This window comes from Lissotriton vulgaris, chromosome 7, assembly GCF_964263255.1.
Source record: "Lissotriton vulgaris chromosome 7, aLisVul1.2, whole genome shotgun sequence".
Lineage (NCBI taxonomy): Eukaryota > Metazoa > Chordata > Amphibia > Caudata > Salamandridae > Lissotriton > Lissotriton vulgaris.
The window spans coordinates 1,489,163,580-1,489,451,937 of NC_141695.1; the positions used below are offsets into that span (position 1 = coordinate 1,489,163,580).

A 288,358-nucleotide genomic window follows, 5' to 3' on the forward strand; every position below is an offset into this window, starting at 1 on the left:
TCTCTCTGCCACTTCCTTTGCGACCAATTAGTGCAATGACAGAGCAGAAGTCACTATCTGATATTCCTAGATTAACACTCCGAGTTCTTCAACAAGATAAAAACTCAGCAAACTGGGAAATCCCCCTTGCTATGTTTTGATTAGTAATAGAACTCTAATGAGCAACTGATAGCTATCACTTCCTAGTGATATCTTTAATTGACGTCTTATGTCCAGCAAACTTGCGTCAAACCCGGCACCTGTCAGGTATAAATACTACCAACGTTGCCTTAAGCAATGAGAGCTGTTGTGCACCCTGTTGTGCATACCGTTGCTGTTGCCGAGCACTGTAGCACTCTGTCGCTGCAGCCTGCTATCCCTGTGGTGGTGAAGCTACTGATACCATTATCGCTGCTAAAGCGCGAACGATGGTGCAGTACGCTTAGGAGCCGAACAGACGTCCCTCTGCGAAGAGCCTAGCAGATCCAGCTGCCCGCGGACGCTGTCCCCCGCCTCCTCCTCTCGACGCGCTGAAGAAGAGCCGCTGCCTTTCTCGTGCAGAGAAATCCAGCTCCGGCGTTTCCGGTTTACCCTCGCGTGTGACAGGGATATCGAGCTTCCCCTGAAGGAGATACCAAACCTCCATCATTCTATTCAGAGGTATGGTGCTGACTAAACCCTTAAATGAGAATTCTTGAAACAAACCTTGGCAAAACCAACTTAACTTAAAGCTACTTACTTACTCCCCTTTCACGTGTTAGGCTTAGGTCAGGCACACTGGGGTAGGCTTAGTTAGAAGCACCAGTTGAGTATTTTAGCCTATTGTATATATGACTGTATATATGTTTTATTACTTTTAACCATTGTATGGCTAAGAAACCATATCAATGATTTTACAGTATTATTTCGCAATCCTTATCTTACTGTACGTACTTTTTATCATAACAACTTTTGCAATTGTGGCAATACATTTCTCTTGTACGAGAAGAAAGACTGTTCAATAAATGTTAACCCTTTATTGACAAACGCCCGTCTCTCTATTCTCTACATCTCGTGAAAGTAAACTGCACTAGACTGACTGAGTGAAATACATGTCTATTGTTTCACACGACCCTAGAGATCGACTCTTGATCTAAGGAGCAAAGTTGTCATGTTGCACGGTTGTTGGAAAACTGAATCCCTTCTTGTCCGTGCCAATGAAGCTGATCACTCCCTATACAGAGAAGAAAGTTTCCAGTGACCTCTGAGCTAGTTGGTAACACACCCAATTAAGTGTAGCATTGTCAGTGGAGGCCTGGAATATCCGCAGTTCCACGTTGATACTACTGTTTATGTTATTCCAATGCGCAGGGCCTAGTGGGAAACTAGGAACTACACTACAAGATCACCACCCACCAACAGTCGAGTACCAGTCGGAATTGTTGGAATAAAGAGAAAAAGATCCTCAATGGTACTGGACTCGCTTGCTGGACTTACGGGCCGAGAATATACATTGATCAATGCAAGTTTTGATGTGTCTGGCCAAATAAGGACCACAGATTGTATGTCTTTCGAGTTGGTGTTCAAAACCTTGGTTGTACATCCTAGGTGTGTTTGATTGGCTCAAACGCTCCGTCTATCACCCCCTTTTGTATGGCTTGATCCTAGGTGTGTACCAACCCATATAGTGAGGCCCCCAGACGGGTGACCTTTCCCGCCCCAAACAGCCGGAACCGAGAATGTAGCAAAGCCTGTTCGGTGTAACTCAGTGCGTGCCAATGTCTCTTGGAAGAGACAGACATCGCTTTCATCCACAAAAGAGCCCCAATCGGGGCAATTCAATTTGCTGGGAAGCCCGGCCAGATTCCATGATAACATTTTGAGTGAGTTCGGCCTAGGGCCCACAGCATCTTCCCTGTGTGAATTCCTACTTTCCATATCAATCCCCACCCCTAGGTACTCTTGAGATGTGGTTATGTTAGTAGCCTCAACTGCTGGAACACGGGGCTTATTGTGTCTACCAGTGGGGCTACTATTAGTGGGCAATAGTGTTAGTGTAGTCATCCCATGTCCGCCCACCATCCTTTGTAAGCTAGAACTGTCTATTTTCCTTTTGCCTGGGGAACCAACCAAAGTTGTGTCGGCCAATGCAATGTCATGCACTGTCCCCTCTGTGAACCCCTGATTGGGCCACTGTAAATCCATCTGTTCAAGGCTGCTAAACCTGTTTTGTAGGCTTAGGACCAGCGGGCTTGAAAGATCTCTGTGCCACCCCATACCACTTCTGCCCTTCAACCTAACCCAGGGTTGCTCAATACTCTTACTATTGCCAGATTTACTCTGGGGATAAAAATATGACAGTCTGTATGGCTGTATTTGTACTGGACTGGCCCCAATGGCAGATGTGAGACACCGTCCGTGTGTCTCTAAAATTAATTAGCACACAATCCCCATTTAGATCCTTAGCCCTATTGCCCAACCACGAAACCCTTCGGACAAGTAATATTTCACGGGTTTCGGTTGGTCGCAAGGGCCTGTGTTTATTGAGCCAATCTGTAACCTTGTTCTTGAAGGAGGTATACAACTCATCTTTCTCGTAGGTCAGTCCAGGAACCCCTGATAAAACCACCACATAGGGATTGGAATCTGGTGGAAGGTTGATCTGGGGGGGATTTGGGGTTGCGTGGGCGTTGTAACTGTAGAGGAACGTTAAGGGCCTTACTTGATGCAGGGTTTGGCCGTGGGTTTGGGTCCTGGCTGTCATTGGTAGCAGCAACTACACACACCCTTGACCCTACCCCCCACTGACCTGTCCTTTGGCCTGGCGGAGCGGCACTGGAGTCTCGTGAAACCAGCCCATCCAGGCCAACTCCAGACAAGACAGTAGGAATTGTTGGAGGGCAGTTGTCACCATCCCTCTGTTGTGTTCCTGCCATCCCCTTCAATTGGTTAGAAGCATTAGATAACGAAAATAAATTAGCTTCAATTGGTGCTAATCTCATAATAAGAGGGGACAAGAGGTCCGAAAACACCACCCCCACTTTAGTCCAAAAGTCATTGTTCGTTGTGAGGACTTGTGCATTTTCTGGGTCACCGGTAGTGAGATCCACATCAATATATGCTTCTTCTCCAACTACACATGGACCCGAAGTTTAGGGTCATGTTCCTCCAACCTTCTTCTTCATTTAGGAGGCTTTTTTGTACAATTACCCGTGTCCCGAGTCTTTTTGGCTGCTCTTTTGTGTTTAGGTGAAAGTTCCTTTCCCCTTGACGGGTGTGCAGTCATTGCCCTCGTTTTCGGGTGTAAAGTTTCAACTGGTGACCTTGAGAGGTTTCCGGAGAGTTTGCCACCCGGAAAGGAGAAGAAGTGGTACAAGCCGGGCTCTGAGCTGATGAATTAGCGAGGGGGGACCCAGGGAGAGCCAGGCGCGAGCTGGTCTTTCCCTGGGTGCGTTCGCGCGAGAATCAGGGAAGCAGGTGGGGTTGATTAGGGGGCTAGATAAGGGGAAGTCAGGCTGGCGGTTGGGAACTGCGTAGCGGGAGGCAAGGGAAGGGAGGTTTTGTTTTGCGTCGCGCTGTTTACCTTGTGAGTGTTGGACCATGGAGGAGGCGGCGGAGGTGCGGAGGGCCGTGCAGACTCTCTGCGAGGCCGGGCGAGAGGACCTGCTTCGGCCCGGAGTGCAGGCGGAAGCGTGGGTCGGGCTGGCCCGCCCCCCTCGCAAGGCTGCGGAGGGTGTGTCCAGGGCGGTGTCTGCGTGCATGTCCCCAGGCTCGGCGGAGGAGGAAGACGGCGATGCGGCCATGCCGGCGGCTGTGCCCCGGCCGGTCCCGATTCCCGCAGCAGTGGAGCCCCCGCCGAGTGTCCCGGGCGCCCTCCAGCAGGTATGCTTTTTACCGTTTCAGAGCGCTGTTGTGCGTGGGGCGCCCGGGGGGGGGGGGGCGGGGGCGCTCAGTGGGCCGGCAGGCTCAGCGTGTGGGCGGTCTTGCTGCAGGGAAGTCTAGGAAGCCCCCTGCGGGTCCTAGAGCGAAGCGGGGGCGGAGCCTGGATATTAAGGGGCACGCCCGGGCTACTTTCCCTGCCGCTGTTTCTGTGGACACCTCTCCTTCAGTGCCTGCTTTGACGATGGGGTTCCCCCTTATTTATGGGTCAATGGGCAGTGCTACCTCCTCTCCCCTGCCACACAGGTGCCTGGCTCAGCCCCCCCCCTTCTCCAAGGTGATTTGGTGCAGGGAGGTGCTGACTTTGGGCCCCCCACCACTGCGCTGCCTGTGTTTTCCCCCACTGGGGCTCCCACCCCGGCCACTGGCTTGGACACCGCTGGTGCTGTGACCCACACTCGGCCCCCCTGGCCACCAGGTCCATGGCCCCCAGTACGGTTGGCCCCCACTCTGCTCCCCTGCAACCCCCGGCTCCTGGTGGGATGGGTCTGGACCAATGAGGGGCGCCTTCTGTTCCTAGCCAGACACTTTTCCCGGTTCCGCGGGGGCAGCCCGGTGTCCGTCGGGGTGGGTCTGCGACCGGGTCGGGTGGTGGCTCTGGTTTGGCGTCGGTCGTTCGGTCCTCGAAGGGTGCTTCCATTGCTGCTGTGGGGGAGGATGGTTTTGCTGATTCTTCATTGTCTGGCTTGAGCGGCCGCAGTTTTCAGGCTGTGCTTCCGGCTGGACGGCTGTTGGCTGGTTCTACGGGCCCCGGAACTGTCCATACGGCTGTTTCCAGTGGTGGGCTCACGGGGGAGTTATCTGGAGCGGATCTCTCTTCTGCAGTTTTGCGCGAGCGCAGCTTTCAGGACATTGACTGGCAGTTTTATGATGGGGGAATTGGTGATGGGGCTCTGCCAAGTGGCAGTACACAAGGGTCATTTTCTGAAGAAGCTTTCTATGCGAATTTAAATGATGATGAGTTGGAAGAAGGGGAATTGAGAGATAAAGATGTTGGGCTTTTGGCAGCACGGGCCCAGAGGGGTGGGCTGGGGCAACCCCCTGTTTCTCGTATTTTGCAGGAGTCACGTGCGGACCATGCAGCGGTACGAGAGGCAGTGAGGACTAGACCTTCTCAAGGGGATCGTGTTGATTTTCAACAGCAGTCGGCGCAGTTGCGAAGAGGTAAGGATGGGTGGTGGGCCGTGTGGAAACCAAGGGAGAGTCTCCCTGTTAAGAGTACAAGATCAATTGGTACGGGTGATGGGGTTGTTGGTGAGCGAGTCGCTCTGGCACCGAGGCTTGAGCGGCCGGTGATTTCGAACGTTTCTAGTGTACAATCTTCAAGGGAAGTTTCTACAGTGGGGGATGGGGTGGCTGCTACCACACCTGTTACGGAGGATAGTATCCTGCCTAAAAAATTGCCTTATTCTGGGGTGGGGATGCCTTTGGGGTCCCATTTGTCTGAGAAAACAAAAAATCACATCTGGTCTGGTGAATTTGTGGATGTTTTTCGGCTTCTCCATAGAGATGTCCAAGCTAAGGAGGGGTCGAAGGAGGAGGAATTAGAATTGGCTCGGAGGCCTCGAGTCCCGAAGTCAATTGAGAACTAGACTTCGGCCTTTCTAATTTATGCCAGTGTTTATTGCCAACGTCATCCGGGTAAGGCAGTAGACATGTTTAAATATGCTGATGTCATACGCAAAGCCCACAGTTATTTTGGAGGCTTTGCCTGGTTGTCGTACGACGAGGAGTTCCGGGCCCGTATGAGTGTTTTTCCTTAGCGTTCATGGGGTGAGGTTGATGGGGAATTGTGGCTACAGTGGATGGCATCGGCTCACCCGCCCGCTACGACCCACACGGCTAGCGGGCAACCGGTGCACTATCGGCCCTTTCCATTTCGCCCCGCTCTTGCTGGGGCGGGGGTGTGGGGCAGAGGACAGTCATCCTCCTCTGGCACGTGCTGGCATTTTAACAGGGGTTCCTGTAACTGACCAGCTTGCAGATATAAGCATGAGTGTACGCAGTGTGGGGGGCGACATGCGCTCACCCAGTGTTTTCCCGGACAGCGCTTTGGAGATCAAGGGAGGCGTTCAGGGGGCAGGGGACAACCTCAGCACTTTGTACATAAGGGCTCCTACTCCTATTAAGCAGGATGTTCTGGATTTATGGTTGGTGGATTATCCCGATTTTGAGGCTGCTAAGATTTTGTCTTGGGGTTTCAGAGTTGGGTTCAGGATTGGGTATCAGGGTCCCAGGGTGGGTCGGTGGTCTGACAATCTGAAGTCTGCGAAGGAGAGCCCTCAGGTTGTGCGGAAGAAGCTGGATGCCGAACTTGCGGCGGGTCGGATTGCTGGTCCTTTTCTGAGTTGCCCTCTCCCTGACTTGATCATCTCTCCACTGGGTGTGGTACCAAAAAAGGCGGTGGGGGAGTTTCGCCTTATCCATCATCTGTCTTGGCCCGAGGGTGCATCCATTAACGATTTTATTGACCCAGCTGACTCAACTGTCACTTATGCTTCCGTGGATGATGCCTTGCGGCTCGTTCGCACGGCAGGTGTTGGGGCTTTGCTGGCAAAGAGTGACATTCAGTCTGCTTTCCGGCTCCTGCCCAACCATCCTTGGGATTTTGGTCTCTTGGGCATGCATTTTGATGGTTGTTTCTACGTTGATAAGGTATTGCCCATGGGCTGCTCAGTGTCATGTTCCCTCTTTGAGACCTTCAGTACATTTCTGCAGTGGCGCTTCACTTTTGTCAGCGGCCACGTCCTGGTCTGCCATTACCTTGATGACTTTCTTTTCATTGGTGAGGGTCACTCTGGGCAGTGTCAGTCGGCTTTGGCAATCTTTCAGGCTCTGACCGAGGAATTGGGCGTTCCTTTGGCGCCGGATAAGACCGAAGGTCCCTGTACATCACTGACTTTCTTAGGGATCGAAATAGATACCATGACTATGATGGCGAGATTGCCTGCGGCTAAAGTGCACGAAATGTCTTATTTTATCCGACTGGTGTTGGGGGAGCGGAAAGTAGTTTTGCGGACCGTCCAGAAGCTTTTGGGGTACCTCAACTTTGCTTGCTGGGTTGTTCGGGCGGGTAGGACGTTTTGTAGACGTCTGGGCCTTTCGATGTCCGGCGCCAGCCTTCCTCATCATCGGGTGCGCATTACAACTGCTGTACGTGCCGATTTGACTGTCTGGCTCCGTTTCCTGCAAGATTTCAATGGCGTTTCCTTGTTTTTTGCGGACGAGGACATGGTGTGGCAAGTGCAGTTGTTCACGGATGCGGCAGGAGCTCACGGATTCGGTATATTTTGGGAAGGTCGTTGGTGCGCGGCTGGCTGGCCTGTGCACTGGAAGGAACAGGGTCGCAGCATTGCGTTTTTGGAGCTCTTCCCGCTGCTGGTTGCTTTGTGTATCTGGGGGGAGGAATTTCAGAATCGCTCAGTCTTGTTCCATGTGGACAATATGGCAGTAGTTCACCTTGTTAACAACCAAAAGGCTCGTGACTTGCGTGTTTTGAGGCTCCTGCGCACATTCATGTTGCGGTGTTTACAACTGAATATTGTCTTTAAAGCTCGGCATGCTCCTGGAACCTCTAATTGTATCGCTGATTCTTTGTCTCGCTTTCAGTGGTCCGAATTCCGCAAATTGGCTCCTGGGGCGGACCTGGAACCAACGGCGATCCCACAGTACGTATGGGACTTGGGGGAATGAGGGTCCATCAATTGGTCGAAAATTCAGTGGCTGACTCCACACGGCGGGGTTTTGCGAAGGCCTGGCATGAGTTTCTGCAGTTTGGTGAGGAGATGGCGGGGCCGGTCAGGGCCGGGTTATCTGAGGAACAATTCTTATTACAGTTTGTTTTACATTTAGCGGACAAAGGCCTCTCTCACACAACCATTTCTGGCAAGTTGGCTGGGGTTTCTTTTTATGGGCAGCTTTGGTGGGGGAGGGATCCTGTTGGGGGGGTGTTGGTTCATAAAGTACTGAAAGGTTTGGGTAGGCTTCGGGCTGGTGGTCAGCAGCTTCGGCAGCCTGTGACTTTTGATTTGCTTCAGTTGCTTTTACCACAATTGGAGGTGTGCTGCCATGATGCTTTTGAGTGTCACAAATTTCGTTTGTGCTTTGTCTGGTTATTCTTTGGGGCATTTCGGGCCTCTGAACTGCTGGGTTTGCGGGGTAGAGTGGGTATGACCAGCAGTGAGGTGGTGTTGGAACATGACAGGGTGCGGCTGTGGCTGCGGATGTCCAAAACTGATCAGATGGGGAGGGGTAAGTGGGTGTTTCTGGGTAGGAGTGGTGTCTCTGCATGCTGCCCGGTGGGGGAATGGGAGGTTTTTGTGTCCTCTCCCCATTTTACCCCGGGGACAATTTTTTGTCATGCTGATGGTAGCCCTATAGTTGCACCTCAATTGTTGGCTGTATTACGCAAGGTTTTGTTGGGCCTGGGGAGGGATCCTTCTCAATTTGGTACCCATTCATTCAGGATTGGGGCGGCGACGGAGGCCGCTAGGTTGGGGTGGGATTGGTCCCAAATTCGACGTATTGGACGTTGGCGCTCTAAATGTTGTGAAAAGTATGTGAGAAAATAGTCCGCCTTTTGCTTTGTCTAACATTTCTTTTTCTCCTAGGTCCTTGGCCCTCAGTCGCTGGATCCAAAAGGAGGGTGTGGATACTGGGGCACTCTTTTGTTAAACGGGCTGCTGTAGCCGCTGCAAGTCAGCTTTGTGGGAGATCACTTGGTTTAAACAGCCTGACGCATGAAGTCTCCTGGCATGGCATGGGGGGCATGCGCTGGGGTGGTCTTTTCCCCGCCTTGGCTTCTTTGGTTTCGCAGTGTTTGGGGGGCCCTCCGGATCTACTGGTGCTGCATCTTGGGGAAAATGACTTAGTTTCTCTCTCTGGTTTGACTTTGTTAAAATTAATGCAACAAGACCTGGAAGTCATCAAGACCACATGGGTGAGCACCATGCTGATATGGCCTGAGTTTGTGCCTCGTTTGCAATGGCGAGGGGCGAGGAGCCATTCCGCCCTGGAAAAGGCACGACGCAAAGTGAATAGAACAATGCGACTTTTTTGTCACCATTTATGTATATACAGTTTGGCTCATTATCATTTAACAGTTTCAGAACCGCATTTATTCTGTGAGGACGGTGTCCATCTGTCTTCGTTGGGCATTTCCTTTTACCTTCTGGAGCTCAGGGATTTGATTAGCAAAGTTCTTCAGGTGCAGTTGTGGTGTGCTCCTTCCCTTCCGCTTTTAGGTGGGGTAGGAAAACGCTAAAGGTTTTCCTGGGTGGCGGTTTTTGGTAGTGGGGTGGGCAGCCTGGAGCGGGTTGGCCATCCTGAAGGGTAGCTCGTTGGGTAATCCTAGGGGTAGTAGTCAAGAGTTAGTTTCGGGTTTCTGGTAGTTAGGATGTTTAGGCTTACTGTAGAGTTGAATTTATGAAATAAATAAATAATGAATGTGGTCAAGAAATTTATGATGCACCTGTCTTAAAATAAAGTGGCCTTTCTTGCTCCTTAAAGAAGTGTGGACAGTGATTTCTTGCGCGAGGGGGGACCCAGGGAGAGCCAGGCGCGAGCTGGTCTTTCCCTGGGTGCGTTCGCGCGAGAATCAGGAAAGCAGGTGGGGTTGATTAGGGGGCTAGATAAGGGGAAGTCAGGCTGGCGGTTGGGAACTGCGTAGCGGGAGGCAAGGGAAGGGAGGTTTTGTTTTGCCCCACCCACCCTCCCTTTATTCCTTTAGTTTGGGTTTTTTATTTTGCGGTGCTCTAGGCGCTGCTCGGGTATTAGGGCTTTGCCACTGTTAGGACAGGTGTCTTTGTTCTTTTAGGAGGCGGTTTTTGCTAGTGGGGTGGGCAGCCTGGAGCGGGTTGGCCATCCTGAAGGGTAGCTCGTTGGGAAATCCTAGGGGTAGTAGTCAAGAGTTAGTTTCGGGTTTCTGGTAGTTAGGATGTTTAGGCTTACTGTAGAGTTGAATTTATGAAATAAATAAATAATGAATGTGGTCAAGAAATTTATGATGCACCTGTCTTAAAATAAAGTGGCCTTTCTTGCTCCTTAAAGAAGTGTGGACAGTGATTTCTTGCGCGATTAGAAGAGCAGCCCCCCGGCCCAGGAGAGTGGACAAGCGTACCCATCGATAGCCGCCGCTCTGCGACTGCAATTTCCTGCTCAATGACATTTGATGCTTTGGTGAAGAAATAATCCAATGTTCCCAGCATGCCCCCACTTTTCGAATTCAACTTATCCTTAGTTGTACCCATGGCCCGTCTCTAAAAGTTGGAACACAATTCAAGCCCCTGATGGTAAGAACTAATATGGATTTACCAGGCAACTTCTTGCTTCCGATTTCCGACCAGATGTTAGAGGGTAGAGGGTAGGCCCAGCCCGTTCTCGGACGGGCCCGCCCTTGGCCTTTGGCGTTGCAGGAGGTACTTCACAGCTTTGTAGCGCCTCCAAGCACTGCCTGGAACGTCACCGGTGCGCTGGTAGTCTCTGGGGGATGTAATTTTCCAGCCTTTCCACTCACGGCGATTGCGAGGACAATAGTGGGCCCCACAGCCGTTCCCCTCACGGCGAGAGCCTCAGGGCGAGAGCCTTCGTGCCGATATGTCAGCGTTTCACCCTTAATTAAACAGCTGAAAACTTTTTTTTCCCTTTACTAAACTAAGGGCAGCTTCGAGTTCAAGTTCAAGTTCAAGCAGCAGGTAGGGCAGTATTTTTACACTCGCTGTAAGGCAGCCCTCTTAGTTTCCCCTAAGCGTCAGTTCGTGTTTGCGACCCCTGCTCCTGCTGCAAACTGCAACCTGGGGGGGGCTCATTCACAGCTTGGCTCGACTGACTGGCTGGTGCTCTGGCTATCTCAGTATGTCATGGTGTATCAAACCGCATCACTGGCCCTCCGCAGCTCACTCACGTCTCACCTCTCTCCAGCTGGGTTCGCAAACGAAGGCTTGAAGCTGAAGCTAAGCGCCTTGCACGTTCTCGCGCCACAGCAGAGGCACCCAGCAAGGCTCGGCGCAGCTCAAGACACCGACCGCAACTTCCCCCTGGCCCAGTCTTGGACCCTGGGCCGCGCCCTCCTCTCGTTACACCAGACCTGGCATGACAGTGGCAGTCAGCGTTCTGGTCCACGCTCTGGTCTCCCGACGAGGTGAAAACGTGGGCAATCTTGCCGCAGAAGCTTTTTGGAATGTTCCGGTGTGGTTAAGCTTCTCCAAGTGGTGTCAGTCCTCCATCTTGCTCCTCCCCAGGGTGCCAATTATATCAGTCTACTCGACCTCAACTGCATCCTATTAAAGACTACCAATCCGTTTATCCTTGTGTTCAAATCCCTACTTCTCCTTCCCATCCTACATGTCCCATAACCCCTTGCAACTTCAACGGAGTGCTGAACAAAATGTAATCATGTAGCTTATCTAAAAAAATGGTGTCCTATAAACAATAATCACCTATTCATCATTATATGTCAACACCAATCATGTATTGAAAACTAATAACGACTAATGCATTTTCATTTAAACAGGAAACCTGCAAAATATCTATGTATTTAGTGGATCGCATTTCAATTTGTGAACTTTGTGCATGAAAGAAAGTACACGAGTACCTTTTATGTTTCCATGAATTGGGACAGCTTTGATCGTGAATATGTCACAATGATAGTTCAGTTCCTCGTGTTTGGCATTTTCCATGTCGGGTGCAACACTGCTTGTGAGGAAAGAATTTCATTGAACAATGTACTTAGAGAAAGCGGTTGCACACCTTGCTTATACATTTTCTCAGGTTTTTGATTTAATCCTTTTTGTGTGCTGGCTGGGACCGTGTCTCGCCTTAGAACACGTCCAATAATTGAAGCAACAATTGCAGCTACACATGATACAAACCCAGTCGCACAGTTTTATAGTGTACAAACAACTCAAGCTGCATGAAACATGAAAAATCATGGCATAAAATGAACTTGAACCAGAAACGTTTGCAACGTATTTTGTAGTAGCTGTGCGATTGGATTTGTAGCACAGTGCATCTGCAATTGTTGTTTCATTATTGCTGAAAGCACGTCTTGTAGTACACCATTGAATATTGGTTATGACATACCACCAGATATAGCCACAGTGTATTGAAAGGAAACTGTGGCCAGATAATGCAATACTGATATAAGTTTCACAGTTGTTGTAATGCATGTGGGATTAGTGTTTTGAGGAAGGAGATCAGGCACCAATTGATGACATAAATCCTTTATTGTTTTCTTATTAAAACAAAACTTCTTTATGACATCCCTTTCTTCTATGCTCTGAAGGTCTGGAAACAGGCGGTGTACTGTAGGCTGTCATCTCCTTCCGCTCCCAGGGTACCTATGCAGGCATAAAAACAATTTGAATATAGGTCACAGTGTCCAGAGTGACATATATGAAGAGGAAGCCAAAAGTCATATGACACAACATAGCTAGTTTATACAGTATTACACTTTGTTCACATAATAATTGTCTACTGTTAAACATCCGCCTATAATTCCCATTGTGGTCTTCACATGTGTCAGTAACATAAATGTGCACATTATACATCAAAAAATGTATCATGAGCGCCTTAATATTATATATATTTTTTAATTTCCATCAAAATACAGTCAATGGTGGAGTATAGTGCACCGCAGTAATACAGCGTTTATGCACAGTAACGAACTGCACAGATGTTTGCGGGAAGGAAATTACAGGGCAATGGGGTGGAACATATGTAAACATGTTACAACATACTTGCAGTGGTAGTCACCAATGCTGTACTTCCAACAGCTAAAATGACGGATGCCTCACCTCGCACATTGGGCATTAAGAGCCTGCCACCTACAGCAGATGGAAATGTGATGTTGAAGTGGGATCAATACACTCAGGCGGAAGACAGCAAGGACTGACAATGAGTTTTGCCCAGTCTTCCATATTATAAGAACAGTAGTCCTAGGACCACTGTACATGCGGTGGTGCTCCGACCACCACCACGCAGGTGGTTCCTCTGCCTTATTACAATGGAGGTGGTGGGACCATCACAAGACCACCACCACTCCTAGGATCCAGGATCTTGCAGCAATGGCGGTGGTGAGAGGGAAGGTAAATGGTGGTAGTGCCAATGTCGGCACCTGCCGAGTGGATTTGGACCTGCTTCTCTACCCCCCTTGTCATGGCAAAGATCCCACCATGAAAAGGGTGTTAGAAAGGCAGGAAAGGGGTCCCAAATTGGGACCCTGGTTAAACTGCCCGTGGTGGTGCATGTGAGGAGGCACATGTTGTGCCCTCCCCTGGAATTGCACCATTGTGCGTGCACTGTATGGCATGCATGACATGGTGCATGCCACATAGTGCACCTGACGTGGCAGCGGTCCCGCTATGGTGACCTGACTGCTGGCAGTAATCCTTAGCCAAAGCATGCCGTCACAGTGGGACCACCACCATTGCCCTGCCAGCACAGAGAAGAACTTGCCAGTCTTCCTCAGACAACCACATGGGTGGTCCAGCAGAAAGACCGCCAAACACGGAATCAGGCCCTAAGAGTTCAGGAATTTGCATATCCTAGGACCTTCAAGTGGCAGGATGGGTATAACTCATGCTTTTTTTAGTTTGCGACATTAAGTCTGAAAATAGTGTCATTATATGAATTATTAAGGGGCAAATTTAGATCTTGGCATGATATTGTTCTTCATTCTGTCCATCAATTGTTGTTTTTGCATTTGTCACCCCGAGTGGGACGGTATGCCCAGATGTGGGTTCCGTGCTCTCCATGCCAATGGAGTCAAGCTATCCTGGCTGATGAGGGCTGAAAGCCCGAAACCAGTCCTAGAATGATTGTTTCCAGGCCAGGGAGAACCTGGCCTGTCAGTTCGGGCTGGACTGTTCCCATTGGGCATAGGGTAAAGACTGATTTGCATATGGCTGGGTCCAAACTGGAATGGCATGGTGAGCCAAAAACGATGGATTTAGGCCCAGATCTCTGTACTGGGGTGAATGTATGACATTGTTCTGCATTCTGTCCATCAATTGTTCTTTTTGCATTTGTCACCCAGAGTGGGACGGGTATGCCCGGACGTGGGTCCTGTGCTCTCCATGCCACTGGAGTCAAGCTATCCTGGCTGATGAGGGCTGAACGCCCAAAACCAGTCCTAGGATGCTTGTTTCCAGTCCAGGTAGGACCTAGCCTGGCAATTCGGGCTGGACTGTTCCCATCGGGCGCAGGGTCAAGAATGATTTGCATATGGCCGGGTCCAAACTGGAATAGCATAGTGAGCAAAAAACAATGGATTTAGGCCCAGATCTCAGTACTGGGTTGAATGCATGACATTTTTCTGCATTTTGACCATCAATTGTTGTTTTTGCATTCAGGTTACTTCATCATAATAGTAACAAATATCCTGCCAGTCGAAATATAAATACCATTATATCGTATCAGATCTATACTTCAGTGAAGAGGATATCCGTCACATTTGTGATAGAGTAACTCATCCACCAAGATCTAAATCAGTACAGAAAACAATTGGTCTTGGACGTTTCTTTTTACAAACCAAGCAATTTCTGGGGAAATGTATAGTTTAGAAATAACTTCATGCATGCACACAGTCAGCAAAAGGTTATTAAATCTGAATGAAAAAAATTCTTTGATGTGCACCAGGCCTAAAAACATACTTGCCATCTGCTAGTTTTTATAAATCATATATTTATTGTTCGCAAATTCCTTTCAACCCATGGTAGACACTCTACCATGCTCATTGTTAAGGGAGAGAGGTTGCTACAAAGGAGGAGTGCAGGGAAAATGTGCTCAAGTGTGAAGAGAGTAAAAGTAAATGAAAGGTAATTCAAAGTCATAAAAGGTTAAAACAAACAACACAGAAAGAGATATCATCTGTAGCTCGGACTAGGTAATGGGGAGGCTTGGTACAGGCCTACTAGGGTGTAGGCGTCAACGTTTTGTCCTGACTTGGAAGCATAGAGGGTAATTGGTTCCTCAGGTCAGGACATTGTGACAGACACTAGCACCATTTGTAACTGGATTATTTAAGTCATTTGCTGATGGAGGTTCTCCTACCCTATCAATTCCAGAAGCCTCCTTAGCGGTCGTACCCAAACTGGACACAAATAAAAACACATTGCGGCTTGCTTGGGACTAGTTCCTGTATTAAAAAAGATGCAAAGCTTTTCTTGGGCATCCTTGCAGCCAGAGTTAGTTCTTACATACCAGTCCTGGTTGACCAGGATAAGGTAGCAGGACAGAAGATGTGCAAATAACTCAAAAATAATTCTACACATCATAGAAAAGTGCATAGAACATCAAAAAAAAGCCTTACTTTTTGCTATCACGCTGAGAATTTTTTCAGTAGATTAACTTGGTCCCATTCAATAAAGACACATAAACACTTTGGCTTTGAGAGTAGGTTCCTGCAGTGGTGCCAATGTAGCTAATCTTCCACCACAGCCAGAATTAGGGTGAACAGGGTCCTCCTGTGCCTGTTTCTGGTACAAGAGAGATGCAACAGGGTTGTCATCTGTCTCCACTTCATTTGGCTCAGTACGAGGAGCAAAAGAGTGTCGTGAAAGACAAATGTATGAGCACAGAAAGCAGAGAAGGAAAATCAACCTGAATGAGTCACATTGGAAATCAGTAGGGATTTTTCAAGAAGCCCTCACTCACCACCCTGGGTGGTGACATGCTTCATCATCGAGCCCACCAGGAGAAGCTGAATGCCTCCCTGGTGTGCTACAACACCAGATTACTGCGGAGCTGGTTATTCGTGGCAATAGTGTCAAAAGAAATGTGATTTAAAAATGTCAAAGGCTGTACCATACAAAAAATGTATTCAATGGTCAGTCTGACATAGATAAAAATATATATGTGGGAAATCTACCAAATAATGGTTTGGTTATTTCCACTTAAAGTGGGGTCGACATGTTTCTGCCCATCTATGTGTAATTTACTGGGCTTTCATCAGGACCGTAAGTAATGTACCTCAGCGGTATGGGCGCGCTAAGGCCCACCCTTACCAGAGGACGTGAAAGTTAAAATCAGGTGTAAAAATAAGAGTGTGCAAAAAGCAAACCATCAAGTTGTGGGTTTTCCCTCAATTGAGAGGAGCCTGTATAGTCTGAAAACAAAAGGACATACATACAAAGAAGACAAACAACACATAATTAGTGCAATCCATCTTTTAGGTTTTCTGCAAGAATGATCTCTGCGTGGACGTGCTAAGAACTAGTCAATATTAGTGACCATAGTGCCATAACTGGTATGTTAGTGCAAGAAAACGCTGTCTGAGAATCAGAAACGTGTGTGAACATGCACTATGAGAAGTAGAAATGGCCGTATGACAGATCGGCTAATTATACATCACTCGTGGTTAGCGATCAAAGTGCCTGAATGTAGGGCCAATAGTGATATAAAAAACATCAAGGTAGTATAGATAACTGACGAAAACTGGGAAGATTTCTCACTTGTAAATTAAAAGATCCACACCCCATAGGTCTCGGGAGGGGGTGGAGGGGACAATGGCACACCCTGTAGAGGGATATTAAAATGACGAAATGAGGTTTAGACACATGTTATAAAGCGGACTCGCAGATTACTTATCTCTTTGGTGTAGAGTAGGAAGGAAGATCTTACACCCGCAAAGCCAGAAACCCGCTCGGCACCTAGCGTCTCCTACTACCGGACCTCGTGGATGTGGTACCAGGGTCGGAGAACGCTAAAGATTGGAGCCGACGGGGGCGGGGTTGGCTTGCGGTGGTGGATGGGCCAATCCGGACACGGGCATGAAAAAGAGGCTTGGGATACAAGCCACTGGCTTGTCACAGACTATTAGTAGGCAGGATCGGAACGAGGCTTGGCACACAAGCCGAAACAAATTGTGTTTTTTTACTGCATCTTTATCGGTTACCAGCAACATACACAATGCGTTCGTGAGGTACAAAGTTGCATAAAGACTGCTACATGAGTGCTAATTAGGGATGTTTAAAGACGCTCACTGCGGAAAAACAATGGAGACAGTGCTCAGGCTATAAATTGGTATAGTAACTAACGAGCATATGCGAGAGGGGCAATCAGGACATACAGGTTGCTAATGAGCATGTTGTGTCTGAAGGCACATTTTTTATGATATACACTAATGTGATCAAGGAAATTGGTATCTACATGACCTAGTCACAGAATGTGGCTAAAAAGACTTAGCAGCAAATGCAATAGAATGACTAGGGGATGTTCAAAAAAGGGGGGAGGTTGACTGGTGGCACATATTAAAGGTATTAAAGGTACACACTGGGGAGTCAAGGGACACAAGTTTCTGGGTGATACTCATAGGTCTGGTGAACCAAGCGGGATCTCTAGTCATTAGAGGATACTAACGCTTAAGTACTGAAGACCAGGGGATCTGGTCGTTGAGGCCATTCAGATGGGTCCCCAGTCTGTATACCCAGCGTTGTTCCTTTTCAAATAGGATGTTGGCAGTGTTTCTTTCAGTGATGATTTGCTCTATAATGGTCCAGTGAAGGTCATTGGGGGTGTGATTATGTTGGAGGAAATGTTTACTCATCTTGGTTGTTACTTTGTGACATCTGATGTTACTGTGGTGTTCGCAGATGTGCTGTTTTACTTTGCGGGTAGTCATCCCAACATATCTTTTTTGATAGGGACACGTCATCAGATAGACCACATTGGTGGAGTTACAGTTAGTGTGTGTCCTCTGTGTCCATGTTCTGCCTGGTTCCAAAGAAAGTTCTTTCGTATGTGTCGTCAAATGACACACACTGCAATTAGAACATGGATAATGTCCGGTAATAGGTGGTAAGCCCCATGCACTTGTGATGGACCTCTCAGTGAGAGAGTTAGACGTCGCTGCTTTTGGTCGCGTGTGTACCAGGGAGTCTTCAAGGCTCCTGCCTTTTTTGAACGAGAAGAGAGGTTTATCCCAGGTCCTTTTGTTACTTGTGACAATCTTCCAGTGTCTATTGATTGATTTTTTTCATGGCGTCTGATAGGCAACTGTAGGTAGTTACACATGTGAGAGGCATTTCTGTGGTTTCCTTAACAGTATCCTCCAGAAGTGCTTCACAAGGTTGGTTCCTAGAGCGTTTGTTTCCTTTCTCCAGAATCTTGGCAGGATAACCTCTAGATTTCAATCTCTCGGTGAGGTCACCAGCTTGGGTTTTGTAGTCCCTAATGTCACTACAATTCCTGCGTATCCTGAGATACTGGCCATAGGGTAGGTTCTCCCTAAGAGGTCTTGGATGGAAGCTTGAGAATTCAAGCAGATTGTTCTTTGCTGTTGGTTTTTAGTGAGTTCTAGTTGTTAGAACCGTGCCCTGTACAGTAATGACCACATCCAAGAATACCACTGACTGCTTACTGGAACAATGTGTGAATTTTAGGTATGGATCTAGGGTGTTTATCCAAATCAAGAATTTTTCTAGATCAGTCTCTCCACACTTCCAGATCAGGAAGATATCATCAATATACCTCCTCCATAGTCCTATGGAGGAGGTAAAAGGGTTGTTGGTAGGTAGGATATGCTTGGTCTCGAAGTCATAGACATATAGACCCGCTACGCTCGGAGAAAAAGTGCTGCCCATGGAAGTTCCGGTACACTGCAGGTATAACTTCCCTTGGTACTCGAAATAGTTTTCTTTTAGGGCCACGGTCGTACATTGTAATATAAATTCTTTAGGTGTTTTGTACTCCCACAAGAAAGAGTCTAAAGCTGATCCCAGGACTCTGAGAGTGTCGTCCTGAGGGATGCTGGTGTAGAGACTCTCAATGTCAAGTGTGACTAGGATGATAGAGTCTCCTTCAAACGTGACTTGTTCTAGTAGTTGTAAAAAGATTTTTAGTATCTCTTAGATACGTAGATGTCTTTTGTATGAGGGGTTTTAGGTAATGGTCACAGAAAGTTGAAAGAGGTTCGAGGAGAGAAACGATTCCTGACACAATAGTTTGGCCGGGAGGTGGAATTTTGTTCTTATGCGTTTTAGGCAGAGTGTAGAAATACAGAGTGGTGCTGCCACCTGCCGTGAGGAATGCAGCCTCCTGTCTGGAGACCTGTTCATTGTCTTCTGCGTCTTTTACCAGGTTGTGGATGCGTTCCTTCAATTCTGGGGTAGGGTCTATTGTAAGGGGAGTGTAATTGGTCCTACTGTTCAAGAGGTTCCGACACACCCTATCATAGTCCTGTGTATTTTGGATCACTATGCCACCACCCTTGTCTGCTGGCTTAATGGTGATTTCTTTGTCGTTTTTGAGATCCTCAAGAGCTTGATATTCTGAGGCAGAGAAATTCTTAAAGGGCGTTGGTGTTGGCAAGGATTCCATGTCATTAAAAACCACCTGCTCAAATGCTGTTATTTCGGCAGGGACGGTGTATGGTGGTGGGACAAACATTGATTTTAATCTCAAGTTCATGTCAGAGCTTGGGGCGGTATCCGCTGTTGAATCTGCTGTAGTCTCAAAGAAAGCTTTGAGTTTCAATTTCCTGAAGAACTCGGATAACTCACAATGGAGTTTAAATTTATCTGGTCTGGCAGTGGGTACAAATCCAAGACCTTTCTCTAAAACATTGATTTCTGTTGGGTTTAGCATTTTGTTAGAAAGGTTAGTTATTAGACTCCCTGAGCACTTGTGTCCGGTGTTGGTGTTTTGTTGCGGGTATGGTTTCCCACTGGGTACTCCACTTCCCAGGTCACTTGGCTGTTTCCTCTTCTCCTTCCTCTTCCCCTCCCGCCTCTCTCTAAAAAAGGCATTTGGTGTTGGTTTTGGGGAAAGTGGGACTGCATATATGGATTCCAACCCATCATTGGGAATGGCGGCTGTTGTTGGAAGAAAAGGGGTGGTGGGCAATTGCCTGGTGTACCATATTGTGGCCACCTCGGTTGTTGGTTAGGATAGTTGGATCTACCTCTGCCCCCTCGTCGCCCTTTCTATTTTTGGCCATGATTGCTAGATGTACTGCTATTCGATGAATTACTATCGGATTCATCCGATTTGTCAGAATCTCTGCGCGGAGGAATGTAGTCCGGATCTGAGTAAGGGTACACTTTTTTGTACTCAAATTTCTTAAGGTCTTTCTGAAATTTTGTTACCTTTGAATTCATAAGTGAGTCTTTATTTTCAACAAGTTCTTTGTTGATTTTGTCAAGTTTCTTTCTATAACCAGTAATGGTTGCTTTGAAGTGTGACTCTGTTTGTTGGATTTCTACCATAAGCGCCTCAGATAGACGCAATGCTGTTTTTCTGATTAAGACCAACCAATCTCGAGTACAGTGCCATGCTATCATAGCCCATTCTCTACGGAATGTGGCATCGTTGAGAAATATTCGTGGGGCATTGGTCACAAGAAGACCTTTTGGTGGGGTGTTAGTTGTTAGGTACTGTTTTAGTATTGTTCCATGTAGAATTGTCCTTATCCGATCACACTTTTGCTCTGTTAGTTTTTCCCATTCAGAGGTGTGGGAAATAGCTTGTGATATTGCTGGGTCCGCAAAGAGATTGGGATCATCGAGTAATGCATCTTCACTTTGATAACTTTATTTTGGTCAATGACCATAACAGTGCAATAAAATATGTACAGGCACAGAAATAAAAACATAAATACATTGAGATTAAAAGGTTATTAAACTTTGGTTATCAAAGGTGAGAAAAAAGTGGGAAGCAATAGTCCGTTATTTCTTATTAATAAAAACAGTTCTTCTCCGCCACAAGCCAAGTAAAAATCGAGAGACAGCAAAAACAATGGTAGGGGCGTTATCGTAAGTTAAATCTCTACAGGCTTGTACACAATGTCTGAAACCCAGGTTTTTGCATAATGGGATAATCCAGCATTTCCGAATTTCAGTATATACCGGACAGAAAAAGAAAATATGTACAATGTCTTCCCTACAGTATTTACAACAGGGCAGTTGGCCTCCATCGTTTTTGCCCATCTGGATGTCAATGCCCCAATAGGTATAGAGCCGTGCCTCAGTTGGGTGTATAGTTTTCTTGCAAGTGGAGGCTGCACTAGGTCCAGAAACACCTCCGTCCTGGATTCGGCTTTCATCAGTCGGAACTCAGTAGACAGCCTGCCCAGGGAAGTTGAACAATGTAGCATTTTGAGGTTATGCGATCTTACAGCCGCCACTAATACAGTCCTCTGCATCCTCATGCAGCTGTCCTCCGGTGTGTCCCAAAGTTGGGGTAGGCCAATTTGGTAGAGGAGAGCCTTTACATGTGCCAACCAGGGTATGTTCTTATTATTTAGCTGCCCCCATATTGTAATGAACTCTGCTCTAAAGGATACAAGCTCCGGCACAGACCAGAGCCTTCTCCAGTAGAGCAGAGGTGCAGCTACCAAATCGTTAATGGGTTCCAAGCCCAAATCCAAGCGTAGTGGTACAAGGGGCGTGCTTTGGGGAAGAGCAACCAGATGTCGTATGAAGGCCTGTTCGACCTTCAGTAAGTTGCATACATTTGTGTGTCCCCAAAGTTCTGCAGCGTACAAGGCTGCGGACCTGACCTGTGTTTTATATATCTCAAGGGCAGGGGTAACTGGTTTAAAAGTTGAGGCTCTGTGGAGTCTGCCTATGCCTCCCATAATCTGTGCAAGTCTCAGGGAAGATTTAGAAACCTGGTGGTCCCATGTAAAGTGCTCAGTCAAAGTCACCCCAGGTATATAAAAGTCTTGACTCGCTCTAGTGGAGTTCCATTCAGTGTGGGATTTGGGCGGGTGTGCTTCGGGGGATTGAAGATCATGAACTTGGTTTTCTCCAAGTTGACCTCCAATCCCCACAGAAGGAGACAAACCCGTCCAGGACCCGCTGGATGCCCGATGATGTCCACGACAACAACAAAGTGTCGTCCGCGAACATCAGAGCGGGCACCCTACCAGTAGCCAGGCGTGGAGCATCGTTGTCCCTGACACAATTAAGTTTATCTATCAGGCCATTAACATACAAACTGAAAAGAGTGGGGGCCAGTATGCAACCCTGGCGTACGCCCCGGGTGACAGGGAAGCGGGCTGATAATTCCCCATTCTTCCCACACCTCACCTGAGCGTAATTCCCAGTGTGAAGTCTGATTAGGGCATTTCATAAGTAGGGAGGGAGACCAAGTTCCTCCAGCACCGTCCAGAGCCTCTCCCTAGGAACCAGATCGAATGCGGCCCGCAGGTCCACAAAGACAAGGTAGAGGCTGCCACCCTCTACTCTTGCAGTTTTCCAATATAGGACCTGGAGCCGAAAGATCTGATCCAAGGTCGAGACCCCTGATCTAAATCCAGCTTGGAGGGTGGTCAAAGTTTTATTCTCCTCCATCCAGCCCAATAATCTATCAAGTAGGATTCGGCCCATCAGTTTCTGGGTGGTGTCAAGTAAACTAATTGGTCTGTAGTTGGATGGGACGAGCGGGCTGCCCTTTTTAAAGATCGGAACAATCTCAGCTCCCAGCCAGGTCTCAGGTAATGAAGAATCCTGTAAAACCGCATTAAACAAGACCATCAGGTATGGAGCCCAGATTTTTGGCTGGGAACAAAAAAGATCTCCAGGGTGCTTGTCAAGACCCGGGGCTTTATTCGGAAGCAGTCTTTCAAATGCCAATTCAACTTCCCTGAGTGAGATGGGGTCTAAGCTATTAGTGGCGGTCCTATTATGGGCATCCTGTTGCTCCATCAGGAATCCAGGGCCCAAGGCCTCCGGCAGTCTATACTCGTGCAGGGGGTCTGGGGCCGTGGAAATCTCGGGAACTTGCATGGTGTCCTGATTTTGACAGGAGGAGGGCCCAAGGCCCCTGGCAGTCGATGGAGAAGTGTGGCTCACTGGTTAGAGCAGGCAGGCAGACCCTGAAGCAGAGGTCAGACCCGGGACCAGGGTTCAATTCCCGACGCGGCAGGGTCTTGAGCTCAAATGTCCATGGACTCGATAATTCTCGCTTCGGTGCCTGACCTAATCATGGGTTCACACTCTGCAACTCTGGGCATTAAGCTTGCTTAATCTCCACAATGGCCCCCCGCGGCGGGATGCCTGGCTTTCACCTTGGGGATGCCCTGTAGGGGCTATCTCACAGGGAAATGCCAGGACGGGTTCCCAATGCACGCGCTTAGAGACCCCTGGGTGATAAGCGCTATATAAATCCAATATACAATACAATACAATACAATACAATACTCGTGCGGGAGGTCCTGGGCCGTGCAGGTACGGGGAACCAGAACCCCGGGCCCCGGGACCCCCGGCAGTCGATTCTCGTGCCGGAGATCCTGAGCCATACAGGTCCGAGGGACCAAAGCCACTTTTGACAACTTGTCCCGACCTTGACACATAGTTCCCTCCATCTCGGGACCTGTGTAAAGTGACTTAAAGTGTGCCTCCCACACTATAGGAGCGATATTCGAGACCCTAGCGTCTCTCTCACCTCCCGCTGAGGAGGTAGCAATGGCCCAAAAGGTCTTGGAATCTTTTAAGAGGAGTGCCTGTCTCAACTCATCTAATCTGGATTCCTCCCACTCACTCTTAGCCCTGATGAGCACCTTCTTGTACAATAGTCTTGATGCTCGAATTTTTAGGATGGCCCTAGATTTAATTGCTGTAAGAAGATCTTTCTTTGATTTTTTACAGGCGTGGTCATGCCAGGGATGTGTTCTGTTCCTACGCAACTTAGTCCCACTAACCGGATAAAATACATCCCCTAGACTCTCAACTAACTTTCTGTGGGTCTCTATAGTCTGCCCATGAGAGGTGGTATTACCCATATCACTTATTAGTGGGATAGCAATCAGGTAGATTTCTGCAAGACGGGTAGGGGAGTCCAGACAGGAAGGCCATTTAAGCCTTCTCCTGTTATTGGATATAATATAGGGTGGCACTATCAAGTTAGAGCTAGAATCAGGGTTAGTTAATCCAAATGCACCAGGCTTAAGCGTCAGGACCAACGCATTGTGGTCGCTGTCGTGCCTTGGAACAACCCTAAAGTCTTTGAGCCTGTCCCAATGTTTGGCTTCCAGCATGAGATAGTCAATGGTGGAAGTATGATTTGTCCTATTATATGTGGGTAGCCCGGAACTTTCGGTGTTGGCCCTTCCGTTGCATGCCCGCAGAGACATTGCAAGGGTCAAGGATTTGATTTGTAGTACTAGCGAGGTCCAGGCCTTTACCGGGGCAATCCTTGGGGCAAAGATATGCCAAAGCAAGTCGACCTCATCCTCCTCACCCAACTCGGATCCACCCAGGGGCTCGAACTGACAATTGAAATCGCCGCCAAGAATTATCGGAGTTGTGGGATCAAGTGCCTGAAGGAAAAGGTTGAGTGCTTTAATAGTGCTCGATTCCTTTCCATTCCCGGTGGGCCTAGAGTAGATATTTATGATAGCCACTCTAGGTTTATTAACGGGCTTTAGTAAAACACATTGGATATTTGGGGATTTTGAATCCACATGGGTAGCCTGCACACCTAAGTGTAAGCCTACCCATATGGAAAGACCACCCGAGGGGCGGCCTTTCCCCCCAGAGACTGCAGGAATGTCGTAGGTTGCGAAGCCAGGACTGGCACTCTCCTCTAGGGACCAAGTTTCTTGCATCAAACAAATATCGTCTGTGGCCATAAAAGAAGACCACTCCGGTACAAGTAGCTTACTCTTTAGCCCGGCTACATTCCATGAGAGGATTTTTATACTTCCTTCCACGACCTTTACTATATCTTGCATATCCCCTTGTTCTTTAGGGAGTACCTGGTCCAGGCTCTGCTCCGCCCTAGTCCCCTCCCTCGTAGTTACATTAGGACAGGAATCCTCTCCGTTGACAGAGGGTAGTGTCTTTTCCTTTGTTACAAAACCCTCCGCTAGGTTACCCTTGTTAAGTTCCTGTAGAGGCGTACCTGTCTGAGTGAGTCAATCAACCTCCTCGAGGACACTAAACCTGTTCCAATGGGCCTGCAACGGGTAGGTGGGAGTAGGTGGAAAAAACCCTCCCCAAATGGCTGCCAGTGGTGAATCCTATTAGGAGGGGTGAAGCGATTTCTAATATACTGAGGCCTCCTATTGAAGGTCGGTTTGCGAATTGGGGTAGGATAGAAATAGGATAAGTGCAGAGGAAATATTTGGGACTCTCTATGAGAAGGGGTTCTACAGATGTAGTCAACAGCAGAGGAGTCCCTAAAATTAATTGTAACAACATCCCCTGCCACTGTTTTAGGGCCCCTTCCAATCCAGTCTACTCTTCTCACTGCCAGTATGTGACCAGAGATATTGGGAGGTAAGGGTCTATTTAGGCTCAGCCACTGGATACACTTATTATGTAAATCTACCTCATGTTCTCTTTTCCCCTCACTAAGGGCCGGGGCACCCACTAAGGCAACCACATATGGTTGTGCTTCTGGGGGCAGATTTATTGACGGCAGTTGGCTAGAATCTGCCGTGAACGAGGGAGATCTCGATGATGGTGCAGCATTATTTGTTGCCGAATTTTTACCCTCCTTAGGATGTTGACTAGGCTTAGCAGTATGGTCCACTACTGGGAGAATGGTATGACCTAGTGTATTGACCGTTGATATAGGGGGGGTATGGGGTTTATGGGCTTGGCAGTAGTTGTTGCTGGCCCTAGGTTTTTGTTCAATACTGCTGGGACAGTGGACTTAGCTACTTCAGGACAGGGTGCCTTTGTAGAAGCACCAACCGATGTAGGGGGTGCCAAATTACCTTGAGGATTTTGTGGCTTCGTTGTCCCTACAATCCTATTATTTAATATGGAGGTTAGTCTGTCCAGTTTTGAAACCAGAGGTTTAATATGGGAGGCGATGGTTTGCGCCAAACTGGTCTGAAGTTCAGCCACCATATTGGTGACCCAGCATGGTATCCCTGTAGATGAATGCAGGGAGTAATCAGATGGGGTCACCAAATTATGGTTGGCCTGCTTCTTTCTACCCAAATTTTCAGGGAGACTATCCTTTTTCGTCTTAGAGCCCACCCTACCAGGTTTTGAATTTGCCACGGGGGGGGTCAGGACACAGGGTTGTTCATCAATGTTTATAGGGGACTCTACTGAGACCTGTGGTAATTCAGCATCTACTGAGGTCTCAGCCGGGATCTGTGCACAGGGCAGCTCAGCGTATGTGGATGTTAAATAAGAGTCCAAAATCGTGGGGTTGATGGCAATGACTGAACAATCTTCGCCACGGTCTTTAGAACATACTGTGGGTGGGAAGGATAGTCTTCTTTCTGTATTTTCAATTGCATTGGCAACCAACCCTATGGTTTGTTGTAGCATTTTGTCAATAGCCGTCAATGTTGCAAGGACTGCGGCAATGTTGCCTGAAGTCTAGTATTTGGGCGAGATGCAGGTAGTTTAGATTTCTTGCCCTGAATGCTCATTTTTGCTAGGGGGTGGTAGCTTGATTGACAACAGGGTATTGAAGACAGAATTAGATGCAATGAAAAGTCCAGCACGAAACAAATATAACACTCTCATTCCTATGGGAACCCGCTGGATCAACGAACAATGGTTAAAAGGCAAGGAAAAGCAGATTGCAGTACCTTAGTAGTAAGCTCCGAGTTCTTTTGAGTTGAAATGTCACTGGTAAGGGGGGTGGCCCGTCCCGTCCCCTGTAGTCCCCGGACGGCCACAGATGGCCCGGGCTCTGCCTGGCGTCGCCCGCGACGCGGGAGGAGCGTGGTGTCTTTATGCGCCTCCGGGCGCGGTTGAGTGACGGTGCAAGCAGCGTCGCCGAGTCCCAGCAAAGGACCCTGGGAGATGTAGGCAGGCTCGGCTTCTCTGGATGCTCCCCCCACTCAGCGGCCGCGGTAGGAGAAGCGGCGGCGGTGGAGAGCAAGGCGAAAGGCAAAGGTGCGTGGAGTCCAGGCAGGTATGGAAGTGCCCCCCAAACGTATGTCAGGCCCCCGCTCCTCCGCAGGAGCGTGGTGTCTTTATGCGCCTCCGGGCGCAGTTGAGTGATGGTGCAAGCGGCGTCGCCGAGTCCCGGCAAAGGACCCTGGGAGATGTAGGCAGGCTCGGCTTCTCTGGTGCTCCCCCCACTCGGCCGCCGCGGTAGCAGAAGCGGCGGTGGGGGAGAGCAAGGCGAAAGGCAAAGGTGCGTGGAGTCCAGGCAGGTATGGAAGTGCTCCCCAAACGTATGTCAGGATACTGTTAAGGAACCCACAGAGATGCCTCTCACATGTGTACCTACCTACAGTTGCCTATCAGACGCCATGAAAAAATCAATCAATAGACACAGGAAGATTGTCACAAGTAACAAAAGGACCTGGGATAAACCTCTTTTCTCAATCAAAAAAGGCAGGAGCCTTAAAGACTCCCTGGTACACACGCGACCTAAAGAAGCGACGTCTAACTCTCTCACTGAGAGGTCCATCACAAGTGCATGGGGCTTACCACCTATTACCGGACATTATCCATGTTCTAATTGCAGTGTGTGTCATTTGACGACACATACGAAAGAACTTTCTTTGGAGCCAGCCAGAACATGGACACAGAGGACACACACTAACTGTAACTCCACCAATGTGGTCTATCTGATCATGCGTCCCTGTCAAAAAAGATATGTTGGAATGACTACCCGCAAAGTAAAACAGCGCATCTGCGAACACCGCAGTAACATCAGATGTCACAAAGTAACAACCAAGATGAGTGAACATTTCCTTCAACATAATCACACCCCCAATGACCTTCACTGGACCATTATAGAGCAAATCATCACTGAAAGAAACACTGCCAACATCCTATTTGAAAAAGAACAACGCTGGGTATACAGACTGGGGACCCATCTGAATGGCCTCAGTGACCAGATCCCCTGGTCTTCAGTACTTGAGCGTTAGGATCCTCTAATGACTAGAGATCCCCCTTGTTTCACCAGACCTATGAGTATCACCCAGAAACTTGTGTCCCTTGACTCCCCAGTATGTACCTTTAATACCTTTAACACGTGCCACCAGTTAACCCCCCCTTTTTTGAACATCCCCTAGTCATTCTATTGCATTTGCTGCTAAGTCTTTTTAGCAACATTCTGTGACTAGGTCATGTAGATACCAATGTCCTTGATCACATTAGTGTATATCATAAAAAAATGTGCCTTCAGACACAACATGCTCATTACCAACCTGTATGTCCTGTTTGCCCCTCTCGCATATGCTCGTTAGTTACTATACCAATTTATAGCCTGAGCACTGTCTCCATTGTTTTTCCGCAGTGAGCGTCTTTAAACATCCCTAATTAGCGCTCATGTAGCGGTCTTTATGCAACTTTGTACCTCACGAACGCATTGTGTATGTTGCTGGTAACCGATAAAGTTGCAGTGAAAAAACACGATTTGTTTTCGGCTTGTGTGCCAAGCCTCGTTCCGATCCTGCCTACTAATAGGCTGTGGCAAGCCAGTGGCTTGTATCCCAAGCCTCTTTTTCATGCCCATGTCCGGATTGGCTTACATCCCAAGCCTCTTTTTTATGCCCGTGTCCGGATTGGCCCATCCACCACCGCAAGCCAACCCCGCCCCCGTCGGCTCCAATCTTTAGCGTTCCCCGATCCACGAGGTCCGGTAGTAGGAGACGCTAGGTGCCGAGCAGGTGTCAGGCGTTGCGGGCGTAAGATCTTCCTTCCTACTCTCCACCAAAGAGATAAGTAATCTGCGAGTCCACTTTATAACATGTGTCTAAACCTAATTTCGTCATTTTAATATCCCTCTACAGGGTGTGCCATTGTCGCCTCCAGCCCCTCCCGAGACCTATGCGGTGTGGATCTTTTAATTTACAAGTGAGAAATCTTCCCAGTATTCATCAGTTATCTATACTACCTTGACGTTTTTTATATCACTATTGGCCCTACATTCGGGCACTTTGATCGCTAACAACGAGTGATGAATAATTAGCCGATCTGTCATACGGCCATTTCTACTTGTCATAGTGCATGTTCACACACGTGTCTGATTCTCAGACAGCGTTTTCTTGCACTAACATACCCGTTATGGCACCATGGTCACTAATATTGACTAGTTCTTAGCATGTCCACGCAGAGATCATTCTTGCAGAAAACCTAAAAGACTGATTACACTAATTATGTGTTGTTTGTCTTCTTTGTATGTATGTCCTTTTGTTTTCAGACTATACAGGTTCCTCTCAATTGAGGGAAAACCCACAACTTGATGGTTTGTTTTTTGCACACTCTCATTTTTACACCTGATTTTAACTTTCACGTCCTCTGGTAAGGGTGGGCCTTAGCGCGCCCATACCGCTGAGGTACATTACTTACGGTCCTGAAGAAAGCCCAGTAAATTACACATAGATAGGCAGAAACATGTCGACCCCACTTTAAGTGGAAATGACCAATCCATTATTTGGTAGATTTCCCACACATATATTTTTATCTATGTCAGACTGACCATTGAATACATTTTTTGTATGGTACAGCCTTTGACATTTTTAAATCACATTTCTTTTGACACTATTGCCACAAATAACCAGCTCCACAGTAATCTGGCGTTGTAGCACACCAAGGAGGCATTCGGCTTCTCCTGGTAGGCCCGATGATGAAGCATGTCACCACCCAGGGTGGTGAGTGAGGGCTTCTTGAGAAATCCCTACTGATTTCCAATGTGACTCATTCAGGTTGATTTTTCCTTCTCTGCTTTCTGTGCTCATACATTTGTCTTTCACAACACTCTTTTGTTGTTTTAAAAGATTGACCAGGGGGACCAAGAGTGTCCTTTACAACTCCCTCTCTCTCAATTTGTTGTTTCTGTACAAGGAGCACCTGGCCCAAAGTGTGAGAGACAAAGTCAAAATCCATAAAAATGGCTCCCTCTTGTGTGGCTGGGCCTTTCGCTTGTGACACAAAATACCCCAAGACATCATATTTCACCCAGCAGAATCCATGTTTTTTTACTGTGGATTTTTGGCCCCAGCTCAGTCGGCACATAGGGAAACCTATGAAACCAGCACATCATTGAAAAATAGACACCTGCAGGAGCCCATGGTGAAATGACTTTCTTGGCACTCAACTGTTTTTTTAACCAGAACCCCTTGCAAATCTCAAACGTTGCCTAAAAGAACACATTTTCCTTGCATTTATGTGAGGAAAACTCTAGGAATCTGCAGGGATCCAAACATTTCCTGCTACGCAGCATTTCCACAATATGCTTGAGAAAATTGGGACCTGATTTGCGTGGTTAGGCTCACAGCTTAGCCAACACCTTGGGAAAACCAGCACAAATTGAATAATAGACACTTGGGGGAGTTAAGGGTGGGGTGACTTGCATGTCTCACCATGATTTTTAACGCAGAATCCTGTGCAAAGCTCAAATTGTGCCTATAAAACACATTTTCCTTACATTTGTGTGTAGATAACTCCTGGAATCTGCAGGGAGCCACAAATTACCTAGCACCCAGCATTTCTCAGAATAAATATGCCTCACTTATGTGGGTAGGACAAATGCCCGCAGCAGGAAAGGGTACCAAATGTAACTTAGACATATCACATATTTCCACTGAAAAACAATGTCTTTTTTCCAGTGTGGGTAGCTGTTGATTTTGGGCCACAGCTCATCCGGCATGTAAGGAATCCTACCAAACCAGCTCATTTGTTTTTTAAACTAGATACCTAGGGAAGTCAAGGGGTGGGTGACTGACATGACTCATACCAGGTTTTGTACCCAGAATCAGATGCAAAGCTCAAACTTTGCCTGAAAAAAACTAATTTCCCTTGCAATTATCTGAGGAAATGTCCTGAAATCTGCAAAGAACTACAAATGTGTTACCAACCAGCATTTCCCCAGTCTCCCAAGAAAGCAGAACCTCAATTGTGTGGATAGGCGGAGTACCCACAACAGGAAAGGGTGCAAAACTCAACATAGACATATTATGTTTTTTCACTGTAATAGATACTTTTTTGCAATGTGGGTAGCTGTTAGCTGTGAATTTTGTACCAGAGCTCAGCGGGCACATAGGGAAACATTTAAAACCAGCAAATGTTTTGAAAACTAGACACCAAGGGGAGTCCAGGGTGGGGAGACTTGCTCTCACCAAGTTTTTTCACCCAGAATCACATGTAAATCATAACTTTGCCCAAAAATACAAGTTCCTTGAATTTCTGTGTAGAAAACATCTGGATTCTGCATGGAGTCACATATTTACTCTCACCCCACATTCCTCCATGTCTCCCGAGAAAAATGGAGCCTCACTTGTGTGGGTAGGCCAAGTGCCCACAGCAAGAAAGGGTCCAAATGTAATGTCAACTTATCATATTTTTCCATTGAAAAGTAAAGTATTTTTTGCAATGTGGGTAGCTGTGGATTTAGGGACACAGCTCATCCAGCACCTAGAGAAACCTACAAAATCAGCACATTTTTAAAAACTAGACACCCAGGGAAGTTCCGAGTGAGGTGACTTTTGTGCCTCTCACCACCCAGACTCCTGTGCAAAGCTCAAACTTTGTCTAGAAAAACACATTTTCTTTGCCTTTCTGTGTAGAAATCTCCTGGAATCTGCATGGAAACCCAAATTTCCTAGCACCCTGAATTCCTCAAAGTTTCATGAGTAAAATGGTGCTGCACTTCTGTTGGAAAGTCAAAGTGCCTGCAACATGAACTGTCTCAAACATTTTGTGGGGACATCAAAATTATCTATTACACAACAACATGGTTTTGCAAGGGAGTCACCTGTGTTTTTGGTCCCAGGCAAGGCAGCCATCTAGAGATACCTGCCAAACCTAGGCCTTTCTGAAAATTAGACAACCAGGGTATCCAGGAAGGTGTGGCTTACATGGATTCCCCAACATTTTCATACCCAGAATCCTCTGCTAAGCTCAAATTTAGCTAAAAAGTAACATTTTCCTCACATTTCTGCATGGAAATTGTAGGATCACTGGGCCAGCACAAATTTCATACCACCCAGCATTTCTCCAGGTCTCCTGTTAAAAATGCTTCCTCACTTGTGTGGTTGGGCAAGTGTCCATGGCAGGGAAGGGCCCAAAGCATAGTGTGGCTTTAATGCTAACCTTTGCAGGTGTACTAATTAGTCCTGGGGTCGGCAACCATATAGGGACACCAATCAAAACCTAGACATTTGTGAAAAGTAGAAATCCAGAGGAGTCAGGTAGGTGTCATTTGCGTGGATCCCCCAAAGTTTTTGTACCCAGACTACCCTGCAAACGTGAAACATTGAATAAAAACACTAATTTTCGTTGCATTTCTGTGACGTAAATGCCAGGAGTGTACAGGGATCCACAAAATTCCTAGCACCCAGTGTTTCCTCACTTGTTCCAATAAAAAAACTAGCCCCTTGTGCACCGGGCCCAGAGTCCATGACAGGATTGAATCACATGAGGGTCAAACGGTACTCCTTGCATGGGGACTACTTCTGACCCTGGTGTGATCCATATAAAACATACCACATAATATTCCATCAGCGGCCAGTTTCCAAAAAGATGTGAGGGAAAAGTGTTCACTACAGAGAGAGTATGCACTGAAAGCAGCTAAGCTCTCATCCACCAGTCAATCAGAGGCAAACTGGTTGGATTTGGCATGAGGGTAAGTAAATGCTTCATAAAAAAATTTAAATCCAAAATAAAATCCACAAAAGTCATTGTTAATAATTTTGACACCAGAATAGAGAACCACTGACTTGCAGCTCGCGAGCTGTAAAGCCATGTCAATGCACCAACCACTTTACTGTTCATTCAAATGTCTTTCAGCGCTTCAGACACAGAAAACCATTCACACTGCCAGCTGTGGGTCCAACAAAATACAACACTTACATTTACGAGCAACACCATTCAAGAGCCAATCACTCTCATACACTAACAGAACTAACACACCAGTCCCACCACCAAACACCCAAACATCAGTCAACTTACAAACACACTTCAAGCAAGTGGCTACCAGCCACCAACACACCACCGGCCATCTGCTAGTTCAAACACAACAATGACAACAGCTGTAAGCTGGTGGAATGTGTGGACTAGCGTTTCAGTGGATGTGTGTGTGTAGTGACTTGCTGCTGGTCACAGTACACATACACTGGCAGCCAAAGGTCAGTCCACACACACCGCCAGCCAAAAGCCAGTCCAAGGCACACTGCTAATCGAGTTCCAGTCCACGCATACCACCAGCCAAACGCTAGTCCACACAGACCCCCAGACAGGCACCAGTCTTCACAAACCACGTCACTTTTTATTAACAAACAAGAAAACACAGACCAAGGAGATGGAAAACTGACTACAACCACAAACACAACAGGTCTAACTAAACACATCAAACAACTGTGAAAATAAACCAAAAATATAAAATGACACAGATCAGTCATTTCACTTTTACTGTCACGGTTGCTCCCAATACTTGAGTTGTATGTGATACAATTTGAAACAAGCGGGCACACATATGCCAGGATAAGAAGGACAATAGGTGCAGGACATACAAGTATCTTTTAGCACACCTCTACGGGCAAAGACTCTACGTCACCTATAGGGAAAATTTATTTGGCCTGTGGAAGTAATGTAATCTGGAAAGTGGTGATCTTTCAATCTGGTCACATCTTCCACCACTCCAACTCTAAGAACACTTGCCTGCTCAACTAAAATAAGGCTACCTATTATAGTCTGCTAAAACTGAACAAAAGTCATCTTTGAATCTGAACAACAATCCTTGAGTACAACAAAAGCATTGAAGATTGCCAAATGAAACAAATGGGCAACCAACTTCCTATACCAAACGCATGACTTACGACCAGAACTGTAAGGCTCCAATCTCTGATCTATGTGCTTTTTGTAGCCTAAATACACACACGTTTTCACACTTCAGCAACCTGACCCCAAACAGCTGACGTATTTCATCATTAATGGTTGTCAGCATGTGGATATCTCTCTTGTCTGAACATTTCACAGCATCACTATGCAAGGCACTGCACTGGCCCCTCTAAAGATTTTTATATACAAGAAATTTTCAGCATTGGACCTAAAAACCCTACACCGCTACTAAAGGCAGGCAACATAGGGTGCAGCGTGTTTAGGGCAACTCAGAGTTCAGCAGTTCCAATGGGAAGCCTTCAAGCCCCAGGCTGCCATGCTGATTCCTCTTGCCGCACTATCGACACATCAGTGTTCTCCTCTAAAAGAGGCCCTTCCTCAGCACTGATAAAGGCTTCATAATCACGTGAGTTCTCTTGGACAGAAAATTCACCAGCAGAATCTTGGACTTTGTCCTCTGCCTCATATGCAGAGTCAATCACAGTACCATGGTCAGAGGAGGATTTAAAAAACAAACCAACAACCTGCTGAGCGGTTAACCTGTGGTTAGCCATAATCCTTACTAATAGAACACAACAAAAAAGTCAAAAATACCCAACACTGTGTAAAATGAGTAATAAACAAACTGTGGCTTTGTCAAACAGAACTTAAAACTACTGGCATATAGTAATCTGGAATAAAACGGCAATCATTCCAAAGTACACAAAAATATACTCAAGAACAATCCCACTTGCTAGCCTGAGACAGCAACGATCAACTGTACCTATTCCGCACATTTGCAGCAAACACCACAGAAGTCCCACTGGAAAGGAATCAAAAACACATTACACATATCACAAGGCAGTACAGAACATGCACATATCACTATGTTACTGTGAAAGACAATCACACAAAAAGCTAAAGATTCAAATATTAGTAAAACAGTCAAGACAAATTATACAAAGGAGCCAAGGAAACATGTTAGATGAAAAGATAACAAAATGAGTTGCTTACCAACCACAGCTGCAAAAACTATAGATCTGCCAAATATAAATGATAAACTATTAATTTAAAGGCACAGGTATTCCCCTGTTAGCACGATTTCTGTGTGGAAGTAGATACTGGGCCTGGCTGAGCTGTAGGAGGCTGTACTAAGAAAGGCACAGAGGAGGAGCAGAGCTGGGTAAAGAGCCTGGGACCAGCAAGATTACACTTCAGGATGTTGCACACTGACTCCACGCAGATCATCAGCTGCTAATGAGTGGCTGGTCAGCAGCTTGGCAAGCAGTGGCCTGACATAGTGGCGCTGAGCTCTGAAGCGTGAGGGGTGGCACCTGCCCTGATTAACTACCATTGCCTGGGCTCAGCACAGCACAACTATACCTGCTAGTCATAGCCAACATAAATCTACGCTCACACCCATAGCAAGGGACAGCCAGGACAGCAAAAAGGCCAGTATCATCAGTAATGGTGGCAATCCAGAACAGTAAATAAAGCTTATTTCCATAAGAAACTTCTTCAGCAAGCCCACCCAGACTCTCCAGACTCAATCAGGAGAAGGGAACCCAACGGAGTCCTAGCATCTACCCCTGCCCCCGCTGTAGATATAATATCGCTCATAACCCCCGTCCCCCAGAACAAATAGTAGACATACCAGGTATACCAACAACTAATAAATAGTACTGCCATAGACATATTACCTGAAAGTCCTCCGGATAATATGCTGACAGAAATTGACTTATCAACTAACACAATGGGGAAAGATCGAAGAGGCGAAAATATTACACATATTACAACTTGCCCTTCAACTTCCATGGATAGCTTACTGAAGACTCAAACCCTGCTAAAACACACAATCTAACTATGGCTGCTTAGATCCACAGCCACGGGGAAGAAAAGGCTGCACAGGACAAAAAAGCACAGGTGGCCGTAGCCTCAGGTTAACTGAACCAGCCGATCCTGAAATTTTTAAAAGGGGCAAATGGGGAACAGATGCTGGCCAGGGCTTATTCAGGGCTCTGCCTCACAGCAAGGATAAAAACACAATAAATACTATTGAGCCCTTGAGCAGCAGAAGTTTCAACTATTTGCAGACCATAGCTTCAAGAGGAGCACAAGTTTAATGGAAAACATTATTTCAAATGCCATCAAAAGACCAAAAATACCATTGAACAAGACACTCTATTGGCTTCCGTAAATGCCACTTTAGTTACTACTGCTAATGCAGTCTGAAAAACTGTAATTGCAACTTGACTTAATTCAAGCCCTGGAAACTTCAATCTTAAAAATAGAGCAAAAAAAGTCAGTTTCCTGGAAGAGAGGTTACAAAATGGTGGAGGCAAAGAAATCCCTTTCTTATCATGTTCTTGCCATCAGATTGTGAAGAAGCTGTGCACCTTACCTGATGCGCTGAACTTAATGATAATGAACATAAAATTGGTCTTAAGAAGCAGCCTTAGCAGGCCCGGCCAAAAACCAACAGATACAGAAACTGGCCAAACCGAGCAAAACGTGAGCTGCATACTGGATGCAGCTGACAAGAAAACTTCGCAGGAAATCTCCCAGTTGGGTATGATGTCACTAATGAAAGCTCTCACAAACCTTCTACACATAGCCTAGCAGTAAACCATGACCAGGGAGTCTCCCTAGCCCTTATAGCGCAGGAACTGATCCCAGAAGTGAAGATCAACATTTTGCTTGCCAATCTCAATGACAAAACAATATGTAGGAAGGTACCACCTGACTATGGTTGCCCCCAACTTTTTGCCCTGTGTTTTAGCTGGTTTTTGACATAGTCGACCTGGGACCCTGCCAATCAGGACCCCAGGCCTACTGCTCTCTCTGTAAAATGGATTCCATGTACCTTAGGTACATTTCCAATTGGTACTGGGCCACCTTATCAGACCCTGTAACTCAGGGCATAGGTGTACCCAGGGCCTACCAGGAGCTGAAGTATGTATTATGCCACCCCTGTCTGGCCTCCTAAATTTGACACAACTGGCTGCATGACAGCTGGGGCAAAGTCGTGTAATCACCCTTAGCTGTAGATATAGTATACCTATATCTAACCCTAAAAATGGACACACAGATTCCTATCAGTCACTCCTATGGCAGGCCTTGACAATCCTGAAGGCAGAGTGCTTGGAATCGTGTGAGATGGTGCTCTGGCATGAGCTGAGCCTGTCTGCAGCTTGCGGAACCAAGTACTAATAGCTGTTCCATGATATCGCATACCATATACTCTTAAGTGCATTATAATCCTCGCGGTTAAATGCTATCTTTGGTATTGCTTTATCAAAACATGTCGAGTAAGGTGTCATACGAATTGGAATACTAACCCCTCGCCAATTCTGGCGACGGGGTTAGCATTCCACCCTTCTAGAGGGACACGACATGTATGTAACTGTGAACCCCGGTTAAAGTTAAACGAAGCCTCAGCTCCACAAAATGGATGCTGCCACCACAGACACGAGTCTGACCTCCTGCTGCTGGGAGTCCTCCCAGCGAGGAGAGCTTGGACAAAGGGTTTCCTGTCCGGGGCGGTGCTAGCACCATCCCAGACAGAGTTTTGTGTATCCTGGGTAGGCAGGGCTTTACAGGAAGGTGACTGCTGAGTGGCACCCCGGTGCTCACTACGAATAGGCCGGTCAGAACCAGTTCCAGGGGCACACCAGCCCCTGGCCTGGGGAAAGTCCGGCATGGGAGAGGGGTGTAACCACCCTCCTCCTAGTCCCACCCATAGGCAGGACCTAGTCACCGGGTCAGCCCCTTTTCTTAGTATAAAGATAGGAGCGGGCCCCCTGTTCAAATTAGATCATCTTTGGAATCAAGACACGACTTTCTACAAAAGGACTTCAAGATTTCATCTTCAAGATTCTCCCTTGTGACTAAGGAGTAGTCACCCTGCATCCGCAGGCACCATCCAAGAACACTGCGGTCTGCTGCAAGTCCTTCCTCAGGAATCCGATGACACAGCTCGACGAGACCCGGCTTCCCTGGCACCTCTGACCTCTACTCACCTCTACAGCCAAGCTGAGAACCGTGAGTGCGACGAGACCTCGAGGGACCGACGATCGCCAAGACTGCACGACTTCTTTACAGCAAGCCCGCCGAGTAATCCACTGGTGAGTGCTTTGGGGTCCGAGAAGCCCCGACCCTGAGCAGCTCCAGCACCGAAGATCAGCCCTCCAGCATCTCCACGATCTGCGTGGGGCCCTTCTGCTTTTTGCTGCTCACCGCGTTGTTTGGCTACTAGCCCGCTGGCTTGTGGCCTTCCCAACGACGCCCGACGACATCACTGCTGCTGGTCTGGTTGCTCCAGACTGGCCCTTGCTCCCTTCCACAAGAGGAGCACCCCGGACCCTCCTGGTCCACTCAAGACGCCATTTTAGGTCCACCGCGTGGGCTTGAATTTGCCAAGGCTTTGTTGCCCAATCCTGGGTCTAGTGACACCGACAGCTTCATCCATCGTGGGACAGCTCGCTCCTCCATCCTGGTCGCCGACAACGCCTCCTGGTCCGTGAGATCTGCAGAGCCCAGCGTCGCCCACTCACCTAGTCGAGGTGACTACCATCCGGTGCCCTCCTGGTGCCACCTGACTACTGGCTAGTAGTCACGAACTTGGTCCCCTCTGCTTTCAGGTGTCATCCCTCTTCAAGATCCAGGCTTGGATCACTTCGAACTCTCTTCACTGGTCGCCTGCCAGCATCTTTCTTCCAGGCTCCTGGTCCGTCTACGAGGATTCCCGACGTCTTTTGAGACCTATGCAGCTGCAGCCCCTGGGCTAGGTAACTTCGGCATTTCGGTGCCCCAGCATAGCCTCACTATCCAAGGGTCAGAATCCACTTTCGTTTTCCTCCTACCAGGTCGGGTTCGCCCGAGAACACTAACTTTGCTTTTACTAGCTACCATAGACTTTGTCCCGCATCACGCGTGAGAGTGCACACTCTGCACCCGAGTCCCCTGGGTCTCCTAGAAGTAATCTAACGATTCTATAGTCAAGTCCTAGCGATTCCAAAGCCTATTAGTACTGTACTTACCTGCTAGTAATTTCGCATTCCACTTTCAGAGTATATGGTTTTCCGTGCCCCTCAGGCATTTGTATATACTGTGCTAACTTAAGTATTTTCGTAAGAGTTTTGTTTTGTGCTTAGTACCCTGTCCTCATAAAGAGTACAGGGCTGTTGTGATTCTAATAAATACACTGTTTATTTTCATAACACTTGTGTGGTGTCCTTTCACTTGGTGTTCAAGGGGTATATGTGTGGTATAACAGCTGGCTTAACACGCCCTCTAGAGCCTTTAGCCTTAGACTGCTCGTATCCACGCTACTAGGATAGCTGGTCTATAAGGTTGACTTACAACCAATCATCAATAAGGGTTGTTGGACTGATACATAGTGTTCACTAGAATAGTGACCACTGCATATCAGGCCACCTTCCCACATTGGTGAGCAGCGGTTGGGATTTGAGCTTGCTGTTGTTTTACCACACGTATCCTAAGAATATCTTGTTGAAAGATCACATAAGAACTTCAGCTAAATAACTTAGCTTAGAATACTCTGAGTTCTACTGAACCAGCTGTTGTAGCTCCTCAAGGCCTAGCACACCTTGGCTGCAACTCTTAGCAAGGGATCAGTAGGCAAACACATAGTGTAGGTAGGTGCATCACTTACACCACACTAGAATCAGCATGTCAGACAAAGGAGGAAACTCTGAGTCTCCCCTTGTGTCAGTGGACCCTCCACAGGTCCCCACTTCCAGATATGCTGCTCCTAGCTTCCAGGAGATGAGACAAGTGTGTACCTCCAGGAAACTAAAACAGGGGTCTAACCCCACAATTCCCTTTCTGATTGGTCTCTTAGAGACTTATGATGCCAGGAGGGCTGGTAACCCAGACCCTTCTAATCCAGATGGGAACATGCCTCCCCTAGAGGGAACCCGAGGTGATCCTGACCTAATCCACCTCACAGTTGAGACTGATGAAGGGGAGGAGGATGAGGATCTCTCAGGGGATGAGGCAGACAAGGGACAGGTAGAAGTCAGCAGACTAACCAGGTCCAACTTAAGCAGGCATGAGAATGGTACTAGGGGAACCCTGGGACCCCTCTCAGGCCAGCTTAACATTGGGAGTGGACGAGTTAGGTCTCTATCAAGAGGCTCTAACAGATCCATTCAAACCAATGGCTCTCAGAACTCTGCTCTGAGGAGGATGACCTCCCCTCAGAGGAGAATCTATGAAGCTAAGGAAAGGGAAATCAATCTGAGGATTGAAAGGGAAGAACTTGCCCTGGCCAAAGAAAGACTTGCCTTTGCTAGAGAGCAAGAATTGAGTGGGTCAAAACCCACTGGTGGCAGCATTATACCTAGCAATAGGGACAGGAGTTTTGATACAAGACACCTGAGTAAGATAGTGCCCCCCTTTAAACAAGGGGATGACATCCACAAATGGATAACTGCTTTGGAGAGGGCCTGCACTGTGCAGGGTGTTCCCCAAAGTCAGTGGGCAGCTATCTTGTGGCTCTCCTTTGAAGGTAAAGGTAGAGATAAGCTCCTCACTACTAGAGTTGAGGATGCTAACAATTATCAAGTCCTGAAGAATACACTGGTTGATGGGTTTGGTTTAACCACTGGACAGTACAGGATGATGTTCAGAGACACCCAGAAAACTCAGTCTCAGGATTGGGCTGACTTTGTTGATTGTGCCACTAAGGCTTTTGAAGGCTGGCTACTGGGTAGTAAGGTTACTGATTTTAAAGGATTGTACAATCTAATTATGAGGGAGCAAATCTTAAGTAATTGTCAGAACCAGTTATTACACCAGCACCTGGTAGACTCTGATCTGACCTCTCCACAGGAATTGGGTAAGAGGGCAGACAAATGGGTCAGAACCAGGGTCAGGCCTAAGAACCAGGGTGGTGACCAAAAGAAGGAATCAACCAAGCCTCAAGAGAAGGGTGGGGATAAATCCACAGAGAAGACTTCCCAAGGGCCCCAAAACTCCAACAAGGGTGGTGGGTCCCAGAACACTCCTTCAGAACAGAAGAAACCTTATTGTCATACCTGTAAACAGGTGGGCCATTACAAAAGTGATGCCAGTTTCCCTAAAAATAGCAATAAGGAAAACATACCCCCAGGTAATACTCCCAGACCTCCTGTTACCACTAGTGGTAATCCCCCAGGTGGTGGGAGTGCCCCCAAGAATATAGTGGGCATTACTTTGGGAAACCAGGAGGACTATGGCCTAGCCAGGTCCCCTAACAACACTCTTGTCTGTGAGACTGGCATGGGGTTTGCCAACTTCACTACTGGTCCCCACATTTTGGGAAAGTATAGACAAGAACTCCTAGTCAATGGTCAGAAAGTTGAGGCATTCAGAGACACAGGAGCCAGCATCACCATGGTGATTGACCATCTGGTCCCCTCTGCTCAACTGACCCCTGGTTTTACTTATCAGGTGACAGACATTCATGGAGTGAGAAGAAGACATCCCATGGCAGTAGTCAAGCTCAGCTGGGGTAATGTCACAGGGCCCATGAGAGTGGCAGTGACAGATTACCTACCTGTAGATTGCTTGCTGGGGAATGACCTGGAACTCTCAGCATGGGCTGAGGTGGAGAAAGAAACTCACTCCAGGATGATAGGCCTACCCAGAAAGGTTAGTGGGGCAGTAATAGCTACAGCCCCAGTCCAAGCACCATTCCTCCCTGAAAAGGTTGGAAGAGCAGTGGTAGCCACTGCCCAGGCTCAGACAGACTTTCCTGAACAGGATAGGAGGGCTGTGACAGTCACAGCCCAAACACAAACTGAGTGTCCTCCTGAAAAGGTTGGCAAGGCTGTAATGGTCTCAGCCTCCACTCAAACAGATAGTGTTGTGAAGCCTGAAACAATGGATCACTCCACTCAGACAGAGAGCAGTGAGGAGGAAGAGAAATCTCCCTCCCACCAGACTTTAGGAAAGGATCAGCCTCCTCAGGGAACTGATCTGACCCCTTGTGAAGGAACTGCCCCAGAGGTAGTCAGGCCTAGCCTGGCAGAGCCCCTGATGTCAGTGGACCCTTCCAAGGTGGGACCCAGTCTGGAGCAGGTAACCTGCCCCTCTCTACCCTGCCTCAGCCAGCCCAGGGCTGAAGAGGTCAGGGAGGCCAGTGGTGGACCCCAAAGGGCCCCCTGTCCAGAACTCCTTAATCACCAGGTTAGGATCACTGAAGCTGGTAACCCTAGCCAAGTGAAAATAAATCAGACTCCTGAGGGATCCCCCTTAAAAGTAGTTAGGGACCTCCCACAGCTGGACACTGTTGGGCACAGCCAAACATGGGGCCTAAAAACCCCAAACCTGACCTGTCCCTCCAGTAAGCCAAACAGAGGGACTCAGCCTCCAGCTTTAGGTAGCCAGAGGCTGACCCTGAGAGCTCAGTGCATCTCAGCTAAAGAAAGAAAGGCACACATGATGAATGGTGATTGGAGGAAGTTGAGCCCAAAGGTAGAGGAGCCTCACTTCAGTACTCCATCCCAGCATCAGCCTTTCTCTTTCCCAAGACACACCAAAGACAGAGATTCCCTATAGTGGAGACCCTCAGATACCCTTAGGGTGAGGGGTTGCTTAGTGGACCATGACACAGGGGGAAACCAAGCCAGAGCTGGTCCTTCCTTATGTGGCCACTTAGGTATTAGAGGCATACCTGGACAAGGATAGCCTTATCTCCTTTCGTTTGGGGGGGTTGTGTAGGAAGGTACCTCCTGACTATGGTTGCCCCCAACTTTTTGCCCTGTGTTTTAGCTGGTTTTTGACATAGTCGACCTGGGACCCTGCCAATCAGGACCCCAGGCCTACTGCTCTCTCTGTAAAATGGATTCCATGTACCTTAGGTACATTTCCAATTGGTACTGGGCCACCTTATCAGACCCTGTAACTCAGGGCATAGGTGTACCCAGGGCCTACCAGGAGCTGAAGCATGTATTATGCCACCCCTGGCTGGCCTCCTAAATTTGACACAACTGGCTGCATGACAGCTGGGGCAAAGTCGTGTAATCACCCTTTGCTGTAGATATAGTATACCTATATCTAACCCAAAAAATGGACACACAGATTCCTATCAGTCACTCCTATGGCAGGCCTTGACAATCCTGAAGGCAGAGTGCTTGGAATCATGTGAGATGGTGCTCTGGCATGAGCTGGGCCTGTCTGCAGCTTGCGGAACCAAGTCCTAATAGCTGTTCCATGATAACGCATACCATATATTCTTAAGTGCATTATAATCCTCGCGGTTAAATGCTATCTTTGGTTTTGCTTTATCAAAACATGTCGAGTAAGGTGTCATACGAATTGGAATACTAACCCCTCGCCAAATCTGGCGACGGGGTTAGCATTCCACCCTTCTAGAGGGACATGACATGTATGTAACTGTGAACCCCGGTTAAAGTTAAACGAAGCCTCAGCTCCACAAAATGGATGCTGCCACCACAGACACGAGTCTGACCTCCTGCTGCTGGGAGTCCTCCCAGCGAGGAGAGCTTGGACAAAGGGTTTCCTGTCCGGGGCGGTGCTAGCACCATCCCAGACAGGGTTTTGTGTATCCTGGGTAGGCAGGGCTTTACAGGAAGGTGACTGCTGAGTGGCACCCCGGTGCTCACTACGCATAGGCCGGTCAGAACCAGTTCCAGGGGCACACCAGCCCCTGGCCTGGGGAAAGTCCGGCATGGGAGAGGGGTGTAACCACCCCCCTCCTAGTCCCACCCATAGGCAGGACCTAGTCACCGGGTCAGCCCCTTTTCTTAGTATAAAGATAGGAGCGGGCCCCCTGTCCAAATTAGATCATCTTTGGAATCAAGACACGACTTTCTACAAAAGGACTTCAAGATTCTCCCTTGTGACTAAGGAGTAGTCACCTTGCATCCGCAGGCACTATCCAAGAACACTGCGGTCTGCTGCAAGTCCTTCCTCAGGAATCCGACGACACAGCTCGACGAGACCCGGCTTCCCTGGCACCTCTGACCTCTACTCACCTCGACAGCCAAGCTGAGAACCGTGAGTGCGACGAGACCTCGAGGGACCGACGATCGCCAAGACTGCACGACTTCTTTACAGCAAGCCCGCCGAGTAATCCACTGGTGAGTGCTTTGGGGTCCGAGAAGCCCCGACCCTGAGCAGCTCCAGCACCGAAGATCAGCCCTCCAGCATCTCCACGATCTGCGTGGGGCCCTTCTGCTTTTTGCTGCTCACCGCGTTGTTTGGCTACTAGCCCGCTGGCTTGTGGCCTTCCCAACGACGCCCCACGACATCACTGCTGCTGGTCTGGTTGCTCCAGACTGGCCCTTGCTCCCTTCCACAAGAGGAGCACCCCGGACCCTCCTGGTCCACTCAAGACGCCATTTTAGGTCCACCGCGTGGGCTTGAATTTGCCAAGGCTTTGTTGCCCAATCCTGGGTCTAGTGACGCCGACAGCTTCATCCATCGTGGGACAGCTCGCTCCTCCATCCTGGTCGCCGACAAGGCCTCCTGGTCCGTGAGATCTGCAGAGCCCAGCGTCGCCCACTCACCTAGTCGAGGTGACTACCATCCGGTGCCCTCCTGGTGCCACCTGACTACTGGCTAGTAGTCACGAACTTGGTCCCCTCTGCTTTCAGGTGTCATCCCTCTTCAAGATCCAGGCTTGGATCACTTCGAACTCTCTTCACTGGTCGCCTGCCAGCATCTTTCTTCCAGGCTCCTGGTCCGTCTACGAGGATTCCCGACGTCTTTTGAGACCTATGCAGCTGCAGCCCCTGGGCTAGGTAACTTCGGCATTTCGGTGCCCCAGCATAGCCTCACTATCCAAGGGTCAGAATCCACTTTCGTTTTCCTCCTACCAGGTCGGGTTCGCCCGAGAACACTAACTTTGCTTTTACTAGCTACCATAGACTTTGTCCCGCATCACGCGTGAGAGTGCACACTCTGCACCCGAGTCCCCTGGGTCTCCTAGAAGTAATCTAACGATTCTATAGTCAAGTCCTAGCGATTCCAAAGCCTATTAGTACTGTACTTACCTGCTAGTAATTTCGCATTCCACTTTCAGAGTATATGGTTTTCCGTGCCCCTCGGGCATTTGTATATACTGTGCTAACTTAAGTATTTTCGTAAGAGTTTTGTTTTGTGCCTAGTACCCTGTCCTCATAAAGAGTACAGGGCTGTTGTGATTCTAATAAATACACTGTTTATTTTCATAACACTTGTGTGGTGTCCTTTCACTTGGTGTTCAAGGGGTATATGTGTGGTATAACAGCTGGCTTAACACGCCCTCTCGAGTCTTTAGCCTTAGACTGCTCGTATCCACGCTACTAGGATAGCTGGTCTATAAGGTTGACTTACAACCAATCATCAATAAGGGTTGTTGGACTGATACATAGTGTTCACTAGAATAGTGACCACTGCATATCAGGCCACCTTCCCACACAATACCTGAAAAAAACCAATGGTCCGTTGCCTTTTCAAAAAGAGCAAAAATAGACTAAAGGAGGCCAGAAGCAAAGCAGAGAAAAAATGTTTTTCAAATCAGCTTCCACCCAAGCAAATAAGATTAGCAAATTACTTGCCTAGTGTGTACCCACTGTTCAACGGCAATTGATAAATGAAGAACGTATTAAAATCCCTTCAATCGTCTGCTCCCCTCTCCACACAATCCTGGCTTTACCACCCACCCTACCTAAACCAGACACAGACCATATCATGGCACAAAGTACAGCAATACAACCCACTATGCAAGAAACATATTCAGAGATGATGCAATTATCAATCATTCAAGAGCAGAAGGGAACCTTGCCCAGAAAAAGAGGACACATGATAAAAGACCCTGAATCAGAGCAATCAACACCACCCCCATCTCATGGCACTATGACATTAACTTTCTCGCCACTCAAGCAAAACTTAAGTTTCATCACTGATCGAATGCCTCCATCTCGACCTTCAGTCTCCATTACCCAAACTCAGAGGGTGCAGCAACCATTAGGTCAGGTGTCAACACAAGTTCTGCAGGAAGTGATCTCACTCTCAAAAGAAAGTGCTGATCCACAGTGAATTGTCCTTGCTCAACAGGATTAGACCAACTACCAATGATTATCTCCCCCTCGTTCAAACCCATAAGAATGTCAAATAAAAATATTCTCAGGTAAGGACCAACCGACTAAACTGGCCCTCATTCTATACTATCCCTTGGAAGGGAGTCACGAAATACTGAATCGCTCCAATTTATTAAGGCTGTTTTAGGCCATTCCCACCCAGTCCAAAATAATGTCTAAGGACATTCTGAGTGTAGAGTTTAAATCCACCCAGAGTGCAGTAATGAGAGGGAAGCAACAGTCTTAACACTAAACACATACCCACTGGCAGAAGCCATATTAGACTGCAAGCTTATTCCTGGGGACTAGGGCATAAGAATCTCTTAAATCTCTCCACCCAAATTTGCAGTGCCATTAAAAAGGCTACTCAATCTTTCCAACCCAAAAGCTCACCCCTAAGTATACCAAGGGGGACTGGGCACTTGCTATGCTATCCACTGTCAGAAAACATACATATAGCTTGAACCTATTCATCCACAAGGGACCCCATCAGGAAAATTGCATCAGGACAAATTGGGAGAGAACACAAACACCAAATGGACGAGGATTTGGTGCCACATACCTTGTCCACAGGGCCGGACTGGCTACTGGGCATTTTGGAATGCTCCTGAGCTGGGGCCTGATTTTGTTGATGGGGACCTGTGTGTACGAAATTCATTTTGCTTTAATTATTTCGAAGTACATGCAGGTCTCCATGAACGAAATCAGCCCCCACCGCAGGGAAATCAGCACCCAGCTCAGCAGAATTCCAAAACGCCCGGTAGTCAGTCTGGCCCTGCTTGTCCAGAAAAACAACAGCTTATTTCTAGCAGTAAGAAGTGCCCACCAAAGTCTAAACAACTCCTAACTCTTCTGTCATGGAACATAGCTGGGCTATGAAAACTATTAAGTTTAAACACTGTAAAATCACTACTAATGGCATCTGATGTACTCTGCTTACAAGAAATGTGGTCATTAGCATCATTAACAATTGCTGGCTTTCGAGGGGTCCATCAAGTAGCAAAGAAAAAAACATCTTTGGGAGGCCATCGGAAGGCTTGTCAATGTACCTTAACTTGAATATGAAATTAACAATGACTCCAATTCCAACGCCAGATGAGATGCTTCAAGAGCTCATACTGGAGAGACTAAATACATCTGCCTCCCGAATTAAGATCCTCCTGACTAATGTCTACTTTAATAGCTTTGACTGAGCCATCTGAGAAACAATCTGGATCATATTCTTTGCGATATTGTAAGTCATGAAAAAAAAATCTGTGGTGACTTCATCCTGCGATACCTAGGGTCTCTCAGTGTCAACTGTTTACCTCTAAATCCCTTAAGCATACAACTAAATAATATTTGTATTAAACATGGACTTCAGTACACACAGACCATTGCTAATAACCTTGAGCCATCAACACAGCGTTTGAAAATGTTCAGGGGGATCAGCATTATTGACTATGTTCTTTCCACTGAAAAACATATGAACCGCCTCGAGAGCTTCAAAGTACACACCTCAAATGAGAGTGATCACCTTCCCTTCCATACAATTTTTAACCTTCGCCTATCCAATTACGAAGGTCGCAAGGCACTGGGTATCTCCCACAATGTTGAATCAGCACACTTAATCCATAGAATAAAATGGGGCCCGTTCAAACTCCAGAAATTAAAAACATGGAAAGACTCTACCCGACAGTCCCTTCAGGCCCAAAGTGGTGGATACCTATTAACTAACTGAGTACCCATAAACAGGGGAATTCATGAATCACTGGATTCTTGCCCAGGTCACGGGTGATTTCAGTCAAAATCCTTTAACAAAAATCAATCTATAATGTCTATCTCACGGCTTATGCACAAGCTGACGAAGCCATGCAAGTAAACTCAGACCCAACAAGAAAAAACTGCTTTGCAACTGGAACTTCAAGGCACAAGAAAACAACATAAGCAAATGGTATGGCAGGACAAAAATCTGCAGAGGGACAAGGATTGGTACTATGTCTACTTGATTATCAGCAAGCACAAACAGCCCGATTTATGGAGGCATATCAAAAACACAATACACCAGGATGTCTTAAGGAGTAACTCCATTAATGTAGCCATGTGAACCACACATGTACAAAAGCTATATGTAGTTGAGCAACCAAGAGTCTTTTCACTTGAAACCTTAGCACCTGTTGGCCAGTGAAATTGCTGTGACCCCAAGTATACGACCAATTACACTACAAAATGATTACATAAAACACAAGTTTGAGGAGCACCTGGCCCAAATGGACTGTTCAAAGAAGATCCAGCACTATGACCTGCAATTTAAGTTCCATCAGGTGCCTGACAGCTGCACCCAATTTTTTAAAAAGGGCTACAGGCAGAACCCCATTAACTATCTCATGATTGCCTTATTGGACACAGAGGCCAAGATCTCTGCCTTTGCAATTTTAAAAGACCTTGAGACTTGGGCAACAACAAACGCAATAATCCCATTTTGTGAAACAGGCTTTAGACCCAACTGTTCCACATTGGATAATATAATTACTCTATCTTACCTCGTCCACCAGGCGAATAGCCAAAAATCTTCAGCTCTATATGCATGCTTTGTGGACTATTCGTTAGCATTCAACCTGGTGCACAGGGTTATTTTATGAAGCAAACTCCAGGGGTAGGGCACACCAAGTGACCTGCTTAATGCTAATATATCATTATTCTCATCAACTTGGGTGAGGGTTAAGCTCTAAGACACCTTGTTAACCGGAAAGATGAACACTAACCAAGGACTAAATCAAGGGTGCGTTTTGGCTCCAATGCTGTTTAATCTATATACATCGGAGATGTCTCGGGCACTCAACAACGCTAACCTAATTCCCCAGGAAATAGGCAAAACTAGGATCACGATATTGGGGTATGCAGACGACATTGTTCTGCTCGACAACTCATAAATAGGAATCCAAAGGGCCCTAAACACTCTACACATACACAACACAGCAAATAAGATGATAGTAAACGCTACCAAAACAAAAATGATATTATTTGGAAGGACGCAAAAGCAAACAACTTGCACTTGCTCTCTGGGGCCTCAAAAATCACAGAAGCAAAATCTTATAACTATCTGGGCACATGGTTTTCGGAAAATTGTGCACCTAACACATACCTGTGCCACTTAAAGTATATGGCTGCATTAATTCCCACCAGACTCTGCCAATTGCACACAACCTTTGAAAGCCCCACCTCGGCCCCAATTCGAAAAATGCTCAGGGCCATATTACCATCCACAATCACATGCGGCTGCGAGGCCTTTCTGGCCCAACTGATTAAAACCATGAAAAAACGACATCTAAAAGCCTATAAAAGAGTGTTTAAGCTGCCTTAGTACACCAGGGTATCTCTGGTGAAACTTGAATTTGGACTGGAGGGTATTGAAGGGGTATTGAATGGACTAGCATGGGGTCCTTTCTAAAATACTGTTATAGATGAATCACGGCTACGTCTGCACCTGAAATTTATTTTGCAAAATTTATTTAAAATTAAAAACAGCCCTTGGTCAACCTATTCAATGGCAGCAGCAGTCTCTCTTCAAATAAATCTGACTGGTCTAAATACCTTATCACCTACTCACACTGCAGTAAAAAGCATACTGAAAAAACAGATACAATTCCTCTCGAATACTGCAGATATGCAGACATGATGATGCTAGGAGTGTAGCTGCGGGTGAGCTACGTGAGGAATTGGCCATTTTACAACTCAGGTTAAAATCTGACTCTCCTACCCATTTGAAGGGCCATCTGCTAGACCCCATTTTTGCAAATTGGGAGGAAATAGTTGGTAATTTTCCTCTCCCTGTTGTATGGACAGACCATTTCCTGGATTCTTTTTTTATGAGGCTGCCTGGGCCTATGGTATTGGAGAAAGCTAAGAGGGGAATAGTATGCTGGAAGTGGGCCGGCTTTTCGCAGGAAAAGTTGAATAGTGCCCTTTCTCAGGTGGGTTTACCAGGGGGTATAGATGCCGATAGTGCATGTGGAAACTTGGACAGACTTATTAAGGAGGCTCTGATTAGCACCGCCCCCTGGGTACATAAAATACCGGGAAGAGCACAAAAATCTGCTCTGTGGTATACCCCCACCCTGAGATCGGCAATAGCAGACTATAAACGCCTGGAAAGGCAGTGGAGAAAAAACTTCTCGGACCGGGGGAAGAAGGAATATAAAGATATGCTGAAGAGATATCATGGGCTCATTAGGAAGGCGAAGGCAGCCTACTACCTGGAGAGAATTGGGTCGGCGGATATTTCGACAAGGGAACTGGTTAGGGTTTACAAGGAGATTTCCTCCTGAGCTAGGTCGGCTGCTCCTGCTGTGGGCTCAGAAGAACTATGCAATCACATGGCAGATTTCTTCTCTGACAAGTTGGAGAAAATGTATTCCACCTTTCCTGACTCCGCCCAAGTAGGACACGAGACCTGGGAGGAGGCAGAGTATGCCTGGGAGGGTGAAGGGTTGGATAGCTTCACCGTTCCTCCTCCAGAGGTGCTAACTAAAATTTGTATTAGTGTTAAGTCGGGTTCTCCGAGAGACCCGGCCTCCCCTAAAGTGCTTAGAGGGAGTTGGGAAGTCTTGGAGCCATACATCAGACACCTTGTGGAGGTCTCATTTAGGACAAGCACAGTGCCAGGATTCTGGAAGGAAGCAGTAGTCCTCCCGCTACCTAAGAAACCGCATATAGGCCCTGACCAATTGGACAATTTGCCGCCAATCTCTCTTCTGCCGTACTTTGCCAAGGTTGCGGAGAAAGTGGTTAACATGCAGCGTACGGCGCATATTGGGAAATTCAATCTCCTGCATTCCACTCAGTCGAGATTCTGGGCCTGTCATTCGACAGAATCTGCCCTGCTTTTTGCCACAGACACCAGCAGGCAATTTGTGGATGCAGGCCAGAAGGCAGCCTTAATCCTGTTGGATTTAAGTGCCGCCTTTGACACTGTTGCCCATCACACTCTGGTACAGTGTCTGAGGAAAGGAGGGGTGTCTGGCAGTGCACTGAGCTAGAGGAGATAGTTTCTGTTCAGCGCAGTTTTCAGTTGAGGTAGAGCTCCCAATATTCAAAGTCATCAAACTGAGACAGGGGGTGCCACAGGGATCGACCCTGAGCCCGATCCTGTTCAACCTTTATGTGGCTCCTTTAGCCGAGATTAATGATGGGTTTGGGATTAGGGTTGTGTCCTATGCCGATCACACTCAATTGGTGGTCCGCCTAACTCAGGCGCAGGATACAGCATCCTACAATTTCGTGTCATTTTTGCAAGAGCTGGCAGCATGGATGGCCAACAACTGCCTGAAATTGAATGGCAATAAGACAAAGGTGCTTGTGGTAGGGAGAGCCCTGTTGGTGTGGTCTTCGGTCTGGTGGTCCCAGAGTTTGGGGCCCACCCCTACCCCCTGTGCTCAGGCGAAGAACTTGGGGGTATGGCTAGTCACAAAACTCTCCTTTGAGTACCAAACCATGGCAGGTGCATGTTTTGGAGTCCTGTGGAGCGTGCGTAAACCCTCAATATGTTGCCTACCGCAGCCAGGAAGACCATGGTTCATGCCCTGGTGACATCGCGCCTGGATTATGGCAATATTTTATATCTAGGTGCAACAACGAAATGTATGCATAGACTACAGGGTGTGCAGAACGCAGCAGCTTGTCTGGTTCTCATGCGCCCGAGGAGGGCCTCTTCGAAGGCAGCGCTTGATCTCCTCCATTGGCTGCCGATAAGAGAAAGGGTCTTATTCAAAGCACTGTTTGCGACCGAATTATTTAGGGCACGGCTCCTTCTTATTTATCTGAGCTACTCACTCCTTATCTTCCAACACGACAACTAAGATCAAGTAGGACAAGTTTGGTGTGTGTTCCAGCGATTAAGAGAGCAAGGATGGGTGGGCGCTCGTTCCGCTTTCTGGCTGCTCAGCAATGGAACAGACTCCCCTTGAGTGTCCGGATGGAGGCCCGGGAGTGGATCTTCAGGAAAAAATTGAAAACGCATCTCTTCCCTCTGGGATAGCTAGAACTGGTTAGGTTAGGTTGTGGCTATCTGAGCAGTTGCACAGTCACGCGGGGACACACTGGCAGAGTGTAACCATGCGCTCTATAAATGTGACTATTATTACATGTAAAATATCGAGCCCACACTGCTGCTACGGGCCCTGGAAGCCTCATATAACGACTGCCATGTTGACCTGTAGGCACAATCTCATCTTTTATTGTACAATTGGAATAGCCTGTTTAACCCAAATTATGGCGGTATGGATGTTGGCATTACAAATTAAAGACTTTAACTCAAACTGGCCACTGCTCTCTAATATTGTTAAGTGCAAACTATGCGGCTATAAATTTGAAACAATTACACATCTACTATGCTGCTGTCAGTCGCTGCTACACTTTCAGCAAACACTATTAAAGCACTTTTTTAAATCCATAGCATAATAACATGTAACAATGCAATGAATTGGATGTTTAGCACCATGGTCCCCGTTGAACTGGAAAGAATTGGTAAATTCTTTAAAGCAGTGCAGGACCTCCTTAAAAAAACGCAACAAATTCTGGAGATGACTGCTGTTTGATAACTTTTACTTTCCGTACCATGGACTTTAGGCACCTGATACTCTGACTTTTTTGTAATTGAGTTATAACAACTGCTACTTATCCAACACAATTGTAGTAGATTTTATTTTTTGATAGTACAAGTTAGACAGCCCTTTCATGATATACTGTTTTTTTATATCTTTTTTTTATTTTGGTTTTAAACAGTTAAATTGTTAAAAAGCTAAACTAAGTTGATCGCAGACTGCGAGTTCCACTCTTAGGTACTATGTGTACTATGTGTTAGTCATGTTAGAGGGCATTGCAATGTTTTACATTGTTATGATTTTAATTAACTACACAATGAAATCTTGTACCAGTACCAGTGACACCACCAAATAGAAGAAAACCTTTCCCCAGAAGCAGCTCCCTCACCATATATAAAACCTTAACCTCTGGTGAAACAAGTGTTCCCACACAACCTGAAGTATAACCAACTCAAAGAAATACAACAACCTGAATAATATGGCCCCCAAGGGAGAGATCCGTGCCCAAGGGGACACACCCATTTTAAACACAATTCCAAGATGGCTAGTTGGCTTCCGCCCTATTCCCACAAATGGCAGACTGGCCTGAAAACAGACGATATTCCCTCTGAGGTAGGTGGAATACCAAAACAAAATTATCCCCCAAGGGAAGCGACCCCTGCCAAATGTGCTCAAATTATCACGCAGCTCGGTGCCACAAAACACCTTGATGCGCTGCGCTGCGCTGCGCTGCAAGATAGTGCGCTGGCGCACAATGTGCAGCGTAGCACCAATGCAGGCACCCAAGCACCATGGTGCACCATGGTGCAAGGGTGCCTGCATTGTAAGGGACAACTTCCTGCACAAAAACAATCCTCTGAGGCATTTCTCTCTTTCCAGGTGAAAACAAGGAAAAATGAAGATATTTCGCCTAAATACGTCGCCCCGGAGACGCATTCCCAGATCTACTAGTAAAGGTAAATCTGGGAATGCACCAAAATCCATGGGTGGTGCATGGGAATACCTATGCTCCACCTGTGATGTGCCTCCCTGGGGCGGAGTAACACAATGCAGTAGTTTGCGATGCATTGTGTTACTCTAGATTTATCAAGCATGCAGTGCCACACAAGGTGGCCTTGCGAGGCTTGATAAATCTCACTAAGGGCCTCATTAAAAGCCATCTGACAGCGCCTCTGTGGTTTTTCACCCGACATCAGAGGTTTCCGTCTCACCGCCGTATTACGATACTCGCAATCGGAGGGAAACTCATACAGAAATTCTACTCCACTCCGTCATGCGGAGATCAGAAATGTAATCCTCAAATGGCAGCAAAGCCAGCCTAGGCTCCGCCGACAGGGTTAAAATTTCACTTTCCGCCTGCCCTTTCATGGCAGTCCACCCGCCATGAAAAGAAAGGAGGAGAGTAACTTTGTGGGCCCCCCTACAGGGTCCCCTAGCCCTCCACTATAGGACCTGGGGGTACCTGGGCTGCCCTAATTTACATCCCTGCACCATGTTGCAGGAGCGCATTGTGCCTGCCACAAGGTGCGGGGATGTTTAAACTGTAAAAAATACGGGCTCCGATCGCCAGCACTGCAGTCAGATCGTAATTTGGGAAACTGGATCTCGGACTGCTTATTGGGCGGTCCCTCTTCCGCTACAAGGCCGTTCAGACGCTCATCTGACCGGCATTATAATTGTCCCTTTAGTGATTGCGTCACCCTTGTGCCCCTTTGCGTTGCACAAGGACGACACAACTGATTGATAAATTTGACCCATAATCGCTGGGCTTCGGGCTTAATAAAAACAATATAGCCTCCCTCCCAAGGGAAGAGACCCCCCCCAAGGTAGATGGGCCTAAAAGTGGCTAATCTGCCTTCTGGGGCAGGCAGAACACAAAACAAATTATCCTCCAAGGACAGCAACCCTTGCCCAAGAGGTCGATCCCCACAATTTAATAAAAATATATTCCCTTGCATCTAGCTGGCTTTAACCCCCCCCCACCACTGTGAGCCAGATCAACTAAAACAAAATGATCGAACTAGTCCCCAAGTGGAGCCGAAACATGGATACAATACATTACCCTCAAGTGGGTTGACCCTTGCCCAAGGAGTCGCTTCCCGCAATTTAATCAAATGAAATCCCTGGTGTCTAGTGGGTGTCGATTTCCAAGGGGTGATTGTCCAAAAAAATAAAAACAGCCAAAGTAGTACCAAGGGAGGGGGGGGACGGGGGCTGAAACATTACCATAATGGTTTGCCCCTAAAGAAAGAGATCCTTGCCCATGGGTTCGATCCGCTCAATTTCAAAATAGAATCCCAGGCATCTAGTGGGTTTGGACCCCCCAGGGGCAGATTGCCTAAAAAGAACAACTGAACTGAATAACAGGGATAAAAGATGCCCTGGAGGGGGGCAACCTTTCTCTCAGGGGACGCTTCCCTAACAAACAAAAAAACCCTGGTGGTCTAGTGTACTGGATTCCTGCTTCACAATCATCGCCCATCCTGCGACCATGGAGCAGGATTCCGCTTCATGCATCTGATGAGGTTTGTGCACCGCGTGCGCTGACATCATTAGATCGCCAAGTGGGACGTCGGGGGCAGCAGAAGTGCTTCTGCTTCCACCTCCAATGGATCCATGATGCGGTGGGTCTGTGGGGGGAGAGCCAACACTTCCAACTTGGGTGCGTGATAGAGGGCCTGGAGTCATCCTCACCACACACCCACCGTGGCTGAGGACTGCTCCAGGCCGTCCCGAGCACCCAAGGTGTTAATTAACTTAGTCAGCCTTTACTTTCCCCCAACTATGGTGTTTTCACTAAGAAATATTGTAGTGGTCAAGTGTTTTGATTTTAACTTCATAGTTTTATGTATATGCACATCACTTACGGCCTGATTTAGTAGTAGGCAGACGGATTTCTCCGTCACAATGGTGATGAATATCACTCCCACCGTAATATAAATCTCTAAATATTTTACTCCGGAGTCACATGGAGCCACAATCCTTCTGTGAGGTGTCAAAAATGTAATCAGTGGGTGCTCTGTTTAACCTATCTACTGCAATTGGAAAAATCCCTTTTGCTCCACTGTTAGTGATTTATAAAAGGCATGGTGTGCCTGTGGAACAGTAAAATACAGAAGCTTGGGGCTATGCAAATACACAGTTGGTGGTGTTAAAAGAGATCATTGCTTTTGGTGCTTTTTTTGCCTTCCTCTCTCTAGCTCCAGCTCTTTATGTCATACGGAGCTGGGACTTATGTACTTAGATAATTCTATTAAACTAGCCCCCCTTTTACTTTGGCTTTCTGTTTGGTTTAATCCATATACAAGCATAAACCGGTTTATTATCAGCTAGTGCTTAGGTTTCGATAAGGGCTTTAATATTCCCTGACTCTCATATGTTAAGATTGCCTTGGAGGGTTTGGGTCTGCCTAAGCTTTTTACCGACCCTTCTACCATTTGCAAGACTGATAGATTGAAAGAAAAGCAACCGTTTTTGGATAAAAGGAGTTTGGTTGGGAAAACGAGGGACTGAGTAGTCAGAAAATATGAAATATGAACATATGTTATGTTACTGACACCTCTGAGAATGAGACCCTTCTTATTAAAGGTAGCAGGTCACTGGGAATGAGCTCTTTTAAATCGTTTTAGGATTGGGGCCGCTTGTTTTCCCTTGGGACAATATGATTGCAATAATATCAGTGTATTTCCAAGTGATGAGCATTCTGATCAGATACAATTGCACCTTGTTTTCTTTTGTACATTTTATGGTATTTATTCAAAACATGTTTTAACACCTTTCCTGAAACTATATAATTTTGTTCAATGTAGGCTAGCACTGCATCTTTTACAGATTTTGAATAGGGGTGATGTTTGCGTTGCCGTAGGTTCATTTTTTAAAATCTGTCATGAAATGCTCTTTTAATTGTATTCATTCTTATTGTACTTTTATGATTACAAATGCAATCAAATAACGGTTATTTTTGAATACTGCTCTAGTCTTTCCTCTATTAACCCCTTCGATATTTTATTCCCCATAGCTGTCGGCTTTAAGGGTGTAGTTGTTGAGATGGCAGCCAAAGACTCCATGAACAGGTCTTAGTTATATAACTTACTTCGCACAGATTGGAACTTGGGCCCACATGCATCAATATCGGCTTTTGCGATTTCTAAATTGCGAAAAATAGCGATTCGCAATTTAGAAATCGCAAAAGCCTATGCATGATTATTTTTTCCTTTTTTATGCAATTCGGTAAAAATCGCTATTTTTACCGAATCGCATAAAAATGCGAATTTTCAAATTGCGAATTCGCATTTCCCATTCATTCCTATGGGCCAAAATGCCCATAGGAATGAATGGGAATTGCGAATTCGCAATTTGAAAATCGCAATTCATCAATCCATTTCAAGGGTGGAGAGGGGGGTCTAAATGACCCCCCCATGAACCCCTGAAATGTATTTTTCGCATCATGTTGCACACACACATGTCCTAAGGACATGTGTGTCCGTAACATGAATGTTTTAAAAATGCATTTTATGCGTTATTTACACTTTTTGCAAATTTACCGAGTGGTTCAACTACTCTGTAAATTTATACCTCTAATTGCGAATTCGCAATTTAAAAAGTAATCATGCATTGCTTTTAAGAAATCGCAAATTTGCGATTTCTTAAAAGCAATCGCAATTTTAGAAATCGCAAAAATGTTGCGATTTCTAAAATTGCTTGATGCATCCAAAAAAGCATTTTTGGAATCGCAAACGGACGATTTTAAGGAATCGCACCGTTTGCGACTCCAAAAATGCTTGATGCATGTGGGCCTTAATGTCCACATGTACAACTATACAATGAAAGAGCTTCCTTGACACATGGCTCACAAGAACTTATTTACATAGGGACAAGCTCCAACACCAGCTTGTTCTCTGTCATTGTTTTAATTATTTTACTTTTTTGATGTAAGACAGTTGCTACTAGTACCATTAAGAGGGGGAGAAGCCAAAGACCGCGCCGTGAGGGAAACGGCTGGAAAAGGGCAGCGCACTTACCTGCCGCAGACACCGCCGTGAGGGCAACGGCAGAGGACACCACAGCACCCCTTGCAGCGCCGTGAGGGCAACGGCCACAGTCCACTACTACCACCAAAACTACGTTTCCCAGGTGCCCCGGGGCTCACCGGCGCACCGGTGACGTCGGAGCCAGCGCCCGGGGGCGCTATTAAACACGGGAGCGCCGTAGCGCTCAGAGGGGGAGAAGCCAAAGACCGCGCCGTGAGGGAAACGGCTGGAAAAGAGCAGCGCACTTACCTGCCGCAGACACCGCCGTGAGGGCAACGGCAGAGGACACCACAGCACCCCTTGCAGCGCCGTGAGGGCAACCGCCACAGTCCACTACTACCACCAAAACTACGTTTCCCAGGTGCCCCGGGGCTCACCGGCGCACCGGTGACGTCGGAGCCAGCGCCCGGGGGCGCTATTAAACACGGGAGCGCCGTAGCGCTCAGAGGGGGAGAAGCCAAAGACCGCGCCGTGAGGGAAACGGCTGGAAAAGGGCAGCGCACTTACCTGCCGCAGACACCGCCGTGAGGGCAACGGCAGAGGACACCACAGCACCCCTTGCAGCGCCGTGAGGGCAACGGCCACAGTCCACTACTACCACTAAAACTACGTTTCCCAGGTGCCCCGGGGCTCACCGGCGCACCGGTGACGTCGGAGCCAGCGCCCGGGGGCGCTATTAAACACGGGAGCGCCGTAGCGCTCAGAGGGGGAGAAGCCAAAGACCACGCCGTGAGGGAAACGGCTGGAAAAGGGCAGCGCACTTACCTGCCGCAGACACCGCCGTGAGGGCAAAGGCAGAGGACACCACAGCACCCCTTGCAGCGCCGTGAGGGCAACGGCCACAGTCCACTACTACCACCAAAACTACGTTTCCCAGGTGCCCCGGGGCTCACCGGCGCACCGGTGACGTCGGAGCCAGCGCCCGGGGGCGCTATTAAACACGGGAGCGCCGTAGTGCTCAGAGGGGGAGAAGCCAAAGACCGCTCCGTGAGGGAAACGGCTGGAAAAGGGCAACGCACTTACCTGCCACAGACACCGCCGTGAGGGCAACGGCAGAGGACACCACAGCACCCCTTGCAGCGCCATGAGGGCAACGGCCACAGTCCACTACTACCACCAAAACTACGTTTCCCAGGTGCCCCGGCGCTCACCGGCGCACCGGTGACGTCGGAGCCAGCGCCCGGGGGCGCTATTAAACACGGGAACGCCTCCCGCCCCGCGAGGACGCGCGCCGGACGCGCCGGGCGGAGCCCGGGCAGAGGGCGGGCCGTCTGTGGTCGTCTAGGGACGACGAGGGACGGGACGGGGCCCCCCCCTTTGAAACGGTCTACAAAATGGGTAAGCGTAAACTACAAACTTCGTCCAATGGGGGACCAGCTAAAGCTAAAGTAGCACGCAAAACCATTGCATCAGCTAGTATTATGTCATACTTAACTACTGCTGTGGGTAAACTGAACAAGGAAATTGCTGCGAAAGAACGTGAACTGGGTCTAGAACAGATAATTCTGGACAGCCAACTATCCCCCACAGTAAATAGTCTTCCAGTCCCACTGGAGCCAGCAATAGTTGTTGATAATCGGTCTGGTAATGGCCTACAAGGACCAACAAATATCACTGTACAAGAGGGTCTAAATAATACGAACCCGGACATCCAACAACCCGAAATCATCTTCACTCAGGCACAAATACCCCACGCTACTAAACGTTCTAAACGGGTAATTCAAAGACCGAACAAACAAGGATTATATATACGAAATAAGGTCCGTCACCCGCTATCTGACATTGAATCCTCATTGAAAGACATGGTGGAGAAGGTACTTGTGGACAAAATAGAAGCGACACTTGTGCAGATATCTAACAACATAATAGAAACCTTAAAGGAATGTGTGACAGATATACTTGGGAAATGTGAAAGGATTAATACATTTTTGTCTTCCAACCCCAGTAGACCGTGTACATGCACTACAAATAATGCACCGCGGCCATCTTTTAAACTAAATATTCAAACACAATCCCCTATGGAACTAGAAAATGAAGTACAACATCTTCCACTATCAACTGCCCCGCCCCAAGTATCTGAGGGTAATGCAAAGCCTCAAACGGACACCAGTATAGCTAGGGTGCAGTCGTCAAGTAAAACCTGCCCTGCTCAAGTTACACCTAGAGTACCAGTAACAGTCAATCCTAACTTACCAGGGCCTAGAACCCAACGCACAAGACCACCCGTACATCTTCCCCCGGAAGCAACACCCTTTGTTGCTATTCTGGTGAACGTACCAGTACTGAAAAATGGAGAATGTGAGTCAGATATTGCACAGTTAAACAATATTAAGATGTGGTGTGATGCAAACTGTACTGGCCCCAACAATATCTCGGAGTACATCCAAACAGGCAGAAGGGTTGACTGGGTGGGGTATACGCCCAAGAAACTTGCAGGCGATTGCATTATTGTCAATTTTAATAGACCCCATGAGGCTCAACGGTTATTCTGGGATGCTACTGAAGTAAGGGAAGACGGGATTAGAGCGGTACCGCTAGGCTTCTTTTATCCTCAACCCACAACACATAGGTTCCAATCTGGAAGGGGCATTCACAGTGCACTACCTAAACACACCCCATGTCCAAGTTCTTGGGCCACACAGAAAACAGGCATGTTACCAAAAACTAGTGATATACAGGGAGGTGAAGCCAGAAATGGTCTGGTGCTAACAAATAGGTTTGCTGCCTTCTCCAACCTAGAGGAAAATGATTGACTAACCTTACCAGGTAGTACCACAAATCAACTACAACCCCCATCCCCATCTGTAACTGAAAAGGGTCATACAGTAAATGTGATGACTACCCATGATAATGCCCTCTCTCCATCAAAACATATTCAGCCGCAAATCACTGAAAAGGGTAGTAGAGTAAAAATGATGAGCTGGAACATTGCAGGATTACGCTCCAAAAGGGGCGATACAAGATGGTTGGACCTGCTAAAAAAATGTGATGTGGTGGCTCTGCAGGAAACGTGGGATAGGGACTGTGATTTTTGGCTAGATGGATATACTTCTCATTTTATAGCTACTCAGACATCAAGCGCAGGGCGAAACAAAGGGGGCTTGTTGTTTTTAATATCTGTAAATGTGAAGGGTACTGTGAAGGTATTAAACACATCATCCCAAAACTATTTAGTCCTGGAGGTTACAATGCCTAACAGTCATAAATGTGTTTACATTAACGTTTATAATACCATACAAAGTGTAGTACCAAACGCAAACATTAACTCCTTGATGGAGTTTTTATGTAAATATAAGGAGGGTCAAACCACTTTTGTATATTTTTTCCTGATGGGAGATTTTAATACTCATTTATGTATGCAGAACTGTCACGTCATAGATACCATTAACACTGATATGTTACAGCTACCACACTTTGAGCACTCAGAAAAGGGGTCTGCCCTAGAAGAACTTCTCTTAGAGAATGACTTATATGAACCAGAGTTCTTCGATAGAAAAGAGCGGGTGCCAACTTATAGTGCTAGGGACAGCAATACAATAATTGACTATATATTTATTTCACCGGGATTGTTACAGAATGTATTGTTTTATAATGCTGTACAGACGATATTCAGCGACCACAACCCTGTAATATTAGAAGTAGATAATAACAATTTGATTTTATATACAAAAGGAACAAACATAGTTTCAAATATAGCAGGCTATTCAGAATTGATCGTTAAGGACCAGGGGAGGCGGGTCAAATGGAGCAATATCACCCCTGAGGACTTTCTCTATTCTCTAAACTTAAAGATGGGCAAAGAAATTAACATCTGTATGGACCCAACTAGGTTTGAGGGGAATATAGTTCAGTCGTTTGAAATGATTTGCAGCCAAGTATCGGACGATTTGAAAAGTAATATGAAAAAGAAAGAGAAGAGGGCTATGGGGTGGTTTGACAAGGAATGCTCCAAATCCCATTGTGAACTATATAAAGCACTAAAAAAGACACCTCGGGATAAACAGGAAGTGGCCAGCTTAAGGCAAAAGTATAAGGCAAATACCCTAAGGCGGAAAAATGAAATAAAAAGACAGGCATGGGAAGACCTATACGAGAAGGCCATATTGAGGGACAGTACTAAATTTTGGAAAATCGTTAATACCCCCTTATTTAATGGGATTGAAAATGCACCACTAGAAGTAAATATCCCAGAACGAGACTGGTTGGATCATTTTCAAAACATCTATGGTAGCAATCTCAATGCAGACCCTCTAGATCAACCTCTGATTGAAACAGAAGAGGTTTTATCCAGTTTCACTATTAAAGAGGTGCAGCAGGCAATTGAGGACACGGCAGGTAAGAAGGCCCCTGGCCCAGACGGCGTACCGGCCGACATGTTTAAATCAAACCTGGGCATGTGGGCAGTGGTCCTCACCAATGTCTTTAATGTGATTAGCTTGAAAGGGACAAAAGCCCCAACATCATGGTCACAGTCCGTCATAAACCCCATTTTTAAGACGGGCCAAAGGGGAGACCCTAGATGCTACAGGCCCATATCTTTGTTAGATTCTTCCTTTAAAATACTGGGTAAGGTCATCTTGGAAAGAATCTCAACTTGGGCAACAAACAATAACATCCTGTGTGAAGCTCAGTATGGCTTTCGAGCCGGGAGAAGCACAGAGGATCAATGCCTAAACTTACATCTCATCCTGGGCAAATATACAGTAGCATCAAAGGGGATGATATATTTGGCTTTTATGGATTTGTCCACAGCTTTTGACTTAGTCAATAGGTCAAAGCTGTGGACAATACTTCTGGAACTGGGTCTAGACAAAGCACTAGTGAATTTTCTGGCACGAATTCATAGTGATTTGAGGGCGACCATTCGCATGTCCCAAGAGGGAAATTGTACTGCCTTTTTTAAATCAGGAAGGGGGGTGCGCCAAGGGTGCATTCTGGCACCAATGCTCTTCTCGCTTTATATTAATTCACTGGGAAAGACTTTGGAGACGGCTTCTATTGACGTACCACGTATGGGTGACTCTTTAATGCCGGTCTTATTATATGCCGACGATACGGTACTGTTGTCAAGAATCCCTAATGGTCTTCAACGTCTTTTAAACTCTTTTGGCGCTTTTATGCAAAGCTTGGATTTATTAGTTAACATCGAGAAATCCCATGTTATGGCAGTAGGTAAACGTAAGAACAGCATTAAAACCCTTACCTGTAATGGCTCAGTGTTATCCAAAGTTAAAGTTTTTACTTACCTGGGTGTGGTGTTCGATGAGAAGGGGACCTGGGCACCACAAATTACAAGCAAAGCTGCGGCAGTAAAAAGATCGGCTGCCGCCATCCTAGGTTTTGCAAAAAGGTTGGGTGGCAAACCTGCTGAGGCAATATTAGCAATCTACAGAGCCAAAACTCTGTCTATTGCAAGGTATGGGGCAGCGATATGGGGATATAAAAATCTGGCCCATATACAAAGAGAGGAGAACCTATTTTTGCGATCCATACTGGGCCTCCCTAAATCCACCCCAGCTTTTTCCGTACACATGGAATTGGGGATAGGGTACATCGAAGACTCATTGTCTTTGGCCCCACTACTGTCATGGATAAGGACATGGCTTAATCCAGCTTTAATTTTAAATCATGTGATTATTAGGGATTGTATGGGAAGGGAAAAGGTGGCTAAGATTGGTTGGTTACAGTATATTAAAACCACAGCAGTATACCTAGGCCGACCAGAGCTATATACAAACCCCGAGAGCCTGATGAGAGAAGATATCAACTGGGTGAAGAAAAATTTCATAGGGAAAAAGGAAGCAGAGAGAGAGGCTAGCGAAATTTTAAAACCAACTGTTAGGGCCCACTACATGATGATTACTTCGTTATCCACTCAACTTTATCTGACGATAGTAAACAAACCTTTTCAAAGGTGGGTCCTCACAAAATTTCGTTTTAACCAAGCGCACTTTCTGCTAGGAGAATATGAAAAATGGTGTAAGCCTCATGAAAGTGCCCCCTGTAAATGTGATCACTTCTCAGATCAGGATTTATTACATTTTGTATTCTTCTGCCCCTTTTATAAGGAGGGGAGGGAAAGATACATTAAACCAATTCTGAGAGGTCAAGATTTTAGGCAGGTTAAACCAGCCCTACTGTATCTGCAGCTCATGGAAACTACAGTAGTAATGTATGGGGTAGCCAACTTCCTGACAATGTCAATCCGATTAAAACAAAAAAGATTAAGGTTGAATAACTAAAGTTGATTGATTTCTTGATTTTAATAATGGGCCAATGTTATCTGTTATTCTGACCCGTGTTAAATATGAACTCATGATCCGCACGTCTTGCACTTTTTTCCCAGGCTGTTAGTACTTTGCACATTGAACTGTACCGATATTCTTGTTTGCCAACATTTTAAAATTTTTGTACATTGTAAGGCCCTGTAAGATTGTTATTATTGTTAAATGTGATGGTAAAGATGTTTTTATATGAATTCCTCTATTTTTAATATTAATTTTTAACATGATTTTAATAACTTGTCTGTATGATTGAAACTGGTTCTGTAGCATACTTTTATGATTTTAAAACAATCGAATAAAGTGTTCTTGACTCTGACTCTGACTCTAGTACCATTAAGACTCCATTTGGCCCACACGTGATCTTTCAAAGTTTTGTTTTCGTATGCATTATAGTTGACATAGTTATTTATGTGTCTGTGCATTATTTCTGGCAACTTAACATTTGAAGGCGAGCCAAAGAATCTTACAAATCATAACCAGTCTCTTTTTTTTTAACTATATACTCTATATTGCTATTTTCGATGACAAACTCCATACCTGAATGCGAAATACCTGGGTGTTTATGTATTAAAGGAAAGTAGTGTTGTGTTCTGAATGAGCAGATTCCACACCTGTCAAGGACAGTATAACGCAATGAGCATCAGCGTGGCATCAATTCTCAAAAGACTTCAAGGCCAAGAATATCTTGTAATGAGACAGTGCCGGTTAAAATAATATGCATAATTAATCTCCTGCATAATTAGGGAATGGGCCAATTATTTTAAATATGGGTATATGGGGGAAGTACATATAGGAACTTAAATATACGTTTTCTTTGCCTTTTGCGATTTCATATTGATGAAGATTCCCCAGAGGTGACGTGTATTCCAGTATATACAGATGAACAGCTCTGTCTGAAAGGTGAGTCTAAAATAAGGGCCGTCGGCGCGCCATCTTTGGAGAAAAACACAATCAAAGGATTACATTTCACACATTTGAGAGCGAGTTGTAAGAGCAGGTAACAAATGTGAAGTTTTTTTTAAAGATAATAACACGGTTAAATTATTAATACACTTTTTGTTATTTTAATCATCTGCTGTAAAAAAATAAACATCCATATGGCCCGGTTAAACAGTGCTGCATTGCAGTGCGACGTTTTGGGTTATTTTAGGGGCTAATTTGGAGACCATTCATGCATGTATGGATTAACTAGGTTGGGCTGGTTTTATTGCAACATTTGCCCTGTTTCTCAAGTGTAAAAACAACTGATTGATCGTTACAAAATTGAACCAGCTCCAGTGAAACCCATGTAACCTGTCCCTCGGACGCCAAACAAATATATGGGCCCAAATAAAGGTAAGCACAGGCACGAGCTAAAAAACATTCTAAACCTGATTATTTCGTTTTTGTTTGATACGAAACAGCTACTTACCAAACAAAAAGATGAGAACAGTGTAAACTAATATGATGTTTCCCGCTATCATGTGATCTAGAACATTTATGTACGTCCTGCATATTCACAGGAGTACATCATATGCTATAAAATATGGCGCATTCCTGCCCTTTTCCTGTGACGCAGTGCGCGCGGCTTTCTGCACTGTGCTGCATTGCGCGAGTAACTCCTAAATCTAGCCCAGTATGAATTTGGCATACTGAAATGAAGTGCTCCAAAAAAGTCTAATCTTTTTACTGCTTTTGCCGGGGCTTTCTTGTTTTGCTTTTGGAACAGTCTAATTGTATTTTGAGCAGTGTAAGCACCAGTACCTCGCTTTTGATTCGTTTAAAGTATTGCAGAATTTGTAAGGTGCATCTACTTAATACTGCTGCCCTTTTTTCCCAATTTCCTTTGTGTAAACGATTCTGGTACGTTAAGTCCGGTCCTAAACAGAACATGGTCCTTGGGAACAAGCAAGCTTGAGAGAACCCATAGTTGGACGAAGAATGACTTTCCTGATGACCGTACTGCTCCTCTTGGTGCAAGCTGCTGTCTACGTCACCAGCCGGGCAGGCTGCAAGCTCTCCAGCCAGGCCCTGCAAGCTTACTCCAAGGAAGGAGATGTAATGTTTGGTGCCCTGGTGCCTGTGCATGCAGAAATGATCTTTCCAACAATGAGCTTCACAGACTCGCCAACTGACAAATATTGTGACAAGTAAGTGGCACGCGTAAAACGCATATACCAAAAAAGAATTATCGTGAGGTGGGATTTAAAAAAAAAACGGTTTAAAAATAATATTTTTAATGTAACTATATATATATATGTGTTTATATATATATATATATATATATATATATATATATATATATATATATATATATATATATAACACAGGTTTCAATAAACATTTATGTGTAAGAGCTAATGTACTGCAATATTTTAGTTTATTATTTCCAAGTTAAAAAGAATTATCTTAAATCATTTTACAATTATACTTAACATTAAATTATTGGTCTTTTTTTTTTAATGAATACACTGTTTCATTTTCCCTTTATTTTCCTATATGGAGATCTTTGCCATAGTAGGGAAGAGCACAACCTATGTGGCAAAAGTTAATAGTAGTTACTTTACACTTGTAAATTCGCTCTTACATGTTTTTACCCACTGAACTGACGGATGGAGAAATGTTTACTGGTGAAAAGCACAAAATTCTAGATTTACACCTGGGTGCAGAAGTAGGTTTAATGCTGAGTAAATTTACTCATGCAAATTTACCTTCGTGAATAGACCTCAGTATGGGCCAGCTGCATGTCTGGTTGGATAGATAAGAACACTTTACTTAGCAAACCAGGATGTTATCTAGGCGTGCAAGAAGAACATTTAGAAAATCTTTATCTTGCAAGCCTGCTCATAATGCAGTGTACCTGAAGGTAATTAAAATCAGAAGTTAGGACTATAATACTGCAATGAGACCGGAATGGTCTTTTTGTTGTTTGTAATTACCATGGCAGCCTTAATTACATTTAGGCAAACTGCTTTAAAAAAGTTGACTTCTTTCACTTTTGCAGATGCTTGCTGAGCTGTACTTGTGTTTTAAAAGTCAATGGGTCCGCTGTCATTTTCAGTCCACAATCAAAATGTAGCTCAGATCCCACTGATGGCTTATATTCCTGGTTTCTTTATGCAAGTGTCAACTGTACAGCTTTCTCACAGAACAGAAATGATTTGTGGGAAATATGAAACCAGATGTGGGAAGCGTGCACCGTGAATGTAATGTTCACTATGCAACTTATAGAAACTGGATGGGCACAAAAATGCTTTGACACTGGTATCTCAGATTCCTTTTGTGTACAAGTGCATCCCACACAAATGGCTGCCTTGGGATTAACTGGTCAGGGAACAATCACAAGTGAAAGCTGCATGAGATTAAGCATGGGCGAATTTTGCGAATTCGCGATCCGCGAATTTGCGGATTTGCGAATTCGCGATCTGCAAAATTCGTGAATTTGTGCGAATTTGCGTATTTTTGTTTTTTGCGTGTTTGCGGGTTTTTTTGCGTGTTTGCGGGGTTTTTTGCGTGTTCGCTGGGCTTTTTGCGTCTTCGCGAGCCGCTTGCATAGCGAAGTTACCCATGCAGTCGTTTATGGGAGAGGGAGAGAGAGATAGATAGATAGATTACACTCACAAACAGATGGTGAAAAGGGGGATCGTGCGATAGAAAGCCCATCAACTGTCCTGTTTTTCATATGTCCACCTTTGTACACCATGCATAACATTGTATTTCTTATGATAATAAGCATGTACAGCTAGAGAAAATGTACCAAACGTCTCCCAACCCCTTAGTAATTCTGTGAAGGAGCACATGAGCTTCAGGCATTAAGCATTTAAATGCAGAACAGCAAAGAGTCCTCTGTCTTTCTGAACTATGCAGTTTGTAGTGCCTGTCATTTAAATAGCACGTGTTCTTCAAACTCTAGAGGCAGATTTACTAACCTTTCATACAACACAACTCAGAAAGGCAACTTGCTACACTGAGCTTGCTGAAAGGGAAAGAGCAGAAATGCGCCATATTTACTAAAATATGGTGTTGTGTGAATGAGAGAGAGGAGATGCACCATATTTACTAAAATATGGCACAATACTGCTCTCTCATAGAGCTGACACACTTCAGGTAGCCTGACTCGAATGCAGGCACCCTTGCCCCATGGTGCAAGGGTGCCTGCATCATGGGTGAGATTATGTTGTGCAGGAAGGGCCATCTTCCTGTGCAAAAACAATCCTTAGAGCCATGTTCCTCTTTCCATGTGTGCTGGAGAATGCAGCACAAGTGGAGAGCAGAATTCGTTCACAGAAATGAAGCTATTTCTCCTCGTTATGTCTCTCTTGGCTAGGCATACCATTTTAGTGGAAATCCGGGTTTACTTCCTTTAGTAAATCCTGATTTGCATCAAAATACATGACTAGAAGAATGGGAACGCCCATGCTCCACTCATGTAATGCCTACTCAAAGGTACTGCTTTTAGTTACTTTTTTTTTTAGAAACCAATGCATGACTACGCAAATTTGCCCTTGCGTGGGTTTGTAAATCTCGATTAGTATTTTGTTTCATGGCTGCCCCAAAAATCGTTGTAACTAAAACACTAAATGTTAGTAAATCCGAGCCCAAGTTGGCATCACCCTTCTGCAGCAGTGAGGGGGCACAGAACATAATCATAACAGACACTAGGACTCAAATAAACTCTCCTGTGTGCACTGCTTTGTCATTGAGAGGATGTCATTGATTATCCTACAAGTTCTGTGTCTTGGAACTGCAGTGGAAAGCCATGAACGAACTTGTGGTACTCAGTCTACCATGTCTTTCCCACTAACTCCTGATTGTCTTTACTTTCCTGCTAACAGAGGCATTCTGGAATGATTCTCTGTAGAAAGAAGGTTTATTGTTAACAAAGTAGATCAACGTAGTTTCCTGTACTATCACCCATTTCGACCCCCGATAATATCACACATGGTGCAAGAGTATCAAGAAGGAAGGGTAAAGAGAAATGTATGAAGATAGAGCAAAAAAAAATGGAATAGCCAAGACTGTCTACCAAACAACTTTAAAAGAAATTAAAACTAAAATAATGTAGTTGAAAATGCAGTTGTAGGTACAGGAAACTAAACGAAGATATAGAAAATGTGAGGAAACGAACTGGCTACCTCCACGTTACTTCTCCAAGATTCAGGTCTATTGAAAGAAAAGGATATTCAGGGACTGATTTTTTTATCTTTCAAGCAATGGAGTGGAGCTAGGCAACTGGCTGTGCTATGTTGCATGAAGGAGAGAGAGCAGAAATGCTCTATATCTTTTTTTTTTTTACAGAGTTTTATAAAGCGCAAACTTGACCCGGTACCGGTTATCAGAGCGCTTTCCAGAGCACAGGTTGCATTACATGAGGACACATCCATTTTTGTTAGGCACGGGAGATTAAGTGATTTGCCTAGAATCACAGGACGTTCAGCGTTATTACAGAGACTCGAGCCCGGTTCCCCAGATTCGAGGTCGACCGCCCTAGCCGTTAGGCCAACTCCTCTCCCCATATCTACTAAGATATGTTGCAATTTTGCTCTCTTATTGCGCTAGCGCACTTCGGGAAGGCTAGCACCAATGCAGGAACACTTGCATCACTGTGCAAAGGTGCCTGTGTTACAAGCAGAACCCCTTGAGCCATTTTCTTATTTCTATGTGTGCAGCAGAATGCAGTGCACATAAAAAGAGGAAAATAATAATTCGAAAAAAAGATTTTTCTTCTCCTCATCCTCATCCGCAAATTCTTTATTTCGGCTTAAATGCCATAAAAGAGTCACAACAGAATTCATTACAATATACATTGAGTCACATTTTTAAATACATTTAGTATGGATAAAACATATGTAAGTTAAAAGAGAAAAATATATAAAAAAATATTTCTTCTCATTACGCCACCCTCTGGGAGGTGTTGTGATTTCACTCAGTCCTAAATTTACAAAAGTTTGTAAATGCAAGATTGCATAAAGTCCCTGGTTGGATGCATGGGAACCTCCATGCTCCACTCACGGAACATCTCCCAGAATGAAATGTAACAGCTGCGTTGTACTACATGCCACCCAAAGTGGGGGCAAATCGACCCTTACGTAACTTCGTAAATATCTACCAGCATTTTACATCATGGCTGCACAACCATGATGCAAAATGTTAGTAAATATGGCCCGTAGTGCTTAACTTGTAAAAGATTTAAGTGCGGGTACACAATTCTTTTGACTGCCTAGGCTTGATTCCACCTCTGCTTCTTCTACATCCTACTCTACCTGTCTCTTTACATTACTTTTTCGTGTTCTTTTTCCATTCCTGCTTTCGTTTGTCACAGTTCTCCGGTATTTTTCTTCTTTCTTCTTTTTCAGATTTTTTCATTTCTCTGGGTCAACGTCTGATTGATGATAAAAATTACGTCCAGGTCCCCAAAAATGAGTACTGGTGCCCAACACGGGCAACCACTGGCACACATTAGACCCAGACTATTCTAATAGTTTTACTTCCGGTCGGGCCTAAAATCTATCTACCTAAACAATTGTCTTACACGTCTCTTGAAAAATGTTCATGAATTTAATCCTGGATATGCAAACACCTTAGCCAGATTGGGCTGCAAAGAAGTCAGCTGACCACCATATATGAGCTTAAACGCTTTTGTTTCAAGATTACTTTCGTAATCAATTAAGGATTTTCGCTTATTTAATATAAAGGTTTCAGACTTCACCACGTAAGCTTAAAATCACACCCTAGAAATTCATTAGGCTAAATCCGCCTTCTATTTTTCTGCGATACATGAAAATATTTATACTGAGGTGTGGCAAGTCTGCCATAGCAAGTGCTATATTAATGGGTAACACTTTGCTAAAACACCTGCCATGCAAAAGATAAAAAAGATTTTTGATTGGCCCTTACTTTAACCTTTTATCACTGCTGGAAGTGCCCTCTCGTTTCCATAATGTTGCTGCTGCAAATCAGCCCCTTGAGATTTTGGGTGTTATTCACAATATGGAATTAGGGTGGTTTTGGGGTGACCACTTTCCTCCAAGTCATTACAGGTGCTGTTTCCATTCCGGGTACCATATTGCATTCTGGGTTTTGTATTCTTGCCCTGCTATTATTTTACACCTTAGAATAATAAATGTAAAAACCATAATTTTGAGATGAAATGTTCCAGACCAGAGACAGCAACAGTAATGACTTGGAATGAGGTAATCACCCTATGCGCTGTGCAAGATGTTATGTTTTTACTGTTATCGTTTTAGGTTGGAGTGGAGGTGGTAGGTAGGTGGTAGGTATCTGTACTGCACGTAGTCAGAGTAGTAGGCATTCACATTTATTTCTTCAACTGTCCATCTTAACACTAACAAAATAATGCCACTTTAGCATAAACATTTTTACATTGATAATAACTTACTTTTCTAGGACAAATACCTACTTCTAAATATGCCAACTATCTTAAACTAGGCTTAAGTTTGAAGGGCTGGCCTTTAAAGGTCAGGTGGTACCCTTTGAAGGAGAGTTCTAAATCTAATTTCTATTTCAAGAGTTTATTTAGAACATAGGGGCATATTATCAAGGACAGGCGATACATTATAGCCGCTTTTACCGGCAGGAAACTGCCGATAAAGCGGCGAAAATGGCCTTGATAATATGCTCTATGAATTCCTATCGAAGCCCATGTTAGATGTGAACACATGTAACATGGGCTTCGATTGGAATTCTTAGAGCATATTATCAAGGCCATTACCGCCGCTTTATCGGCAGTTTCCTGCCGATAAAAGCGGCGATAATGTATCGCCTGTCCTTGATAATATGCCCCATAGTTACCCAAATAGTGTTCTCCAGTGCGAAAGTCCCAGCAGGACTCCTTGCCAATTTAGTACAGCCAAGTCTTCAGATGTTTGTGGAATACAGCCTATGTCTGAATCAAGAGGAGGGTGTTCCATAATTTAGGTGCCAGATATTTGAAGGAGCGACCTACCTGTCTGACACAACAAATTTGCGGTACTTGAGCCAGTCTGAGGTTAGTGGAGTGCAAGGATCTCAAAGGACAAAAAGGTGTTACCAGATTCTTCAAATACTATGACCCAGATAGAGCAGGTGCTCAGTAAACAAAGCACAATACTTTATTTAGGTTTTGTTTAGCCACAGGTAGGAAATGGAAGTCCCTCAAATGAATTGGGACGCCTTGCAGAACGGACGCTGCACTGAGGATTTTTGCTGCCTCTTACCTTTAAACTTTTACTCCCACTGCTCGCGGTACCCGCTCCGCGGGTCCCGCTTCGTGAGGGGAGTCGGATCATCGCTGGGGGCCACTGCTGAGGACTGTGTGAGGCGGGGCTGCGAGCGCGGGTGCTGGGACTCTGATTCCCAGGAGCACCCGCCTGCCCGGATAGAGATCACCTGGGCTGCTCTCCCCGACCCCTCCCTCCCGCCCTTGAGCCTTCTAAAGTTGCGTTGCTGGACAAGATCAGTGGGACGCCTTGCAGAACGGACGCTGCACTGAGGATTTTTGCTGCCTCTTACCTTTAAACTTTTACTCCCACTGCTCGCGGTACCCGCTCCGCGGGTCCCGCTTCGTGAGGGGAGTCGGATCATCGCTGGGGGCCACTGCTGAGGACTGTGTGAGGCGGGGCTGCGAGCGCGGGTGCTGGGACTCTGATTCCCAGGAGCACCCGCCTGCCCGGATAGAGATCACCTGGGCTGCTCTCCCCGACCCCTCCCTCCCGCCCTTGAGCCTTCTAAAGTTGCGTTGCTGGACAAGATCAGTGGGACGCCTTGCAGAACGGACGCTGCACTGAGGATTTTTGCTGCCTCTTACCTTTAAACTTTTACTCCCACTGCTCGCGGTACCCGCTCCGCGGGTCCCGCTTCGTGAGGGGAGTCGGATCATCGCTGGGGGCCACTGCTGAGGACTGTGTGAGGCGGGGCTGCGAGCGCGGGTGCTGGGACTCTGATTCCCAGGAGCACCCGCCTGCCCGGATAGAGATCACCTGGGCTGCTCTCCCCGACCACTCCCCCTCTTACCCAGCGATTACTATATTTTGCGGCCAGTTCTCCCGCGGCGCGGGAGCGCGCGGGAGGGTGCCGGGAGGGTGCCGGGAGAAGCCCGGGACAAGGGCGGGACCGTCTGTGGCCGTCAGGGGCCGAAGGAGGCCGGGCCGGGCCTACCCTCTTGGTTTGTGCTTCTGACTCTTGGTCTCCTATACTGGGTGGAACGCCCGCTGAGTGTAACCTACTGTTTAACCTATTGTGACCACTATGCCGTCCCCTGCAAGGGAGAGCACCCCTCTAAGACCAGGGGGAGCAAAGAATAGGACTTTAGAGAATTATTTCTCACGGGCAGTGGGGGAGGGGGATAAAGAGTGTAACCTGTCCAGGCTAAGGGCAGAACGGAGACGCTCAATAGATAATATGAAAAACACGCCCCTGGGAGATCAACCTATTGTACCAAGGGAGGAGCTGTCTCGAATTGATGATGTCCCACTATTGTTGAGGGATTGCAGTAACATGTCACCAGGTGAAGTTTTGAATATAGCCCCAGAAACTAGTTCTAGCCCCCCAAGGGTGACTATTGATTTGGTGTCCCAACCCCTTCCGGCATTTCCAGCCACGAAGATTAGGAAAACCAAATCTAAGCCAACTAACACACAAGTAGCTTTTGGACCGCCTCCAAATAAACGTAGGAGGAAATCGAGGGGAGTTCAGGGAAAGAGCAAACCCAAGGTTCCACACTCGGACTTTGGGAAGTTTTCAAAAACCCCCGTATCAGTAGAGAAACCACCGGTTGATTCAAATCCCAAACCCACTGCCCATGAGGAGCCAGCTCCTACTATGATAAAAGACATAGGAGTTGGTACTGCTAATATTCCCCTGTCTGTTGTCCCGCTGGGAAACCTAGAATTTTTGTTAAGGTCCCTGTTACTACCGATCAGCGAGAGTATGAAAAAGATCGAGATAAGACTAACCATCTTAGAGGCCACATTGGGTAGTCTGAAAACTCCTGTTGGAAGACAGGGAAGGCAAACAGAGTCCACCCCTTCTACTATAGTCCCTCAGCAGTCGGTAAATAGTGCCACCAACCCACTCCCTCCACAAGCTATGAATGTGGTGCCTCCACAACAACCCACAAGGCCAAACCCTGTAACAGCTATGCCCCCTAACACTAATATGCCTAACCCTCCTTTGGGATCTGTACCCCCGGCACAGCCGGTAGATAAGGGCACTCCGACCCCTTTAATGAAGCCCACCTTGAGACCACGCAGACCCAATTTACCCCCCGAGACAAATGCTTTTACTGTAGTTATGGCAGGTGTCCCCCCACTTGAGGAAAATGAAATGGAGGACTTTTGTGCCCTAAAAAGTAGGGTAATCAAGTGGTTAAATATAAATAGACCCCTCCCGACACATTTTAATAATGAAATTACAATGGTAAGAAGGGTACCATGGGTGGGTAGAACACAAAAATCCATTAAAGGGGACTGCATACTGGTGAGTTTCAGGGACACAGGAACGGTGTCCCATATATGTCAAGGGAAAAATAGATCAAGGGAATCCACCATCCAAACCCTCCATGTGTCGTTCTTTTTTCCCATCATCCCTGGCCCACCACAACGACCTCAAACTTATGATAGCTGGGAGAGGGTTGGCAGGAGGGGGAGTCACCAGGCCTTTAATCCTAGGCCGATTTTTGGCCGTCCTGAACAACCCTTTTTCTCCTATAACCGGTTCCATTGCCTAGATGGCCTTGAGGGGGTTGATTGACAGGTAGACAATGCCCCCCAGGGTTGTATAGAAGATGGAGGGACGGCAGAGAGTCTGAAGGAGCAAAGTCCCAAGGTTCAGGAAACCCTGGCGGTTGGTGAGGGGGCACCAAAGTGTGTTGTACCAAAGGCAATAGCTAAAGACAAGATAGGAGGGGGACATGGGCAGGCAATGCAAAGGACAACGTGGGAAAGAAGACCAAGGGCCCAGGGCGGTGCTGAATGGAGTGGCGAGGGCGTGAGACTTATCTCATGGAATATAGCAGGTATAGCGGGCAAATTTAATAACAAGGAATGGGTGGACTTTATTAGAACATTTCATATCATATGTGTACAGGAGACGTGGGCTGTGGAGAACAATCACCATCTGCAGGGTTACAAGTGTTTCTTTGTTCCTGCCCGCAAATCCAGCTCAGGGAGGGCAATGGGTGGTTTGTCCATCTATGTAGATTTAGACCTGCCAGGCACCTGGTCCTTCCCAGACTGGTTTTCGCATGGGATACAGGTGGTTCGGTTCCAGGGAAAGGGGTTACGATTCTCTGTTTTTAACATATATAACACCGAGATAGTAAATAGTCACACCCCGGTAATAGCTGAACTTGACCAAAGGTTAGGAATAGAAATTACATCCCAGAATAAGGGCCCGTCTTGTGGTTTACTCGTGGTGGGGGATTTTAATTGTCACCTTTGTCCGGCACTGGTCAAAACGAATACAGATTGGGCGCAATGCCCAATTGAGAAGGGACTGCATTTCTCCCATTCGCCCACTGGGTCGGCTCTTAGGTTGCTCCGGCTTAAGTACGACCTGGAGCACACCATTAATATGGTAGACCCACAGTCGGACGGTACACTCCCACCAATTTTTAAGGGCAGGGGTTGCTCGTCCATTATAGACTTTATTCTTGTCTCGAGATCCCTGGTTAATAAAGTGGTTAGTGTAGGGATAGACTGGAATATTTTCAGTGATCATAACCCGCTTGTTTTAACGCTTGTATATAGGGCGGGTACAGGCTCTAATGTTCATCGTTCAATTGTGGAGAGGGTCACCGATCAAGGCAGGAGACTGAAATGGTCCAAGATAGATGGGGTAAAGTTCTATAAAAACCTGAGCGAAAAGGGTTTGCTGGCCATAAATGAATGTTTGGATCTGGAAGTCCAGGGACCAAGGTTATTAGAAGCGTTTAATCATATTGCCAACATGATTGATGGACTATTAAGGTCCAGTGCGCCTACGCGCAACCTGGTCAATCCCCGGTGGTTTGATAAAGATTGTTCTAAGGCACTGAGGGAATTGAAATGCTCTCTTAAGACAAAACCACGAGACCCACAAGTAATCAGGGCATGCAGAGAAAAATATAAACAAGAGACCAAAAGGAGGAAACTCACTCTGCAGGTAGAAGCTTGGGCAGATCTGAGAGAGGCAGGGGAAAGAAGGGACCTAGCGGGATTCTGGAGAATCATCAATAAACGACCTTTCAAGAAAATGATTCTCCAGAGATAGTGGCTAACATCCTCCCGGAGCAGTGGGTCAAACACTTTAGGAGCCTGTACAACCATGAACCGGGCACCCACGTAGAGTCATCAGTAATCCCAAGTCAGGCTCCCCCGGTTGTATTTACCCTCAAGGAGATTACAGCTGGGATGGAGAGTTTAACTAGGAATAAAGCCCCGGGCCCAGATGGAATCCCCCTGACCTTTTTCTTAGTAACATAGATTTGTGGGCCCCATTGATGACGAGGGTGCTAAACACTGCTGTCATCTGCGGTCTCCCTCCATCATGGTCTAAAGCGATCATTGTGCCAATCTTTAAAAAGGGCAATAAGGACGACCCCAAGTGTTATCGACCTATTTCCCTGATTGACGTCTCGGCTAAACTTCTGGGAAGGGCACTCCTGAACAGATTGACTGAGTGGACCGAAGAGAATAACATCTTCTCGGACACTCAATATGGGTTCAGGTCAGGGAGGTCCACTAGTGATCAATGCCTGAACCTATATATGCTGACTGCCAAATACACTCTAGCCAGTAAGGAAACCATCTATATGGGATTCATGGACCTGGCAGCAGCATTCGACCACGTCACTAGAGGGAAGTTGTGGGACATGATGGCAGGGATGGGAGTTGAGAACGGTCTAATCACCATATTAAGAGAGCTGCATAGTGACACCACGGCCAGAGTCAGATTTAGCAGGGAGGGAGGACTGACGGACTCCTTTCCGTGCAAAAGTGGAGTCAGACAAGGTTGTATTCTTGCCCCTTTTTTGTTTTCCCTTTACATCAATAATTTGGAACAGTTTCTTTTGGGCTTAAAGGCAGATTCCCCAAGGGTTGGGACGCGGCATATCCCTGTCCTGCTTTATGCAGACGACGCGGTATTGCTGGCGCGTACACCCCGAAGCCTACAGATTCTGATAGATGGGTTCGTCAAGTTTATGAGCGATCTGGACTTATCTGTCAACCTAAGTAAATCTTATGTGCTCGTGGCAGGCAAAAAACCTCCCACAAAATGTACCTATACAATAGGCACACATTGCTTAGAGGAGGTTAAAACGTTCTCCTATCTCGGAGTAACCTTTGATGGTGCTCTTCAATTCAACTCCTTGGTGGAAGAGCGTTGTAATAAAATGATTGCCTCTAACGGGGCAATAGCCGGGTATGGCAGAAGGTTGGGCAGATGGAGTCCGGAACAGGTGATGAACCTGTACGGCTCTATAACATGCGCCAAAGTAAGCTATGGGGCAGAAGTTTGGGGCTTCGTGAATACCTCTAGAATTGACCAGGAAGAGAACAAACATCTGAAATCTGTCCTGAGGGCACCACCCAGCACGGCTGGACTTATAGATCGTAGGGAGCTAGGGAGGCCATATATGGTCGATTTGTTAAAACTTAGGCCAATTGTGGCGTGGATAAAAATCTGGGTAAATCCAGATGCGCATTTAAGCAGAAAAATCTTACTGGACTGCCTAGGTAGGACCCACTGCATGCGCATCCCATGGCTCAAATATGTGAGAAATACTCTAGATGAACTAGGGTTTGGAAACCTCTTCAAGAACCCGACCACCATTTCAGCACAGCACAAGAAACAAGTAGGGGAAATTTTCCTAGAGCGGAAAACCCAATGCCGTGCTGTGGCTGAAGGGGGAAAAAAGTCAGTAAGGGCTTATAATTTGGTGAAGAGTGTGGAGGGGATGGAGCCCTATCTGTATCTTGTACATAACACACAGGACAGATTTCTTATGTGCCGTTTCAGACTGAACCTACTTCCGTTTATCTTGGCTTCGCCAGCAGGTTTTACTATGTCAATCGAGCAGAAGGGACCCTGCGGCTGCGACAACCGGTCTCCGCAGGACTCCCTTCATTTCACCTTGCTCTGCCCCTATTATTCAATGCCTAGACGCAGATTCCTAGTAGACATCTTAAAAAAAGCCCACATGGAACATGCCAGAGACGCCTTAATTTATTTGCAAAAAGCTTCTGACCCGCTAACCTTGTGTTGTGTTATGAATTTTATTAAGGTGGCGGTCCGACTAAGGAAGACGAGGGGAGAGAATTGATAAACTTGGGACTCCCGGTTTTAAATTCATGGCGTGTATGTTAGTACTCCATTGTTATTTATGTACAAGGATCTTGTCCAATATTTAATGCTGCTTTATTTATGTATATGTATATGTGCTTTTATGGTGTTTTTTAATCACCGAATAAAGATTCTTGAATTGAAAAAAATTGAATTGAAACAGATGAGAATTAGGGAATGTGTCCAAGGAGACATGGTGCTGCATTCTGGTTCGTTTGAATTATTTTAAACGAGGCGTTTGAAACTCCTCAAAACGAAATATTGCCATTGTCCAGACACTATATGATCAGTACGTGGCCGATAGTCCTTTGAGGGGACGCCGGCAAGAACAGAAGAATTTTCATGAGGCCCTTTACATACCAAAACAGAACCCAATTACAGTATAGATCTGATGATTGAATCTCAGTACCTTATCCAGTCACATTCCCAGGCTCATTACTACATTTCTGACCTCTGGTATACGGCCTCCCACCTCCGACCACAGAGCAAGCCCCACAAGTCCAATTAGCAAAATTTCCGTTTTGCTGCCATTGATTTTGAAGCAGGTCAGTCCCATCCAATGGACTACAGCTTCCAGACAGAGTTTAAGTTGAGAAGGACTCTTTCCCACCCCTGTCCAATGTTTATTTGTGATCTTCTGTAATCCAAAAGAGCACAGAATTCATGCTGCGGCCCGATTGTAACCAAACAGAGACACATGCAAAAAATTGTGAGATTCCAGATAGGCAGATGACTGTCTATCGATGTGCTTTTTCTAAGACTCTAGCCTCAAAAGGTAAAACAGAAATGCTGTGATTGTCTTATAACTTAGAAGCACAGATTTCATTTAATGAGCAATGGAATAACAGTGGCATGTGTCCATACTTGGGGAACAGTAGAGGGTCTAATAGATAAATTAAGCAGCTCAGAAAGCGTGGGTGGTAACACAGGGGCCACCATTTTCAGGATCAAAGGCGGTGCTGGATCCCTCAGAGAGCCCGATTTCACAGATGTCAACAGTATCTAAAGCAGGGCAATATCTAGGGACTCAAAGGCGGATAGCTGGTATTTCCTTTGAGACAGGCTAGCACAATGTGCAGTGGAAGGCTCCGCTTCAGACACACAAGGTAAAGACGAATAAATATCCACCACTTTCCTCTGAAGAAAGTTGGCCCATTCCCCGCACTTCTGCTCAGATATTATATGTCTGGAAAACTAACATGACAACATGGACTTTGCAATGGAAAATATTTCCTTGGTGGAATTGTGCAAGTTATTGATTTTTTTCAGCATAGGGTACCACCCATGCCTTTATGGTTGGGTTATGTTACTCTTAAAGTGCCTCTTTGTACCTTGATTTGACTGTTGAGTTATACAATCTGCACCAGATGTGTTTTAAGTTCTTGTATTTTTATTTTGGGCTAGCAACTCACAATTGAATCCTGGCATTGGGACGTGACTTTTCTTTTTAGATGAAAGTGGTATGAAAATTAGGTACTCAAGAGCCAAATTGATCCATACCCTCACATTGTTTTCTAAAAACCTCCGCTTTGGTGTTTCATCAGGGACTAGAAGCTACCGAAAGGTTACAAAAACTCATTGGGTCAAGTGTGAAACATTTCCTAGATGGAACATGATCTGCCTGAGAGGGAAGGGTCCTGGAATTCATCTCAATACTCGTTGTTATCACATAATAGTCTGTCCAGTCTAAGGAAATCGAAAATTAACCACCAGGATAGGAAGATTGGAAACAGTGTGCTCGACCCTATGTGTAGCTGACCTAACTAATTGCATGAGTTTAAGAGCCTCAAGGTCTTTTTTGAAGCTATAGGCAACAGCAAAATTAGAATCTTCAAAACGTTAATTAAGATCATTTTATAGTGTAAAGATTGCTTATTGGATTGACGATAGGGCAAGTGCATCTGCTAGCATAGATGAGCACTTAACTTTTGGGCCCCGTTGACAATAGACAAGAGGACCTGCGAATGTAAACTTGCTGGAGACCAAGATTTCTGGTCAGATCACCCTTTCTGTTTCATGTAAGAAGGTGAGAAAAACTATCGGTGATGGTCACATATGGAGTCTCTTGTTGTAGTTGGTTGGGTGAAATAATGCTTAGATCCTTCAAAAGTATTTTTTCAGTTGATTTTGCATTGTTCAACATTGAACGAACTGGGTTTTGTAAACAATGCTTAGTGAAATGTTCTTTTGTCTGTGATGAGGCTTGACTCAATGTGAGAAATCGGGTTGTTGGTTGAGGGGGGTGGGGTTGAAACCCTACGAAAGCAACAGCCACAATCCTTGTCAGTGTGAACCACTAAACATCACAAGTTCAGGCTGACTACGAAGGAACACAGGCCGCATTCATGGACCAGTTTAGTCCTGCGGAAAAAGTTACCTGCTAAAGCCCAGCGCGAACAGTTCTGTACATAGCGGAGGAAGCCGTGAGGAGCAGGAAAAGCATCTTAGATGGTCATCGCTGTCTCACGAACAGCAGAATGGGCGTCGTGGACGGTAGCTGCTGGAGATTCATATTGTTGGTTACTGCGGGCTTTCGATAATTTAGAGCAAAGTGCAGATCTCACATTACTGGTTATCACTGGTAGTTGTTGTAGCACGAAGAGTTAGATTCACCAGACCTTCATGGTAGAGGTTGGCATAGTTGGCAAGATATTGGCATGAATCTGCCTGTTCATGGTCAAAAAGAGCCCAAATCTTCGGGATTTCTCCTTTTTGAGTCAGAGGAGTGCAGTCTAGTGCCAGCCAAGGATCCAGTACCTCTTGGGAGACACCTCTTGGAGATCTCAGACTCACTCTTGCAGAAGCCAGCTGTGCTCAGACTGTTCCAGTTGCAGGTCCAGGCAGCAGGCTAGCTGGGCAGATAAAGGGAGGCTTTTGGAGTGTGTTATATTCCTGTACATCAAAACAGGAGGTCAATCAGATAACCATTAAAACCACTCAGCCTGGGTTGAAAGAAGCAGGTCCTGTCTTCCTTCACAGCAAGCAGGGCAGACTGCAAGCAGCAATGCAGCAGGACATCATTTTTCTGTTGTATCCACAGGTCCAGGAGTGTACAGAGGAGAGGTTCTGAGGGTCTTCTTTATATACCTGGCTCCCACTTTGAAGTGGGAGGAGTTTCTGAAGTTTCCCCTTTCAGAGGTGATGGAATTTACTGCCTTCCTGCCCTGGTCCCAGTCTGTTTCGGGGGACAATAGGCTAGTGTGAAGACCCTTGTGTGTGAGCTTGGCCAGTGCCTTTGAAGTGCAAGCTAGGTAAGTGGCAGCTCCATCCCCCCATGAAACCTGGATGGCTCATCCTGTAAACACCCATACCCTCTATTGTGATGCTATCTGACAAGAATACACAAAGGCCAACTGCACCTAGTCATGTGACCTAGGAACAGACTACAGGCACTAAATGTTTAGGCCAAGAAAATGTCAACTTTCTAAAAGTTGAAGTTACACAACTGTGTCTAAAAGTCAGACTTTACCATTAAAGAGGGTTTTAAATTATCATTCCTCATAAACCAAACACATTCTCCCAAACAAAGGTTAGCACTTATTAAATGTACTGAGGTAATCCAATGTTATCCTATGGGGGAGGAGACCTTGCAGTAACTCACTCTCAAGAAATGTAGAATTTCAAAGTACTTGTCCAACTTTTTAAATACCAATGACCCTGCCTAATAAGCCGTTTAGGTCCTATCCTTGGAGTGATCTATATGTGTTAAAAAGGAAGGTAATGCCTGGCAAAATGTTTATTTTGCAATGGTTGGTGTGCAAAAACATGCACACTATTCACAAAGCACACTACTTCTAGACCCTTAGGGTTCTAAAAAAACTAATGTATTTTATTAAGATTCTTTAGAAAATACTCATGGCAAGGGTCCTTAAAAAAATAAACAAACATTTTATCAGTAGCATAAATTAGACATTTTCATGCTATACATAAACATGTTATTCAAACATGTTTATGTGCTTGCTTCAAAGTAACAAAACAACTAGATTCTTGTTTTTCTTATATTGCCCAATGCATTTAGGGTTTGAAATAACCCTTCATCCGGGGAACAATCAGTTGAAGGTTTGTGAAACGTTTAACGGCCACCTGTTGGAACAGAAACAAAATCTACTAATAAATGAAACAATATGAGAATGGATAAAAGATAGCACAGCAATCCATTTATATGTAAACATATCAGTGTTGGGCACCCTTACAGTGTAGCTAGAATTTCTGTGAAGTTATCAGAAAATTTGAGACTATGTCCAATCCCAACTCATGGCATTCATGTGTTATACATGCCTCATTGCTGCCCTCCATCATTTATCACAGGAGCAGGTTTTATATATTATGTGTACCTTCGTGGCCAAACGCTTGTGTCCAAGGGACATAAAACACTGTACAAACGTAAAACACAACAAAATGCAAAAATTAAACATCAGTCTCCCAACGCTGGAAAATAAAGAGTGCATGCAGGTTAACACTTACTATGATGGTGACAACAGCCCCTGTAAAACTCTACAAAAGTGGACGAAAGACGCTCTTGCAATTCTACGATAAAATAACAGAAGGGGTAAAGCTCAAGGTCTTCATTCACAATGAAACCAGAAAAGATAACCCGGAACACGAATCTGCTCTTACCGACAACTTTAGCGTGCTCACTGAAGTTGCCCGTGGGTTAGTCTCCAGATTACAAGCATTCAATAGCGTATTGACACGTACCTTTCTCGAATAGAAAAGGTGAAAAAGACTAGAGCGTATACTTCTCTTGCCGCGAGAGTCTTAAAAGACGTTATCTATTACAATGGAACCCATTGAAAAACACCATTACTGTCTTAGCATTAGGTCTATCCTGCGCATTATAAAAGATGCAAATCCACCTTATGATTGAATGTAAAAAAAAAGAGTCCAAATTAAAAACAGAGGAAATATAAATGAGAAGGACCAAAAGAAATAATGAAATAGTGTCAGGCTTTTGTGTGGGATTATATGTTTGCACAAAATAGATGTACAATAGGAATTCACAAATAAGTCTTCACATAATATTCAAGTATTCACTAGTACAAACTACTGGCTAAACATTAGGTACATACTGCAAGGATGACAGGGACACATTATAAGAAAAATGCCATTTCAAGTTTGTCAATAAGTCCCTTCGGCACTAGAGTTTAAAGGAATTTAATCCAAAATGGCTCTCTACGTGCTAATAGATTTTGCATGTCCCTATCAGCTGCAAATGGCACCTTTTCCAAAACAGTAAAACAAAGATGAGTTATAGAGTGTTGTGTATCTAACCAGTGGACTGCCAAACATGAATTCCTATTCATTCTTCTGATCAAGCTCTTATGTTCTGTGATTCTTACTCTAATCATACGCCCAACATATGTTAAGCCTCATGGACATTTTATTGCATACATTACTGACTCAGAATTACAATCAGATGAATGTCTTAACATATTTTGTTTACCTGTCTGTGGATGTATAAATGTATTGACTGGTATAACGTTACCACAATGACTGTAGTTCCTACACTTTCATGCCTGTGGGTGTGTGTTTATCCATCATTGGTGATGCCTTCACCATTTCCCTTAGATTCTAAGAGTGGGAATGCAAAAAAAATGGGTTTTGTTAAAAATAGTGTCCTGAAGTCTGGTTCTTGTTCGAGAACTTCCCATCTGGGGGAAATGATATGCTTGATAGCTGGAGCTTGAGTTGAAAATGTAAGTACACAAACGTCTCTCTTGGTAGACTGTTTGGGTGTAGGGATGAGTAAATCTCTCTTGGCTTGAGTTCTAACCTCTTTTGATGTATTGTTTATATCCTTCCTCAATAGCTCTATTTGTGTGTTCTTGTGATGACAAGATACTTTTAATTCTGAAGAATTGTGATTCAGGTAAATGCTTCTTGAGTGACAGGGGATGAAATCTCAAATAATGCAACGCATTATTCCTGTCTGTGGGCTTCTTGTAAACCACTGTATGGAGGCCGTTTTTCATAATCATGATTTGGATGTCCAAAAAATGTATATATATATCAGATATATCTGATGTGTAAACTGAATTTGTGGATTATGTTGATTAAGCAATCAGATGTTATTCTCCAATTCTTGCTGATTGCCTTCCCAAATTACCAGAATGTCATCAATGTATAGCATATAGGTGATTAGATTTCTTGTCCAAGCTTCATTATGTAAAATGTGAGTAACCTCAAATTTGGCCATAAACATTTTGGCATAAGATGATGCCCCGGGAAAGCCCATTGAAGTGCCCATTCTTTGCAGAAAGAATTCATTTTTCTAAACATAATACATTTGAAATAAACAGAAATTAGGTTGTTCCATCAAAAAGATATTGTCAGTTTATCTTTGGTCGTTATTCAGAAGCATCCATTCAGCCGCTTCAAACCCTTCCCCATGAAGGATTGACGTGTATAATTCCACCACGTCTATTGTTCATACCAGTGTGTTATATGAAATCGCTTGTTGAATGCTATTCAATTTATAAAGAAAGTCCGTTTTGTCCTGACTCTGGACACAGACCCTGCTGAAATGGAGCGCCACAGAGATAACGCTACACTCCTACTTATTTCCTGGACCTCTGCTGGGGCTAGTCCTTAGATCCTGTTTGGTCCACCCTCCACATTCCTGAGAAGCTTGGGGCGACTACCTGGAGCTCCCACAGATTGGAATCGCCTGGCACACATACTTCCAGAAAAGGCACATGGGAATTAAAGGACTGATGCCATTGCAGCCAGTGGAGTACGGCTGCACCCCACTTGACCAGTGAAGGTGGGGCTCAATAAACTTACTTAAGCATCTCGCTACTTTTACAGAGGATCGCACAATAGGAAGGGTGTCCAGGAAAAAGGGGTATGAGGTCCTGCGGATGGACGAACCGGAGCAGCACCACACTGACGATGATGAGAGCACAGCTGGGGGACATGGAGTGGGGAAACCCGGAGACCCCACCTTGGTTGACATCAAGCAGGCCATTATATCTTCGCGAGAGGTGCTGGAGGCGAGGATGGATGCCATTGGGTTGTATCTCACCCTCTTAAAAGATGACCACCGAAAACTTAAAGAGAGAATGGTGACCAATGAGACTACCATGAAGGACATACCGGACACGGTCGCCACCCTACAAGACACCCTGAAAGAAATGGTAAACACGGTCAAGGTGCTAGAGATGAGGGCTGAGGACAGTGAGGGGCGCTCAAGAAGGAATACCATCCGCATCGTAGGCGTTCCGGAACGGGAGCAGGGAGCTGATGCAGTCCAGTATCTGGAAACTTAGCTGAAAATGGAGGTGACTCCGGAGGGTTCACTGGTAGTGAGACTACGGCACTATCAGGATCAAGACTTCATCTTAAAAAGAGCCCGTGAGAAACAGAATCTACAGATCAGGAACAGTAAGGTGATGATATTCCCAGACTATACTAGGAAAGTGCAGCAACAAAGATCTTCCTTCTTGGCTGTTAAGCGGATGTTGCGCCAGCTCTGTTTCCCCTATGCCATGCTGTTCCCGGCCCGCCTTAGGGTAACTTCAGAGGCCGAAATGCACTTCTTTCTCACCCCGCAGGCTACTTGGGACTAGTTGTATACTCGACGTGGCACTGAAACACGCTTACCACATCCGAACTCACCCCGACAACTGTTGTCCTCCACTCCGCCGCTACAGAGGCCCATCTCTCCTGCTGGTCGCCGACAGGAACAAGACAGAGCAGTCCAAGCAGTGGCAGCCATTAGCCATGGTGATGTCAGTCCGGCTAACAACGACACAGACCACAAGAGAGACAGAACTGAGAGCACAAGTGAGGTTCCGTGACGGTTCCGTGACGACTTGAACCCGTGTTTTCAAGTTTGTCGGAAATACATAAAATTAGTATCAGCGAACCGCAAATGATCCATTTAGTATATCCTAGTGTTTTCGCTACGCTACGAGCAAGAGCACTCCTTCCACTGACACATTTCTGATATACACACGGCATCCATCTTAGATCATGGCCGCCATTTTGTGGTTCCTTGCCCTCACATATGCAATAGCCTCTGATCATTTCATTCACTTCACTTTGATTAAGGACACGTAGCCTTAGCCGGAGATTCACCTCTTACATGACACGTGCACCTTAAACCAGATCACGCTGAAGCTGCATGACTCGACAAAGGCTGCCTCCTCTGCCCGAGGCCAGCCCACCTGAACTGGTTTTCCTGTCCATTGTACCTGATCATGATTAGGCGGCCGAAGCCGGTAGCCTTGCCCATTTACAACCCACAAACATCTCTTATCCCGCTTTTCTATCTTCTGCACCTGGCTCTGCTCCTTTCCTTCTGGGCCTTTATTAGGGGGAGGTAACGAACTTTACGATGAGGCGGTCCGGGTCTTGAATGCAATATTGACAAGGGATTGTGATGGACTGGTGGGAACCCCTCTTCGTGATGTTTGGTATCAGATATTATCGACAGTTCCTGTGTAACGCCAAATATTTATTGTTTAGAGACACAAAGGTTTGGGAATGTACCGACATGTGAAATATTTGCCTAGAGCACAATTTTTAGTATATAAGGAGCAACCCACTTTGTACAAATCGAACAGTCTCCTAGATTCTGCCCGTGTGTAGATTCTGTGACTTCTGTGTCCCTGCAGTAATAAACCTTTGGTCTTTGACGCCACCATCGAGAAGCCCGTGTTTCTGTTCATTTGTGCACCAAGGCAGGTGGGACTCCGGGGTCTTTGGGTGTTGTACCCTGACACCTCTGGACGGAACCAAAAAGTCCAGAACTCCAATTGGCGCCCAACGTGGGGCGACGTCATTCGGTACCGGTCCAAAAGCCTGAAGAGTTCGAGAAGCTTCGTGTGAAGATTCCTGAGGGAGGCGCCCCACTTCATCGATCCCGGCATATCGCAAAAGTGGCCCTGAAGTTCTCTTCCACGAGGGTTCCCGTTCAGGACGGCTGCAGTGGGCCGTTGCCTTGACCGTCGCCCTGTCTTGGACCCGAAGTGGTGCAGTCCTTAGTACGGCGAAACGTGACGGGTTTCTCCTTGGTGACGTCTTCAGTGCCTCAGTTAAGTATTTAGTGATAGCTAGCTGGTTACTTTTGTGAGGATTGTTAAAAATCCTTGATCGGTTCTTGGTTTGGTTTGGTTTTGTAAGATTATCACTAGTTGTTCTGGTTACGATAATCTATTTGGTTCAGTTTTGGGTATCGATACATCAGTTCGTTTTGGTAGGCCTAAGTTCTTGGTTCAAGTGCACAATTTGTTTCGTGTTTTGTTTGTTTTGTGTTCCGGACTGAGAATGGTAAGTCGGAAAATGTTGTCTTGTTTTAGTTGCAACAGTGACTCACAATTAGAGGATTCCTGTCTGGTTCCTCCGATTGGGACTCCCCTATATGACCTATATTGTAAGTATGGTGTGGGTCCTATAACTTATAATGAGATATGGGTCCGTTATTGTAAGAAGGATGGTGTCCTTAGTTGGCCACTGCATGGTAGTTTTGAACAAGAGATTCTCGACAATTTAGAAGCGAAATTGTTTAGGAAGAAAGCCCGGCCGGCAATGTTTGACTCTTTTCGTTATTGGCGGAAAGAATCCAAACAGAGAGAAATGAAAAGGTTGAAAAAAGAGCAAAAAGAACTAGAAGAGTTAACTCTAGAGCAAGCGACTAAGCAGTTGCAGGCTAACGAGTGTGAGAAAGCCATAGATGTAGCCATTAGAGAGCGTAACTTAGCGATTGACAAGTGCTATCCTGCCTTGCCATCGAAAATGGCTAAGATACTGGAGGATTCCGAAAACGATCCTCTGCTATCTTATCTGTTACGGTCGCCTCCACCGTATGCACAAGGTGCTGCGGCTCCACTTATACCGGATGTTCAATTGCCGGTTGCTGGACAACCTGGTGTTCTTGTTCCTCAGAATCAAGTTCCTATACCTCCTGTGGTGAATGTAAATGTTCCTACAGCTCCTCCTCTTCCTGCACTGCCCGCTCCTATACCTACCACTGTACCTACTGGTCCTCAAACTATTTTCCTCGATACTCCTACTGTTTCGTCATCTATTCCTACCTCTACTGCGTTCTCTATGTCTGCGAGTGTACTAACTCCACTTTCTGTTCGTCGAAGAATTACTGATTCTGTTACTAATATGCTGTCGCCTATATATAAAACCTTGATTAAGACTCCTACTCCTGACTCTGTTCAGAGACGGAGTCAGCTTCCAAGTACTGAGGAACGGGGAGTTTTAGACTCCACGGCTCTCAGATGGATTACAAAAGTTAGAAGATATAATACGAAAGATGTGTTAGAGACATTTATGCAATGGGGAGAGCCAACACAGCGATACGTCTTCGACGAGATGTGCTCGTTGTTGCGTGAGGAAATAGAAGAAGACGATGTCGAATCAGATTTGGAAGATTTAATTAAGATTCAAAAAGAGTTTGCTGCTGGAATGATAGTGGGCGATAATATAAAGGAAGCGATGGAACTCATTTTGAGTTTTAGGAATGATCCATCTCTTCGTTCGCCGAGAGATTTAGAGAAAGGTAGAATGAAGCCAAGTCGCCAATATCCTATGAGGGAAGTTCCTCCAATTTGGCGCGAAGCAGTACAACGTGATGATAATGCGGGTATTGCAGCTGCTCCAGCACAGTTCCAAAGAGTATGGATACATATTCCGTGGAAGCGAGCAGAAGTGTTAGCAGTGAAACAGGCCTTGCCAGATCCACGTAAGAATCCAGCCGGATATTACAAGGAATTGACACAGACAGTTGAGGCTTGTATAATGAACTTAGCCGACATTGATATGTTGTTTGGTAATGTAGTTCCACAACCAGTGTGGGCTAAAATTCGTAGAGAGGATCATCAGGCTGCTTTAGGTGGTGATTGGGCAGCTATCACTGCAGCAGATGCTCAACAAATAGGTGGTGCGAAACCCGAACCCCTAATTGCTAATCTTCCTGGTAGAATAATAGATTTAATGAAGACTCTGATGCCAGCATTGCGTGTTAATTGGGATAAATTATCCGCATGCAAGCAGAAGAAAGACGAAAGTGTCTCCGACTTCTTCACGAGGTTCGAAGAGACTTTTGTAGACCATAGTGGTCAGGATATGAGCACTGAAGGAGGACAGAGATTGTTTGTCGATAAATTTGTGCATAATTTGTTACCCGAATTATGCAATAAATTGAAAGACTCAGAAAGTGCGTGGGCTGTATCTACGACAGCGCAAATACTTGCGACTGCACAGTACTATGAAAATAGGGATAAAGAGGAAAAGGAGAAATCAGAGAAGAAAACGAAAGATTTAAAGACTAAAGTTCTTTTACAGCAGGCGTATCCGCCTCGCACGAATCAGACTAATATGCAACAGAATTCGTATCAAAAGACAGATTATAATTCGACCAGGCCTCAATACCAGTGGAATCAGTGTGCGTACTGTAAGAAAGAGGGTCACTATAAAAATGATTGTCAGATTTTAGCGCAAAATAATGCGGCAGCAGCTCAGAGAGGTCGTGGTGGTTTTGCACAGAATTCTAGAGGTCGGGGACGAGGTGCTATGCCTCCACAAACTAATGATCGTCCTTCTAATCACTTTGATCAGCGAAATGTACAGTCAGCTCAACAGAATAGATCTCAGCAATATCTTGTTGAGGATTATTGTGAAGTTGAAGAGGGATTTCAACAAAATGGGTACTAGGACAGCCATGGACAGAGAGAGGGAGTAGTATCAGTTCCAGTGGATCAGAGTGGGCCTTATGTCGCAGTAGCAACATCAGGTGTAGTCGAACCGTTTCTGTTGGATACTGGTGCCGCAAAAAGTTCTATCATGCATGCGAAACTCCCTGGCGCACCTTTGTCTGGCTCAACAAATGTTTCCGTAGGTTTTTCAGGCGCCCCTGTGTACAACCCGATACCTGGTCCTTTGTCTATTTCTGTTGGACCGTGTCAATTGAAAGCACCCTTAATTTTGACGACAGGTTGTAATGAAAATCTGCTTGGTTTAGATTTGTTAAAACGACTATATGCGACATTGTACTGTTCTCCGGAAGGAGTACAGCTTACTTTGGGTAAAAGACTCACCTCTCCGATGTACTTGTCAATGGACAAACTCCCGCCGGAGCTACGTTCACTCCCTGATTCTCTTTGGGCGACTGGTCCCAATGATGTAGGTCTACTAGAGATTCCACCGTATGTAGTAACTTTGAAAGCGAATGTGAAATTTCCAAGAATTCCTCAATATAAAATATCGAATGAAGGTGAGCGTGCACTCTTATTGATTGTGCAAGATTTGATTAAAAAAGGTGTGGTTGAAGAAACGCGAGGAAATGTTTGTAATAGTCCTGTATTGCCGATTTTGAAACGAACAGATCCTACAAAGCCTCCAGTCTATAGGTTTGTCATAGACCTTAGAGAAGTTAATAAGATTGTAATTCCGCAGTTTCCTGTAGTGCCAGACATTACTGCTTTGTTAACATTGATTCCTGCTACAGCTACATGGTTCTCAGTCATCGACTTGAAGAATGCCTTTTTCAGCATTCCGATAGCCGAGGAAAGCAGAGATATTTTTGGCTTCTGTTTAGGAGGTCGCAGTTTCAGATTTAAACGCGCTCCACAAGGCTACTGTGAAAGTCCATCTATTTACAGTCAAGCTTTAAAAAGCCAGTTAGATTCTTTTGTCCTTCCTCCAGGTTCTGCCCTAGTACAATACGTAGATGATCTTTTGGTGGCTGCCGATGACAAGGAAACTTGCAAAGCAGCTACAATTTCACTATTGCATCATTTGTCTAATTTGAATCATAAGGTGTCACCTTCCAAAATGCAATATTGCTGCCAAGAAGTAACCTACTTAGGTCATCTCTTGTCAAAGGAGGGAAGGAAGTTGACCCCAGAAAGAATAAAAGCAATTACGCAGATGAGTGTTCCACGCACACAGAGGGAAGTACGTGCCTTTCTAGGTATTACCTCTTACTGTAGGCAATGGATCCCAAATTTTTCACTTTTAGCAAAACCGTTGGTAGCTTTGACTGGGAAAAATGTTCCGAGTCCGGTGCCATGGTCTGATGAATGTCAAGAGAGTTTTGCTGAATTACGAAAAGCTTTGTGTTCAGCTCCTGTATTGGGCACACCTGATTACAGTAAGCCATTCACGCTCTACGTTCACGAAAGAGAAGGTTGCGCGTTGAGTGTCTTGACACAGAAGTTTGGTGATAAACAACGCCCTTGTGCGTATTTCTCATCAACATTAGATCCGGTAGCTAGAGCATTGCCTAGTTGTTTGAGGGCTACAGCGGCAGCTGCAGCTTCCATTCGACAATCTGCTGGTTTGGTGATGAACAATATGCTAGTGGTCATGGTTCCTCATGCAGTGGACACACTCATGAACCGAACGAAGACACAACACCTTACTAGTGCGAGATTATCTGGTTACGAGCTGACGTTATTAGCGAGTCATATTCAGATCAAAAGATGCAATGTATTGAACCCAGCAACATTGTTGCCGACTGATCAAGAGTCGAGTGATTCTGAGCCACATGACTGTTATTTCAAAACGGAGGAAGAGACAAAAGGTCGTATCGACTTGAGAGATACTCCTCTATCCGACCCAGATGGTACGCTGTATGTGGACGGGTCATGTTTTAAATTGGAGAATGGTGATGTGACTGCTGCCTACGCGGTAACGACTTTGAAGACGATTGTGGAGACTGCAAGAGTGAGTCAGAATTCTGCCCAAGCTGCAGAGTTAATAGCTCTTACGAGAGCGTGTGTTTTAGCTGAGGGAAAGAGAGTGAATGTGTTTACAGATAGTCAGTACGCATTTGGCGTGGCCCATAGTTTTGGCCGGTTGTGGAGAGAAAGGGGTTTCATTACGTCCCATGGGACTAAGATTCAACATGGTCAGCTAGTTAACGACTTGTTAGAATCTCTAACCTTACCGACTGAAGTTGCGATTGTGAAGTGCAGTGCTCATAAAGCAATCACGGATGATGTTGGTCGGGGAAATGCCTTTGCTGATGAAACCGCTAAACAGACAGCTAGAGACATGATGAGTAGAATGTATGTTGCTACGTCTGCAAGATGGATTGCTGAGTCTGGAATGTGTGAGGACACAATGGAAAGTGTGAAAGAGATTCAGAAAGAAGCGACTGAGGAAGAGAAACGCGTATGGAGAGAAAGTACGGGCAAATTGGACTCGAATGGATGTTGGATCGATTTGACAGAACAGCAGCGTTGGATGTTGCCTGATGCGTATGTGCTTGCAGTAGTGACGATGGCGCATGGAGTGGCGCACATAAGTTCTAAAGGGATATGTAAGATGTTAGCTCCGGTTTGGAAGAATGAGGGAATCAGTAAGTGTGCAGAGAGAGTGGTGAAAAATTGTATGGTGTGCTTGATGCATAATCCTGGCAAGGGAACTCCAACTCCAGCTGGTCATTTTGCTCCTCCTTCCTGTCCCTTTGAAGTAATACAGTTAGACTTCATTCACATGGAACGCTGCAACAATTTAAAATACGTCCTGGTGGTGGTTTGTGCTTTTTCCAGGTGGATAGAAGCATACCCACTAAAGGACAACACTGCTTTATCAACTGCCAAAATTCTTCTCAAAGAATTTTTCCCTAGGTTTGGAATGCCACGGATTGTATGGTCAGATAACGGAAGTGAGTTTATAGGGAAAGTTATGCAGAGTGTGTGTGCTGGTCTAGGATTGAAACAAAAATTTCATAGTGCGAACCATCCCCAGTCTGCTGGTTTAGTCGAGGGTTACAATGGCACCCTCAAGCTTAAAATAGCCAAAATTCAAGCATCCACAGGTTTGGCTTGGCCAGACGCACTTCCTTTGGCCTTGTTATCAACGAGAGCAACAGTGCATTCTAGAATAGGGCTTTCTCCATATGAGATTGTATTTGGCCGCCCGGCAAATGTCTGGGGTGTGCCAAGGCCTAAACAATTCTGCTCCATTGAATATCCTATGTTGATAGACTATCTTTACGACTTGACTGCTAAATTAAGTCTTATTCATCAACAGGTCTTTGATGCTTTGCCAAAACCTCCGGAGAGTCCAGGGCATCAGCTGAAACCCGGCGACCACGTGGTGGTCAGAAATTTTGCGAGGACAAAGAATCTTCAGCCTCGCTACATCGGCCCCTTCCAAATCCTGCTGGCAACGAGGACAGCTGTACGTGTTGCTGGTCGCAAGCACTGGATCCACGCTTCTCACGTAAAGCGTGTTCCACTGCCGCTGCCCTACGACGACTGGGTGAAGAAGGGAATTGGTGCCTCCGAATATGAAATAACTCCAAAATTTGTCCCTTTCAGCGATGCCGATTTGATTTCTGACACTTTGAAACGTGACTCTCCTCTTGAAAAGACTGCTTTGAACATTGAAAATTTGTCTCCAGCATCAGAAGAAACTTTGCCATCTGCGAACGTAAACTCTGCAACAGCTGCTAGTGATACACTATTTTCCGATCAAACAGTACCAGCGAAGAAAAGATACAACCTTAGAAGCCATAAAAAGGACTAATAAAGCAGGCAACTGCATACTGTGATTTTGATATATATATATATATTTTGAACTTTTGCCTTCAGCCAGGAAGTTTGTTATTGTTTATTGTTTTTAAAATTGCCTTGCCGTCTGGGTAGCCGTAGGGTCGTGGCTGTGTGCCTAGTTTGAATTTGCAGGGGTCTGACACAAGGTCGATCTTTCTGTTAGTACTGGGAACTCCCAGGGCTGACAGAGGCATTTTCATCTACGTACACATCATCAGTGGTCGCGAGCGGATTGTAGAAGATGGAACTTCCTGCGCTGCAACGAGAAAATGTGATTTACGTTCGCAGAAACAGACTAAATAGAATTCTTCATAGCAAATGTTTCTTGATGCAATGTGCCATTACATTTTTGATTGTTTTAGCAACACTGGTGGGTGGAATTGTCTTTAGCATAAATTTGATTTTTGTGCCAGTATCTACAGTACCTCCCCTTGATCCTGCTATTTCTACTGTTTCTTCTATACACTCTTTTCACTCGTTTCCGGAACATGAGCAAGCTCGACGCTCAGAATTCATTAATAATACTTTTGTACAGCTCTTGCACCAACACCAACTGGTAGTTAACACGACAGACTGTTGGGTGTGTGGCTTGATACCCCACACTATGGATAAAGGTATTCCCTATCTGGTTTTGCCTTTCAGCTACAATGGATCATTTCAGGCCCTTCAAACCATCTTTGCTTATGCTCTTGAGACCTATCCTCCACGTCCACCACGTTCCACTAAATATAACTCTGCCAACAAAGCTTTAGTCCAGGGAATTATTGACATGGTCAAAGACGTCAATAATACTCCATCTTACCCTAGAGACGAATTGCGAGTATATTTAAGTTGGAATACTTCAGAGTATCGCCTTAGTTTAGGAGAAAGCAAGCGTAAAAGCTCAACTCCAATCTGGGTCGTACCTCACCGAGGTCAGGTCTGTTTGCAAGGTAATGGGAGAAATCCGAGAGCTCAGCTAGGGAGGAGTGAGTGCGTAGAGACTTATGTGTTTCCGGCTAACTCTTCCCCTGCCTTTCTTACTGCTAGGGGTACCTATTTCATTTGTCGAGACAGAGCTTATACATGGTTGCCTGCCGACTTCTCAGGATCATGTTATATTGCTCGATTATTGCCTCCGACATACACTGCTTCACCGGATTACCACAGAATAAGAGTAGCTAGAGGTGTTTTCAGTAAGGAAGATACAGCTGGTCAGGAAGCTGGAGACTTCTTCAAAGGCTTCCTTCCGTTCTGGGGGCCTATGGCCAATAGTAGAAACATACGTCAGCTAACACGGGTAGTTGAATCTACTATTACCGAAACTGCTGGTGCCCTTAGCAATCTGACAGCTGAGCTTCAGGCGGATAGGCTCATGACATTGCAGAACCGTATGGTTCTAGATGTTATACTTGCAGATCGAGGTGGGGTATGCAGAATGATCCAATCGAGCTGCTGTGTCTTTATTCCTAATAATGCTCCAACAGTTTACGAGGCGATCTCTAAGTTGCACAAGATTTCGGACTCCATACATGTAGATGAGGGAAACTGGTCCTTTATGGAGTGGGTTTGGACTCTGATCTCAGCGTGGGGATGGAAGGTTCTAATGGTCATTGGTGTCATCTTAATATTACTATTCTCATGTTGTCTGATTATCCAGTGTGGTCCTGCTCTGTGTAGTCTTTGTGCTACAACCTGTTTTAGGAAACCACCTGCATTTGGAGAAAAGACACGAGAAAGGATGATGATACAACAGCATGTCACTGACCTGATGAGCATAGAACTAGATTCAGACATAGATTGAGTAATTGCCTATGTAAGGGCAAAAGGAGGGTCTGAGGTTCCGTGACGGTTCCGTGACGACTTGAACCCGTGTTTTCAAGTTTGTCGGAAATACATAAAATTAGTATCAGCGAACCGCAAATGATCCATTTAGTATATCCTAGTGTTTTCGCTACGCTACGAGCAAGAGCACTCCTTCCACTGACACATTTCTGATATACACACGGCATCCATCTTAGATCATGGCCGCCATTTTGTGGTTCCTTGCCCTCACATATGCAATAGCCTCTGATCATTTCATTCACTTCACTTTGATTAAGGACACGTAGCCTTAGCCGGAGATTCACCTCTTACATGACACGTGCACCTTAAACCAGATCACGCTGAAGCTGCATGACTCGACAAAGGCTGCCTCCTCTGCCCGAGGCCAGCCCACCTGAACTGGTTTTCCTGTCCATTGTACCTGATCATGATTAGGCGGCCGAAGCCGGTAGCCTTGCCCATTTACAACCCACAAACATCTCTTATCCCGCTTTTCTATCTTCTGCACCTGGCTCTGCTCCTTTCCTTCTGGGCCTTTATTAGGGGGAGGTAACGAACTTTACGATGAGGCGGTCCGGGTCTTGAATGCAATATTGACAAGGGATTGTGATGGACTGGTGGGAACCCCTCTTCGTGATGTTTGGTATCAGATATTATCGACAGTTCCTGTGTAACGCCAAATATTTATTGTTTAGAGACACAAAGGTTTGGGAATGTACCGACATGTGAAATATTTGCCTAGAGCACAATTTTTAGTATATAAGGAGCAACCCACTTTGTACAAATCGAACAGTCTCCTAGATTCTGCCCGTGTGTAGATTCTGTGACTTCTGTGTCCCTGCAGTAATAAACCTTTGGTCTTTGACGCCACCATCGAGAAGCCCGTGTTTCTGTTCATTTGTGCACCAAGGCAGGTGGGACTCCGGGGTCTTTGGGTGTTGTACCCTGACACCTCTGGACGGAACCAAAAAGTCCAGAACTCCACAAGATCGAGCAGTGCCCAGGGGCTCTCCAATACTGAACTTCCGCACCATCACCTTTTATGTTTTTTTTGTATAAATGACTTAGTTTGGATGGGAACCTGTTCTTGTGCGCCTGTCCTGGGGAGTGGGAGTTGGGTAGAGTTTAAAGTTGAGGGCAAATGGTTTGGGGTCAGACATGTCGCTATGGGAGATTTCTGCTGTCAGAGTCTGGAGTCAGAATTATGGGTACCTCCGTAGGCATCAAAATTATGACCTGGAATGTTAGGGGGATGCACACTATGAGCCGGTGGTACAAAATACATGCTTACCTGATGAGGAGAGGAGGGCAAATTGCATTACTATAACAAAACCCACCTGAAAAAGACAGAAGGGGCAGCGCTACAGCGTCGATGGAGGGGGCAGGTGTTTCACACTACGTACTTGTCCTTTGCAAGAGGGACCGCAGTATGGGTGCAAGCGGGGTCCCTTTTCAATGTGTTTGGCAGATAATAGACCTTGAGGGCCGGTTCGTGGTAGTGTTAGGGCATCTTGATGGCCGAGATATTACTATAGGAAGTATATACGCTCCTAATGTCGACCAACCTACTTTCTTTGCACAGCTCTCTCAGAAATTGGCGCCGGTCCTGACTGGACCCGTGCTTTTGGGGGGAGATTTCAATTGCATTACTGGGGTGGGTCTGGACCGTTCTCATCCACCAGTCCCCGACACTCCCACACATAGAATAGCAGAAGCCCGACAAGACTGGCAACAGCACTAGGGACTGACAGACACTTGGAGGGCCCATCATCCGGTGGAACGGGACTACTCTTATTTCTCGGCTCTACATGAGCTACATGTTCTACTGGACTCTATCCTCTGTTCTCCGGATGTACATGTAGGGATCACACTAAGTGAGGACTTAGACAGGACGATATCTGATTTTAATCCCCTCCTAGTGTCCATGAATTGGGTACGAGTTAGGCCCACAATCCCCAGTTGGCATCTCTGCCCGGAGACATTGGAAGACCAGGTCTTTGGAACCACAATAGGCATTGCTATAGAGGAGTACTTCCAGATCAACAATAACACACCCACCAGCCTAGACAATGAGTGGGATGCTTTCAAAGTAAAGATAAGGTCCCGCTGTATTGGGGATGCGGTTGGGGTATGTAGAACCTTGCTGAACGATTTACAGAGGGCGGAACAACAGCTCAGAATCGTAGAAAGACAAAGACCCAAACAAGAGGATAGGCAGGAGGATCTTATGACGGCCAGGGAAGAACTGGCTGCCCAGTCGGAACGCTTGAGATGTTTTGATTACACGCGCTGAGAGGGACAAATCTGGTGCACTGTTGGCTTGGCTGGCCAACCCGGTGCGCAGAGGGACACCAATCTTAGAACTGTGAGGCGGAGATGGAACGGCTAACTATTAATACACAGTTCCTAGAATTTTATACTACCTTGTACCAAAGTCAATTAGATCCATGGATATTGGAGGAGGAGGGATGCAAAGCTCTTAGGTCGGGATATTGAACTGGGGGAGATCAGGGGAGGCATAAAACGCATGGCCAGGAACAAAACCCCTGGCACAGATGGGCTTCCAATAGAATTTTATCTACATATGTGGATCTGTTGGCTCCCCACCTGCCAGGACCGGACTGAGAACCACAACCGGCCCTGGCAAAGTGCTCGGCCGGCCCCCCCCTCCCCACTCGGGGGGGGGGGGTTGGAGTTGCCACCGAGCTCTTAGCCGTTGCCGTTTTTTTTGCCGATTTCGGTACAGGGCCGATTTTGCTGCTATGTTGCAAAAACGGCCCTGTAACAAAAACGGCCCCCAGGGGCCCAAAGTCGGCCCCCATCCGTGCCGCGCACCGGGGAATTGCCCGGTGCCCGCTATGGCCAGTCCGGCCCTGCCACCTGCTAGCCCTCTACAACTGATCAAAGCAGGATAGCTGTTTACCTCGCTCAACCAGGGAAGCGATAATCATACCACTCCTCAAACCGGATAAACCAGAGTGGGATCTCACCGCCTATCGCCCCCTCGCTATGCTTAACCTAGATTACAAGATATTAAGTTGTAGTTTAGCCAGCCGTTTGATGACCCATATGACAGTACTTGTGCATGTGCACCAAGCGGGGTTTATTCCTTCCCGGAATACGGCCATGAATGTACGCCGACTGTGTCAACTACTGCACACCTCAACGTGTGAAGGGGATGAGGTGTTCATCTTATCGATCGACATCAAGAAGGCATTCAATAGTCTCGAGTGGCCATATCTGTTTAGGGTCCTATGAGCTTTCAAGCTGGTGGTAGAGGTGAACCACCAGATGCGCTAGGCGTGAGGTGGGAAAGCAGCTGTATGACTTACCTAGGAATGCAGATTTATCATGCACCCCCTGACCTGTTAGAAGGTAATGTTGAAAGAGCATTATGAACCACTGGGAGCAACTTTGAATTCTGGGGGACCCTTCCACTTTCAGTAGCGGGGAGGGTGGCGCTGCTAAAGATGGTAACTCTGCCTCGACTACTTTACTACTTTGGCTCACTATCTCTATGGATACAGCGAAAATACTTCACCCAACTCAACACCATGATTAAGGGATTTCTATGGGGTTCTAGAAGGCGCAGAGTGGCGCTCACCGCCATGCTGAGACCTAGGCAGGAGGGGGGATTCACAGTACCTGATTTTGAGGCCTATTACCATGCAGCCCAATTCCAATGGTTCACAAAGTGGATGGCAAGGAAACTACATATTGGAAAAGACCATGGGAGCATGGACCCGGACCTGCACCAGCTTTCTCAGGTACTCCTCCGGCTCCCTTTAAGTGAAAGAGAGGTTCCAAGGGATCTGTGGGTGATGCGACAATGCTGGAGTCAGGCCAACAGAAGAGCCAAGATAGGACCCCCGCATGCACCTGAGATCTCGTTGCGGGTCTGTGAGGCATTGCCACATGGGGGATATTGGCAGAGTTTGCGAGATTGGAAAGAAGTGGGGATCTCCACTATTGGAGACCTCTATGAGGACGGTTCCCTCATACCCTTCCAGGACTTTTTAGACAGGTATGAACTGCCCCGGCATGACTTCCTCTTGCATGCTGCATTGACAGCACCCTTCCGTAAGCACTGGAAGAAGGGGATGGCAGAACCGCAGCCTGCTCTCCCATGCCAATATGTGGTATCTGCGTCAGGGACGATTAAAGCGGTTACCTGCCTTTATAGGCGAATTACCCAGGAGATCAGGTCCCATATGGAGAGTCTGCGCGTCAAAAGGGAAGCAGACCTTGGGATCCCTATAGAGGAAAAATCGTGGGGGGCGCTGATGGAACGGGCGTGGAAATGCTCTAGAAATGCGAGATTTGAACTAATCCAGTTTTATGTTTTCCACAGAGCGTATCTCACCCCACACAAAATTAACACATTTTTTGGGTCCTGAACAGCCTGTCCGCATTGTAAACTAGAAAACACTACATTTCTACATATGTTCTGGGAGTGTCTATTGTTAGATGGGTTCTGGAGGGAGGGAACGACTAAACTAGGTGAAATGACGGATAGAGATATCAATCAGACTCCGGGTTTTTGTCTAATACACTGGTTCCCCCACACTGCCCGTAATAAACTTACCAGTAAATTCATAGATTTGGGGTTAGTCCTAGCTAAGAGAGAAATTACCGGCCATTGGAAGGCGGTCACTGCACCTAACACCTCACAATGGCTGCAAGAATTCATAAAGTGGGCTGACTGTGAGGGGATTTTTAGATTACAAATGGCCCTGAGAACCAATAATGAAAAAATGTTGGACACGGCTAGGGCATGGGTGGCGATTATGGACTTACTCAAGAGCCCGACAGATGACACTGACCAACCCCCTGAGTGAGGAGACTTGTACATAAGGACAGAAGCATTGCCCTTCTGGAGCGGGTGACTCAGGTGATGGGCAGCGGGTACTACATGGTGGATCCCACTTATGCGGATGTCTGATTTCTTGAACTGTGATGCCAGATGCCCTACAAGCTTGAATAATTCTCAACACTGACAGTTGAAGGATGGAGCAACATGTCTGACGGTGTCGAGGGGGGTGGGTAGAGTTAGCGGGGGAGGGAGAGAAGGGGGTATTTTGTTAATCCATTGATTGTTGGGATTGTTAAGAGTAAGGACTAGCACAGATGCTTATGGAATTGATTACCCATATAGAGATATAGATCACAAATCTCTTAGAACTGTTGTTAAGATGGATGACCACAGGAGCACTGTAAGAAGTGGAGACATTAGACGAGACAATGCTTCAAAGAATGTATAATCGTTCATGTAAGTAATTCATCACTATGTGAGCACTGTATCATCCTTAATATGAAACTGGTTGATGAGCTGTTAATGAAAAAAGTTTGCTTACAAATAGAAAATGGTGTATTCCAATTGTTTGAGCATTTGATTAACTGTTCTGGGTCTATAAGTGGTGAGCTTTGCGAATAGTGTGGATGCCTTTGCACACCAGGCTTTGCAATTTATGTACTCGTACACGGACAGGTCCTCATTCAAAGCAGCACACAATTATTATATTGATAAACCGTAGGTTTCATTATTTTACATTGTTCACACAAATCAAGTGCGGGCTGAATCCTCTTTAAAAAAGGTTTATTTTGCCACGCATATTGAGGCTGCAATTGCAGGCCTGGGACATGCAGGCCCTCTAGTATCCTTTAAAGTGCCATCTCTGGGTACCTGTAGGACCATTGTATTTGTATAAGTAAGCTAAATGTGCCAATTGGGTGTAAGTCAACTTCACAAAAATGTGTTCAGAAAACAGGAGGGGCGAAGGCAAAAAGGTGTGGGGTACACCTGCAGAGAGGGCCAAGTCCAACACTCAAGTTCTGTTTTTTGATTCTCCCTGCTAGATATTCACCAATTAATAGCCAATTAAAATGCATCATTTTCTTGTTGCGCAGATTTCTACTTTACAGTTGTCCAAAAGGCTTCTGTGCTGCTGGTGACTCTCTGCATTGTTTTTAAGAGAGATGGATGTTCTCCTTCATTACATAATCCTAGTTATTATCTTTTAAAATGCAACAGCTAAAACAGTGATAAGTAATAGAGCTGTATTAGTTACTCTAGGAATCCGGATAAACCACAAGGAGGGTGAACATAGTACCAACTTTGAGGTGCCACCAGAAATTATTTTGTTTCAGTAAGTCATAAAACTTTTATTCGGTTACCATTTTTTTTGTAGCCATAAAAAGTACATATAACAGATAGGTAATACAATGCAACGCATGTTAAAATCAACAGCGGAAAAAATAAATAGACCATTAAAAATTTTGATTAAAATAATAAGATTATACTTTAAATTACTTGCGGAGTAAAATTCATTGATATGCTACAGAAGATTAAGAGAAGGAAAACAGATAGAAATTTTTCAATAATCAGAGATTACAGCAGTATTTAATACATGATTTTAAAAAGCTAACCACACACTTTGCTATGTATTCAGATTCCAAGTATTGTATCGCCAAAAATGCAGGGCGGCAAGATCTCAAACCCATTTTACACAGCAGTGGAATAATCCAGCGAGGGAATTCGTAGTATTTGCAAAACAGGACTACGTGAAGTGTCGACTGGGAAGATAAACCATCACATAGACACTTCCTGATAATTGATGACCAGTCCTCCTGTCTTGGAAATGAGACTAAATGGAAAAAATAATTAAATCTGAACCTTGTTAAAAGATATTTTTCATAGGAACTCAAGTGAAAGGTTAAATAGGGTTGGATACCTGGTGCGTTTTGTAAAGTTATAATCTGGGCATTCGTGGGTTTGTGCAATTCTTGGGATAGGCGCAGTGCCCTTAAATGAGTTAAACATAGCTTTTTTAAGTCTTTCCTTGAAATGTCCATCAGTGTAGAAGGCTCCACAAAGTAGGAAATACAATGCAGGTCTTTGAAAAAATGTCTCACATAAGTAAGCCAGGGGGTTTTTGACCAATTTGCCAGGCCCAGACAGTCCATTACTTGAGAACAGGTCAAATGGCACTGCGGCTTCGTCCAAATTCGGTGCCACAAAAGGATGGTTTGGCATCTGATGGTATCAGTTAAATAGTCCATACCCAACTCAATGTGGCAACTGAACGTTGGTGCACTTTGGGGTACTGCCAATAGATATTTTACAAAACCATTCTCAACCAGTTGTAAGGTGTCTGAGTCGGCATAGCCCCAGACCCCTGCACCGTAGACAGCTATGCTATGGCACTTTGCATACTAAATTTTTAACAATTCTGCTGGGGCTGGTTTTCCCAGTTTCCTCGAGAAGGAGACTAGCTCCTGTTTCCAACACAGTTTGTTGTCTATCAAGATGCCCAGATAAGGATACACCTTGGTACATTCCAGTTTAGTTTGATCAATATAGATTGATTTTGGTTTCTTTAAGCCATTCCCAATATTCATTACATATGTTTTTGGAATGTTCACTTTCAAGCCCAAGGATGTCATAAAATTGCAGTATTTATTAAGTTGGTTCTGCAGTTGAATTAGGGTTCTAGCTAAAATCACTGAGTCGTCCGCATATACGAGTGCAGGTATAGGACGATGTTTTATCGTTGGGAGGTCCTGGCTCCCTTCCAGCATGGCCAATTCTAGGCCGTTTGTATATAGATTAAATAGGAAGGGAGCCAGGACACACCCCTGTCTAACTCCCTTGTTGATGGGAAATGGGGGGGAAAGTTTCCCGTTCACCCCGTATCTGACGCGAGCTGTCGCGCCAGAATAGAGTTTGCGGAGTAAAACAACAAGGGGGGGGATCTACCCCCAGTTCACTAAGAATTGTCCACAATCTGGCATGCGAAACGCAGTCAAATGCTGCGCTAAGGTCAACGTACACAAGGTGCAAGTTCCCTTTCTTAGCGCCAGCGTATTTACCGATTAGGAGGGCAAGGTTTAATGCCTGCTCAACAGTACCCAGTCCCTCCTGGAACCCATATTGTAAGTCGGTCATGATGTTATTTGTGGTCGCCCAGTCTTGGAGGCGCTCCAGTATCAACCGGCATGCAACTTTACCTAGGGATTCCAGGAGGGAAATTGGCCTGTAACAGGCAGGGTCGTTTCGGTCGCCCTTCTTGAAAATGGGGAGCAGAATAGAGGTGGACCAGGAATCGAATAAACCAGTAAGTGTAGTTGCTTCTAGAACTCGTGTAATAAGAGGGGACCATAATTCCTGATTATAATTAAAAATATCCAATTCCCAGTTTTAGAGGCGGACAGAGCTCTAACAACATCATCATGGGTGAAGGAGAGCTGGATTGGGTAGATCTGGCCCCCAGGCAGACCATCCACCACCTGTCCGTCGCAGTTAGTCTCGGCGTTGGTTAAACTACATACCTTGGAGAAGTGGATTACCCACTCCTCGGCAGTTATAGCAACATCTTGATGTTGGGTAGTTGATGCATCATTGAGGAAGGGAGATTTTACAACGCGCCAAAACAAGGAGCTGTCATTTAGTAAGCAGCTCTCATGCAGCTGGGCCCACACGTTTTTCTTTATTTCCTGTCTGCAATTTTTTTGTGCCAGATTGTATTCCTTTCTAAGTTTTTTAACCTCAAGTATGTCTCTCTCTGGGTTTCGCAGGGCCGCTTTTAGGTTAGAAAGGGCTTTGCGACATTACGAGTTGAACCAGCCCTTTTTAGGAGATTCTTTACACTTTTTATTACGGAACAGCTTGTCTCGAATAATTCTGATAATTTCAATAAAACTAGTTCAACTGTGGGGTGGACTCTATAGCTAGGCATTTATATACCCAAGGAAGTGCTCTCTTTATTACTTTCTCAGTAAGTACTACCGGGTCGGTTGTGGCCCATTTAACAGAAAAGCCATTTCGCTTATCCATACTCAAGGACTGTTGAGTTAGTAAGCTAGGTAAGTTTGTTTTGGGCGGAACAGTCTTTGCTATCACTGTCACGCTGTTGGGAAAGTGGTCACTGCAGGGGTCAGAACCTGTTTTAAAATTTACCAGTGGTTCCTTCATAATCTGAGAGGACAAAATATAATCGATAACACTAGAGAGGCCCCTACCGTGAAATGTTGGCATGAAATCAACAGGGGGTCAGTCAACTCGTTTACAAAATCCATCTCTAGTGAGAAGAGACAATCATTCAGGCAGTTACCGCTATTCGTGTGAGTGAAATGGGACAAAGAGGACCCGTTATCATCGGTAAAACCACAAAGATCATTTTTATAATTCTTACACAGTGAAATGTTAAAATCCCCGCCCCAAATCACATATGGGGGAGAGGAAGGACATTGGTTCCGCTGTTCAGTTAGAAAATAAGAAATGTCATTGAAAATTTTAACACAATCAACTGAGAATAGATTATTATAAAAATTTACCAAAAAGAACATCATATTTGCGTTCACTGTAATTTTTAAAATGTGATAGTTCTCCTCGGCTTTTAACTCAAGTAACTCTGTGCTGGGTAAAATATTTGATACGTACACTGTTAAACCACCCCTGGGTCTGCCAGACGTGCTAGGGGTTGCGGGGGAGAAGAAGGTTTTGAAACCTAGCAGATGAATCGGTGTGGTCAACCAGGTTTCCTGTAGACAGACTATAAGATGTGCATTAATAGTTTCTAACCATGATTGCTGATTGATGTTGGTGAGAAGCCCTGCTACATTCCAGAATAAGATGGAGAACTCTAAAGATAGAAATGATGGAGTTGGTAATTCTTGAGGTAACAACTTATCTATTAGGGAGTATTCTGTAGGTGGCAGGGAATTGCAGGCTGATTTAGTTTGGCCATCCGACTTGTAGCAGCCAACTTGAGTTGGGCTTGGTTCCAAAGTGTCAGTGACTATATTGAGTGTGCCTACATGGGAAACAGGGACTGTGGGCAGTTCCATGATCTTGTTTGATGTATTAGCAATAGGCGCTTCTGAACCAGGAACTGAGTCAGATAGTCATTCAGTTTCATCCAGTCCCGACAGGATGCTATATCTATTCAGTGTGGGAATCGGAGAGGGATGAGTGATTAGTCTATGGGGATATCTGGGTTTTTGAGTATTAAAACTATACCATTGCGGGGGGTAATAAAAGCCCAGAGGCAAAATGTTGATCCCGTGGTAATCTAGAAAATCGTTTGCTCCTGCTCTCAAAATTTCCTTGACCAACAGGGGAGAGGCAAAGGTAAGAACTATAATATCCCCACCTAATGCCGAGTCCCTAAAACCTAGGCGTTTTATGCGCCTCACCATTTTAAATTCCTGAAAGAAGAACTTGGTTAATCCTACCCTGGAGGCCAGCCAGTGTAGGGATTTGTTCTTAGCGAAGTCTGGTTTTCGCTTTCTGGGGTTAAGAGTTGAGGGACATTTGTCAGCACTATCGTGTAGGGTGTGGCTTCTGGAGGCAGGTGAAGATGGTCATTGCTGGGAGCTAAAAGGCTCGCGCCTATGGAGCCGGCTATCACATCCTGTTTGTGAGCAGTAGCTTGGCTACTTACTGAAGTTGTGGGGCACCTGTTTTGTGAGAGCCTAGATGGATCCGAGGAGTGAAATGGAACGGACATAGTCACTGGGGGACAAGGTGGAGGTGCCTCTATAGTAGGATTTATCCAGACACTGGGAATAGCGACAGTTGCATTAGCATTAGTGAGGGGTATTGTGGCTGTGTTGTTACTTGTAGCTGTGCCAACCCTCGACTGTTTGGTACTATTGTCTTTTAGAAGCGTTTCGATTTGTGTTAATCTGGAGGTTAATTGATCGAATCTGACCCTTACAAAGATATCCAAACGCTCTACGCAGGCTACCAATGCCTGCAGCTCCTTCAGGAAACTTGTGGTGGAGTGGGCCTGGGTGTTCCGTTGAGCACCAGGGGGTTTAGATTTATGTCTTGGGGACTGATTTACAGCTCTTGTGGGTTTTAGGTGGGGGCGAACAGGTGGTGGAATAACCTTAGGATCTGCATCTGGGACATTAGTTGTAGGTAGGCGGGGGGTTTTGGATCTTTTAGTCGGGGTTGTGAGTCAGAATCATTTTCCAAGCTAATTATTTAATCAGAAACGTGAGAAACGCATCCGTTCAAAAGGGGAGCTGGGGATGTTCCTGAGTGGGTGCGATTTGTGTCAGTTGGAGGCGAGGAAGAATTTTGGCTCATAATCCAGTAGTTGTTCCCTCTATAGATTCTTCGACGGACAGAATTTGTTTGTCGATTACCCTAACCGCCCCTGTCAGATACGAGAGAAGGGACTGCTGGGAGGTGGTAGGGTGGGAATTGTCCTCCTGATTTTTTGCGCATTTAGGGCTCAGATGTTTCCTCTTCCCCATGTCTGTAGAAAAGAGTTACAAGGGTGATTTGGTCAGAAAGCGTAATATATATATAACAATATCTTACACGGCCCCTACTAAATCCTACACAGGAGATAGAGCAATTCGCTGTTATATAGATAGGCGAACGGTTGATTATAATAAAATGTTCAAACTGTGTGACGCTATATTAATTACTTTTACCAGGGTCTCTGGCACAGTCCAGTCTCTTCGGGCCTCTGAGGGCCACAGAGGGCCCGCCCTTTGCCCGGGCCTCGCCCGGCGTTCGGCGACGCTGAAGAGGCATGCTTTATGTAGCACCTCCGGGGCCAGAAGATGTCGATGGCGGCTCCTGCCGCAATGCCCCGTGGGATCAGCAGTCCTCCGCTTGGCGGCCGCTGGTGGCTGGAGCAGCGGCGGGAGGACTGCGGGCTGCAGTGGAGCTTGGCTGGATGCAGACAATGTGGGGATCAGGTAGGGGCCAAAGTTCGTTACCCAAGCAGGAAAAAAATAATACACCGGCTCCACCGGAGAGGCGCGCTTTATGTAGCGCCTCCGGGGCCGGAAGATGTCGATGGCGGCTCCTGCCGCAATGCCCCGTGGGATCAGCAGTCCTCCTCTCGGCCGCCGCTGTTGGCTGGAGCGGCGACGGGAGGACTGCAGGCTGCAGTGAAGCTTGGATGGATGCAGACAATGAGGGGATCAGGTATGGGCCAAACGTTTGTTACCCCAGCAGGAGAAAAAAAAATAATACACCGGCTCCACCGTAGAGGCGCGCTTTATGTAGCGCCTCCGGGGCCGGAAGATGTCGATGGCGGCTCCTGCTGCAATGCCCCTTGGGATCAGCAGTCCTCCGCTCGGCAGCCGCTGGTGGCTGGAGCGGCAGCGGGAGGACTACGGGCTGCAGTGGAGCTTGGCTGGATGCAGACATTGCGGGGATCAGGTAGGGGCCAAAGTTCGTTACCCCAGCAGGAAAAAAATAATACTTTTATTTCAAAGAATTAGGAGATGAGAGCTACAACTCACATCTGGTAAGTCAAAGTTCAAGAGAAAGATTAATTTGTGTTGAACCTAAAGAATTAATTGCATTTTTAGAACTTGTTTTTCAGTTCTTTCTGAGTCAGTGGTCAAGCCAGGTCACTATCTGAAATGCATGATTAGGAATCAGAGATTAATTAATATTATCCTCAGGTCACAGGGCAGAGGCTGGGATGAAAAATGTCCAACAAGTGCTTTATTTTATGGAGGCTTTGAGTTTTATTCACCAAAATGTTTGCTGCAGATGGTGGAAAGGAGAAATATGTCTTGTCAAACCTCGCCCAGATATTGAAGTTAATATATTATTTATTATTAATCTTGTGTATGAAGTTGAGAGCTGGAGGGCCACATAGAATCCTCAAAATTAAGTTGGCATGGGCTTTCTCTTGAGTCCATACGATGTGCGTTTATATGGGAAATTTACAAATTCATAGTATTACTAACCTTTGAGCCGGTTAATAGCATTATTCCATACTGTCCTTGTGCTGATTTGGCTTGGTCAGGGTTAATTAGTTGGGTGTAATCCAATAAATTCCGGTAATACAAGGTACTGGAGCAATAAACTATCATATTTTGTGCAATATACATTGACTGTCACCACTTTCAGTTAATATATCCTTGCTCTACATCAAACACCAAATTAAACAGAAAATAATTCCCCACAAATGCTTACAGTACATCGATCTTGACATTTTCACAAACAGTTGAACTATTGTATTATATTTGCATAGCTCTCAGTTGTAAACCTACATACGTACATTACATAACATGAGTTGCATGGTTGAAAGTAAACCAATCAACAGTTTGATCAATACATAAAGATTTTCTCATACTAATGGCTTTGCTAGGAAGTTTATTCAGTGCCATGTTTTTATGTAAGGGGATAGGTGAAGAAAATGCAAGCATGTTGCCATTTACCGCTGTTTAAATATTTGCAGAATTTACGTTGAAATGTACCAGTGTGCCCTTGCCATGGTATTTGCTACAGACGAGGTCAACCAAAATCCCAACTTGCTGCCTAATGTGACCCTGGGATTCAGAATTCTTGACACCTGTGACTCAGACTGTCTGCCAGCTCAAGGGTCCCTGTGGCTGTTGTCAGGAATGGGGGATACTGTCCCAAACTACAGTTGTCAGCACCCCTTAAAAATGGCAGCTGTACTTGGTGATACCCGCTCATCTTCTTCAGTTCAAGTGGCAAGAATTTTAGGCCTCCAGAGGATACCACAGGTATGTTCCAACTGTACAGCAAATATGACTGTCTCAAATTATTTGTGATATGCATTTAAATAACTTTGAAAACCCATGAGTGCAAGAAATGCAAAACTCTACAAACCTACTAGGGTAAGAAAGAACTTTGTGAGACTTCGGTTTATATATGTGGATACTATTTAGTTGCTTTCTAAAGTTAATAGGTTGGATTGTTTGATTAGTGCTCATCAAGGTTTAGTCTATGTCACAAAGGTTAAGCGCTAGAAGATTTGAGGAAGGGAATGCTTTGAAGGAGCTGCTCTCCTGCTCTTCTTTCTCTTTTTGCGGCCACTGCCCCCTCCCACCTTACCATTGTTTTAATTACACTGCTCCTGCCCACCCTTCATGCCTTCTGTGGTGAACTTTCTGCCCCTGCTCCTCTCACATGATCTTCATGGTTAGAACTCTGCTTCTGTCCCTCCCTCTTTCTCACCACCCTCTGTTGTGCAACTCATGCCCATCCCTCCTGCCCTTCGTGATGTGTGTGATACCCCTCCCTCATGCCTTCTGTGGTCAGGTTTCTGCCCCTGATCTACCCTCTTGCCATCTGTTGTCACCTTGCTGGCCCTACCTGTCCTCTGTTCTCTGTGTGCTGTCCCCTCCAATATGCCTACAATAGTCCATTGTAAATCCTTTGCCTATCCCTATGCCCTCCGTAGTCAATTTGCTGCTCCTCGGTTCTGCCCTTCATGGTCACCTTGATGCCCCTGCCTCTCTCTCCTGTCCTCCACAGTCATATTCCTTCATTCTCCATCCTGCGTGCCCTGTGTTATTCTTATGCTGCTCCTGCCCATCCTTCATTACCTCTGTGGTAAGCTTACTGCCCCTTTCCCTCCTTTCTGCCCTTCTCCGTTTGGTGTGCTTCCCCTGTCTCTCCCGCCAACTCTCCATGGTCAGCTTTTGCCACTGACCCTCCCTAATGACCTTTGTGGTCTGTTTTGCTTTCTATTTCTTACCTGTCTGCCATCTGTAGCCAGCTTGCTGCACCTGTCCTCACTCCTGCTCTCCGGGGTCAATTGTGATCTTTTTGTCCCTACCTGCCGTTTGCAGTCAACTTTCTGCCCCTGCTCTTCCCAGCTGTTGTCTTCTGTCAGCATGCTGCCCCTGGCCTTTACACATGCCTTCCACAGTTAGATTGCTGCCCTTTCTACTTCTATCTCCCCTCTGTGGTTAGCTTGCTGGCAGTGTCCCTCTCTTCTGACCTGCATCATCAGCTTTCACCTCCAGCCTGCCCTCTGTTCTCTGTGCACCATCCCTGCACCCTCTTGACTACCCTCTGTGATCCGTTGTGCTGTCTTTCCCTCATACCCTTTGTGGTCAAATCTCAGTTCCTACTCCTCCCTCCTGCCCTCTTTGGTCAGATTGTGATCTCTGCCCCTCCCTCCTGACCTCTGTGGTCTATTTTGCTGTCCCTGCCTCTTCTGCCAGCCCTATGTGGTCAACCAGTATCTCTCTCCTGTTCAGCTTGGGGGCCCTGCCAATCCCTCTTGCCCTTTGTGGTCCATTGTGCTGCCCGTGCCGCATCCCGCCAGCCCCCCTTGGTCAGTTTACTGCCTCTGACCCTCTCATGTGTTCCACGTGGTCAGCTTGCTGTCCCTGCCCCCTCCTGCCTGTCATCCATTTTCTGTGTGCCACCACTGCCCAGTCCCTCTTGACTCTGTGGTCAGATTGCTGCCTCCTGCCCCTCCTGCATGTTCTTCAAGGCATACTTGTTGCCGCTCCATCCTGTCCTACCTGGCCCTCATGCTACCCTTCCCTCTCCTACAGGCCCTGCCCCTCTCCTGCCTAATCCTCCCCCTACCCTCCCTGATCAGCTTGACGCCTCTGCTGATTTCCCCATGTTTTGTGCCCTTCATGTTCAGCTTACTGATCTGGCCCCGTCCTGCCTGCTTTCTGTTCAATGTGTGCTGTCCCTGTGTCCTTCCATCTGCCTTCTGTGGTCCATTGTAATGACCTTGCTCATCCCTTATGCCCTCCATGGTCAAAATGCTGCCTCTACTCCTCCCACCAGCCCTCCATGGTCGGCTTGTCGCCTCTGCCCCACCTTCTCACCATCCATTGTCAGTTTACTGCCCTTACCTGCCTGCTCTTTGTTTTATGTGTGTTGCTCCATGTGACCCCCGTTCTCTTTTTGCTGTCCTGCCCCCTCTCATCTGCCCTCTGTGATTTGTTGTTCTTCCTTCTCCCTAATAATATAATTGGTCAGCTTGCTGCTCCTGGCATATGTGGTCTGCTTGCAGCCTCTGCCCCTCATTCCTGGTCTCCATGCTCTACTTGCTTCCCCTGTATCTCCCTCCTACTTTCTGTAGTCAGCTGTTTAGCCCTACACCTACCTCCTGCCCTCCCTTTGTGGTTCAAGTGCTACCCGTGCTTCTCCTGCCTGCCCTCTATGGCCATCTTTCATCCACTGCACCTCATACCAGCTCTTCGTCGGATGCTTGCTGTTTCTGCCCCTTTCTCCTGCTCTCTGTTGTCCATGTGCTGACCATCCCTACTACCCCCTGTGGTCTGCTTGCTGTTCCTGCAATTTCCTGCTGCCCTCCATTCTCTGTGTCCTGCCCTGCCCCTTCCGTCCTGCCCTCTGTGTTCTGTTGTGATGCCTCTGCCCCTCCTTCATTCCCTCAGTAGTTATGTTGCTACCTCCCACCCCCACCGTAATTCCCTCTATAGTCAGCTTTCTACCCTCCCACTCCTTCCTGCCTTCATTGTACTGCCTCTGATCACCCTGCCTTCCCTTCACGGTCAGCTTGCTGCCCCTGCTCATCCCTCCTGCTCACAACTATTGTGTTGCCCCAGCCATCCTGCTGTCTTCAGTGGCCTGCTTGCTGCCCCAGACCTTCCTGCTTGCCCTCTGTAGTCTGTTGTGCCACCCATAGCCCATCTTCCTGCCCTTAATGATTAGCTTGCTGCCTTGCCACTCCTGTCCATCCTGTATGGACAGCTTGCTTTCCCTGCTTCTCCCTGATGCACTTAGCGGTAAGCATGCTGACCCTTCCCCCTTCTGCCTCCCTCCCCTCTCCATGTGCTGCCTCTATCCCCTCTTTCCTGTACGCTGGTCTGCTGTGCTGCCCTTCCCCCACTCCCTGTATGGTAAGCTTGGTGCCCCTATCCCTCTTTTCTGTCCTCTATGGTCAACTTACTGGCCTTGCCCGATTCCACCTGCATTCTGTTCACTATATGCTGCTCCTGCCTCCCCTCCCTGGTCCATTGTACTGCTCATGCCCCTCCCTGCACTCTCTTGTGGTCAGCTTAGTCCCCGTCTCTCCTGCCATCCATGCTCAACTCACTGCACTTGCCCCCTATTGCCTGCTCTCCTTAGTCTGCTAGCTGCTGTTGCCCCGTCCCGCATTTTTTGCTGTTATCATTATGCAGCTCCTGCCAATCCCTCATATCCACTGTGGTAAACTTGCTACCCCTGTCCCTCCCACATGCATTCATAGTTAGAATGCTGCTCCTTTTCCTCCCTCTTTCCCACCATGCTCTGTTCTTCTACCCTTGACCTTCCCTCTTGCCTTCCAGGGTCCACTGTGCTGCTCCTTCCCCTCCCTTCTACCCTTCATGCTCAGCACGCTGCCCTTACCCCCTCCTACCTGCCCTCCCTTTTCATGTTCTGCCCTTGTCTCCTCTTGTCTATTCTTAATGGTCCGTTCTTCTGCCCCTACCCCTCTAATATGACCTTCCTGGTGAGCTCGCTGCCCCAGCCCTCCCTCGTGCTTCCATGGTCAGCTAACTGCCTTGCTACCTTCCACCCCTGCCCTCTGTTCCTATCTTCCAGCCTGCTCTCCATGTATGTTATTCAGTGCCTGTTCTTCCCTCCTGCCATATGTATATAGCTTACTACCCTTGCACCCTTTCTCCTAGCTGCCATTCGTCTTGTGCTGGTCCTGCCCACTCGCCTTTGCCTTCTGTGGTCTTTTGTACTACCCTTCCACCTCTCTCTAATGCATTGTGTGATCAGCTTAGAACCCCTTCCCTCCTTGTTCATCTAGCAGTACCTGCCCCCTCTGACCTACCTTCCATTGTCCCTGTATTTCCCCAGCCCCTCGTTCATCCCTCCTTGGTCAGCTTGCTTCCCCTGTCCCTTCCTACTGCCCTTTATGTCCATTATGCTGCCCTCATGCATATTGTTCATGTTTAGCATACTCCCAGAGCCCGTCCCACCTTCCCTCTATGTTCTGTTGTTCTGCTCCTTCCAGTTCCTCATTCCCTCGAATGATTAGTCTGCTGCCCCTGCTTCCCCACCTTGCCCTCTATGGTACCTTATGCTGCTTGTGTCCCTCCTCCTGCCATGGTCATCAGTTTGCTGCCTCTGCCACTCCTTCTTGACCCCTGCGGTCCGCTTACTGCCCCCTGGCCCCATCACCTGCATTTGTTCTCTGTGTGCTGCTCCTTCATCTCTCGCCTGTCCTCTGTGATCTGTTGTGCTTGCCTCACTCTTTGCTTCTGTGGTCTGCTTGCCATCCATGCCTCTTCTATCTGCCCCACAAGGTCCACTTGCTGTGTCTGCCATTTCTGCATCCTTTCTGCCCTAAGTGGTTAACTTGCTGTCTCTGCCCCTCTTGTCCACCTACAGGGGTCAGCTGCTACCCTGTCTCTCCCTCCTGCCCTCCCCTCTCCATGTGCTGCTCCTACTTAATCTTGTCTGTCCTTGGTGATCCATTGTGCTGCTCTTGTCCCTTCCTTTTGCGCTTTTTGGTCAACTTGCTCTCCAGCAGCACAATTCTGTCCTTCACCTGCCCTCTGTCCACCATGTGTTGCCCCTGCCCTTAATTCATGCCATCTGTGGTTAACTTCTTGCCCCTCCCACCTTCCGTCTGTAGACAGCTTACAACTCTTGTCCCATCCTCCTGCCTGTTGTTCTCAGTGTGCTGCTTCTTTCCCCTCCTGCCTGCCCTCTGTGGTATGTTGTATTGCCTTTGCCTCTCCCATGTTTCCTGTGAACAGCTTACTTCCCCTGGCCCTTTCCACCGCCCTGCTTGGTCATGTTGCTTACTCTATCCCTTCCCACCTTCCCTCTATTCTCCCTATACTGCCCCTCCCTTATCCCTTCATGATCAGCTTGCTTTCCCTGACCCCCTTGTCATTTGTGATCTGTTGTGCTGCCCCTAACCCTCCTGCAAGCTCTCAGTGACTAGCATGCTCCCCATGTTCCGCACTCCTTCCCTCTGTCCTCTATTGCGCTGCTTCTGCCCCATCCCTAGGCCCTCCTTTGTTAGCTTGTTGCCCCTGCCCATTCCACCTGCCCTTAGTAGGCCATTGAGCTGTCCCAAACCTCCCTCCTGCTCTTCATGGTCAACTTACTGCTCCAGCCCCCTTGCTTGCAGTCCATGGTTTATTGTGCTGCCCCTTCTGCTTGCCCTCAGTGGTCAGCTTGCTGCCCCTGCCCATCACTCCTGCCCTCTATGGTCCAATGTAGTGCCCCTGCTCCTCTTTCATGTCTTCTGGGGTCAGCATGCTGGCCTTGCCCCTTCTTCTTGCCCTCCATGCTCATCTTTCTGCCTCTCCCTTCTGTCCTCCATGGTTATGTTGTGCTGCCCTTGCCCTCTTGCTTACCCTGCCCACCTTCAACCTGCCCTCTCTTCTTATTGTGCTGCTCCATCCACCTTCCGCCTGCCCTCTCTCATGCTCTGCGTCATCAGCTTACGGCCTCTAGCCCATCCTCTGCTCTACTTTTTCATTTTGCTGCCCCAGTTTGCTCTCATCTGCCCTCTACTGTCCCTGTCTGCACACCCTCTCTCATCCCTCATTCATCCCTTCATAATCAGCTTGGTTCCCCTGCTCCTGCCTGCCATCTATGGTCTGTTGTGCAGTCCCTGCCCCTCCTGTGTGCTTTCCCTGGTTAGCATCTGTATTCTATTGTTTTGTTCCTTCCTGCTCCTCATTCACTCCATGGCCAGTTTGTTGTCCCTTCTACCCCACCCTGCATTCTACTGTCATCAGCCTGCTGTCTCTGCCCCTCTTGCCAGACCTCTTTGGCCAGCTTGCTGCTACTGACCCTCCCTCCTACAGTTTGTGGTCAGCTGGCTGCCCCTGCCCCTCTAGTCTGCCGATTGCAGTCCATGTGCTGCTTCTACCCTCTCTCACCTGTCCTCTGTGATCCATTGTGCTGCCCCTCACCCTTGGCCTATGTGGTTAGCTTGCTGCCCCGTCCCCGCTTGCCGGCCCTACATGTGCACTCGCTGCCCCTGTCTTTCCATCCGACCCTCCATGGTCAATTTGCCCTCCTTGGTCCATTGCACTGACCCTGCCTCTTCCTCCTGCCTTCTGTGGGCAGCTTTCTGCCTCACCTGTTCCTCCTGTCCTCTGTGGTCCGTTATGGTACCCCTGCCCTCATGCCCAGTTTGGTACCCCAGCATCCCTGCCTGCACTTTGCGATTCATTGTGGTGCCCTGACTCTCTTTTCTGCCCTCCATGGTCAGTGTGCACCCAATGCCGCTTCTTCCTGCCCTCCATAGTCATGTTGCTGCTCCTCCCATACATGTTCTGTGGTCTGTTGTGCTTCACCTGTCTCTCCCTTCTGCCCTCTGTGATCCATTGTGCTGCCTTTGTCCCTACCGCCTGCCCTCTGTGGTCAGTATGTTTATCCCACCCATCTCTTCTGCCCTCCCAGGTCCATTGTGCTATCCCTGTCTCTCCCGGCTGCCTTCTTGTGTTCAATGTGCTGTCTTTGCCCCTTCCTACTTCCCTCCGTTATCTGTTGTGCTGCTCCTCCTGTCTACTCTCTTTATTCTGCCTTGCTTCTCTCTCCTCCCTAAATATTAAGCTGCTCTCCTCCCTATATATTAAGCTGTTGTACTACGCTACTCCCTTATGCCCGCAGTCATCAATTTGCTGCCCCTTCCTCTCCTTTCTTCCCTCCATGTTGCATTGTGATGTCCCTACTCTTTTGCTTGACCTCTGTCATCAACTTGCCGTCCCCACAATTTCCACCATCCCTCTGTGGTCCATTGTGCTGTCCCTGCCCTTACTGCGAGCACTCCATCGCCAGCTTGCTGCCCTTGCCCCTCCTGGAAGGCTCCTGTGGTATGCTGTCCTCCCCCTGCCTCTCTTGTCTACCCTCTGTGATGAGATTTCTGCCCATGTACCACCCTCCATGTTCTGTTGGCCTTCCCCCGCCCCTCTCTCATACCCTCCATGGCCAGTTTACTTCCTGTGACCCTCCTGCTGTTTGTGGTCTGTTGTGCTATCCTTGCCTCTCCTGCCTATTCAGGCATTCTATGATGTCATGGCACATTCTATTTAGTGGAGAACAATAGAGCAGTAATTTACTGCACATTGTCCATGTGCTTCCCCGCATCCTGCTGCCCATTTTAGTTTTTGTTTTTGTTTTAATGATTTAATTTTTACAGCAGTACTAAAGAAATCAATCAATAATAGGTTCGCTGTCCACCATGGTACCAAGAGCTTGTACCACAGTACTCCTACCCAGTACAATAGTTTTTTGACTGTGGGCGTTCCCTTTTGGAAACCGCCCCACACTAAATTATAGAACTGTGCTTCTACCTCGTTTTCAACCATCAAGATATACATTACTTTTTAGCCTCTTTAAAACCTCCCAAGCACCTTTTAAAATGTACATTTCTGAAAAAAATGTCAATGTATTTACACCAATTCATAAAAAGCACACTTTCTGAGCAAATTTCGAACTTGTTGCCAAATTTGGTGGTATTATTTCATTCAGCTGTCCTTCTGTAGATACAAAAAAGGTTTCCATGGGGAATTAACATGGGAAATCAATGTTTTGGAACTCACCCTTTTTCTTGGTCCCCAATTGAAGCATCAACGCAAAACTTTTTGGGAAGAAGCTGAGGTGGATTATATATGATTTTGTTGTTTTTCATTACTACACAGTGGAAACTCCCAAAACGATACATACCCCCAAAAAACTATAGCTCATGCCATAAGTTACTATACCTCGCTCCTTTACCATGCACTGCTAATTGCCCCACTTATTACATCACTCATGACGTCTTCTATGACATCATTTATAATATACATCTTTCATTTGGATTCTAGACAACAAGCAGCACACTATATTATTTAAGAATCAGGATTCAATGATATTGTGTGATATTTTATTTTATATTGCACAGTTACTTAAAACCATTTACAATACATCTTAAAAAGAAAGGCAGACCTAAAAAATTCATTTGTATACGAAACTTTCAAAATCAGTATAAAAACTCAGTATATATATTAATATTTGCATCTGTGAATAAAAACAGCAAGCATATAACAGTGTGTCCACAATAGTGACTTGCTTGCTTAAGTTAAGATATTATAGTTATTAAAATGATGTCTTATCCGTCTGGTTTGTGGGGCAAGTTGGCTTATTGGTCTAAGGTGACTTTCATCATGCCTGACCCTTCATTTTCTGAAAGCCTGTTTCGAAGCTTGGTCATGTATTTCCCAAACTTGGCCAGGTCTGTTGGAAGGGTACAGGAGAAAAGTACCGATAAGGCTTCTTTTACTGTTCAAACCTCAAAATATCCATTACATTGGAATACATAAATGGGCATGAGAAGTGACTATTAGGCTTCAGCGACTCTTGTATGCCCTATAACCTCATGTACATTAAAAGAGGTAGAGGAATTTATTGATTTCTACACAATGGGGTAATTCTAAAAACAAGTAATTGAAAGAGTGAATTGATTGGCTTACCCTTAATATATTTGAAGTTTGAGGATTCAAGCAAGAGACACATGCTGAAAGAATTACAGAGCAGGTTTTTAAAAAAAAGGTTCATGTGATCTCTACATGTGATGACAGTATCCTGAATAATCTTTTTTGACAAGTAATCTATTTAACAAAAATAAGAAAAAATCCTTTTTGTTATTGTATGTCTTGAAGAAGGTGATTAATTAATCTCTTGTTCACCGAAATGCTGTGTTAAAATCCTTTTATATGATATTGGTACAATTTGTATTTTTGTGATAAATAAGTATACCTTTCTTGTTATTTAACACAAACTGTGGAAATTGATGTCAATTTTAATGATCTTTTTTAACACTGACAAGATGAAAATAATGTGCATTATATATTCTACCTATGCATATGATTTGGTATTTTATTGCGTTTCTATTGATAAAACCCAGGGTCCGATTCACAGAACTAATTTAAGACAAAATCCTTAACTTACTACTTTTGGTATTCACAGAAGGCATTTAGTAGTAGTGAAGTTAGGATTATGTCTTAAGTCTGTCTTAAGTTTGTCTTAAGTCTGTCTTAAGTCTGTCTTAAGTCTGTCCTAAGTTTGTCTTAAGTCGGTCCTAAGTCTGTCTTAAGGCTGTCTTAAGTCTGGAGGTAAAATTTAATGATGCGTTTTTTACACTCTATATCCATGCTTACTCTAACCGGATTAGGGTGCACCTACTGTTTTTTGCCATGTCGAATATTTTCCTGTATGAGACTATGGAGCAGCACTCCAAAGTCTCAGTGAGCCTTCCTGGGTAAGCAAGGTGGCCATAATTTATTGTAGATAATGACTTGGCCCCAATGACTCTTCGAAGTGCCTCGGCCGAGTAACTTGTTAATTTACAGTATAATTTGAATAGGGTGTATGTTGTTTTTTCAGCTTTTCCTTCTAGTGCCTTCACCTGCAATGTATGCTTTCCTGAGTCCATCAGCCAGACTCCAAAGTAATTGTACGTGCTAGCTGTGTCTAATTTTAGTGGGCCAAGTTGCCATTCAAGCTGATATTTTTTGACTTCTTTGACAGAAAATCAGGACTTAAGTTATTCTGACATTCGCCTAGATAGCGCTACGTGTATTGTATAAATGTAATATAACCAGGACCCTCCTCATTCCAATACAAGTCTGATTCATTAGGGCAAAGTCATCTGCTTATTGCATTAATGGTCATTTCATTCAGCCCAGTTTGGGCGGGAACATTTTCCCTTTCAGTAGTTCTTCCCCAAGATCTGCTGTGTACATGGGGGTGAGTAGGAATCCCTGCTTGAACACTCTGTTGGTGAGGATCCGCGCTGTACCGCATGATTGTGTTATCTTGATCTTCACCCAGGTGTCTGTGTATAACACTGTTATTGCCACAAGCAGTTGCCATGGTATGCCGCAGTTTTTTCCATAGGATATTACGGTCCATACCATCAAATCCCTCACTGTAGTCTATAAAGCAAGCATACAAAGGAGGAGTATTTGTTTCGCTGGCTTTGGAACTCAGGTAAGTGAAGGAAATGACATTGTCCATCGTACAGTAGTTAGGTCACAACCCTATCTGGTAGGTCGGAATGATTCTATCATTGATCCATTGTTCTAGCTACCGTAGAAGCACTTTAGGAAAAGCTTTGCCATCCACATCCAGTAAGGCGATTAGCCTGAAATTTTCAGGTCAAGGGGGATACCCCTTATCATGTACAGGATGGAGGATCAAGCACTTCCAAGCTTACTGTATGATGGATGTAGAAAGAGAGAATATACGATGTTATATCACATGCAGTACAACACATGCGATTACAGCATGGTTGTTACAACGACCACGTTGTTACAATGCCTACAATTACATTGAAAGTCATTTCCATGACTTGGTGTAGGGGGTGACTGGACTTAGGAATAGTATAATTTACTATTCCATCTCCAGTGTATGTACCAGTAGGAAAGGTGTTAGAATTGTAAATGATACTATTCCTTAGTTTAGAGCACCTCCTACAGCAAGTAGTAGAAACTACTTGTGTTATAATGGTTAGCGTTGTAACAAAACGGTTGTTGTAAAGACTGCGTTGTAATCGCATTCTTTGTACCACATGCAATGTAAAAGCTGCTTACCAGCAAGACACTCATTAAAGAGACTAAGCATCAACGGACCCTAAAAGGTTTAGCCGTCTTTAAAGATGATCCCGGGTATGCCATTAGATCCTGGGGCGCGTCTCTCTGGGTGCTCCCCAAGAGCTTCAGTATCTCCACCTTGGTAAGTGATATCAAGCCTTCTAAGGAGTTGTTCAGCGAGATCGTATGGATAGAATGTGTTTTGCCTGTGTCTACATATCATTTCTTTACGTGTGTCCATACAGAGTCCAGTACAATATTCACCTTGCTGTACGTTGTATTTGGTAGGCCATATACATGTCCCCAAAATTCCCTGAGCTTACTCGGTGATAGGAAAGTGCAGACATATTTCCATTGTTCCTGAATTTGTCGTTGTTTTAGGCTTCATGCAATTTTTTAATATTGCTTTTTAACTCTTTCATTTTACTTTCTGTGGCGGTAGTCCTTTCTTTTCTAGGTCATTGTTCTGAATGGCAAGACATTTGTTTACTCTCTAGAAGCTTCCGGGTCTTGGGGAGTCGAAGCAAACAATCTTTTTTGGGCACCTCTTGCTGTTTTTTTGTATTTTTGAAAACATTGGTGCCACATGGAGCTTATCTAGTAGTGTGGACCCATTCTTTGCCGTTTCTGCTTCACTAACCCACGCCTAGGTTATACGTTTTTGTTTCCAGCCTTCATAGTTATTCATGTTGGTTGGACCCCATTTAATTTTTTTTGGCAGCAGACCCACATTTGTTTCAAGCACACTACCAGCTGGGTTATGATTATTATGTACCTTTGCACCTATGTTGACTTCTATGATGATGGAATAAAGGTCGCCTTCACTCCTTTATTGTACTTGGCAGTTTGTGCACCTTTTTAGTAGCTCCTTGCTGAAGAAGATGTAATACAAGGTTGATATATCTTTAAAGGGGTGGATCAAGGTGCCCCCCTTGGACCCATCTGGAGCAGCAGACCCAAGATTGAATTCACTAAAACAGGCTTGTATGATCGTTCTTTGTTGGCCTCCCTGTGTTATTTTGAATTGGCCCAGTTTTCTGATATTGAAAGCACCAGCTATTATGCACTGATTCCTTGAATACTCGTATAGAAATGCCTTTATTTGGTCATTGATGTTCTTCACCTTAGCAAATTTTGCAACTCTATGGGGATTAACATACAGGTTTATGAGCGAAATTGAGTTAGGTCTTCTATCCAGTGTGAGTCCAATTATTCTAACTGCCTTTATGTTCCACTAGTTGTTTATCAATTCTCTGACTTTCACTTGCAGGTCTAATTTTACGTATATTGTGAGGCCGCCCAATGATCTTCCAAACAGAATTTTCGTGTGTGCAGGTATATAGATAGTTTGAAACCCTAAACTCAGAATGGGGATAGTCGTCAATTTTTCTTGCAGGCATAGAATGTTCCCTGTAATTAAAAATGTCAATGTCTTCTCATTTGTCATGAGGAAATGTAGGCCTGTCACATTCCAATTAATTATCTTTAGTACACTTTTTCCTGTTTTTTTTGCCTGCCCTACAGTCATGAGAGCCAAGTCGAATACAATTGTTCTGGGCATGAATGTTTTGCTTGCTCCTCTGCCTTAAAATGTTCACTCCTGCTGTCAGACAATTGAATTTTAATCTTACTCCCCCCAAGAGAGGGGGTTATTATTTGTGTTTCTCCTAAGATTGTACTTGCTTCTTTGTGGTGCTTAATTGTTTTCATCCTCCCTGATAGCACATATGGATCTTTTTCTGTGGTTGGTTTGTTGATTGATAGGCCAACTCTTTGAATTGCTTACTTTCTAAAAGAATGATCTGAATGTCAATGTTATCCGTCCACTCGGTTAATGTGGATTCTCTTCGGCTGATTCATGTCTATCACTTAAATTTCTCCGACTTTAGATGTGCCATGGGATGATAGGATAGAGGGGGTATGTGATGTAAAAGGTGTAGTATAGTACAGCTGTTTAAGGTGTTCCATGCCCCTTTTATGTTAAACTCAGGGGTGAGTATAAGAGCTGGCAATGCCAGGTTCAGTCAGTGTTCCTCATTTACTTCCTTATCTTGGATCGTGTTGGGCTGATAAATCTGGCTTTCATTTTTGTTGGCATGTGGTATATCAGATCTATGCCCATATGCATTTGATGCAGAGCAACATACAATATCTTTGTGCTGGGTGCTTTTAACAGCTTATCTGATCTTACACATTCTCTACCACCATGCATTGTCTGTTTGATCTTTCTATATGCCCTATTTCTAATTACAGCCCAAGTGATGGATTTGCCCTCCCTGTTCTGCTCTTCTACCCAATCTGGAATGTTTTCCTGGTGTGTTTCCAATGTTGTTGTTCTTGTACATGTTCCTCTCTCATGCTATATTGCTTATTGCATGGTAAGACTTTCTCATGTGTAGGAATACCCTGAACTCCAAGCCTTGGTGCTGGGTCCCCCAGGAACCCCTCCGTGGCAAAAAGTTTTTGTTAAAAATAAAAGAGTCATACAATTTTGTAGAGTCACAAATTCATGGCAATTTAAAAAAAAAAACATGCGGTTCAGCCGCCGAGTGGGTCAGGTCCTGGGTGCAAATGTGAATACTGGGCCTTGGGTGGTGAGGTCCCGGGGCCAAAATCAGCACAGGAAGGGGGCTGCACTGCCCCCCCCTCATTAAGTTTTGGCTGGGCGATGGGGTCCCCGGAGCCAATATCTACCCAGGGAAGGAAGGCACATAGACCCTTCCCCCATTAAGATTTGCCCTGATGCTTATTTCACAAAAATTCAACCAGAACTGGAAGCATGTACAAATATAAACATAGCACAAGTCCCAGTTGAAGGTCCATGACAAATTATCCTAACTTCTGGGCTGCTTAGCAAAGGCATGCAAGTATATGATCCCGGATGCTGCTAGCCGCACTGAGCAACACTTATGCAAATATTTTTTAGCGCCAAGACGCCAGCGGGTATTTGTCACGCTTTACAAATGGCAATAAATAAATAAATAAATACATATATTTTCTCCGAAATTTTACATTGAAAAACAATCTGAAAACCTTAATGAAGGTGAATGCATATTGGATCTATTGTGGCAAAATCAGTGCTGACTATGACAACTGGGTGCTTTATTTCCCTCTCGTGGTGAGAGCAGAGTCGATGGTTCTTCCTTTAAATGACTATGAGTATGCAAATGTGGCACATCACTCTGAAGCATGCCTGTGTAGCCCTGCTCCACCCTGTTCAATGTAGCAGTATGCAATGGTCTTCCCACCTTTTGCTAGGATGATGGGTAGCTTACCAAAAGACCCCCAGCGCATTTCCTGACAATGCCTCCACCAAACAATGAAGCACTTGCTTCATATAGTTTAAAAGTGGTACCCTTGTTTAGTGGAGATTCACCTCTTTGTAGTCTTTGTTGTCGTCCATGTAGGAAGATTCATTTTATCACAGATTTCAGAATGAAGAGGCACAAGGAACAATCAAATTGCTGAAACTCACACAAGGTCACTGGAGACATTTCCTCCTACTCCATTACTCAGCTGCAGAGTAGAATATGTACTACTTTTTACCGAACGAAGTAGCACTCACTAATTAATCAGTAGAAAGCACTACTGTTGGGTATACTTTTTCTGTAAAACTATGGACTCTTGTTCGATAAAGGGGCAGATGAGGTTCAGTTCAGGGCCAATCACTCATAGAGCTACTGACAAACCCACACCAACACTCATGCAGGTACGGACAGACCCATTCAACCCCTCTCGCATACACTGACTGACCAACACAGTCACTCAGACACTCACTCACACACCCATACAGTCACTCACATACCCTCTCAGAGACCCTCATTACCACTCAAGCCCCCACTCACATACACAAACAGCCACTCATAGGCCTACTTGCACATCCATACTGCCTGTATATTTGAAGAAGTGTAACAATAAGAATGTGCTAGGGACGAGGGAAGAAACAAACAAAACATCAACAAATAATGGATCACAAACACACCCAGAACCATCAGGGAAAAGGGAAAATTACACTCAGATGGTCCCTCATTTGTTCAATTAACAAATTAGGACATCCCTACATGAAGTGAACAATACTACGACCCATGAGGTCCCCCATACAAACAAGCCCCTGCACTTATTTTTAACTTATTAGTTGGGACTCGGCTGAGGACGAGTCCTAAAATGGCTAACAACACTTCTTCTTTGAAGTTTTACCATCCAATCAGATCTCTGCACGAGATCATCAACATTCGTGGAGGCTTAAAATACAAATTCAAATTTTCTTTAACATCCCTGAATGTATTTACACCAAATACCAGAAAGAGTTCTTTCCTGGACCAGGAGCTACCTTTCTTCCAGATTTGGTATAATTATGTCCAGCGATTCGGGTTGTAGTTGTGTCTAAACTCTCAATGGTAATTATCATGGGAAACACACTTTTTATGATCCCTTTTTTCTCAGCCCCTGCTTGATGTATCAACCCGAAACCTTTCATGCGCATCAAGACACAGCAGCACACCTTTGTTGGAAAATGTCTTGAAGATTCCTCAAAAAAAGTTATTATCAAGTAAAAAAACACTTTCCTATGGAAACTAGATCTGAACTATAACTACCTACTGGCTTTTCAAATTAATAAGTGGATAAATTACCTAGTGGCAATGGCCACTAAGTAGTTATAGTTATATCAGCATTTCCATAGAAAGATTGTTTTTGTTGGCTCGCTAATAACTTTTCCATGTTTGACGAATCTCACAAACCATCCAAAACAAAAGTTCATCCACCTGAGGTCTGTCCTTGAAAGTTTCAGGGTTATCCATCAAGAAGGGACTAAGAAGAAATGGGTATCCCAAAACATAAAATCTGCATGCATTTTTTGCTAATTTCTTTTGTTAGGACTACAGCAAAAACTGCCAAACACAATTACACAAAATTTAGCAGAAAGCTAAATCTTGGTCTATAAATTACGCTTTTTGTCATTTGGTGTATATCCGTTCAGTATTTTTTGAGAAAATAAGGGTGAAAAAAATTGTGTTTTTGAGTAGTTGGTCTTGCGTGCCTCCGGCAAGCCCCTCGCAAGAGCGCAACATAAACAATGGAGTCCTGTGATTGGTTGAGAGACCCGTATTTTTTTGCGATTCGTCACCCTTTTAGCGGGAGCAAGAGACTTGCATGAGTCTTGCGTGAGTCTTGCAAGGGCAAGTACTCTGACTGGCTGTTGAAATGTTAGAAATGAAATGGCCGCCATTACAGTGTGCTGTGAAAAATTGAAAGTGATGTGGATTTGAAGTGAAAAAGATTATAAGAGGACAATGGAAAGGCATGCTGTCCACTTAGATTTAAACAGGAGGTGTCTAGGGGATAAGTACCTTAAAGAAAATAAATGTATATTGTGTTACCTTATTTTTATGATCTTGTGGGACTCTCGCTGGATTGTGAATAGTAAAAATGAGTAGATGAGTTCTCAGTGCACTCTATTAGTAGGAATGCATATTGTGGTTCTTGTATTTAAGTGGAAGTATGTAGTAGATACGTATTATTATGATTAGAATATTAATTCTTTTTTTAAATGGTTACCAACTTGTGAGAATCTCGTGAGTTGATGAAAAGTAGAAAGGAGCAGGTGATTCTTTAGTACACTTTAGTATGCACGCCATCTACTATAGGAAGGGGTATTACTAGAAATGGTGTTTTCCAGAGTCTACTATTTATGCCCATCAACTTGGTAAAAGCTGTGAGGACAGTACAGGACCTTCTTACACCCTACTATGCATAGCTATTATCAAAGAGAGGGTTGTTAGCAGGGAGGACAGTCCCTCTCCACTCACCAGTCATCTCAGAAAGAGGTCTAAAAGGAGAGTTTACTCCAATTACGCACCCTACTATGCACACCTATCATCTGAGAGCGAGGTCTGAAAGGAGATGCCAGTCCCTCTCCACTCACTACTCACACACCTGCCATCTGAGAGAGGTGTCAGCAGAGAGGCGTGTCTCACTCTATACACCGTATTATGCACCCCCATCATCTGAGAAAGAGACCTGACATTATAGCCCTGCAATTCTTCACACAGTATTATGCAAAAGAAAAGACCAGTCTATCAACACAACCTACTACGCACACCAGTCATCTCATAAAGAGGTCTAAAAGGAGAGTTTACTCCATTTACTCACCCTACTATGCACACCTATTATCTGAGAGCGAGGTCTGAAAGGAGAAGCCAGTCCCTTTCCACTCACTACTCACACACCCGCCAACTGAGAGAGGTGTCAGGGTCAGGCCAGTCTTTCTCAGCATACCCAATTATGTATACCCATCATCTGAGAGAAAAGTCAGAAAGGACAGGCCTGTAATTCTCTGCTCAGTGATATGCACAACAGTCATCTGAGACAGAGCTCTGAAAGGAAAGGCCAGTCCATCCACAAACCCTATTACGCACACCTGTCATCTGAGAGATGTCTTAAAGGAAAGACCAGTCCCTCCCCAGACATTACTATATGCACCCGTCATCTGAAAGAGAGGTCTGAAATGAGAGGATAGTCTCTCCCTGCACACTACTATGCACACCATTAATCTGAGATAGGTCTCAGCAGAGAGGCCGGTCTCTCCCTATGCACTCGGACAGGCACACATGTCATCTGAGGGAGAGGTCAGACAGGAGTGAAAGAGGAGGCCTTTCCCTCCACCCTCCCAACTACACACACCCATCATCTGAGACAGAGCAGTCTCTCCCCACACACCCTACTACAAACACCCGTCATCTGAGAGACAGGTCTGAAAGGAGGGACCAGTTCATCTGCACACCCTAATATACACACCGGTTAACTCAGTGAGAGTTCTGAGAGGAAAGGACAGTTCCTGTCCACTCACTAATATTCTAACCCGTCATCTCACAGAGAGGTCTGAAAGGAAAGGGCATACCTAACCCCTCACAACTATGCACACCCGTCATCTGAAACAGAGGTCTAAAAGGAGAGTTAACTCCATCCACACACCCTACTATGCACACCCATCATCTGAGAGAGAGGTCTGATGGGAGAGCCCAGTCTGTTCCCACTCAATAATATGCACATATGTCATCTGGGAGAAAAATCTGAAAGGAGATGCCAGTCCCACCACACACCCTACTATGTAAACCTGGTATGCAAAAGAGAGGTCTCAGTGGAGAGGCCAGTCCCTGATACACCCTAATGCATAGTTATCATTTGAGAGGTTTGAATGCAGCGGGTACTCCCTCCTCAAACTCCAGTATGCACACCCATTATCCAAGAGAGGGTTCTCAGTGGAGAGGACAGTTCTTCCCATATACTTGTTTCCTACAACCCGCGTGAGTCTCGTGAGAGTGGAGTGGTAGCTTCAGGGAGGGAGGTTTGCCACATGAGACACGTATGGTCCACGCGATACTCGCAGGACCCACACAGAAAAATACTACGCCTCCCATGAGTTGTTTTACGATCCCACAAGGGTCTTGCTAGATAGCATAGGAAAAGTAAAAAAAGGGCCAAGGCTCAACCAATGATTTCCATTGTTATGACATGATTTACAGAAATGGTATACTGTGATCAACTGCAGAATCAGAAATAGCTCACTTTGTCCTTGATGCTTTGGTCAGCAGAAAGTCTCTTTAAGTTCTGCTCAGCAGATGTGACTTAATTTGTAGCTGAAAGAGACTGGTTTCTTCGTCTGCTCTTAAGAACGAACTGAATGTTCAGGTATTTGAAAATCAATTTGAAAAACATTGTTGTTAAGTGCCAGTCAGTGTACTTATGTTGGTAAAATTATTCTACATTCTGTTTACAGAGTAAAAAGATTTTTGGGGAGGTGTAGATGTGTTAATAAAGCTTTTAAGAGGTACACATTACAATATAGAGAGATGTAAGTAGGGTTTGCAGATTGTGTTAAAAATAAAGCGTTTCAGCTGAATACACTTTTAAGGAAAGGAGCTGTGATTCTTAGATTATAAAATTAAGAATGCAATAATATAAGCTCTACTAGTCCTATGGTACGTATATTTTATCCCTTTGAGATGTTTAAGTGGTGATATTGCTATTTCTAGAGTTAAACTCTGCGGTAGGGTGTGATTTTTTCAGGAGAAAGGAATAACCAATTACTGGTGCACTAGATATGAATGTTTGATTGTGGGTGAACAATGTAGCAAAGGTTAGACAATTAAAGGGCTTATAGCGATGTTGGGCAGCAGTGTTGCAGATTGAAATTGCTCAACCTTAGGTCGGTGGTTACGACCACAGTATTAGGATGTGATTGCCCTTGGGGCAGTCACAAATATCCATTCTACAATAGAATGTTATGTGGCGGGTGGAATAGGCCTACAGCACAAGCTTCCAATGTAGAATGGATGTTTCCAAACATCCCGTCACCATGGTCACAGAACTCTATCTAATGAGCAATAGTTCCTTCCTGTGTGTCTAATATTGGCACTCATGTTTTATTTCAGTTTCCCTGACAAAGGGATAAGGTTTTCCAGAAATGCATTGGGGAACAACCACAGAAATCATTGTATTTTGTTAATAATTTGTACATGATGTATGCAGAGATCAAATGTTATGTTTTGTACATCTTGATCAAGAATTGAGATGTTGAAAATGACATGATTACAGAGAGCAAACTGTAATAAAATGATCAATGTTTTGAGACAGTGTGTGTATATTGTATTCAAAAATGTCTATATTGTTGACAGTTAAACATTGTTAAATTTGAGCAAAAAGCTTTTTTGCCCCCACAGCAGTGCGGGCAGGGGCAAGTGCATGTTTACACTTGCATTAGTCACCATGGGGTGCCTGCCGCACAGTTCAGGGATATTTAGGGGGGAACCATAGGTGCCCCCAGGCCAAATAGCAGAGTGCCAGTAGGGGTGGGGTTCTACTAGGGGCCCCCAACAACACTTTCTGACAGCCTTTCCATGTCAGAAATGCCAAAATGGAAAGGCTGTCGAAGGTTGCATCATAATCCTGACAGTAAAGTCAAGCCTGGCTCTGCCATAACTAGGGGATTATGCTGAGTTCTGATGCACCAATGGGCTGTTTGAGCAATGCCAGAAGTACCACGGACGGTCCCCCCGCCCGATGCCTCCACCCCCCACATAGTAATGCGATGGGTGGACCACAGGAGCAGATATCAGTGAGTCGGACACACCAACATCATAATCACCCCCATAGTGATAAATCTCTGTTATGAATTAGTCATTAGAAAGTAACATTTATCTTTTTTGTTGTGTTGGCTTTTTTAGGAGGAAATCAAAAACTTGTCCCTGATGAAATATTTATCTGTTTGCATAAGTAGCAAAAAAGAGCCTTGTTAACACATGCAAGAATACTGTGCTGTTGAGCAATAACTATTTCTTGAAGCACAATGTTTTCAGGTTGGAGGGATGTGGAAGTGACTGAATAGTAGCGTAGTTCAGCAGCACAAACTATCTCTGCACAAGCTAAGATTTGTGAACTATAATTTATAGATGTGGTGCTTTGCTGAAACCTTCTTGCCATCTAACCTGCAAATATATACCTGAGACTGAATACTCTTTGACAGGCCCAGGTGGCAAAAAGACTGGAAAAGAAGTACTATATGAATTGGAATTTGGTAGGCAAATAAAGCTAAAAGGGGGGAGATATTGGTGCCTGCTGATTGAGTGTTAAAAAAGTCATAAGTCTATAGTTATGTTTTGTTTGTTTTAATAGTTGTTCATATCGTTTGTCAATTTAGTTGTTGTGGTTCGATATTGGTGTTACATTTTTTTGTTGCAATAAAAAAGTTTAAAGTTACTTTAGATCATTTACCTTAATACTTGTTATAAATTTCATTGTCATTATAGTATTGCAATATTTTCAGGGACTGTAAATATGCTGCTGCATGGATATGTATCTCTGTGGTAGTATGCACATCTTTTATTCTAAAGACACCTGATAAGGGAGAAGGCAGTTAATTTGTTATGGACCTAAGGTGACTCGTCATGCACCAGTGGGGTGTTAGTAGAAAGATCAGTCCTTGTCCAACCTGTAGTATATGGACCTCTGATAGAAGAGAAAGGTATTGGCACAGAGAGAAGTACATATTCATACTCTAATACATTCTTTTGTCACCTACTGTGCACAAAGTATTACCTATGGTTGTCATCATTGGGAGATGTTAGTATGTGTTTTCAATCAAGTAAGAATACCAGTTGTGCAAGACACAGTTTTCACCACAGAGTATACTCAATGTTACACTCTACTATGGACATTCATCACTATGAAGAGAGGAATGCTCAGAAAGAACAGTCTCTACCCGTGCTTCTTCTTTGCACATATATTACTCTGGGAGTTGTATCAGCTGACAGGGCAGTGTGTTTCCATAATATAGTCTGTATAGTTGTTATGCAAGACAGGCTTCTCAGCATAGAGGTAATTTCATCTCTACAGCTTAGGTATACATCTGTCATTCTGGGGAGAGGTGTCACCAGAGAGGTAAGCCCCTTTACACAGTCAAATTTGCACACCTATCATCTAAGAGACAGTTCAAAGGACAGGGGTCAGGCTCTTTCCACAATGTACTTTGTAGACTTATCATGAGAGAGAAGTGTCAGCAAACAGGGCAGTTCATCCAACCAGCCTACTATGCATACCTGACAGCATAGAAAGAGGTATGAGTGGAGAGATGCATTTTTCGGATACCCTTCTCACCCTGGTAAGATTTGTTAGAGAACAGGTAATTTTTGTCCCAGACACCAATGCATATCCCTGTTGGTCTACAGCATATCCCTGTTGGTCTAGGGAGAGGTGTAAGCATAGCCAAAACTGTACTGCACATTGATGTTATCTTGGAGATAGGTGTTAGTGGAGAAGATAATATTTTCCTACATGCTACTGCATATGTCTGTCATCCTGGGAAGAGCTGCGGCTGGAGAGTGTAAACCATCCCATGTCCTAATATATATAGTTATTTTCCTCAGGAAAGGTCTCAGTGGAGAGGCCAGTACTTGTTATACTTATTATAGAATAGTAAGGTCTTACAAGTATGTACCTTCCCAGCCTACAATGCATACTGCTGAGCCTGGGGAAAGGTATGGTTGGAGAGTTAGTGTCTCATTTCATTCTACTCTACACACTGGTTACCTTCATGCAAGGTCTCACTGAAGAGGCCAGTCTCTCCCCATACTCTACTAGGCACAGTTGTTCGGCTGTGGAGAGGTGTCATTGAGATGCAAGTGTCTCCTTACACCCTACTGTGCACTGTTGCTATACTGTGAAAAGGTTTAACTTGAGAGTCTACTTTCTCCCCACACCATACTAATTAGAATTATAATGCATTAGTACTGTTATAAAGGAAAGTGTCAATTCCTCCTCTAAAAAAGCTTACATTCTCGCAAAGACTGTTGTGGATTCTTAAAAAAGTAGTGATTGAACTTTTTCTAATAATAATAAATAGACTTAAAGTAAATATATGAGATTCAATGAGTGCTATGTACGATTGTTTGTCTCATGCAATTAAAACAAGTGGTTTGTTTTCATAAAGCTAAGTGATTTATGTTTTCCCGAAATTTTGTAATGGAAATCATTTCATTAAACTGAAGACACTGCCTATGTGGGGTGGGACTTGTCCTGGGCAGACCTACTTGTCTCTTACTAAAACAAATCTACTTGCACAAGCAGCAAAATAATGCTTTATTATAAGAAATGAAAAATGCTGGGTTTTTGTCCACTAGTGCACTAACAGGCACATGCATCAAAGGATTTTGCGATCGCAAACGGCGCAAATCGCAAAAATCGGCCGTTTGCGATCCTGCTTTAGGAATGCATGAAGGGTGAAGGCCCTTGCAATTTGAGAATTCGCAAATATTTGCGAATTCCCAAATTGCGATTGCATTTAAGGAATCGCATTTTGCGATTCATTAAAGGCAATGCGTGAAACTTTTAAAAATAGCGATTTCGCAATTAGGGGGAGCAAATTACCATGAGGTTGAACCTCATGGTAATTTGCGAAGTTTCATGTTGTGTGCACACACATGCCCTTAGGGCATGTGTGTGCACAACATATGTCCACAGATTGATTTCAGGGGTGCAACAGGGTGTCCGAGGACCGGTTTCTGGCATTCCAGCCGTCTTCAGCCCGGCTTGCTTGAATCCAGTGGCAAAGTGAGCAAGGGACTCACTTCTGAGCATACCCTGCCACACTTATGGTGGCCAAAAGCGGTACAAAAGGGGGTGGTGATGGACTGAGCATCTGAATCAATCAAACACTCACACCCAGTCAAAAGATCTGGGTTTAATCCATCACCGTTCTTTAGCCCACTCTGCCACCCCAGTTCAGACATGGCTATATGCAAATCAGTCTGACCCTGTGCCTCATGGGAACAGTCCAGCCCGAACTGCCAAGCCATGTCTTCCCTGGACCGGAAACAAGCTTCCGAGGACCGGTTAGCACCACCACATTATCACTCAGCACCACCACAGCACCGCTCAGCACCACCACAGCATCACTCAGCACTACCACAGCATCACTCAGCACCACCACAGCACCACTCAGCACCACCCAGCATCATTCAGCACCATCTCAGCACCACTCTGCACCACCACAGCACCACTCAGCATCACTACAGCACCACTCAGCACCACTACAGCACCCCTCAGCGCCATCCCAGCATCAATCTACGCAACCATTCAACAACAACTGGTTCAAATATGTTCTCTCGATGTTTCAAGCTTTATTACAAATGTCACAAAAAGATGTTAATATTTCACTTCTGTTCTTGGATTTTCGTCACAATAAAATACACTGAACATAATCTTCACAAAAGTTATTTACAAAAGTTTAAGCTATTGCCATTATAAATTAAAATCACTTTTATTTAAGTATTAATTATTTTTAAAAAATTAAAAGCCATTGTAATTTGTAATATCAATACATCTAAGTCACGTAAATACAAAACATGTTGCATTGCAAATGCTATTGGTGTCACATTTGCGAAAGTTATAACTATTGGCATTGTAAATGACAAAGCTATTAATTTTTCTATTTTCAAAACCAACACATAAATAAAAAAAATTGTCATTTACAAGACCAATAGCTCAAATTTTCCTAATGCGAGACCAATTGCATTGCAAATGCTTGTTTTTATATCTGTCATTGCTTCCTGTTGAGGTTTAATTTTCGTGACAGGCGCCTCATTGCCTACTTGTAACTATTCTCTGACCCTGCTTCAAGGGTCAGAGAATAGTTGCAAGTAGGCAACGAGGCGTCAGGAAGCACTTACAGGCTTACAGCAGCAGGTGCCCAAGTTGAAGTTAATTTCTTTGTAACCCTTTTGTCAAAGGTTACGAAAAATTAGCTTCAACTTTTGCACCTGCTGCGGTAACCCTGTAAGTGCTTGGCTGAAAATTCGTCCCCACTGATTCGCGGATTTTACCGCGATTTCGTGAGATTTGCAGATCGCGAAATCGCGGAAAATCTGCAAATTCCGCGAGCGGATCGAATTTTCAGCACATGCTTGGAAATGAGCATCCATACTCTGTGATCACTCAGAACTAGTTCTGTAAGTAGTTCCTCTCCCACTGAGCCTGGTGCATGACTGGCTTGATGGACAAAGGAAGGGGACAGGCCTATGTGCTAGCTACATCTGTCTATGATAGGGTAGGTCCCTTTGAAGAAATTAAAGTTCCTGGACAGATAATAAAACTGCGAGAGAAACAAACACCTCCCCCCCCCCAAGGTCTTTGTCTCGAATGAGCAACTGAGCAATTTCATACCTCATCAGAGGAGCTAGATAGCTTTTGGGTGATAATTGAAATCTGATGTAAATAGGCTTCTGGAAGCTTTAGGCAAGCAATCGATATATCTGTAATAGTACTTGTTTTAAAATATGTATTACAAATTTGACTCTTGCCAATGAATTGGGCTTAGAATAAATATTTTTAAAAGTCCAAACATGAACTTTGTAGCTACTTCCCAAGAGAAGACAACCAATATTAAATGTAATATTGCATCCCCATGCTTTCCGATGGAACAGCTAAACCTGCTAAAATGAAAATACCAGTGCATGTTTTTCCACTGTAAGGACATATATAACATTAAACCCTTTACATACTCTACTTTAAAATACAATGCCTTATGGGCATGTAAAGGCACATAGGGTTGAGTTAGTAATATTTAAAAAGGAGGGTTTAGGCCTGCCTAAAGAGGGTATTTTGACAGGTCAAATGTGCAGCTTAGACCTGCACTGCCAAGCTATTGGTGGCAGATCTACAGTCTAACATCAAATTGCTACTACAGTGAGTGGCACACTGAGTGCTGAAGCACACTTGTAACATTTAACTTAAAGATTGTGGGTATTCTGTAGTAGTATCACATACAAGGGACTTCCAGGTAAATTAATTCTGGGGTGTGCCAATTTCATCATGTTGAAAAGGGTACCACAGGCACTCTACAACTGGTTAGCCGTGGTGCATAGGGTTGTACATCAGGCAAAAATTGTCAAAATAAAAATCTGGGGTAGTACAATGCAAAGGATGGTCATTTCCAACAGTAGACAGGATTTTCGCCATTCCAATCAGGATTAAGTTTTACTAGCTGGATTTAGGTGTAAGGATACTATGGACCAGTTGTACAAAGATGTTTTGCAGTCAGAAATGGCCTGATTTGTAGAATCCGGCCATTTGCAATTGCTAAAAAAAGCTTTTTGCAATGTACAAAAGGCAAACTGCAATTTGGTAACCCGTTTCCAAATCTCAATTTGATTTTGCTACAAGATATTGATTTGCTATTTGGATGGGGGCAGCCTTCCAAATACTGAATCAAAATGGTATGTATTTATTTTTTTCTTACATTTCTGTTGTAAAACAGTTACATGGTGGTCTGCTAGCTAGGAGTGGGTGAAAAATTAACCTCCGCCAGCAGGATTTGCAGAGTTGGAGGGCAGTGTTCCAGCAAAACTATGCCAACTGCTGTGTGGAGGAGTATTTTCTCACACATGGCTCTGCAACTTTAAGTTGGCGAGCAAGAATTCTGCCTGCGTGCCAAACTCCTTGGAAACTCACTGATTTTTTCCTGTAACTGCAGAATTCTCTGGTGGGAAACTCCCCACGCTCCCCCCAGAAGGCCACCCACCATGTGATGGCTGCCGTTACTAAAAGGTGGCAAATTATGACCCATCTCATTAATATGCATGAGGTAAGTCTATTTGCAACCAACTAGAAATCGCTAATGAAACTCAAAGGGTTCATAAAATAGGAATACCAATTTCGTAATGCGATTCAGTGAGTATCACAAATAGGAAATCAGTATTCCTAATGTTTGTAAATCTGTCCTTATGTTATTTTCAGTCACATGCTATTGCTTTACCTAAATCCACCATCTAACTTGCAATAAAGCTGCTAGTAAGAAAGGAGCCAGTTCATTCTAGTGCCTGTGTTCAAACTTCAGCTTCTCAGAGATATTGGTGAGGATGGAGACAGAAGACAATTCAAAGGCAGCAAGAGGTCCAAAATGAAAAGTGGGCTAATCTGCCATTACTAAGTGTGAGACCAATGTAATTTAATCATAAAATGAGCATAGCTTCTATACTGTGATAAGGTTTGAACCTAGGTTGGGCCACATCCAAAATATGGTGATCCTGCATAAAAGCAGAGAGCCTCTCTTTAGCTAGGATCTCAGTTATCTTGGAGTTGAAAGACTTAGGAGATTATACGTTCAAGTCTGTTGATTGCTTGAATGATTTTAACTTTTTATTTGTTCCCTCACATAGCCTATTTATACTCAATCCACACTGAGGTCGGTGCCTCCCCCAAGCCTCAGATGACAGCTTGAGGTACCGACGGTTAGGTAAGTGAGACTATTTGCTGCCAAGATACTACAGAGTTGGTATCAAAATGAATAAATAACATCTTGTGATTAGAATCTTGCTGGGATTTAGACCAGTAGTTGTCAGAGGTAATAGTGTTAGGACACTAGTTTGCTGGGTCCACTAGAGCTGCTATGGACCTACTTCAGTTTTAAACTCTGGGAAATAGGGCAATGCAGGAAGGAGTTTGACACATAGTGATAGGCTTATATGTTTTTAGCTTTATTATGCGACATTTCCTCCTTTCTTCCCTATACCAGTGCGGTGCCTCCTATACCTGAGCAGTGTCCAGGCGAGGTGAGGTAGCTTCACCCATCAGTCGGGGTGAGCATTGAATTTACTACTTTTTTCACACATTAATGTTGGGTGGATAGGGTGTATTGAGAACCGATACAATCAGATATATAAGTTATTGTTTGATGTGTTTTCATTCGCAGGATTCACTAGAGTACGAGTGAGTCGGAGGGTGACAACATATGGTTATTACAGGTTGTACCGTAGTGAACCATCTCTTTTCAGTTTTCCCATTTCTTCTTATGGTGGAGGTGAACTTTTTTCACTTGTAAGAGTGCAACGAGTATAAGAACAGAGGCCCTGATGAATGCCGTGGGATTAGACACCCAATAGGCAGAAACATGTTGGCCCCTTTACAGACAGATATTTGTTACTGTCATCTTGCACTGTTCTGTTTTTAATTAGGAGGCATGTCTTGTCCATAGAATAAAGTTGCGTAAAGGAGGACATTCCATCCTATTTTAAGTCACATTTTCTGTTTTGTTGCACCTTTTTCAAAACCATCAATAGATCAGTCATTGCGGATGTTTCATCAGTACTGGTGGACCAAATCCTAAGATATCAACACTGTGTGGTTCAGTCCCATTGATCAGGGGACTAGCCGTTCACACTCCAGGGTTTGGCCAGATGATATGACTGATCACAAAAGTCTTTTTTGATGGAAACCCTACATCACTCTTTTGGACTGGTCAGCCACTGATGAATAGTCTATAATGCATCAATCTCTTTTTCACCTTTGTATCCACTTGTTTTCGTACTTTGTCCTTATTCTTTTGCACACACGTTGAGATCTAGGTGACTCCGTAGTGATAGCATAGCTCTAATAGTTAGCTAATAGACCCCCTGTGTTTCTTATGGTGTATATGTATTGCAGGAACAACATGATTTATCAGCATTTCCTGCCTCCATACAATTCTGACCTGCTACCATCTTGGGATAGCTTGAGCTGCGGTACTAGTTGTTATTCCAGGTGTAGTGGTGCATGCATGTTCCGTTCCCCTACTGCATATTTGAGATAAACTGCAGCACAGATGTGCAGCAGATTATTTCCTCTGTTAGTGCTTCTACTTTGTGCTACCCAACACTTTTTGGGTGTTTACATCAACATTGTTTGCCTTTGGATTGGTTTCTTGTTTCTTAGAGCCTGAAATATACTTTGGCAATGGGATACTCCATTACAAGTATGCCTGATATTCTGTCCGCCACATTACAATTACATTATATCCTACGCCATTTGCAATACGGTTGATGGGATATCTGTCACATTTGTGATTGAGTTCCCATCCCCCAAAGGATAAATCAAACCCTTAGTGTCTTTGACTTTATTAACTGTTCCAACCTGTTTATTGCTTGTGTGTGTTTTTAACGATTTTAATGATTGGCTTGTGTTGCAGCTCAAATCTTTGAATGATATAAGTTGAGAATACAGAACAATTTGTCAAAGTTCCCCTCCCCTTCCAATTTCAACTCTCAGCCATCTTGGGAGAGCTTAATTTAACACACCAGCTTCATTTTCAGGCTGGCTGTATGAACATGTGCTAGTTCCCTACTGCCTATTTTATATGGGCTGCAAACATGTTCACAGCAGATATTGCCAACACTTGCATCAAAGGCACATCAAAGGCAAGCCAGTCTTCACCCTGTTAATGCACTGTTAAACACAGGGCACCACATTCTATTCAAAATTCCTCTCACAGGACCTACTCTACACTGGAGTTCCTCAGCCTCCATTCTTTTAGGCTTTTCCCCTTCCCTCAGCCTCTACCATTGCGGTCTGTAACCACTTACACCATACATGCAACAAATTGTTCTTTCTACTTTTGTGAGTTTGCTATGGTGAGTTAAGTCTTTGGGCCTGATTACAAATTTGGCGCAGTGGCGCTGGCTCAACGCCGGCTCCGCTGGACCTAAGCCATGGAAGGAACGCTGACCGTATTACGAGTTGAAAATGTGCAATTCGTAATACGGTTGGTGGTCCTTTGACCATTCCCATGGCGGTGCCTTGAAATCAGGCACCGCAATGGGAGCAGCCAAAAAGTTCCAGCATGGCATGGACAGTGACATCCATGCCTTGCTGGAACTTGGGCAATATAGGCAGAGGGGCACGTTTATGCCACCCGAATGTATTCCCATAGCGTGGGGGGCATGGGGGCCCAGTAGGGCCCCCATTGTTCTTGCAGCTCCAGCTTTTTTCATTGTGAACTGCTGCCATGAAAAGGCTGGTGGTGCAAGAAACTCAAAAATGCTGAGCGGGACTGCGCAAGTCCCTGCTCAGCATAATGTGTTGTGGCGCTCCTGTGCTACCACCTGGGTCTGACTATTCCCTGAAGCAGCTGGCGGTCCACCAATGAAAAGATTTTGTAAGTTGTAATCGGCAAAACAGTGGACTGACACTCCTGCGCCACAACAAGTCCGGCGGAAGACCTCCAGACTCGTAATCAGGCCCGTTGTTTGCACTACTCTTCTGAAGTATATTTAACATAGCTTCTCTATTCTACCTAAAAGTTGGGCTACATGACTACATACTACACATTTGACTACTATTTTGTCCTATGGTTTGCAAAAGAAACCTGGCAACTTGATACCTGTGGGTCTGACTTGATAGTTGCTTTGTGACACAGCTTTAACATCCTACCTGTTGATTCATAATTGCAGCCAAGTGGCAGAGTGTCATTGAGTTTTCCTTCCACTAATCATTATTTTCCATACACAGGCTCCTGGGAGAGTGTTATTCTTTAGTTGCATACCTAAACACATTCATTAACATGGTGTGAATTATAACGTTAAATATTGTGCACATATTAACCATATAATTTGTAGTAGGTGACCATATTTTGCCTTTATGAGCAACACACAAGCTAATAATATTAAAATTAATTTAGTAAAGCTAATATTAATGCTAATTGGGATGTCAAATGTACACGTGAAAGGCTGAAAGTCCTGCCCATGCTGTATCATAATTTACTTTACATTATAAATTACTTGAAGGTTCTTCTGTTTTAAAATTAGTGATTGTCATTCTGCACTCCAGTGATTGTAGCTTTCGTTAGATCACTATTCATCAATTAATGGCTCTCCACACACTCTCAGAATGTGAGAAAGAACAATGATTGACAGCCTGCATATATTGTATCTTAGAATCCTAGTGCTGCCTCGGGTTCTCAAACTCCCAAGTTCCGACACTGTGGGATTATGGAACACCATCTTTGGTATACATAGGTCAGGCAAAAAAAAATAATGTGCTAAATAGTTTCTTTATGTTCCCCACTAGTTGGGCCGCAGAGAACTACCCCACTTGGCAGTAAAGGTCCAGAGAGGTAGGGTTCCATACTGGAACTGAACGTAAAGCATCCTTGCTAGAGAGGGTTCTATTTCGTCCAAGAAATCCTCATGCGTAAAGGAGTCCTTAACTGTGAGGAAAACACTTGTTAGGGATCCATGGCTCAGCAGGCTGCGCATACGTTTATCTCTATATTTCCAGTATGTAGTTTTAATAAGTGATTTGGAAATGGCCTCAGCCTGGACCGGGGTGTTCCATAGGACTTCCGCTTTAATGCCTGTGAGTATACCCTTTACATGCTTTAGCCATAGAATTCTACTGAACCTACTTGGGACAGAATTTCATTTAACCCCTGTCAATAGGATAGCTCAGGGGTTGCCCAAATCCTCCTCCAGTAAAGTACAGGGCACAATGCCTATTTGTCAGAGATGTCCAATTTGTCATGTTCCAGCTTGAGGGGCAACACAAGAGTACTTACAGGTAGACCGAACTAGCAGTTGCATAAGGTGATTTTACACCTTTTTCAGTGAGGTCGCAACCCGATGCCCCCAGAGCTCGGCACCGCAGGCAGCTGTCCTCAAGGCTTTAAGGTTGTAAATTTGAATCACTGGTAGTATGGGGCGAAACTGTGAATTGTGTGTCATCTTTAAGATACCTCCCACTACTTGCTTAGCTTTTAATCACTGCTGTTTAATGTGTGCTTGCCACCACAGATGTTCTGGAGTGTGAGACCTAAATACACAAATGTATGCATGCATTCTAATGGGGCCCCTGCTAGAGTAGGGTGAGTCATGGTTGAGAGCCCAGGATTAAGAACCATGTACTTAGTTTTGCGTGCATTGATTTCCGAACCCCTCAGTGTGCAGAAGCAATTAAACTGGTCAAAAACCTTCTGGAGTCTTATTAGGGTCTTAGAGATCAATAGGGTATCCTCAGCGAAAAACCGAGGGTGGGAATCCTCATGTTTTCTAATCTGGCTGCATCGTTTTCAAACGAGTACAGGAATTTAACTAGGCCATTAATGTAGAGGGTAAAGAGAGTGGGTGCCAGCACGCACCAATGCCCGACTCCTCTAGTTGCAGAGAAGAGGTCGATTAGCTCTCCTGCTCTACTGTGTCTAAGTTGTTGCCTGACTCTGGATTGTCATAAGTAACTTGGCACTCCCAACTCAGAAAGGACCTGGCATAGCCTTTTTCGTGGTACCAGGTCAAAGGCAGAGCGTAGGTCTACAAACACAACATAAAGTCGTCCCCTTCCCAGTGCAACTGTTTTCCAGGTACAACATGTGTAGATGGAAAGCTTGAATAATTGTACTGGTGGACTCTCTAAGCCCGCCTGTAGGGGTGTAAAAATCTCACTGTCAGCTAGCCAGTCCTGTAGTCTATCTAGGATCACTTTACTAAAAAGATTTTGTGTAGTGTCTATGAGACTTATTGAGTGCTAGTTGACCGGAAAATCACGTGAGACTTTTTTTTTAAATGGGGATTATTTCTGCCCACGTGTGTGGGATAGGTGCCTCCTTCAGAATCGCTGAGTACAGCACTGCAAAATAAGCACTCCAGTTTTTTGTCTCACTCAGGGGTAGATCACCTGGGATTTTGTCTAGCCCTGGAGCGTTGTTTGAAATGATTCCCATAATTGTCAAATGTATTTCCTTCGATGTAATGTTTGTGGACTCCACTTCCTGTGCATAAGTAAAGGACTGTGAGGGGACAGTCTTAGGACTTACCACACCTTGAGCACTAAGCAGCTGTCGAATTTCCGCATGACTCAAGTGACTCCTCGTGATATCTTGCTGGTCTCCTTTCTGCATGGATAAGCTGGAGAAGTGTGCTACCCATTCTTTGGCTGCAATGTTGTTTTCTAGGATGCTAAATCCATCCCTACTTCCAGTTGCTACCAGGTTCCAAAAGGAATGTTGGTCTTTCAGCAACTAGGAGAGCATCCCAAATTACCTTCTCCCATTCCTTTTTGGCCCTTGTTAACACAGGCTTGTGACTCTGCCTAGCAGCCTAGATTAATAGTCTATCACTCTGTCTGATTGCAGTAATCAGAGTAGAATTAGATTCCAAGATGGAAGACTCGTGGAAAGAGCTCCTTGTACCTAACATAGCCATGCATAGTTCATTGTTTAGATGTATGCAACTGGTAAGTATGCCTGTTCTCAGAGTTTGGAAAAAAATGATTTGTTTTAGTGAGTGGGAATGACTAAAATGTTGCTATTTGTGATTTTGGTGAAATATAATTGCGTGTTTCCCTTAAATTATAGAAAACTCCCCTGTTCTCTGTCTCTCACAGACATTTGTGTTTTATCTCATACTAAAATATCGGTTATTAGACAATTTAAATTATTAACAATTATGATTAAGGTTTTAATATCTTATTATCAAATTACTTTAAACTGATTAAAAATGTTAATAAAACACTTTACACTACTTAAATTCTTTCTGTCCCTTTACAGTGGAGCCTAAGGTAAATTTTCCACTGTTATGCATGTAAATGCTAGCTGCTAGTCATCTCTTCAAGCTGACGAACAAAGGTCCAAACGACCAGTGGTGGGGTTTGTATGGCGATTATACATTATATTAAGAATCAAGAATCCCCAATCTGGCAGAGTGTAGCAACGTGACGTTATATCACATGAGAGAAGACACTTGAAAGGTACAGAAAACTTAGATCTGATTTTACCTTGTCCCCGTCAAAATTGCCCATATCCCTAAAGTCCATGGGTCAAGTTTGAAGATCAACATATTTTGACAGTTGCAAAGGTGTTCGCAGTTATGGAGGAGTGAGTCTTAATAGGGTTGTGTGTCACAATTGTGTATGTCAAGAGGACAGTGTTGTGTCAAAGTTCTGTGTTTTGTGTTGTGGTGATGCTCATGGTCTAGTTGTGTAAATGTGCACATGCCCTTGATGCTGAGCAGTTGAAGCAAATATCTGGCTTGTCGCGGTCCAAGATTCTGGGATGAGCTAAGATAAGATAGAAGAGAAGTATATTCTGTGTATAACTTGCCCGCTGTGTTTTGTAGTGTCGGTTCGTGAGGTACCATTGACTTCACAATTAAGAATGGGGCCTGTAACTGACTGTTGTGAATGTACTACTAGAGAGGTTTTATACGATATTGCAGAGATGGGAAGCTGCATCAGTCAGGGTGATTTTGCACTGGTTTCGGTTTCATCTGTGTGTGCATGTGAATGTCAGAAAGTATTCTTTCCAGCTGTTTCTTGTCTGAGTGATTACTTTGAATCCTTTAGCAAAAGCAGGCAAGAATTATTTGTTATTTGTTCATGCTTTAGTGTTTGTGGAGGTTGACGCACTAAAAATTGTAAAAGAGGGTGAATTGCGGGTAGAGGGAGGATTATGTCAGAGAGTATCGCAATGAGATAGGCAAAGAAGTGCTAAGCGGGGTTGGTTGTTGTGTCATCAAGTGTCACATTATGATAGGTTCAATGAACAAAGATTTGCACTGGGAATGGATACAGGTGTCCGTCTATATTGAGACTTGATTTTGGATTACAACACTGCAAATTTTGAATTGAGATTTGCACATTTCATAACTAAATTGTCGTAATCACAAAATGTTTGAGAGCCCACAGAGAATATATAATGGGTGATGTGTGAGTTCCTGCTCGTGATCGCAAGGAAGCTCCATTGGTTGGTACATGGCAACAAATGTAGGGCGTCACATGTGTTTGTGTCTTTGTCTATATTAAAATATTATTGTGAAAGAAGAGCCTCAATATTTCCGCAATATGGCACATTTAATTTGGGGATTATTGAAAATGTAAGGGTATATTGTGGGATATGAAATCACCCCCTACACCCCACATAATGTATAATATGAAGCTTTAAATGCTTGGGAGTGTACAGCACATGCAAAGGAAAACAAGAGAAATACCTGAATGCAGCTAAGAAAGCAGTCATAATTACTCTGATGCTAAATGAGTCGACGATCAGCAAAGGTGGAAGAGATGTGTAGTTGGGGGAGCTAGAATGTACCATGTATTAACAACTAAAAGAAAAGAAAACAGGGAAACAAAGATCTCGATGCTGCTAAAGAGTCTAGTATTAATAGTGACTCTAGTGATGAGTGTTTTGATACTTTGTTGTCCTTACGACCGCCCTCCTATTTTGCCAAGTCCAAAGATCATAGTAGTGTTATTCGTACTAGCAATGTTGCTGCTACCGCCCCTGTTGATCCAAATACAACTCAGGTTGAAGGCCACCTCCAACTTTGCCCACTGCAGTTGCTCCTTTTGAGACAGCTACTACTGCTGCTTCCATGGTTGTTCTTGCCCTTGTTGTGCCTTATTCAATGCCATAAGTCATACCTGCCCAAACTTCAGCTGTTCATGTTTTACTTGCCCCAATAACCCTTCCCCCAATTCGTGCTGTTTGTAGATGGAATGACTGTAACAGGGTTTTTTTCCGACGTTGCATAATTCTCAGGTTGTTACCTGCAACCCAACATAGAATATACAGTCTCAGACAGAGGGAAATAAATGTGTTTTCAAAGTTATGATTAACCAAGGAGAGATAGGACATTTTGATAATGAGACTTTGCCCCCATGATTTGAGGAGACTTATGAGACCAGAGGGACAGAAGAGACTGAGTCACCTTTCATGAGTCAAGTCAAAAGAGAATTAGACCCTTGGATGTGCCAAAATTAAAGGTGGAATTGGAAAAAAATATCAGAGGATGTGTAGAAATTTCTCATCAGTACCAAGAAAACAAGCTGTCACATTTGAGTAAACATCACGAATGTCTGACATAATATCGACAGACAAAATATCGAAATGCAAAAATATCGGAGCAAAAATATCGACAGCAAAAATATCGGAATCCTATCTTCATTAAGGTAAGTACAAAAATATCGAAAAAATAATATCGAGGTACAAAAATATCGGAAACAAAAATATCGTTTTTGTAAATGTATTAATAATAATGTAAAAATAATTTTAAAATACATATAATTTTACAAATATAAATAAAAATATTAAAACAAAATTAAAACTAATACATATACATTTAAAATAAATAAAACACTTAATAATTTAATGTAATTTTAATTTTTTTCATGTAATTTATTTGATTTAATGTAATATTTTTTTGTTTTTACCCTGTACGCCTGTACCCCAAAAACCCAAAACTGACCCTGAACCCTAAAAATATCCCTGTACCCCAAAAACCCAAAACTGACCCTGAAACCTAAAAATACCCCTTTACCCAAAAACTGAAAACTGACCCTTATCCCTAAAAATACCCCTTTACCCAAAAACTGAAAACTGACCCTGAACCCTAAAAATACCCCTTTACCCAAAAACTGAAAACTGACCCTAAACCCTAAAAATACCCCTTTACCCAAAAACTGAAAACTGACCCTGAACCCTAAAAATACCCCTTTACCCATGAACTGAAAACTGACCCAGAACCCTAAAAATACCCCTTTACCCAAAAACTGAAAACTGACCCAGAACCCTAAAAATACCCCTTTACCCAAAAACTGAAAACTGACCCTAAACCCTAAAAATACCCCTTTACCCAAAAACTGAAAACTGACCCTGAACCCTAAAAATAGCCCTTTACCCATGAACTGAAAACTGACCCTGAACCCTAAAAATACCCCTTTACCCAAAAACAGAAAACTGACCCAGAACCCTAAAAATACCCCTTTACCCAAAAACTGAAAACTGACCCTGAACCCTAAAAATACTCCTTTACCCAAAATTAATTAATATTATTTAATTACCAATTAATTATTAATTAACAATAACAATAAAGTAAATATATTAGCACATTTGCTGTAATTAATTTAATTTAATAATTAATATTATTTTTCCCAATTAATAATTAAGAATAACAATAAAATACATATAAAAAAATACTATAATTAATGTAATTAAATAATTAATATTAATTAATTACCAACTAATTAATAATTATAAATATGTACAAAAGTATATTAATTAATTAACTAATTAATAGAAATTAATTACCAATTAATTATTAATTAAAATATGTACAAACATATATCATTTAATTAATTATTATTAAATTACTTCCCACCCTATTCCCCTATAAACCCATAACCCGCTACAGAACATATTTCTCAATTAATCAATTAATTAAAAATAATTAAAAATTATTTCTCAATTAATTAATTAATAATTCCTACTAATTAATAATTAATTTACCATGATTAAATTACTTCCCACCCTATTCCCTTATAAACCCACAACCCACTACAGTAGTAAAAGACAATATTTAATTAAATTACATTAAAAATAAATAATAAAACATAATAAATACAATATAATATACACTAAATTTATTTAAAAATTGATATTAGTAACATCGAAGTTATTAATTTTGATATTAATGACATCGATATTTACTACTTCCATATTACTGATATCATACTAATATCGATATTAAGACTGTCGATATTACTTACCTTCAATATTTTGTCCCATCGATATTTAAACTTCGATATTTTTGTATATCGATATTTAAAAATCGATATTTTGTCTGTGTACCAAACATCACTAGGTGTGACTCATGAAGAGCTATCAGAATTGCTAGAAAAGTATTAAGTAGACCTTTTCAAAAGTCTAACTTTGCAGAAAGGTTTTATGGCACAACTAGATGATGAAACGATTGTCACTATACAATCTTCAAGGATGAAGTTTCACAATTCTGAATTAGTTAAATGTGTTCGGAAATGGAGTGATTTTGACAGGTTAGAGATAAAATGGAGGAAGAAACAGGTGAAAGAAAAGAAGCAAATGGAGAGTATAGAGATAAATGCTAAACAGCCTCCAGTATCCCAGATGTCACTGAAGCTCAATTGATCCTTATAAGGGAAATACCAGATGGAGGGCATGTTCACAGTCCATTGAGTTTAGATGATCTTTTGTCATTTATGAACCCTTTCCTAACATTGAGAGAGTATTCTTCACAGTGGTATATCCACTGGTAAACTCCTGGTTTACAGGTTTGTTAAGACTTCAAAGGTTTTGTGGACGTACATGAATACTTTTTCCAACGTTGTGTTGCCAAATAATTCACAGACTGAATGTAATATAACCGCAAAATGGCCTTGTATAGAACCCAGGAGGGAGCCACATTCTCATGCACCTTCTCCTATGATTATAGCAAAGTATGATGAGGTTACTACATTCCTGAAAGGAAAGGTCCTGGCAAGGGATATTGATTGTCAAAGATTATTAAATGACTCAGGAAGCTAAAGAATCAGTATGTGCTTAATATGAACGGTTGTTGCAGACAACACAGTGGTCAAGAAAACTCTGCAAGGGGAGAGATGGGAAGCTTTGTGTCAGAATTCTTTAGGTGTGCCAAGAGATTAGTATGTACAAACAACAGAATGTAATTTGTTAGCAGACAAAGCTGTTTCATGAGATAATGAGGTATTCTCGGTGCTACAATGATGAGCAAGAACTGAAGCTGAAAATGCTTACAGAGAAATGTATGCTTGCTCAGGTGAAGTTAGCACAACATGTTTTTCAAAACCAGCCGAATGTAGGATATTATGGTGGAATGCAAGGTGTTGGTTGTCAGAGTGGAGGTCAGATGAAGCAAGGTGGAAGTGCCATCCACAAGGCACAGGTCGTTGTGTTCCACTTGATCCAAATTCTGCTGTAGATATTGCAATATTGAAGAGATCGACTCCTTGTCATTATGGTAACAAACCAAGACTTTAGAAGAAGGAGTGCTGGCAGAATACCAATAGAGTATTTGGTGATGGACAAATGGTTATCAGACTCAAATTCAGAATGCACCAGTTCAGTAAATGAAAAATCTGAATCAGTCATAATCCCCAAAGATGCATGTTAAACAGGCTCTGATGCTTCCACAGAACATCTGTACCCCCGGGTTCAGTGTGAATCAAGCCCTAAGTACTAAGAGGAATCCTTTTTTTTAGAATCAATATCTATTTCGACAGTTCACCATGTTTGAGAATGTTAGTTTTGACTCCAACATTTACAATGATGGTCCCTGAGGGGGGAGGAAGATTGTGCGCTTGGTGCAGTCTTAGAGGAAGGTGAGATGAATGGCCACCAAGTGTCAATTTGTTTGATACTGGTGCTTCCCATTCCACCTTGACAACAGAGGAGGTTCCTGATCTACCCCCCTCAAGAAAACAGATCCAAGTGGTAGGTATTACAAATAAGCAAATAACGAATCCCATTTCAATGAAAGAAACTGTGAAAATAGGCTAATTTGAGGGAGATTGTTGATCTACCGCAAATGAGCCTATTTTCACAGTGTAATATTTTGAGTCCTGTAAACCTGAAGGGAAGAGATCTTTTGTTGAAGTTAAATTGTACTGTATACTATATACCGGGTGGTGTCAAGTTTTAAACATATGATGAGGATGTTGAATTCAGAGGGAGGGATGCACTCTCTTTGTGCTTAATCAGATGCATGAAGAGTCTCAAAGACCAATTGTTTACATTTCAACCATGCTTGACCCTGTAGCCTCAGGAATGCCAGTCTGTCTTAAAGCAGTTGCCGCAGTTACTGTCAGTATAGAGAGAAGTAGCCATGCAACATCATCTTACAGTGATGGTCCCACATTCAGTAGAGATTTTGCTTACCCGAAGTAAGCCTCAGTACATGACAAATAGTATGCTTATGAAGTAAGAGCAAATGATTTTGGCTGCTGACAATGCAATTTTGAAAAGTGTCTGATTCTTAATACAGCTACTCCTTTACCACTGCCTGAAAATGAAGTTGATAGGGAAGAGGTTGAGAATGACTGTCTCGATGTCACAGATTCAAGCACCAAGGAAAATCTGACAAAGCCTCCTGGGTTACGGTGTCCCTTCTTCACAAGTAGTTGAACTGGTCACTCTTAACCAGAGAATGTTATCTTTTTGTCAAATTGAGGGTGACGATATTCACTTACAGTAAATTTGGCTTTGGTGGGATCCATTACGTTGGACAGTTGTGGTCACAAAGGGGATTCATTACTTCATCTGGAATGGGGAATATGTGATGAGATTGTTGGAAGCTTTGTAGTGGCCTCAAGAAACTGGAGGTGTTAAAAGTGTAGCCCAGAGAAGTGAAATGATTATGTAACCTCTGGTATGCTGATGAAGCCACTGTGGCATGCACATTCTATTGGAAGGGAACACATGGATCTGATGTGGACACCAATTTTACTATGCTGTTATCTGTAGCTGATACTTGGAAAGAAGTTAAGAGACTACAGGAGGAAGGGGTCATGAGCTGAACAGGAAGGATGTGTCAGAGCAGGGTGTATTAACAATGTGAGTGATATATGGGTCTCAGCTGATGGACGACCAGTGCTACCTGATGATTTGTCATTTCCAATGATGTAACATTTTCATGGTCCTGCACACATAGAGAGAGATGCCATGATTAGACTGTTAAGACAGAATTGGTTCAGCCTCTGATTTAGAGTTCTAGCTGAGAAATTGTGCCATAGCTATTTGACCTGTCAGCAAATTAATGTAGGGAGAAGAAGACCAGTAACTATGAGTTACATAGACAGATCAAGAGGACCCTTTAACAGGATGCAGGTGGACTTCATCAAGATATCTGTCTGTAGTGGGCTGAGATATGTCCTGGTTATAGTATGCATTTATCACCGATTGGTAGAATCCTACCCAACATGGAGAAATGACAGTTTCACTGTAGCCAAAACTCCTGTTGTGGGAATTCATAACACGGTTTGTTTTTCTAGATTCTCCTGAGTCAGACTGAGGGCTAATTTTAATAATGTGAGCCATATAATGCTGTGTGTGGCACTACAAGTGGAACAAAGATTGCATTGTAGCTACAGACCAGAAGCTTTGTAAGGGTAAATGGTGGAAAGTTAATTAATTGAAATCTTAATTATTGATTTATTAATTGTTTAATTGATAACTAATTATATAAATTGTGTAATTATTACATTTTTCAAGGTATATTGTTGGTGCAGGTTGTTGGGTTTGTAGGGGTACAGGGTGGGAAGTTAATTAAGAAATAATTGATACTTAATTATAGATTTACTATTAATTATGTAATTGTCAATTATGGAAAATTTAAAATTATTATATTATTTAAGTAACATATTAGATGTTAGTTGTTTCATTTGTAGGGGAATAGGGTGGGAAGTTAATGAAGTAATAATTAATTTCTAATTAATTGTTTCTAATTGAATTAAAAGCCGTGTTTACCACTGTTGCCTGCAGTCTTGGGGAGAGAGGAGGACCAGGAAAACGGGTCCCAGCCCCCTTTCAGGCTGCCAACGTTATATTGTTTGCACCTGGAGGCACTTAAAGCAGATCGTGGCCTACCGCAGCATGGGAAGCCCGTTTTACTATTGTTACCCGCAGCCTTGGGGAGATGGGAGGACCAGGACTACCGGTCCCAGCCCCCTTTGTAGCTGCCGCTGCCAACGGTTTTGTCTGTGCCTGGAGGCGCTTAAAGCAGATTGCGGGCACCCGCAGAGCGGGAAGCACATTTTACCACTGTTGTCTGTAGCCTTGGGGAGAGATGAGGACAAGGACTACCGGTCCCAGCCCCCTTTGTGGCGGCCGCTGCCAACGTCATTTTGTCTGCGCCTGGAGGCCCTCAAAGCAGATTGCGGGGGGACGCACGCGGTGTGCCCGGGCCAAGCCCAGGCCAAGGGCTGGCCTATCTGTGCCCGTCAGACCCCGGGCGGAGATTTTCTAGTGCTGGTATGTTTCACTGCTGTCATGAAACTGTTCACTCTTCCTTTGAATATTACCGGATGTGGAAATGCAAAACGACATTTGGTATAAAACTTTTCCTTCGACTTGTATTTCCATTGACAGTATTTCCAACACTAATGAGTTTGAAACTGTAACACTTATTGACTTAAGGTGTTTTCTTTTCTTGTTTTTGGTATAGCACATGTGACATAGTCTTCAATAAAAGATAAAACTGTCTCATTCGAATCAATTCCAAATTTGGGTACATCTTTGATCCATAAAAGCATATGTATATAAGGAGCACCTCTAGCTTGATACTTCTTTCGCCAAAAGAATTCAATAAATTCTCCAAGAGGAGGATTGTTTTTATTGCAGATAAAATACATTATAGCTTGAAACCTATAATTAAAATATCTGCACACATTTACAGGATACAAGGAACACAGTTCTCCAGGTTTCTTGAATTCAATATTTTTAATATTTGAACTTGCTTCTCGAAGAAATTCAAGTAAATCGTCCCATGCCTCTTCAGCACAGCTTACAGTAACAAACCACGTAGGAGTTCCTAAGTTCCTTAACATGCATTTAAGTTCTCTATGACGACGATACCAATACTCATTAGTACTATGCTGACACGCCATCAAATTAATCAATTGAGATTCCAAATGATCATCTCTCCCATGTATTTTGTCCATGAGTTCCTTTGCAGAAACATTTCGAAGATGAACTTCTGTTTTAAATAAGGGTGGGCGTAGTGGGTGTATGGGGCTTCGCGAAGCTTTGTGAAGTGGGCAGTAAATTACGCCCTCCCACGTGCTTCGTGTAGCCCCACTACGTGCAGGCCGCTTCCCTCCCGCCCCCCTCCCGCCCTCTTGTACATCCCTAATTTAGTTTTAAAATAGTACAAAAATAAAATACAAGCACTTACCTGATAAGCGGCGTCCCGGGACTTCATCTTCTATTTCACGCTGACTTCTTCCAACCAAATGCGCATGCGCGGGCGCATGCGCATTTCTTGCGAGGAATGTGCATGCGCGGGCGCATGTGCATGCGCATTTGGCTGGAAGATGTCGGCGTGAAATAGAAGATGGAGCCCCGGGACGCCGCTTATCAGGTAAGTGCTTGTATTTTATTTTTATACTATTTTAAAACTAAATTAGGGATGTAGAAGAGGGCGGGTAACTTTGCTCCGTCCACGGGTGTGCGTTGTGTTGCCTACTACGCCTACTTTGCGAATCGCGAAGTAGGCAACACTACGTGCACTCCGTGGGCAGAGCGAAGCACTCTGCCCAGGGTTAGTTTTAAATATGTGGTTGACTGCATATGAAAGTCGAAATTCTGGATCTTCTGAGTACAATCTTGTTGCCCGATATTCTGAGGCGGGAATCTGTACTGGTCGTTCATCATATTATCCGTCTTTTCCAGTGGAGAAGAGCTGTGGAAAACAACGAGCTTACAAACTTTTTTCCCAAACACTAATGGGAGTCCCCTTCGCTTTCTTCATTTGGAATAATTCAATAGTGTTTCTCACCATTTCTTTGGAATGTAAAGGATCTACACTATAATGTTCATACATTTCTTCACTTTTGAACATGTCCACTTTTTTCAATTTGGTCACTTGACATTTCGCTATCATCTCTTAAAGCTATTTCTTATTCTTCCACATACACATTTTTGTAGTAATCATTGTTTTTTATGAGATATAATGTTGCCTTTTGCACTTTTCTGACATCTACTAATGTTGCCATATTTTCCAACTCTTCGTAGGAACACCATCAACTAGAATAACTACCGGTTCAGTTTCTCCTTTCTCTACACCATTAGTTTCAATATTTTTCTTTAAATCTAAAGTTAAATATACAACTCTTCCTTTTAATCCTCTCTGTAAATCTGTGGGAGGCAATTTACCTGTTTAGGTTCCAAACGAACAATAGCCTGAAATGGGTTTACAGATTGAATCAGAAAAGACTAATACATGTTTAAATCTACCAGTTCTGGATGAATAGCTACCAACTCTAGGTTATTATGCACAGCTCTAGCTGGCATTTTGTTGTCCTCTAATTTGTTATAACAATAGTTACAAATATGTTGATCACTACCCAAATCAAATCAATGTTCTACCAACAAATAAGTTGCAAATTCCATTCAACTTAGCATTGTTTTCTTTTTCACTTTTTAAATACAGATCAACATTCCTAGTCTGATTTTTATAGTGAGTTCGTCGACAACAAATACAAACATAATTGGGTCTTTCACAACAAATTACCTTAAGCTTCATAATTTCTTCTTCAAACTTCTCAGTACTACCATGTTCCAAGTCTTCTTCAACACCTACTTCTTTCAATGTTTCACTTTGTCTGCACTTTTGTTCAGGACCAAAGTAACTAAACTTTATTTAATCACAAACCTGTTTTACATCTTATATTGACCCATGCAAAAGAGCACTGTTTAAGTCACTTAAAGTTATTGCTGGACTTTTTGCGTAATAGAATCTTCTGACTACCCTCCGCATTTGAGAGTGATGTACTGCTAACATTCTGAAATGATGAAAAACACTTTGACACACTTTTCTAGCAAGACAAGCCAGAGAATGACCTTGTAACCCAGTATTTTTTCTCACTTTGCAAGGATCTAGTCCTTGCAGCATCTTAATCTTTTGTTTAACACTTTTGTTACTGTATGCTCATAATAAAGTTTGTAAAATATCAATAGAATCCTGTTGTATAATACAAATACTACTACAAACCCAAGTATACACTGGGACTTTACTACGTCTCCCTAGAACTTCATCAGCTATCACTTCTTCAAATTTCTAGTAACCATAATTTCTTTTTAAATAGGACAACCATTCTTCACTTCATAAGCACGACAACTGGTTTCAACTGCGTACACTAATGTATTGGTTTGAAAATAGCTCTCTTCATTAAAAAAAGGCTCTGAACTTAAACTGTGTTTCCATTCACCCAAAAAAATATCACAAAAGTTAGTTTTGTTAATAGCTCTATTCTTTTTACTTTTGGCCTTCAAAAAATGTATTGGTTTATCTAATGATCGAATTCTGTTTAAAACTAAAACAAATATTTCCTTTTTAATTCAAAGCCTTTTTAACAATATTTTCAATCTGTTTCTTCTTTTTATAAAATGTTGATCTATTTGTTATATTTCTTGGCATCGTTTAATAAAGAAAGTACTGCTCTAGTGTGAAACATTCTTTTCTTATTTCATTAAATTGATTATTTCTCCTTTTACCATACATTGTTTTTTGAAAACGTGATTTCTCATTAATTTCTCCTGTTTTCTTTTTATTCTTCTTTGTTGTTGAGGTATTATTTCTACTTTCCACATTGTGCAAACTGTTTCTAGCCTCTGAAAGTATTTTAATAAATTCTTTTGTGGTCTTAAGCAATATTTTTTCTTTTTCCCCACATGTTGTAGTTCATCTAATTACTGCACTTGTCTTTTTTTTATATAATAGTATTTCTTTTGTGTTTTCTCTTTACTGTCTTTTTAGTCATGGTAATTCTTTCTCAAAGATGATGAAGAATACCTGTAAAAAAAAGAAATGTAAAATTATTAATATGAATCTATATAATATATCAATCTATTACTAAACAAACGTGCTCTACATAAAAACCATTTAAATGCTTTGTTTTGAAATCACAATGTATTTGCTGTAGTACACAGGTATTAACTGGATAATTGTAGGAGTGAATGAGTAGTGTTTAGGTGTTTAGAGGACTGCATCAACAGTGGATAGAGGATTTTAATAGTGCATGTATTAGTACCTGGCTCATTGCATAAGTACATGGGTAGTGACGATGTTTAAAGAACTGCAAGGAGAGTGCATAGTTAATGTATAAGTGCGTGTGTTTTGGCGGAGATATTGGATTAGTACATGGTCTTGATTGGGTAATTGGAGGAATGCACATGGAGTGACAGTGTGATTGCTGGACTACATGGGTACTACTTGCATAATTGGAGGAGTGAATCAGTAGTGTGTAGCTGGTTACAGGAATGCATGGAGGAGAGGACATGTGATTGTAGCACTCCATGTCTAGTGCCTGGGTCATTGCATGAGTACATGGATAGTGACTGCATACTTACAGTGCTGCAAGCAGAGTGCATGTTGAATGTATAAGTACTTAGCTTTTAGCAGACTGATTGGATAACAACATGGGACTGGCTGGGTAATTGGAAGAGGGCATAGCTAGTAACATGGAGTTTACTATAGCCTTATGCCCACAGTAGCCGGCTATGCCAGCTATTAAAGGCCTGCTGCAGCATTAAAGGCCCAAGCCGAAGGCAAGGGACTTTAACATGTCAGCGGGAGTTTAATAGCCGGTATAGTCCTGCTACGGAGGGCTATAAGGCTATTAGAACATTATGCCACTAGAGGGCAGGATGTTCTAACAAAAAAAAGGCCTCTCAAAGCTTGAGGGGATTTAAATCCCCTTGAGATCCAAGAGGCCTTTGTAAAACATCGGAATGTTGCTCTGCGGTCCTTTACCAGCCCATAGAAGCAGGGAGCACTCCATTGTCTACAATGGACCTCAAAACATTCCAATGTCCTAATAAACTGTGTAGGTAGCACTTAAAGGATTATAGAAGTGCATGAGTTAGTGCCTGTGTAATTGCATGAGTACATGGGTACTGACTTGATGATTAGAGTACTGCAAGTACAGTGCATTGTGAATTTCTAAGTGCATGTGTTTTGGCGCAGTGATTGGATTACTACAAGCCGTCTGCGCCCGTCCGCACCTGGACCGCGCCCAGCGCCAGAACCCCAGGCCACCGCAGCAGCCACGAGGACCGCCGCCTCCGCTACGACGCCAACACCCTCGCCGTTCTCAACCCAGGAAGGACCCACACCTGCTGCAAGGCTGCCCCGAAGCGCACCCACAGTCCCTTCACCTGCCGGAACTGCAGCTTCTCCTGCTGCAAAAGCGCCAAGACGCCTGCCACAACGGAACCCAACCAGCTTAGATGCATCCTGATCAACCCACATCACCAGGCCACACTCTAGATGCCATCTTCTCCTCAAACCCCCACGTCACCTTCAGCCACGCCTCCGAACTCACCTGGACATACCACCACTGCATCCACTTCCGAAAACCCCTCACACACTACCGCACACTACAGACCCCCGCCGCTGCTGGGGCAGAGTCACCCAAGAACAACTACAGACAAGCCTCGCACTCAACCATCAACTAACCCCACCAACCCGATAAGGGTGCACTCACCCTCGAACCCTGGATGGACGACTGCGCCAACACCGTAGCCCCGCTTAAAAAACCCACCAGCAGAGACACCAGCAGAAGAGTCAGCTGGTTCCCCCCGTAACTCCTCGACTCAAAACGTACCTGCCGGAAACTGGAGAACATATGGCAAAGCGACAAGACGCCAGACAGCCGCGCTGCCCACAAAGATGCCATCCAAAACCACCACCACCTCATCAGGACCGCCAAAAGGACCTCCTTCACAGACCACCTCGACAACAATGCACACAACAGCAAGGAGCTCTTCACCATCGTGAAGGAACTCTCCAACCCCAGCTCCAGTGCCAACGACATCCCACCATCGCAAGCCCTGTGCTACTCCCTCGCCACCTTCTTTCACAGGAAAATCACCGACATCCATGACAGTTTCAAACCCCGCAAGACCCCTGCAGACCTTGCCGCACCCGACTCACCGCACCCCACCGCCCACGACACCCTGACAACCTGGGCCAATGTGAGCATTGAGGACACAAGCAAGACCATGGGAACAATCCACTCCGGAGTCCGGATCCCCGTCCGACCCTCTCCTGCACCACATCTTCAACAAAGCCAGCAAATTCTATCATACCCCACTGCACAAAATCATCAACCTCTCCTTCGAGACTGCCACCTTCCCTGAGAACTGGAAGCATGCAGAGATCAACACCCTACTCAAGAAACCCAGGGCAGATCCGAGCGACCTCAAGAACTTCTGACCCATCTCCCTGCTTCTGTTCCCAGCAAAGGTCATCGAGAAGATAGTTAACACCCAGTTCACCCGTCACCTCGAAGACAGCAGCATCCTGGACCCATCCCAATCAGGATTCTGTAGCAACCACAGCACTGAGACCGCCCTCATCGCCGCCACAGATGACATCAACATCCTTCTAGACAACCGCGAGACGGCGGCCCTCATCCTCCTGGATCTCTCCGTCACCTTCGACACCATCTGCCACCGCACACTACATATGGGACTCCAAGACACAGGGATCCGGGAGAAAGCCTTGGAGTGGACCACCTCCTTCCTCTCCGGCAGAACTCAGAGAGTCGGCTTCCCCCCGTTCAGGTCCGATGCCTCCGAGATCATCAGCGGTGTCCCTCAAGGATCTTCCCTCAGACCGACGCTGTTCAACGTCTACATGGCACCACTAGCACGCATCGCCCGACAACACGACATCAACATAATCTTTTACGCCGACGACACTCAGCTGATCCTCTCCCTCACCAAGGACCCGCTCACCGCCAAATCCAACCTCCACCAGGAAATGAAGGCCGTCGCAGACTGGATAGAGGACAGCCTCCTTAAACTGAACACAGAGAAGACAGAGATACTCATCCTCAGGTCCAACCCCTCAGCACGGGACTACTCATGGTGGCCCATGTTTCTGGGGACCCCCCCCCGACCCCCACCGAGCATGCACGCAGCCTGGGAGTCATCCTCGACTCAAAACTCACCATGACCAAACAAGTCAACGCAGTCTCCTCCACCTGCTTCAACACCCTCTGCATGCTCTGCAAGATCTACAGATGGATCATGACAAACACAAGGAAAACAGTCACCCAGGCCCTAGTCAGCAGTAGACTCGACTACGGAAACGCCCTCTACGCAGGAGCCGAGTCCAAGCTCATCAATAGACTGCAGAGAATCCAGAATTCCTCTGCACATCTGATCCTCGATGTCCCGCGCCACGACCACATCACCCCCCACCTGAGGAACCTGCATTGGCTCCCCATCGACAGGAGAATCTCCTTCAAGCTCCTGATCCACGCACTCCACAAGACCGGACCAGCTGATCTCAACAATCAGCTCTCCTTCTACATACCCAACAGGAAACTCCGCTCTGCTGACCACGCCCTGGCCACTGTCCCGCACATCTGTAGAACTAATTCTGAAGGGAGATCCTTCTCCCATTGGGCCGCCAGGACCTGGAACACCCTCCCCCTCTACCTACGACAAACCGAAGACCTGCTGACCTTCAGGAGACAACTCAAGACCTGGCTCTTTGACCAATAGCAGCAGCACCCTGCCTTGAAACCCTCATGGGTATGTAGTGCGCTTTACATTTACTTGATTGATTGATTGATTGATTTTTTACTAACCAATAAGAAACATGCTTTTTAAATAAAGTAAAATGCACCCTAATATTGAAGGTATAATCTTCTTAAACAGACAATCAAATCTCTACTATCTTAAAAACAGCATCTTCTCCACCATATTAGATATCTCTCATTCTACCAAAAGACTACCTCGGTTACAGACATCTTTTGATTACCTACAGAGATCCCTTCAAAATGCTTTCAGTGTGGATTGTTGGGCACAGCTATGTATTCTGGTGCAAAAGGTATGCTGAACACAGAGGTGTTGACAAAGACCTAACTTTGCTAAATGTAGACATTAAATGGATTGGACAGAGAGGATTAAAGTGCCACCAATTGATGCCTTTGGTTAAACCATTTTTAAATCTCCAACCCCCTGATCTCATAATTGTGCACTGTGGTGGCAATGACCTAGGCACCTTGACTGGGGAAGGTCTGGAAATTCTAATGAAGGACACCTTTGCATAATTGATGTTGCTTTTCCCCCAAACTGCCTTTGTATACTCTAACATATGCCAAAGACAGAAATGGAAGTGGGCCAATCAATTTTGTCCTCAGATTGAGAAAGGTAGAAAGAATGTCAATAAAGCTGTTTCTGCTTACCTCAGAGACCATAGAATGGGCTCCCTATATAACAACAATCTACGTTTCCATATGGAGGGCATCTACAGAAATGAGTGTTTCTCAGCAACCTAAAGCTCTGCATCCACACTTACATGTAGCTGCAAGAAACTCATAATAAACATAAGGGCTATTTTTAGAGTCTCCCAATTAGCCAACATATAATCTAGATTTACATAAAAAATCTTAATTATTTTTGCTTGGAGTCGTGCTTCCAGTGTGATGTGGAACCGCGTACCCATCTCGTTCACACTAGGGGGCCGCACTGAGCACCACACACCCATCGCGTTCACACTAGGGGCAGAGCTGAGCACCGCGCTAGGGTCACGACTCCAAGGTTAAAAAAAAATACATTTCCACTTCCAATAATTTACATTCGCTCCGGGGACCCTATCCCCCGGGGCATGCCCAAATATAATTTTTTTTATTTTTCTTTATTTAAAAAAGAGGAGGGGAGACTGCCACCCCCCTCCCGGGCCATTTACGGCCCAGGGGACCCCCTTCCCTGGGACCTGACCTCATGGTTAGGGACCGTGGGGGAAGCCCCAATGCCCCTACGGTTCCACCGGCTCCCCATCTCCTACAGGAGCTGACATTGCTTTTCCACACAGGAAGCTGATGGCATGCAGCTCCCCGTGTGAAAAAGCAATCTGCTTTGGATTTTGGAAACCTGCTCACACTTCCAAAATCCAAAGCAGAGTTTGCTATGATAGGGCGAGAGCTTTGCTCCTGCCCTGTCATAGCAAACAGCAGTATATGGGGATAGGGACCCCGGAACACTGCAGGAGCCAGCCCTGAGGGGTGGCAGTCCCCAGGGTCATCAAGGGCTCCAGGAGGAGGGACCCGCGCCACCCCTCCCAATATGTTCAAAGCCCCAGGGAGGTACTGATCCCCGGGAAATGGGGGGCCTTCGAGGCCCCCACACATTAATACACAAGTCCCAGGAGATAGCGGTCCCCGGGGCTGTGGAGGTTCCCGTGGGCCCCCCTCTAATGAATTTATAGTGCCCTCAGTACCTGGCCCACTGAGGGATTTTTTTAAATGAATCTTGGGAGCCCGCTCTTCATTTTTTTATAATAATTTCGGTGGGATGCGCAACTCCTGCACAAATTCCCCCCCCCAAGTTTTTTTTTTTAATTTTGCGGGCCCTAGGGGTCCTTGTGGGACCCCCTGAGCAGGCCTAAGGGGTCAGGGTTTTTCTACCCTGCTCCCTTTTCTTGTTTTTTTAAAGGTTTTTCTACTGTTTTCTTGTGACTCTCTTCTAACGAGTCACAAGATGGCTGCCAACACTTCCTGGTTTGGAGTGTTAGCAGCCAATCACAGTTAAGCTCTTGGTCGAGAAGGGTCATGACTCCACAGTGTCCCAAGTTATTGAAAAATGTATTTTTTTAATTTCTCAGCAACTACTGAATGGATTTACACCATTTAAAAAAGGTTGCTTTCTGCACCAAGGGCTACCATTTTGCCAAATTTGGTGTAATTCGGTTCAGCAGTTCGGGCTGTAGCCGTGTCTAAAGTTTCTGATGGGAAATAACATAGGGAAACCACGTTTTGGGATCCCTTTTTTTTCACCCCCCCCTTGGTGAATCACCCCGAACCTCTTAAGACTGGAGCTGACCTGAGCTGATCACAAGTTTTGAACATTTTGCGAAGAATCATCAGCCAGCGCTAAAGTTATTCAAAAAACACTTTTACTATAGAAACCAAGTCCTAACTATAACTACCTACTGGCGACCGCCAGTAGGTAATAAATATATATATATATATATATATATATATATATATATATATATATATATATATATATATATATATATATATATATATATATATCACAGCTTCAAACTTCCACGGACCATCTGTCCATAAAGAAAGCAGCACACGCAGGGGGTAGTTCCACGCTTAGATTTTAATCGGGAACTTCACAGCATACGACGCGTTTGTGTGTTAAATACAAGTTCAACCCGGTCTTAAGTTAAACATGTGTAATTCTAAGTACAATACACAAACATTATTACATGTCCCACAATAAATGATGCATAGGAACTTGTATTTAACACACACCATCTTAAGATGGCGGATCCCCTTTACAATAATTGTATAGTCCTTTTTTGTTCTCTACTCAAAATGTGGATGTAAGACATTTTATTTAAATGAGTTGAGGGCCTCCGCTCTTTGCATATCTTGACGAAGCTCTCTGGCGAAACGCGTCGTATGCTGTGAAGTTCCTGATTAAAATCTAAGCGTGGAACTACCCCCTGCGTGTGCTGCTTTCTTTACGGACAGATGGTCCGTGGATGTTTGAAGCTGTGATTAATATAACGGGCACACCCCCGTTTGGCATGCACCCGCTCACGTGTGCAATCGGCTGGTGTTTGGAGCTAAGGATATATATATATATATATATATATATATATATATATATATATATATATATATATATATATATATATACACGCCAATATGTATTGAAGAATGAATGGGTGTAATGGGTGTATGAGTGTCTGAATGGATGATTAAGTGGGTGCCTGACTGACTGTATAAGTGAGTGGGTAAATGTGTCTTAGTGAATGCATAGGTGAATGTCTGTATCAGTCTGTCAGTTGGTGTATAAGCTGCATGGGTTGGTGATGAGTAGCTACATGAGTGTCTATATGGTTTATTGATTGATTGTCTGAATCCCTGTATGGTTGCCTGAGTGTCCGTGTTTTGTTACTCCCTGCATGGATGTGTGAGTGGGTGATCCACCAGGTGTATGGGTTCATGAGTGTTCTGTCTGTTCAGTAAGACTTTATTCGGTCTATTAAAACCATCAAAGTATACAAATAAACAACACACCCCATAGTAAAATCCAGTATGTACAGCTTCTAAAAATCTTCTATACACTTCTCAAAACTAACAATCCTCACGTCCTCAGAAAGAAGAAAATATTAAAACTAGAATTTCAAAATTTTTCTAAAACACACCATTTCAATTTAAAATCCTGAGATATAAAATTTTTTGTACCACATGATTTTTTTTCTTATGCTTCTCATTCACCTTAAGTGCTCAACCTAGACCTCTCAATAGTTGTTACATTTTAGGAACTCCTTAACTTTTTTATATATTTCCCTATGGCACAGGCTATGTCTAGATTGACCATTTCTAGTAAAAGGTTTACTGCTTGCGACCTATTTTTAATATCATACTTTTTAAAAATCGGACATAAAAAATCTTTTCTCATTTCTAACAATTTCTGGCAATCCAATAAAATGTGTATAATATTACATGCTGTTCCTAAAGTGCAAGTGCATTTTCCTTCATTATTTAGCATAAAGCTTGTTACCACTTTACTCGCATAACATGGGTTTACCCCAATTCTTAGTATTAGCACTTCACGCCTTGACTGGCAACCGGGTAGCCTGTCAATATAAGGAAAATGTTGATCTTTTGCCACACTGTGACAATATAGAGAACTGAGCTTTTCCTAGAAAGGTAGTCTTGGTCCTGTGCTCGAGAGACTTCAGATCTCAGCATCTTGAGCTCTTTCTTATTGATCTCAGGCTGAAGGGACTGAGGGCGCAATTCAATCTTCAGCTGGCAAAACACTTTTCGGACTATTGCTCTAGTTTCTATTGCCCAGGTTAAATTGTTGTTTATAATTTCCTTCTGACACCATTGTGAGATTTTAAGATCTTGACCCAAGCTCACACGTTGCCAGAAGCTTAGTAGAGCCATGCTTGTTAAAATACCCCATGAGGTAGTTCCCAGTTCAAGTCTCACTGCCTGTACCATTGACGATTCAGGCAGAGAAAAGAGATTTTTCAAACTGTTTCCCTCCTCAACATCCCAACTATTTTTGCCACTCAGATATAATATCTCTGCACCATACAAAAATTGAGGGGGCACCATGGCTGAATAAGCTTTTAGAACCGGTCTGTCAGACATTTCCCCATACACGTCATTGAATCTTTTTAATCCCTTCAACGAGGCCGAAGTCCTCAATTTTAGTGCATCCAGGTGAGTGTGCCAATGCAAAGTTCCTTGAAACCACATCCACAGGTATCTATATTCAGTGACTTTTTCTAATTTTTCAGTGCCCAGGTACCAGGAGAACCCTGTTTTCCTTCTGCCAAAACATAAAATCTTAGTCTTCTCCATATTAACTACAAGTTTTTTAACTTGCCAATATTCTGTGAACTTATGTAATTTTTGTTGTAGACCAATCTCTGACTGGTGCATAATTACCAGGTCACCTGCATAGAGTAGACATGCGATATGTTTCCCATCTAGTTTGGGGCTTACCCTCTTGTATTACATAGAGTTTGAAGGAGATCTGCGATAAACAGGGAAAAGAGCAGGGGGACCAAAACACAACCCTGTCTTAGCCCATTACCAATTTTGATTTTCCGGGATAAACTTCCCACAGCGTCTAAGATTATCTGGGCCCAATATTCTAAATGCAGTGCTTGAATCAGGCTCAGTCTGTCATCGGGGATATTATAACCTATCAGGGTCGACCACAGCTGCCCCTGTCCACCAGGTCAAATGCTGCGCGGACATCAACGAAGCAGCAAAAAAGGCTACCTCTCTGCTCGATCGACTTCCGCGCTATAGCCCATAGAGAAAAGCAGTGGTACATGAGTGCATCTGCGAGGGGCTGTATGGGTGAGTGAGTGTGCGTATGGCAGTGTTGGTGAGTGAATGGATGTCTCAGTGGAATATGTGTGTGTAACTACATGTGTGAAAGGCAGCGTATGTGAGTGTTGAAGTATATAAGTGACTATATGTGAGAGTGAGTGATTGTGAGAGTGGCTGTATGAATGAGTGTGTTCTTGTGTCAGTGATTGTAGAAGAGAATACATTTATGTTACTATCTATATAAATAAGTGAGGTGGTGTGTGTGTGTATAACTGTATAGTTGAGCAAATGTCATCAGTGATGTAATTTCAGATGTCATCAGTGATGTCATGAGTGATGTCACTGACCATGTCAGGAGCGCAAGTTATACTTAGCTCAGCAATCTGTAATGGCTGAATTTCTCTGGTTTTGTACAAGTGAAATGTGAGCCTAACTATAACGTCCCTGAAACCTGTGTTTCTTTCAATAAACCCCAAAGGTTTTTTAAATGATAATTCCAAACTATACATTTCCAGAAATCTGTGTTTTCTTCAGTGAATTTCAAAGGTTTTAAAAATGCTAATTTCTAACTGTTCCTACATAATTTGCAAGAGAGGTGCAGAAAGAAGCAACAGGGGTGCAGAAGTAGGCAAGAGAACCGTGGAAATAGGTAAGATAATTGCATAAACAGGCAAAAGAGGTACAGAGGAAAGAAAGAGGGCAGAGGGGTACAGAAAGAGGCGAGAGAGGTACAGAAATTTACAAGAGAGGTATAGAAATTTGCAAGAGCAGTGCAGAGAGAACAAACAGATGTGCAGAAAAGGGCAAGACAGGGGCAGAAAGAGGCAAGAGAAGTACACAAAAAGGGAAGAAGGATGCAGAAAGAGTCAAGAGGGGTGCAGAAAGAAGCAAGCGAGGAGCAGAAAAAGGCAAGAGGGATGCAGAAAGAGGCAATATAAAAGTGTATAAAGAAGCAACAGAGGTGCAGAAAGAGGCAAAAAAGGTACAGAAACAGGCAGGAGATGTGCAAAAAGAAGCAAGAGAAGTGCAGAAAGAGGCAAGAGAGGTACAGAAACAGGCAAGAGAGGTGCAGAAAGAGGGAACCGGGGTGCTGATAAAGCAAGTGAGGTACAGAAAGAGTCAACAGAGGTATAGAAAGAGGCAAGAGAGGTGCAGAAATAGGCATGAAAAGTGCAGAAAGAGGCAAGATAAGTGATGAAAGAAGCAACAGATGGGTAGAAAGGATAAGATAAGTGGTGATAGAGACAAGAGAGTTGCAGGACGAAATTAGAGGTGCAGAAAAAAGCAAGAGAATTGTAGAAAGAGGCAAGGGAGGTGCAGAAAGAGGCAAGCAAGGTGCAGAAGTAGGCAGCAGGGGTGCAGAAAGAAGCAACAGAAATGCAGAAAGGGACAAGAGATGTGCAGAAAGAGCCAAGAGAAATGCAGAAAGAGGCAACAGGGGTGCAGAAAGGGGAAAGAGGGGTACAGGAAGAGGGGTACTGAAAGAGCAACAAGAGTGCAAAAATATGCAAGAGAAGTGAAGAAAGAGGCAAGAGGGGTGCAGAAACAAAGAAGAGGAGTTCAGAAAGAGGGAAGATGGGTACAGAAAGAGGCAAGAGGGGTCCAGAAAGAAGCAACAGAGGTACAGAAAGAAGCAAGAGAAGTGCAGAATGAAGCACCATGGGTGCAGAAAGGACCAAGAGGGGTGCAGAAAGAGGCAAGGGAAATGCATAAAGAAGGAACAGAGGTGCCGAAGGAGGCAAGAGAACTGCAGAAAGAGTCAAGAGACTTGCAGAAACAGGCAAAAGAGGTGCAGAAATGGAGAAAAGGGTTGCAGACAGAGGCAAGAAAGGATCAGAAGGAGGGAAGAGGGGTATGGAAAGATGCAAGAGGGGTGCATACATTTGCAAGAGAGGTGAAGGAAGAAGCAAGAGCAGTGTAGAGAGAACCAACAAAGGTGCAGAAGGAGGCAAGAGTGGTGCAGAAAGAGGCAATAAAAGTGCAGAAAGAAGCAAAAAAGGTACAGAAAAAGGCAAGAGGACTACAGAAGAGGCAAGGAGGTGCAGAAAGAGGCACAAGAGGTGCAGGAAAAGTAAAGAATGATGCAGAAAGAGGCTAGAAGGATGCAGAAGAAGCAAGAAAAGCGCAGAGAGAGGCAAGAGGGGTACAGAGAGAGGCAAGAGATGTGCAGAAAGAAGGAAAACAAGTAAGGAAAGAGGGAACAGATGTGCAGAAAGAAGCAAGAGAGGTGCAGAAAGAAGCAAGAGAAGTAGAGAAAGAAGCAACAGTAGTACGGAAAGAGGCAAGAGAAGTGCATAAAGAGGCAAGTACGTTGCAGAAAGATGCCAGAGAGGTGCAGAAAAAGGGCAAAGGGTGCAGAAAGAGGCAACAGGTGTGCAGAAAGAAGTAAAAGAGGTGCATAAAGAAGCAAGAGAACTGTCAAAAGAAGCAACGAGGGTGCAGAAAGAGACTAGAGGGATGCATTAACAGGCAGGAGAAGTGCAGAAAGGAGCACCAGAGGAGCAGAAGGGAAAAAGAGAACTGCAGAAGGAAGGAAGAGGGAAGAGAGTTGCAGAAACAGTCAAAAGATGTGCAAATAAAGGGAACAGGGTGCAGACAGAGGCAAGAGAGGTACAGAAAGAAGCAAGAGCAGTACAGAAACAACCAAAAGAACTGTAGACAGAGGCTAAAGGGGTGCAGAAAGAGGTACTAAAAGTACAGAAAGAAGCCACAGAGGTACAGAAAGTGGCAAGAGGTCTGCAAAAAGAGGGAAGAGAAGTGCAGGAAGAGGCATGAGAGGTACACAAAGATGGAAGAAGGATGCAGAAATAGGCAAGAGGGGTGCACAAAGAAGCAACAGAGGTACAGAAAGAAGCAAGAGAAGTGCAGAAAGTAGCAACATAGGTGCAGCAAGAGTCAAGAGGGGTGCAGAAAGAGGCAAGAGAAGTGCAGAAAAAAAGCAACAGAGGTGCAGAAAGAGGCAAGAGAAATTCAGAAAGATGCAAGAGAGGTATAGAAACAGGCAGGTGAGATACAGAAAGAGGGAACACCAGTGCAGAAAGAGGCAAGAGAGGTGCAGAAAGAGGCAAGAGGTGTGCAGATAGAAGAAAGTGGGATGTAGAAAGGGACAACAGAGGTACAGAAAGAGGCAAGAGAGGTGCTGAAACAGGGAAGAGAATTACAGAAAGAGGCAAGAAAAGTGCTGAAAGAAGCAACAGAGCTGTAGAAAGAAGGAAGATAAGTGATGAAAGAGACAAGAGAGTTGCAGAAAGAAACAAGAGAGGTGGATAAAAAAGCAAGAGAAGTGCAGAAAGAGGAAATTGAGGTACAGAAAGAGACAAGAGAGTTGCAGAATGTGGCAAGTGAGGTGAAGAAGCGGGCAAAAGGGGTCCAAAAAGAAGCAACAAAAATGCAAAGCGAGGCAAGAGAAGAGCAGAAAGAGGCAAGAGAAGTGCAGAAAGAGACAAGAGAGTTGCAGAATGTAGCAAGTGAGGTGAAGAAGCGGGCAAGAGGGGTGCAAAAAGAAGGAACAAAAATGCAAAGCGAGGCAAGAGAAGAGCAGAAAGAGGCAAGAGAAGTCCAGAAAGAGGCAAGAGAGGTGCAGAAACAGGCAAGAGAGCTGCATAAAGATGGAAGAGGGATGCAGAAAAAGGGAAGAGGGGTGCAGAAAGAAGCACAAGAGGTGCAGACACAAGCAAGAGAAGAGGAGAAAGAAGCAAGAGAGGTACAGAAAAAGGGAAGAGAAGTGCAGAAAGAGGCAAGAGGGTGCAGAAAGAGGCAAGAGAAGTGCAGAAAGGAGCAACAGAGGTGCAGAAAGAAGCAAGAGAGGTCCAGAAGAATGAAGCAAGAGAGGTGCTGAAAGAAGCAAGAGAGGTGCAGAAAGAAGCAAGAGAGGTGCAGAAAGAAGGGAGGTGCGGAAAACAGAGGAGATGAGCAGAAAGACGCAAGAGAAGTACAGAAAAAGGAGGAAAGGTACAGAAAGAAGCAAGAGAAATGCAGAAAGAGGCAAGAGAGGGAAAGAAAGAAGCAAGAGTGGTTTGCACACCATTGATACCAACTTAACACCCACAATTATCAATAAGTAACAGGTGACCATTCCAGGTTTGCAAATGGCCTTCCCCTATGCTGTAATACTTGATGCTGCATTTTTGTAACGTTTGAGCTATAAGCAAGGTTTCATTTGTTCAAATCTGCAGAAATCTCACGTCCAATAAAAATAAATGGAAATGTATGCTGAGCTGCAACCTTTCTCTTTATAATTGCATTAACGGTGCAGTATCTTATGCGGCTATATATATATATATATATATATATATATATATATATATATATATATATATATATATATATATATGTATATATATATCTTCTATATAAATAAAAATGTTAATGTTCGTTTGTTCAAAATCGCAAATCTCCGAAAGTTCTTCACCGATTGCTTTGAAATTTTGACACAACATTGGATTCGAAATCACGCATGTTTATATATACACAACGTTGGATTCCAATACGCTCATGTCGAATATGCATGTGTTTTTAATCGAAATCCCGGACAGACACATAAAAATGTCAATGTTCGTTTGTTAAAAATCTTAAATCTCCAAAAGTTCTTCACTGATTGCTTTGAAATTTTGACACAACATTGGATTCGATTAAACGCGTGTTTATATATACAACGTTGGATTCGAATATGCGCGTGTCCAATACGTGCGTGTTTTTAATCAAAAGGCCGACTAGACCCTATCGATTTGCTTTCTGCATAACAACTACAAGGGACGCATAGAGACAATATTCTAAATATATTAGGATGGACAGTTGGTGCCAGGATGGCAGACCGGGAAGTGGGTGGAGGGAGGGGGAAGGAGTTGGTTCACTTTGCAACATTAGCGCATGTTTATATATACACAAAGTGGGATTTGAATACACGCGTGTCCAATACGCTCGTGTTTTTAATCCAAAGGCCGAACAGACCCTATCGGTTTGGTTGCTGCATAACAACTACAAGGGAAGCAAAGAGAAAATATTCTACATATATTAGAATGGACATTTGGTGTCAGGATGGTAGACCAGGAAGTGGGTGGAAGGAGGGGGGAGGAGTTCGTTCATTTTGTAACATTAAGAAAGGACACATAGAGACAATAGTCTACATATATTAGGATGGACAGTTGGTGTCAGATGGCAGACGGGGAAGTGGGTGGAGGGAGCGGGGCCATTTACCACTCCAGGCACAATATTACAGCTTTTGTCATTTTACAGCTCAGCATGGATAGCACTGTGCTAATCCTATGCTTGAAACGAGACCAGACCTGTCATCATATGCTCAATATACCACACATGGACAAAAAAGAATGAGAAAGAATCATGCTTTTCAACTTGTTTTGATGTAAAGTTTATAATAGGAAAATAGTCATCACCTAATAAATTGTTGACAGTTTCTTTTTCAAGTGGATTTGCCAGGATGAATTATGTCCTCATTATTGTTCATGTTTCACTTTTTCAGATCAGTTATGGCTCTGGACTTCCACTTCTAAGTGATAAGCGTCAGTTTCCTTCTTTTGTGCGAACCAACCCGAGCACTGACAGTGTCCCCTATATTTTAGCTCAGTTGGTTATACTGTTTGGGTGGACATGGGTTGGAATCCTGGCATCGGACAGTGACTACGGCATACATGGCAGCCAGAAGCTCAGGGCAGAACTAGCAAACAACGGAGTCTGCGTGGCCTTCTTAGTAACCGTGAGTGACAATGACAGTGAGAGGAAAATATCCTCAATAGTTGATTTGCTAAAGAAATCCACAGTGACAGGGGTTATTATGTATACATACCCGACTGAGGTGAATACCATCTTGGATACACTGGCTGAACAAGGCGTTATGGGCAAAGTGTGGCTCATCAGCACAAGTCTTGTAGGTAGCTTTTTATTTTACAAAGAAAATTTATGGAAGTTGCTCAACGGTACCCTTGGAATTCCTCCCCACAAGCGAGAGTCTCGTGCATTCCAGAAATTTCAATATAAACTTCACCCCTCACTTTCTACCAATGACATTTATATCAAGGCCTTCTGGGAGGATGTCTTTCAATGCCAATGGTTGCCAAACAATAGCCATCCAAATCCGACAGATGAGGAAAATGCAAGTAAAGCGGCCAATATTTGTACAGGATCAGAAAAACTGGAGGCACTTCCAACTTCAGTGTACGATGTGGAAAATTTCCGCTTCTCCTATTATGCGTACACTGCAGTGCATGTGCTGGCTCAGGCTCTGGACACGATGTTATCCTGCAGCCTCAGAAATGAAAAATGCCCCAACACGCAAGAATTTCGTCCATGGCAGGTAAGCAGACATAAATTCCTAGGTGCCCTGTACATCAATCAATCAATCAATCATAGACATTTATAGAGCGCTCTACTTACCCGGAGGGTCTCAAGGCGCTAGGGGGGGGAGTGCTGCTACTGATCGAACAGCCAGGTCTTGAGCTTCTTCCTGAAGGCGAGGTGGTCTTGGGTCAGGCGCAGGTCAGTCGTTTTTCACAATTAGGGCACCCAGGGGTGCAGAGCACTAACTGGTCTCCTTCATGGGTGGCTTTATCGAAGTCACATATCACAATGCTTAGGGACAGGAGATAGGTCTTGGATATTAAGGGACAGGGCTGGAGTGATGGGTACTTAAGGCATTTGGGCAGGGAGTTCATCCTCTTGCTGACTGCATTTGCCGAGTTTATGGCAGGGACAATTTTGGTCAGGTAGTGAGGAATTTAAGTAAAATGAGCAGGGTAAATTGGTGAGGACAGCAGGGTGGGATGATGGCAAAGGATTCCAGTGAAATTGCGAGGGAAGTGTTGTGCATGGTGTGAGCAGCGGGCAGACATGACTTTATTAGGCCAGGCATTTTGGAGCAGGCCTGGGTTGGAATGGTAAGACTCAGTAGAGAAGCAGCAAGCGGTGTGGCGGAAGCTTTGATTGCATGCTCATCACCACGGGACAGGAGGAGTTCAAGGGGGCCAGGGCATAGAAGGAGTGTGTCAGTCAGTCAGTCAAAACACTTTATTTCGATTATTTAAAATCATAAAAAGACAATCATGAACATATATACATATATATACACATCATTATTTGCACAAATCAGTCATGGGTTTTATGTACAATGTAATAAAAAATAATAAAAGATGTACGTAATCACAATACATTCAGATGTCTAGTTGCATAAAATAGAGAGATTAACGATTACATTAAAATTAAGGCTAAAAATATGATTTACAATAGAGGTAGTTCAATATGGACATAGTACGTATTTCATCACCTAATGCATCTAACAGTCCGATCTCATCATATATACAAAGTGCAAAGTGCAAGGTAATTAGAGAAAAACAAGTCAATAAAATGTTTTTTCCCTACATCGCATTAACCAGTCTATCTGATGTATTCTTTTTCCGGACCGCAGCCACCAGAAAACTAGCGACACAGAACATGACCCGAGGACAACTTAACATTTGTAAATATAAGTAGCTGGTCTAACTTGTATAAAGCCAGCCTCTCTCAGCAGCGGTAACAGATATTTACCTCGCATTTCTTGATAAAAATCACAAAACATAACAAAATGCATCGTATCCTGGGCTGAGAAGTTATTGCATTTACAAGGGTTACAGTTTTCTGGCTTGCCCCAGGTTGGGAATACACCCAAAGTTAGGTGTATCAAATCAAAACGGAACCTCGATGAAAGCTGTCTGTGGAAAGGTCGATTGACTATGGTCAAGTAAGGTTCAGTTGAGGGGGATGTTAATAATAAGAAGTTTACCCTCACAGAGACTTTCTTAAGCTCCTGCTTCTCTCGTTCCATGCTGAGCATGTTCAGGAAATGTACCTTTATCCACCCAACATCCTCTTTTGTAATACAGTTAGTGGTAGTATAGATCTCGGGGCGACCCAATTGTGTAAACATAGTTTTAAGATACAGAAGCCAGGGGATCATATTCGCCCTATCTAACACAATACAATCCATCAGGATTTGGTGGTTTAATGTTATTTCCTGATTAAGCCAGGTCTTAGCCCAGCAGATGAGAGGTGCCAGTCTAAGCTGGTCCGTCACATATCCAACTCCTAACTCAGTATGGACTGAGTAGGTTGGTGAGGAATGTGGAAGACCCAACATTGTTCTTAGGAACTTATTTTCACATGTTTGAATTTTAACATGGGGAGTATAACCCCAGATACAAGAACCATAGGACGCTATGGCAAGACATTTGGATTTGTAGATATTGAGAAGAGTCTTAATTGGTTTTGCCCCTAGTTTTTTTGCAAACGACAAAACAGCCGAGGCTGATCTAGTCAGAGCATTACTTTTGTGGAGCTGCTGAGGTCTCCATGTCCCCCTTTGATCAAATAAAACCCCTAAGTATGTAAACATTGGGACCCTAGAAATAGCTATGTTATTACAATGAAAAGTTTTCTTTGTTCGGGATCCACAATGTTTACCCACCACCATGACATGTGACTTTTTGGTATTAACTTTTAGGTCTAAGGACTCCATGAACTCTCCAAATGAGTCCAATAACTTCTGAAGCCCATTTCCAGTCCTTGCAAGAAGGACCGCGTCGTCCGCATATAGGAGAACTGGTATCAATGAGTCCCCTATATGCAATACATCCCTTGTCACTTGCTTAAGGCACCCCCCAGGGCATTAATATACAGGGTGAATAATAGAGGGGCCAAAATACAGCCCTGTCTCACCCCCTCCTAGAACTAAAATGGCTTGTACATCTTCCTTCCTGGTTTACTCTTATTGTTGCAGATAAATCGGGATGTAAAACCGCCAGAAAATTAACTAATGCAGGGTCAACACCAATTTCTTTTAATATAGTCCACAGTTTCGAACGATTGACTAAGTCAAATGCCGAGGAGAGGTCCATAAACCCTAAGTATAGGGACCCCTCCTTGGCTACTGTGTACTTGCCTATCAGGAGCTGAAGTGTTAAGCACTGGTCCAGAGTACTTCTTTTTTCCCTGAATCCATATTGGAAGTCAGACAGGACCCCCCTGCCGTCTAGCCACTCCCTAAGTCTCCCTAACACGACCCTCCCCAGAATCTTAACAGATGAGTCTATCAGGGAGATGGGACGGTAGCAGGCGGGGTCCCCTCTATCCCCCTTTTTAAACACCGGGACAATGACTGACGTCAACCAGGAAACAGGAACCCTACTTACAGTTATAGCATTGAATACATTCCTTAGGATTCCTGCCCAGAATTGAGGGAAGTGGCCATAAAAGTCAGCCGGGACCCCGTCAGGGCCTGGGGCTTTATTATTAGACATGTCCCGTATGGCCTTTTCAATCTCCGTCTTTTCAAAAATAATAGGCGTTCCTGATGGATTAAAAATATGTTCCTGACCCAATGAGCAAGAGTCCTGCTCATAGATCCCCTTGAAATGTATCAACCATTTTTCATCAGGGATAACACAGTCAAGTGCTGAGTTGCTATCCTCGGAGAAAAAAGAATGATTAACAGTAGACCAAAATTTGCTACTGTCACGCAGCACCTCAACAGAGAGGAGTTTTTCCCATGCCTCCTCCTTGATTTCTTTTTTCCGTGCCATAATCACCCTTTTATACTCCTTCCTTAAGGCCCTGACTGCTTCTTTATTCCTGGGTTTAAGCTTCAGCTCCTCGAGTAGAGAGCTGTGGGCTTGTGAACAGCTTTTATCAAACCATCTTACCACCTTAGCCGATGGTTTCCCTTTTTTTACCCTCAGGTCTTCAGCAACCTGCTGACAAATGGTAGTATAGGCCTCAATTACTGCAGTACTATGGGCAGAGGAATCAAGACAGATAGCCAGATGATCATTGGTCTTCCTAAAAAAGTCATCATAGAAGGAGTGTGGAAAGTTCCTGATAGGCACAGACGGCTAAGTGTTAAAAAAAATGCCTAGTTTGAGAGGACAGAATGTCAAATGTGTTACAATGTCCGCCTGCCAGGGAGCGTTCTGTATGCAGTAGTCAGACCAACATAGGATTGGCTGCTGATGCGGCGCAAGGGTGACTGTGCTGCAGAAAGACATAAGGGGTAGTGAGCAAAGACTGGATGATGCTGTGTTGAAATTAGCACACCAAAAGGGAGTGAATAGCATGATGCACGTCTTGGTAGTGAAGAATATTGACATCATAGTGAAGAGCATTAAGGGAAAGGTATTTTTTTGGGGCACTAGCATAGTATATTTATGAAATTGAGGATAACCTAGCAAATGTGTGGGATTCAAGGGACAAAGAGGCAGCTACAGCGGGTATTTAGGCAGGGAAGGACAAAAAAAGGTTGCAATGAAGGGGGGATATGTGGCAGTAGTAGGAGTGGCCAGTGGATATGAATCTAAGAAGATGAGTTATAGATAAGGCATAAAGGAGCGGGAGCGGCTCATGGCGCCACTGGCAATAAAGCCCCTCCAGGTGGGAGCAGCCTGGAGTGTAATGCAGTATCAAAGCTGGCACAACGGACTGCCAATAGCATGCAGATGCCAGTGGAGCATATTATGACTTCGAGACATTGGCCTGAAGACATGAAATGGTTTTTAGGACCATTTTCTACAGCGAGGGAGCATGCAGAAACACACTTGCCAAAGTCTTCCAGAGGATGGAGAGAATAAGATGGTGGTGTGGGTGATGGCGTCAGACTGGGAATGAGTGAATAGGGTTGAATGGATAATGGAGATGTGCTGGATTAAGGAGAGGAGGTTGATGAACTGGAGGAAGATGCAGTGAAAGGTAGTTGGGGCATTAAAAAATGGGGAAAAGGGAAGGGGATCAGAGAGTTTAGAGAGTAATATAACAGAAGAAAAGAGGAGTATTGGTGCATTTCAGATGACGAGAGCAGTCACAAAGAACACCTTCAGATGTGGCAGATAAGGGCAGAGTAGCTGGTCAGAAAGTAGAGAAAATGCATATAGAATGAGGAGCAAGCTGCTCTAGGGTACAGGACAGTGGTGGTCAGTATGGGATCCAGCAAGGGATGACAGGGCAAAAACCAGACAAATTCAGTGATGGTGGGTGAGGGACTTATTGATGTGAAGAGGGAGAGTGCAAAAGGATGAAGGGAGCAATAACAAGGTGAAGACAATGTTGTTGTTGTAATACTTTATTCGATAACACAGTATAATAAAAGTGAATACAATTTACAATTTCATCACGAAAGGTAAAATAGATAAAACAAATTTCAAAATACAAAAGCCAAGAAGCAAGTTAAAAAACGAATTAAAATACACATCGGTAGTAAAAACAAGTCCAGTCTAGTTTGTTCAGAGCTATAAAGTGCTAATTAATAAAGTGCTAGATGATATAATAACACAATTATACCGCTTGGTATCCTACCCCATTCTCAGTTGAGCAAGCTTTGTTCATATTTGCCATGTTTTCACCAGAAATTTTGCAACTCCGCAAATTACCATCATAGATGTAGTGTCTGTTGTTAGAATGCGGAGAGCCACTGAATATTGCCTTGTTCCCAGTTCTCTACAAACTGGTCTTAGCCATCTTCTTCTGGGCCCCCTGTACGCCATACTGGCAAACAAGAAGTGAGCTAGGGACTCAGTGGGATTATCACACCCCGAGAAGGTAGCTTGATGGTAAGAGAGGTCTCTCCAGCTTCTAGTAAAGACATTCAGGGGTATGGTTCCATACCTCAATTTCAAAAACAATGTTTTGTCTCTCGGGTTTCTAATGAAATTAAGAAAGGGTTCTATCTTCCTCTCTGGCTTATGGTCCAAGAACTGGTCGGTTAAAAGGCCCCCCTTTTGATTTTTCAAGTCTCTTGCTTGAATCCACTCCCAATAGAGATACTTGATGGTTTCTTTCGGGACTGGTGACTGAGACATCCACTCTTCACTTAGCCCCAAATTGATCGCCAGGGCCCTCAATTTTTTCAGCCAGCCAATCTTCATTGGAGAGTTCAAAGTAATAAGATCATCAAGGACATCAGTATTGTTGGCAAGCTCCGGTGTCCTTCTAAGGCGTACCCAATAAAGTAAAGGCCGAAGGCCAACAATGTCTTAAAAAGAGCAGCGACCCATGTCGTGGAGTAATGGTTTTGAGGGAGTGGAAGTAGGGAGACACACTAGCTCTCTCAAAAACGTATTCTCTGCTTTGACTAGGTCTGAGATTCTGTCAAAGCCCCACAGTTCTGACCCGTAGGTTGCAGCTGCCAGGGCCTTACCATCGTAGACTGCCAAAGCAGGGCAAATGGGTCTGCTAGAGGTCGCATGATGATCTCTAGAGATAGCTCCCGCCACTCCTTTAAGGCTTAAAAGCATTTTAGCTACGTGGGAGTCCCACTTCATTTTACGGTTTATCCTGACTCCCAAGTAGTCAAAGGCTTCCATTAAGGAATGCCATTAAGGAAAACATTAATCCTCCTAACTTTCTTGCTGCAAGACAAGGTGGTGGTGTTAATTGTGAGCCCACGTTCCTCACAAAAGGCACTAAACCTATTTAAAAGTTTATGGATACCAGAGGGGGTTTTGGACATTAGGAGCGTGGCGTCTTCAAAGAGGAGGGTCGGTATCTTTTCACCTGCCAGGGTGGGGGCATCCACTGGGTCCTCTCTCAAATGGTCTGCCACCCCATTTATAAAGAGGGAGAACAGGGTGGGAGCCATCACACATCACTGGCGGCCCCCCCTCTGTACTGGTATTTTCTCAGTCAGTTCTCCTGCACTCCCCCATCTGATTCTCGCACAGGGATCAATAAAGGCCAGGTACAACGACCCCTTGCCAATGGACACAGTTTTCCAATATGTAGCTGTAAATCTGAGCTCTTGGTCCATTGTACCTATTTTCTGCCTAAATCCTGCTTGTAGGTGAGTTAATATGTCTCCCTCAACCATTCTGGAGATCAGAACCCTGCCAACCACCTTTTGGATTACATCAATTAAGCGTATTGGTCTGTAGTTGGCAGGATCCTCTCTCGCCCCCTTCTTGTGTATTGCGACCACTTCCGCTCCTTTCCAGGAATCTGGGACTGAATGGCCCTGTAACAGGAGATTCATCAAGTGTAAAATGAGGTTTGCCCAAACAATGGAGTCATGGAGAATTAAATCGCCAGGTAAACCATCCAGACCAGCAGCCTTTCCAGGGGCTATGCTATTAATGGCTGCCTGAACCTCAGAGAGTGTAATGGGATCAACTAATTCAGGATCCGTAGTCTCTGGCTCGGCGTCTAGTTGGACAGCCGGTATTTGCTCCGCACCATCCTCACAACTATAAAGATTTAAAAAGTGGGAAAACCATTTTTGTTCGGTTATATTGTTTGGGATGGAGTCAGTTCCCCTTCTAGTTAGTTTATTTATTAGATCCCAGAAGAGAGTTGGGTCTTTTAAAAAGGCCGCCTTCCTGAGTTCCTGCCAGTGATTCTCCTTCCATGCCCGTTTTGCAGATACGTGATTTTTCTATATTCCCGTCTTGCTAACCTTACGGCCACAGGATCTTTTTTTCCGTAGAGCTATAGCGATGGCTTTTCTCCTTTCTCTGCATTCTGCGGTAAACCAGGGATTGCCACTTTTATATGCAAGATTTTTCCTACCTCTAGTCCCCTCAATTTTGAAATGGGAGCCTATGATATCTATAAAGGCCTTGTAAGTTTCACTGAGATCAAACTCAGGCATGGGGTTGAGCATGGAATTAAAAAGGGAGAGTTCCACTGTCTTAGATGCCACCTGGAGAGATATACTAGACAGTGTTTCCTCCTGACATGCCACCTTATGCCATTTTAACCTACGATTGCAATTAGATGGAACTACTGCTTTTGAGGAAAGATGAGGATTTATGAGCTTCCCTTTAGCTTCCCATCTGATGCCAGCGCAAAGTGGATTGTGGTCACTATCGGGCATCTGTTTGACCTCCATATCTACTACGTTTGCCCATAATCTTAAATCTAAGATGATATAATCAATGCGTGAGGGGCCATTCAGCCTGTTGAATGTCATAGCCCCATTGGGGTCTGAAGTTGTTCTCCCGTTAAAGGCCCGCAGATTGTATTCCAGTGTCAAGGCATTTATCTGTAGGGCCCTGACCGTCCATCTCCTAATGGGACTCAGGTTTAATACAGGGATAGAGTATTTCATATCTTCCTCGCTAGTCCCCGGCAGATCTTCCTTACTTAGGGGTTCATACGTACAATGCAAATCACCTCCTAAGATGATATTGGATCGTGGAGAGATACCTGCTAAAGCCGTTTCCAGGGATAAAACTGTGGTCGAGTTTTGATTGCTTGGGCTTCCTCTGGCGTGTACATTGAAAAGGTCAACTCTATTGCTATTCAGGGGTCCTTTAAAGGATAAGTGTAGGATTTCCTCTGAAATTACATTATGGACAGAAATATCCAAATTAATTGTTATCTTAACCCATATATGTAGGCCCCCCGATGGGCAACCCAAGCCTTGAGTTACGGCAGGGACAAAGAAGGTGGTATAGCCAGACTTATACAGGGCTACCAAGCTCCACGTCTCCTGGAACATGCAAATCTCATATTTATCAATTAATTCATGCCAATCTGGAATATCCAGTTTCTTTTTGAGGCCTGCAATGTTCCAGGAGAGGATACGAACTATGCCTGGTTTACCCTCCCCAGCCTCATTTGGTTCAGTGTCAATTGAGGAGGGCTGGACAATAATTTCCTCTTCTGAAATGCCCTTCCACTCAGTAAGGGTCCTGCTGCTTGTTAAGTGTGAACTAGGTAATAGTGAGCTCATAGGAGCGTTCAGTGTATTCGCTACTCCTATACCACTTAGAACCGTAGGTGATGCATTGGTGAGTCAATCTACCTCATCCAAGCCTGCAAAGGGGGTAAATCTGTTTGATGTTTGGATGTTAAAAACTGTCCCTCCCAAGGTGTTGTTATAATATGGCTTGCTTATCCTAGTTTGCCGAGGTATTAGTGACCTATGATAAAAGTAGCTCAAGTCGTGTATCCTTATCCCCTCTCCACCGATCTCAGACACCTGGTACCAGTCATTTAGGTACGGAATGACCCTTCGGTCCCTGAAATTAATGATTATTACATCTCCCTGAGTGTCTTTCGGCCTCTGGCCTACCCACCCAAGTCTTCTCACATTTATGATTTCCCCATTGACATTGGGAGATAGTGGTCTATTATTCACTTACCAATAAATCACTTTGTTTTTTAGGTCAGTGTACCCTTCCTTTACCCCTGGTTTCAATTCTGGGACCCTTGTCAATATTGCCACGTATGGGGCGGCTTCTGGGGGCAAGTCAATCTGTACATTCGAGCCTTTGGAATTCCTGGGATCTAACATCCTCCCACTACGTTCTCCACACATATCTGCCGTTTTACTTGGGGGTGCTTCGGATTCCTTCGCCCTAGGTGTTTTAGATGTTTGTAGGTCGATATTGGTTTTAGAGGGGGCCTGTATTTTTTCTGATACCTGAGATGTTGGTTTGGCAATTTTATTCCCTTTACTTAAAGGTGTCAATTTAGGGATATTATCCACTTTACTTAGGTTGTCTATTCCAGATTTCTTACTATTATCTGCTAGCAAACCTTTTCAGTTCAGTACATAAACTTTATTCGACAGTTTTAAAAACGTCATAAAAGTACACAGATAAAATCATACATGTGACATTACACAGGGAAAGTACATATCATCATGGGTTGTTTTCAGGGCATACAGAAGTCAGCAATAAAAAAACCCCAGAAAAAAATAGCTAAAAAACCATACTTTTTCTTGCAGCAACAGATTTCAGGATAAAAGTTGCTATAAAAAAACACAAATCCGGGCTAGCAAGTGAAAGTAACAATTTCATGGCATTTGAAGTAGAAGACACAGAATATTTTTTAAATAACGGTTTCAAGTAAACAATACGTAGGGCTTTATAAAGGGGGCAGATTAACATGAAATGAAGGGTACTTTGCTTGGTTAGTCCATCACATGGACAGGCAGATGTTGTATAATTTTTCATTTTTGGAAAGGCCACAAGGTTGTGGACAATACCAAGTCTAAATCTGGATAGTACGAATTGGTGAGATTGCCTGTAGATTATTTTAAGATAGATAGGCAAACCAGGACCCTCGTTTGCATTGGAGGAATAGAAAGCATGGGTTGAGTAGTTACTTGTGTCTGCTTTCCGTTTAACGAATTTTGCCCTCATAAATTCTTCTTTCACCTCCTTTTTGGATAAAGTGGTTACAATCTCGGGATCTTTGCGTACATCCAAATCAAAGAGTTCTTTAAAAGTAGTGGTCACATACTTTATCCATGGTATATTCTTGAAATTATCCAAAGACAGACAATCTTTGATAATGCTCTTTGTGAAACTTGTTTCGTCCTTCAGCCAAATAGACCTCCATACCAGGAGGGGTCTCAATTCGATTAAATCGGCTATATGGTCCAACCTTAGTTCCTCGTGGACCAGGTAGTTAGATGCCGATGAGGGTAAACAAAGTAGCCGTTTCAGAAACAAATTTTCCAGAATTTGCAAGTCTTTGTTAAACCCGTACCCCCATACCCCTGAACCATAAAGTGCTATTGATGAACATCTGTGTCTATAAATATTTAGCATTGCCGGAATCCGTCGGCTGCCCAGTTTATTGGCAAATCGGAAGACACCTAGTGTAGCCTTCCCCATCCTGGCTTTTATATTAGTTTGTTCAGGTGTCCATGAGCCCCGACAGTTAAAAGTAATGCCCAGATAACAGAAGTTATCTACAACCTCAATTCTGTTATCTTTAAAATAGAAAGACTTGGGGTGATTCACCTTTTTGCCACAGACTATAATGAATGTTTTAGAGTTGTTAATTTTGAGTTTCTTGCCCTGGATAAAATCATAAAAACAGTTCATTAGCCGCTGTAGGCCGATTGGGGTTCTAGATAATAAAACGGTGTCGTCCGCATATAACAACACTGGAATTGGTAGGCCGCCTGCTTGTGGTGCATCTGCTTGGACCTGTTTTAATTCTTGTTCCATAGAATTAATAAAAAGGGAGAAAAGCAAGGGGGCCAATACGCACCCCTGCCTAATGCCTGATTTTACCATAATCTTTCTCGTACACTCTCCTGCTGGTCCATATCGAATCTGAGTGGTAAGGTTGGAATATAACCTAGCTAAGAAATGGATAATAGCTGAGGGAGCTCCCATATCGAGAAGGGTTGTCCACAACAGGGAATAGTTCACCAGGTCGAAGGCACTAGAGAGGTCCGCAAAACAAAGAAATAAGGAGCCCGATTTGACCTTGGTATATTTACCTATTAAAAGGTTGAGGTTAATGCACTGGTCAATGGTCCCCAAACCCTTTCTAAAGCCATATTGGGATTGTGCCAGGATATTGTTATTGGTCGCCCACTCCTCCAGGCGTAGTAGTAGTACCCGGCTCATGATTTTAAGGGAGGAGTCTAAAAGGGAGATGGGACGGTAGTTTTTGGCCTCCCCTCTATCTCCCTTCTTATAAATCGGGATAATAACGGATTCACTCCAGGTTGCCGGGGTGGAGAAATCAGTGGCAGCATTAAAGACCTGGGTCAATAGGGGGCTCCAAAGGGCCAGATCATGTTTGTAAAGATCTATCGGGACCCCGTCAGGTCCCGGGGTTTTACCTCCTTTACTAGAGTTAATTGCCGTGACTACTTCTCGGATGGTGATTCCCAAAGTCTGCGGGGTCAGCTGGGGATTCATACAGATTTTATCATAAGACTCCTCAGGGGGGTCAAATATTCCTGAAAAATATCGGACCCAGCTATCTTCGCTTACTAATGCGGTAAGTACTGGGAAATCTTCTTTCTGGAGGAATGGGGCATTAATCGTACTCCAAAACAATTTACAGTCCCGGAGAGCTGCGGCACAATCCAGATTGTCCCAGGCTTGTTCCCGGAGTTCGTTTTTCCTGCGTTTAAGTTCAATGTTATAATTGGACCGCAAGGTTTTAATCACTTCCCTGTCTCTTGGAAGATTGGATAGTGCTTGCTTAAGGGTTTTTAGCGCTGTTGTACAGGCTTGGTCGAACCAGCCAACCTTATCCCGTCTAGAATTAATCTTATTATTAGTAAAAATTCTATTAATAATAGTGCCTAGATCCTCAAAATCCGCTATAATACCCTTAGGGAGGGCATTGACTTCCAGACAGCGAAATATCTGCCTGGAACCACCTACCACAACTGCACTATGTAGTTTTTCTGATTTTTCTGTGCACCACTTTATCCGGGTTCCATTAGGCCTACTTGGGACAATATTGTCAACAACCCTGCCTGTAGGCGTAATTCTGGGGCCCCAGATAAGAATAGACATAGTTAGGGCATTATGATCGCTCAGACAATAGTCTTTAATTATTGGCACTGTGCAGAATGGCACCAAAAGGGTTGAAATCAACAAATGGTCAATAACCGACTCAGTATCCCTCCCTTTGAATGTTGGAACAATGTTGCCCTTTTTATCAAGAGCTGGTTGGTGAATAACTAAATCAAATTTTAACAGAAGACCATTAAGGGAAGTCCCATATGGGGTGTGTTGAAAATGTGCTAAATTCTCCCCCGAATCCCCATCGAACCCGCAAACTGGGGTTTGAGAGTGTGGGCACGTTCTGATATTGAAGTCCCCTCCCCATACGATGTCATAAGATGTGTGGGATTTATTACAGATTTTATTTAGGAAGGCTTCCAGTTCGTCCACAACCAGGGTGCTGGTCGGATCAAATGTGTTATTGTAATGATTGATCAGTAAAGTGTTCCTACCCTTTTTGGATTGTAATTCCAGGATTTGTGAATGTGTGCCAACAGTAGAATATGAACCTACAGTTATCGGGAGATCAACTGATATAAGAACAAGCAGACCCCCTTTAGCCCTCCCCATAGCAGATTCCTGGGCAACACAGTTATAAGAAACAAAACCATCAAAATGAATGTCTAGAGTGGACCATGTTTCCTGTAAACAAAGAATATCAAACCCAAGGATAAGTTCCCTCCACCCTAGAGCCGAAGCTCTCTGACGCCAGCCAGCTATATTCCAGCTCACCATGGAATACCCTTGATCACTTGGGGTAGATATCTCTTCTAAGGGAGAAATCATTGTACATCCCCTATCAGCAATAGCCTCATCGAGTGGTGAAAGGTGGACTTCAGTTGGTTTATCGAGAGTTAAGGGGATCAGATCGGGTAGATCAGAAGTTATTTTGCCAACCGTTACTGGTATGGTATAATACTCCACAGTAGCCCCGCTATCGACAGGATTAGTCTCGATGGGCAGAGGGGGAACAGTGGTGGAAGCACAGGGTAGTCAGTCGACTCCCTCTAGCCCATCGAGACAACTATATCGATTATAATCCCAGAAGGTGTTCTGCGGGGGCTGAAATGGGGGCAATCTGGGGTATCTTGGGCGAAAAGGCCTTCCCCTACGTTCAACCCTAGTCCATTCATTGCTTCCATCATAGTACGTGGGGTTAATGGGTGGGGGGAAGAAAAAGGAAACAGGGAGAGTCTGGATAGTGGAATCTAATGACCTATTAACACCCGCACATATGTAAGACACAGTACGTGGGTCTCTAAAACTGACAGTGATACAGTCTCCCTTAATGGATTTAGGGGTTTTACCAATCCATGGTACCCTCCTCACCATGATGACTTCATTGTGCAGGTGTGCCGGTAAGGGACGGTTCCAATTAAGCCATTTTATGACTTGGTTTTTAAGGGAGTTAAAGGTTTCGGTTTCACCCCTATCTAATGGAGGTGCTCCTGCCAGAATTACCATGAACCGGTTGGCCTCCGGTGGTAGGTCAGGCCGTCTAATTCTTGGAGTTTTGAGGTCTTCGGGTGGGGGCCCTTGGGTATCGATAGACAAAAGTGCGGGTGGGATATGCGAACCTGGGGGGGGGGCTTGGATATTCTGGGAGGCAACTAGGCTAACAGAGCTAGGAACTTGGGGATCTTGTTGGACGCTTGTGGACGTTGAAACAGGAATTTGGGGCACAGTAGTAGGAGGGATAATTTGGGGGGCAAGCAAACTAGGAGGGAGACCAGAACTATTAGGCTTGGAGGAGTTAGCTAAAAGTATAGCGGTTGATTTCTCTATATTAGACATTCTAAAATCAAGCCTATCTAGTTTGGCCTCTAAAGGAAAAATAATCGATTTTAGTAGGGTTGCTATTTTATCCATAGAGATATCGTTACTAGGTAAGCTCCCTCCACCTTTGGAATTCAACAATACAGATGCTCCATCTGTTCTAGCTGTTTTAGATGCCCTCCCATTATTTTTACCTTTATTGTTATACTGTCTCTTCCGTTTCCTAATAGCCCCTTCTTTTCCCCCCTGGGTTGTAAGGAGGGTAGAATTTCCATCATTTACAGAGGTAAGGGAAACATTTGCACAATCAGAGACATGGCTAGAATCAGCAATGACGATGGAGGGATTAGATATTACAACAGAGTCTACACTTAGCAGGGGGGCAGAATCGGGAAGTAAAAGTTGGGCATCCACCACAGGCAAGCAGTCAGTAGGTCTTTCAGGAGTTTTGGCATTAGCAAAAGGGCCCATACTGGAACGTTTGAGAGACATTAGTTCCTTGGACAATCGTTTCTCCAGTGTGACAATTTCTTTGTCAATAATATTGTTAGCCCTAGTAAGAAACTTCTCCATACCTCCTGCGGCAGATTGTGATCCTCCAGCCAACAGGGATTTGATCCTGGTTTCGCGTCCGACCATGGTCCACAGGAAATCAGGCAGCAGAAGGATTCAGGGGGGTAGCCCGGTCCGGTCAATACCGGTCACGAACGGGCACAAACGGGCCCGCTCTTGGCCCGGTCTTCGCCCGCTTCTTCGCCCGCTTCTTCGTCCGCGCGCGTCCCGCGTACGCGTTCCAGGCGTGGTTGAAATAGAGGAGGAGAGAAGGGGGCGGGAAGAGGAACCAGGTGCGCGCGGTGGACGGCGCTAGCACTTCTGGACCTCGCAGTCCCGCTCCCACGGCAGATAGTAGTCCAGGCTCTCCCCCTGCCGAGGTGACCGAGCCGATGTGCTCCCAGGTTGCTGGATATGCTAATTAAGATGCTCCGCTGCAGTACTTGCCCCCAAAGCGTCCACGAGTGAGCAGAGCAGCACTTCACACACAGCGCGAGCGGCCCCACCTTTTAATAGAGTTGTGTTTGAGGTTATAGCTACTTCTAAGGACTCCAGCTGAGTTGCTAGCCTTTTAGTTATTTCCACAAGGGGTAACAATAAGGATCTTACCAGGTGCTCTATGTTCCCTATTAGGTCTTGATGTGGGGAGGGGAGAGCCAGTGTCTGGGCTGGGATTGTGTTCTTAGTTCCTATCTTCCTCGTCATTGGGGGATTCCGGGCAATATTAGGTAATTTTGCCCCCCTACCTTTATGGGTGTTCCCCCCCCCTCTTTCTCTTTAATGTAGGCTTATCGATCGGTGGTAGGGGTGTAAGTTGCAGAATATTCTTTGGAATAGACATTAAGGGATGGAGTATCAAGGATTCCTCAGGGATAATTTCTAGTGAGGGGTCTATGCTGGAATTCCTATTACTACAAGGTGTACTAGTCTCCTCTAGTGTGGTAGCATCGCAAAAAATAGAGGGGATACTGATGTCGTTGTTAGCAGATGTTGTCTTCCTACTATTCAAGTTAGGGGTTGCGGCTAATTGGATTGGCCCTAGCGAAGAGCGTCTGTTCTGGAGCTCTGTGGATAGACGGTTCTCCGCCATTTCAATCTCCTGCCAGAGTGCCGAAGCAGCTTTTGTAAGATACTGCTTAATCGTGCCCCTTAATGACCCTCCCTCTAGGGATATCCTACCCTTATCTGCCTTTGCGCCCTTTGGAGACATTGTTCATGGGCGCTAATAAGCTGATGTGCTAGGTTGCTTAAGCTACAAGATTGCACAATGATCTAGTAATCGAGGCAAACAGGGAAATATATGATATTAAAAGATATGGATGGTTCCAGCCCAGTTCAAAGTTGTAGTTTGTAGGGACGCTGATTATGGATGTCAATAGTATGGCCCGTCCCGGCCTCTGAGGGCCACAGTGGGCCCGCCCTTTGCCCGGGCTTAGCACGGCGCATCCCGCGCGCATCCTCGCGGGACGAGGGACCGAGCGCGTCTTTATGCGCCTCCTGGCGCATGGAGGTTCGGCGTCCTGCCCCTAAGGATCCTGGGGCTTGTAGGCGGCCATCAAGCCGACAGGCGGAGCCAAGCGCGGCCGGTCGACAGTGGGAGCAAACAGCAGGAACAGGGGGGCGGAGCCAAGCCCAGCCGCGGAAGAGGGAGCAGCGAGTCCAGAAGGTCAGCCCCAGTGGAAATTACAGCGTCTTACAGGCACCGGGGAACTCGGCCCGAGCCCGTCTTTATGCGCCTCCTGGCGCATGGAGGTTCGGCGCCCTGCCCTTAAGGATCCTGGGGCTTGTAGGCGGCCAGCAAGCAGACCGGCACAGCCAAGCCTGACCCGTCGACAGTGGGAGCAAACAGCAGGAACAGGGGGGCGGAGCCAAGCCCGGGAGGGGGAAGAGGGAGCAGCGAGTCCAGAAGGTCAGCCACAGTGGAAATTACAGCATCTTACAAATCCGTCCAATCTAATCATACACTACTTTCCCATTCACTCCACTTCCAAACATGTCCTCACCGTCATGAAGACAATGTGTGATACAGAAATGCAATGTGAGGACAAGAAAGAGAAAGAAAAAGCGGAGAATGAGAAAGAAGTGTGGCTCACCGGTTAGAGGCGGCAGACCCAGAAGCAGAGGTCGGCCCGGGACCAGGGTTCAATTCCCGACGCGGCAGGGTGCGGAACGAATGTCAGCGGGCTCGATAAATCTCGCCTCGGTGCCTCTCTAACCATGGGTCCCACGCTGCAACTCTGGGCAATAGCTTGCTTAATCTCCACAACGGCCCCCTCGCTGCCGGGGATGCCTGGCTTCACCTTGGGGATGCCCAATAGGGACCATCTCACAGGGAAAGCCAGGACTGGTTCCCCAGCGGTACACAGTGCCAAGAAACCCCAGGGTGAACGTGCATTCTACAAATTCATACTAACATAACAGTGGAAACACAACGTAGAAAGAAGCTGCCATGTATAGTGATCCCAATGCCTTAGTATTGCATTTATTAGAAATAATTTAATGTGAGATTTGGAAGCATGAGTTGTGGATGTTAAATTTGCTTCACAGATTCATACAACTATAGGAAGGGTCCAAAGAAGAAGAAAGGTGATTATCAATAAGGCCAAGGGTACCTTTGCCAATAGATAACAGGATGTCAGTGTTTTTAATGTCCTAGTATTTACTTTGAAAAGCATGCTGACAGAGCGGTAGCAATTTTTTAAAATATGGACATTGTGAACAAAGCACAAATGCTCTTTTGGGGTATGGTTGGTTGAGATATGATGAGGAATTGAGGGCAAGATTGAGCTTGAGTTTGAGTTCAGAAAAGCCTTTTGGGGATGCAGATGCAGAATTATGACTGCAATGGATGTTGTCTACACATCCACCAACAACAACACATACTGCAAGTGGACTATCCATTACATATTACCCCTTTCTATACCGTCCCCTCGAGCAAGGAATGGGGTAAAATGGAACGGGCAAGGGCTTAGTTCAAGAGCATGTTAGATGTTCATCAATGTGTTGTGACCCAGCCAATCTTGTAGTTACAAGCATGAATGCTCCGAATATGGGTGTAGACAACCATTCAGACAATGTTTGCCTATTGCAAATAATGGAGATCAATGGGGATCTCCAATGGGTATGGGACAACCACAACCTCTCCCAAAGGGTATATACTCCGGTTAACACGGCCACACTGTGGCAATTCAACCTTAACAGGGAAGCAGATGTTACTCGGATTGGGGATTTAGGGAAGGGATTTAGTTTGGGTATTAAGGAAGTAGGATCCATAGACAACTTGAGACCATCAAAGGAGTTATCAACTATTGTTTCACAAAAACTGGTACAGTAAACTTGAAAGCAGTAAGGATTTCAGGACTATTTTGGGTATAACCTTTGCTGGAGATGATGATTACACCCCTGGTTGTGATGCCTATAATAACAAAGGAGGAATACCAGCTTATACATCATTTGTCATGGCTTGAAGGGGCATCAGTAATGATTTTCATTTCAGAGGAAGATGCCACAGTAACATATGCATCAGTAGATGATGCTATAAGATTGGTAGTGTGGGGGACCAAGAGCTGAGTTAGCAAAGAGTAATATTAAGTTAGCTTTTTGCTATCATGAAGATAAAGTTCTACCAATGGGCTGTGTGATTTCTTTCTCACTAGTTGAGAATTATAGCAGTTTTTTGCAATGGACTCTCACATAGGGCACTAGTCACAGATGTGTGTGCCATTTTCTTGCTGATTGTCTGTGCGCAGGAAAGAAAGGGACAGGAGAATGGTACCGAGCACTACAGTTCTTTGACTAGTGACTTAGAAGTGACTCTAGCCCTTGAAAAGACTGTAGGATCAAGCATTGCACTGACATTTACAAGGATTAAACTGGATGTGCAACACATGTTAGCAAGGTTCCATCTCTGAAAAGTACAGGAGATAAAGTCTTGTCTTGGTGGAGTAATAGGTATGAGGAAGTTAGAATTAACAATGGTTCAAAAGCTGTTGAGCTATTTGAACTTTGCCTGTAGGGTGGTGATAGCAGGGAGAAGGTTCTGCAGGAGGCTAGATTTTGCTACATCAGGTGCCATGTTACCACACCATAAAGGGAGGATTGCTATGGCAATGAGGGCTGGTTTGTGCATTTGGAGTTCATTTTTAGAGGAGTTCAATGGTGTTTCAATGTATTGTGTGAAGGAAGACACATTTTGTCAATTGCAATTTTTTTCAGATGCATCAGAGGCAAAACATGTTTTTATTTTTTAGAATGGGTGATAGTCTGGTGAGAGAAGGTCTGATAATTGGTTGACACAAGAGAGGTGCTTTGCATTTCTGGAATTCACCCCGCTGTTGGTGGTGCTGACAGTTTGGGAGGGGGAAAACTAGAAGATGGTGAGTGATATTCAGTGTAGACAACATGATGGTAGTTTAACTGGAAACAAGCAAAAAAGAAAGGACTTGAGGATGTTACGCTTGTTATGATGTTTTATGTTGAAGTGTTTGCAGCTAAATATAGCTTTCAAAGCTAGCCGTTTCGGGAGCGAACCAATATATAGCAGATGTTTCAACCTATTCGCATTGGTAGAGGTTTCTTCTGTTGTCCCCAAGCATTGAAAAGGAGATGACAGAATTACCACTAAACATCTGTGCATGGGAGGAATGATGATAGTGTAGTTGTTTGAGAAGTCAATACAGCATCTACAAAATAGAGCCTTTTTCAAGTGTGGCAGGAATTTACAGAGTTTGATTGCAGTCGACATGTTGGGGAGGATGCAGGAAGGATGGAAAGAGAAAGGGAGAGACTAGTTTGTGCCAAGAGTTTAATTAACAACCATTATCCCAAAATACAATGCAGGAAATTTGATAGGAAAATCTTTTTACTTTAAATGTTTGTTGGGGATATGATTCAGCTGAGGGAGAGTTGGTGAGGATCCAGCGACTGTTGATGTGATGGAGAAGTTAGTTGCAATCATACCCAGTTGTTGTTGTTCAAGCAAGTATACTCAGTTTGACTATGTTATGGATGCTTTCCAAGGCTTTAGGGTGTTTGAACCATTAGGTACAAAAGGTAGACCAGGGATAACACCCAATGAGGTGTGTCAGGGAGGACTGAAGTTAAGAATATGTTTGCGAGTATCAAAAACTAATCAAACGGAGAGATGGAAATGGATCTAGTTGGGTAGGTGTAAAGAGGCAAAGGTCTGTTTGGTGAAGGAGGGAGAGAGATTTATTAATTAGCTAGGTAAGATGGGTGAAGAGATATGCTGTCCTTAGGATGGGTCCAGGATTACAGAATCAAATGTTTTGGCAGTGATGAGAATAGCACTTGCTTATGAATTTAGATCAGGACAAATGTAGCACACATTATTTTAGAATAATTGAAGCGGGCAGCGTGGGATTGACAAGGTTTGACATAATAAGAATCGGGAGATGGAGATCAAAATGGTGCTACAAATCTGCCAGGAAATAAAAGTTTGAGTGAGAAAGGAGAGATATTTGGAGATAATATTTTTTGGATCTACCATGGTAAAATAGTAACATGGATGGTGGGATATTTGTGTGCTGGGCAGAATAATACGTTGATCAACAGATTTATGGCAGGTAGCTTGGACTTCTCAGCAGCAGGCACAAAGTATGGGGAAAGTGGAATGAGATATATTAGCTGTACTATTTCCGAGGAGAGAGTGCCTGGATATGTTTAAGATCCATTAGGGAGAATTTTTTTAAGCATAACTATCTGGACTGGCATTATTTAGGTATATGAAGGAGGACTTACAATTGATTGAGAGACTGTGGGGAGGAACTTGTATTATCTGGACAGAGTTTTCCCTAAGATGACACTTTTGAGGTGCAATGAAGCACATGGCAATCGACAAAGCTAGGTGTAAGCGTCACAGAGGGAGAAGAGTTTTAGCATGTTTTTGGCACACAGGGGTATAAAAGAAGAAGAGGCTCATTTGCTTTGGCCAAATAGGGTGCATTTGTCAACATTTGGAAATGCATACTAAATGATGTATTAGAAAGATTTGTTGTTGTAACTCTGTGAGAAAAAGTGGATTATTATTTGGGGAGCATATGAGACCTCACCAAGTAATGATGTAAATATTCCATTATCAGGCACGAGCAGTAAGGCTAAACTCTGAGGCAATGTGTAAAGCATTTGCGCCAGCACACAACAGCAACAACATACTAGGCACACCACAAAATGAACTCCACACAAGGTTATTTATAAAATAACTTTTGTATTGTAAAAACACATCAGATAGTATCACACAATATACATGGTGCCAACCTACACATTCAGCGGTGTTAAGAACAAGGCACCTGATGCATCACAAACCCATTCAGAGGTGCAGCGCTAGGAGACACATGATGCCTAAAACATTCAGAGGTGCAGCGCAGGGAAAGAAAGACACATGATGCATAAAAACATTCAGAGGTGCCAGAACATAACTCAATAGCGCAAAAACACACAGTAGGCAATTACCATTCTAAACATAGCAGGTAACCACATTGCGCAAAATTTACATAAGCCACCCTCAGTGACAGTAGCTAGGCCAACTGGCCTTGTTGGGGCTCAGACGCCCTGTGTCCAAATGTCAGGGTGCGCTGCCAAGCAGCGCCAGTCCAAGCACAAGCCTAAAAGTAGCAGGTGCCCACTACTTGCTGGGCACCTGAGGAAATCCCAAGGCAGCTGGGGACTTCAAAACTGCGACAGGGTCCTCACTGACCCTTGGGCGCAAACTGCACCCACTGTGGGAGCCACACAGGCTCTAAAAAAACACATTCCTCGCAGGCAGGAGAGGGCGGGCACCGGCAATGTGCCCCGACGCCCCCTCTAACTGAAAATGGCCAAACGCTGGAGCCAAACAGGCCTTTAAACAAAATAGTCTCCATGGAGCCCTCAGGCTCTCAAAACAACTGTGCCCCTAGAGCCTCCGTGGCTCTAAGCACAAAATGGCCCTCGAGCCTCGCTGGGCTCATAAATCGGATATGCCCCCCTAGAGCCTCCGTGGCTCTTAACACAATAATAGGGGCAGGGAGCCTCTCAGGGCTCTACACGCGTTGGGGCGACCCACTGCCAACCGGGGCCGCCCTTGAAACCCTTGTGGCTTCACACTGACAATGAGCGTGAGCTCGCGCTACTGGGGGGGGGGGGCGGACACCGACCATGTGTCCAGGCGCCCCTCCCTTTCGTCTGCCCCACTCACCGGTTTGCCAGACGATCGGCGGCTCTCCTCACTCGGGGCTCTCCCTCCATCCGGGGAGCATCGCGCCGGACTTCTCTCTCTCTCCGGGGCTCCCTCAGCACACGGGACCCCCAGCAGCAGGCCACGCTTCCTCCTCTCTTCCCGGGGCTCCCTCGTCCTCACGGGAGCCCCGTGAGCACCATCAGCCTTCTTCCTTCGTGCCCCCTCACACACGGCGGCTCTTCGGCCAATCCGAGCGCGGCTGAAGGACAAGCCCCTTGTGACGCCGCCCAATCACCACACTGCTCGCAGGACGAGCCTCCCGCAGCCAACCAATGGCTGCGCGGCTCTTGAGGCAAACTTCTCCGGCGGCCATTACACACAGCTCGGCCGCGGCAGTAAATAAAGGGGCACAACGAGGGGTGGGCACCCTCGCTGTTAAAATAAAATAAAGAAGCGAGGTGAGCACTTGTAAAATAAGTAAATAAACGGGCAAAGTCACAGGGTAGGCACCTGCCAAACCTCACGCAAAATGCGTGAGGGCGCCACGCTCGCAATGGGTTCAAATAAAGCTCTCTCCCAGCGCTATAAGTAACATACAGCGCTCCCAGGCGCTATAAATACCAGTCAAGCGCTCCCAAGCGCTTAGGCTTCAACAAACCTGGGTAAAGGCAAGAAAAAAGGTCTCTTGAAGGAAAATGCAGCTTCTCCATCCTGCCAAAGGTCCCTGAGATTTCAAGGGGGCAAAGCAATGTCCCCCCCATCAGCCCAAGCAAGGCAGAGGGGTCCCCCAGGAGTCCAGGAAAGTCCATCAGGTGTCCTGGGGCTGGGCAGGGCCCAGGGATTCCCCTGAGCCCAGGCAGCAGCACGCCCCTGGTAGGATTCAAGTCAGAAAACAAGAACAAGTTGCAAGGGGACACAGCCCCTTCTTATACAGAAAAAAGTCTTTGAAGTCTTTGTGCAGGCAGTGTGAGAACCAGCTGGAACTGGTTTTAGGGAACTCTCTTCAGTGTCAGGGGCAGAGGTGACAGTCGCCCAGCGGCAGGTGGAGCCAGCATTGTGGTCAGGCAGGCACAGCCCTAGTCACTCCCAGGTGCCATCTCCTCCCACTTCCCTGGCAGCAGATGCAGCCTTTCACCCACGGGCTGACTCAGACAACCTCCTGGGGCTCCCAAGCCCCTGTCACCCTCAAACCAGACAGTCAATCCACAAGCAGGCCCAGGCACTCCTGACCCAGGCTCACCAGCCAATCACACGCCAGACACAAATTACACAAATATGCCAACTTCTAAAAGTGGCACTTCAAAACTAGACACAGTCATGCCGCAGTGAAAAAGTGCGCAGAGGCCTAAAATCACCACCACCAGATTCCAGAAACATGCTAGGAAAAAGCAAAAAGTCTCGGGGTGAACCTGCCATAAGGGCCGGGTCCAACACAACCCCCTTCCAGCCAAAACGCAGGGTAGACCAATCACTCCACTGATGGGCCTCCTTGCTTTGGGCGACAAAACACGGACACGGGCCCCACGGCAGGGACAACCTCCGGTTTTTCGCCACTCTGAACCTACATGGTTTCCTTCAAACACAACTAGGATACCCCACTGGTACTCACTAGTCATCCACAGCCAGGACCAGGCCCTAGGCCATCCAAATATCACAGGTCCTAACTGATCCACAGAGCGGGGGGCTGTAACCCCTGGCACACAATAGCCATTCTCCACTCTCTCTCTCAGTGTAGCTACAACTACCACTGATCCTTCAACCTAGGGACCTTACCCTCAGGCTGACCAGAGGTCACGGGCAAGAATGGCCCACCCTACCTCTACTTCTGGGTTTCCGCACCCTCACAGGGAAGCACTCACCAGAACACAATTCTCCTACCAGATCAGGACCTCACTCCATCACTGGTCTACCACCTGGAAACTATTTCACTCCTGAGGTACAAAGCACACAGCACAGTTCTTCTTCAAGCAGGTGGGGGGACACAGCACACAGCAAAGTCCCCTTTCAAGCAGGTGGGGGGACACAGCACACAGCAAAGTCCCCTTTCTTCTACCTTAGTGGAAACAACAAACTGCAGGTGAGCCCCAGATCACACAGCAAGGGCAGCCCCCTCAGTCTCTTCAGCTGATCCACTTTGGTAGAGATTCCTCTTGACCTGGAAGCTTCCTAATCTCCCAACCTAGGATCTAAACCCTCAGGTTGCACCAGGGTCAGAAGTACACCGTCCCTCTGCACCCCCTTCCAGAGTTCTGCACCCTCCCACCTTGGAGCGGTACCCCTAGAAGCAAAAACCGGTCAGGACACTGAGTACAGATGCCCTTCCCTCCAGGTCAGGCTGAACCTGAACCTGGCCTCCCCCCTCCTCGGGGAACAACCTCCAGAGGCCCCAAAAAGGGTCAAGCACTCTAGACGGTCAAATGCTCAGCGAGCCAGGACTTCTGCACCCTCCACTTAGGAGCGGTACTGCCCAACACTAGGACCGCCGGAGTTCTGGTTACAGACACTCCCCGTCCTCTAGACACAGGAAGATCCTCCTCAAAAGACCTGTATGTACAGCCTAGGCCCCTGACCTGGCGCTCCCGTAGTGAACCCTCCAGGCCCTGAGATAGGGTTTCGGGCCAACGTGGGACACACCGTCCCACACTCACTCTGCCTCCACTGAGACAGGGCATGAGCCCCTACACCCCTACCATACTACTGGGACCTAGCTGGGTTACACATGAACCTCTTCCCCTTAACAGAATCATCAGATACACAAGCCATTACTTTTAAAATCACTTCCTAATGCCTCTGCAAGACATCTAGCACACCGCCAGACATCCACCTTCTTATCCAGTGCCTTTTCAGGACCTCCTGCACACCACCAGAGGTACACCTCACGTGCAAGCTCCTTAAAAGAAAACTCACACCAACTCCTCCAGTTCAAGACACCACTCATCCACACACTCCCCCTCCAGACTGGTGAGACAGTTCCTCAGTGCCTTTGACTCACAACCTGTACCCCTCTTACTGAGCACCAGGCACCATACTCTGGGAACTGGGAATGGGACTTCACATGCACTGGACACATTTAAGCTGCCACCACTGGATCCTACCATACTGTGGAATCCAGACACACACACTACACTCAGGCGATAACCACCCTCCTGAGCTAGTCATTTCTCCTCCACACTCCCTCTCTTACATCTACCCACACAGGGACAGGACCAGGGATAGGCACTGGACCCAGCAAGGGATTCCTAATCTATGGGAACCTCCCCCTCTACTGTCAATTTCTCTCAACTGCCACTAAACATAAAGTGCAGAAACACATTTGAAAATGACCCTCTTGAGGAAAAACAAAAATCCAAAACAATAATCCCAAACATGTGACTATCTATAAACTGCAGAGTTTTGTAATGTAGCCAGCTGTCGCTGTGGCACTGCGTAAACACAAGTCCAAATCCGCACCGCTGACCAACAATGTTAGAACTGGCTATTTCTGGTAGGCTAAGGCTGACGCCAAAGCCAGGCAGAAACCACCATTCTAGTCAGGGCAAGGGAGTCACACGGCAAGATAACCCCTGCTCACCCCCTGGTAGCTTGGCACAAGCAGTAAGGCTAAACTCGGAGGCAATGTGTTAAGCATTTGTGCCAGCACACAACAGCAACAACATACTAGGCACACCACAAAATGAACTCCACACAAGGTTATTTATAAAATAACTTTTGTATTGTAAAAATACATCAGATAGTATCACACAATATACATGGTGCCAACTGGCACGGGCAATATTCACAAGGGATTATGTACAGGACAAGGCCACATGGGCCACTGTCAGAATCAACACTTTTGGAAATAGAATATAGGATATAAAATCCCTTCTAGAACTTAGAATAAGTATAGCACAAAATAACAGTTATAAATCACATCCAGTAACTACTGGGAACAGGTACCAGGACCTCATTAGGACCACCTGTACTAAAAAGAACAACCACCTAAGAATAAAATACATTTAGGGGTATAAACAAGAACACATTACCCATGATGCATGAAACACATTCAGAGGAGTAATAAAGGAAAACACATGATGCCTAAAACATTCAGAGGTGTAAGGACAACCACCTAAGTATCACACAGCTTTTAGGGGTCTAGGAAAGAACACATTACCCATGATGCATAAATATACATTCAGAGGAGTAGTAAAGAGAAACACATGATGCATAAACCTACACATTGAGCGGTGTTAAGAACAAGGCACCTGATGCATCACAAACCCATTCAGAGGTGCAGCTCTCGGAGACACATGATGCCTAAAACATTCAGAGGTGCAGCGCAGGGAAAGAAAGACATTGATGATGCATAAAAACATTCAGAGGTGTAAAATCAAGGAAGACACATGATGCATAAAAACATTCAGAGGTGCCAGAACATAACTCAATAGCGCAAAAACACACAGTAGGCAATTACCATCCTAAACATAGCAGGTAACCACATTGCGCAAAACTTACATAAGCCACCCTCTGTGGCAGTCCCTAGGCCAACTGGCCTTGTTGTGGCTCAGACGCCCTGTGTTCAAATGTCAGGGTGCGCTGCCAAGCAGCGCCAGTCCAAGCACAAGCCTAAACGTAGTAGGTGCCCACTACTTGCTGGGCACCTGAGGACATCCCAAGACCTAAACGGTGCAGCTGCCCACTAATTGCTGGGCAGCTGGGGACTTCAAAACTGCGACAGGGTCCTCACTGACCCTTGGGCGCAAACTGAACCCACTGTGGGAGCCACAGAGGCTCTAAAAAAACACATTCCTCGCAGGCAGGAGAGGGCGGGCACCGGCAATGTGCCCCGACGCCCCCTCTAACTAAAAATGGCCAAACGCTGGAGCCAAACAGGCCCTTAAACAAAATAGTCTCCATGGAGCCCTCAGGCTCTCAAAACAACTGTACCGCCTAGAGCCTCCATGGCTCTAAGCACAAAATGGCCCCCGAGCCTCACTGGGCTCGTAAATCGGATATGCCCCCCTAGAGCCTCCGTGGCTCCCAACACAATAATAGGGGCAGGGAGCCTCTCAGGGCTCTACACGCGTTGGGGCGACCCACTGCCAACCGGGGCCACCCTTGAAGCCCTCGTGGCTTCACACTGACAATGAGCGTGAGCTCGCGCTACTGGGGGGGGCGGACACCGACCATGTGTCCCGGCGCCCCTCCCTTTCGTGTGCCCCACTCACCGGTTTGCCAGACGATAGGCAGCTCTCCTCACTCGGGGCTCTACCTCTATCCGGGGAGCCTCGCGCCGGACTTCTCTCTCTCTCCGGGGCTCCCTCAGCACACGGGAGCCCCAGCAGCAAGCCACGCTTCCTCCTCTCTTCCCGGGGCTCCCTCCTCCTCATGGGAGCCCCGTGAGCACCATCAGCCTTCTTCATTTGTGCCACCTCACACAATGCGGCTCTTCGGCCAATCCGAGCGCGGCTCAAAGACAAGCCCCTTGTGACGCCGCCCAATCACCACGCTGCTCGCAGGACGAGCCTCCCGTAGCCAACCAATGGCTGAGCGGCTCTTGAGGCAAGCTTCTCCGGCGGCCATTACACACAGCTCGGGCCGTGGCGGTGAATAAAGGGGCACAACGAGGGGTGGGCACCCTCGCTATTAAAATAAAATAAAGAAGCGAGGTGGGCACTCGTAAAATAAGTAAATAAACGGGCAAAGTTGCAGGTTAGGCACCTGCCAAACCTCACGCAAAATGCGTGAGGGCGCCACGCTCGCAATGGGTTCAAATAAAGCGCACTCCCAGCGCAATAAGTAATATACAGCGCTCCCAAGCGCTATAAATACCAGTCAAGCGCTCCCAAGCGCTTAGGCTTCAACAAACCTGGGTAAAGGCAAGAAAAAAGGTCTCTTGAAGGAAAATGCAGCTTCTCCATGCTGCCAAAGGTCCCAGAGATTTCAAGGGGGCAAAGCAATGTACCCCCATCAGCCCAAGCAAGGCAGAGGGCTCCCCCAGGAGTCCAGGAAAGTCCATCAGGTGTCCAGGGGCTGGGCAGGGCCCAGGGATTCCCCTGAGCCCAAGCAGCAGCACGCCCCTGGTAGGATTCAAGTCAGAAAACAGGAACAAATTGGAAGGGGACACAGCCCCTTCTTATACAGAAAAAAGTCTTTGAAGTCTTTGTGCAGGCAGTGTGAGAACCAGCTGTAACTGGTTTTAGGGAACTCTCTTCAGTGTCAGGGACAGAGGTGACAGTCGCCCAGCGGCAGGTGGAGCCAGCATTGTGGTCAGGCAGGCACAGCCCTAGTCACTCCCAGGTGCCATCTCCTCCCACTTCCCTGGCAGCAGATGCAGCCTTTCACCCACGGGCTGACTCAGACAACCTCCTGGGGCTCCCAAGCCCCTGTCACCCTCAAACCAGACAGTCAATCCACAAGCAGGCCCAGGCACTCCTGACCCAGGCTCACCAGCCAATCACACGCCAGACACAAATTACACAAATATGCCAACTTCTAAAAGTGGCACTTCTAGACTAGACACAGTCATGCGCATATATCATTACGCAGCAGTCACTCTCACGAGTTCGTACATATCAAACTCGCCCCTGCACTCCCCACACATCAGGAACTACCATGGCATACCTATTCCCCATTCATTCCTATGGGAGGGCAGGTCACTCACCACACATACACAGAGAGCTCAAGCACTTTACACTGTACCACAGTGAAAAAGTGCGCAGAGGCCTAAAATCACCACCACCAGGTTCCAGAAACAGGCTAGGAAAAAGCAAAAATTCTCGGGGTGAACCTGCCAAAAGGGCCGGGTCCAACACAGTGCCACAGATCATTCAGGCTTAAGTCAAAGGAAACAAATGTAACACATTTATTAGTACCTAAACAGTTAATAAGTAGGAAACGTGACACAATATAAATCTAAAACTTTACCTTCACAGTTAGAAATGTTCCTGCTTCTTTTTCTCAGCAATGAGTTATTCCCCTGGGTCCTCTGCAGCTTTCATTGACTGTTGGGCTCCAAATCAGCGCACAAGCAAGGTTGAATGGTCCAATAAGAGCGTCAGTTCTTTGCGAGAGTTCGAGGCTCTCCGCAAACTGGCAAAACCTTTCAGCAGGTGCAATCTGACGTCTATGGCTCAAGTAGGCCTCGAGGTGGATGGGGGACGGAGTAGCAGTAGGGTGTGATCCTCTGGTTCCTTGTCAAAAATCATTATCTTTGAGCTCTAGGCTCACAAGCTGCAGTTCTTCCACGGAAATGAGAGCACTCTAGCCCTAATCACAAGTCATGTATTTTCTAGGTGCTTTGTGGTGGTTAGGACTTGATCTCCAAGAGTTCACTAGCGAGGACCAGGGCAAATACAGTTGTCACTGCTCTGCTGGGCTCCCGCAGATGCAGGGCTTCTTTAGATTTCATGTCCCTGGAGTTTAGCTGGAGGATAAGCAATTAGCCCATGGAGTCTACTGCCTAGTACCTGGCACAAGTGGGGAGCAGGTCAAGCCCTTAGGGTCTCTCTCTATCCACAAGGTCACTAGCAGCAGCATCCCTTCTCCTCTCAGAAGTCATGTCTTGGTTCAGCAGGTGCAGTCTTTCTTGGTGGAGCCTTGCTTTCTGAGGTCCACAGGTTCAACGGGGGCAGTACGTCTATTGTTCTTTTGGAGTTCAGTAGCATTCTAAAGTTGGTACCCAGAGGTGCCACTTTTATGCCTGTATCAAGTTTGTGGGTGGGGATAACTCCCTAATGCAGGAGGGTATAATTCAAACAGACAACCATACCCGCTTTTACATCGTTTCCTGAGAGATTGGCACCAAATAATCTCACAGTGCATCTCCCTGCCCAAATCCAAGAATTAAGAACTCTTGCTCCCTGGGTCAGAGCAATGGGCACACTGCTGCGGTGTAACCTGTATAATGAGCTACTTCTCCTGTAAAACTGCCTCTGCTGCATATGCTCCCTCCCTTGGAGAAGATTTCAGTCTGTCCACCTCAACAAACAAAAGAGCAGGCTGCCGTGTGACTCGTATTTGCCTATCACAGGTGGCTGACCCTTTGAACTTTGGGCCTTATTTTTCCATAGCTCCATGGTCACCAAGTCAGGAGGAGGTCACACCACATCCTATCAACATGCTTTCTGTTCCTCATTTCTGAGATGACTTCACAGCACCTGGCAGGATTGCAGCAGTCTTTCTCAGAGAACAACTGCTGCAATTAATCTGAAACTGCTACTGGAACTTTGGGGCAAGAGAGTGGTGACGCTCTAAAGTTACTTTAAATCTGAATTTAGCACTATGTCAAGTGTTTATATTTGGTGGTCCCAAATGTAAATTCCATAGATCAGTGGTATAATGCTAGGTTTAGACGGCGCCACTTAGGAACAATCGCACAAATATCAATTCTTGGCAGTATTAAGCTACTGTGCTGTAAGGTGAGGAGAACAATCAACCTCCCCCAAAAACTGTGGACAAAGCCAACATAGAAATTGGCAAATTCCTCAGCACATGTCTTTAAAGTAATGTTAAATACTAATGCAAGTATACACAAATTATAAACACAGTTTCTGAAATCTTCTCTTTCTTTTATTCTTTTCTTTCTGTAATTTCTTAAAGTTCTCAATCAGCCATCACGTATTTTGTCGCAAACACTGGGAGATCATCCTGTGACTTTCTCAAGGCTGAGTAAACAAAATAAACAATGGCCATCGTGACACCATACATAAAACTGGTGTGCACAATCTCAATTCAAATGTAAATGTGACATAATGTGCAAGTGCATAAGAATGCACATGGTGGACCTATAGTCCAAGATAGTGACGTTCTGAGCATCAATTTATGAAGATAAAATAAGCATATTGCACAAGTGTATTTTATATTTTATAATCTCTACATCCAGGTCATGGAAAAAAACCTAATGAGTGAAAAGCTACAAAATCCCAAAAATGTCTAAAGGCATCAAAACCAAACCACACGTACACAAGACTGAACACAAAAAATAAACACCTAGCCCATATGTCTAACCCTTCTCTCATTGTCGTGAATAGATACAGACCACAAAGACCAAAGAAGTGAGTAAAATCTCACCCCTCTAACCACCTACATGCATCACCAAAGTGATAATTCCTCTATATGGGGTACCTTAAATGTCATTGGTAGTAATCTATGTGAAGTAAGCAAAAGAATACAGTTAAAAATCCTGTAATGAGTAATCCTCTTTATCAAGTGTATGTCCAAGATAGCGTTACAAATCAAATCACTACCTACTTTCCATGTGGTGATAATTCCATCCCACACGTGTTAGACTGCATGTGAGCCTAGTATCCTTGCTTCAAATGTTCAGAATCAAATCCTCGTTACTTCCATGGTGAGCGCTCCTGAAATGGAATGGAAAAGCTCCAGGGTAACCGGCTTCTCTTAGGATTCTTGCTCTCCTTAAAAACACTTCCCATAGTTTTAATATTAATATTTCGCTTGAGAGAGACCCATAAGTAATTGACCCCATAGTTTAAAAAAAACCACTGCACTGTTTAAACTCTGGCAGCAAGCCCAGAGATCCTACCCTGCTCCAAGTCATAGTACAGCATCATGTAGATCCGTAATTCAGGTCCTCTAGTACGATACCAGGAAAAGAGAGTTTCCCACAATTATAAACTGAGAGCTGTGGGAATGGAAAGAGGACTAACTCTGCCTTTGAACAGGGAGGCCATCTTTTAATGTAGAAAAGTTGATTCCATATATAAAATGAAAATTTAAAGCTGTACTCTGTTGTGCTGAATTGGAGCATGTACTACATGAGAAAAACATAACCCGATAGCCGCAATCTGTAACCCGCATACTTGAAAGAAGCTCTGAAGTGTCCCCTAATCGATGAATTATTCCTCAGTGACATTTGGAAGTCAAACTATTATTGTTACTCTAATACGTGTGTGCAATCAAGCTAAGTAAAGAATATTGGGGCATATTACCAAGAACTAGCGATGATTATCGCTATGTTGGTTTAGCGGCAATATTAATCTCGCCGAGCTCCGCCGATTTTTATCGCTTAGGAGCTTTGCTATTATCAAGGTTTATCTCCTAAGCGATAAAAATCGGCAGAAATGCATGAATATCGCTGTAAAGTCAGCAATATTCATGCATTACCGAGCAAACGCTCTTAGCCATGTTATCCACCTACCATTGGATAACATGGCTAAGAACATATCATATTTGCGATAGCTAATCTTGTGGCAACGAAAGATATTTCAAAGACCTCCTAATTTTACTGTACTGCCAAACAAATTTAGCCATTTGGGATTCAAGGAATTTAATAATCTTGTCCTCAATAAGTAGAGGTATGGCACGAAACAGATATAGTGCTTTAGGAAGTGTATTCATTTGAAGATAATTACCTCTACCACTAATTGATAAGTGTAGACTATTAACTCGCATTAAATCTTGTTTTATTGTCGTGATTAAAGGTTCATAGTTTAATTTACAAATGTTTTGGATCTGTGGGCAGCAGAGTAGAAAGAGAAATCTCGTTCATCAGGGTGTAAACACCGCCATGCATCCTTGATGCTGCAACTCGAGATGAAACCGGCACCGCCTGAGCGTGGGCATGATTGATCCAGACCTGCGTCCATAACCAAGTTTAAGTCCCCTCCCACCACTACAATAGAAATCAGCTGTCTGAAGAACCTCGGCTAGAGCAGAAAGCAAAAATATTTCTTGGTGTTTGTTGGGTGAGTACAGGGGGGACAGTGTGATAGTAGTGGAACGTAAGCGCAGCGCTAAGAGACACCCCTTAATCTCCACCACTGTGCCCACCACATCACCCCGGAAATGTTTAGCCAGCAAAATAGCCTCCCACCCCCTGTCTTATTCTTCCCTGAGGACCAGCACTGTATAGGAATTCTCTATGGTGCATGCGATGCGTATCTCTATGTAGAAGGTGGGTTTCTTGGAGCAGGCAAATATTGCCTTTTGAGTGCTCAAACAGGGAAAGCACTGCCCTTCTCTTAGCCCGGTTATTAAGGCCTCGAACGTTGAGTCTAACTAAGTGTATCACCATCTCATGGTATAAACCTCCAAGTGACAAAATGAATGCACTAAGACAACTGTAGGAAACCATTGCCATTAGGAACTGTATGTGTGCCGGAGGACTCTTGAACCTTATACTGAAGCGCCTGGCTAAAAATATCACCAGAGAGAGGACCCTCCCTCCCCTGAAACAACGAAAACCAAACCCCAAAACAAGAAATCAACAACAAGTAACGACATATCAAGTCCATCTTAACGCTGGATAGCAGACAGAGGGGACTGCCAACGGAATGACGGAAGTCTCTAGGAAGAGGCAAAGTCATTCCTCTGCCCCCACCTGGCCCAGGCAGGGCTATCCAACACAACTAGCACATTATCCTGAGTCCTGGGCATCTAAAGATTCCTCCTCTGCACCAGTCATAGACCGGATGACCGCAGAGCGTTCTTTGAGGAAGGCTGAATCTGGGCAAAGGCGGGACAGATCTTGTCCACCCCTGGGCCCACCTCTGAAAGGCCCCTGCATGCCATGTACCAAGGCATCTGAAAGGGTAGGCAGGTCCTCAGGTGATAAGTTCAAGACTTTGCAGGCGTCGGATAAAGAAGGGACCTGATGTAACTTTCTGTCATGGTGAAAGATGAGGTGAATGGGTGGCCCAGGCATCGAAGATATTTCTGGAGCGCAAATGTTCAGTGATAGGGTGAAAGGCTTGCCTCTTCTGGAGGGCACTGGCCGCCAAGTCCTGAAAAAGCTGTGGTGTGGAGAGGTTGACATGCGCAAGCCGCCTTAAGAATCTGCTCCTTCACTGTGTAATTGTGGACGCATATCAGGATGTCAGCAGGAGTGCGATTCGATTGACGAGGTGGACCAAATTGATGACAATTATCAATTTTGAGGGAGGATCCCTCCGGGGCACTCAAGATCGCATGGAAGAGCTCAGTAGCCCTTCAGATCCTTTCCTTCAGCTCCAGTTGGGAGCGCTCGGACATGAATATTGTTCCTCTGCAACCTTTTCTCCAAATCTTCTTTGTGGGCTTGGATGTCCAACTGCTGGTCCCGAAGCCACAGGACTTCCTGCTGGAGCATCGCTATTTCCTCATCTCTGGCCGTAACTGAATCCTCTAAAGAAGCAACCCACTCACCCACTGCGTCCACATCTCTCCGGACCTCACGCATGCCGGACTGCATGTCAATCTTGATGGTCAGCATATCTTCCCTTTGAGAGGTGAAGTGGGCTTCCAGGAACTCCCCAGTGACTGCATTCTCTGGACTGTCCCCAGTGAAATTCGCGCCAGAAGACTCTCCAGAGGACTTCAACAGAAGGTCACGGACTGACCTGTCCTTGCTCTTGACCCCTGCCAAGGTGGAGCCGGGGAGCAGGGCCCACCAGCGATCGCATAGGCCCTACCGGCAGGGGGTGAACCAATGCAATGCCAGTCACGGTGGTGCAGGAGAGCACACCTAGGGTCAGGGAGTGTGCTGGTGCACGTAGAAGCTAAGGGGGAAATGGGCTTCCACGTTGTACAAAATGTTGCGCCGGCTAGGAGACCCACTCCAAACTCAAGAGGGCTTGGGATCTCAATGACCTCACCCATCTCCATCAAGTACATACACTGATGTCATATGCCACAGAGGTCACCAGGCTCTGTTGGTGCCCACGCGGTTGAACACTGAACCCTAGGCGAGAAGCGGGCTCCACAGGCCCACGGGGTGCACTGAGGAGATGCTATGCGGGATAGAACTCGAAAGCAGAGCCTGAAATCCGCCAAGAAAAAGGCCAGATGTTCACAGGAGCGTGATGTGGGCCCCTGGTGAGGCCGTGGTGACGCATAATAGTAAGCTATAAGGCCGAGCACCACGGCGGCGGCAGCGGCAATGTGTGTAGTGAGCTCGTAAGCAGAGGTAGCAGGAGGTTGATCCAAAATGCACCAGCAAGCATTATGCGGCCCAAGCACTCAGTCCAATTGTATTGTGGTATTGTGGTATACTTATATAGCGCAAACCTGTCACCACCAAGGGCATCCTGGCGCTTTGACTCATGCTCCAGCAAAATTCAGCAGCTCAGCCTGTCCTGGGAAAGAGGTAAGTTTTCAGCGCCTTTCTAAAGGCTAAGAGATCCTCAAGACTTCTCAGGGATATTGGCAGAGAGTTCCAGAGTTTGGCCGCCGCCACTCTGAACGAACGGCCACCCATCCTCACTCTCTGGAAGCGTGGAACTATAAGTAACCTGGATGAAGAGGAACGTAGAGCTCAGGATGGAAGATACCAGGCAAACATTCGCCGCAAGGGGATTGGGCCCAAGCCATGGATAGCCCTGAACACAATACACGCTGCTTTGTAGCGAACGCGTAAATGGACCGGCAGCCAATGAAGTTCCTGTAACGCTGCCGTAGAAGAGCTATGGTAAGGGCGGGAAAGGGCGAGTTTGGCAGCCATATTTTGCACCCTTTGGAGCTTGCCAAGAAGTGTTACCGGGGCCTCCAGAAGTAGTGCGTTACAATAGTCAAGTCGACTTAAGATGGTGCTTCGCACTACTTCTGGTCTGGCTTGCTCAGGGAGGAGGGGTAAAACCTTGCGCAGCATGCGGATCAACATCATGCACGTTGAGGTGGTCTTATTTACGTGCAGATCTAGCTGCAGATTGGGCCCAAAAGTGACGCCCAGATTACGTGCCGATTGTGCGGCTGACACCGTCTCTGAAAAAGACGGGGGCCAGAAGTCGTCTGGGAGATCTCGGGGAACTCGGTCATTGGAGCAGTACAGGACCTCTGTCTTGGTTCCATTGAACTGTAACGAGTTCAGACGGAGCCATTCCGCTGTAGCCTGCATACACCGGTGAAAGGTCTCCAATGGGACTGCATCCTGTCCCTCCAGCGAAAAGACCAGCTGGGTATCGTCCGCATAATTAAATGCGGAGATCCCAAATGATTTAATAAGCTGGACTAGAGGGCGGAGGTAGATATTAAAGAGTATAGGGCTGATGGCCGAGCCCTGAGGTACTCCTTGTCCTACTCTCCGCTCCATTGAGCTGAAGGGAGGGATCGAAACCCGTTGTTGCCGGTTGTCCAAATAGGAGATTAACCAATCCCTGGCCTTATCTTTGACCCCGCATTCTTCCAGCCTCGAAATCAAGGTAGGATGACTGACCGTGTCGAACGCGGCCGACATGTCGAGCAGCACCAAAAAAGCTGCCCGGCCACTGTCGACTCGCGCCCGCAGATTGTCTAACACGGTCACCAGCGCGGATTCCGTCCCATGAGCTGGGCGAAAACCGAAGTGCGTCTCATCCAACCAGGTGTTCCCTTCTAAGAAGCCGGACAGGGTGCGGGTAACCAATTTTTCCATGATTTTGACTGGAAAAGGAAGCAGGGAAATTGGCCGGTAGTTGGAAAGGCAGCCAGGATCGAGCGTAGGTTTTTTTAAAAGTGGAGGTACCACTGCCTTCTTCCAACAGCCCGGTACCGTCCCTGTTTCAAACGACTGGCAGCAGATGGAGTGCAAGGGCTGGAAAAGATCTTCTTGAAACACCTTCCAGAGTTTTGGAGGAAGAGGATCAAGAGGTGAGCCGGATGAAATCGTAAGGGCTAGACTGCCAAACTCCTCCAAAGAGGGAAGGGGAAAGCTACTCAGCTGGGGTCGACTGGCCTCAATCGCCGGAGCTCCCAAACTAAGAGCCGGATCCAAGGAGGGAGAAGAAGAGCTACTCAGCTGGGGTCGACTGGCTTCAATTGCCGGAGCTCCCAAACTGAGAGCCGGATCCAAGGAGAAGGGGGAGAAGCTACTCAGCTGGGGTCGACTGGCCTCACTCGCCGGAGCTCCCAGACTGAGGGCCGGATCCGAAGAAAGAGGGGTAGAGCTACTCAGCTTGTGTCGACTGGCCTCAATCGCCGGAGCTCCCAAGCTGAGGACCGGATCCAAAAAGGGAGAGGGGAAACTACTCAGCTGGGGTCGACTGGCCTCCATCGCCGGAGCTCCCAAGCTGAGGGTCTGGTCCTCTGGTCGGGGTCGACTGGAAGGCGTGGCCGGAGCTTCCAAACAGGGGTGAACAACCCTCTGCAGGGGTCGACTGGCCATCTCCTCCGGAGCTCCCACACCAGTGGTGGAATTAACTGGGTCCTGCAGACCCTCCAAGATTTTACGGATTTTCTCCTCAAAGGCCTCCGCAAGTGAGTCACAAAGAGCTTGCGATGAAGGGACAGCGCTAGCCACACACGCCAATGACACTACTCTCTGCGCACTGTGGCCAGGGGGCAGTTCCTGGTGCCGCTGACCAGCACCCTTCACAGGCCAAGCACTCCTCCTCATGCGGCCCCCAGCCCCAAACTCCTCACTTCGGGCACACAATCCAGCAATGTTTCTCTCCGTGCACCTGGGCCAAATGGGCAGACCCGGGTGCCTCCAGTCAGCAGTCTTGACAGGCCGGGCGCTTCACCCAACGCGGCCCCAACCACAAGCTCCTCACCTCCAGCAATGACGTAACCCGGCCTGGCACGGAGTCAAACTCGCCAGGGGAGCCCGGGGCGAGTCCACCACACCACAAGCACAGGGTGGGGCACAGCAATCACAGGGCAGGTGTCCAAATGGGGGGGTTGTCCAGTGGTGCCCCGAACCTGGTGGCTAGTAGAGGGAGAGAGACACTTCCAGCAGGCTCAGCAACGTTGATTGGAGGGCCCGCCTTTCCTCCCACGAACGGAGGGGCAGGCCCGGCCTGCTCAACTCCCGGGCGCTGAAGTCTCAGACAGCCACTGGTCGGTCGAGCGTAAAAGCAGGAGCTTAAGAAATCGCTTGTATTCCCCCGCCTCAAAGACAGTGTCCCCGTTACCCTTTTGTCAGGAATAGTAGCTCCAGAGGTGCCAATGTCTATGCTGTAGGCCCGGCGGGAGCGGAGCAAAGAAGAAACATGTCCACTCACACCGCCATCTTGGTGTGTATTGGTATATTTAACATTATTTGTCGTCTTTTAGATTGTGATGACCAAGTTTGTTTTAAGAATCAATATTCTTCACTTAGATGATTGCACAAATGTATTTGTGTAACGATAAGAGTTTGACTTCCAAATGTCACTGAGGAATAAGTCATCGATTTGGGGACGCTTATGAGCTTTTTTTTTATTATTCAGGTTACAGATTGAGGCTATCGGGTTATGTTTTTCCCACATAGTACATGTTCAGGTTCAGTACAAAAGTGTACAGCTTTAAATGTTCACTATATATATATAGAATAGACCTTTCTACATTTAAAGATGGATGCCCTGTTTAAAGGCAGAGTTATTCCTCTTTCCATTACCACAGCTCCCGGTCTATAATAGCGGGAAACTCTCTTTTCCGGGTCTCGTACTCGAGGACCTGATTGACGGATCTATTTGAGGCTGTACTATTAGACTGAGCGCTAAGATCACTGGCCTTGCTACCAGAGTTTCAACAGTGAGGTGGTTCGGTTTAAACTATGAGGTCAATTACTTATGGATCTTTCTCAAGCGCCGTATAGTTATTAAAACTATGGGAAGTGTTTATAAGGAAAGCAAGAATCATAAGGAAAGCTGGTTACACCGGAGCTTTTCCTTTCTATTTCAGAAGCACTCACACTGGAATTACGGGGATTTGATTCTGAACATTTGAAGCAAGGATTCTAGACTCACATGCAGTCTAACGCATGTGGCATGGAATTATCACCACATGGAAAGTAGGTGGTGATTTGATTTGTAATGCTATCTTGGACATACTCTTAATTAGGAGGATTACTCATGACAGGCTTTTTAACTGAACTCTTTTGCTTACTTCCGCATAGATTACTACCTATGACATTTAAGGTACCCCATAAAGAAGAATTATCACTTTGTTGATGCATGTAGTTGGTTAGATGTGTGAGATTTTTCTCACTTCTTTGGTCTTTGAGGGCTATATCTTCTCACAGCAATGAGAGAAGGGTTAGACAGACGGGCTAGGTGTTTTTTTTAATTTGTTCAGTCTTGTGTACATGTGGCTTGGTCTTGATGCCTTTAGACATTTTCGGGATTTTGTAGCTTTTCACTCATTAGGTTTTTCTTCATCACCTGGATGTAGGGATTCAAAAATATAAAATACACTTGCGCAATATTTTTATTTTATCTTCACAAATTGATGCTCACGAAGTCTCTATCTTGTATTATAGGTCCACCATGTGCATGCTTATGCACTTGCACATTATGTAATGTTTACATTTGAATTGAGTTTGTGCACACCAGTTTTATGTATGGTGTCACAATGTCCATTGTTTATTTTGTTTACTCAGCCTTGAGAAAGTCGCGGGATGATTTTCGAGTGTTTGCGACAACACACCTGTTGGCTGAGTGAGAATGTTAAGAAAAAAGAGAAAGAAAAGAATAAAAGAAATATAAGATTTCTGAAACTGTGTTTATAATTTGTGTATACTTGCATTGATATTTAACATTGCTTTACAGACGTGTGCTGAGGATTTTGCGAAGGTCCCAAATGTATGTTAGCACTTAGCGATTGGGCTAGTGTACAATGTTACCAATTGGACCACCAGCCATGTCCCAGTGAAAATGGCAATGATGAGTTTTCACTGTCAGTACATAAAAAGTTAAAGAAAAGTGTCTTCTTTTTAATACTCTGCACCTTACCGTAAGGGCTTTTAAGGCCTACATTAGAGGTGACTTATAAATAATAAAAAGGAAATTTTGCACTGGTCAAAAAGCTTATTTTGCTGTGTTGAGCTGGCAGTTGAAATGCTGCTTGAGTTGGCTGTATTGGCAGATCTAGAGTCATACTTTCCCCTTGTTACTTCTGTGGTGGCATATTACTTGCTACAATCAACATTTAACTTACAGGCACTGAGTGCACTGGGTACAATATATTAGGGACTTACAGGTAAGTTAAACATGCTAATAAGGTATTAGTCAATTTCATACACATTGGAGGGGTCAGAGCACATGCATTGTAGCTTGGTCAGCACGACCCAGAGCACTTCAGTGTTGAAAGCATTTTCCCAAAAATGTGGGGGCAGGGGTAATCATACAAAAATAGTAATTTCCTTGCACTCTGCAGCAAGAGGTTATGGTGCAGAAGAGAATAGGACCACTACTAAACTGTAGTGGAGGTGGAAGGAAGGTGAGGCAGGACTAGGTCTTCCAGTGTTTCCTTACTGACCTAATTTGCCAAGTAGAAAGGTAAGGACAAATTATAAAAACTGAGCAGTTAGATTTTCTACTAAAGTAAGACAGGTATTGTAGACGTTAGCAGTAGTAGTTTGGGGGATAAAGACTCAGGTTCAGGTGTATACACCCCTGAGGGGGGACAGTAGGAAGAGCATCACAGGAGGGTAAGGGTACATTTGAGGAAGTGCAGCAATACAAATGGGAGCTTATGTTAGGATAATTGGTGGGGTGTGAGACAGACACTGAGACTGAGGAATGAAATGGAAGAGCTGCAAATGCAAGAAGCAAAGAATTATGCTGCAGGTTAAGGGGAGTTGTTTTTGGAAATGTGCCACTTTTGGGGAATTGTAATGGAAGGGGAAGGTCAAGAGATTTTCTGTATAAGTGAGGATGTTTTTGAGTGAATTTGTGTAAACAATGAATTGATAACTAATCGCATGCTTTAATTAAGTGTCCTCTGAAGGTTTGTGTTTTTAGGTCAACTTTAGAATCCTTCTTCAATGTTTGTAGATGTACAGATTTAATGCCTGTACCCATAGCTATTTACACAATGTATGCTTCTGGAGAAGGGGATGTGGAAGGAAATATGTCTGTGTGGCTTAGGTATTTGAGAACACATTAGTTTTGAGAAACATACAGAAGTAAGCTTAGTGAAGTCTGCTGAGAGGAAACCTGGTAGGTGCTCTCTAATCTGGTCTAGTTATCAAGAATCTCAAGTTATCAGTGCTCAAATATCAGGGTGGTGCTCTTTCACTATTGCTAAATTTAGTTTTTGAGTTGGTCGATGACCTTTAAAATGCAACCTAGCAGTGTGTTAATGCAATGCTCCTTTCCGAGTTTTGTGCTATATTCTATAATTCTTGTAGATATTTGAGTTTAACAAAAATGTTTTAGCCACAAGTGATGATAAAACAGATAAAAACGTGCAGAAGCTTGTGAAAGGTAATTGGCTTGTCAAGAGCAATTTCGGTGTTTGGTACTATGACACCCCAGAAAGATTATAATAATCTGTTATTTATTAGTGAGCACCAGAGAGCCTGTGAGCAAGCTGGCCAAACCTCTGTCAGGCTCCAGCATCCAAGGGGCAAAATCCGACTATATTGACGCTCCTATGCCACCGTCAAGCCCCTTTGACAAACATGACGGGCTCTTGACAGACTACTTCATCTGAGCAGCAGACCACTGCAGCATGTCTCCTTGAGGAGAGGAGCGAGGGACGGCCGAGGTGGGCTGCATGGGTGCTGGGTCTGATGGGCCTACTCCAGTGAAGTAGGAGCACCTGCTTTATTTTATCTATTAGTGCTTCCTGTTGAAGCTAACTCAGTAACTATTTTAGGATGGCGCTGGCAGCTTGCCGGCGCCATCCTAAAATAGTTAAAAGTTCAACAGGCTTGAACTTTTGCCCCCCAAATCCGCCGCTCACGGATCTCGCGGATTTTCAGTAAATTCGCGGGAGTTCGCGGATCGTGGATTTACCGAAAATCCGCGAAATCCGCGAGCGGAACGGATTTTCCGCTCACCCTTAGTGCTTACAGAAGAGAGAGTGGCAAGGGAGAGCAGCATGAAGAACAGCGGGAGTGGGGAGGCTCCCCTCATGCGGACACCTGATTTAATGTGGGGAGGCCGGAATGCTTCCCCTCAGCCTGCGGACATGCTTGCCTCTATGGAAGACAAGGCCCTTCGATGTGCTTGAGAAAAGGGGATGTTAATCTTCGATGGAAAAGTTGTCTCCATTTATCCGGACCTCACACTACCAATCCAGGAGGCGAGGTGGAATTTCGTACCCTTTAAACAGCAGCTACTTAAGGCTACCTTGAAATATGCAATGCTCTACCCAGCCCAGCTGGAGAAAAAAAACGCACAATGGGTGCCAGCACATGTTTCAAACTCAATATCAGGTGGCAGATTACTTAAAAACTGGATGCCCAGGGTTTAAGGAACTCACCATGTTGCTGTTTAATGTCTTAGGTTGCTAGCCAAGCATGCAGAAAGAACTCCACCTACCCACCCCAACCATGATTAGAGGATAGAAATGGCTTTTCAAAGTCCTCAGGCAGCAGCAAACAATGCTAGGAGCAAGCCAGCAGCAGAGACAAATGGGCAGAGATATCGGAACAGCAAACATAACACTGCCTGTGCATACCTATGCCAAGCTATAGTACCAGGCAGGCACAAACACCTGTTTCAGCATCACCAGCTAGTGGGAAAGCTTTGAAATGACATTGGAGGGCTCAGCCAAGCATCAGGGCAGGTTCCCTGCACGCCACTTGCTGCGGTATCATTTTCTACTTGTGGGTGGGCCTTCTCATCTTGCTCTCTGTTTCTGCTCATAGTGCGTATTGCATCTCTGATGGAGGAGTGTATATCTTGCTGCTGGAGGCTGGCATCAAACTGCACCCAAAGGTCCTGTAGCCAACTGCTTCTGTGGGTCGTTACAAAAGGAAGATGTGAATACAATGGGATTGTGACATATCAAATGCTAAATTCTGCTGTATCATTTCATTTTAATGCAGTGGCCATGTTAGGTGAAGAAAACCCCTGTATCAGCCAATAGGAGTGCAATTTAAGTACTCTTTGAGAGAAAACACACAACATCTGACCAGTTAAATCTTGTAATCCTGGCTCCCAACATGTGGGGAAAGTCAGAGACCCTTTCTTGGTTATTCTCACATAAATAACTGGGGACAGCTGTGCTGTCAAGCAAGACCATATAAAGACATTCACCACACGAGGAGGCAGGTGGTCGAAACCGGCTTCATGTTCATGCCACCATCCACCCTGTCCAGCCTTCCCAAGATGCTCATCTTCCTTCAAAACACAAAAAGTCCTCAGGTAATGTTAGGAATGGGATTTCTGGTTGGCTTAGGCTTACGCCAAAGCCAGGCAGAAACCACCACTCTAGTCAGGGCAAGAAAGTCACACGCCAAGATAACCCCTGCTCACCCCCTTGGTAGCTTGGCAAGAGCAGTCAGGCTTGTTTCGGAGGCAATGTGTAAAGCATTTGTGCACGCACCCACCAGCAACAACATCCAAGGCCCCACACAAAAGGAACTCCACACAGGGTTATATCAAAAATAGCCTTTGTATTATCAAAACATATCAGAATCAGAATCACAGAATGTACATTGTGCCAATTGGCACAGGCAATATTTACAAGGGATTATGTACACCTGACAGGGCCACATGGACCACTGTCAGCATCAGAACTTGGTAAAGAAATAGTACATTAGATACATTTGTAAAAATAAGATATGCCATGAAACGTACAACCTGTAAACACTGGTAATCACTGCACTTTCAACAGGCTGTGCCATGAAATCCATCATACACAGTATCCCACCAGTCTAACTACATTAGACCCTCACCACCTAAGTAAAATCTTACACTAGGGGCGTAAATCACACAGTGAAGCATAAAATCCCTAACATAAACCTAAACAGGTAAAATAACCTCCTATGCAGAAATCATCTCTAGAGTTATCAAACACAGGGTGCGCAAAACATACTACACACGGTACATTTCCTAACACCCAAAGCATTAGCACATGAATCACAATAGCACATAAATCACATTAGGGTCCAGGTTGCGCCACTGCGCCAAAACCTAAATGTAGCAGCTGCGCACTACTTGCTGGGCAGCTGAGGACAAGAACAGGGAGGCCTAAACGCTGCAGCTAGTACTAAGTGCTGCACAGCTTAGGAAGGCCAAGGTAGGGGGTCCAAAGACATGTCCCTAGAAATAAAACCTAAACGGTGCAGCTGCACACTACTTGCTGGGCAGCTGGGAACTCAAAACTGCAACTGGGGCTCTCACTAGCCCTTTAGAACAAAGACAGTGCCAACTGTTGGAGCCCTCTGGCTCTAGAAATACATATTGCGCACAGGGGTGGAGCCATCTAGGCTCTGGAAGTAACTCGTGCCCATCGTTGGAGCCACAGGGCTCAGCACAGGCTCCCCTGGCCCCTCACGGGCTGCATAGCAACTTCTGAGGGGTGGGGGGGAGCCACATTGGCTCCCTAAACAAACATGCCCGCGGCTGCGGTGGTGAATCGCGGGGTCAGTAACGAGGGGTGGGCACCCTCGATGCACAATTGAAACGGAGAAGCATGGTGGGCACCCGCTAAGGCACACAAAATAAGCAGGGTTGGCACACGCTCGAGAATTAATTGAATAAGCGGGGTGGGCACCCGCAGGGGCACAAGGAGGGGGAAATCCCCTCGTCGGGGAATCCCTCAAGACAGGGATCGCCGCTTCCAGGTGCTGGCAGTCCAAAGTCCGGAAGCCTTTTAGGAAGCAGGGGGGACAATGTAGGGCCCAGGGGCCAGCACACAGGGTACTCCAGCAAGAAGACAGCCCCCATGGTGGTCCCTTCTGGGCCCCACCATCAGCACGGCCCCCTCTGTCAGGAATCAAAAAGTAGAAGGGTCCCAAAGAAATCCTCCAGCATCCAGGGCATCCAGGGGCTGGGCAGTGCCTAGTTAGGCAAGCCTTCCCCTGGGCCCCAGCAGCAGCACGCCCCTGGTAGCTTCAAGTCAGGAAACAAGAACATTTAACATGAGGTCACGGCCTCTTTTTATACACAGAAATCCTTTGTCTCCAAAGGTTCAGGGAAGGGGCAAACCAGATGCAACTGGTTCTTGAGCACTTCATGTTCATGCCACCATCCACCCTGTCCAGCCTTCCCAAGATGCTCATCTTCCTTCAAAACACAAAAAGTCCTCAGGTAATGTTAGGAATGGGATTTCTGTTTGGCTTAGGCTTACGCCAAAGCCAGGCAGAAACCACCACTCTAGTCAGGGCAAGAAAGTCACACGCCAAGATAACCCCTGCTCACCCCCTTGGTAGCTTGGCAAGAGCAGTCAGGCTTGTTTCGGAGGCAATGTGTAAAGCATTTGTGCACGCACAAACCAGCAACAACATCCAAGGCCCCACACAAAAGGAACTCCACACAGGGTTATATCAAAAATAGCCTTTGTATTATCAAAACACATCAGAATCAGAATCACAGAATGTACATTGTGCCAATTGGCACAGGCAATATTTACAAGGGATTATGTACACCTGACAGGGCCACATGGACCACTGTCAGCATCAGAACTTGGTAAAGAAATAGTACATTAGATACATTTGTAAAAGTAAGATATGCCATAAAACGTACAACCTGTAAACACTGGTAATCACTGCACTTTCAACAGGCTGTGCCATGAAATCCATCATACACAGTATCCCACCAGTCTAACTACATTAGACCCTCACCACCTAAGTAAAACCTTACACTAGGGGCGTAAATCACACAGTGAAGCATAAAATCCCTAACATAAACCTAAACAGGTAAAATAACCTCCTATGCAGAAATCATCTCTAGAGTTATCAAACACAGGGTGCGCAAAACATACTACACACGGTACATTTCCTAACACCCAAAGCATTATCACATGAATCACAATAGCACATAAATCACATTAGGGTCCAGGTTGCGCCACTGCGCCAAAACCTAAATGTAGCAGCTGCGCACTACTTGCTGGGCAGCTGAGGAAAAGAACAGGGAGGCATAAACGCTGCAGCTAGTACTAAGTGCTGCACAGCTAAGGAAGGCAAAGGTAGGGGGTCCAAAGACATGTCCCTAGAAATAAAACCTAAACGGTGCAGCTGCCCAATACTTGCTGGGCAGCTGGGAACTCAAAACTGCAACTGGGGCTCTCACTAGCCCTTTAGAACAAAGACAGTGCCAACTGTTGGAGCCCTCTGGCTCTAGAAATACATATTGCGCACAGGGGTGGAGCCATCTAGGCTCTGGAAGTAACTTGTGCCCATCGTTGGAGCCACGGGGCTCAGCACAGGCTCCCCTGGCCCCTCACGGGCTGCATAGCAACTTCTGAGGGGTGGGGGGAGCCACATTGGCTCCCTAAACAAACATGCCCGCGGCTGCGGTGGTGAATCGCGGGGTCAGTAACGAGGGGTGGGCACCCTCGATGCACAATTGAAACGGAGAAGTGGGTGGGCACCCGCTAAGGCACACAAAATAAGCAGGGTTGGCACACGCTCGAGAATTAATTGAATAAGCGGGGTGGGCACCCGCAGGGGCACAAGGAGGGAGGAATCCCCTCGCCGGGGAATCCCTCAAGACATGGATCGCCGCTTCCAGGTGCTGGCAGTCCAAAGTCCGGAAGCCTTTTAGGAAGCAGGGGGGAAAATTTAGGTCCCAGGGGCCAGCACACAGGGTACTCCAGCAAGGAGACAGCCCCCATGGTGGTCCCTTCTGGGCCCCACCATCAGCACGGCCCCCTCTGTCAGGAATCAAAAAGTAGAAGGGTCCCAAAGAAATCCTCCAGCATCCAGGGCATCCAGGGGCTGGGCAGTGCCTAGTTAGGCAAGCCTTCCCCTGGGCCCCAGCAGCAGCACGCCCCTGGTAGCTTCAAGTCAGGAAACAAGAACATTTAACATGAGGTCACGGCCTCTTTTTATACACAGAAATCCTTTGTCTCCAAAGGTTCAGGGAAGGGGTGAACCAGATGCAACTGGTTCTTGAGCACTTTGTTTTGCTTAGCCCCTCTCCCTATTCACAGGACAGGCTAGGGACATCAGGGGGTGAAGCCAGCATTGTGGAGGGTAAGCCCAGCCCTATTCAGAACCCAGGTGCACTCCTCCCTCCCATCAACATGCAGATCTCTCCATTCACCACCGGGGCAGACCCATCCTGACTCCTGGAGCCAGGCACACCAGCCAGCTCCAGCCAATCACAAGCCAGACAGTAAAATTACATTCACTACACAGACAGGCAAACTTCTAGAAGTAGCACTTCCAGACTAGACACAATAAATCCGCGTACATCATCGCGCAGCATTTAATCACACGAGTCCGCACATACCAAACTCAACCCTGCACTCCCCACACATCAGGAACTATCATGGACACACATATCCCCCATGCATTCCTATGGGAGGGCAGGCCAATCTCACACACGCTCTCAGAGAGCACACGCACTTTACACTGCGCCACAGTGCTAAAGTGCGCAAAGACCAGAAATCACTATACTTTTCTCAGAGTTCAAGGCAAAAAGTGCATGAGTGAACCTGCCAGAAGGGCCAAGTCCAACAGGTAAGAAGCAGCAATTACATACATAAATTGATCCAGCCCCTCAGCTTCATGCTAGAAGTTTTAGTCAGTCATTCACAACATCTGCACCACTGGTTCATTTCCTATGCAACAGTAGCTTCAGATGCATTAAGGGAAATGGATAGATGATAGTAGTATGGAGGCACAGTCGGACACTCTGAAAGCGGTGGAACAGTGAAGAAGATCAGCCTTACCAATGCCGACTGCTGACTACCATGAGTAGGGAGCAGTGAGCCATGCCACTGCCAAGAGTGCCACAATGAAGGTCTCCTCAGGCTGCCTGCTCCTCCTTATCAATCTCCCTGCTGTCTATTAAGCCTGTTAAGCCACTCATTCAGCAGCCTCCTATATGCCTGAATACCCGTGGGATTCAGCAAGGTGGAATTAGTGGCCCAGCGTGGATCAGAGGTCTGGGTCGGAAGACTTGAGGAGAGGTGAGTGTCAGGCTAGTCCACAGTGCAAATCCTCCTGTAAGGGGGGCCTCACCTGAGGGTGGCGTGTGTACAGCGGTGGTGCTCCCTCATATGCTACTCCCTAGCTCCTCACTGCTGTCTACAGTCCTGTGCACAAGTACGAACACAATTCACAGGGAGGCTGGGAACAGCAGGGAACAGCAACTTAGTTCAAGGTCAAGTTTCCTGTCCCCAGTTAATACTATAATTGCCGGCTCTCTTTCTTCATGCTCCTGCCCGTCGCAATCCAGCAACTCTGCAACCAGCCAGTTGCCACGGCGGCAGGAAGAGGCAGCTCTTGGCAAAGCTGCCATTTACTTTACGCCTGTGAAAGTGTCTGTCTCTCATCAGCTCGCATGAACTTGGAGCAGATTAACCAGGCCTTGATAATCCTGAACTCCCTGGCCTTTAGCAGGTCATATCACCAACAGTGTAAATCTTTTGACACCCAATTGCTCTAAGGCTTTGGGTGAAATGGTGAGTAAGACAATCTTGAGGCCCCGGACTTTTAATTTCTCTGTAATTCCTTAGGTTTGAAGAGGGGCTGATCTCCTGTTAATCCCAGGAATCTGATTACCACATTTTTACAGAGGACAAGAAACACAGTGTTGGTGGTTGATGCCGACCTCACAGAAATTACAACACAGGCGCAGTAACTGTCAGAGCAACCGATGCATTACTTCATATGTCATCAGATGTACCTCAAGTTCAAGTGTAGGGTCTGTTACAGATAACGATTTTCCAAGCCCTGTAGCCTATAAGAAAAACACCTGTCAGTAAAGCCACCTCTGTGAGCAACCAGGTCTGGTTCCACTTAGTTTATTTGGTTTAACATCTCTCACAGAGTTCCATAAACCATTTGACCCCACCCCCACTGGATGTTTTAGTGCTGGTGCCCCGCCCGCCAAACCCTGTACAATTCAATGATGAAGCAGCCTTATCCAGCCCAGTGAGAGGTCAACAGCAGCCAAAGCACCATGTTTGCCCTGGTACCTATCTGGAAAATATAGGTTAGGCACAAAAGGGGTCCTTTTTATATACACCTCTCACAACCCCAAACCAACAGTCTTTATTCGTGCTCCCCTATCAACATCAAGCCTCCTAGTAAAAACAGCACCTTGCAGCCGAGGCATTTTCCCAGAGCATCAACGTATCCTCTGTGCATCCAAGGCCCATATCTCAAGGCAACCAGCCTTCAAACAATGCTAACTCCTCCATCTCAAAGTCGCAAAGAATGGATATGCGGTCCTCTTTGCTGAGCATTATTCAATCCTTGGTAGTCGCCATGACTTACCACTCTGATAAATTAGATGAACAAGTGATCATCCTTGGCTTTCTTGCATCCCTCATTACGGGCATTGATCAAAGGTCACACTTTTGACCAAGTTTGGACATCCAACCTGACAGTCTTTAATGTAATGATCTCCCCTTGCACCTGGTCAGACAACCATTTTATAAAATTCTACCTCACCAATGTGTACTTAGCCAAATCCAACTTGCAGGTGAGCCGCATGGCAAGAAACTGGAGACGCTACAACATTGGAGACTTCTGCACCCTGCTGGCCAGTACGGTCCGATTGGAAAAGCAGTCGATCAACAAACATGAAGAAAGCATTACATCTTGGCTGGAATCGGCCAGTGACAATTTTCCACCCTTTAAGAAAGTCAATTTAGCTGGACCCCATGATGCCCAACATTGATTCCCTGATGATATGAAACATAAGAAACTTGCCCTACATCAAGCTGAACGCAACTGGAGACGCAATTATTCCCCAGACGAAAAAGGATATATTTCTAAATCATCTTATACAATATAACAATGACATCTTACAAACTAAGGCCACCTATTTTTCCAACAAGATATTGAGCTCTTCTAACAAATCTAAAGAAATCTTCGCTATTGTGGCTGAACTGTCGGAGCCCGACAGAGTCAGAGCAAACCCCACCCAGACTCAAGCAATATGTGACTCTCTTCATACCTACTTTATTGAAAAGCTTGCTACCATCAAGTCTAACATACCTGCTAATTCCCCTTTTACTGCCCAATTTTATATGTTCAAGAACCCCCACTTGTTGGAACAGATTCCTCCCATCATTAGGGAAGCCTTCTCTGGCCTTCTAAGGAAGGTGAGGTTTCGCTCCCCAGCTGACTGTTGCCCGCCATACATATTGAGGGAAGCTTTCATCACCTGCCCGTACCCTCCTCTGGTGCTCCTGAACAACTCCCTTAAGCAGGGTATTGTTCCCAATGTATTTACAGAAGCTGATATAGTCCCCATCCTAAAGAAAACAGGGGCAGACCCTTTGGCTCTGACAAACTATTGCCCCATTTCCCTCCTGCCTTTTCTAGCCTTCTTAGGTTCTGAAAGCCTATGTGGCAAGCAACTGGTGTCCACCCCCACCCACCTCGCCGGACACACACTCGACGCAGTCTTCTCTTCCAGCACAGACATCGACTTCAGCCACGCCACAGAGCTTCAATGGACGGACCACAGCTGCGTCCACTTTACCTTCAAGAGAACGACGACCCACCACCACCAGCAACAGGCCGCCCGCAGAAGCTGGAACAAGATCACAGCAGACCAGCTCGCCACCTCCCTGAGCCAGCACCCTCCTGCCAGCTCAGCGGACCCCAGCCAGGCCGCCGACAACCTCACGAAGTGGATCAGCATCTGCGCGGACGAGCTCGCCCCGCTGAGGACCCCGCCCAGCAGACCCGGCAGCAAGAAAGCCCCGTGGTTCACCGATGAACTCAAGAGCTCCAAGAAGAACTGCCGAGCCCTCGAGAAAGTCTGGAGAAGGGAACCTACACCGGACAACAGGACCTCCTTCAAGCTTGCCACCCGGAAGCACCACCAGCTGATCCGCGCCGCCAAGAAAACAGCATTCAAGGAACGGTTGGACAACAACGCACACAACTGCAAGGAACTCTTCAACATCGTGAAAGAGCTTTCCAACCCCAGCGCAGGAAACAACAACATCACCCCATCGCAAGACCTCTGCAACTCCCTCGCTTCATACTTCCACAACAAGATCGCGGACATACACAACAGCTTCAACAACCAACCAACGCACACCATGACCGAACAATCACCCCCCACCACCACCCTCCACGCCTGGACCCCGATCAGCACCGAAGACACCATCCGCACGATGAACTCCATCCACTCCGGATCACCGACCGACCCCTGCCCTCACCATGTCTTCAACAAGGCCGACGCTGTCATCGCACCCCACCTGCGAGACATCATCAACACATCCTTCGACACCGCCACCTTCCCTGAGAGCTGGAAACACGCCGAACTCAGCGCTCTACTCAAGAAACCAACAGCGGACCCCACCGAACTCAAGAACTACCGCCCCATCTCGCTCCTCCCGTTTCCAGCCAAAGTCATCGAGAAGACCGTCAACAAGCAGATGGCCGCCTTCCTCGAGACGAACGGATCCCTCGACCCCTCACAGTCCGGCTTCCGAGCCAATCACAGCACCGAGACCGCCCTCATCGCCGCCACCGATGACATCCGAGCCCTGATGGACAATGGAGAAACAGCGGCCCTCATCCTCCTAGACCTCTCCGCGGCATTCGACACGGTCTGCCACCACACCCTAGTACAGCGCCTCAGCAACATCGGAATCCAGGACAAGGCGCTGGAATGGATCATCTCCTTCCTCGACGGAAGAACACAGAGAGTCCGCCTACCACCGTACAAGTCAGAGGCCTCCGAAGTCATCTGCGGCGTCCCTCAAGGATCATCTCTGAGCCCCACCCTCTTCAACGTCTACATGAGCCCCCTCGCGGCCATCGTACGCAAACACAACCTCAGCATAATCTCCTACGCCGACGACACCCAGCTGATCCTCTCCCTGACCAACGACCCCGCCTCCGCCAGAGCCAACCTGCACGAAGGGATGAAAGAGGTAGCCGAGTGGATGACGACCAGCCGCCTGAAACTGAACTCTGACAAGACGGAGGTCCTCATCCTGGGCTCTTCCCCCTCCGCCTGGGACGACTCCTGGTGGCCTCCCGCCCTGGGCACCGCACCCAAACCGACAGACCATGCACGCAACCTGGGCTTCATCCTGGACTCCTCCCTCTCCATGACCAGGCAAGTCAACAACGTCTCCTCGGCGTGCTTCAACATCCTACGCATGCTACGGAAGATCTTCCGGTGGATCCCCACCGAGACCAGGAAGACCGTCACCCAGGCCCTCGTCACCAGCCGACTGGACTACGGCAACGCCCTCTACGCCGGTACCACCGCCAAGCTCCAGAAGAGACTCCAGCGGATCCAGAACTCCTCAGCCAGACTCATCCTCGACATCCCACGAACCAGCCACATCACCGGACATCTGAGAGACCTTCACTGGCTCCCCGTCAACAAAAGAATCACCTTCCGCCTCCTCACCCACGCACACAAAGCCCTACACGACCAAGGCCCGAGCTACCTCAACAGCCGGATCAACTTCTACGCTCCCAAACGCCACCTCCGATCAGCCAACCACGCCCTTGCCGCCGTCCCCCGCATCCGAAGAGCGACTACAGGAGGAAGGTCCTTCTCCTACCTGGCCGCCAAGACCTGGAACTCCCTCCCTCCCGACCTGCGCCTGACCCAAGACCACCTCTCCTTCAGGAAGAAGCTGAAGACCTGGCTGTTCGAGCAGTAGCGGCCCCCCCCCCCCCCCCCCCAGCGCCTTGAGACCCTACGGGTATGTAGCGCGCTCTATAAGTGTCACTGATTGATTGATTGAAGCTGTCTCAGCACCTTTATCGAACGATATCAGTACCTCGACCCCCACCAGGTGGGTTTCCGTCTGGCTCATTCCACAGAGGCCTTTATCCTCAGGGTCCTAGACAAACTTAGAAAGGGGGCCGACATGGGCTCTACCCCGGCCCTGGTACTCCTTGATTTATCTGCAGCATTTGAAACGGTCATCCATGAACTTCGGGCCGACTGTGTCACCATCGCCGGGATCCAGGGACTGGCCCATAAGTGGCTATTATCCTTTCTGGTAGACCGCTGTCAAGCTGTACACCTTGCCCACCTTTTCTCACCCAAGGTTAAACTGACCTGTGGGGTGCAGCAGGGCTCTTACCTCTCACCGCTTCTTTTCAACCTGTACATTCAGCCCCTCATCCGCTCCCTTGGAGAAAGGAAGGTCTGCACCTTCAACTATGCCGACGACCTTCAATTGATATTTGATATCGACCAGACTGCATCTTCTGTCTCACTATCGACAGTGATCTTTCAATGAAAGCCCAGATTGGGGCAGTGGTCTCTTCCTGCTTCTATCAGCTTCGAAGGATCAGGAAAATCAGCAGACTCCTTACTACTGAAGCCCTGATCCAAGTGATATTGCCCTTGTCATCTCCCACATTTACTATGCCAACTCACTCTACATGGGCATCCCGGCATACCAATTAAAACGATTACAACTGGTGCAAAACCAGGCGGCCATACTAATCAACCACCAGCCTGAATTGCACCATGTTACCCCGTTGATGAAAACATTACACTGGCTACCGGTAGCCGAACGCAGCGATTTTAAGCTGGGCTGCATCATCTTTAAAGCTTTTCATGGCAATAGTTCAGAGTTTGTTTCCGCTCAGGTGCAGCGTTATGTCCCCTCTCTGGACCTTAGGTCCTCCCATCTGAATCTTCTTGTCATTATACCCTTTAAACAAAAAAAAATTGGGGGACTAATATTTTCAGTTCTGGCCTCCCAATTCTGGAATTCTCTCCCTCTCGACGTCAGATTTTTGACCTCTTACACCCAGTTCAGGAAACTATTAAAGACATGGCTGTTTTGCCAGGTTTATGATTAATCAGTTCAAGTAGCAGTATCCCTCGGACCCCAGCGCCATGAAACCATTTGGTGTGCGTGCCCTTTACAAGACCCTTTCACATAACATAACATAACTTGATAGGAAACTGAGTACCCTGAATCGCATGATCAAGCATGTGCAATCCGCAACAGACCTGGCTGACGCCCCAGTTAGGCTGTTGGATTCCTGCCCTTGCTCTCCATTTAAGAACAAATTGTCCACTCTACTACAAGTGAAGGAATAACTGTTGCAGGACTTTAGCTCACAGCTGCCAATATTCAACCGTCCAGTAAAAGAGCGTTATTCACAGTAGAACACTCTGGATGCTGGTAGGACACACACTGCACAAATGGGCCCCTCTAAAGGCCAAGCAACAGATGGAGGAACAACCACCTCTCTGCCACCCAGGAATAAAATGTCCTCCCCTGGACATGCAGTTTTATCGCAGTCTCCTCTACAGTCCATCGCTTTGTCTCCCCTGCATCGCAAAGCGCCCTCTCCAAAGCTAAGCAAACAATCTTGCAAACAGCTAAGGAAACAACAGAACAAGATAGGGTGTCTATTACAGTAATGCAAGGTTTGCTATACGCCATCTTAATTAAAAACAAACGCAACACATCCCTCATACTCATTAGCACTGACTACTGGATCGTTCCTGAACACCTTGGTGCTGGTAGTGCCCTCTGGAATACAGAGTTCTTCAAGCTTCTTACAAAGCAACAGCTAGCCTAGATATTATTAGCCATGCAGAATTTGATAATAGACAGGGACAAGGCCCTTTAAGCACCCAAGAAGAGTGATCCCAGGCCCCACCAAGAGTCGCAGTGTACTCAAACAGTGTAAATAATTCTAACAGCACACTAACTAGGGGACAAGCACTCACTGAGAACCATAATAATCCTGACACTTCCTAGAAACCCTACTCTAACTAGTCTATAGGAGTACCCCTCAATACATTTTGTCAGATTGACTTTCTGTCCCATCACTCTTCTCCCATGATGCTGAGTGTTTGGGACTCCCCCGATTGCTCGTCTGCCTTCTCCTGGCTTAATAAGGTGGTTCTCATAATGGAATATCAAACAAGGGCGGCCAATGAAACTCTAAATAAGGGTACCATTATTCTCCTGCTTCAAACGATACCTTCTGTACACCACATGAATCTGCCACTATTTCTGTATTTGAGTTCTTAGAGCCAAGAGGGAAGCAAGAATCAGAATCCACTCAGGTCACATATTTCTCTAGTATGGTTAGAATCAATTCTATCGAAATCTGCAGTTTAAGAAGACTGGGGTATACAGGTAGAAAGAGTGAAGGTTAAAGGATATCCAACTGTGCTCTATCACCAGCCCGGTTATCCTCCTTACTACATTTTAAAAAACCACAAAGAGCTCAAGGCCTTAAAAAAAATCTGTCTGGCTAACTTGTACGGCTACCTAGATCAGGTACCCGGCTGCAAAAAATGCACATGGAGCACATGGACTCAGAAGGACTGAGATCCATAAAACCAACTAGTATTGACTGCCAAATGCCCTTCAGGCAAGGAATTCTCTGTGACAGAGTAACAAAACCCATGCCAATTAATGCCCAGCCTGGGTGAGATTTAGCCAATGCTCATGGAATATTCACAGCCTTATGCAAAAATTGCAAGACAATGAAGCTGTAAAGTCTTGGAGTCACTTTGATCTCCTCATAATACAAGAAACTTGGGCTCAAATTACAGTCCCTCTGACTGGCTATTGTGAGTATCAGAAACAAGCCATCAAATTCACTAGACGTGGTCAGCTAATGGGTGGCCTGTTTACATTTCTACATCATTGCTCTATTCGGTCGGAGGAGATCACCCTTGAAGTACCATGGGACCAAGCAATCCACATCAGCATACCCCACATTATTGAAAAGTATTCACTCCTGATTATTTACATCTGCACTAACCCCACCAAGTCAGGGAAAATGAAGTCAACAGCAATATGCAAATCCTTGTCCAACAGCCCTCCTCTCCAACCCCAAAATTCAATTTAAGTAAATCAAGCACCCTTTTCAGGAAATCCATCTGGCTCTCTAAAAAGAAAAGAAATGAGGATTCATGGACCTGACTGCTGTTTGCAAGCAAGGAAAAGAACGTAAAACATGTTTGGTTGATGGTTAATAAAGTTAAAATCGTAAATAGGCGGGGCTCACTTTTCATTGGACACTGAGGGCTAGATGTAGGTAATTCTCATTTACCGATTCTTAAATACCGACTCATACCGAATCAGTATTTCAGAATCGGTAAATGGTATGTAGCTAAAAAGTCAGTAAAACTTACCGATTCGGTATGACTCAGTATCCCAAATTGGTAATTACTGATTCGGTCTATTCCGAGTCGGTAATTTCCGAATCGGTGAAACCCAAGCATTCCAATGGGCCTCCTGGCCCATAGGAATAAATGGGATTTACCGAATCGGATTTTTCCGAATCAGATTTTTCCGAATCGGAATTTACCGATTCGGTAATTACCAAATCGGATGTTTGAAAAATGCCATGTGAGCCTGCCAACCAATCAGGGACACCCTACACACCCCACAACCAAGGCCCAGAGAATCCAACCAATCAGAATGAAGCACCCCTCCCCAGTACCTGGGAGTGGCCGCACCCATGCAGGTGCACACCAACAGAACAAACAATTTAGCAGAGGTGAGAGGAGCTGAGCATCCACAAGCAAGCAGAGCCACAGAATGGAGTCACATGAAGGCCAAAAGGATGGTGGGGAGAGAAAAAGGAAGATAAAGTTCAGCCCAGAAGAACTACAGGTGGCTGTAGAAGAAATTGTAAGCCACTACAGCCAACTTTTCGGGAGACAGTCTCTGCATGTTGCAGAGACTGTGGAGAAGAACATTTGGATTGCCATACAGGGCAAAGTGAATGCCATAGGTGTGACCCACCGGGAGATTGAGGACATAAAAAAGCGATGGTATGACCTGCGCATCGTAACAAAGAAAAAGATTGCAGCACAAAAAAAGGATGCTGGTGGGACTGGAGGTGGCAGGAGCAAAGCACCAAAGCTGACAGCGATGGAGGAGCTTGTGGAAAGCACCATGGAGCCTGAATGCATCCATGGGATAGGAGACCTGGAAAGTACAGCAAAAGCTACAAAGAAACAAGGTAAGAGGCATGTACCCTAATCCACAACCATCAACCTGACCCCGTACCCCACTGTGTAGAATCATCACACTGCATAACAGCTCAGACTAGGTGGCAGCAATGCATCATGGTAGACGTAGTCATGAATACATAGATGCAAAGCATACACCACATGACTCTGCAAGGCATGCCACACACATCACCAAACACACAATGTGCACTGGGCAAAGGTGTGTAGACTGTTTATTTAAGGACTACACACAGATGAACAACAAAATTGACCCTATGTCAATTTCATTCCACAGGAGAGACCTCACGCAGTTCAGCACCAGCAAGGGAGGAGAGGGCACCAGCAACTAAGAGAGGGGAGAAAGAGAAGAAAAAAACTGGTCACAGCGCTGTTAAAGGAGGCAACAACACCACCTAGGAAGCCTCATCACCAGACCGACCCACAACACCTGTCCCACTATCCCCTTTGTTGTTTGGTTCTCCTGACTTGTCAAGCACACCCATTGCAATGTCCAAGGTGTCCATGCAGGGAGGGGCACTTAGGCATGAGGAGCCCCCTCAGAGGATCCTGCAAACCTCTGAATCGGAGGATGAGGATGTTGTACCTCTAACTAATGCACCTGTGGCTGACAGGGCTAGACCACAGATTACAGCAGGCACTGCGCGCACCAGTGTTCTTGGCAGGAGGGCACGTGAGGGTGGGGAGGGGCAGGAAGGGTATAGGCCACATAGCATCTAGTTTGGAGGCAATATCAAAGGGGTTAACTGACATCTCCACATACATGGGTGTACTGTCGGACAAGTTGGACAGGGATCATCTACAGCGTGGCAGGGATCAGCAGTATATGCGCCAGCAAACAAAGGCTATGAACAGATTTGCCTCAAGTACGTCACTACTGTGCCGACGCTCTATATCCATGCAGGATGCAATTGTGCACTGCTGCACAGACTTGACACGGGGCATGGGAAGAGTGACCTCTGCGATGGAGCAGATGCTCAACACAAACACAGGCAATGCTGGTGACACGGATGTGGAGGAGACAGAGGGGTCAACCAGCAGGAGTGGCTCCAGCACACCAGTACAGGAGGTGTGCAGGAGCGGCAGGCGCAGCCATGCTGAGTCAGGCCCCTGCAGAGAATCTGAAAGCCAGGCACATCAATCGCGCAATGTAGTGCGTGGACGTAAGCACTGACCTATGCTGCAGATTGACACAACTGCACACAGTGGCAGCAACTGAGCAGGAGCAGCCAGAGACATGGACTTTGATGTATGATGCCTCTTCCGATGTGACAATGATGATGTAGTGATTATTAAACTACACTTGTCAAACACTATACCTGTCTATGAGTCATACTTTACCTAGAAATATCGACGTGTAATTTCTGTCCGTCTCAATCTACAATCTATTGCTGCTGGTCCTGTTGCCTGGGACTCTGCATGTTCCTGGTCCTCATCAATGTTCTTGTGATGTGTCACCTCCACCACTGTGCCTTCCTTGGTGGCAAGATTGTGCAAAATGGCACAGGTCACTATTATCTTGCAACACAGGATGGGGGTGTACTGTCGAGCACCTCCACTCTTGTGGAGGCAGCGGAACCTGCTCTTAAGGAGTCCAAATGTTCGCTCCACTACGTTGCGAGTTGACCTGTGTGCCACATTGTATTGCATTTCGGCTCTGTTACTTGGGTTGAGGTATGGTGTGAGCACAAAGGAACGCAGGGCATATGCACTATCACCTGGGAGGGAATGAGAGGTACATGAGTTACAATCACATTACACATTCAGCTGCCATTCATTACAGGATGTGTTACACTTATTTACTTAGCAGATATCGATCTCCAAAATCTCCAGCAACTAGCCGTGTGTATATTCCGCTGTTCTGGAATATGTAGGAGTCGTGTGTGCTCCCAGGAAATTTGGCCACTATGTCGGTGATGATGTTGCCTGCATTGCATATCACCTGCACATTGATGGAGTGCGTAGACTTAAGGTTTCTGTAGATGTGTTCGGTGGCTGCAGGTGGGCATAGGGGAATGTGGGTGCCATCTATGCAGCCTATCACATGGGGGAAGTGTGCCAGTCCATAGAAGTCAGTTTTTGTTTGGGCAAGTTCCGCAGGTGTGTCAGGGAACCGGATGTAATGTCCCATTCTCTGTGTCATGGCATCCAGAATATTCCTAAAAAAAATGGGACAGACAGCTCTGGGATACACCACCTACTGCAGCTATTACACTCTGGCATCTCCCAGAGGCAAGCAGGTGTAAGCTACATAGAACCTGGACATGGGGTGGGATGGCGTGGGCCCTGGGTGTTGGGTGATCCAGGTATGGGTAGAGGTCCCTTATTAAGTCCAGGATGGTTCTGGGGTGCAGCCTGTACATCTGGAGTATCTCAGGCTCAGTCAATTGGAACAGAGTGATCCTCTGCCTGTACACCTGCTCCTCCCTCATCCATACCCTCAGACCTGCAGCCTGTAGCCTTCGCCTCCTCGCAATCACATAGAGTGCCGCCATTTTAGCAGCACTGTTGCATTTTGGGCACTTTCCAGTTTCGGACAGGCGCAAATGGGCCCATATGGTCTGAGCAGCTGTATACTAACAAGTGGATGTGGGTCAAATTGAGAGATGGCTCTCGCATCTCAAGACAGATCCCCACAAAATCTGAGCATCAGCAAGGCTGCATGCTTGCTCCTTTAGCCACACGTCCAAACTGGGAGGTCAATGTTTAACTTATCTGCTATACAGAGATGACCTTGTGCTCCTTAACCGGACACATATTGGCCTTCAGCAACAACTTTCAATCTTACATGTTTATACAGGGAATCATCTTACATGCTTATGCTGGAAATTAATCAAACAAAACCATGACGGTTACATTCGGCCCAAAATCAAACTGTCATGGCAGGTGGCAGGTCAACGTTGCCTGGCTCCATCATGGCAATGAATACAAATATTTGGGCATTTACCTAGACAGCAAATGATAATATAAATCTCACATTCAGTTTATGAACAACATAGGCTCCAGCTTAATTTATGTTCGTTCGGCTGTCTCTCAGAACCTGTTAGGACCAAGTCTCGACCCCCTTCTCTAGGTGATTAAAGCATAATTCATCCCCGCATTAACTTGTGGGAGCGAAATTACCCTGGGCAGGGAGGCTATCATGGCAGACAAACCTATCGCCCGAATTTACAAAGCGGTGCTACATCTAACAAAGAGAGCGTCTTCAGCACAATTAAGACTTCAGTTCAGCATCACAAAACAGTACTAAGCCAGAGGCAGCTGTTTTTTAAATTTCTGTCAGAAGCGTAGACCTGCACAACAAGACTCCATTCACAGCCAAATATGGTGTGAACTAGAGAGCACCAGTCCAACTTCATCTTACTTGCAACACCTCGAGGACAAACTAATAGAATTTTTACTAACCGAGGCCAGAAGCAAGCCTCTCTCTCACCAGGTCTTCCAAAAACTGACATCAACCACACCAATAAAACTCTAAAAACTGGAGTATATGGGGGCACTGAGCAAGCACACCATGCATGTTCAATAACCAACTCTATTCCTCCAGTAAGCATCAGAACTAAAGTGAGTGGAACTTGCGAGATCACTTTCTGGCTTGGTGGCACTCAGAACCCCAGGATGCAACCTGTCTTATCAGTGGCCAGGAAAAGGAAACCTTAATCCATATCTAATGTACCTCCCCTTTTTTTCAGCAGCAAATAAAAATCCTTCTCCACACTGACTACATCCGCTCAGGAGTTTGTACCTGCCGGCAGGCAGTAATAGCCATTCTGAACCCTGTTAAATCCTTACTACGGACCTGATTATGATGTCATCAGCAAAGCAGTCCAACCAAATCGGTTCTGGTTGCTTTCCAAACGAAACTGGGTTGTGCGAGTCCAAACAACCGAGCACGATGCTTCCCAACATCGTTTGGTCGGACTCGCATTGACTTAAATGGAAGCCTGTGTTCTGAACAGGCTCCCATTGAAAAAAGGCGTGGTTGGGTAAACCTTTGCACCCTGCGGCCGGTACACCATGGGGCCTGCCACATTGTGCATGACTGGGAAGAGGGGTCCCTTTGGGACCCAAATGGGCCCCAATCAGACACTTCTAGTTGGGAAGGGGCCCGCAATGGGCCAACAAAGATGGATTCTAACAGCTGTTTAGTGTCTGGCAGACCAAGCCAGAACTGCTGTCCGAAAAGAGTTGCACAATTTGGTTCCTAAAGTCAAAGTCTGTCAGAATGCCTTTCAGAACCGATTGAGACTGCACAAACCGTTTCCGGGCGTTTTAATTAGTCGCTTGGAAATGTGTATGATTTGTTCGGAAACAAGGGTTCAGAATCAGATTCTGCAATACCGAATCCCATCCGGAGCCTTTCTAGATGACATCTTAATTGGTCCCTAAATGTTAATTGGCTTTGGTTATATCATTATATTCTTTGCACCATTGGTGCTCTAAGGGCTTATTTTCTTTCTAAGCAGAAGGAGCTCATTATTAAACCACTTTGAAGGAGGTTTGGTTTGAGTGGCTGTACAGTTTGTTAGCAGGGCAATGCTGTCTAGTGCCCTATTGATCCAGTTTTCTAGTTGAGTGTTTGCTGTATCAAGATCATCAATGAGAGATGGACAGTTTGCTCCGAGCATTGCTATAAAGGATTCTGGACCACTTCCACAATAGTTGCTGTTTTCCTAGTAGCATGTGCAAACTGTAGGCTAGGGTGATCTGGAAAAGAAGAAAAAAATGGTCTTACCAAACTACAGGTATAGGTGGGGTCATGCTTACACTTAGGGAGTTGGAGAATACAGTGCCAAGCATGTGGCCATGCTTATGTGTGGGAGCATGGATCAATTGATTTCAATGCAAAACGTATAGATTCTCCCTAAGACAGGATACTGATGGGCATGTAGTGTCATCAAAAAGTAGATTGAAGTTACCCATGATAAGAAATGTAGGTATCGCAACGCATAAGCTGGAATGACATCAGTCAGTGCAGTTAGAAATTGTGAGGTTGAACCAGGTGAGTGATAAATCAGGGGACCTGCTAGTCTGCAGTTACTGGACAAAGTCATAAAGAAAATGGTGGCTTCACAGCCAGCAATAGGAACTTCAGAGAACTAGCAGCGCAGAATGTGTTTAAAGATAAGTGCAATACCACCTCCCATTTGAGACTGTCTGTTCAGTCTCAGAACCCCATAATCTAGCGACTGTCTATCCTGTCTCAGAACCCCATAATCTAGTGGGATAGCTTCAAGAATGTCAGGGGCTGAGCAAGTTTCCAACAGAAAGAACATATTGGGTCGGAGATCTACCAATAGATCATAAATCTTTGTCCTTTGCTTGGTAGTGACCGATAGTGGATGTAATAGCAGCGACTTGTACGCGGGCCAACATCTCTATTCACCCCAGATGCCTGCACACAACATGTGGATAGATGAAACCCACATTTTCCACAGATTACCCTATTCTGAGTGGCATCTATTGAATGCCTACATGCTCCAGAAATGCTCGGAGCGAGGTAGGTGAGCTCCTTGGTCGTATACTGCAAAAAAACGCTCTAAAATGTAGGATATGCTTATGGGCGTATGGCGATGCAGCCACCCCATGGCGCGACAATTCCCTTTTCATGCTGGGGTACATAACAATTTATCCAGAACAGACTACTTTCTTGTATCCCCGGATAGTTTGAAAAATCTGGACAAGATTGAGATTAGACCCAGGGGCATTTCCGACCACTCTCCAGTACTTTTAACATACACATATTACCAAAGTGGGCGGAGCGAATATTTTCCATATTTCTTGGATACTTAAAGGTTCCCAAGATCATAGAAGGTATGGTCACCACAACACTATTTCCAAGAAAATGTTTCATCGGTCCACTCTCGGACCAACCTGTGGGAGGCCTATAAGACCATTCTAAGAGGGCAGGATCACTTCTATTATAGGTCAAAGGCCAGATCAACAGAAGGAGCTCACTACTAAAGAATCAGGCTTACAGACTTTCACAATCCCACTCTGGCCATGGCCCAATGCTTGCGCCTTAAACAACAATTGCATTGGGAATATCTTAGGGAAGTGACTAAACTCAAACTATCGGCTACACAACATAAGATATACAAGACCGGCGATAAAGCAGGGGAAGCTACTGGCATGGCTTGATAAAAGGGAGTGAGACAAAAAGTGGATAGTGCAGCTTCGAACAGGGGAAATTGTGAGCTCAATTTCTAGCTTAGTGGCGCTCAGAACCCCAGGATGAAAGATGTCCTGTCTGTGGCCAGGAAAAAGAAACCTTAATCCATATCCTATGTACCTGCCCTTTTTTGCAGCAGCAAAGAAAAATCATTCTCTGCACTTACTTCAACCGCTTAGGACTCTGTACCTGCCGGCAGGCAGCAATAGGTATACTGAACCCTGTGAACTCTTTACTAAGTGACTGATTATAATGTCATCCGGAAAGCAGTCCAACCGAATCGGTTACGGAATGGTTTCCAAACAAATTGGGTTGTGCGAGTCGGAACGACCGATCCCGATGTTTCCCAGCATCGTTCGGTCGAACTTACATTGACTTTAATGGAAGCCTGTTTTCCAAACAGGCTCCCATTGAAAAAAGGGGTGGTAGCAGAAAACCTTACACCCTGTGGTGATCACACCATGGTGCCTGCCACATTGTACATGACTAGGAAGAGAGTTCCCTTGGGTACCCCCATGGGCCTCAATCAGACGCGTCCAGGTGAAGAGGGGCCTGCAATAGGCCCCTAGGAGAGATTCAAACAATCATTTAGTGTCTGGCCGATCGAGTCAGAACTGCTGTCCGAATCAGTCATCATACTAACTTGTTCGGAAACCGTGTCCATAGAGTTGTACCATTTGGTTCAGAAAGACATGGGCTGTCAGAATGCCTTTGCAAAACCGATTCTGACTGCACGAAGAGTTTGCTGGCATTATAATCAGTCGTTGGGAAATGTGTTTGATTTGTTCGGAAACAAGGGTTCCGAATAGGATTCCTCAATACCAAATCCCATCCAGAGCCCTTCTGGACGACATCATAATGGAACTCTAAACGTTAAAACCGTTAAGTTGCTTTGGATGGCTTCAGACAAACTGAACAAAGTTAATTCTATATATGCTGCAAAAAGCTGACGTCAAGTGTGAAATTTTAAGCACACATTCTATCTGTTTTGCACATTGCACTTTTTTCTCAAAAATGTTAATGCCCGTGCAATCTGATATTCCTTGTATTACATTGGGCTGGTTTGTGGTAGCAACACTGCCCTGACCCACATGTTACATTCCAAAATTCCTTTGCACATCGCACTATTGCCTGTACTATGTTCCTCAAATGTGCTTGGTATGGTCTATGCTTCTATTGCAATATACACATTGCTTTTTAGCAATCAAAGATGCTGCATATTCTGTTTCTTCTGGGAAGATATGGTTTGGCAGTTCGGTCTGGACTGTTCCCATGAGGCACAGGGTCAAGACTGATTTGCATATGGCCATGTCTGAACTGGGGTGGCTTGGTGAGCAAAATAACGATGGATTAAACCCAGATCTGTGACTGGGGGTGAATGTTTTGCCATTGTGCAACATTCCGTCCATCATCTTGTGTGTTTTGCTGATCACCCTATGTGGGAAGGGTATGCCCAGACGTGGGTCCCGTGCACACTATGCCACTGGAGTCAAGCTATCCTGGCTGAAGACGGCTGATAGCCAGAAACTGGTCCTAGGATGCTTGATTCCGGCCCAGGGAAGATATGGCTTGGCAATTCGGTCTGGACTGTTCCCATGAGGCACAGGGTCAAGACTGATTTGCATATGGCCATGTCTGAACTAGGGGTGGGCGGCCAGCTACGCTCCGTGCACGGAGTGTGCGTAGTGCCGCCTACTCCGCATTTTGCGGAGCGGGCGTAGCCAGGCGGCACTACGCACGCTCCGCAGACGGAGCGTAGCTGGCCGCCACCCGCCTCCCTCCCGCCCTCCCTAAATACTTTCAATTAAAGGAGTAAAATAATTAAAACGCACTTACCTTGCCCGCCGCTGCCCGCCGCGTCCCCGGGGCTCGCTATCTTCTGTCTTCCGTCTTGTTTACTAATGCACATGCGCGGGCGGCCGCGCATGCGCATTTTCTCGTGAGAAATGTGCATGCGCGGCAGCCCGCGCATGCGCATTAGTAAACAAGACGGAAGACGGAAGATAGCGAGCCCCGGGGACGCGGCGGGCAGCGGCGGGCAAGGTAAGTGCGTTTTAATTATTTTACTCCTTTAATTGAAAGTATTTAGGGAGGGCGGGAGGGAGGCGGGTGGCGGGGCTGGCGGCCAGTGGTGTTTGCGTAGTGGGGCTACGCGGAGTGCGGAGGTGGGCGTAGTTTCTCACCCACTTCGCGTAGCTCCGCGAATCCCCACTACGCACACTACGCCCAGGGCTAGTCTGAACGTGGGTGGCTTGGTGAGCAAACTAACAATGGATTAAACCCAGGTCTGTGACTGGGGGTGAATGTTTTGCCATTATGCAACATTCCGTCCATCATCTTGTGTGTTTTGCTGATCACCCTATGTGGGAAGGGTATGCCCAGACATGGGTCCCGTGCTCACTACTCCACTGGAGTCAAGCTATCCTGGCTGAAGACGGCTGATAGCCAGAAACCGGTCCTAGGAAGCTTGATTCCGGTCCAGGGAAGATATGGCTTGGCAGTTCGTTCTGGACTGTTCCCATGAGGCACAGGGTCAAGACTGATTTGCATATGGCCATGTCTGAACTGGGGTGGCTTGGTGAGCAAGATAACGATGGATTAAACCCAGATCTGTGACTGGGGGTGAATTTTTTGCCATTGTGCAACATTCCGCCCATCATCTTGTGTGTTTTGCTGATCACCCTATGTGGGAAGGGTATGCCCAGACGTGGGTCCCGTGCTCACTACGCCACTGGAGTCAAGCTATCCTGGCTAAAGATGGCTGATAGCCAGAAACCGGTCCTAGGATGCTTGATTCCGGTCCAGGGGTGATATGGCTTGGCAGTTCATTCTGGACTGTTTCCATGAGGCACAGGGTCAAGACTGATTTGCATATGGCCAAGTCTGAACTGGGGTTGCTTGGTGAGCAAAATAACGATGGATTAAACCCAGATCTGGGGGTGAATGTTTTGCCATTGTGCAACATTCCGTCCATCATCTTGTGTGTTTTGCTATTGCAATATACACATTGGTTTTTAGCAATAAAATATGCTGCATATTCTGTTTCTTCTGTTTCAACAATGGCTCATTTAATCTTCTTTGTTCCAAATTCAGATCTAATTGCCCTTATGGAACGTTTAAACTCTTCATGCTGAATGCTTTTAATTTCTATGTTTGTTTGATAAGGTCTTTATTAATGGCACAATAAATTGATTACAATAAATAAATAAATAAATGGACAGGTCATTGGGGGATGAGGACCACCAAACCTCAACAGAGATTTCACGCGGGATAGTCACCGATATATTGCATGTTTCAGTGACTGTTTCGTAGTAAAGAGTCATAGCACAATAGTTAGTGTACTAGATTCACGAACATTCCAGGCACTTTACAGACAGGAGGTCATCGTCAAATTTCTGGGTCTGCTAGTTTCTAGGAAAGATTAATTTTACTTAAGCCTGAACTTATTGATACTTCATATTTAAATGGAATAAGATGTCAGAAAGCAAAGACTTCTTACAAGGACAGTGTTTTATCATAAGGGCTTTTATTTAACTGCACATTTCTTTAGTGAAACATTGATGTCATGCCTTTCCATCCTTCCCATTCTTTTTCCCCACCTTCCTTGGGTATTTCCTCACACATTGTGTAATGTATGGAACATTCAATCTAGGGTGGTGGTTGGGAGTCACTGTTGGATTATTATGTGAGGAGGCATTAACACAATTTAAATAAAGGCACCATATTATACAGTGGACTAATGTGACAGGACAACTAATATAAGAATAATGGTAAGGAAGAAATTGAAGACTAGAAACTTAAGGTGTATATGATGGTGCAGTGCACAGCAAGCCAGTTTTAACCATTGTCATGGGCCACCTTATAGGTTACAGCATTATTTTTCTAGTTGTCTTTAGGCCTTTACCTAAAATGTTCCTTTTTCCTCTTTCAGCTACTCTCTTATGTTAAGAATGTCCATTTCTTTGATTCGGTTGGCGAGGATGTGTTTTTCGACGAGAACGGCGACTCTCCAGTCGCATATGACATTGAAAACTGGCAGGTGACCTCATCTGGCATGGGCAAATCAGTGAACGTCGGCCTCTATGATTCCCGCTTCAGCTCCCAACAGAGACTCACATTGAACATGAGTGCTATCCAATGGGGCAAGGATTATTCTCAGGTTTGAAAAGTGATTGTGTAAAGGTGTTGTAGAAATATTTCCCTGGACATCTGCAATTTGTATCATGTAAAATTCATCCTTTCACTTAGGCCAGAGGTTTTCAACCTTTTCTGTAATAGGAGCTACTTATGTTTTGTGACAATCATGGCAAGATACTGGAGGGGAGCAAGCACCTAAGAGGGGCTGTGGGGTGGGGGGGGGGGGGGGAAAAGAAAAAAAATTGAAGTTTTTGTTGGATTTTGATGGAAAAATAAGTTGGAAAAATGCATGTTTTTTTGAGCTATTATTGAGTTATATATATGTTTATCGGGGTCTTAGAGTGATTTCTTTCAACGTGAATGGACTGAATAATAAAAAAAAATGCGAGCAATTGAGCACTGGGTTAAGTCAGAACGACCAGCTGTTGTATTGCTTCAAGAAACTCATATATCTGCGGCTAAAATCAACTCTTTTTCTATGTTTAAAACCTAGTCGGAATATAGAGGTTTTTCATGTGCCCAAGAGTCTTAAAGTGGGGTTGCTATCTTTCTTAATCAGAATTTAGATGTAGAAATTGTACAGTATGAAGATGGGGGGACAGGACGGTGGTGTTGGGTTACGTGCCTAATAAAAGGTAGGAAAAGACCAATTACATTTGTTAGTTTCTATGCCCCCGTGGAAGACTGCGCCCCAATCTATGACGAGTTATTTCAAAGTCAGGGGGGACATAGTGATAGGTGGGGATTTCAATATCCTTATAGATTTAAAATTAGATTCCACCAGCAGGCCAATAATACAATCTAAACCAAAATCAAGAAGATCCATTATGCAGAATATATCTTTACTGGATCTTTGTGACCCGTGGCGTGTTAAATTTCCACAGAAAAAAGAATTTACGTGTTGGTCTGGGAGACATAAATCCTCATCGCGATTAGATTTCTTTCCAGCTTCAAGATTATTAAAATTTTCCTATCAAAAATGCTTCCATAATTGTTTTTCAGACCACGCAATGCTGATAATTGAATTTGAAGTAGGTGAAGAGATGAAATCATTTAAAAGATGGATATTTAATAAAATGCACTTGCAGGACAGTAACTGGGTTTCTTTTCAAGAATTAGAAATCTCTGAGTTTATAGATCGCAATCTACAGACAGCCCCACTTCATATTGTTTGGGACTCACTAAAAGCTTTTATTTGTGGGATTATAATTAGTAAAGATGCAGAAGAATGGCGCATTATTAAACAAACTAAGACCTTACTCTATCAAAAAATCCACTCACTTACTCTGCGGCGTCAAGTGAACCCCTCGAGTGATGTGCAAAAAGAATTAAATGAGGTTAAACGTGAACTTAACACGCTCCTTTTTTCTCAGAGTGAACAGCAATTCTTAATAAAATCTCAGAGGGTTTACGAGGAGAGTAATTTCTCCGGGAAGCTCCTTGCCCGGCAGGCAAAAGAGCAAGCCGCCACAAAATTAATCCATTCTTTAAAATGCCCTGTCACTCAAGTTGAAGTTTCACAGACGGATGCTATTGGTACCATTATGTTGTCCCACTATAAACAGATATATAGTCAGCAGCAAATTATAGACCACTCTAAGCTCTCAAATTTTTTAACCAGGTATAATATGCCCTCCCTAGCACAGATAGATAGTGATTCAATGCAACGGTTATTTACCAAACCAGAAGAAGAACTAGTGGTTAAAAATGTACCAATTGGTAAAGCTTGTGGCCCGGATGGCTTTCCGGCTGAATTTTTTAAGAGTTTTTTCTCTCCACTCTCTGATTTATTATTGCAATTATTCAACCATATGTTAATGGGTGGTCAAGTTTCGGATTCTTTTGGGAGGGGACCGTTGTTAGTTTTCCTAAGAAAGGTAAAGATTCAAAAGACCCTAACTCGTACCGACCTATTACATTACTCAATACTAACTATAAGATCCTTACGAAATTACTAGCAATACGTTTTAATTCAATTGCAACAGATCTTATCCACCCAGATCAGAATGGTTTTGTGGCAGGCCGGCAATTAGCAACTAATACCCATTTTCTTACAGAAGCGTTAAATTATTTTCAAGTTAAAAAAGTCCCGGCTTTAATTTTATTATTAGATGCGGAGAAGGCTTTTGATTTAGTAGTTTGGTAAACTTTATTTGTTATTTTAAAACACTTTGGTATCCCTTCACAAATTATTAGTTTAATCCAAAATTTATACACGGGTGCCAGAGCAAATATAATTATAAATTCTGTTATGGTGGGCGCAGTTTCGGTCGAACGGGGCACCAGACAGGGTTGCCCCCTATCCCCTATCCTTTTTGCTTTTTTTATTGAACCGCTAGCCATTGCTATCTGTGAATCTGTAAATATCCCTCCACCTATTACATCTATGGCAAAAATTAAACTCTATGCCGATGACATCATGTTGATAACTAAGATGGATATCCAACCTCAAACCGCTGTTTTGCAGCTCCTTGAAGAATTCGAGGCTTTAGGAGGATACCGAATTAACAAAAAAACCCTGAAATTTTAGTATGTGGTGGAGGGGAGGTGGTTTTACATGCGGACTTAGCTGGTTGTATCAATCCAAGACCAAAACGATATTTAGGGGTTATGTTTTCCACCTTGGTATCTGAGTTATTTACGTTGAATTTTGACCCACTTGTACGAAAATTTCAATCCTTATTTACTAGATGGGGCTCACTACCACTCTCTATTATGGGACGGGTGGCACTGATAAAGATGTCTGTTCTACCACTATTCAATTTTTTATTTTCAGCTGTCCCATGCTCTCTACCCAGTAGTCTTTTTTCCAAAGTAGAATCCCTATTTTCGAATTTCATATGGGCTAAAAAACGCCCCAGGATAGCAATAAAGATACTTTAGGTAGATACTGAACTGGGAGGCCTATCTCTCCCCAATCTCAGAGATTATCATAGTGCATATTTTGCTCAGTATTTAGAACGATTTAAATCAGAAAGACAGAATCCAAATTTTTTAATGAATTTTTTCTTTGACAAAATTAGTCAAGAGGCTCAAACCCCTGTTCCTTTGCACATCCCTAAATCGCAAAAACTTACTCGATATAAAATAATGTATTGGTTCTTTAAACGTCGGGACACTCTCCTGAAAAAATATTCTCTTCCGCAGTTCAATTCTAGAACTCCTCTAAGGAATGCTCTCATTTTTATGAGTTTGAAAATCAGATCTGATATTGTTTGTCAATGGGAGCGAGCTGGGTTTAGTACTTTATTTGACTTTATAAGAGAAGGGACTTGGCTGGCACCAAGAGAAATGCAACAATTAATCCCAGGGAAGTTTATCTTATTTAACTCATATGTTTCGATTTTTAAAGTTCTGGGACAAGTGGAAGTAAGAATGATTGATTCTCCTTGTCAGCTGTGGGATGATCTATTTCTGATTTCTCAGAATAAGAAACCAGGAGCATGGAAACGTTATTTAGCTCAATACACTGATTTAGACCTTAGTACAAGAGCCATTAAAAAATGGCAAGAACAAGAAAATCATGCTCTTACTATGAATACCTGGAAGTGTATAAACAAATTGAATCTTAGTGTTCTTCGTGGATCTAATTGGAGGAGAATGATCTTTTTTACTAAATGGCTTCTTTATCAAACTCCTGCTGTTATCTCAAAAATGTCTACGAATGTTAGTGCTGTCTGTTTTAGATGTAAGCAACATAGTCCAGCTAATTGGTCCCACATTACAGTTCACTGTACTAAAATCGTCCCTTTTTGGACTGAGATATTCGAATACTTACAAACATTTTGTGGGATTCAGATTGATTATAATGTTAAATTAATACTTTATGGATATGATAGTGATCTCGGCTTGCTTGGACAGTCAGTTAAATTATTATTTATTGTGATGGCAGTTGCGAGGTCCTTGGTTCTACAGAATTGGAAATCATCTCAAGCTCCTTTGTTTAATATCTGGCTTCAGAAAATGAGAAATGTTGGAACAAGCGAATTTTGTTATGCAAAGCGAATTGGGGGGATAAGGAAATTTGATAAAATTTGGAAATCATTCTTTGAGTAATTTTGGAAACTGTATTATGTAAACTGATTTTGAATTGTTTGGATGTCAATATATGCATTTTCTTTACTAGTTGAAACTTGAAACAAAAACTTCAATAATAAAATGTGTTAAAAACAAAATCATGGCAAGATACTAACATTATCAGTATTGTAATAGCAACAATATTATACAAGATTACATTTGTGACCTCCCTACACAGTTATCTGCAGTGATCACCTAAGTACACTATTCAGGGTTGCCCACTGTTCAAATCAAATCAAAAGTTTCTTTATTCGGAGTTTCAAATTTAGAAATCCATAAAAGCAATACATAATAATTTCTTTCTTTCAAATATTTGAGAAAAATTATGCAATACAAAACATTTTCATAAAAATCGTTTTCACTATTCTTTAGGAGTACACTAGTTAAAAGGTAATTACTCACAGTTCATTTTAGGGTGCTCTTATCAAACGGAAGTTACTTTACAGATTTTTCCTGTGTCTAAATATGCATTTGAGAAAGTTTAGTATGTGATAACAGGTAATTTCTGTGTCTAGGAGCTGAAGGCACAACATAGCAGGATGACATTGTCTGAGACCCCAAGACTTTAGCAAAGATAATAACCACAGTTTTCGATGTTCACTATAAAATTTGCAGAACATAACTACATGTAAAGTGGATTGTGCAGACTTTTCGTCACAAGGACAAGGGGGTAGATTTGGATCCCATGCATTCATTACTGGGAATGCTGTTAATCTATGGAATAGGTTTAATCTAAACCTTGTCAGGAGGAAACGATCAAAAGTACTGATTTCGAGATTTAGGTAAGGCTGAATGTGAAAAGTGGATTGTACCATTTTAGCATGTTGAACAGATGGTTTGCCTGCTTCAGAAAGAAGCCTTAAATTGTCCAAATGTCCCAGGGCCAGAACTTTTAACTCATTTTTCGAGAGTTCACTGATCTTTTCAGGGGTGGAATAGTATTTCTCTAACCCTAGGTCAATAACAAAGTTCTTAATGTAGGCTAGCCATTTTATTCTTTGAGCATTGTCTAGTGTCATGGCATCTGTTACTATTAGCTTAGTGAGAGCGTTTTTTTCCGAGGTCCAGATGCGGCGCCATAAAAGTAAAGGTTGTATTCTTGCTAGATCCTCAATGTATGGGACGCCTAGTTCAACATGGCATGCGTACGTTGAGGATCGCTTTGGGGCCATCAGGAGGAACCTCAGAAAAGCGTTCTCTGCAATCTGTAGGGCTGAAACATCTGTGTGTCCCCATACGCCAGCCCCATATAGAGCTGTTGACTGGCATTTGGCTCTATATATTGCTAATAGTTCCAGAGGTGGTCGTTTTCCCAATTTTTGCGAGAAGGACACCAGAGCTGCTATGGCTCTCTTAAAGCAGTGTTTCCTTGCTTCTACTGCCACTTTCCAGGACAATTTCTCATCTATTGTAATGCCCAAGTAACAGTATTCAGATGTGAACTCTATTTTTTGGTTTTTGAGAGTTAGATCTTTAGGGTGGTTCCTCCCTGTGCCTGCCGTCATCACGAAAGTCTTTGATACATTTATGTGGAGGTCAAGGCTGCCCATAAATAGGGAGTATCTGGTAAGTACCTTCTGGAGTTCGCGAGGAGTCCGTGCCAGCAGGACGGTGTCATCCGCATAGAGTAGAGCGGGAATCGGGCGATGTTTTGCCTGTGGGAGGTCCTGGGCACCCTTCAAAAGCTCAACCTCCAAGTTGTTAGTATAGAGGGAGAATAGGAAAGGTGCCAAGACACATCCTTGTCTGACTCCACGCTCCACGCTAAATGACGCCGACAGCTCGCCCTTTGTACCAAAACGGACTCTGGCAGAAGGTTTCGAATACAGTTCTCTCAGAAAATTCAGGAGTGGCAATTCTACCCCCATTTGTGAGAGCACGTGCCATAATTTTGTGTGTGAAACACAATCAAACGCGGCAGATAAGTCCACGTAGACCATGTAGAGTTTATCTTGTTTTGCGTGTAGGTATTTCCCCATGATGATAGAAAGATTTAGAGCCTGTTCCACTGTTCCAAAGCCTTCCCGGAACCCGAATTGCAACTCGGACAGAATGCCTCTCTCTTCCACCCACTGCTGAAGTCGGTCCAAGATCACCCTACCTGCTATCTTTCCCAACGAGTCCAGCAAGGATATTGGACGATAGCAGGCAGGGTCCTGGTGATTGCCCTTTTTAAAGATCGGAACCATCACGGACCTTGTCCATGACTGCAGAATTCCTTTCCTTGCAGCTGCCGTGCATACCCTAGTGATAATAGGGGCACAAAGGTCTGTGTTGTGCTTGAAAAAATCTACCGGGACTCCATCCAGCCCTGGAGCTTTTCCGTTTTTACTTGATTTCAGGGCCAGGAGGACCTCGGAGATTTCAAAGTCTATTTGGATTGGGTAGTTTAGAGCTGGCAAATTTTCTCCTTCTGGTTTTTGGTCTGTTGTTTGGTTTTGAAATATTTTGGAGAAATGCGATAACCAGGCTGCCTCATCTATGGCGACTTCAATGTTTGGGGTTTTATCGTCTACCAGAAATGGAGCTCTCACTGCTCTCCAGAAAGCTTCACTATTTTTTTGTTGGGCACTAGAGTGAAGTTCATCCCACAAAGCTTGCTTTTGCTCCGCCTTTCTCTTTTTCCGTATTGCGAGATATTCCTTTCTCAATATGGCTATTTGATGGGGGTCTCTATCATTCTTGTTAAGTGCTATCTTGAGCTTAGTTTGAGCCTGGGTGCAGTCGTGACTAAACCAACCTTTATGGGGAGGACCAGTTTTTAGCTTTGCTGTAAGTAGGGCTTTAATTTTTTCCATGATTTGTGAGAAGTTACTAAGGATTTCCTCATCTCCTGTCATTTCATCTAGGCATTCCTTAATCTGAGGATATACTGATGTTATCAGCTCTATAGTGAGTGCCCCAGGATTTATCTTCCCCCACTTTATTGTATATCCATTTAGTTGGCCTAGGTTTATGTTATCCTGGCTCAGAGCTTTAGCTATTGTCAGGGGTAAGGATTGTTGATGGATTAGGTCCAATCTCAGTTTGAGCGCTGAGTGGTCACTTAGGGTGTTTGGTATACCTTTGAAGTGTTTCACTCTTGGTTGAAGACCAGCCGATATTATTATATAGTCGACCGTTGTGTTAAAACCCCTTCCCAAATAGGTCGGTTCTAGGCGTTTGGTGCTGTCATTCAGAGTATTTGCTATTTGGAGATCAAGATCTGATATAAGATCATTCATTGTTCCACCAATTTTGTTATGGGAGAAATGAGTAAGGGGGTTGCCTCCCTCTGCCACCATCTCTGGACATTTATTTCCTGTGTGGTTACAGTAGTGTAAATTAAAGTCCCCAACCCATATTAGAAATACGGGGCCCTTTGCTCCTCTTTTCTGCCTTAGGGAGGTTAGTTTCTCATATAGTTATCCCAATACTCTCTGGAGCTGCCGTTCCTCAAGATTGTTATAGAAATTAATCAAGAGAACTGTCTCATTCTTGGGTAGTGAGAGACAAATAATCTGAAAATTGTGATCCAGTTCGATGGTAGTTATTTTTATTTGTTGAATGGTATTAGCTATATGGATATTTAATCCTCCCTTTGGCCTACCCTTTTGGCCCACCAAAGCAGGAGAAAAATACGTCTTGTAACCCTGTAAGTGGAGTTCTGTTGGCGACCATGTCTCTTGTATGCAGACTATTTGATGTCTACACACAAGGTGCATGATGCTCCCATCTTCAATTTTTTACCGCAATCCCGCGGAGTTCCAGGAAACTATAGTCAGAGAATCACTCACAGAATCACTCACAGGGGTATTATCAGTTTGGGAGTTATGCAAGATGTCTGGGTTATCTGGAATTGGGGAGTCAGGATCTTCTGACTGTGGTGGTCAGTCCACTGACTCTAAGCCACTGTACATGTTCATTAATGGTATTCCATTCCAACCCTCCCATTGAGATTGTTCTCTATAATATTTCCGCTGTTCTTGTCCCCTCCACTCTTCCCTTTCTCTTCCCCGATACCGGGGGCCCACAGAGTACCAGGGTCCATCACTTTGGGAGTGATCATTCGAAAATCTCGGCGGATAGAAAAAGGAAAGGCGCTTTGTGCCAATCCCCCCGTTTAAACTAGTCTCCTCCCCTACGCAGATATATTCCACTATTCTAGGCTCTTTAAATGTAATTAAGATACAATCGCCCTGTGTAGTCTTTCTTCCCTGACCAACCCAAGGGGCTCTTCTAACCATCAGAATTCTCGTTGAGCAATACGGAGGGGGTGGGCGGTTTATACTAAGCCAATGCTGGATCTTGTTTTTTAGCGACCAGTTTGGTTCGGATTTTTGGTCCCCCAATTCTGGGACGCCAGTTAAGATGACAACAAATGGACTTGCTTCTGGTGGAAGAGTTACTGGGCGTATTTCACTCGGTTGGTTTCTCTCACTGTCTCTATTTATTTGAGTTTGTTTTGCTTTGGTAGCTGTACCAATTGTGTCGCAAGGGGTATTAGTTTTTACAGTTGATGTGTTTGCAGGTATATTATCTATTCCCTTTTTCTTAGGCACTGTCGTACTAGTAGGCTTTGGTGCTACTGTCGGTGTGGGGGTCGAATTTTTAACTTGGGACACAGAGGTTAGGGTAGACGGCTTAGCCGTCAGTGGTTTTTGTGTTTTTTGTGCCTCTTGAATACGGTTGAAGTTCTGTTTTGGTTTCATCAGGGCTGAAAGTTCAGCTAGCACTTTTTCTAGATTTGCCAGTCTAGTTTGTATTGGTGTGAGGGTTTTTTGTAAAAGATCTTTTATTTTTACTAATCGATCTATATTACTTTCTTGATCTGCCTCATATATTGATGGAGCGTTAGGTATTGTTTCTGAATTTGTGGGAGGTGAAAGATCTATTTGGGGTAGAACATCATGTGAGTGATGTATCACCGCAATGTGACTATTTTGGTTTTCCAGCAAAGGGGGGCTACGTATATTCTCTATTGTGTCAGTTATAGGCAGTGGTTGTTTAGGTGTTTGTGTCTTGTTTGGCGCTACCTGTTTCTTCTTTTTTATAGCTCCTTCCCTCCTCCCTCTTGCCTGTCTTACCTCTTCGGGGGTGGGGTGCGGGACTAGGTCTGGGGTTTTTTCTAAATCTGATGTTAGTTGGGATTCTGAAAGTTGCGATAATTGCGAGACCGAAAGGTCAACTATGTTTGGAAGGCTCTGCCTCTTGTTTCCGCCCTCACTATGTTTTTGGTCCTTGTGAGAGAGCGGTGTTCTTACGTTTGCCAGGTGACCCATAGATGATCTTCTAGCCTCTAGTAAGTCTTGGGATACCCTTCGTTCTATAATTGAGATACTTTGATCTATGAAGGAGTTTGCCCTCGTTATAAAGCTATCTATGGGGCCAGTAAGTTGCCCTTTTTTTGCCGCAGTCTTACTTCTGGTTCCTCTAGGGGACATAGTTCTGGGTTTGAATATGTTTTTAAAGTCTATATTATCACAGACGTTAGGGAGTGGCCCGGCCCGGCCCTAATCGGCCTCTAACGGCCTTAAACGGCCCGCTCTTTGCCCGGTCTTCGCGCGCGTCTCGCGTTCGCGTCAGTAGACTGGGCTAAATTAGTGGAGGGGGCGGGGATCAATCAGCAGAAGGCGTGGCACTGGGAGGGGGCGCGGCTCAACCGGGAAGAGGAACCAGCTGGTGTTGGTAAGTGGAATGCTGGTCCTCGCAGTCCCAGGTGTTGCGCCTCTCACCTCCTCTGCGGCCACGAAGACGGTCTGTTCTTGGCACGGGTTACTATGGCAGCTTGTGAGTTTGTAGAGCTACTCCTGTAGCGAAGGGCAGTGACAGATAATCTGAAATCACCTCTAGCGAGTGGCACCCGCGAAGCGGGGGCCGCGAGAGGTTAAATGCGGTCAATCAGCAGAAGGCGTGGCACTGGGAGGGGGCGCAGCTCAACCAGGAAGAGGAACCAGCTGGTGTTGGTAAGTGGAATGCTGGCCTCGCAGTCCCAGGCGCCGCGCCTCTCACCTCCTCTGCGGCCACGAAGATGGTCTGTTCTTGGCACGGGTTACTGTGGCAGCTTGTGAGTTTGTAGAGCTACTCCTGTAGCGAAGGGCAGTGACAGGCAATCCGAAATCACCTCTAGCGAGCGGCTCCCGCGAAGCGGGGGCCGCGAGAGGTTAAATGCGGTCAATCAGCAGAAGGCGTGGCACTGGGAGGGGGCGCGGCTCAACCGGGAAGAGGAACCAGCTGGTGTTGGTAAGTGGAATGCTGGTCCTCGCAGTCCCAGGCGTCGCGCCTCTCACCTCCTCTGCGGCCACGAAGATGATCTGTTCTAGGCACGGGTTACTGTGGCAGCTTGTGAGTTTGTAGAGCTACTCCTGTTGCGAAGGGCAGTGACAGGCAATCCGAAATCACCTCTAGCGAGCGGCGCCCGCGAAGCGGGGGCCGCGAGAGGTTAAATGCGGTCAATCAGCAGAAGGCGTGGCACTGGGAGGGGGCGCGGCTCAACCGGGAAGAGGAACCAACTGGTGTTGGTAAGTGGAATGCTGGTCCTCGCAGTCCAGGCGCCGCGCCTCTGACCTCCTCTGCGGCCACGAAGATGGTCTGTTCTTGGCACGGGTTACTGTGGCAGCTTGTGAGTTTGTAGAGCTACTCCTGTAGCGAAGGGCAGTGACAGGCAATCCGAAATCACCTCTAGCGAGCGGCACCCGCGAAGCGGGGGCCTGCGAGAGGTTAAATGCGGTCAATCAGCAGAAGGCGTGGCACTGGGAGGGGGTGCGTCTCAACCGGGAAGAGGAACCAGCTGGTGTTGGTAAGTGGAATGCTGGTCCTCGCAGTCCCAGGCGCCGCGCCTCTCACCTCCTCTGCGGCCACGAAGATGGTCTGTTCTTGGCACGGGTTACTGTGGCAGCTTGTGAGTTTGTAGAGCTACTCCTGTAGCGAAGGGCAGTGACAGGCAATCCGAAATCACCTCTAGCGAGCGGCTATGTTATGTAAAAATACAAAAGCTTTATTAATTTGCAAAGCCTTTGCATGAGTAAATGAGTAATAAAAAACAGCCCTAGCTGCACTGCACCAAGGTAGAAATAAGTTGCAGCAACGCCACATGATTTAGCATTTAAAGATCATCTTTAAATACAAAATAATCTGTATGTTTGTAAGAACACATTCATCCTGCTACAATCACATTTACTTTTAACCAAGTCAATGATTTGAATTGTTAAATTGGAAATTCAGCTATTTTTCTCCAAACATCAGCTTATGAGTCCTAAAACACTACACATTTTCATCTTGAATACACGCTTCTCAATGTCAACTTGCATTAATTCAAACAAGCAAACACTTCTAATTTAGTATGCTGAACTGCACACACAAAAAGCTATTTACAGGTAGCTGAAGAGCTATCAGTAGCTCACTGCCACTCGCTGGAAAAGCCTGCCTTAGACTGACTTATTTTGTGCATCTTCACTTCTTCACAGTAGGTTGGAAAAGGGAAAACCTGTGCCTCATACTTCAAGAATATTTGTAAATAATAGGACAGAGCTCAGGATACATCATCCAGAATAATTCCTCTGTTCAAGACCAAAACGATCCTGTTCTCAGACAGTGGGAAAGGAAGTCAATGGTTTGAAAGATATTGCAAGTAGGACATGAATTGCATGAGAGATCTTAGTTGAAGAGAACGAGAGACAAAAGAAGATAGAATGAACAAGACAGCAATCAGGGGACAAAAGAGCAAGATTAAAGAGAGACAAACATGAGGTGAGAGGGATAAAAGGACACGCGAGCTGCAGAAAAGACAATCACAAACCTGGGCATCACAAAAGATGACTCACTTAGCATGCATCCCCAATCAATTAAAGTTGCAACAACCTGCTTCACGATTCTCATATGGTTAAGGAAAATCTGCTGGATGTTTCCAGAATCCACCAGAAAAACCATAGTCAATGCCTTAATAACATCTAGACTTGATTATGGAAATATCCTTTACTTGGGGTCGAACAAATCAGTAGTCCATAGCCTACAAATGGTACAACATGCTGCTGTCAGACATCTATGTGGAGTCCCTAAGTCCACTTCTATTTAGACCTACAGATGCAAGCTGCACTGGCTTAAAATTGAAAACAGAATGAAATTCAAGGCACTGAGTTATATGCACAAAATTAAATCCTGTTGTGCTCCTCGCTATCTTCAGTCCTTGGTCAGTCCTTACCTTCCCTCACGAAATCTCCGATCTGCCACCCAAGGGAGGTTTATGGTCCCTAAATTCAAACTAGCCCAGATGGACGGCAAATCCTTTTCCTATCTTGGTCCCTCAATCTGGAACTCTCTACCCACAACACTCCGAAATGAGGTTAATTACACACAGTTTCGCAAGTCATTAAAAATTTGGCTTTTCGATCAGTAAACTGACCTTCCATCTGGCTCTTAGTCCTGTCTCGTCCTATGCGCCGGGAAACCCTTTTTCGGTATCTGTTGCGCACTATGAATTTAAAAACTAACTAACTAACTAACTTGTGTTTTGCCTATGCTTTTCTGTCACCAATATTGCTTTTCCCAATTACTGTAATATAATTATGTGTTGGCAAAGCCAATATCAGGGTCTGCCTACCTAGAATGTGTTTTCCTACACTTTCAATGGCAACACAAATTAAAACATAATTTGTGACTGGCAGTGTGTTGCGGCTGGAGCATGTGTACCTAAGGAGTCCATTTGAAAATAGATAGGCAAAAGGAATATTTACCCCAGCTTCATAGCTCCACTAAATCCCTCCAAATGCTCTATGCACTCAAACCATAATACTCCAGATGAGAACACATAGAACACAAGTAAGCTCTGCACCTCATTTAAGAGTAATAAAAGGTAGACAATTCACATTCATAAAATACCTTACACAATAATACACTTCCTTCCCCTTAAATATTTTCCAAAAATAAGTTTATAACCAAGAATATGATAATATTGAACATGGATACAAATCCAATATACAATAGATAAGATTCATACCATATTCAAGAAATGTAGTACTGAAAGATCAACAAAGAAGATTGCAATTGAATTGAAAGAATACTCAATGCTATTGTATCCCACAATATTTGGTTTTCTAAATGTATTTTTGAAAATTGTGTAATGGGTTTTTATGGTTTTAAATGGTCACCACTCATACTGATACTGGTCAAGCTTTGTTTTGTGCCATGAATGGGCGGTATCTTTGCAGTGAGTCTACATGATGGAAACGTTTGGTATATGAGACACTTTGATCCTTGTAAGGGGTATGATGAGGTGAAGAGTAATACCTATAAGGGGATGAAAAGGTGATTGAGTATGTGTGACTGGAAAGTAGCAGACGAACGAATCCTGATTTGGGCAGCTCAGGACCAATTGCACAAGCACATATTGAATGTCATAGTGGCAGTAATGCGGATGATGCTAAAGAAGTGTGTGAAAAGGGTGGTGGAGATTGTGGAAACATATTTCATGCTCAATATTTTCATGAAGAGAAATGTGTGTAATTTAAATACACTGTTATGCACAGATTCACTGGAAGCAAAATAGACCAATTATTCCCTTTAATGTAAAGATTTAGACAGCATTGCATTAACTGATAGTTTTACTATTCCACGGTTGGCCCAGGAATAATGATGCTTCATGTTGTACATTGAACATTTTAGCAAATGCAACCTTTTTTTCAAATGAAGCAAATATTCTTTTTTTTGTGTGAAAAGAGTACGTATTTGTGGATATGAATAATATCTCCCCTCTAAGTCCACGTAGTGCTTTCCTGGAGAAAAGTTTGGACACCAACATGTAAGTTAAGTTTCTGATAAAACCAAATATTTGTTTTCTAATGACCTTATCACAATTGACTTGTCTTAGACTAAATTGTAAGCATACTAGACCATAATGTTCATGTTTTTAACTCACTGCTCCAACTAACAATTTTCTAGAGTGAGCCCTGGTCAGTTAAAATGACAATTGTCTTTTACATTGCTGCTTTGTTGACAACTATTTTGCTATAAATACTATTTGGGCGTGTTGTATTTACTTGTTGCCAAGATTATGAAGAAGAAACAAAGATTACAGAAGAAGGAGGTGTGTTATGCCCAGACTCCTATTGGAATTGGGTAACCATGGTAAGAAAATTAGGAAGTTCAGTAGGAACATCAAGTTACCACAGAAGCCACAAGCCACTGTATTCTTTGTTCTTTTCTATATTTGTTTCTTACTGTTCTTAGGCAATAATTTTGTCAAATCTTTAAACTGCACCATTGCCCCAAGGATATCATATTAACACAACCTTTTGTTGTTTTCAGATAATGCTCTATTTTTTCAGATTTCTGCTGGATGCCTATATCCATTAGTACACAATCATTAATCACCCCAAGATCGCCGCCTCGTGTTGGGTCCGGATGATTGCACATTGTTGTCCTGGAAGAGTCTTTGAAGTATCACGAGATATGTGGCTCCTCCCCTGGACTACAGTGCGCATGGGCATCCTCTCCATCCTCAGATTGTTTTTCGCCATTGTGGCAGAGATGGAGTGTAATACAGTGAGTGATGTCCATGCTAGATAGAAATTCTGAATGCTACAGCTGCTACAGGCGCCGGGGAGGAGGGTGGGCGATATGAATGTCAGCAGCCCTACATGCCAAGAACAGATGCATACTGGTAAGTATCATATTCTGTTCGAGGTATGTGGGCTGCAGAATTCATATCTGTGCATAGATTACATAGCAGTCCCTCCTGTTAGCGGCGGCTGCCCGTGCCAGCTGCAGCAGTCTGAAAAAGAGTTCTGAGAACAGCCTGTCCTACAGCTGCCTGCTGTTTAGAATGCACATCTACGCAGTAGTGTTTCGTAAATGTATGTGTAGTGGACCAAGTGGCTGCCTTACATATCTCTTCTAAAGGAATACTCCCCAGGAAAGCCATGGACGCTCCTATCTTACGTTTGGAGTGTGCTCGTGGTGGAATGGTTAGTGTGCGTTTAGCCTTAGCATAGCAAATCTGTATACATTTAACGATCCACCGGGCTATCCCTGCTTTGGAAATGGGGTTGCCTTTGTGTTGTGGAGAAAAGGCAACAAAAAGCTGTTTTGTTTTTCTGAAATCCTTTCGATATAGTACATTAGAGCCCTTTTGACATCTAACATGTGTAGGGATCTCTCCGCGACATTTTCCGGATTAGGAAAGAAAACTGGCAGTTCTATGGTCTGGTTCATGTGGAACTGCGAAATCATATTAGGCATAAATGTAGGGTTGGTGCGTAATACCACCCTATTTGCGTGGACCTGGATGAATGGCTCTTGAATGGTTAGTGCCTGGAGTTCACTAACTCTCCTCAGCGAGGTAATGGCCACTAGGAAAGCAACTTTCCAGGTCAGAAATTGAATCTTACAAGAGTGTAGAGGTTCAAAAGGCGGTCCCTTCAATCTGGTGAGGACCACATTCAGGTTCCAGACTGGTGACGGTGGGTGTCTGGGAGAGATCACTCTTAAGTCCTTCCAGAAAAGCTTTAATGGCAGGCACTCTGAACAATGAGAGGTGCTGCTTGTTCTGAAGATAGGCTGCTATGGCGTATAAATGTATACAAATGGAACTGTACGCTAGATTACATCTGTATAAATGCAACAAATAACAGATAATGTCTTGAATAGATGGAATTGAAGACATTGTCACCATTGTCAAAACCACCAGCTATTGCAAGAGGGGTTACCTGGGTTTTTGGCCCCGTGCTAGACGGCCATCTAGGGAAACCTACCAAACCCACGCATTTCTGAAAAGTAGACACCCGGGGGCTTCCAAGGAGGTATGGCCTGCGTGGATCCTCCAACGTTCCTTTACCCAGAATCCCTTGCAAATCTCGATTATAGCTGAAAAAAATCAAATTTGCACACATTTTTGTGTGTGAAAGCGTGGCATCACTGGGCTAACACAAATTACCTCCCACCCAGCGTTTCCCCAGGTCTCCCGATAAAAATGGTACCTCACTTGCGTGGGTAGGCATAGTGGCTGCAATAGGAAAAGGCCCAATTCATACGGTGGAGACTTAAAAATTACCTTTAGCAAAACTATCTTATTTTTTGAGGGGGTCACCTGAGCTTTTGGCCCGGGGCTTGGCGGGCATCTTTGGGAACTACCAAACCCAAACAGTTCTGAAAACTAGACACCCGGGGGAGTCCAGGGAGGTATGGCATACGTGGGTCTCTCAATGTTTTTCTACCCAGAAATCCCTGCAAACCTTACATTTAGGTTTAAAAAACCACTTTTCCATACATTTTTGGGTAGGATCTCCCTGCGGACACAAATGTCCTACCACCCAGCGTTCCCCTTGATCTCCTGAGTAAAGTGATACCTCACTTGTGTGGGTGGGCCAAAGGTCTGTGACTAAGGTGGGGGGCTTAATTTGTCAAACCTAAGTACTACATTTTTTAAAAATTCATTTTTAGCCTGTTCTGTTTAGGGGCACCCACACAAGTGAGGTATCATTTTACTCGGGAGAACAAGGGGAACGCTGGGTGGTAAGACATTTTTGCCGGCACGGAGATCCCACGCAAAAAGTTTTGAAAAGTGATTTTTTTACACATTTTAAAGTTTGCTAGGAATTCTGGGTAGGAAAACATTGGGGGACCCATGCATGCCATACCTCCCTGGACTCCCCCGGGTGTCTAGTTTTCAGAACTGTTTGGGTTTGGTAGTTTCCAAAGATGGCTGCAGAGCCCCGGGCCAAAAACTCAGGTGCCCCCCCCCAAAAAATCAAGATAGTTATGCAAAAGGGTATTTTATATTCACCACCGTACGATTTGGACCTTTTCCTGTTGCAGCCACTATGCCTACTCACGCAAGTGTGGCACCATTTTTTTTGGGAGACCCCGGGGAACGCTGGGTGGGTGGAAATTTGTTTATCCACTCAGATTCCAGAGCTTTCCACCACAGAAATGTGAGGAAAATGCGTTTTTTTTTGTCAATTTCATAGCTTTGCACAGAATTCTGGGTAACAGAACCTGGTGGTAGGCAGTCGAGTCACCCCATCCTAAATTCCCCTGGGTGTCTAGTTTTTAAAAATGTATAGGTTTGCTAGGTTTCCCTAGGTGCCGGCAGAGCTAGGGTTCAAAAATAAAAGGTTGTCTTTTTGTCCAAAAAGGGCACGATTTCACTGTGAAATTGAGGTGCGACCACGTTGCGTTTTGCGCTGTTTCCTGTCGCAGCCACTAGGCAGACCCAGGCAAGTGAGGTACTATTTTTTTCGGGAGACCCGGGGGAACACTGGGTGAGTAGAAATGTGTTGATCCACGCAGATTCCAGAACTTTCCACCACAGAAATGTGAGGAAAATGCATTTTTTTGGTCACTTTCTTAGTTTTGCAAGGGATTCTGGGTAACAGAACCTGGTGGTAGGCAGTCGAGTCACCCCATCCTGATTTTCCCTGGGTGTCTAGTTTTCAAAAATGTATAGGTTTGCTAGGTTTCCCTAGGTGCCGGCAGTGCTAGGGTTCAAAAACAAAAGGTAGTCTTTTTGTCCAAAAAGGGCAGGATTTCACTGCGAAATTGTGGTGCGACCACGTTGCGGTTTGCGCTGTTTACTGTCGCAGCCACTAGGCAGACCCAGGCAAGTGAGGTACTATTTTTTTCGGGAGACCCGGGGGAACGCTGGGTGGGTGGAAATTTGGTGATCCACGCAGATTCCAGAACTTTCCACCGCAGAAATATGAGGAAAATGTGTTTTTTTGTCATTTTCTTAGCTTTGCATGGGATTCTGGGTAACAGAACCTGATGGTAGGCAGTCGAGTCACCCCATCCTAAATTCCCCTGGGTGTCTATTTTCCAAAAATGTATAGGTTTGCTAGGTTTCCCTAGGTGCCGGCAGAGCTAGGGTTCAAAAACAAAAGGTAGTCTTTTTGTCCAAAAAGGGCACAATTTCACTGCGAAATTGAGGTGCGACCATGTTGCGTTTTGCGGTGTTTCCTGTCGCAGCCACTAGGCAGACCCAGGCAAGTGAGGTACTATTTTTTTGGGGAGACCCGGGGGAACGCTGGGTGGGTGGACATTTGGTGATCCACGCAGATTCCAGAACTTTCCACAACAGAAATATGAGGAAAATGCATTTTTTTGTCACTTTCTTAGCTTTGCAAGGGATTCTGGGTAACAGAACCTGGTGGGAGGCAGGGAAGTCACCCCATGCTAAATTTCTCTGGGTGTCTAGTTTTAAGAAATGTATAGGTTTGCTAGGTTTCCCTAGGTGCCGGCAGAGCTATGGTTCAAAAACGAAAGGTTGGCTCATTGGCAGAAAAGTGCACATTTTCACTGCAAAATTGAGATGCGACCACGTTGCGTTTTGCGCTGTTTCCTGTCGCAGACAGTAGGCAGACCCAGGCAAGTGAGGTACCATTTTATTTGGGAGTCCTGGAGGAACGCTGGGTGGGTGGAAATTTGTTCATCCACGCAGATTCCAGAACTTTCCACCACGGAAATGTGAGAAAAATTTGTTTTTTTTCCATTATTTTACATTTGCAAGGGATTCTGGGTAACAGAACCTGGTGGGAGGCAGGGAAGTCACCCCATCCGAAATTTCCCTATGTGTCTAGTTTTCAAAAATGTATAGGTATGCTAGGTTTCCCTAGGGGCCGGCAGAGCTATGGTTCGAAAACAAAAGGTTGGCTCTTTGGCAGAAAAGGGCAAATTTTCACTGCAAAATTGAGATGCGACCACATTGCGTTTTGCGCTGTTTCCTGTCGCATGCAGTAGGCAGACCCACGCAAGTGAGGTACCATTTTTCTCAAAAGACTTTGGGAAACGCGGGGTGGGTGAAAATTTGTTGATCCACGCTGATTCCAGAACTTTCCAACACAGACAAGTGAGGAAAAAGTGGGTTTTTTCACAATTTTTTAGTTTTCCAGGGGATTCTGGGTAACAGAACCTGGTGGGAGGCAGTTGAGTCACCACATCATGAAATCCCCTGGATGTCTAGGTTTAAAAAATGTATAGGTTTGCTAGGTTTCCCTACGTGCCGGCCGAGCTAGGGTACAAAAACTACAGCTAGGCACTCTGTCACAAATGGTTCATTTTCACCGCGAAAATTGAGGAGTGTCCACGTTGCGTTTCACGCCGTGTCCTGTCGCAGGCACAAGACCAACCCACACAAGTGAGGTACCATTTTTATAGGGAGACTTGGGGTAATTCAGATTTGTAAAGTAACTGTTATTGCCTGTTGAGTTTTGATGCTATTCTGCTTTCCAAATGAAAGACATTGTGTAAAAAAGAAGTCATTTTGAAAAATGACCAATATTTCTCATGCTAGTATGAGTATTCCCAATTTTGAAAATGTGTAAATATGTACTATTTCTAAATTCTATATTTCGTACCCGTTTCAGAAATACATAGGTGTCTTTCATAACAATTATTCCATGTATACATTTGCAAAGAATAATTGCTCTAAACCCAGTAGATAACAATATTTAGACAAATAACCCCATTCTGAATTCAGAATTTTGTCTACTTAAAATAAATGTATAGCTTTCCAGGATCCATTATTGCTTTCATACTAATTGTTACCATTAACTAGAAGGAGGTTGGAAGCACTAAAAATAGCAAAAAAAAGGCTATGTCCCAGAAAAATGCCAAAACTGTGTGAAAAATGTTTGTTCTATGACAAAAGACTGCCATTCCCTAACAACTGGGAAAATGGTGATTTCAGCCCCACAAACCCTTTTTTGATACCATTTTCAAGGAAAAACCCAGAGGCCTTCCTTTGCAGCCCGTTTTTCCAATTTTTGGAAAAAAACTAAAATGTCACTGTATTTTGCTTAATTTCTGGGACCCCTCCAAGGGAATCCACAAACTCTAGGTACCTTTAGAATCCCCATGATGTTGGAAGAAAAGGACGCAAAAATGACATGGATCCCTTATGTGGTCAAAAAGTTACAGAGGCCTAATCGCGAACTACTACAAATAGCCAAAAAAGGGCTCAGCACTGGGGGGGAAAAGGCCCAGCAGTTAAGGGGTTAATTTTGTTATTTGAAATGCCAATAGTGTAAATTTAGCAAATGTTACATCTATAGCATTGGTAAAGGTACATGTTTAGTTTTCCCCTGTCTTCCATGTATTGATCTGACAAATCACAATCTTTTCAAAATGTTATAAATAATACGTTTGCAATGCAATAGGGCTCACATTAGTAAAGTTAGAGGTATTAGTATTGTAAATGACACATTTTTTATTTATGTTTTTGTTTTGAAAATAATGAAATTAATAACTTTGTCATTTACAATGCCAATAGTGTTAACTTTTGCAAACGTGACACCTATAGCATTTGTAATGCAATATGTGTTGTATTTACATGACTTAGATGTATTAATATTAAAAATAACAATGGGTTGTATTTTTTCCAATATTTAATACTAAAATAAAAGTTATTGAAATTTATAATGGCAATAGCTTAAACTTTTGCAAATAACTTTTTGGTTTAGTGTATTTTATTGTGATGAAAATACAAGAACAGAAGTGAAATATTAACTTTTTTTGTGACATTTGTAATAAAGTTTGAAACATTGAGACAACATATTTGAATCAGTTGTTGTTGAATAGTTGCACAGATTGATGCTGTGGTGGCTCTGAATGATTTTATGGCGGCGACGAGTGATGCTGTGGCGTTCAGTGATGCTGTGGTAGCGCATAGTGGGCGAGGGATGGAGTGTGGGCGAGGGATGTAGTGTGGGCCCGGGGAGGGATGGAGAGAGGGGCGGGGGAGGGATTGAGTATGGGGCGGTGGAGAGATGGAGTGTGGGGCGGGGGAGGGATGGAGTGTGGGGCGAAGGAGGGATGGAGTAAGGGGCATGGGAGGGATGGAGTGTGGGGCGGGGGAGGGATGGAGTGTGGGGCTGGATGGATGGATGGAGTCGGGGATGGATGGAAGGAGTGGGGGGATGGATGGATGGAGTGGGGGGGATGGATGGAGTGGGGGGATGGATAGATGGATGGATGGAGTGGGGGGGATGGATGGATGGATGGATGGATGGAGTGAGATGGATGGATGAAGTGGGGGGGATGGATGGATGGATGGATGGATGGATGGATGGATGGATGGATGGATGGATGGATGGAGTGGGGGGATGGATGGATGGATGGATGGTGTGGGGTGGATGGATGGATGGATGGTGCCACTGCACCTGCTGCACCACTGAATCCGCGCTCCTGGCTGCAAATATTCAAGAATATGGGCCACACACTTCATTGCTACATCGTCGAAAAAAGGCACACATTTAAAAGTCGAGTGAATTGTGCCCGATTTCACCGCTAGAACACAAAGAAAATCATTTTCATAGAAACAGAAAGAGACTGTATTCGATAAAATGCGGTAAAACATGATGTACAGAGCAGTCACTATTTACGTCAAGCCCAAATTAATAATATAGTATAAACTGCATCTCTAATATTCATTTTTGGTCCCACTAGGGTACAACTTAGATGGTAACTTTTTGTTCGATGTCATTGCCCTCATACAGATCACTCAGCAAGGATACATCATGTATACTGATTGTTTTTGGCCCGGTTTTGAGGAGGGTCCCTTAGGACAGACAGCAGGTTCCCACCTGACATCAACGTAACAAAAGCAGGGCACCATTAATACAGTTAGTTCTATAGTACACACCAGCCTAAAAGTATCCATAAAAGTGATACCTAACATCACTGTGCATTTAAGCAATGACTTCGGGATTGCGTTGCAAAACTCCCATCCCAAATAGGCATCACAACGCCATCCTAACAGTCTTGTTTTCTCTTTTTTTACTAAAATCTTACCAGGTCAGATGTAGTTTTGTTTAGATTTGCTAATTTTCCTTCTCCCGAGTACTCGTTTACATTCAGGCCCCTTTGTCCAGCCGAACCACATGACTGTCTTTAAAGGGTCCGAGGTCGGGATGTTATCAGAGACAGTGTGCCCAGTGAAAAGACGGGCTGATGGAGAGATAAGAGGTAGCTGCCCCGCCCAGTCTCTCGGGGGCTGGGAGCCACCGCACACCTTTGATGTCTCCCCTCCCCTGACAGATAAAGCAGACCAGAACCAACTGTGAACTGCTGAGTAATGGCGTCACTGCAAATCACTCCAGGCCCGAGGTGTCATGGGATGCCAGCTCCACAAACGGTGAGGATTAAAAGGTGAAAAACACTCTGCTCGTTAAAACGTGTAAAAGAATACCAAAACCTGCCGTGAATGCACCCAGGGACGCTGATGGGAGGATGACGGACACCGGGCTGCAACCTCACACGAACCTTTTGATGGTTAAAGCAAACTATGCAACCTGCTAACGAACATTTTATTAAATGAGCATGCCCAGTATGCCAGTTTTAGGAACTCACGTGCTGCTACTTAAAATCTTGCGGAAGGAAACATCTGTGCTGCTTCACCGCAAGTCTTTTAATAAGTGGCATCGTTAGGTTTGGAAGGGCCTGCAGAAAGGCACAAAATACACTGGCAAAAAATGCTTATGATTTATTTCTCTGTCAGGCCTACGCTGATATCTGCGTGTTTTTAGGGCGGAATTAACAAGAACAGTAAAATAAAGGGAGACACGGCCTGGCGGCCGTGAAACTGCAGGGAGAGAGAGGGGAGGTGCTGGCGGCTGGGGAGGGGGAGGAGAAATGCGAGCCTGGCGGACGTGAAACTGCAGGGAGAGAGAGGGGAGGTGCTGGCGGCTGGGGAGGTGGAGGAGAAATGCGAGCCTGGCTGTGTGGGAGGTGCTGGCGGCACCAAGCTGGGGAACAGATGGCGAAGACTGGCGAGTTGATGCTGTGCACGCGCATTTTAACTCATTGCGCTTACGCATTGAGCTAAAAGCGCACATGCACTGCATCAAATCACTAGCCTAATTAAACTTCTGTTTAAGCCCCTATAGTCTTGCTCCACTCAATGCGCATGCGCGTTGACAGGCGAGACCTAAAAATTAGGGTTTTTACTGCCAGGTACAATGCAGCAACATGCAAGGAAAACAGTAGAGTTAGCAGTATGACGTGCATAGGGAGCAGCACGCGCTTCGAGGCATGCAGCGGGACGTGCACTGGGATGTGCATGGTTGAGTAGCACGTGCTCTCGTTGACTTGCAAGTGAACAGCAGGGTTTTAGTTTGAAAGCACGAGGTGACAGCATGCGCCTCAGTGGTTGCCCTGGAGGAGCAAGTAGCCCGACCAGTGATAAGAAGCAGGAGAAGGCCTTGCGACATGCATGTACACTTTAGAACTGGCCACAGGAGTTTCCATTTAAATACGAACATTTATAACAGTCCCATTTCTGGAGCAGCAGCGACATACAAAAGGACAAACATAAGCGTAAAAAATAACGGCAGTGACCGGCAGCAATTTCACTGAGCTCTGGTCCAAGTGGCACCAACAGCAAAGTATTACGTCAAAATGAACACAGCAAGACATGCAGTAAGCTAACCTCACGAGGTCATTGGTAAACAATACAGTGGTCATCACCTCAAATACAAATTAATAACCAGTAGATACCTAAGTAATTAGTCCGTTGAAAATGTTGCCCTCGGAAGACAATAGCCTGTAGGCACTAGGCAGCATTTCACAGAAAGAAGAACATTGAGAGAAATCTCGAGAAGCTGAAAGTAGTTTAACAAGCATTGGCAATGTCAATAGGTATGGATTTGGAATGTTTTACAGTAATGTGAACCATTACAAGTAAAAAGAATGGGAAATAGATATTTCTGTGTGGAAACAAAAAACTTTAATAGTATTTGTAAAGGTTAATATGTCAGGTTTATGTTTTGGGGATTTGTAAAGTGTATGGCTGCCCAAGGGCTTCCCACTGTCAAGCCAGACCTAAAAATCCACGTAGATTTAATGACTGCCCTCCATATCTATGTTGCTGCCTCAGAAAAAAAACATTATCTGCATTTCTGTGTCTCGTGTCTTTCCCCCACAAGTTCAATCTCAGGCAGCTGGAGAAATAAAATGTTCACAGCTGGGTAGCAGGCAAGCATTCTTTTGTGTGGAAGCACACAACGTTTGCCAATCAAAGCATACACTCCTTGACTCCCAACGTAGGCAGAGCGAAAGCCCCTCTAGTGATGCTCACATAGATGTCTGGCAGCAGCTGCACTGTCTAGCCAGACTATAAAAAGAATTGGCTATGCCATTATGTCTCACCTCTGCAAGAGCTACTGGCGATGTTTTTTTTAGACGTACTGTTTGCTAGTGTGGCTGCTGTACAGCATGGCTAAATGTTAGTGGCATGGAGTACTGAGGAGTTAACTATTTTTTAATGATTCCAAAAGAGGCATTACAATGCATCAAGTGACTAAGACTCATACTGGCCAGTCAGGTGGAAGGAACAGTGAATACAACTCTATTACACACCTCTGTTAGCAATCACATGATACTTGGAGACACTGCCAAAGGACTCTAATTATAAATGAAACCATCCATTACAGCTATGGATAATTTGATATTTAACAACAAGGGGTGGTGATGGACAGAGTTTCTGAATTAAGCAGAATACTCTCACCCAGTCAAGAGATCAGGGCTAGATCCAACACCGTTTTTTAGCTCACTGCACCATCCCAGTTCAGAACCCGGCTATATGCAAATTAGTCTGTTCCTGTCCCAGTGCATGATGGGAACAGGGCAAACCAAACTACCAAGCCAATTCTTACACTGGGAAGGAAACAAGCTTCCGGGGACCGGTTTCTGGCATTTCAGCCGTCGTCGGCCCGGCTTGCTTGAATCCTGATGGTGCAATCAGCAAGGGACTCACATCTGAGTATACCCTTCCATGCTTAGGGTGGACAAAATATTTAACAACAAGGGGTGGTGATGGACAGAGTTTCTGAATTAAGCAGAATACTCTCACCCAGTCAAGAGATCAGGGCTAGATACAACACCGTTTTTTAGCTCACTGCACCATCCCAGTTCAGAACCCGGCTATATGCAAATTAGTCTGTTCCTGTCCCAGTGCATGATGGGAACAGGGCAAACCAAACTACCAAGCCAATTCTTACACTGGGAAGGAAACAAGCTTCCGGGGACCGGTTTCTGGCATTTCAGCCGTCGTCGGCCCGGCTTGCTTGAATCCTGATGGTGCAATGAGCAAGGGACTCACATCTGAGTATACCCTTCCACGCTTAGGGTGGACAAAATATTTAACAACAAGGGGTGGTGATGGACAGAGTTTCTAAATTAAGCAGAATACTCTCACCAGTCAAGAGATCAGGGCTAGATCAAACACCGTTTTTTAGCTCACTGCACCATCCCAGTTCAGAACCCGGCTATATGCAAATTAGTCTGTTCCTGTCCCAGTGCATGATGGGAACAGGGCAAACCAAACTACCAAGCCAATTCTTACACTGGGAAGGAAACAAGCTTCCGGGGACCGGTTTCTGGCATTTCAGCCGTCGTCGGCCCGGCTTGCTTGAATCCTGATGGTGCAATGAGCAAGGGACTCACATCTGAGTATACCCTTCCACGCTAAGAGTGGACAAAATATTTAACAACAAGGGGTGGTGATGGACAGAGTTTCTGAATTAAGCAGAATACTCTCACCCAGTCAAGAGATCAGGGCTAGATCCAACACTGTTTTTAGCTCACTGCACCATCCCAGTTCAGAACCCGGCTATATGCAAATTAGTCTGTTACTGTCCCAGTGCATGATGGGAACAGGGCAAACCAAACTGCCAAGCCAATTCTTACACTGGGAAGGAAACAAGCTTCCGGGGACCAGTTTCTGGCATTTCAGCCGTCGTCCGCCCGGCTTGCTTGAATCCTGATGGTTCAATGAGCAAGGGACTCACATCTGAGTATACCCTTCCACGCTTAGGGTGGACAAAATATTTAAAAACAAGGGGTGGTGATGGACAGAGTTTCTGAATTAAGCAGAATACTCTCACCCAGTCAAGAGATCAGGGCTAGATCCAACACCGTTTTTTAGCTCACTGCACCATCCCAGTTCAGAACCCGGCTATATGCAAATTAGTCTGTTCCTGTCCCAGTGCATGATGGGAACAGGGCAAACCAAACTACCAAGTCAATTCTTACACTGGGAAGGAAACAAGCTTCCGGGGACCGGTTTCTGGCATTTCAGCCGTCGTCGGCCCGGCTTGCTTGAATCCTGATGGTGCAATGAGCAGGGGACTCACATCTGAGTATACCCTTCCACGCTTAGGGTGGACAAAATATTTAACAACAAGGGGTGGTGATGGACAGAGTTTCTGAAATAAGCAGAATACTCTCACCCAGTCAAGAGATCAGGGCTAGATCCAACACCGTTTTTTAGCTCACTGCACCATCCCAGTTCAGAACCTGGCTATATGCAAATTCGTCTGGTCCTGTCCCAGTGCATGATGGGAACAGGGCAAACCGAACTACCAAGTCAATTCTTACACTGGGAAGGAAACAAGCTACCGGGGACCGGTTTCTGGCATTTCAGCCGTCGTCGGCCCGGCTTGCTTGACTCCTGATGGTGCAATGAGCAGGGGACTCACATCTGAGTATACCCTTCCACACTTAGGGTGGACAAAATATTTAACAACAAGGGGTGGTGATGGACAGAGTTTCTGAATTAAGCAGAATACTCTCACCCAGTCAAGAGATCAGGGCTAGATCCAACACCGTTTTTTAGCTCACTGCACCATCCCAGTTCAGAACCCGGCTATATGCAAATTAGTCTGTTCCTGTCCCAGTGCATGATGGGAACAGGGCAAACCAAACTACCAAGCCAATTCTTACACTGGGAAGGAAACAAGCTTCCGGGGACCGGTTTCTGGCATTTCAGCCGTCGTCGGCCCGGCTTGCTTGAATCCTGATGGTGCAATGAGCAAGGGACTCACATCTGAGTATACCCTTCCACGCTTAGGGTGGACAAAATATTTAACAACAAGGGGTGGTGATGGACAGAGTTTCTGAATTAAGCAGAATACTCTCACCCAGTCAAGAGATCAGGGCTAGATCCAACACTGTTTTTAGCTCACTGCACCATCCCAGTTCAGAACCCGGCTATATGCAAATTAGTCTGTTACTGTCCCAGTGCATGATGGGAACAGGGCAAACCAAACTGCCAAGCCAATTCTTACACTGGGAAGGAAACAAGCTTCCGGGGACCAGTTTCTGGCATTTCAGCCATCGTCGGCCCGGCTTGCTTGAATCCTGATGGTGCAATGAGCAAGGGACTCACATCTGAGTATACCCTTCCACGCTTAGGGTGGACAAAATACTTAACAACAAGGGGTGGTGATGGACAGAGTTTCTGAATTAAGCAGAATAATCTCTTCCAGTCAAGAGATCAGGGCTAGATCCAACACCGTTTTTTAGCTCACTGCACCATCCCAGTTCAGAACCCGGCTATATGCAAATTAGTCTGTTCCTGTCCCAGTGCATGATGGGAACAGGGCAAACCAAACTACCAAGTCAATTCTTACACTGGAAAGGAAACAAGCTTCCGGGGACCGGTTTCTGGCATTTCAGTCGTCGTCGGCCCGGCTTGCTTGAATCCTGATGGTGCAATGAGCAGGGGACTCACATCTGAGTATACCCTTCCACGCTTAGGGTGGACAAAATATTTAACAACAAGGGGTGGTGATGGACAGAGTTTCTAGATTAAGCAGAATACTCTCACCCAGTCAAGAGATCAGGGCTAGATCCAACACCGTTTTTTAGCTCACTGCACCATCCCAGTTCAGAACCTGGCTATATGCAAATTAGTCTGTTCCTGTCCCAGTGCATGATGGGAACAGGGCAAACCAAACTACCAAGTCAATTCTTACACTGGAAAGGAAACAAGCTTCCGGGGACGGGTTTCTGGCATTTCAGCCGTCGTCGGCCCGGCTTGCTTGACTCCTGATGGTGCAATGAGCAGGGGACTCACATCTGAGTATACCCTTCCACGCTTAGGGTGGACAAAATATTTAACAACAAGGGGTGGTGATGGACAGAGTTTCTGAATTAAGCAGAATACTCTCACCCAGTCAAGAGATCAGGGCTAGATCCAACACCGCTTTTTAGCTCACTGCACCATCCCAGTTCAGAACCCGGCTATATGCAAATTAGTCTGTTCCTGTCCCAGTGCATGATGGGAACAGGGCAAACCAAACTACCAAGCCAATTCTTACACTGGGAAGGAAACAAGCTTCCGGGGACCGGTTTCTGGCATTTCAGCCGTCGTCGGCCCGGCTTGCTTGAATCCTGATGGTGCAATGAGCAAGGGACTCACATCTGAGTATACCCTTCCACGCTAAGAGTGGACAAAATATTTAACAACAAGGGGTGGTGATGGACAGAGTTTCTGAATTAAGCAGAATACTCTCACTCAGTCAAGAGATCAGGGCTAGATCCAACACCGTTTTTTAGCTCACTGCACCATCCCAGTTCAGAACCCGGCTATATGCAAATTAGTCTGTTCCTGTCCCAGTGCATGATGGGAACAGGGCAAACCAAACTACCAAGTCAATTCTTACACTGGGAAGGAAACAAGCTTCCGGGGACCGGTTTCTGGCATTTCAGCCGTCGTTGGCCCGGCTTGCTTGAATCCTGATGGTGCAATGAGCAGGGGACTCACATCTGAGTATACCCTTCCACGCTTAGGGTGGACAAAATATTTAACAACAAGGCGTGGTGATGGACAGAGTTTCTGAATTAAGCAGAATACTCTCACCCAGTCAAGAGATCAGGGCTAGATCCAACACCGTTTTTTAGCTCACTGCACCATCCCAGTTCAGAACCTGGCTATATGCAAATTAGTCTGGTGACAGGTGACAAAGGCCTGCTCATCAGGCTACCACGCATTTCTCCAATTCGGTTATATTCAAATGTGGTAAAATCACATATCTCAGAATCAGGTGGCAATTACCACCAGCCAGAAGCAAGCGTCAATTACACTGTCACACATTCCAACTGCTGCAAACTACTTACTGCACTAGGACATCAGCCCTGACTCACCATTCATGTGTGACTGGGAGGACCACAAATACTAGCGACCACTTTGCAACACTGCCTCACAGAAATAAATGTCAAAATCCAAGACCTTTACAGTATCAAAGCTCTGACGGTGGTTTCACTGGATTGACGAAAACAACCCCTGGACACACATTCACAGCCGGATTTTTGGGTGGGGCAACTCAATAAAAGTAGTGTAGTGTCTGGCTCTAGGCCCGCATTATGGTAATGAAGGGAGACACAGACACAGGGATAGTTGGCTAGTGAATGGGCCCAGAGCACGTGCCCTCCGGCCCCTTTATTAACTGGGTAACCTGACTCGTGACACCAGTGGTGGGTGGGTGTACAGTGTAGGGTTTCAGAGTAAAACAACTAGAACGTGTCCAGCAGGACACTACATTACTCCCAAACTTTAATAGGAATTGAGGAAAAGCAAAGTCCGAACCTGTTGGAGCAAAAACATAAATATGCAATATCGTAAACTTAGAAGGAGGCTCTTTAGCTGCCTGCTAGATGACGACGGTGAAAACTTACAGTTGAAACGTTCGTTCTCTTGGGCTCGGCGTCCTGGTTCTCTGTGGGCGTGCTCTTCTGGACTTGCGCCATGGCAGTGTGTTTTTCAGTCCATTGAGATCTTGCTTTTGGGGTGACGCCGAACAGGATGACCAGATGGTAGCCTTGAGGGATGTTATCTTTTACTAGTCCATCCGGTTTTTGCACTGTAGGCAGCTTGGCTTCACATAGCAAAGGAGGGAGTGGTTGAAGGACATCCCTCTCACTGGACTCTCGCGGGTGTTCTCCTGCAACAAGATGTCCCGGAGTCCCTCTTCTTCAGGTTTCCGCTGGGCTGGGTGTTCTCTGCAGCGTTGCTCCAACTCCACAGTCTGGGTGTGAATGGAGGAAGCGATGAGATTACTACCTCGCAGTCCGTAGCTCCACCTGGAGGGTGACCGTTGACTCTTGGCTTTGTGCCCAAGTTCCTCTTCTTCCCAGGACGTGCAGGCTAGACGGCGGTGGATCCATCTCTCTTGTCGGGACCCTCTGCCACCGGTGTCCCTGAGGCCTTTTCACCTTGGATATCCACGGGCTGGTGTGGAGTGGTCAGTTGTCACACCTCTCCTCACCTTTCTGGATGTTGTTGTTTTTGATGGCGTCGTGCCACATGACTCCTTTCTTCTTCTCCTTCCTTCATGGCGTCGTGCCCTTCTTCTCCGTTTTCCTTTTCGTGAAGCGGTCTGGTCATCTCACTGTCCTTGTCTTCCTGACCAGGCTTCTCCAGGCAGCGTGCACTCCGCCTGTTTCCCTCTGGTCTTGTCCTAGCTCTAGGACAAGTCTTCCTTTTTCACTCTGTGACTGGACCAGTCGCCACGACCTTATCCTGTTGATAGTTTTACTTCTGGTTTTGATGATGTCGAAAGTTCGCCGGTCCCTGTTCGCGGACCACGTCTTATTTGAACTTTTCGTACCTCTTGCCAGTCCACTCTGCCGATCTCTGGCAGTGGTGTTATTTGGCGTAGGTGCTGATGGCTGGGGTGACGGTGGTTGCCAGCCATGTAGTGACTCGGGATGACGGGTGTTGGTGACTTGCTGGGAGTTTTGGATTGCCGGAGAGACTTGGCAGCCATGTGCCTCCGCCTTGCTGAGGTGGAGTGTCTGTGGCGGCTTGACACGTAGAGTGTGGGGACCCTCGCTTGCCTGTTGTGGGGCCACTGCCGACTCCATCTTGAGTCGGTGTGAGGGTGGGCAATCAGTGCAAATAGAGAAACAGTCTTTAAAAACCTTAGAAGAGGATACCTCCATTACAATAAAGCCAGCGGACAAAGGGGGCAGCATTGTGATTATGGACACAACAGACTACAATGCCCGCATGTACTCACTCCTAAACAATAGAGAGAACTACTGCCCTTCAAATAGAGAGGAATTGATTTCGGTTTCCAAAAAAGTCACAAACTTATTACAATGGGCAAAGGAAGATGGTATCATTTGCCAGGATGAGTATGGATTTTTGAATAACACCAGCCCCACTATACCAGCACTGTATGGACTACCGAAGGTGCATAAAAATATAAAAGACCCCCCTATGAGACCTATTGTCTCCAGCCTCAATTCTTTAACAGAACCACTTAGTAAATACACGGATATTTTCCTACAACCGATAGTGAAGAGGCAACAAGCCTATGTAAAAGATACAACCTCAATGATTGAGAAAATAGAGAATCTAGAATTTAACCCTGAAAACCAATTTCTGGTCTCATTAGACATTGAGGCTCTATACTCTAATATTCCACAAGACGACACAATAAGAACAGTGTCGGAGTTCCTACAAACAGATGAAGCTGATCTTAGCCCACACTCGATCTTCATTATCGAGTGCATCACGATCATCTTAAAAAACAACATATTTCTATTCGAGAAATCCCTATTTAAACAAATCAAGGGTACCAGTATGGGGGCTACTTGTGCCCCCAGTCTGGCATGTCTTTATGTATCCAATTTTGAGGAAAGACATATCTTTAATCCCTCTGCACCATTTTTCGAGAATATCTCCAATTGGACACGTTATATAGATGACGTTTTTTTCATTTGGACGGGCCCCAGAGAAACCCTTATGGAATTTATTCTCTGGCTCAATCTAGGGGACAACAATCTAAGGTTCACTCACTGTATAAGTGACACCAGATGCGAATTCCTTGATGTAGTAATAAAGTGTGAGACTGGAAAACTAATGGTAGAACTATTCACTAAACCCACGGACAGAAATGCAATGCTGCACTTTGACAGCTACCATCCTCCATGCCAGAAAAATAATATACCGTATGGCCAGTTCCTCAGGCTAAGGAAAAACTGTACAAAAAACTCGGATTTTGATAAACACGCCAAAATTCTCACTGAAAAATTTGTAGAGAGGGGGTACCCCAAAAAGCTAATCAGACACTCCTATAAAAGGGCAAAATACTACAATCGAGAAGAATTCTTTAAATCTAAGGACAGAGATGAGCAGACACTCCCGCTTACTTTTGTCACCAACCACAGTTGCCTTAACAATAAAATTAAAAACATAATAAATCGCAACTGGCACCTGGTGGAAAAACAGACAGATACCATTCTACCAAAACCTATGTTTTCATATAGGCGCAATAAAACCATAAGAAACAGTCTCGTAAAAACTTATAGAGAAACCAGTCATCAAAACCAATCTACAATAGACAGGAACCCATTTCCAAAGGGTACCTTTCCATGTAGTGGCTGCAGCAATTGCAAGGACATTCTTAAAGGTGCGGAAATTAAGATAGGAGACAAGACACACAAAGTCCATGAATTCTTTAATTGCAGGTCTAAAAATTTGATTTACCTAATAAAATGCCCCTGTAATTCTATATACATAGGGGAAACATCTAGAGAGATAAGGACGAGACTAAATGAGCACAGATCAGCGATTAGAACGCAGAAAACCACAGCACCATTAGTGGAACATTGGATCACAGCAAAACACAACCAACAAGATCTCAAATGGTGTGTTTTAGAAACCGTGAAAATGAATATGAGAGGAGGAGACATTGAAACAAAACGTAAAAAAAGAGAACAATTTTACATGTCCAAGTTTAATTCAGTACGCAATGGCTTAAACAGCAAGGAAGATTGGGAGAGAATTATTTAGGCAACTTTGGATGATGTAAGAACAGTTAAGCTAAGTAATTACCAACTCTCGCAATGACAGCCTAAGGATAGCGTTAAAAGAATAGTACAACTTCCCCAATAAAATACAATCATAGGAAAACCATAATGAATGCACAATACTTTATGGCAGCCCTGGAGAACGGAACAATATATTTCCTCTCCCTGGATAGAAATCCTTTTTATATATGAAAGAGTGTCCTTAAAGAATCTATGAAGAAAAGGCAGGAAATTATAACAGAGTAACAAATCCTCTTAGATCCATGTTTACCACCAAGATGACTTAGCCCATAGATAATAATATCAGGTTCGACTACACTAAAAATATAAGACTACTAGATAACACTTAAGAAAAAAAAATTTTTGCACGTCAGTATCTGTTGTATTTATTGTTATATAAATTAACCTTCCCAATATATAAAAAATATAAAAAGATTTACTATCATGTTTATTCTTGAGAACCTATTTAAATACACATATAAATCTAAATAAGGGAAACGTTTGCTGAAAGGTACTATAAACGAACGAACAAAGATATGCAGATTTTCCCAACCCAAAATGGCCGACACGTAGTGTTCGGACCACGTGATCGGAACCTCCATCACCCCTGACCCGGAAAGGGTGGATAAAAACAGAGTGCGGGCATCCTCGATCGATACCGCAGATGCTGCACCGGGAGGAAGATGACAGGGAGGCCGCTGGTTGTGATTAAGGTAAGCCGTGAGGCTGCATGTGTGGCTTTCTAGACCTTAACTTCTAAACCGCGAGTTACAAGACGCAGGTCATCGGCGGTTAGCGTCCTATCCGTGTCTCAGGACGGCACTGCGTAATGGTTTTCTACCGCTAGCTGCAAGACAAATATTGACAGCGGTGAGCCACCTACCCGTGACTCAAACCGCAATAAAAATGCGTAAACAGCGAGGGTAAAAAAGATGAGGGAATCAAATTAGAAATAAACCGGTAAAACGTGTGAAAACAATACGAACCAGCTGTCCTCGAGCACCCGTACCCATGGCTCGAACTGCAATACAATGCAGAAACAGCGAGGGAATTAAATTAGAAATAAGCGGGTAAAACGTGTAAAAATAATGCCTATCAGCAGTCTTGGAATTAACCTCAAGCACAGATTAACCTATAGAGTATCGACTGGAAGAGCACATAGAATGAACAATATAGTGGAGAAAAAGGCGTATAGAATAGAGAACACAGTGGGCAAAAAAAGAGCTTATAAGTTATAAAACAGTTTTTGCGTTTTTACTTACCGGTAATCAAGCGCAAAAAATAAGGAGTGAACATTCACTCTTGGGATATATGGCATGATGATGTAATACGTGGGGGAAGTTAGAAATGAATAAATCTAACGGTAAATTTCATTGCAACCACATCCCGGGCTTTTCTCATCCAATAGACAACTCGAATATAAAAGAAGGAGAATAAGAAGATCAGAACCGAAAATCAAAATCGGAAATAGGAGGAAGTAATCAAAACTCCTCTAGACCCCATGAGGTGACCTTAAGCTTCATAACGAAAGGTATGAAAAATTTAAAATATAACAACTGTCGTTTTTTGACCATTATTAGAAGACCATACCCTACCTACAACCTGGCATTTGTGTGTATTTCTGTCTATCCGCAGTAGAAGTGTACATAACCTATCAGAACGGTGGTCATCCCTGGTGCAGCAAACCTTTCCAGCATACGTACATCTGGATCAAGGTATGATAGTATGTAAACTTATAAACAGAAGTAAACCATCTGTGGCCAAAGGAAGGGGAGAAGCATGTTAGATGATTCCATCTCTATTTTTGTAGGTGAAAATCTTTTACGATATGGAAAACATACCCCTAATGGATTAAGGAATAGAGGGTAAACTCAGAGGTTATATCATATTCTGTCTCACTTGATGCCCAAGGTATGTAGAACTCTGGAGTATGAACAAATAAACCCTAGGATCTACGTAAATCAGAAATATACATATTTGTTCACTGTAACAAGTCTAGTAAAGACATTGAATATCTCATAAATGAAGCAACTAGATGTAAAGGATGATATGTTTAGATTAGCCACATAAGCAAGAAAACATATGGACTATGTCTACCAGTATAAAATCTGAAAGGTGATAACATAAACTAAAAGAAATATATCCGATGTATGTGAAAGTCTAGAATTGCACTAATGGGAAAATTGCAATGAATAAGTATAGGAATGTTGTTGTTGTTGTTTTTAAATAAATGTGCAATATTTATATGTATAGCTCGAGGTCTTGTTATGAAGAAGTCTATAAACAGTGTATAATTGTGGCATTCTCTTTTTAGTGATTTTAAAAAAAACCGTCCTGAAGAAGGTGTGACACACTGGTCAAGACACCGAAACGCTGCGTCGACTCTTTGGTTTTTATATTATTGTTTTTGTATGACTATGCAATATGTGAAGTACTGTAACGTGACGAAATTTTTATAAATTACTGTTTTTAATACATACAAATATAGAAAATCTCTTTTTTGAATGCCACAGGAATTATATCTGTTTTGTTTTAGTTTAAGTGTGTTCTGTTGACCTCGAATAGTTAACTGATTAAGTTTTTTTGGTTTGTACTGTAACTGGGGTCCGGTCGAATGACAGGACCAGGTGAGACACAACAATAGTGTTGATGTCACGCTAGGTCCTTTGAGAACAAGGGGCCGTGACAGAGGGCACTCCCTGACAACTAGGGACTTTCTTGTGTTCTAACATTATCCTACCCTGTCCCATATTAGCATATAGGGGATCTCCCTCTTTTTTTCTTGTGCATTAATACAGCTTGTTAGCTGGGGAGCTTTTGTTGAACCATGGAAGGCATTAAGACACATGGTTATACGGAAGATCAATTTAATAAAATGATACATGGCTCAAATAGAAGCACGCCAACTGTAATTATTGACAACAGTAAGGAAGATCAATGGAAAGAACTGTGGAATTTAAAGAAAAAAATTGTAAGGACAGAACTACATGCCGAATTTTTAATTGACTATTGTAAAAAGGGTATTATCCCTAAAGGTTTGCAAATAACAAACGAACCAGGGGTCTTCATTAAGGTTAAAAAATTTATAGACAATTGGACCCTGATAGCGAATAGGTGCAGCCGAGACTGGATGCTTCTCATAATAGAAACAGCACAGGAGGTCTTAATAATTGAAAGAGCAGAAATAGAGGAGTTAGAAATGAAACTAAGAGAATGTGATGCCCTTGATGATGCAAAACGAAAATTAGAAGCAATACAAGCTGATATATCGGGGTATCGGGATTTCATGATTAATAAAAAATCCAACAAACTCAGAAAGGATGTAGCACAATATAACATAGAAAGGGTCTATCCATACCTTCAGAAAGACTACTATGAAAAAGCACAAGATGATTATCAAAATAGAAGACAGTGGACACAACCAGGTCGTAACTTTCAGAGAAAAAAGGTACGCTTCTTTGATACTTCATATACAAGCTCCGATTCAGAAAATGAAACACACCAGGAGACAAACAATAAGGAAAAAGAAACCACTAGTAATATCAGGGATAGTCTACCTTTTTTAGACCAACGCCCAAAAACATTTGGTCCACAGAGAGGGAAGAGCAGAGGGAGGGGTGGATACAACCCCAAACCCCAATACCAACCACGTCACTACAACACGCGGAGTCAGAAAAATTGGGATTAAACGAAAACAACAAAAAAGCCCCCATTATAAACCTATCCTCTAAAAGCATCTCAGACATTGATAAAAAAGTCCTGGAGAAGGGTTTAGGATATGCCATCGCTAGCCCTATTGATAGATATAGCTTGGAAAGGGACCTCCAAAGCTTTTTTAGAAAAGTACGGCTAAATGCCTAATTTGAAGGTAAGGAAAGAACAACATGTGAAAATAAGTCAGGCCTTAAAGCTAGATCCAAATGGACTCCACATTCCAATATGGTCAAAAAAGACATAGAAACTTTTGAAAGATGCGTAGAAAAAAGCATTGAAGACCTCCTAGATAAAAAAATCTGGGTAGATAATAACTTCACCATAATAGAGAAACAGTCTTTAAAAACCTTAGAAGAGGATACCTCCATTACAATAAAGCCAGCGGACAAAGGGGGCAGCATTGTGATTATGGACACAACAGACTACAATGCCCGCATGTACTCACTCCTAAACAATAGAGAGAACTACTGCCCTTCAAATAGAGAGGAATTGATTTCGGTTTCCAAAAAAGTCACAAACTTATTACAATGGGCAAAGGAAGATGGTATCATTTGCCAGGATGAGTATGGATTTTTGAATAACACCAGCCCCACTATACCAGCACTGTATGGACTACCGAAGGTGCATAAAAATATAAAAGACCCCCCTATGAGACCTATTGTCTCCAGCCTCAATTCTTTAACAGAACCACTTAGTAAATACACGGATATTTTCCTACAACCGATAGTGAAGAGGCAACAAGCCTATGTAAAAGATACAACCTCAATGATTGAGAAAATAGAGAATCTAGAATTTAACCCTGAAAACCAATTTCTGGTCTCATTAGACATTGAGGCTCTATACACTAATATTCCACAAGACGACACAATAAGAACAGTGTCGGAGTTCCTACAAACAGATGAAGCTGATCTTAGCCCACACTCGATCTTCATTATCGAGTGCATCACGATCATCTTAAAAAACAACATATTTCTATTCGAGAAATCCCTATTTAAACAAATCAAGGGTACCAGTATGGGGGCTACTTGTGCCCCCAGTCTGGCATGTCTTTATGTATCCAATTTTGAGGAAAGACATATCTTTAATCCCTCTGCACCATTTTTCGAGAATATCTCCAATTGGACACGTTATATAGATGACGTTTTTTTCATTTGGACGGGCCCCAGAGAAACCCTTATGGAATTTATTCTCTGGCTCAATCTAGGGGACAACAATCTAAGGTTCACTCACTGTATAAGTGACACCAGATGCAAATTCCTTGATGTAGTAATAAAGTGTGAGACTGGAAAACTAATGGTAGAACTATTCACTAAACCCACAGACAGAAATACAATGCTGCACTTTGACAGCTACCATCCTCCATGCCAGAAAAATAATATACCGTATGGCCAGTTCCTCAGGCTAAGGAAAAACTGTACAAAAAACTCGGATTTTGATAAACACGCCAAAATTCTCACTGAAAAATTTGTAGAGAGGGGGTACCCCAAAAAGCTAATCAGACACTCCTATAAAAGGGCAAAATACTACAATCGAGAAGAATTCTTTAAATCTAAGGACAGAGATGAGCAGACACTCCCGCTTACTTTTGTCACCAACCACAGTTGCCTTAACAATAAAATTAAAAACATAATAAATCGCAACTGGCACCTGGTGGAAAAACAGACAGATACCATTCTACCAAAACCTATGTTTTCATATAGGCGCAATAAAACCATAAGAAACAGTCTCGTAAAAACTTATAGAGAAACCAGTCATCAAAACCAATCTACAATAGACAGGAACCCATTTCCAAAGGGTACCTTTCCATGTAGTGGCTGCAGCAATTGCAAGGACATTCTTAAAGGTGCGGAAATTAAGATATGAGACAAGACACACAAAGTCCATGAATTCTTTAATTGCAGGTCTAAAAATTTGATTTACCTAATAAAATGCCCCTGTAATTCTATATACATAGGGGAAACATCTAGAGAGATAAGGACGAGACTAAATGAGCACAGATCAGCGATTAGAACGCAGAAAACCACAGCACCATTAGTGGAACATTGGATCACAGCAAAACACAACCAACAAGATCTCAAATGGTGTGTTTTAGAAACCGTGAAAATGAATATGAGAGGAGGAGACATTGAAACAAAACGTAAAAAAAAGAACAATTTTACATGTCCAAGTTTAATTCAGTACGCAATGGCTTAAACAGCAAGGAAGATTGGGAGAGAATTATTTAGGCAACTTTGGATGATGTAAGAACAGTTAAGCTAAGTAATTACCAACTCTCGCAATGACAGCCTAAGGATAGCGTTAAAAGAATAGTACAACTTCCCCAATAAAATACAATCATAGGAAAACCATAATGAATGCACAATACTTTTTGGCAGCCCTGGAGAACGGAACAATATATTTCCTCTCCCTGGAGAGAAATCCTTTTTATATATGAAAGAGTGTCCTTAAAGAATCTATGAAGAAAAGGCAGGAAATTATAACAGAGTAACAAATCCTCTTAGATCCATGTTTACCACCAAGATGACTTAGCCCATAGATAATAATATCAGGTTCGACTACACTAAAAATATAAGACTACTAGATAACACTTAAGAAAAAAAAAATTTTGCACGTCAGTATCTGTTGTATTTATTGTTATATAAATTAACCTTCCCAATATATAAAAAATATAAAAAGATTTACTATCCTGTTTATTCTTGAGAACCTATTTAAATACACATATAAATCTAAATAAGGGAAACGTTTGCTGAAAGGTACTATAAACGAACGAACAAAGATATGCAGATTTTCCCAACCCAAAATGGCCGACACGTAGTGTTCGGACCACGTGATCGGAACCTCCATCACCCCTGACCCGGAAAGGGTGGATAAAAACAGAGTGCGGGCATCCTCGATCGATACCGCAGATGCTGCACCGGGAGGAAGATGACAGGGAGGCCGCTGGTTGTGATTAAGGTAAGCCGTGAGGCTGCATGTGTGGCTTTCTAGACCTTAACTTCTAAACCGCGAGTTACAAGACGCAGGTCATCGGCGGTTAGCGTCCTATCCGTGTCTCAGGACGGCACTGCGTAATGGTTTTCTACCGCTAGCTGCAAGACAAATATTGACAGCGGTGAGCCACCTACCCGTGACTCAAACCGCAATAAAAATGCGTAAACAGCGAGGGTAAAAAAGATGAGGGAATCAAATTAGAAATAAACCGGTAAAACGTGTGAAAACAATACGAACCAGCTGTCCTCGAGCACCCGTACCCATGGCTCGAACTGCAATACAATGCAGAAACAGCGAGGGAATTAAATTAGAAATAAGCGGGTAAAACGTGTAAAAATAATGCCTATCAGCAGTCTTGTAATTAACCTCAAGCACAGATTAACCTATAGAGTATCGACTGGAAGAGCACATAGAATGAACAATATAGTGGAGAAAAAGGCGTATAGAATAGAGAACACAGTGGGCAAAAAAAGAGCTTATAAGTTATAAAACAGTTTTTGCGTTTTTACTTACCGGTAATCAAGCGCAAAAAATAAGGAGTGAACATTCACTCTTGGGATATATGGCACGATGATGTAATACGTGGGGGAAGTTAGAAATGAATAAATCTAACGGTAAATTTCATTGCAACCACATCCCGGGCTTTTCTCATCCAATAGACAACTCGAATATAAAAGAAGGAGAATAAGAAGATCAGAGCCGAAAATCAAAATCGGAAATAGGAGGAAGTAATCAAAACTCCTCTAGACCCCATGAGGTGACCTTAAGCTTCATAACGAAAGGTATGAAAAATTTAAAATATAACAACTGTCGTTTTTTGACCATTATTAGAAGACCATACCCTACCTACAACCTGGCATTTGTGTGTATTTCTGTCTATCCGCAGTAGAAGTGTACATAACCTATCAGAACGGTGGTCATCCCTGGTGCAGCAAACCTTTCCAGCATACGTACATCTGGATCAAGGTATGATAGTATGTAAACTTATAAACAGAAGTAAACCATCTGTGGCCAAAGGAAGGGGAGAAGCATGTTAGATGATTCCATCTCTATTTTTGTAGGTCAAAATCTTTTACGATATGGAAAACATACCCCTAATGGATTAAGGAATAGAGGGTAAACTCAGAGGTTATATCATATTCTGTCTCACTTGATGCCCAAGGTATGTAGAACTCTGGAGTATGAACAAATAAACCCTAGGATCTACGTAAATCAGAAATATACATATTTGTTCACTGTAACAAGTCTAGTAAAGACATTGAATATCTCATAAATGAAGCAACTAGATGTAAAGGATGATATGTTTAGATTAGCCACATAAGCAAGAAAACATATGGACTATGTCTACCAGTATAAAATCTGAAAGGTGATAACATAAACTAAAAGAAATATATCCGATGTATGTGAAAGTCTAGAATTGCACTAATGGGAAAATTGCAATGAATAAGTATAGGAATGTTGTTGTTGTTGTTTTTAAATAAATGTGCAATATTTATATGTATAGCTCGAGGTCTTGTTATGAAGAAGTCTATAAACAGTGTATAATTGTGGCATTCTCTTTTTAGTGATTTTAAAAAAAAACGTCCTGAAGAAGGTGTGACACACTGGTCAAGACACCGAAACGCTGCGTCGACTCTTTGGTTTTTATATTATTGTTTTTGTATGACTATGCAATATGTGATGTACTGTAACGTGACGAAATTTTAATAAATTACTGTTTTTAATACATACAAATATAGAAAATCTCTTTTTTGAATGCCACAGGAATTATATCTGTTTTGTTTTAGTTTAAGTGTGTTCTGTTGACCTCGAATAGTTAACTGATTAAGTTTTTTTGGTTTGTACTGTAACTGGGGTCCGGTCGAATGACAGGACCAGGTGAGACACAACAATAGTGTTGATGTCACGCTAGGTCCTTTGAGAACAAGGGGCCGTGACAGAGGGCACTCCCTGACAACTAGGGACTTTCTTGTGTTCTAACATTATCCTACCCTGTCCCATATTAGCATATAGGGGATCTCCCTCTTTTTTTCTTGTGCATTAATACAGCTTGTTAGCTGGGGAGCTTTTGTTGAACCATGGAAGGCATTAAGACACATGGTTATACGGAAGATCAATTTAATAAAATGATACATGGCTCAAATAGAAGCACGCCAACTGTAATTATTGACAACAGTAAGGAAGATCAATGGAAAGAACTGTGGAATTTAAAGAAAAAAATTGTAAGGACAGAACTACATGCCGAATTTTTAATTGACTATTGTAAAAAGGGTATTATCCCTAAAGGTTTGCAAATAACAGACGAACCAGGGGTCTTCATTAAGGTTAAAAAATTTATAGACAATTGGACCCTGATAGCGAATAGGTGCAGCCGAGACTGGATGCTTCTCATAATAGAAACAGCACAGGAGGTCTTAATAATTGAAAGAGCAGAAATAGAGGAGTTAGAAATGAAACTAAGAGAATGTGATGCCCTTGATGATGCAAAACGAAAATTAGAAGCAATACAAGCTGATATATCGGGGTATCGGGATTTCATGATTAATAAAAAATCCAACAAACTCAGAAAGGATGTAGCACAATATAACATAGAAAGGGTCTATCCATACCTTCAGAAAGACTACTATGAAAAAGCACAAGATGATTATCAAAATAGAAGACAGTGGACACAACCAGGTCGTAACTTTCAGAGAAAAAAGGTACGCTTCTTTGATACTTCATATACAAGCTCCGATTCAGAAAATGAAACACACCAGGAGACAAACAATAAGGAAAAAGAAACCACTAGTAATATCAGGGATAGTCTACCTTTTTTAGACCAACGCCCAAAAACATTTGGTCCACAGAGAGGGAAGAGCAGAGGGAGTGGTGGATACAACCCCAAACCCCAATACCAACCACGTCACTACAACACGCGGAGTCAGAAAAATTGGGATTAAACGAAAACAACAAAAAAGCCCCCATTACAAAACCTATCCTCTAAAAGCATCTCAGACATTGATAAAAAAGTCCTGGAGAAGGGTTTAGGATATGCCATCGCTAGCCCTATTGATAGATATAGCTTGGAAAGGGACCTCCAAAGCTTTTTTAGAAAAGTACGGCTAAATGCCTACTTTGAAGGTAAGGAAAGAACAACATGTGAAAATAAGTCAGGCCTTAAAGCTAGATCCAAATGGACTCCACATTCCAATATGGTCAAAAAAGACATAGAAACTTTTGAAAGATGCGTAGAAAAAAGCATTGAAGACCTCCTAGATAAAAAAATCTGGGTAGATAATAACTTCACCATAATAGAGAAACAGTCTTTAAAAACCTTAGAAGAGGATACCTCCATTACAATAAAGCCAGCGGACAAAGGGGGCAGCATTGTGATTATGGACACAACAGACTACAATGCCCGCATGTACTCACTCCTAAACAATAGAGAGAACTACTGCCCTTCAAATAGAGAGGAATTGATTTCGGTTTCCAAAAAAGTCACAAACTTATTACAATGGGCAAAGGAAGATGGTATCATTTGCCAGGATGAGTATGGATTTTTGAATAACACCAGCCCCACTATACCAGCACTGTATGGACTACCGAAGGTGCATAAAAATATAAAAGACCCCCCTATGAGACCTGTTGTCTCCAGCCTCAATTCTTTAACAGAACCACTTAGTAAATACACGGATATTTTCCTACAACCGATAGTGAAGAGGCAACAAGCCTATGTAAAAGATACAACCTCAATGATTGAGAAAATAGAGAATCTAGAATTTAACCCTGAAAACCAATTTCTGGTCTCATTAGACATTGAGGCTCTATACTCTAATATTCCACAAGACGACACAATAAGAACAGTGTCGGAGTTCCTACAAACAGATGAAGCTGATCTTAGCCCACACTCGATCTTCATTATCGAGTGCATCACGATCATCTTAAAAAACAACATATTTCTATTCGAGAAATCCCTATTTAAACAAATCAAGGGTACCAGTATGGGGGCTACTTGTGCCCCCAGTCTGGCATGTCTTTATGTATCCAATTTTGAGGAAAGACATATCTTTAATCCCTCTGCACCATTTTTCGAGAATATCTCCAATTGGACACGTTATATAGATGACGTTTTTTTCATTTGGACGGGCCCCAGAGAAACCCTTATGGAATTTATTCTCTGGCTCAATCTAGGGGACAACAATCTAAGGTTCACTCACTGTATAAGTGACACCAGATGCGAATTCCTTGATGTAGTAATAAAGTGTGAGACTGGAAAACTAATGGTAGAACTATTCACTAAACCCACGGACAGAAATACAATGCTGCACTTTGACAGCTACCATCCTCCATGCCAGAAAAATAATATACCGTATGGCCAGTTCCTCAGGCTAAGGAGAAACTGTACAAAAAACTCGGATTTTGATAAACACGCCAAAATTCTCACTGAAAAATTTGTAGAGAGGGGGTACCCCAAAAAGCTAATCAGACACTCCTATAAAAGGGCAAAATACTACAATCGAGAAATCTAAGGACAGAGATGAGCAGACACTCCCGCTTACTTTTGTCACCAACCACAGTTGCCTTAACAATAAAATTAAAAACATAATAAATCGCAACTGGCACCTGGTGGAAAAACAGACAGATACCATTCTACCAAAACCTATGTTTTCATATAGGCGCAATAAAACCATAAGAAACAGTCTCGTAAAAACTTATAGAGAAACCAGTCATCAAAACCAATCTACAATAGACAGGAACCCATTTCCAAAGGGTACCTTTCCATGTAGTGGCTGCAGCAATTGCAAGGACATTCTTAAAGGTGCGGAAATTAAGATAGGAGACAAGACACACAAAGTCCATGAATTCTTTAATTGCAGGTCTAAAAATTTGATTTACCTAATAAAATGCCCCTGTAATTCTATATACATAGGGGAAACATCTAGAGAGATAAGGACGAGACTAAATGAGCACAGATCAGCGATTAGAACGCAGAAAACCACAGCACCATTAGTGGAACATTGGATCACAGCAAAACACAACCAACAAGATCTCAAATGGTGTGTTTTAGAAACCGTGAAAATGAATATGAGAGGAGGAGACATTGAAACAAAACGTAAAAAAAGAGAACAATTTTACATGTCCAAGTTTAATTCAGTACGCAATGGCTTAAACAGCAAGGAAGATTGGGAGAGAATTATTTAGGCAACTTTGGATGATGTAAGAACAGTTAAGCTAAGTAATTACCAACTCTCGCAATGACAGCCTAAGGATAGCGTTAAAAGAATAGTACAACTTCCCCAATAAAATACAATCATAGGAAAACCATAATGAATGCACAATACTTTATGGCAGCCCTGGAGAACGGAACAATATATTTCCTCTCCCTGGATAGAAATCCTTTTTATATATGAAAGAGTGTCCTTAAAGAATCTATGAAGAAAAGGCAGGAAATTATAACAGAGTAACAAATCCTCTTAGATCCATGTTTACCACCAAGATGACTTAGCCCATAGATAATAATATCAGGTTCGACTACACTAAAAATATAAGACTACTAGATAACACTTAAGAAAAATTTTTTTTTGCACGTCAGTATCTGTTGTATTTATTGTTATATAAATTAACCTTCCCAATATATAAAAAATATAAAAAGATTTACTATCATGTTTATTCTTGAGAACCTATTTAAATACACATATAAATCTAAATAAGGGAAACGTTTGCTGAAAGGTACTATAAACGAACGAACAAAGATATGCAGATTTTCCCAACCCAAAATGGCCGACACGTAGTGTTCGGACCACGTGATCGGAACCTCCATCACCCCTGACCCGGAAAGGGTGGATAAAAACAGAGTGCGGGCATCCTCGATCGATACCGCAGATGCTGCACCGGGAGGAAGATGACAGGGAGGCCGCTGGTTGTGATTAAGGTAAGCCGTGAGGCTGCATGTGTGGCTTTCTAGACCTTAACTTCTAAACCGCGAGTTACAAGACGCAGGTCATCGGCGGTTAGCGTCCTATCCGTGTCTCAGGACGGCACTGCGTAATGGTTTTCTACCGCTAGCTGCAAGACAAATATTGACAGCGGTGAGCCACCTACCCGTGACTCAAACCGCAATAAAAATGCGTAAACAGCGAGGGTAAAAAAGATGAGGGAATCAAATTAGAAATAAACCGGTAAAACGTGTGAAAACAATACGAACCAGCTGTCCTCGAGCACCCGTACCCATGGCTCGAACTGCAATACAATGCAGAAACAGCGAGGGAATTAAATTAGAAATAAGCGGGTAAAACGTGTAAAAATAATGCCTATCAGCAGTCTTGGAATTAACCTCAAGCACAGATTAACCTATAGAGTATCGACTGGAAGAGCACATAGAATGAACAATATAGTGGAGAAAAAGGCGTATAGAATAGAGAACACAGTGGGCAAAAAAAGAGCTTATAAGTTATAAAACAGTTTTTGCGTTTTTACTTACCGGTAATCAAGCGCAAAAAATAAGGAGTGAACATTCACTCTTGGGATATATGGCACGATGATGTAATACGTGGGGGAAGTTAGAAATGAATAAATCTAACGGTAAATTTCATTGCAACCACATCCCGGGCTTTTCTCATCCAATAGACAACTCGAATATAAAAGAAGGAGAATAAGAAGATCAGAACCGAAAATCAAAATCGGAAATAGGAGGAAGTAATCAAAACTCCTCTAGACCCCATGAGGTGACCTTAAGCTTCATAACGAAAGGTATGAAAAATTTAAAATATAACAACTGTCGTTTTTTGACCATTATTAGAAGACCATACCCTACCTACAACCTGGCATTTGTGTGTATTTCTGTCTATCCGCAGTAGAAGTGTACATAACCTATCAGAACGGTGGTCATCCCTGGTGCAGCAAACCTTTCCAGCATACGTACATCTGGATCAAGGTATGATAGTATGTAAACTTATAAACAGAAGTAAACCATCTGTGGCCAAAGGAAGGGGAGAAGCATGTTAGATGATTCCATCTCTATTTTTGTAGGTGAAAATCTTTTACGATATGGAAAACATACCCCTAATGGATTAAGGAATAGAGGGTAAACTCAGAGGTTATATCATATTCTGTCTCACTTGATGCCCAAGGTATGTAGAACTCTGGAGTATGAACAAATAAACCCTAGGATCTACGTAAATCAGAAATATACATATTTGTTCACTGTAACAAGTCTAGTAAAGACATTGAATATCTCATAAATGAAGCAACTAGATGTAAAGGATGATATGTTTATATTAGCCACATAAGCAAGAAAACATATGGACTATGTCTACCAGTATAAAATCTGAAAGGTGATAACATAAACTAAAAGAAATATATCCGATGTATGTGAAAGTCTAGAATTGCACTAATGGGAAAATTGCAATGAATAAGTATAGGAATGTTGTTGTTGTTGTTTTTAAATAAATGTGCAATATTTATATGTATAGCTCGAGGTCTTGTTATGAAGAAGTCTATAAACAGTGTATAATTGTGGCATTCTCTTTTTAGTGATTTTAAAAAAAAACGTCCTGAAGAAGGTGTGACACACTGGTCAAGACACCGAAACGCTGCGTCGACTCTTTGGTTTTTATATTATTGTTTTTGTATGACTATGCAATATGTGATGTACTGTAACGTGACGAAATTTTAATAAATTACTGTTTTTAATACATACAAATATAGAAAATCTCTTTTTTGAATGCCACAGGAATTATATCTGTTTTGTTTTAGTTTAAGTGTGTTCTGTTGACCTCGAATAGTTAACTGATTAAGTTTTTTTGGTTTGTACTGTAACTGGGGTCCGGTCGAATGACAGGACCAGGTGAGACACAACAATAGTGTTGATGTCACGCTAGGTCCTTTGAGAACAAGGGGCCGTGACAGAGGGCACTCCCTGACAACTAGGGACTTTCTTGTGTTCTAACATTATCCTACCCTGTCCCATATTAGCATATAGGGGATCTCCCTCTTTTTTTCTTGTGGTTTTCACCTGTGGCATCTGCGGACGGGAGCAGGGATGCGCTTGACTTAGACTGCTGGCACTCAGGGACGGTCCGTAGCCTGGGGAAGCGTTAGGATGAGATGCGGTTGGCGCTTGCTGCAGCTTACGTTCTGTTTATCCCTGAGGCTGTATCCAGGGACGTCGGTCTGCCTTGGTAGCTGTCCGGTGTGTCAGGGTGTGCTTCTTGGCTGGCTGTGGGTCCTCGGTCTTCTCCCTTTGTTGGCTTGTTCAGCCCACCTGTGCTCATCCGGTCTTTGGGGTGACAGGGCTGTCACTTATTCTTCTTTCCTTCGAGGGCGTTGCGTTTGGACCTCCAGGTGGCACTGTCATGGCGCCGGCTTCTGCCTCTGCTCTGGCATGCTTGTCTGGCTAGTCACTTGGTGAGGTGCTCCTTGCTTGCTGGGCGACGTCCGGTCTTGTGTCGCTGTTCGTTGGAGCGCATGGTGTTGTGGCGGTCTGCCACGTGGGGTGTGCGACTCCTCTCTTGCCGATCTGGGCGGTGGCCGACTCCATCTTGAGGCAGCATGAGGGAGGACACCGTGGGTGGTCTTCGGCAAACTGCAGGGCTTTGCTGTGGTGGTGGTGGAGATGTGCACGCTCTCCAACCTGCGTTCAGCAGTGCTCCTGCGTGGAGAGGTTTCCTGGGTGCTGACTGTGCAGGTTCACTGGTGGGACCTCCTGCGCGCTTCTGGCTTTATCCTCCTTAGTAACCAGACTGGGTGGTCTGCTTGCTCTTCTTTACGACCAGAATGGGCGGTCGGCTTTCTCCTCCTTGTGACTAGACGGGCGGTCGGCTTCTCCTGGTGAGTTTTCATGATTCCGGTGATTTGCGTGATCACTGGTTTTTTTTCAGTTGCGATGCTTTTGCTTTGGCGCGCTTTTGTTCGCGCTCTTCGGGTGCTTCCCTGTGTCCGGAGGGTTACGCCACTGCTCCAGTGACTTTCGATGCCGTTCCTGTGTGGGGTACAGGCTTTGGTGTCTGTGTAGTGTTTCAGGAGGGTTGCGTCACCGCTCCCTTGACCTTTTCCTGTTCGCTCTATTTCATGTGCTTATGGCTGCACTCTCAGATTGCTCTCTTTGGGTGCACTTGCTGCGCGTTCCCTTGAGTGTTTTGGGTGGAGTTCCTGCACTCCTGGCACGTTTCTTGCGCCGTTTCCTGGCGTGTTCTTTGTGCTTCTGGCGTGTTCGTGTGACGTCCCTCTTTGTCCTTAAGGGCTGAATGGTGACTTGGCGCCATGCAGGTGTGGCAGTGTTCTGTTGAATGTGGCAGGCTGTACAGTCTCTGTGCTACTGTGCACTTGCCTTGTTCAAAGGGAGCTTTGCAGCTTGTCCTCTGCTGGGAGTCTGCTTTGCTTTGGCTTGTCACAGGCTTGTTTGCTACTTTGGGCGCAGTACCGCCTGGTGTCCACTAGATGGCAGTGCAGGATTAGGCTTTGACTCAGCAGCAACTTCCTTTGCTGCTTGACTTTCATCCCTTGTTGTTTTTTTTCTTCCTTTTGACGGTGCTTGGCTGTGTGCTGCGTGGGTGCAGGTGGTGCTGCAGCCACTCTGGCTCTGCTGGTGTGCTGGGAGGCTGCAGGCTTCGTGGGTGCCTGGTAAGTCCTTTGGTGCTGGGAAGGGGGGCATACCTGTTGCCCTCGTGCTTTTCTCGTGTCTTCGCGGCCGCAGGCCGCACACCGTCACCTCCCATTGTACCTTGTAGCAGGCTCACGTGCTTTATTGGCGGCGCAGGGATGCGTCATTGTAGGCAGACTGTTCCTTTGGAGAGAAGAGGACTCGCTCTAGAACACGTTGGCCATAGATGCACTGTAGTCTCTCACTGGCCTCTGGTTGTGTGAGGACACTTGGCACGCCTTAGAGCCCCTCGCTAATCTTCCGGGCATGGGCTTCCCTCTTCCCAGCTTGTCATCACAGCCGATGCGGGTGGGGTCCGCTCGGCTTGCACTCACTCTCCTGGGCTTTTCGCACGCCCCCTTGGCTGACGGGCACTCGGCGCTGCGGGATGATAACCCCCTAGCTTTGCTCACCTTCTTGTTGGGCGACTTCTTCCACGCGGGTGGGCACCGCTTGGGTCATCACACTTGCGGGTCAGTGCCTCGTGGCTGACGCGGGTGGGCTCCAGTCGGCTCGCACTTCCTGTGGGGTCACTCCGTCACGGCCGACGTGGGTGGGCTCCAATCAGTCCGCTAATCCCCTGGAATGATCACGCTGTCGCGGCCGACAAGGGTGGGCTCCGGTCGGCCCGCTGGTCCCCCAGAAGGACCACGCTGTTGCGGCTGACACGGGTGGGCTCTGGTTGGTTGGCGCTTCTGTCCAGGGCCCTTCTCTCACCGGGGCAGCTCACTGCAGGGCTCGAGAGGTGCGGGGTAGGCTCCCTGTCACCTCTTCACTTGCATGTCGACCCGGGGCTCAGCTCGTGTCTCGCGGGCCTCTCGGTGGCCGGCGCTGATTGTTGTGGGGGGTACCCCTAGGCGGGCAGTATTCTCTCCCCCTTCTTCCTGGGCTGTAGCATGCCAAGGTACAGCCACCTCGTCGCCAGTGTAGTGTCGGGCTCTAGGCCCACATTATGGTAATGAAGGGCTACACAGACACTGGTATATTTGGCTAGTGAATTGACCCAGAGCACGTGCGCTCCGCCCCCTTTATTGACTGGGTCACCTGACTCGTGAGACCAGTGGTGGGTGGGTGTACAGTGTAGGGTTACAGAGTAAAACAACTAGAACGTGTCCAGCAGGACACTACAAGTAGCAATGTGAACAGGAAAGTGAATTTTATTATGATATTGTGATATTTATCTAGAAGGGTAAGAAAGGCTATAGACGTCATATGTATAGAGTGTAGGCTGCTACTTGTAGTGTTCAAAATAAACAAATAGGAAGTGTAGAGGTATTGGTGATATAATCACTCTCCTTGGCTGTATATGTAAACAATTGGATTCTATCAATGTGAACAGGAAAGTGAATTTTATTATGATATTGTGATATTTATCTAGAAGGGTGAGAAAGGCTATACTTTGCTGATGGCAAAGGCAAGCACTCTGTGTTTTCAAAATACCCCTCACACACTAAGAATCTCTTAGTGTCATGCTTCATCATGGGGGTCTTCCCGTCCCTCTACGGGGCGGGGCATGCTACGGCCTACGAGCTACGCGGGAGCACTTAGTTTTTTGACGATAGGCTATGTGTAATGTGAAGGTGGTGTGAGTGATCAGAAAAAGTGTAGGGACTTAAGTGTATAAATATGTGAATTATTAAAAAATTTCCTGGCTAGTAGAAAAAAATAATTTATTGGTTTCTCTAGCTGGAAATGTTAAAAAAGGGGGGGTGTTGTAGTAGAGCTTATTATGCACACTATTTGGTCGACATGACATGTTTCATAAGCAGTATTAATAAACAAGGGACCGTGGACTATTTCTTATCAATACCACAATTAGTCAGTACTTAGTCACCAAAGAATCATTTCTTGAGTATGAGAATCTACTCCAAGTCAATGAATGCACCAATACAGAGAAAGCAACAGCATACATATAAATCAAGGGCAATTTATTCATTCATTACCTCTGAGTAAAAATGTAATTGACTGACAATACATAAGAGTTATAGTGGTTGCCCTCAAGAGGAGCGTGCAAAAATAGAAAAGGGAGAACTGAATAGTGTTGGGTGATGAAAAGAAGAAAAGAATTTCCAAGAATTAGTGACATAAAAATATTCATAAACACTTTATAAAAGACAGTAAGGATCCGCAATTATCCGTCCTGTTCAACCTTGCCATAAATACAAATTATTTATTAATGTTCAAAATTTTTCAATAGAAGCACCCATATGTGTCATAAATGATGTTGCACATGAATATAAAGCGGAAACATGTGGGTCCAGGTTCAATATCAAAGGCGTCGAGGTTTTGACTCGTCTTAGGGCCTAACAGTGAATTATGCTTGGGCCATGCGAGTCTTCATCAGGACTATAAAAAAACGGCAACTAAACCTTTATCGATGACCCTATGGGGAAAGAGAATAGATGTATGTATATAAGCTGTTGCACTTAAAACCAAAAGTGAGGGTTTTGAAGGCCCAAGGAAGGGCCCTGATTGCTTACCCTCAAGGAGGAGGTGGTACATATATTATGCTTCCATGTTCCAATCAATGGTATTGCCTCCTACAAAACAATGATGACAATAAAGTCTTATTCAAAACCTGGTCCTAAATTTACGCTCCAGGTTACAAATTTCAACAATGAATTGCAGTACCTTGCGTCCATCATGGTGATAATGCCCATGGGATTTGATCGGCTAGAAGTCCTCAGTCCTCTCTAGTGGATAATGTTATCCCTAAAAATTAATCAATAAAAAGTCTTTTATCTATCAACAACTTTGTCGTACGCCCGAGATGTTAAATCGGGGATATGGGACAATTTTGTTACCTGTTTTAGTTAATAGCGTAGATTGCGGGCTTCTCTCATCAAAAAATAATGGCATTCTGAGTGCAATGAAGAGGTGGTCCTATCAATGTCAGGCCACTGCGAAGGAAATTAGGGATCAAATATTAGGAGCTATAGTGCCCTATATATTCCTGTTTTGACACAAGTGACCTCCCAAATGGCTTACCGTGCTCGATAACCTTCTAGTCCATAAGCTGGGTTTCTGAAAGTTCGTACCTGTTCGCATCAACCGGCATACTGAATCCCTCGGCATATCAACCCGACATAGAAAGGGGACTGGAAACATACGCCCCTTCGTATTCGTAAATATATCAATAGCTTATAGATACAGGAGAGCCATGGGAGAAGGGGTGCCACGATATTCACTGGTTCACCATATTCAGAGGAACAATTATCAAAATAAAACAGAATTGATCATTACTACGGCATTCAAATACTACTGTGGTCGCCATTTTGGAATGGGAGAACACCGTGAGTCTCTCCTAGCTATTAGAAACGGGAGAGCCAAGATATTCACTGGTTCACCATTTTTGGAGGATCAATTCTCAAAGTAAAATTAAAAATGACCACTAATACGGCAATCAAATACTCCCGTGGTCGCCATTTTGGATTGGGAGAACACCTTTTTCCTTCTACAATATTACCATTTGGTCACTGCTAAAGTCGCTCTAAAAACTGAAAGGTGAAAAAGAAAACAGCAATCCACATGCTGTGCAAACCCTTCGGTACAGCTAATATAACTTATAGGTACAGGTGTTTTAAGATCCCATTATAGTATTGTTGATACAGCATAAATCCTGTCCCCTAAAGGGCATAGGTACATTACTTTATACATGATGTTAAATGGACAAAGGTACAGTAAAACATTCTCATACATATCACAATTCTGACATAAAATATATTTTAGACAAGAGAAACAAGAGACAAATCTGTATCATGTCTTATGAGATGGTACATATTAGACCAATTTGGCAGTATTGTAGATCAATAGATCCAAACCCTCCATACCCTCAAGAGGGACACCTCTCTATTATTCTCCTCATTCAATCCTTTGTTAACAGTATCCAAATAATGTTTCCACTTACACTCCCTTTTACTCAAAATACTGCTGAGATCTCCTCCTCTTGTATTAGCTCTCACTTTTTCAATGACCCACCATCTTAAGCTATTTGGATCATGTTCAAATGTGGTGAAGTGCTCCACTAAAGGGGCCCCTGGTGTTTTTCATAAGCAGTCCCCTACTGCTTACTCATCAGGACCTCTGTTAGTCCCTACTAAATATACTCAAATAAATAGTATGCCTATTGTCCTAAAATAAAGTAGCAAAAATAGGCTACTCTATTTAGCATGAGGGCTTGAGTAGGCCCTATTCATAAGCACAAAATGACCTATTGTGGTCTCTAGAAGGAAAAAGGAGGAAAAAGAAGAAAAAACACATATGGTCACATAATTGTCGACATATGTATCTCTGCACACAGTACCTATTGGTCACACGTATGTATTAATCCACCTATGGAGAAACATTGTGATATATTTTTCTCCGTATCTTTCATGTTTTTTGCTATGTATTGCCAGACTAGCATCAGAGCTAAAAATTTAAATTCAAGCTATTGAGGTACGGCTGAAGAATTATGAGTCTCCAGCAAATCTGAAGAAA

At 44.9% G+C, this 288,358-nt stretch overlaps 1 pseudogene; it reads left to right on the plus strand.

The window, feature by feature from the left end:
* Nucleotides 1–64,508: 64,508 nt before the first annotated feature.
* On the plus strand, nt 64,509–234,955 carry LOC147705854 (extracellular calcium-sensing receptor-like; annotated as a pseudogene).
* Nucleotides 234,956–288,358: the final 53,403 nt, after the last annotated feature.